Source organism: Panthera tigris, chromosome A1 (assembly GCF_018350195.1).
Source record: "Panthera tigris isolate Pti1 chromosome A1, P.tigris_Pti1_mat1.1, whole genome shotgun sequence".
In the NCBI taxonomy this organism is placed as follows: Eukaryota; Metazoa; Chordata; class Mammalia; order Carnivora; family Felidae; genus Panthera; species Panthera tigris.
The window spans coordinates 206,564,529-206,797,866 of record NC_056660.1 but is presented as its reverse complement, the minus strand read 5'-3'; the positions used below and the strand labels follow the sequence as shown (position 1 = coordinate 206,797,866).

Here is a 233,338-nt window from a genome sequence, read left to right as displayed (position 1 = left end):
TTCTTTCTTTCTTTTCTTTCCTTCTATTTCTTTCTTTCTTTTCTTTCTTTCTTTCTTTCTTTCTTTCTTTCTTTCTTTCTTCTTTCTCTTTCTTTCTTTCTTTCTTTCTTTCTTTCTTTCTTTCTTTCTTTCTTTCTTTCTTTCTTTCTTTCTTTCTTTCTCAGTGCTTTTCTTAACACAGCTGCTACCATATAGGGTGAAGCTCTGACAAGCATATCATGTTAGCTAAAGAACAACAACCTAAATTTAGGGGTGCCTGGGTGACTCGGTTGATTGAGCATCCCACTTTGGCTCAGGTCATGAAAGTCTCAGGTCATGACCTCGCGGTCAGCGAGTTCAAGCCCCACGTTGGGCTCTATGCTGACAGCTCAGAGCCTGGAGCCTGCTTAGGTCTCTGCTCCTCCCCCACTCACGCTCTGTCTCTCTTTCTCTCTCTTTCTCCCAAAAATCAATAAATGTTAAGAAAAATTAAAAAAAAAGAACAAAACCTAAAATTTCACCCTAACTTAAAGAGTTTTACTCTCAATATTACTCCTAGAAGTATGATGGAGACTCAAGCTGCCATAAGTGATGGTGAGGGTAAGATCATGAGTTTCAAAGGGAAGAGATAGTTTACATGCCTGAATAAGATTCTTCATTAACTTTATTAAAGGTTTTGAAAAATACTACAATATCTCAAAGATCTGTTTCTAAGAACTGAAATGAGAAGGTGGTCGTAGAAGGTATTTCTTTGTTCTTCGTTAATAAGAACCCGGCCACTAATGGTCTGTATCAGCCATTATTATTCTCAGTTGGGCATGTCCCAAACCACAATTTGACTTTAAATTTCTGTTTCAGGCCATGGCATTTGCAACATATCAGATGCTAAGAAGTTAGTATGCAAGCAGCATTAGTTTTTTTTATGATTATATTCCTGTTAGACCTCTCAATGGCATTCCGTGCTTCTAACAGAAATGTAATCTGGCTGTCCTAGACACTAAATAAGGTTTGTCCATCACTCACTCCCACAAAAAGGCTCCTTATTATTGGCAGGTTGGAGAGCTATAGTGTGGCCTGTGCTTCATCCGATTTATTTCGCATCATAAATGGCTGATGTTGCAGAAAAATGGAAAAATGTATGTGTGAGAGGAAACAGGGGAAGGGAGGCAGGGAAGGTTGGAGGAGCCATCGGAGAGCAATGCAAGTCTGACCTTAATGAAGAGGGGAGGGAAGAATGTCAGAAGGAAGCATCTCAGAGTACTATGCAGCGTAGGGAAGTTTTAGCAAGGCTGTTGGGGAGTCTTCAAGCCACAGCCCCACTACCTGAGGTCTTCTGTATCTTTTAGGAACAGGACTGCTATGCTCAGCCATCGGCTGGGAGCAGTCTATGGGAAACCTGGTGTCAGCACAAGTGTGGTGATGGGTTTCAGAGTGTAGAAGGCGGGATCTATGGTGAATTAAGCTCCCCATAGTTGCAGGTCTTTGAAGCACATCTTTCTGGTTGTCAAATGTTCCCTACCATTTTAAGATGATGGGATGAGAAAAGAAAGATAGAAATGGGCTGTAGTTAGAGAGATATTTAGATTCAAGGCAAGGTTTCTGTTGTTTTTTTGAATGGGAAAGACTTCAGTATGCTTGTAAGCCTAGAGGAGGGAATCTGCAAATTGCGAGAAGTTAAAGAAGAGGAAGGGAAGAAGGGAAAGGGCAAAAGATGGGTGGGGACTTTGTGTGTGTATATGTGTGTGTGTTTTTTGGGGGGAGCAGGGGAGAATGAGAATGAATTGTGAAGGAAGAAAACTCCAGAGAAAGAGGAAGAAATTGGACACAAGTTGTAGCTTTGAGGAGTGGCATCTTATTCCCTGGGACAGTGTCTGAATATGATTAAGGTTGGACATTGTTGGAAGTTGAAGGGAATTGTGTTTGATTATTTCAATTTCATTCCAAATAGGAAGCAAAGTATCAGGGGCAATGGTGGAAGGTTTAGTCTTGAACAGGAGGAACAACATCCTCTGAGGTTAAAGCAAAAAGCTAAGATTGGGCTTAGAGAAAGACTTGCAGATGTGGGATGAAAATATGGGAGAGAAAGGCTGATGACCTCAATTTCTTGATGAAGTAGGAGGCAAAGTTATCCATGGAAGGTTTTATTTATTTGTAGCTCTTCTCATGTGACAAAATTCTATACACAAAACTATAAAAGAAATAATATTTGGTATATTAAAATTAATATGTCAAATATCTTTTATATTAAGATTATTACCTATTACATTAATCTTTTGTAGCAATGTGTGTGTCTGTTTCTTGGTGTATAGCCCAAAACTCAAATATTCTCTTGATTTAATCTGGAATTTTAAAAAGTGACATTGTATTGAATTTATGTTATTCTCAATCAGAAAAAATTACCGGAAATACACTGTCAGTGTATTATGTATATTTACTACCAAATTTAACAAAACGAAACCACTTTTGAGCTATGTAATTTAGTATTAAAATAATTTTATCATATGAGCATATACTGGCTTACTCCATCAAAAAGTAGACATCAAAGTATTTCATAATTGGGAGGGGACTTTGACATCATTGGTTTCTAATGTGGGGAGTCTCAGACCTCCAGAAATCTATAAATTGAGTAGTAAAGGTTTATGATCTATTTTCAAATCTCAACACACCAGATGGAAATCCCACTTCACCTATATGAAGGCTGAGGTACAATTATTTCTTTTAAAGTTTATGTATTTATTATTTTGAGATAGAGAGTGTGAGTGGGGGAGGGGCAGAGACAGAGGGAGAAACAGAATCCCAAGTAGGCTTTGCGCTGTCAGCGCAAGCCTGATGCAGGGCTCGATCCCATGCATGACCTGAGCCAAAATCAAGAGTCAGATGCTTAACCAACTGAGCTACCACCCAGGTGCCCCTGAGGCTACAGTTATTTGAAATGATGGCAATTCAGTAGGGCCACTCTTCAGAAGCTCCAATGGGCCTTTGCAATATTAATCATTAATCATTAATCATTATTCATGATTAATTTAATGATTAATTCATTAATCATTAATTAATCATTAATCATTATTTAATCAATGAGTTTTAAAAATAAACAAAAGCTTCTGAAATATGAGGTTGGGGCTGGGGAATGGATTATAAAAGTTTGAGGTAACTGGTGTTGAAAAAGTTTGGAAAAACTGATTTAATCTAATTCTATAATTTCCAGATGAGCAAACGGGGCAGGGGGAGATAAATAAATTACCCAATCTCACATCACCATTCATTACTAGTAAAGCCAGCATTATGATTTGCATATTTTGGAAGTTGTGAAAAAATTACTTAACATGGGATTTTCCTGTGTGTTAGGGTTTTGCATTTTGTATCATGGTGTTTAGTGTTCTTAGCATTTGGAACCCAAATGCCCCATGTTTTGTTTTGGAGATGCTTTGGGAATGAATATGTGAGTAGGGAACACCCTACTCCAAACAGTAGGCCAAATTTTCTGTAAAGTGGTTAAAAAAAAAAAAAACAGTTCCACAGAGGTAATTGAAAAACAAAAACCTTCAAACGAGGCTTTGTAGTAAAGAGGTACCATAAAAGTCTAATTAATTTCAAAGTCCGTTCTTCCATTCTTCATAATTTTAGGGTAGCCCTCATTTATATCTACTCTAGTTAAAACAGTACTTTAAACAGAGCACATAATTAAACTGTTAGTGGATGAATCTGCAAAAAGAAAACTTATTTTTGACTCTTCTACAGTTTTAATCTTAAATGTGCATACTAAATGCATACATTCTTATCAAATAATTAACATATATTCACAATTAACAATCAGGGGCAATCTTTATACAAAAATTCTGCTACAGCTATAATTTTTGAAAACATTTATCCCTCCAGCAAGTTCTACCTTTTTCAAGATAGATACTTTGAATGAAGAATATAAGATACAATCATAATTAGCGGTTCAAACAATGGTTTTCCTTCTTGTGGAATGTCTTAAAATTTCCTTCCTTATATTTCTTTATTCTTTGTCCTCATGTTTCTTTAGACAACACAGTCATTTCTTCTTCTTCTTCTTCTTTTTTTTTTTTTTTAGGAAGGGGAGGTCTACTGATGGTCTCAGAGAAGCGCCTTCATAATTGTTGCTGAGGCAGAAATGGAATATTTAATAATTCTACATCTCATTGACGCAGTCTTCCAAGATGTTAAGATCATTTTCTAAGTCCAAAGTTTCAAAATTTCGTAAAGATAATCAGAATTTTAAAACAAATGGTAATAAGTCGTTTCGGAGTTCATTTTCTGTGATATCCAATAATAGGTCAGCTAAAGCTCAGATTTCATACTGGCGTCAAATGAACACGGCAGAATGAACATAGCTGAGACCTAGTCATTGTCATAGATGCAACCTGAAAAAAAAAAACAACAACAACGAATTTCAATGTAGTTATATAGAACACATATCTTCTAAGTGTTCCAAGGTTAGAAATGTGGGTGATTCACACTCCTCTGATTTAGGATTTAAAAAATGTAGAACTGGCTCACTTTATGAAAAAGTAGTTAAATGGAAGACCCTATATGTTCATTGCTCGGTATGCAATCCTAACAGAGTTTCTGGATAGATTTACTCTTTATCAAAATTAGACTCAGGAGTATTTTATCTGGCATTTAAATGTACTCTTTGGTAGTTATTCTAATTGAGATTAAAGATGTTAAAATCCAGCAAGAATCATGTTTAAAAGGAAACTAAAAGACCACATGATTAACTCCATGTATCATTTCAGTTGAGATTAATTTTTTAGATCTTAATTTATAAATATGTGATGCTAAGAGAATATTAATGAGCATTATAGGTTATAAAATAAGTACCTACTAATTGGTCAAGTATGCGTATTTTTGTGTATGAAAGTAATTCATAGTAAGATTAATGGTATAATGAATACTCACCAATTATTTTCATACTTCTGTTTTCAAAGAAAATACATAAGATTCTTGCTTGATTTTCAGTCATGTGCAAAGATAATTTTTTAAAATTATACCACGGCATTTACCTTTCCTAACATTTTCAAGTGATTCAAATTCTGATCAGATTAGAAAGCTCTAATTTATCCAGCAAGCTATTTTTAGTATTTGTAAGAATGAATTCACTGTTACTGTTCTCTGCGGTGGGTGCCATGTGAAACTTACCATCAGCAATATCATCATAGATCTCTCCATCACTGTAAATGCAGAAAATAATTTTTATCTTAAAGAAGGTATCGTCTTAACATTAAGGCAATATTTAGATTAAAAAGTTAATCATATGATTTTATATGACACAATAAAGCATTTAAGGCTGAGAAGTTACATGTTATGCTTTTATAAGTGGGAAAAAACTTCATATTCATTTACATTGTCTTTCGTTGGCTTAGCCTAATCTTCTGTTCTATTCTAAAAATAACCAAAAAACCCACAACTTATTCCATATCATAGACACACAAAATAATGGAAACGTGCCTCAAGAACATGCACCATGCTTTATCATCTTTGGATCCAACCATGTGCCTAGCACACAGCTATATCTGGTAAGAAAAGCTTATTAAGTTTGTTGAACTGAACAAGCTGAAAAATCATGGCATGATACTCCACTGGGGGCCCTAATGGATTTCTTTAAAAAATGTATTTATTTAAGTAATCCCTACACCCCACATGGGGCTTGAACTCACAACCTCGAGATCAAGTCATGTGCTCCTCTGACTGAGCCAACCAGGTGCCCCGTGGATTCTTTATATTTGTTAATATCAGATTTATACTTTTACTTGAACTTCAAATGTTGAATGAAATAGAATACATTTGGCATAGGAAGTAGGTGCACCATTTTTGCATGTTTCTAATTATAATTTGTAAATATTAATTATAAGATATGTAAATATTTGTGACAAAATGAGTAGCCAAGATGTGATTATTATGATGATTCTTATGTCATATAATTCTAAAAATATTTATAGTTATAGGTTACATGCATAATAATGGTTCTAGCGACTTTTACATATTTTGGTTTTAGTTGGTCCTGAATCTTTGTGAAATATTCTATTTTACATACCTACTGAATCCCTCCTATATACCAGGAGATATAAATATGAGTGAGATACGGGTGCCTGGGTGGCTCAGTTGGTTAAGTGTCCGACTCTTGATTTCAGTTCAGGCCATGATCTCACAGTTCGTGAGTTCAAGCCCCACATTGGGCTCTCTGCTGTCAGCACAGAGCCTGCTTCAGATCCTCTGTCCCCCTCTCTGCCCCTCCCCTCCTTGCTTGCTCCCTCTCTCTCAAAAATAAAAATAAGCTTAAAAAATAAAAATAAAAATAAAATAAATATGAGATACAAGCTTTGATTTCAAGAAGCTTACAGTCTAATGGAGGAAATAATGATATATAAGTAATTAAAATAGAAAGTATTATAAATGCTAATATAGCCTTGAAGTGTAGGCTACAGTTTCAAAGTTCAGAAACACAAGGTGACTGTCAGACCAGACCCGTTTTGGGTTCCTGTACTGCCTCTGTGCTTTTATCATGGAAGCAGCAGCAGGCCCTCCAAGTTGGGGCTACTATGGCAGATGCTATGAGTTGCCTATGTCTTCTGTTTGGATCCTCTGAGACTGAGGGAGAGTTTGGCTCTTGGAAATCTGATATAAATGCAAAGAGGACAGATTTTCCTATCATTCATTCAATAAACATTAAGTATCAATTCACTTCAATAGATGGTGAACCAATAATTACTTAGAGTATACTTTCTAAATTCTCTCTTAATCATCCTGTAATAATCACTGATGAAGATGTGGTCCTATGGTTTGCCACATATTCTTTCTTGAAATCTGTATCTTTCATAAAATAGAAAAGTCCCTTGCCTACCATCGTGATTAAGGTTCTGAGAAAAATAAATATATTATGATTATCTTTCTTTTGACTCTTTACTAGTTTTCTGACAAAGCATTTGGCATTGATTTGTCTCTTTCTGATTAGTGTCGGTTGTTTATGGATATACTTTGTGAACCTTCCTTGACTTTATTATAATGCAGAATTCTGTAAATCTTTATGTTGGCATATGACCTGATAATGGAGGTCATTTCTTGCACTGATATGCTTGGAACAGTATCTTATAACGTTTGAGGGGGGACTCTAACAGCACACTGGTAACAGGCTGTGACAACATCTTATTCATAAGAATAGAAGAAACATTGACGACTATCTTTTTTTGGGCATGCTTCCAAAAAGACAACTTAATACTCTACTATGCCTAGTGTGAGTAAAGAAAAGCCCTCAACTGGGGGCCAAATTACTAACAGGTGACATTAGCACCTATTGTGTAGATACTAATTGGTCCCTGATTAATTCAATTCAACCAACTGCATTAATCAATAAGTGAAAGGCAAAATACTTATGAAAGTGTTAGTGGTTTTGACCTGTCTCCAATGTTTGCCATGTCTGTCTCCAATGAATGTGAACTGTATACTCATGAATGAGAAGGGTTCTTGTCTATTTAGAAGAGTAACACTTTATGAAAACCTTAACTTTATTAGGTATTACGATATTGACATTAGTATAGCATATTGTTTTAAAATTTATTTATGATAGTTTAGTAGGTTGTATTATTTAAATGATATTAGGAATCTTTCTTAAAGAAGAGCACAGGATTCTTTTTATAAGTATAGTAGGAGAAGGAAATGAGCTTACTTATCCACCAAGTAACTCCGAAGAACATAACCATCTATGAAAAAAAAGAAAAGTAAATTTTATTAATAGTACAGCATTGAAAAATCTTTACTGTTTCTTTTAAGAAAGTGAAAAAGAATGGAATAACTAATATGATGTAATGTGATCTGATATACTGAATAATTAGATCTATCTCCAAATATGATCTATTTTTCTTACTTGTGTCCACTTTTCTCTCCTTCCTTTCTTCTCCTTTTCTAACTTTTCTCTCTCTCTCCTACACCTCTCTTTTCCTCCGCTTACACTCTTTCCCCTTAAAGAGAAACAAACTATCTTAAGTTACTGCAAGTTGGCACACAAGCCTCTTCCACATTTCCACATTTTACCCTATTTCTTCGAGGTGTTATCCATGTGCCCCAGTCTTGTGAAGAATATGCAGTTTCTCCAAATACAAAAGTAGTTCATAAATAGGTATTCCAAATACCACCGATCAGAACCTTAACTTATAAAATGTGATTAGGTTGAACGGAGTCAAAACCGTGTTCAACTCCCTTCTCAGCTCAGCAATCTGGTGATTACTTGGGGGAGGATGGAATGGTTTGTATGCCCAGTGTGGAAGATCTTCCACTGCTGCTTTTGCCATTTGACCATGCCTTTTCATCTTTTGTGAATCAGATCATTAGTTTTTAAATTAAACTAATTTTTTACAGAGAGTCAGTGAGCGAGCCAGAGTGGTAGAAAGAGAGAGAATCTTAAAAAGTCTCTACACCCTTTGCAGAGCCTGACACAGGGCTTGATCCCATGATCTGAGATCAGGACCTGAGCCGAAATCAAGAGTCAGAAACTCAACTGACTGAGCCACTCAGGCACACCTCCCTTTCTTAAATTTAATTTTGTTTTTGAAACAAAACATTATTAGAAGAACACATACCAGGCAGTCTAGTGATTCCCTGTTAAATAGAAAATAGACCCATTTTATGCAAGAAAGCAAAGATTTTTTTTGAGTACCTTATCTGTGCCTCTATTGTGCAAAATAATCCTAAGAAAAAATATAAACGATTTTTCCTGAAAAAAAAAATGTCTGTTGACATTTAATTAGTATTACTAACATTTGGAATTCGTAGTTTTGGATTGGCACCTAAACACTACTGTATGCTTGAGATTGGTACCATTTACTGCCTTGTCAATATAGCCTCTAAATTCTTTCACTGAATCAATCTATTGGGCTTGGTCCACTTTAGATATAAGTTTTATTAGAGTAAATGTGTAAAAAATTATAAACCAGGAAACTCATAGACAAAGATTAATACAAATAATAATAAACTTACTTAGACACACTGATGTCATATTGCCATTGACTTAACATGCAAAAACATTTTTTAAAAAAGCTGGGATCATACAAGTGAAACTCTAGATTAAAACTTAAGAAAATGAATTTTTCCTTGAAATATTCCAGGGTAAAAAGAACTCCATCGAAATATTTTACCAAGAAATTCACCACTTTTTTAAGAAATATTTTTTTAATGCTTATTTATTTTTATGAGAGAGAGAGAGAGAGAGAGAAAGAGGGAGGGCACGTGCACATGAGCAGGGGAGGGGCAGAGAGAGAGGAGGGTAGAGAATCCAAAGCAAGCTCTGAGCTGTCAGCACAGAGCCCGACATGGGGCTTGAACCCACGAACCACGAGATCATCGCCTGAGCTGAAGTTGGATGCTCAATCTACTGAGCCACCTGGGCGCCCCAAGAAATTCACCACTTTTTAATGAAAACTTTATTAAAATCCTATTTGGAAAAGGAAAAATCAAGGTTCTCTTTGAATTCCTGTAGTATGGAAATAATATAGCATACGTCAAAATGATAAAAGAGCAATAATGTAATATTTTCCTCAGAGTACGAAAAGTCAGACCTTGTTATACCTTCCTTTTTTATTTCAGTTAAAGCAAAAGTAGGAAAAATTATTAATGTAAGAACATCTAAAATTAACATCCTTGGTTTCTTTTATATCACAGTTCTTTTATCGATTTCATGTTAACAGACTTCTAAAAAAAATTAAGGTATATATCATAATTTAACACCATTTTTAAAGGGGAATAAGCTTGTCTCTCACAAACTCAATCTATATGTGTCTCTCAAAAGAGAAAATCTGTGCAGATAACAAGTTTTTAGAAGAAATTTTGGATTTTGTGTCAAGGTCCCAATAGCTGAAATCTGTCTGTACCTGTACTGATGTTTGGGGCTAAAATAAAATGTGAAGAGTGCTCTATAGACAGTAATGGTCACAAACTCCCCACTAGTTAAAATTGGTGGTTCTGCTTATGTTTGAATTTTTTTCCTTAGAATAGAGTGGGAAATAGGGGCGCCTGGGTGGCTTGGTTGATTAAACATCCAACTCTTGGTTTTGGCTCAGGTGATGATCTCATAGTTTCATGACTCTGAGCCACCCCTCATTGGGCTCTGTGCTGACAGCACAAAGCCTGTTTGGGGTTCTCCCTCTCCCTCTCTCTCTGCCCCTCCCCTGCTCACACTCTCTGTCTCTCCCCAAAATAAGTAAATAAACACTAAATTTTTAAAAAAAATTGGGAAATAAAAGAATACAATAATAAGTGTTCTCATGATATATTCATGTTTAAATTAATAATTTAAAAAAATGACATGTATGAGCTGAAGCTTTTACAGTGGAGGTAATCTCATTGTGAGCTGTTCAGGCTTTGCAAAGTCTCTGAACTAAAATTAGAAGATACAAAATTAGGAAAATGTTTAAGAGATTATAAATGGCTGCCAGAGGTTGGACTTACTCCAGCATTGAATATATTTCTGGTTTTGTTTTTTTTTTTTTTTAGTCTTTATAATATTAAAGGAAATAAAGAACAAAACAAAGAGAATATAATCACCATTTTTGGATCTTAAAGTTTTCTATTTTCCTGTGCTTTTAGATAATCTACTTTCAAAAACTCATTTATGCTAAAATTTGTAAGTAAGCAATAAACAGTCCTTCGCATGACCAAAGTTAGTAACTAATGATATACAGCTTAATAGCCTGTCTTCACAAAATTAATTATAAAATACATATTCTTCTAGATTCTAAAGCCCCTATTACATTTCCTCCTATATCTTGCCTGTGTGAGAGCTCTAAGGAATGGCTTTCTCTTTTGTTGAATGCTCTGTTGTTGCTGTTGCTTGTGTGTGTGAGATAAATAAATATGACTGATTGTGAACATTATCTCAGAAACATGTATCAAGGAGATGCAGTGTGGGATGTACTGTATTCCTCTATTTTAGCTTTCTGAAGTGATGTGATAATTTGGGGCTCATTAGCTGTAAAATTACTATTGTATAGCATCGTTACAGGGTTAATGACTTTTAATAGAGCATAGGTTTTGATGTCTAGTACCTTTAAAAAATCTCTAAAACTTCATTCTCTTAAAAGCATGATTCATGACAGTGTAAAAACAAGTGACTTACCATGAATTTTTATATTTTATATAATCTCCCCATTATAGTCCCTAGAAATAATTTTTTTTTGCAGTAGAAAAATGATCTCCTTGCTTAAATGTTCCATGTACATCCATTATAAGGAAAATTAATGAAAAATATGAAGGAAATGAACAAAAAAGTCATCACGGCTCCATACCACGTAGAATGGTCGCCATGTTTACTGTGGGTGCTGGCATACCACGGATTCTCACACAAAATATGAATTTATTATTTGGAAACTTCACATTCATAAAGCAGAACAGTGGCTTGAAACAAATGTTCTGAATTATGCGGTGGGTTAGAGCTAACTGAGAAAGTAATACCCCTGCCTTACATGTGCCAGTTCTCAGGATTGACTCACCTTCCAGAAGGTTGTTGTGAATAAAATTATGAAGGAAATACAAAATCATCTTTGGAAAAGTAGAAAATATCTTCATTCTAATGTTTCCAAATTTTTTACTTAGTAATAAGCAACAAAAAAAGTAATATTTTTTTAATTATTTCATTTGTTCTAACAAGTCCAGATATAAAGTTAAATTTACTCAACTTGACTTCACACAGTTTAAAAACAATAAAGTCATGTTGCATAGATTTACCTCAGCAAATGGAATAATATCTGACTTCAAGGAAACATGGTCATAATATAACAGACAGAAAAAAATAAAACACTGTGTATAAGACTAGATATAAATTATTAGCCTTGTGTTATAGAAACATTCTCTCTCCCTCTCTTCTTTCTCTCTGTCTCTATTTATTTCTAGGGCTTCAAATCAGTAGACTTTTAAAATTTCTGAATTAAAAAAATTTTCTTCAGTGAGCATGTTTTATATTAAACTGAAAACAAAATAACTTAAGGAAAGAAATGATCAAGTGGATTTGAGAAAATCCAAACTCTCTTTGAAATTCCCCTTTCTTAGATGCCCAAAGGAAATGGAGAACATTTTAACCACAAATAATTCAGTTCATGTCTCCTTCCACACTTTTTATAGACAATTTTTTCTCTGGTGACAGGAGGTGGAAAAACCCACAGCTTATGAGACATTGAGTTGTGGAATATGTGCAAATATTAGTGAGAAATTCTAAACATTGGGGAATGTGCCAGAAATACATATTTAAGATCTCAACACCTCTGCGATATGTGTTTCCATAAGTCAGTGGGTGAACTGATCAAATGTGATAATGCTTGTGAAAGTGGCTTGTACTCCACTCCACAATGGGAAGAGATTATTGTTCATGCTTTCACCTCTAATTTCTACCATTACAAAATAAGTTGAAGTAAACTATGCTTTCTTTTCTCTGATGGATTGAAGAATGGAAAGTAAGGAAAATGTTAGGGTTACCATGGTGTTGGATTGCAAATGCCTTTATGGCGGTCAGATGTAGAAACAAGGAACTGAAAGATTTAAAATCTCCTAAATGATACATAACAAGCAAACCACATCACTAAAGCTAAGATGGAGAACTTCTGTCTTCTAGCAAGTGAAACTATTCCATAGACTTCTTCCTGTGTGTGTCTATATGTCAGACTTTCATCTGGTTTTCCAACTGCAATCTCCAAATTGTTATATTCAGTTTAGTAAGCCAGCCCTGAGCAAGGTGCCAGGCACCAGATGTACTGGCAATACAATGTTGAGAACATTTCAGTGAAGCTACTCTCAAGCTCAGAGGCTAATAAGAATAATAGATTGGTAAAACAGTAAGGACAATTACAGGGACAAAAGCCATAGCATGGTGGGACAGAGGAGAGATGAACTGTGATTGGTGACTGGGGAGCAGGGAGTGGATGTGCTCCCAATTTTAGATGACAAGTGGATTGTTGTTAATAGACAACTAGGGAGGCACCTGGGTGGCTCAGTCGGTTACGCATCTGTCTCTTGATTTCAGCTCAGATTGCGATCTCACGCTATGGGAGATCGAGCCCCGTGTCCGGCTGCGCGCTGAGTGTGGGACCTGCTTGGGATTCTCTCTCCCTCTCACTCTGCCCCTCTCCCACTTGCATGATCTCTCTCTCTTTCAAAATAAATAGTTTTGTTTATAGTTATTAATAGTTCAAAATAGTTATTAATAGTTATTAATAGTTCAAAATAAATAGTTTCTCTTTCAAAATAAAAAAATAGACAGTTATGGGCATTCGAAGTAGAATGAAATAGCACGGAAAGATAAAATAGCATGGCATATTCAGGGAATGACAAGGAAGTGATATATATTTTTGGAGTGTCAGTTGCAGATGGAGAATAGTTGATGAGCCTGAAGACAGATCTAAAGAGTTTTATGTATTAGCCTAAAGACTTTGTGTTTTTAAAAAAATATTTGAACAACAGTGTGGCAGGTGGATTGGATGAGAGTAACAGTAAGGTAGACATATCATTTGAAAGGCTATTGCAATAATCTAGATGAAGAAGGGTTAAATCTACACAATTATCCCAAATCCTATAGACGTACATGAAGAATGGATCAGAAATTAGGGAAACTAAGAACATCAAGGATCCAGTTCAAGGAAGGAATAAGCAGGAGGTTTAGAGAAATTAAGAAAAGCAGGAAATTTGGCAAAATAAAAGTGAAATTAAGCAGATATGATAATTAAAATTTGGAATAATGCTTAACATGAAAGGTAACAATAGATGCTCCAGGTGGCCTTGCCCATAGACCTTCACCCTCACCACACCAGTGACTTTGGTTCACTCAACTTTCAACTGACAGCACTTGCATTTTTTTTTTTTTAAACAGATTTCTTTTCTTTGGCTTCAAAGCTCTTCGTCAGCTTGCCCAGTATCCTGAGTGGCTCACCACCTGCCCAGGAGTTAGGCTTCAACTTCACATGGACAGGAGTTGATGTATAAGCATCGCGATTTATTTCCCACTGGGTGGGATAACACTGCCACTCTGAGTTCCTAACTGGAATAAGCTCCAATTATTCAAGTGGCAACCTTTTCCATAACAAGGCTTTGTTGACTGCCTTTCTCTTCCTGTCCACTTTTCTACTTGCGCATGATTTTTTCCCAGAATCACCTCCTAAATGGGGAAGCCAAGCTAAGACAAAGCCCAGCCAAAGAAAGTATCTAAATAAAAAGCAACAGGTACACAAGTGCTACTGGTTTAATCATCAGGTTTCCATTCTGTTTGGGATGGACCCCAAATCACCTAAGACTTGAATTAGTTATCAGTGAGCTTAGGAATTGTAAAGTGCACTTGGTATTGCACCAGAAACAAATGATAAAAGTTACATGGAACCCTTGATTGTTGTCTATCGGCACTTCATGTAATCTTTCCACTTCTCGTTTTTAACTGATGATAAATTCTAAGAGGGTAGTAGCCCTCCCGTATTCATAGCAGTATTCAGAATTAATGTATCCAAATAGGAAGGGATAGCAGATTACAAAATCATCCCTGAGTAGTTACTATTTTCTTCATTCTTTTTTTTTGAATGTTTATTTATTTTTGAGACAGAGACAGACAGAGTGAGAGCAGGGGAGGGGCAGAGAGAGAGGGAGACACAGAATCGGAAGCAGGCTCCGCGTTATCAGCACAGAGCCCGACGTGGGGCTTGAACTCACAAATCACAAGATCATGACCTGAGCCCAAGTCTGACGCTTAACTGACTGAGCCACCCAGGCGTCCCTATTTTCTTCATTCTTAAGGTCCACTGGCTTCTAGGAAGTTAAGGGTCTCTTTCAAATTTCTGTTTCTGGTGCCATATCTTCTTGCTCATCTACATCTATACAAGTTGTTGATGAGGTCATTTACACCTTTGTTACTCAAGAGTTTGTTCCGTGAACCTCAGCATCAATTACCTGGCAACTTGGTAAAATGCAGAATGTTACACCTCATCTCAGACCTACTGAATTAGAATCTGCGTTTTTGACAAGATTCTCATGTGAGGTGTATGTACGTTCAAACTGAAGACCATTGCTTTAGATGGGATTAGTTGCTAAAGACAAGAATCTCAGGACAGCGTGGCAAGGTTGGTCTGAGGCTTGTGCCCTGGGGAAAGGGCCACATGACAAGTACTAGGATAATTTTCTCTTATGAAAAAGCAGAGAAAAGAAAACAGGTTCACTTAGGCTCATCACCTCAATCAGCCGCTATTGGCTGTTTAGATAATTTCTTTTATTTACATAATTTTTTGATATGGGTATAAGTCCTATCCCACATGAAGCAGGCTTCTTCCTTCTCTTTCTATTGTGTCATGAGAATTTCCGCACATTAATATCATAGTCATCATGTAAATATTCAGGCTGATATATTAATCATAACTTACTTCATACTTTTTAAAATTTTTAAACATTTATTTATTTATTTATTTATTTATTTTAATATGAAATTTATTGTCAAATTGGTTTCCATACAACACCCCGTGCTCATCCCAACAGGTGCCCTCCAAAATTTTTAAACTTTTAAATATTTTTTCTGACCCTTTAATGCATAGAGTTTTTCTGCATTTAAAGCTATTCCTTGCGTTGCATCCTCACAAATGTTAGTGTGGATGTGGGTTTTCTTTGTCTCCTGGAGCACTGTCTACACATTATCTCCAGTGACCTTTGAGTGTTAATACTACACTACTCATGCCTTTTATCCTTTGTATCCACATTCCATTTTCTCCTTTTGAAAGCCAACCACACCTCCTCCATGATAACTTTAGATCCATTTCCCCAACCTTGAGTCACTGGTTTTATTCTTAAAACTCCCATTTCAGTTCCTGTCCCTGAGTCACCTTCCTGTCATTAAAATTCGACTCAGAGTTCATGTTTCCACACAGACTGGCCAAGCTGATATGGGGCAGCCACGCTGACCATTCAATTTTAAATACAGGGCACATAATTTTGAATTACTCTTCCCCGGACTTTAAGTGAAATAAGCTTCTTTTTAAAGTTTGACAAAAACATTTCCATCTGTCAGTTTTAATAGCTGATAAAGTCAAAGAAGACAGGGACTCTCTTGTGTTCATTTGGAAGAGTATGTTGTATTAAGTGTGTCCAAATAGGAAATGAAAACAAGTAAATTTGCAAGGTAGGAAAACTGGAAATTCTGCATGTGACATGTGCTGTATAATTTCAAAACCAGATGACAGTAAGAGCCACTCACTGCTTAGCACAGTGGTTCTTGCTTCAGTATACTTAAGAATAAGCTAGGGATCTTATGATCACAGGTTCCATCTGCCACCCCCCAGAGCTCATGACTTAGCAGGTCAAGAGTGGGGCCAGGCAACTGTGATTTTAATACACAAAGGGTTTTCTGATGCTGGTGGTCTGTGGGACTGCATTTTGGGAAGTACTAATTTGGCATTACTTTGGCACCACAGTGCCGAATATAGCAGGTGAGAAACGATAAAGGATGAAAATAAGATACGCTGATTTCAGCACCGCAAATCTCTAGTTTCTTAATGTTTTCCACAATTCATAAAGCATAGAAAAAACAAAGTTAATAAAACAGGGGTGATCAGGAAAACGTCTGATTATTAAATCCTAGAATGCCATATTGACAAAGAGTAAGCAGTGACTTACATTTCCCTTCTTCATTCCTGCAGAGAACTTTCGTATCATCAGTGCTTTGTATAACTTCGAGAGATTCACCGGGCTTCACCTGTAGATCTCTGGTCCCCCACCTTTTAGAAGTTAAGGAGGGTGCAACTTTGGTTGAATATAAAACTCTAATTTCACCATCATACTGGAAAAATACAAACATTTATATTATTGATTGATGTGTATTATTAAAGTAATCCATTTACTGACAAATTTATTAAGAAAGTCTTTGCTAGGGCGCCTGGGTGGCTCAGTTGTTTAAGCATCTGACTTTGTCTCAGGTCATGATCTCACGCATGGTTCGTGAGTTTGATCGTGCATCGGGTGAGCTGGAGCCCGGCCTCGGGTAAGCCCTGCTTGTCTCTCTCTCTCTCCCTCTCAAAAAAAAAAAAAAAAAAAAAGTCTTTGCCAAACAAGCAAATAATAACGTAAAAGCATTACAGAAAAATTTTTGAGAGAAAAGCTACTCATAATCTCACGAAACTAATATAATCATAATTTTTAAAATTAAAAAAATTTTAAGTGTACACGTGTGTTGATTTGATACACTCATATGTTGCAAAATGATTAGCAGTGTAGCTTTACCTAACACCTCTATCGTTTCACATGATTACCACTTTTTGTGGTGAGAACACTTAAGATTTACTCTCTTTACAACTTCCAAGTATATAAGACAGTATTGCTAACTATAATCACCAGGCTATACCTGAGACCCCTAAAGTTCGTTCATCTCATAACTGAAAGTATGTACCCCTTTGACCAATATCTCCTCCATCCGCCCACCCCAGCCTCTGGTAATTATCACTGTACCTTGTTTTTGTGAGTTTGGCCTTTGAAGAGTCCACATATAAGTGATATTATAGAGTATTGTCTTTCTCTGTCTGACTTATCTCACTTAGCATAAGGCCCTTAGGGTTGTCACAGTGGCAGGATTTCCTTCTTTTTCATAATTAATATTCCATTACATATACATCATATCTTTGTTTTATCCATTCTAGTTTTAGATTATCCTCTTACTAAAGTTCAAAGAACAACTAAATGTAAATGATTATTGCAGTGTATATAGTGCATGTATGAGACTTCACTTAATTTGTTATAAAATAAATTAAAATCTAAAGTAAATTTTGTAGTAAATAAAGGAGTTAGGATGGATAACTCACATTGATAATTACACTTAAAAATTTTTTTTTAGTTTATTTATTTTGAGAGAGAGAGAGAGAATGTTCGCATGAATGCGGGAGCAGCAGAGAGAGAGGGAGAGAGACAATCCCAAGCAGGCTCCATGCTCTTAGCTAAGAGCATGGAGCCTGACGCAGGGCTTGAACCCATGAACCGTGAGATCATGACTTGAGCCAAAACCAAGAGTCAGACGCCCGACTGACTGGGCCACCCAGGTGCCCCTATAATTACACTTTTAATAAGTGCATTGTGGTACTTAAAAGTCATTGTTTTTTTCATTAGCATTTTGTACTTTGTCTAATATTTAAATATGACATACTTTAAACTTTTTCCTGAAGTCTTTCTCTTCTTTTTCCTGCTTTTTTAGCTTCTTGGGGTCTTTTTCTTCTGTCTTAGCCTTGGCTCCTTGACTAAGATGGCAGAACACACATAAAACAACACTTAGTTTAGTTTGAAAAGAATAGTGTACAACAAAGACTTCATCCATCACTTAACAATTCTGTTAAATTTTGTTTTTAGTTAGTTCCCTTTCTTAGAAGTCTAGTACATTCATTGTAGTAAATGATAATATTTCATACACGGAAGAGATTCTTCACAAGAATATAGTTAAAGTGGAAGTAGTGATTACTTATGTTGAACCACTGAAATGACTGAGGTATAGTGTAAACATGCTTACACATCAGAGGTTCCATATAATTCAACCTGTCTATTGTCAAACTCCCTATATATTTTCAGCCCTTCCTAGGTAATTACGTGGCCTGGCCAATGTCATAGAAGAGGCTTTTTGAAAAATAATGTTTTTTAAAAAATTGATTTTTATGTCTTGAAAAGTTTATCTATTTAAAAATAAAAAAGTTTAAAATTCTAGTTGAATTTTCTTGAGCAGTTTTTCATATCTACTTAAAATGGAGCCAGGCTGGCATCTCATAGACACCAAATGGACTCCAGCTGATTGTCATTAGAAGGGTGAAGAAGCCAAAGATAGTGATTCTCCAGCCTGGACACATATAGGATCACCTGAAAGTTTTAAAAAAGTACCACTACTTATATCTAATTCTTAGAAATTCTAATTAAATTAAATACATTCTAATTAAGTAGAACTGAGTGAGGTCTAGATACTGACATACATACTTTATAGCTCCCCAGATAATAGTAATTTGCATCCAAGGTTGAGGGACATTTGCTAGGGCTGAATGTCTATGTTAGGGAAAGGTTGGGAATCTCTGAAGGAGGGAATTTTAAAATCAGAATTTTTGTGTATAATGAAAAATTCTAAACACTGATATTAATTATTATCTGGCTTACCTAAAATAAAGTTTTGTTTGCAACTGATTTATTGAAAATGTTTGATTCTTTAACTTTCGAGTCTTGGGATTTAGTTCATCTACTGTGAAATGGATTAGCACATTATCCTTCCTTGGGTTCTGTATCCTTCCTCAGTTTCTCCTGTCTTATGGTCCTCTGGGCAGTAGTGGAATTGCTGTCCCAAATCAGCACTTTGGAGCCATCAGGACATACACGAGTGTTCAAAATGCCCCGTGAGCTCTCTTTGAAAATACCTTACTGAAATTTAGATTTAGCTAAAAATAGAATATTCTGTTAGAGAACATAAAATAGTCTTAAAGTCTGAAAATAAGCAGCAGTAAGGAAAACGGTACCTTTTTATCACATCAAGTTTAACCAGCTGGGGTTTATTCTACTTGAAGAAAAGGTCCAGTGCATAACCAGGTACCTAGAGAGCTGTTTAATGGAATGTGGTGGCATTTTTACAGGAATATAAAACAGAAAAATGCATTTAAAAATGTCAGGGATAGAAGTGACTTCCCAATGGTGAGGAATTTTCAAACCGAACATATCACTGAAGAAGATTAGATTTTCCTTCCAGAAAAAAGGAGAACAATTCTCTTTTCATCTTGCATGTTTGTTTTGCCTGTGGAACTTGATCTTCACATAGAAATGATAGCATATTCTCCCTTCAGTTTCTTTGATCTTGAAACTTTCATTCAGTAAAATTAGCTTAACGGTGTTGGTAAAAAATAAATGCAAAATGAATACATGCTTATGCACTCTTGCAGCATAGCTTAGAAGACGCTATGTATTGTCACCTGTTTATGTCACTTTCAGCCTTTAACTAATCAAGGCCAAGATCTTTTTATTCATCCTTTTCTCCTGAGAAAGCTACAGACGTGTTCTTGCTTTCATACACAGTATGTATCAGCTCATCGCTTGTGTTTAGTGGAATATAGAAAAATCTTACCATGTTATTTCCTATTTCAAAAGAAGTTTCTTTTTTTAATTTTTTTAACGTTTATTCATTTTTGAGAGACAGAAACAGAGTGCAAATGGGGAGGGGCAGAGAGAGAGGGAAACACAGAATCCAAAGCAGGCTCCAGGCTCTGAGCTGTCCGCACAGAGCCCGATGCAGGGCTCAAACTCACGGACCGCAAGATCATGACCTGAGCTGAAGTCGGATGCTTTACCGACTGAGCCACCAAGGTGCCCCTCAAAAGAAGTTTCAAAAGAGACTCCTTTTGTACTAACTGATCTTAACAGATTTTCATACAGTTTTAGCCTAAAATGAAATTGAAACCTTAGGTGAGCTGAAGAATGTCACTATTCACCTTGAACAGTTTTTTTTTTTTTTTAATTTGAATGGAACCTTTGAGAATCTGATGCTTTTGTGAAAAAGAGACATAACAAAGTCCTTTTAAAACACAAATCATTTTTTTTCATAAAAGGAAAAAAATCTTGTGGAGGACAGAAGAGATTTGAAGAAGTTAGGTGTGGGTTGAGACATAAACTAAGAAGTGCATTCAAGACAAAAAGCTTTTAGGAAAAGGGTAAAAATAAAGGGAGGAGATGAATTGGTGAGATCAGTCATGATCAGGCTCTCAAATATTTCCCCAGTGAATGAATATTTGAATGAATAAATGAGTGCAGACATCAGTGAGTCACAGGGCAGGGGATAATCAGGGGACCAGCAGCAGAACTACTGGGAGAGGGGGAGGGGAAGAGGGAAAAGCAAGGGAGGAGAAAGGAGAAGGGGGATCAGGGCTCTCCACCCACAAATGGAGCAGAACCCTTAGAGCTTGGGTCAGAGAGAGGACAGAGCAAACAGGAGCGAACACAGGAGATCCATAACCCACTGGGGTTTTATTCTAGTTGAATTTTCTGGAGCAGTCTGATTTCTGTCTCAAAATGAGGACATTTTAATTACCTCAGCTCTGCTGGTGGAGCAGGGAAATCAGACGCATCCACATCATCATAAACTTCATCTCCCATGTCTAACAAAAGACAAAATACCAAATGTTGAAACACTTTAGGTTTGAAGTTTTAAAATTACTATTATTATTATTATTTATTATTATTTTTTAATTAAGTAGGTGCTACATCCAACATGACCCCGAGATCAAGCGTCACATACTCTACTGACTGATCCAGCCAGGGACCCCAGTTTGAATTCTGATATGAACATTCAGTCATGTTTTTAATTTAAAGATTTTTCTTTCAAAGACAACAAAATAAGTTTCCCTGTGATCTCTGTACATTTCTCCTGGAGGTAGTGTCTATTCCTTCAAAGGGAGAGGTTCTTCTCTCCCTAGATGCTTCTGTTAAATGTCCCTCAAGAAAGCCAGTGACCATGGTTGTAACTAGCATCACCAGGATAAGTCCCCCCAAAACAGTGACTGAGATTATTTGAAGATCCACACTTGTGATGAATGGAAGATAAGTAGATTGCTGACAAACAAATCAATATTACAACCCATTGGCAGTAGGCAATAGAGATTGAAATCAAGATTCCTAGGGGATTTAGGATGCTAAGATAATATATATTATTTTATTTATATGTGTGTCTTTGTCTATGCCTGTCTATCTGTCCATCTGTCTATCTATCTATTTATCTATCCATCCATGTATCATTCTTTTTTATTCACTGATCTGCTTGCTCCTTATTAACTTTTAATTTATAGCAATATTAGGTGTGGTATCACCTTAAAATAGAAAGAATATTTCTGTTAATAAGACAGAGCTGGTACCAGCAGGTATTGAGAACCAGTATTGGTGGAAAAGTGGCAATGACCTTAACGAGTACCAATCCATAGATACTTTTCTTCCTTCTAGAGCTCTTGTTAATAAAGTCAGGAGGATTGCTTCCTCTTTGTACCTATTGAGTTGCTCCACAGCAAATTAAGCTGAAGAGATGAGTTGAAGAGAGTAAAATGTTTTAAGGAATGATTATCATAGAAAGTTTAAATGCTCTCTGCTAGTGGCAAGGATCTAAATTCCTTTAAGAATTCCTCCTCTATCTGTAATGTAGACAGTATATACATATATGGTATATACATATACTACACACACATGTGTCTGTGTGTGTATTCCTCCCCCCCCCCCACTCAGGTAATTAATTTCACAGCTATGTGAAGAATCCATAATTAATATATAAAAATATGACATATCATTGGTTTCCAGAATGGGAAATATTACTGTTCCATGCACACGCACTTAAAACACACTTGAGAACAAAAGAAAATGAAAAAAAAAAAACATAGTTTTTACTTAACTGATCACATTTGTTTCATTTTATACTTATCCTTTGTGGAGCTAAGATTCTTGAATGCTTTTTTTTAAAAAAATTTTTTTAACGTTTATTTTTATTTATTTTTGAGACAGAGAGAGACAGAGCATGAACAGGGGAGGAGCAGAGAGAGAGGGAGACACAGAATCTGAAACAGGCTCCAGGCTCTGAGCTGTCAACACAGAGCCTGGACGTGGGGCTCGAATTCACGGACCGTGAGATCATGACCTGAGCTGAAGTTGGACGCTTAACCGACCAAGCCACCCAGGTGCCCCACTTGAATGCTTTTTGAAAATTATACATTAAGATATAAGCTCATTATTAGCTATTGATCAACTTTTATTAGTGCCTTACATACTTTCATATTGACAACTGAACACGAGGTCAGATAACCAGTTTGGAAAAAGAGATTATCTGTGTGTTTAGTTTTCTCTTTCAATTTATTTGTAAATTCAAATAAACTTTTTGAAAGCCCCTGAATATTCTTATGAGACATTTTATTTTGTTCAAAGTGAATTTAAGAAAAATCTTTTAAAGTTCTGTCTCAGATCTTTAAATTAAAAAAATAAGCTGACGGAAACTGTACAAAGAAGAAACTGTTTTATATTTAGCAGTGGAAGAATTTCCAAATACAATATAAATGATACATTTTAAAAAAATCAAAGAAATTTAGATTTAGAAGGGCCTTGGTGGCATATAATCTGGTATAATTTTAGAAATCATTGCGCAGAGGCCCAATATATCAAGCTCTACTGAATTGGGGTGGATAAGAGATGGGAAATATCGATGTCCATCCCTGCCCACTTGTTTATTTCTCCTTCGTGACCCCTATGACTGGGTGAACTGTTTAAAAACCATCAAGATGAAAAATTCTCCTCTTCCCACTCTTTCACTGTTGAAGAACTGTGGAACAGTTACTTGACAGCTTTACACAAGTTATTTTTTCCAGAGTCAGAACTTTAATCCAGACACCATGACTATATCCAGTGCCTTCCCACCACCCTATCTGCAAAAAAAAAAAAAAGATATAAAATATATACTTAATTTTTGTTACTTACCCAATTGTTTAGGAGGAGCAGGAAAACTGGAAAGAAAATGAGAACACATTTATAATCAGACCAATCTAAACACAGAAATTGAGTCCTTTATCTAGGGATAGGCCTGAACAAGTAATAGCCCGGAGGCTTATAAAGGCCAATTAATCCATTGACTATCATTCCTTTCTCATCCTCCATTTTTCCACAGAGTTTCAGTTTCTGTCCATCAATTTGGAATTTCATGAGACTTTTTGTTTTTAAACTCCAATGGTGGACAAAAAAGTCAACAGTCAAGACATTCAGTGGTTTATTTTGCCCATGGCCATTGGACCAGTATTTTCAGATTTGTCCTATGAGGTTTGGGCATATTATCACATCAGACTAAAATAAATGGACTCAGTGTTTTGGAGTCATCGTGGCATAGCTCAGGCCAAAAGCTTTTACTTGACTAAAGGAGTAGAAATAGAGAGCTGAAATCAACAAAGGTCATAGGACTCTTTGCATGACCACGTTTTCCCAATATATGTACCCAAACAGGAGAATGGTGAATAAGAGAGGAATATCCACCAAAACTAGAGAGGGGGAGCTTATTAATAGAAGTGATCCTAATAGAAATTAGGACTGGGTGGCATTTAGTTGCAAAAGAAAAAGACCTTTGCTTTTATTACTTTTTGAACTTTAAACACACACATAAACACACATTATTGGCAGAATGGTGCACAGTTACACTGAAGTGTGAGAGGTCATTAGTTCAGATGATTTAAAATCAAAATTAGGAATGTGCAGGTGGAGCAGGAAAAATAATCTCTGCTTTTATTTCTAAGTAATGTCTGCATTTGAATAATTCTGCATCAAGAGAGGATTTATTAAAAAAAAGAGGATTTGTTATGTTTACTTATAATTTTGAGTGTCCTGTTCACTAACTGTTGTTTTAGGTTTCACAAAAGAGTTTATAATGAGGAATTCTATGTGGAATTAACATTTTAGAAGGACTGTAATGAAATATGGAGACTCTAAATTTAACTACAAACACTTTAAATACTGTATTTAGAGAAAAGAAATTCCAAATTGCATCCTTATTTCCAGAAAACTAATTTTTAAAAGAGAATGTATATTTTGAAGAGTAGTCACTATATTATATAACGTGGCATTGGAATTGTGAGCTTTTAGATATGATGCTGCAGTTAAAAAAAAGTCCTACTCAATGGAGTGTATGTGTATGAGTGTGTGTGTGTGTGTGTGTGGTGTGTGTGTGTGTGTGTTCATTTGTGTGTCTTATCTGTGCATGTTTGTAGGGAAAGCAAAATATATCTTTGAACCATATGACAATTTTTGAAGACTTTGTGCTCTTCTGTAAATGTAAATGTCTGAGTGTAAGGGTGACACAGTAAATAAGGCTCAGATGACTAATGGAAAATAACACTGAAATCACTTAAGCCTGTCAGAATTTGGTTATTGGTTATAAAATATTAGTAGCATTTGATTAAATTAATATTAGTGTAGTTATTGTGCACTGGATTTGGTTGGTTGACTCTTACGATGAACCTTCATTATTGTCTGACTCAGAGACTTTAGGTTTCTCTCGTATACTTTTCTTTTTGTCATCTTTTCCCTTTAACATCTTCAAAATCCCCCAGGACCACGAATTACTCTTCTCTTCAACCTGTAGTGTGGAGCTTAGGAGCATGCAGGCATTGATCAGAATGGAATAATCAGCGGAACACGAAGACATTGGGTGGACATTCAGATTTTTTATAACTATACTGCATTGATCATGCAGGCAGGAAGTTACTCATTGTAATCAACAAGATGATGCTTTCAGGTTTATAGGCCTCAGTCTTTGAATACTGCTGCTGCTAGGTTAAGTAGTAGGTAAGTTACTTTTTTTCTATTTAGTGAAATTTCTTTTAGTTTTAAAATAGAAAGCTAAGTCAAAATTAAGTTTTAGACATCAATTTTGCTTTACGTTATGTTTAAAATTAAGTAATTAACAGATCTTAAAATTTAAAATATGCCATTATAAAAGTTTAAGCAAGTACAGAATTAAGTCTTATACTGGTTTTGCCACAGATAGCAGATGGTCTCAGTGCATTTGGATTGCCTGTAACTATGATCATTATATGGAGGATAGCCATGCATCAGATAAGCTCTCCAGAGATTACTGATTGATAAATAAATGATTGGGAAGAGTTTCAAAAAGAATCTACAGCATTGGTAATTCTTTATTCCTTTTTCATTTCTCTTTTTTTGTTGGGGTTCTTTCAAACAATATACCACTTCATCTGAAGTGTTGTGCAATTATACTTTCTGACTTAGGACTGCTGTTAATTAAACATTCAAATAATTTTTGGTGTTATAATAAGGAACACTATATTTTGCTTTTTATTCTAACCAGAAATCAACATTAAATTTCAGTGTATCCAAAAATTTACAAGGAAGCAATTCACTGATTATTCTTACCCATCATCAGTATCTTCCTCTTCGATCCCATCGTAAATATCATCATCTGGGGGAGGTGGGAACATCCCTTCATGTGGATTGGCCAAGGGGAGAGAATCTTGTTAATTTTATAATTTTGTCAGGTAATAGTCACTCAAATTTGATAGTAAATCCGCCTTATTTAACTGCAGAAAACGTTTCTTAATAACCATGTAACTAAAAAATAACTTTATGTTCCTATTCTCACATAGATAGTAGGTAAATGAATTTTTTTTGTTGAATATTTTTAAAGGAATTCTTAGAGATGAAATTTAGTGAATGTAGAAAGAGTGCCGAGCTTTGGAGATAAAAGGGATGGGGAAGAATAAATATGAGAAAAAAAATTAAATTGAATAGAGTGTAGAGTTAAATACTGTGGAAAAGAGGAGGGAGGAGGCGATAAGAAAATTTTAATTAATAGTGAGGAGACATTCAGGAAAATATACTGATCAAGATATAAGTGAGGGAAAACAAACAGAATGAAAGGTGAATTTGTGAATATTGGTAGCAGCTCTGGTTCATTTAATCAGAGTGATATTTTAAGGGCTAAACCCTTTGTTGTAAACCCTTAGGAACCTTGCTGTTTGACAAATATTTATTTAACAAGTGTTTATTGAATACCTCCTCAATGCAGAAATATGTACAAAGAACTTGAAATCTGACTTTTAGGATGAGTATTTTAGCACTGTAAATTAGTGCTAAAGGTATTAGTAAAATATCTTTATTTTGGTGATGAGCAAATGAGGAGTCTTTATACGTTATCATCCGAATAAGGATACTTCTGCAAGTGAAGGGGGACGCTATTAATAACTGTGCTCAGACAACTGGCATAAATTAAGATTGCCCTGGGCACGCTGGAAATGGAGTCACCCCATGACCCATAACAAACGTGGAAGAGAGAAGTGACTTGGTTAGGGTCACTCAGTGACCAGGACTGGAATCCAGGTCACTGGCTTCCAGTCCAGTGGTCTCTCTACCACTTAAAGATCTTCTTCATTATTTGCAGACAAAAGCATCTTGTAGTGATGACTCGAAGAAACTGCTGATAAAAGTTTGTGGCTTACCTCCACTTCCACTCTGACTGTGGCTAGGAAAAAAAAATAAATTAAATTAGCATATGAATTACGTAGCTATTGGGAAGAGAAGTACATGTATTGAACAGTTATACAAAAGAGAAATAACATTGCAGTTAAAAGTTACCAGAATGTTTTATGTGAAGAGGAAGAGACACTGTTCCTTATCACAATAGATGAGTAGTAACAAGGCAAAAACAAAACAAAACAAACCTAATAAGGATCAGATGAGTACTACATAAAGTTTTCAAAACAATGTTAATGTTTGCTTCTAACATTTCCCATGAGGTAGTTTTTAGCTTATACTTTATTGCACCATTCCGTACATGGATAGATTTATGAAAAACAACCAACCAACCAACAGTATTATTCCAGGAATCATACAAAGCCATTAGTTTTTTAATGCTTTTTATATTTTACTTATTTTGAAAAAGAGAGAAACAGCATGGAGGAGGGACAGAGAGAGGGAGAGAGAATCCCAAGCAGGCTTCATGCTATCAGTGCAGAGTCGGATGTGGGGTTCAAACTCCCCTCACAAACTGTGAGATCATGACCTGAGCCGAAATCAAGAATCAGATACTTAACCGACTGAGCCACTCAGGCGCCAGGAACCATTATTGCATTCAATTCAATTTTCTTTTAATATGTTATTGCCAGAGCATTTAACTCTTAGCCCAGTAGCATTATATTCTTTTTTAAAGGGAGAATTTCTAAAAAAATGGAAATCTTACTCATGAAATATTATTCTTATTATTACATATAATGTGGCCCTGATTTTCTAAATTCAGATTGCCTGTACTTTTTGTTTATTTCTAGAACATTCTATATTTTCCCCATTAAAATTTTTTTGATGTTTATTTATTTTTGAGTGAGGGAGAGAAACAGAATGAGGGGTGGGGGAGGAGCAGAGAGAGAGGGAGACACAGAATCCGAAGCAGGCTCCAAGCTCTGAGCTGTCAGCAGAGAGCCCAACGTGGGGCTCAAACTCACAAATTGTGAGATCATGACCTGAGCCGGAGTTGGACAATAAACCGATGGAATAACCCAGGCATGCCTATATTTTGCCTATTTTATAATCATCTATTTTCTTGCCTCAGTCTCCCACTAAAATGTGAGCTGTGCTACAGCAAAGGAAGAGTAGATTGTGAGAACTGGAAAAATCTCAGAAGCCTGGTTTAATCCCCTTGTTTTGCAGAAAGGAAATGAGAAATGGAATGACTTGACCAAACTCACTTCTAATTAACTGAAGAGCTGAGATAGGAACCTTGGTGCCCTGCCTTCCTGTATAGTGTTGTTTTGTCTATACCTCACTGCACTCCCTGTAAGCACCATTTTTGACCTTTGGATAATCTGCCTCCAACAGGTATCAGTCTGATATTACAACCATACATTATTAATTATACACTCATATCTGATTCTTCAATCTTAAGGTCAGAGTAAAGGAAATTGGCCTGACACAGATCTATGGGTTAATTTAGAAATAAAACCTGCCCTTACTAATGGAACTCTGTAGCAAAGCATGCTATAAATGTCCTAATATATAAATAAGGAGTTGATTTTTGATGAAGTTTAAGTATATTCTCCACTTGCTTGCATACTGTTTTCACATTCATTTTGTCTGACACTTCCCTTTGAGCATGAAGCAAGCAGTCAGGATTATGCGAAAACTTGCAGTTTTGGTTGGCTGCCACTCCTGGCAAATAGAATTCATCCTGGACAATGAATACCAATCTCATACCAATCCCCAAAGAACAGGGTTTTAATAATCAGGAGCAAAGCTGCCTCACATCATTTTCTTTTTAGAGCAATTCTTCAATTTCCTAGACTTGTCTGTTTGGAATTCAAAGCACTTACCAGCTGAAGTGGAGGTAAGGAGAGGAGAGGGTGAGAAAGAAGGGAAGAAAACAAGGGAAGGAGAAATGCAAGGAAAAAGGTTGGGGAGCAGGCAGAGAAGCAAGCTTGTCACGTGATGGGGAAGTATGTGTGTGTGTAATCTCCTTTTCTTCAAGGCCTCGTTAGTTATTACAGAAATTGCTTTAGTTGAGAAAAAAAGGAGAAAGACAGCGGTCGGGACCTGTGTTTCTAAGCCTTTTGTCTGCTCACAGAGTCTGAAGTTCGAAGTCAGTTCCCCCTTCTCTGGAGGAATAAGGGAGAGCAGGGTGTGGGGACAAAGGGGGCTTCTGGAGAAGGGGAAAGAGGGGATGGTGCTTTCTCCAACTCTAGCTGGGGCAGCTCCCGGCTGTCCTCAGCATCTTTCCTTGTTCTACTGAGGACAAAGCCTGTTCTGTTGTGAGATCTCACAGGGAACAGCTGTAGCTTCAAAAAAAGAAAAAAAACACTTGTGTTTTCATTTTCTCTTCTTTCGTTTTCTTATTAAATATGCATACGGGGGTGGCGCCTGGGTGGCTCAGTCAGTTAAGCATCCGACTTTGGCTCAGGTCGTGATCTCACCGTCCGTGAGTTCGAGCCCCGCATCAGGCTCTGTGCTGAGAGCTCAGAGCTTGGAGCCTGTTTCAGATTCTGTGTCTCCCTCTCTCTGCCCCTTCCCGCTCATGCCCTGTCTGTCTCTGTCTCTCAAAAATGAATAAACGTTAAAAAAATTAAAAAAATATGCATCCCGGCTGCAAGATGCTAGTATATTCTCTGGGGCTATATTTGTTTAAGATATTGAACATTAAAACCATGCACCTCCTCCAGCTCCATTTCATTAAATGGAAGATTCTTTTTCTACTGCATGCTTACTAATCAGAGCATGTTTAAGAGTTGTTGTCTGTATGGACTCGATACAATGGAAAAAGTAATAGTATTAATTAGGGGAAATAGTTGCCACTTACGGTTAAATAATATTTCATTTTAAGAACATCACCCCTTTTCACGGATTTATTATTTTTTCTTGAGTTTGTATATCATAAATATGTATTTATTAATATTACTGGGGTTCTTTACTCTCAAAATATGAGAATTTTTTTAAATAAATAAAGCTAAAGTATATACATTGATAACAGACATGGAATGACATACGCATGTACAGGAAATTTTGTACGTCTCAGAATATGGCCTTTTAAAACTTTGACCTCAAAACTGGCATTTACAAACCCCTACACTAGGTCAGAGTGTTTCTGATTACTAGAGCCAATTTATGATCTGTAAACTCCAGGGTACACGTGGCATGTTTTGATATGTGTTGCATAATTTATGGAGTATTTATTAAATGTACCACAAATTGTGCAACACATATCAAAACACGTTGAGAAGACATTGCAGGTCTATTTAGAAAGACAAAACTGCCAGAAAGCAACATGACAAATTTAACTGATGACATGAAGTGAGCAACTACAGGAAGGAAATGGAATTCTTCCTACATTTTATAAGTGTATTACTATTTTGATCATTTCACATTTTAAAAATGTTTGATAATTGAAGCATTTTTTTTTGAACTTTGAGTTATGAAGAATGCAGACCCATTTTTACCCAAGTGAAGAGCTAGCCCAGATTGTGTGTTTTGAGATCACAGTGGATGTTTCCCAATTCTACAAAATGGGCACAGAAAACAAGGATTCTTAAGTGGGCTGGAGATTTTCATCTTCCTTTACCTTCAGCTTGAAGGGGTTATGGATTTACCAAGAAAAGGGAGATATTGGAGGGAGGAAGGAATGAAAGAAGGAAAATGGAAAAGCAAGAAGAAGAAGAAGGGACAGGGAAGACCAGAGCTGGGAAAAGGAGCCAGAGAAGGAGGGATGGAGAAAGGCAGTTGAGGAACTGAGAAGGGAAAAGATGGGAAGAAAAAGTGCATGGGAGATAGCCAATCTCCCCTCCTGCCTCCTCCAGTAAGGATGTCTTGTGTTCGTCTGCCCCAGGAAGACGTTCCCATAATTCCTACAGGGAAGGGCATTCCAATCTACTGGAATGAATGGTCCAGGAAAAATAAATTGGACCCTTTGCTGATTCACAGGGATCACAGAGAATTGAGCTTTTGCTTTTTATGTTTAAAATTTCCTTTTTAAATGTTTATGTATTTATATTTTTTTGAAAGAGAGAGAGAGAGAGAGAGAGCATAAGCAGGGGACGGGCAGAGAGAGGGGGAGACACAGAATCCGAAGCAGACTCCAGGCTCTGAGCTGTCAGCACAGAGCCCGTCGTGGGGCTCAAAGTCAGGAACCATGAGATTATGACCTGAGTCGAAGTTGGCCGCTCAACCGACTAAGCCACCCAGGCACCCCTTACGTTTTTACGTTTAAAGAGCAAAGTAGGGGGGTGCCTGGGTGGCTTAGTTGGTTAAGCGTCCAACTTCGGCTCAGGTCACGATCTTAGGGTTCATGGGTTTGTGCCCCGCACTGGGGCTCTGTGCTGACAGCTCAGACCTGGAGCCTGCTTCTGATTCTGTGTCTCCCTCTCTCTCTCTGTCCCTCCCCTGCTCATGCTGTCTCTCTCTGTCTCTCAAAAATAAATAAATGCAAAAAACGTTTTTTTAAAAATAAAGAGCAAAGTAGAGCTGTATTAAAATTCATTCTTTTTTCTGTTATGTTTTCAAATAAGAACAACAAATACATTTAGACTCAGAGATTTCAGAGCAAAAATTTTTATATTTTTAGAGCTGAATTTTATATCTCATGCTTCATGTTTTTATGAAATCATATTTACTTTAGGCATAGCCCTAAGATCAAATCAGAATGATTATTATTAAACAGCATTTTGGAATGCTAACACATTTGGCAAGACCTGGCAAATGGACTATTCTTTTTTAAGTAGTATTTGATACATACAACCAAAGAGTAAAGTAAAAGACTACAGAGTTTTAAATTTTTTTTAATATTTATTTATTTCTGAGACAGAGACAGAGCATGAGCAGGGGAGGGACAGAGAGAGAGGGAGACACAGAACCAGAAGAAGGCTCCAGACTCTGAGCTGTCAGCACAGAGCCCAACGCGGGGCTCGAACTCACAAACCATGAGATCATGACCTGAGCCAAAGTCGGTCGCTCAACCGACTGAGCCACCCAGGCGCCCCAAGACTACAGAGTTTTAAATGACCTTTCACCCCTATTGGAATACCTGTAGCTGTAAAATGGTATTCAGGGATAGCAAGCAGTAAGAGACACGGAAGGTAAAATTTTAGGATCTTAAAATACATCATCTCTGACGAGCCAGCAGTCTGATGTGTTTTACAATTTGTATTTGTCCATACCTGCTAATATCATCCTGCTCTGCGACATCATCATATACCTCCTGGTCATCTCCAATCGGTCTTGATGAAAGAGCACCGAGAGAACTTTTCTTCAGCCTCAGGGAGTCATAGTCAATCTCCACGGCAGTTGTTTTAATATAGCCATCTACCGAGAGGAAGAAGGATTTATTGTCAGGCAACTGTAGTTTCAATATCTCAGAGTTGTAGACAGAATATCAATTGCACATCTGCACATCTTTCCCTTCATTTCTTTGCTTGCACTCCTGATTTATAGACTTCCGACGCAGACACATTTGACTGGACTTCGTCAGTCTTATGCTGTTGTGGTTTGGGATAAGCCTAGAGTCTATTTTAAAGATTCCACAGTGACTCACAGGACTCATTTTTTCACCTTTTAACATCAGTGAGGAAACCAATGCTCTTTGTTTCTCCCTGGAATAAAACAAATATTTACACTGTTCCCCAGTAAAAAGACAATGCAGATGAAATGAAGATATGTCAATGTCATTTTCAATCTTCCTATTTTTGTCCACCCTGTAAAATACTCCTAACTTAACAGAATGTCTTAAAAAAAGAAAACAACAACAACAACAACATTTGGAGATGTCATAGGAAAATTTGTACTCACATGACCCCCTGGCGGTTCTGCCCAGCCATTTTCCTTCAGGGTTGTCTGTGATGCGGATTATTTCAATTTGCTCTCCTTGCTTGAAGCTCAATTCATTCTTTCCTCCTTTGACATCACAGCAAGCTTTTGCTTGATGGATGACTTGAATAGGGCCTGTTAGCTGCAAAGAAGGGGGGACATCACAATAGGCTTCCTTACTCTTCGGAAAATCTTTTAGGAATGGAGTTTTGAAAGCAACTTGCCGACCAGCCTATTTACAACATTTATGGTTTGAATTAGACACTGAAGGTGAATATCATCTAACGAATGTTCTTATAAGACGTGGTAGGGGAAAATCACAGTGGTGAGGCAGAACCAGCAAAGAACAGGTAAGCATGTTCTTGGGGTCCAGGAGAGAGTAGCAGTCATCTGTTGACCTTAGAAATCTGTGAAAGGCTTGCAGAGGAAGCCACTAATAACGGAATACGATTTATGTAAGACAATACACACTGGATGCCATGGCTTTTATGGGATATGATGGTGGTCTGCTTGGTAGATGGAGGTTTTTCCATGTTTGCATTGTGTAGTTATTCTGATGGTTATTTTCAGGCTTCAAACAGCAAAGGGAAGGGAAGATGGTGAGTGGTTGTGGGCTACACTTATGGGAAAAGCATTTTCTTTTTTTCTTTCTTTCTTTCTTTCTTTCTTTCTTTCTTTCTTTCTTTCTTTCTTTCTTTCCTTCTTTCACCTTGCGGTGTTGTCTGTCTATAAACTTAGAGTAGACATTACCTGCTATAAACAAGATAACATTCTAGAAATAGCTTTGTAAATAAAAAATAGCAAACAAGTGTTATGTGAAGTTTTAACTTTTTATTTATTTTACTTTTTAAAATGTTTATCTATTTATTTTTGAGAGGGAGGGAGGGAGAGAGAGAGAGAGTACAAGCATGAGCAGGGCAGACAGAGAAAATTCCAAGCAGGCTCCACACTGTTAGCACAGAGCTCAGAGCAGGGTTCAATCCCACGAACTCGTGAGATCGTGACCTGACCAAAAATCAAGAGTCGGACACTTAACTGACTGAGCCACCCAGACGCCCCTGTTATGTGAGGTTTTTCAACTTAATATCCTGGATAGTATAGTGGTTTCTTGACAGCAGAATGCAGTACTCCTCCCTTGTCTGTGGTTACATTTTCTGGGGTTTCAGCCACCCATGGTGCACCATGGTCTAGAAACAGATGATTGCCCTTCTGGCCTATTGTCAGAAGATCAGTAGTGGCCTAATGCTATGTCATAACGCCTAAGTCATTCACCTCACTTCATCTCATCAAGTGGGAATTTTATTGTCTCACATCATCATAAGAAGGGTGAGTGGAGGACAGTAAGATATTTTGAGAGAAGCAGATGGACCACATTCAATAACTTTCACTACAGGAGAGTGTTACAATTGTTCTATTTTATTGTTAGTTATTGTTCCTTTCTTCCTGTGCCTAACTTATAAATTGAGCTTTATCATAGGTATATGTGTGTAGGAAAAAACATAGTATATATAGAGTTCAGTACTATCCATGTTTTCAGGCATCCACTGGGGGTCTGGAAATGTATCCCCTTGGATAAGACGAACTACTATAATCTAGTTTAGAACATGAATCCTAAACTCCTAATCCTAAATGTGTATCTTTCCAACATAATTTCTTAGATCTTTCGATATGCAAATATGCATTGTGATTTTTGAAGTTCTGCCTCATTTTATTGAACTCATGATGCTATGAATTGTGAGACATATCATCAATTTCGTATCACTGAGAAACAGCTTAATTTAAATTATGTTACACCAATGATGTTAAGATGCATTATTTCAGAATTTTAAAATGTGAAATATTTTATACTTTAGAATTAATGAAATATGGTGCTGTGTAACAGTTCTCACATTTAATTTCTTTAATTTTAGCATGTATTAACATTTTTGTGGAAGGAATATAGCTTGTGAAGTCCTAGTCTTTACAAACCTTGAATTCATATTTTAGTGGTATGATTTCCATACTGTATTTTTTCTTACTAAGAAATTTTATTTGAGTGAATGAGTGAAACAATGCAAAATTGATTTCTCCAAAGGAAATGCAAGAAAAAACTTCACGTAACTCTTTCAAAATTACAAAGTACCTTCCTAAAAATGTGTTATGAAAAATTTTTTAAGTTTATTTATTTATTTTGGGGGGGGGGGGCGGCAGAGAGAGAAGGACAGAGAGAATCCCAAGCAGGCTCTGCACTGTCAGCACAGAGTCCAACATGGGGCTGTAACTCACAAACTGTGAGATCATGACCTGACCTGAAAGCAAGAGTCAGACACTTAACTGACTGAGCCACGCAGGTGCCCCTGTTATGAAGACTTTTTTTAAGAAATTAATTTTTCATATTTGCCACTTGGAATATATGAACATTGGTACCCATACGTCTGTATGAGTTAAATGTCTTAACATTCATATTTATTCATACCTAATTTTACTTATATATAGTAGGCTTTTTCAAAATTTAATGAGAACTTTGGTAGATATAGTGCCTTATGTACATTATTTTATTTAATTCCACAACAAACTTTCAGGAGAGATACCATTTATTCTAAGAATAAGAATCTGAGATTCAAAGACATAAGAATCTGAGATTCAAACAAGTTTAATAATATGCCCACAATCACATAATTCACATGTACAACTGGAATTTGAATCCACATCTGTCCACTTGACTCTAAGCTGCTTTATGTTTTTCTTGCACCATGCTGTTGAACCTTTCTTTTTTTTTTTTTTTAATTTTTTTTAACATCTATTTATTTTTGAGACAGAGAGAGACAAAGCATGAACGGGGGAGGGTCAGAGAGAGAGGGAGACACAGAATCTGAAACAGGCTCCAGGCTCTGAGAGGTCAGCACAGAGCCTGACGCGGGGCTCGAACTCACGGACTGCGAGATCATGACCTGAGCCGAAGTCAGACGCTCAACCGACTGACCCACCCAGGCGCCCCGAACCTTTCTTTTAATACAACAAATATACTGGGGAGTTATATAGAAATCAAAATTTTTATAGCTGAAACCATATATTAAATGTTCCAGGGGAATTAAATGTTTAAAAGAACCTTGACATGAGTCTTTTTTATAGTGAAGAATAGTTCGGTAATACAGTCACCTTATATATAGCTGACACACCAGACCCATGCCAGATGGGCCATATCATCAAAGACGGTGTAGACAAAAGAGGATAGCCTACAAGCTTAGTGATGGTGGTAGAAATTTGAAATCAGGGGTCCGAAAAGAGAGAGGTCAGAAATCTAGGTGGGAAAAGAGGGATGGGAAATAGCGGGTATCAGAAGTCAACAAGTACATAAGCTAGAAATAAAGGCAAAAATGTAAGTCAGGTCTAGATACCAGCAGTGGGAGTAGTTCATAGAAACTTTATTCTGAGACAGGTCTGATTCATCCAGAGACATTTACGTCCCTTATACCATTGTGATACCTGCCTCAAGGATACTTACGTGTGTGGTCCAAGCTCATAGTATAAGTAGGTTAATAACAAATATGAAATCTTGAGAGCCAAGAAGCGTTTGAGCAATGAGTATTCACTCACTCAATCAACAGAAAATTTCCTGGGTGCCCACTAATCATAAGCCACCATATTTTATCATATTACATTTTTAGTGCAGGGATAAGGAGGCATATTGGGTAAGATAATTACTGTTATGAAGATAGTTACTTTTTAAAATTTTTTTTTAACGTTTTATTTATTTATTTTTGAGACAGAGAGAGACAGAGCATGAACGGGGGAGGGGCAGAGAGAGAGGGAGACACAGAATTGGAAGCAGGCTCCAGGCTCTGAGCTGTTAGCACAGAGCCCGACGCGAGGCTCGAACTCATGGACCGCGAGATCGTGACCTGAGCTGAAGTCGGACGCTTAACCAACCGAGCCACCCAGGCGCTCCAAGTAGTTACTTTTTAAGGAAACAATAACTAAGTAATTCTCCCACCATGTAAGTTTTCAAGAATGGTGTGGTGCCCCTTTTGCGTGAAAATCATAAAGAGAGATCACTCTTTTTTTACCCATCAGCAAGCAAGCTCTTACTTTAAATTTCTTCTTTATTTCTTGTTCTTTCTTTTCTCGCTCTTTCTGTTCCTTTTTCTCCAGTTCTAATCTCTTCTTTTCCTCCTTTTCCCTTTTTTTCTCTCTTTCTTTGGTTGCTTCTCTGTGGATAAAAATTGTTAAGTTGTTTTGGCACTTGCGAGCATTGATGTGTTATGGCTCACATATCCAGGAGACAGTATCTCAAGTATAGACGAAGGTGAAAAGCCAGGAGTTGTCAAAATTACTGAGCGTGTGAGATTGTTCTTAAAACCAGTAGGAGGCATACAAGTGGGGATACCTGCCAAAGGCTCTGTTTCCACTTACACCCTGTGCCAGCAAGCGGAAGACACTGCATATATATAAAGACCCTGTTCTTTCTGCATATGGGCATGAATAGAATTGATCTCTGCCCCCCCCCCCTTCACGTGCATGCACTCCCAGGTACAGGGCATGCACATGGACATACATGCAAACCTTAGCTCAGAAACTTTAGTGAGAATTCATTGCTTAAGAACTAGGTAGAGCAAATTAAGATATTTGAATCAACAAGAGAGAAAATAACATATTTCTTTCTCCTTTCACTCATTTTCCAAGAAATTTCTTAGTCCTGGGCTATGGGGAAGCCTGTTTTGGAGCTATTCTTTTAAACATCTTTCTGCTGTAGCAGGTTGACACTTTGTCATCTGATGCTGTGGTAAATTATTTCTCAGAGCACCCTGGTGAGGTGGAGCACTGCCTCGATGGGGGAGTTGTAACATACAAATGAATTCATTTGCCCAAGGACACACTGAGAACAAGAAATACAGATTCCTAGCTCCGTGATTCCCTGCCTGTGGTCTATCCAGTAGCTGCAAGTCTCTGGCCTCTCACAGAACAACATTTTTAAGAGTCTTCCATGAAATTCTTAGGCAAATAAAGAATCTTTAGTCCTTTGTATTGAAATAAAGGTTATCATTATATGCCAGTCATTTGAACAATAAAGCTTTTTCCTCTTAGTGTTGAATATCCATCTATTCTCCCTCATACAAATCATAATATTCATTTTAGGCAGAAAAATCACGGTAAAAAATGTAACCCATACATGTCTTCATAGGTTTCTCCTTCACTGTCTTGTTCCTGCCAAGAAAAACATTAATAATGATTAATTTTAATTCCTAAAAAAGGGAACATACACACATTACATTGATCAAATACGTAGTAAAACAATCATAAATGTAAGTGTATGTAAATTTGTCTTGCTTAAAATATTTTTTCCCTTAAAGAGATACACTGGAAAAGTAAGCACAAAAAGATCTTATTTTATATTCTGCTATATAATTCAGATGTCCAGCCAGACTTAAGTTTACGTTCAGTGCTAAAAAATTACTGTGAGTCAATGTAATGTTTGGTGTTTAATGTCCCAAGAATTTTAGATGAAGTAATATTATAAATTGAAAAATATCATTATTACCCATAACAATTTTGATTTGCTGGTTTATATCAATAGAACATAAATCACAGGAATGGTTAAATATTTTAGTTAAGCAATATAATATAAGAAGGGGGAAAAAAAACTGACCTCATCTAGGTTTCCAGTACCTAAAATGTTTTAAAAAAAGAATAAAATTCAATATACTTTAATTAAAAAGCAGTTTACTACAGAATTATTAGACATAATCTATCCAAAACTGTTCATAATCTAACACAACTTCTGCTCTATAAAACACATAGAAGTACAAAATAGAATATGTGGTTTAGATCTTTACTATGGCCTCTTTGATACTTATAATTTAATTGTAAAACCATTTCATTGGCTTTCATAAAATAACACAAAAGCCAAAAAATAATGAAGACATTTTAACCTCTTTGTGAAAGGCATGCACATTTGCTTTTGTGGGCTAATGTGGAACAAAGGTATTACCAGAAAATCACAACTGGTTTGTTCTTTTTGACTTATTTGTTCCCAAGGATTTGTTTCCATGTATCAAGCAAATAAAGTTAATTAAGTTTTTTTTTAAACTGATAGCTTCTTCTTCTTCTTCTTTTTTTTTAATGTTTACTTATTTTTGAGAGAGAGAGAAAGAGAGCACAAGCAGGGGAGGGGCAGAGAGAGAGGGAGACACAGAATCTGCAGCAGGCTTCAGGCTCCAGGCTCTGAGCTGTCAGCACAGAGCCCAATGCAGGGCTCAAACCCACCATGAGATCATGACCTGAGCAGAAGTAGGATGGACGCTTAACCCACTGAGCCATTTAGGTGCCCCAAAGTTAATTTTTTTAAAAAAGATCCTTTACTATCCAAGTGTTTAGTAGTATCACCTAATTATTAGATATTAAGACATAATCTAGAGCAACAATAATAAAAACAGTGTGGGGTTGGTACAGAAACACATAGACCAATGAAATACAGCAGAAAACTCAGAGACGGATGCATAAATTTACGTATACTCTTTCATACACATGTATTGCCCACACAAATACACACACATACGTGCATAGACATATACACACCTGTAGAGTTAATGGAATATAAAGATGGCATTAGAAGTTATTGAGAAAATGATGGATTTCGGAATATGGTAATGGGAAAAATGGTTCCCTAGGTGAGGCAATAAATCTGGATTTCTACTAATTCCTCAAAGGTGGACTGCAAATATAAGGAGAAAAGACTCAAATATAAGGGATAAAGTTCATAGAATAAAGAGGAAGATAATAGTTTTATTTTTTAGGGATAGGACTCCTTAAGTAAAACTTTAAAACAAATTACAATGCAGAGTTTAATTAATTTGATTATATCAAAATTTATTTATGTTCGGTGATGGGAAGCTTGGGTTAATTGACAATGGATAGGATGAGAGAAGATAGTTGCAATTTCTGCAACCGACATGAGATTAATATCTGAAATACAGAGGAGCTCCTGAAAGTCAGCCGGGAAAGGATACCAACTCTAAGAAAAAAGGGGTCAAAGGATATGAAGTGGCAAGTTACAGAAGAGGAAAACACAACGGCTGATACACAACTGAAGTACCCAGACTCAACTGCAAGCAGAGATATGAAAATGAAGTGAGATATTATTTTATACATATAAGACTCAAAACAATTGGAAAGCTAAATAATACCAGGCACTGTTGAAAGGTAGGCATCTTGGAATCTTCATGCCCTGCTGATGTGAATACACACAGATGCAGCTTTTCTGGAGAGCACTCTAGTCCTAATTCCATAGTACTAGAATATTCCATGAATATTCCATAGCTTACAAACAGCCATTCCACTACTAGATATATATACTTTAAAGAAAGCCTCTTGGAGGTCCACATGGAAATACGGACCAGAATGTACACTGAATTATTATTTGTAAGTACCAGTGAACTGGAAGTAAAATGCAAATGCATAGGATACATACCATGGAGTACTATACAGTAGTTAACAAATTAAATATACATATAGCAACATGGGTGGGACCCGTAAAACATATTATGCTGAGTGTAAAAAAAAAAAGAGCAGAGTGAGTTCTAACATACTGTTTATGTAAATTCAAATATATACACACATACAACAGTATGCAAAGAATATGTACAAACAGACACACACACACATTAAATGTATTAAAATATTTGTCTCTGGTAAGGGAAGCAGAGGAAAGGGAAGGGATCATGGAGATAAAAGGGAATACACACATAAGTAAAACAAGAGAGTGGTTTTGCAGGGACCAGTGATGACAATGGCCCAATAATGATCCTATCCAAATGATTAACTCACACTTCTGTATCTGAGGTAACAAATAAATAAATAAAATATCTTTGTGCCTCTTACCATCAGAGTGCATGACACTATCTTGATTTTCTTCATTTACAGTGCTTCTGAAAACAAGAAAGAAGAAAAAGTAAAAATGGAGCAAATAGGTGCTCGCCGTACAATGAAAAAGGAAAAAGACTAAAAGGATCATATTTTAAATTATTCTTTTGTCTTTAACTTCAGCTCTGATTTAAAACTTCAGAAGTTATTAGAATGGGCTTTAGCCTCATATTTATGCTGCTACTGAGGCAAAAAAAAAAAAAAGAGAATAGGGGAGATTGAGGACAGTTCTGTCCATTCACAGTGGACACATATAATCAATCCATTGCCTCAGGGTAGTAATATGTCTTCTGTTAAAATGGAAGTATATAAATAATTCAATTCTGGGATTCTGAAGGCATTTGACTGTTTTTATGGTATAGATGCCAAAGAGAATCAGTTCTGATCCTTGACTCCTTCTTTCCAGAGGTTCTCCTTCTGGCTTTACTTCCATCATTTGTGTCTTGGACTCTAAGTGCCACTGCACTCCAATTGCTCTTCACAGTTATCAGTACCTGGGCCCCACAAATCCCTAATGATTGATGGAACCATCTATATTTTCTATTTTTTATGCTCAGGTTGATTAGCATAGCTGGAGAAAATTGCCATTTCACTGATTCTGGATATTACAAATAATTGACATTCGATCTCAACTTTATCCTCAACACTCTTCTGTAATTTCATATACCTTGTCCTAATGAACCTTCTTTCCCATCATCCTTCTCAAAGGCTATTCAAAACCGTCACTACTTTTCTTAAATCTCCTGTCCCTCTCATCTTCCCTATAACCAGATGATCTTGTTTCTTATTTCACAGATAATAGAGCAAGAAAATATATTCTCTTTAGAAAATATATTCTTAAGAAAATATATTCCTTTAACCCAAACTTATGCTTACCTGCTATCTACCAAAGTTCCTTCCACCTGTGTTCTGTATTCTATCTAAATTATCAGTGTTTTGCCCCATTTCTTTCTTCTGTGTGTCATTGTATCTTTTATATTATTATTACTATTCCTCTACTTTCATTTCCCATTCCTAAATATCTCATACTTTGCTTTCTCTCTCAGCCCCAGTTACTCTCATTCATAAAGTCCAAAATCTTCTCTTCACCTTTCTCAATTCTCCACATTACCACAGATACAGATAGTCCTCTCTTTCCCAGTCAACATGGAGAAGGCTGTATGGGCTCACAGACTTGACTTCTTTTTCTCTTGCTCATTTCTTCATGACTACCCTCTGGCTTCTTTTGCCAATCCTTCGCTGAAACCACTCTTAAAGAACTTACTTACCAAATCCACTGGATACCTCTCCATGATAATCTTACATGATTACTTTGTGGCCCTTAACAGTATTGGCCATTTTGCTTTCCTGGAGTCTCTTTTGTTTCCGTAAGAGATCTCTCCCGGCTCACTTGTGTTTCTAACCACCATCCCACAATTTCCTTTGTGGGTTTACTTGCCTCTGACTTCCCCCTTTAAGTGATGATATTCCTTTGTGTTCTGGTCTTGGTTTCCTTTCTTTTTCCACTCTACCCCTGTCCCTGAATGGCCTCACATATGCCCACAGCTGCACTTGTTCTCTTAGTGTTGGTGACTTCCGTATTGACATCTCCAGGGCCGGCCTCTCTTCCGAGTTTCAGACTCACATACACACATCTTGGATATTCCACAGCCAGTGCTACGTTAACATCGCAGAAACAGAGGCTTTCCTCTTCTGTCCCAGCACAAACCTGTTTTTCCTACTAGGTTTCTTATCTTAGTGAATGGCACCACGATTCCACATATCCACCTAAGCCTTAAAGGCATTCTCTTGCTCACTCTTCTTCAGTCCCTTACCAAATTAATCATGTTCTGTCAGTTCCATGTATTTAATGTCTCCTCTAATTCATGGCCCCACTCTCCATCTCTCTCCTCTTTCCTGGTGGACAGGGGAACAGAGTTCTATTATCTCTAGTGTGGGCTCTTGCAGTAGCCATCTGCCTTGGCTTCCAGTGATGAGCATTGCTCTCCGTCTTCTCCATCCTTACAGTCCCTCCTCCACACCACTTTCAACATTTTCTAATGCAGATGTGATCATATCACTCTCATGTTCACTACTCAAGCCACTTAAAGAACCCAAGAGATGCTGGTTACAAAGCCAACCCCATTGAAGGATCTGGGCTGGAAATGCCTCGTTATCCCTTAGATCATCAAACAAGCTCGGTGGGCACACTTGAGGCTCAGGAAGAATTGCCATAGATACGTGTCTCAGTCTCCACCCGGGATGGTAAACATATGTGGTCATCGATTGTTGATCCAATAAACTTACTTTTTAAACAAATTGAAATTTAAAAATTTAACTTATATATGCTTAGCTTTTAATTTAGGTTAAGTGTAAAGGCCCAATTAATCAATTCATTAACTTGATGATGACAAGACGCTTGTTTCCCTTAGTGATTTTTTTTTTTTAGTCCTTGAAAAATTCAGAATAAAATACAGAAATGATGAAGTAAGTCAAACCCGTGGTACAAAAATTTGTGAAACAAGTTTTACAGTCATGGGGACAATGAACCTACATTCAATATTATTTATTTATTTACTTATTTATTTACTTACAAATGTTTACTTATTTTTGAGAGAGAGAGTGAGAGAGAGAGAGAACACAAGAAGGGGAGGGGCAGAGAGAGAAAGACACAGAATCCTAAGCAGGCTCCAGGCTCCGAGCTGTCACTGCAGAGCCCAACATGGGGCTCAAACTCACAAACCGTGAGATCATGACCTGAGCTGACATCAGATTGCCAACTGACTGAGCCATCCAGGTGCCCCAGTGTTCAATATTTTAAATGTTTGTAATATTTAAGAGATTTGTTAGACTAGCAAATATTTAATTAGATGTGTCCAACTAAAATTTGTTATTTAGACTTTCTAGTGTAGTTGAAAAGTATGGATTCCTTGTGTCAATATTGAGTGTCAATGGCTTCTCATAACAAAAAAGGAGAGTCAACCAGACTTTACAGCCTCCTGATAAAAGAATATACCATCACCTAGGAAGTAATCTGACCAAAGAAACTAGAACTAAATTTGGTCAAGCTACCTTTACCTCCAACTACCAATTTATAGGAAATAGAGGAACATACAAGCTAAACTATAGGAAAGCATTCAGCAAGATCTAGACTATGGATAATTATAGTCCCCTCAAAGAGCTTGATTTCTTCAACAAATAAATTGCAATAAATAGATAAATATAGTTATAGAGGGTAGACTAGTAGCTTCAAAGAGAATTACCAACGTATAAGCCAATGAAAATGTGCAGACTTTATATGGATTCTTCTTCAAACAAATTTAAAAAACCATACACACACTCAATTTAAGAGACAACTGGAAATTTGAACATGGACTTGATTTTTATATTACTATATAAAGTCTAATTTTTAGGGATACCTACTAAAATATTTATGAATATTTGGTATTAGCTTCAAAATAATATGAAAGAGGGAAGTGGGTAGGGGTATTGATGAAACAAGACTAGTGATGAATTTATAATTGTTGAAGTTGGTGTAGGGGACATGGAGGTTCAGTTTACTCTTCTCTCTGCCTTTTACATATTCACCTTTTATAAGTTTTTTCAAACTAAATATGCTTCTTAAAAAATATAAGAAAAATCCCATAGAAAATACAAGTGAACATTTAAGAGAACTGGATGTGCTTTAACAGATTTGTAAGAGTCACTTAAGTTCTTGAGAGGATTTGTAGTTATTAAATTTGTTCAGTCAGGTTTTTGAAATGCTTAAAAAAATTCAATATATAGATTTATCCATGCAACATAAAACATGTAAGGGGGTAATTAAAACTAAAGTTTTTAACGTAAGTATCCATTTGAAAGAATTTAACCTGAGTTGTCTAATCATTAATCAATGATCCCCCTGAAAGTAATTGTTCTTATTAAATAAAAATTACTAGATGTATAAATAAGATAGCAAGTTATATTATGTGAACTTAAGTACCTAAAATAAATTAGACTTTTGCCTCATTAACTTTAATGAATTGAGTATTAATTAAAAGCACAAGACATAAATACCTTAGACGTCAAAATATATTGACATTCTACAGAATAAAATTTACAGCCCTTTCATGGTATACAAAGTTCTTATGCCCAGCCCTATTCTTTTACAGTTTTGTTTTTCCTGTTTCTTCTTCTTTTTTTAAAAAATAGTTTTTAATGTTTATTTTTGAAACAGAAACAGAGACAGAGGGTGAGTGGGGGAGGGGCAGAGAGAGAGGGAGACACAGAATCCGAAGCAGGCTCCAGGCTCTGAACTGTCAGCACAGAACCCGACGTGGGGCTTGAACTCATGAATCATGAGATCATGACTTGAGCTAAGTCAGACGCTTAACCAACTGAGCCACCCCAGCGGCTATTTCTTCTTCTCTCATCTTCTTTTCATGTATTAATACCGACTCACTCTCTGAACACTCTCTGGTTTCTTGTTGCTCTGTGCTTAGCTCGCTTTCTTTTCCTTTTCTAGGATAATCTTTCTTCTCATCATCTGCTTATGGCCCTCCTTCATCTTTAAGGCTCTGTTTAAACATTCCCTCCTCTGTGAAGTTATCTCTGATGCCTTAAGCCCACGTGGTTGCTGCTTCTATGTGTCATACATTGCTTCATTATACTGATTATTCTGTGTTACTATAATTATAAAGCAATTGCTTGCAAGTGTCTCTTCCTACTATGAGACTATAATCTCCTTGATGAAAGAGATTGCCACTTTGCTAGTTTATTATTAGTTTATTATTATTATATTATTATTATGATGACTGACTATCATTTTTAGAAAGCTATTAGAATAATTCCAGTCATGAATAAGACTTTGATTTTTTGTGATGAATTAATTTTGTCCCCATTAACTTTTGTTATGAAAGTGAATTGTTTATTATCATTAAAAAAATTTTTTTTAATGTTTATTTATTTTTGAGAGTGAGAGAGAGACAGAGTGTGAGTGGGGGAGGGACAGAGAGAGAGGGAGACACAGGATTGGAAGCAGGCTCCAGGCTCCGAGCTGTCAGCACAGAGCCCAATGTGGGGCTCGAACTCACGAACCGCGAGATCATGACCTGAGCCAAAGTCGGACACATAACCGACTGAGCCACCCAGGCGCCCCTGTTTATTATCATTTTTGAAAAAAAAAATTAAGTCAAAAGGACTACTGGACTTGCAGCTTACTTCCTAAAACACTTGGGTGGATGAGTAACAAATATGTGCAGAATGGAGAGTATCTGCATAGCACTTTCATACATATGTGGCTGCATGTTTATACAAACCATTAATCACTTACAGATAATGTTTGCATGCACACATTGGTTCATAGACCTAACACGATAGCGTGTAGATGTTAGTTTACATAAGTCTGAATTCACCATCTATAACATGCAAATGTTCAATAGATATGAAATCGTATAAGAATGAAAGTGAAGAATAAAAGGGAAAAACACGAGGTAGGTGAATGTCATGAATAAACCGAGATTAAACTGTTGCCGGGTCGAAAGGGTGGCTCAGTCAGTTAAGCCTCGACTTTGGGTCAGGTCATAGTCTCAAGGTTTGTGAGTTCAAGCCCTGCATTGGGCCCCTCGCTGTCAGCACGGAGCGCACTTCAGATCCTCTGTCCCCCTCTGTCTCTACCCCTCCCCGGCTCATTCTCTTTCTCTCTCTTTCTAATAAATAAGTAAAAACTTTAAAAAAATAGTCACCAATTATTTAAAAAACAAAAAAATAGTGCTGCAGGCTTTGAGAAACTCTGCCTCTGGAGGCAAACAATGAAACCAGTCACAACCCACAGTGGCACAGACTGTAAACAGAGGGAGCAGGTAAAGGAGAAGAAAAGGAAGTTTATCGGTTGTTATAACCCTGTGTCTGTTCACGAGGACCTCTCACGAGTTCTTTAGTTTCACACTGTGGCGTGCAGAATTACATAGGAAAGGCAAAGTTAACTCAGTATCAGGTCCATCATTTTTAGAAAGCTCTAATGTGCTCTATTTCCTGACTTAAAGATGTAAAGCTGTTGACCTTTATATCTTATTTGCTATTCATGACTTTAGCTTTTAATTGTTGGTTTTGTTTGTGTTTTTTAAAGAAGAAAGTCACACAACACTTTGTTCTATACCTGCTGTTGCTGAGAATAAAATCTCTGTGAACTTTTCTCTGGAACATGTCTTCCTGTATTGAACGCAGGAGGACTTATAAAAAGTACGACTCGCTTCAGCCAGTGCTTTCTAAATGGAGCTAGGTAAGCCCACCTGGGAGTGCCCGTCTGATAGGGCAAGTCTCAAATTCCAGAGAATGTTAAGAATTTATAACTAATAAAATGTTATAATGGTGTAAGTTCTGACTTTTCGTCTGATTTTAGAGCCAATAAACTCTGAAGCTGGCTACGAGTGATCTCACAGTAAGAACTGTTGAACTTCTCCCTCTTCAAACCTTAGTCACTTCCCATTATTTATTATTTCTTATTACTTCACTTTTCCTGTCTCATTGCTATTAATAATCATGGAATTTGTTTTGTATACCAAAATATTCAACTGTTGGTTCTGTCTTCACATGAAGAATTAGTTATGCTGTTAAAATTATAGTTAATCTGGGGCGCCTGGGTGGCTCAGTCGGTTAAGTGTCTGACTTCAGCTCAGGTCACGATCTCGCGGTCTGTGAGTTCGAGCCCCGCGTTGGGTTCTGTGCTGACAGCTCAGAGCCTGGAGCCTGCTTCCGATTCTGTGCCTCCCTCTCTCTCTGCCCCTCCCCCTTTCATGCTCTGTCTCTCTCTGTCTCAGAAATAAATAAACATTAAAAAAAATTAAAAAAAAATTATAGTTAATCTTTAACGATGGTGCCAAGAAACGTGTTACACAAAAAGATGTTGACCTGAACACTAATAATGATACATGAGCTCTTTCGACGGGTTTCAGTTTCTCTTCAGATGTCTGAGTAACAGCAGAAAATGTAGCTAGCTGACTTCTCACCACTAGGTGGGGAAACAGTACAATTTAAAATAAAATAGAACTTTGGTCGCAACTACTGTATTGTTAAAGATGATTATTATTTTTGATTCTCATCTGCCTCCAATCTTCTACATTCTTAAGGCATCCTGATCGGAATGATGTCATTACAAGTGTCTTCCTGGGAGGTAGGTGAAAAAGGCCACCCTATCTCCTGAAATTCCTTCCCTGATACCAATTAAAAATTCGCCTTTTTGCCTTAAGCAACACAGACTCCACCCTAGAGAAGATTGTAAACCTTTCAGTTCTTTATTCCTTTGGGAAGCCACTCCCTCACCTGAACACTACTTCCCAGTTGCTCTAGTCTTGTTTCGAGAATTCTCCCCTGGCTGCCATTATCATTTTCCTCTCTTTACTAGATCTTTCTCAATGCATGCAGACACGCTGCTATTTCTTCCATCTTAAAAAAAAACAAAAAAACTCAATTCCTTTTTTCCCAGCAGTTACCGCTCCATTCATTTGCTTCCCTTTTCTCCTTGAGAAAGAGAACAACTCTTCAAATAGAGTTGTTTACCGTTGCTCTTTCCAATTCCTGTCCTTTCTTGGTCTTCTAAAGCTATTTCAGTCAAGCTCGATTCCAGGAGACTTCACCCACACTGACCTTCACAGTCCTCACTTATTTGACCTTCTGCAGCAGCTGACACAGTTATCACTGCCTTCTCCTTGGGAATACTCCCTTTACTTGGCTTCCAGGACACCACACTCTTGTTTTCTTCCTATCTTATTCGTTGTTCCTTTTTATCCCCCTTTGCTCATTTTTTCTTCTCCCAGGCTAGTAGAGTTGGAGTGCCCCAGGCCTCGGTTCTTCTCTCTAGTTATACTCACTTCCTTGGTGATTTTTTTTAAGTTTATTTATTTTGAGAGAGAGAGAGAGAGAAAAGTAGGGGGGCAGACAGAGAGGGAGAGAGAATCCCAAGCAAGCTCCGCACTGTCAGCGCAACCCACAAACCAGGCGATCATGACCTGAGCCGAAATCGGGAGTCGGACACTTAACCGACTGAGACACCCAGCCGCCTCACTTCCTTGGTGATTCGAAGTCTCATGATTCTAAGTGGGTAATATATGCCTATGACTCCCTGATTTATTATGTTTTTAAACGAGAACTTTCTCCTAAACTCTTCACTTCTTATACCCAATTACCGCCTCAATATCTCCACTTGGATGTTTAAAAGATCCTCAAGCTTAAAGTAGCCATGACTTCTTGATCTTCCCCACTCCCAAACCTGCTCATTTTTAGCCTCTCTCATTTCAGTTGAAGGAAACATCATCCTTATAGTTGCTCGAGGCAAAAACCCCGCAGCCCTCTTTGATTCTCCTTTCCCTTCAGACCCCAGATCCAAATTCTGTTGTCTCTACCTTCAAAATATATTCAGAATCTGGACACCTCTCTCCATCTCCACTGCCACCATTTTGATTACAGCTATCACGATATCGTGTCTGTCTTTCAGCAATATCTGCCTGACTAGTGTCTCTGTTTCATTTGCCTACTGTCTCTTTTCATACAGCTGTTAAGGTGATCTTGATAAAACATAATTTAAAACATCACTGCTCTGCTCGACCTTTTTCAGTGGTTATCATTCCACTTAGAAGAACCACGATGTCAGCCATGACCGGCAAGGCCCTACACAAGCTAAATCTTTTCCTACTCTTCCTTTCCTTGCTCACTCTACTCCAGCTCCAGTTACCTCCTTCCTAGTCCTTGAACATTCCAGGCGTTTATTCTGTCTGTTCTCTCTGCCTGGAATGATCTTGCTTAAGCTATCCGCAAGCCTACCCCCCTCATTTCCTTGAGTCTTTGCTCAAGTATAACTGCCTATAACGGGAGCTACCCTCACCTTTCTTAAAGTTGCCACATGCTGTCCCTAACCCCACCCTCTCACTACACCACCTGACCCTGCTCTCTTTTCTCCTACCTAGTATTTCCAAACATACTATCTCCTTGGCCTGTTTATTATTTTTGTTCTTTTCGTCTGTTGCACCCTGTTCTATGTGGGCAGGAACCTTTACTTTGTTCACTGATATTTCCTGAACTACTATTACAAAAGCACAAAGTAGTGGCTCAAAAGAACAATTCTTGAGTGAAGGTAAAAAAAAAAAAATCTATTAGAGCTTGACCTGAGAGTGGCCTTTGACCAGTGAGGGGAGGACTGGCATTTGCAGGCTGGTAGAGAGAGCCTCTGGAAAACACCCATGCGTGTGTTTTAAAGGGTGGCAGCAGGGGGAAAAGCACAGGAACACCCCTATCTCACAATTTTACTTAAAGATTTATCCTGTAAATTTCCCTCTCACATGAAATATGAGTTTTTGAGCCTGAATATCAAGACTCATTTTGCTCTTATTTCTTCTTTGTATCTCATCTAACTTCCCCTACTTGGGGGTAAGTTTCTGACCCAGATATTTCTTCATTTTGGGATTTACTTAAGCTCTCTGATGGGAGTCTGAAAGTCTTTCACTACACACCACATTTTTACTTTAAAAAAAAATTGTAAATGTTCCTTAGCTTTCATTCACTCTAATCTCTCCATCTGACAGTTAACTTTCAGATTCCCCAATAATTGTTTGTCTAGGCAGTATAACATCCAAGAAGACTCTTGTTTCTCTTCACCTTTCTCCTGAGTGTATGCATTTTGTGGAGTCAGGAACTCTTAGACGAATCCAACTTTCTAATTAGGAGTTCTTAATAGGGATGAGGTAACGCTTATTACAATTGGTGGATTTTGCTAATTTCTGATGCAAACAGTATTACAAGAAAAAAATTTGAGTCTTGTTGGTTGGAAGACCCCTTTCAACTTTTTCAAGAATTTCCTGAAAAACCTGAGAAATTGACGAGCATTCTTATAAATTTGCAGTACAGGCTATAGGACTATTCTTGAAATCCTTTCTTCTGTAAACAACTTTTTATTTCCCACCATATCAAAATGGATTCTGGAGTAGGTATGGATTCTGGAGTAGGTATGCCAAAAAGAATTAATATCGCAAGCCTGAAGCTACTCATTTTAGAAGAATCTGACACCATGATTGGCCCTTGGCTTGCATCTGGGAATTCAGCTTCTAAAAAATTCTCTACACTGATATGAAAAATTGCCTGATTGATAAGAGTGATTTGTTGTGCCTAGACTGTATAGACAATGTGACTTAGGGTGAAAACCTCCTCTCCTTCTAGAAGTCTGGTATTTTGGTAGTGAATAGGCAAAAGGTGTCTATGTGACCAACTCTCAATAAACATTTGTCTCTAATGGGCTGCCTGGGAAGCAGCATTACACATTTGCAAAGCTGGAGAAAGGAGAAATCTCAGCATGTCCCTCCCAGGCACAGAAGGACAGTGTCACTGTGATAAATCTTAGCCGTGAGTACTACTATTTGCTGGTCCTCTGCATCCTTTAAACGAATCATCAAATATATGGTGGCCTTGGTAACTCCCCATATAGCAAGAATAGTGCTGAATACTCCTCTTCTCCACAGTTTCTTCAATCACATAATTATCCGTCTTCATGTCTTATATATTTTCGGGGATTCATGCTTAGGGTATTTATTAAAATTTCTCACTAGAATTGGATACAACTGAAGCCAGTAACTGGGATAGGTCACATAATAATATTCAAATGTACTAAGATCATGATCTAATGGATTACATTTATCAGACTAGGAAAAAAATTAGGGAAAAGAAACAGAATTTTATTTATTTACTTACTTATTTTTTGAGAGAGGGAGTGAGGGTGAGTGAGTGAGTGAGAGAGAGAGAGAGAGAGAGAGAGAATCCTAAGCAGGCTGCATGCTCAGCGCAGAGCCCAACACAGGGTTCCATCTCCCAAGTGTGAGATCATGACCTGAGCCAAAATTAAGAGTCAGATGCTTAACTGATGAGCCATTCAGGCACTCCAAGAAATGGAATTTAATACATGTGAAAGCAAAATAATTACAGAAGTCAAGTGTATGTAAGAGCACATGTTAATTAGTTGTTTTAACTAATCAAATATTTATTTAGCATTTACATGTTAGTAGGCAGATGGCTTAAACTCTTATTTGGTAGCAAGATATCATGGGGTATTAGAGTCTTTCAACTAGAATTCTTAAAATCAAATGCCTGGAAGGCCACGAAGGCCACAAAGTCAATATAAATGCATATTGCGGGCCACAAATAAGATAATAGCCACTATGTTGCTCTAACACTTTCTAGTTTCTGCATTTATACTCCAAACAAACACAATAAAGTGAAACATAGTGGTGGCTACCTATTTTCAACCCCTGCTCTAAACTATGATCATTATCAATAAAGGAAAGCTGGCAATCAGGCATCGATATTGACAGATTCTATTATATAGATTATGGATATGAAGTACTTTCAATATAAAGACATTATTAACAGATTCTATTATATGGATTACAAATATTAAGTACATTAAATGTAAAGAACATCAGTCTGGTAAAGAATTGAAGTGGAGGAAAAATTAACTGTTGCCAAATATTTTGGGATATTGCTTATTTGTGTTCAAGGAGAACGAAGTAAAGCAATTTTCTAGAAGATGAAAAGGAAGATACAGTCTAACTTGCCATAAGGATTTATACTTGCCGTTATCCAATTATTTCCTTTTAAAACGGCATTCATTCTAGTCCAACTTTCTGTTTGCTTTTTCCTCAACCAGCTATTCTGGTCAATCATGGATAAAAAACTTGTGCATAGCAACCCATACAGTCTTGACCTTTCTAGAAAGCACCATCTAAGAAAAGCAGGAGTGGGCTTGAATAAAAGTTTCTTAGTTTTTAAACACACTGCCAAAAATCTGAAGCCTGAGAGAAAAGCTGCGCTTTTTGCTTAAAGAGGTTATTTAGCAGAGTGGTTAAAAGCACATGTTTACTTTGGACTTAGACTGACCTTGCCTCAAATTTCTACTCTACGTTCCCGTGTGATCTTGGAGAAGTTACTCAACCTCTGTAAATTCCCATTTCTTCATCTGTGAAATGAGGAAAACATTTTTCACGTATATATATAAGGTTCCTAACAAGACATAAGTAGTCAGTAAATTGTGGTGCTGGTGCTCGTGATAATAGTGGTGACGGTGTCGATAATGCTGGTGGTGGTGATGGTGGTGATAATGGCCATAGTGGTGATGATGGCGGTAGTAATGATGATAATGGTAATGCTGGCAGTGATTTGATGGTGGTGATGATAATGGTGGTGACTTTAAGGATGGTGGTGGTGGTGCTGGTGATGGTGGGGGCAGTGATGGTGATGGTGGAAGAGATAGTTGTAGTGCTAACCTGAGGAATGTTTCAAAACTTTTAAAAAGGCGCTGGAATTTTTTTTCGAATGAACTCCTAAGGAAAAAAAAAAAACCACGGTAAAAACATAAAACAAGAGTTGCTCAAGGAAGTGGGGGTATGAGAGCAGCCTGCTCAGCCCTTCCTTCTCCTTGCATCTGCTCACATGTGTGGCCCGCGCAGTTTACCACGGAACTCTCAGCGTTCAGCCAAGCATAGTTTGAAAATCTACGGCAAGAGACCGACAAAGAAATAGCAAAATAATCTTTGCTTACTTTAGATCTAAGGGAGGCTTAATGTTTCTGGGAGGTAGACTTGGGACTGGCGGTTGTGTTGGGTGAGATGCTGGCAATGGTGGTTGGCTGGCTGGATGGGGCGGTGGAGGTGGTGGGAGGGAAGTAGTTGAGTAACACATTTGGCCTTTGTTGGTACCTAAGAAGCAGAGGAAAAAAATACCATGAATTAAGATAAATCTTCAAAACACAAGAGCCGGCTATTCTGAGTATGCAGAAATGAAGATCTTAAATATAAAAACGTAAGAAATGCATCCTAGGTTGAATTAATGCTTTAAAGAATCTAATATTCTAAGTACCACAGAACGTGGCATTTAAATTTTCTATTTTTTTCAGATTTATTGAGGTATAATTCACAAGTAAAATTATCAGATATGTAATGTCTATAAGAGGATGATTTGATATATGTATGTATTTTGAAGGGTTTTCCCCATTGAGTTAATAAACATATCCATCATCTAACGTGTTTATCTTTTGGGGGGGCAGAGGGTGAGAACACTTAAGTTCTACTCTCTTCACAAATTTCAGTTATACAATACAGTGTTAACTATAGTCACCATGCTTTACTTTAGATCTTCAGAACTTACACATCTTATAACTGAAAGTTTGTACCCTTTGAGCAACCTCTTCCTAGTTCCCCCACCCTAGCCCCTGAAAACCACTTTTCTACTCTCTGTTTCTATGAGTTTGACTTTTTGTTTTGTTTTGTTTTGTTTAGATTACACGTATCAGTGATACCATGTGAGCTTTGTCCTTGTCTGGCTTTCTGGCTTATTTCACTACCATAGTGCCCTTCAGATTCATCCATGTTGTCACAAATGACATGGTTTCCTTCTTTTTTTAAGTGGAATAATATTCCACTTTATATATCTACCACATTTTCCTTATCTACTCATCCATTGATGGACACTTAGGTCGTATCCATTCCTTGGCTGTTGTGAATCATATTGCTATAAATATGAGAATACAGATATGTCTTCAAGATAATTATTTTGTGGCTTTTAGATGTATACCCGGAAGTGGGATTGCTGGATCATACGCAGTTCTACTTTTAATTCACTGAGGAAAGTCGATACTGGTTTCCATAGTGGCTGTGCCAGTTTATATTCCCGACCGTGTAGACAAGTGTTCCCTTTGCTCCACTTCCTGGCATTTGTTGTATCTTGTCTTTTTGATAATAGATATCCTAACATGTGTGAGGTGATATCTCATTGTGCTTTTGATTTGCATTTCCATATTGACTAGTGATGCTGATAAATATATATTTTTTTTTTGAGATAGATAACTTCTTTAATTCCCGTTATTAAAAGGACTTTCTCTACTTCGCTTAGGAAAAGCTTAACAATTGTTAAATCTAGGTATTGAGTATATGGGTGACAAATTTCATAATGAAAAGTGAAACAAAACAAAACAAAAAAAGAATCTTACTTTTTTGAAACTTTTGTAACTTTTAGTTTTAATATTCTGGACTTTATGAAGAAGCCTACATCAACTTTAATATGACATTCTTTATGATTTAAAACATGTAGATGGTTTTTCATCAGACTCATTATTTTAGACGAAAGACGTTTAGTTTTTGTGTCTGATACTGGTAACACATTCTTACTTGTTTTCAAAGATTTCCTTGATTCATTAATGACAAGATGTATTTTGTTTCATGTGTGATTTCTCAATATTGAAGTTTATTAAACAATCTCACAAGTAAATCATATATATAGTAGAGGTTATAATATAAAGACAAGCAAAATCAAACAAATATAAATCACCCATAAAATCATCACCCAGCAATAGCTACTGAGTTCCATGTATTTTAAAACATTTTAGTGTAAACACATACTTTTATGGCAGAGGAGCAAAATGGGACCATTTTGGTATTTTGTTATCAGTTTAAAATTTTTCTCATTGTTCATAAATATAATTCCAGGTTAATATAATTACAATATGATTTTTAGTAACTAGACAATTTTTCTTTATGCAACTCTACCATGATTTAAAAAAAAACACACTAAGGCTCTAATATTGGATATTTGCATTAATTCCTTTCTTTTTTGCTATAATAAAAAATGGCTTAGTCTTTGCACATATTTAAAGTTTTTTCTTAGAATGGATTCCATTAAGTGGAAATGCTGGGTCAAAAAACTTTTTTTAAGACTTTGATACAAAATACAAATTATTTTCTGGAGTGATACCAACTGCTGGCTCCATCACTTAGTATAGGAAAGTGCTGATTTTCACATGTTTTTGCCAACATTGGCATCATATGTTTTGAACTTGACAATAGTATGGAAAACCTCTACCTTTTGCTTTAATTTCATTTTATCAAAATATCATATCAAATACCAAAACTTCCAACATTTTAGATGTTTCTTTTGCATTTGCCTTCATATACAGACACACACACACAGATACACATAGCTACTGCTTGAAAAAATTATTGATTTTCGATTTGCTAGATGTAGGTATTTTCCCTCCTCCCTTTCCTTTTCCAGCGTAGCAAAAGAATAACTTTTTTTTTTTGATTAAATCCATGTTCATGGTTTTCATTATCATGACTAGGTAAATATTGTGCTTCTCTGAATCAAGTAGGGTACTCTAATTGCATTTACTTATTCATTCAACTTACTGTTTTCCTGGAGTTAACAGCTGTCTTACTTTGTCATTTACAAAGATTTTTCTTACTTCCCACAATTTCCAACAGTGCTGTAAAATGTCTGTAAAGATTTCCTACAAAACCGAACCTGTCAGATAATGAATCGGTTCCAGCATAACTATCATCCCTGTCCGCTTGCTCTAATGTGCCGTGGTTGCTTGTAAAGTCTGCCACATATCTGACATTCGGAGATGTCTCTTTGCCAGCGTCATGGCTCTGATGCATTGAGAGAATGCATCTCTCAAAAGGGTCCAAGATCTGGAGCCAAAGTGCTCAGGTTTAAGTTCTGGCTCCACCACTTACCTGCTGGGTGACTTGGGTAAGTCACTTCTGGTTTCATCTGTAAAATGAAGATCATAATAGTGCCCCCTCATAGGGTTGCGGTGAGGATGTTAGACTTAATACACATAAAGCACTTAGGACAGTACCTGGCATATAGTAAGTTGAACATTTTTTTTTTATTTAACAAGTATTTATTGAATGTTTACTGTGTGTCAAACTCTGTTCTAGGCACTAGGATACAATGGAGGAAAAAGCAGCCGCACATTTCTGCTCTTACGGATTTGAGGAGATAGATAAGAAGTAAATACATATAAAATTATGAGAAGTGCTAATAAATGGTGGAAAGACCATCTAATGGTATACTGTTGGCATCTCTTCCCTAGTCTGCATTCAGTGACCTCACTATGGTAGATTGAACTTGGGCATAATGGGAGTAGCTAGGTCGTGGAAATAAACGAGAACTATAACTTTCATTATTGTTTTGTTGATTATTAGGTATAAGAAAGTGATGGAGGAAATGCTTATCATGCAGATTAAACTTAAAAGCGTGTTGTTTCTATACCTATTACATGGTAAGTAGCATAAAACATTCAAGAAATATTTTCCAGTATTTGAAAGCTATTATACAAACTCAGCAAAATATTCACTCACATCATTGACAAATGAGTGAACTTCTGACATATATCTTTGTTTCTCATTCATCTTGTTAACATAAATGAAAATAATAATCAACATTCAGGTTGGAAGACACTCATTGCTTAATGTCAACCGTAGGTTGGCTACAGGTACAAGAGACTGGCAAAAATCAACAATTGGCCATATGGAATTCTCAATAAAGAATATTGTATAACTTATTCTTATTTATATATTATGTGCCATGCATCTTTAATACCAAAAAATTTAATACACGTATGTATATAAACATTACACACATACACACACCCTTTCTTAGAGAACTAGTTAAAAATTTGCCAGCATATCATGCTTATAATTCGTAGGTTCTTGTGGCTATATCATGAATAGAATGTCTCTGTATCTCCCGAATTTGCATTGACCCTTTCTGATTTTATACATTATGCATTGGAATTATGTATGTTGCCTACTTTCCCGAAATATGCGGTTTGTTTTTCTTGTCCTCCTAATTTTGGGGCAATTTTTTTGAGAGGAAAAGGGGATGCATTCTTGAAAAATGTTTTCCTTTAATGTTACATGTCTTTGAGGTCCATCTTTTCATTTTTAGAACCATTTTTCATTTTAATTGTATTATCTACTCAAATCCTTTGGCTGTTTTTATTTTATTAAAAATTTTTTAATGTTTATTTTTTGAGAGAGACAGAGAGTAGGAGCGGGGGAGGAGGAGGGAGAGAAGGGAACAGAGGATCTTAAGCAGGCTCTGTGTTGACAGCAGAGAGCCTGATGGGGAGGTCAAACCCATGAACTGTGAAATCATGACCTGAGCCAAAGATAGAAGCTTAACCGACTGAGCCACCCAGGCACCCCACTTTGCCTATTTTCAGAATAGTATTTGCTTTTTCTTAGTGGCTAGTAGAACCTCTTTATTCAGGGTATTAATCTTTTTGCCACTTATATGGACAAACAATATAAGAATCAGGCTGCTATGGCTCCTGCTTCTGCCTATTCATACCAAAAAACTCCCAACAAAAAAAGGAAAACAAACAACCAAACAAACCACAAAACATAAACCAAACTATGCCTCAACCAATAAAACCAAAAGTCTTCAAAACCTTTGAAGGAAATATAGTACTTCACTGTAAATTACCTTAAAGGGCTAATGGCAGGGTTTTAAATGACATATAAAAAGCTTCTTTGGCTGGTAGAGAGAATTAGTTCCCCTGCAAATCTGATAAATAAAATTTTCCAACTGATTCTATTTATGTTAGAAATATTTTTCCATCCCATTTTTGTAATCAGTAAAGTTAAACTTTTTTGATATATAAGACTTACTGCCTTTTCTCTAATTCAATGAATAAATTCTTTTATATATAACTTCTATCACTAGAGTTATGTTTAAGAATGCCATCCCTGCCCTGAGAATACATAATTATTTTTTAGTTTATTTTTAAGGATTTTATTTTTAAGCAATCTCTATGCCCAATGTGGGGCTCGAACTTACAACCCAGAGATCAAGAGTTGCATGCTCCACCGACTGAGCCAGTCAGACGCCACAAGAACACATAATTATTAACCTTACATTGTTTTCTACTTCTCTTTGGACTCATTTTTTAACATTCAACTCTTTGAAACTATGAAAAATTTATTTTGGGGTTAGGAGTTAGGTGTGAGGTTGGGATCTAGTTTTATGGGTTTTGTTGCTACTGCTGTTGCTCTTAAATCATTTACCAAATGTCTCATCACCATTTATCTAATGGGCTATTACTGACTTGAAATGACTCTTTTATCATAGAATAAACATTAAAAATTCTAGTGAATTTGGGGCGCCTGGGTGACTTAGTCGGTTAAGCGACTAACTTCAGCTCCCGTCATGATCTCACGGTTCATGAGTTTGAGCCCCTGCGTCGGGCTCTGTGCTGACCACTCAGAGCCTGGAGCCTACTTCAGATTCTGTGTCTCCTTCTCTCTGTCCCTCCCCACTTGTACTCTGTCTCTCACTCTCTCTCAAAAGTAAATAAACATTAAAAAAATTTTTTTAAATTCTAGTGAATTTCACAGACGAAAATGACATTTCAATTTATAAATAATATGGTTTGATTCATAAGTGATTTGAAAGCTGTACGCACGGAGAATAAGCCACTATAGGTGGAAATTAACAAGTTGTTGTCTAAAAAGAAGAAAAATGTTTTTCATCCATTTGTGACTTATCTTTTCATGGAAAAGATTTTGACGACCTGGGGGCATTACCATCTGAAAGTGATCTCAGGCTTGGAGGTAAGAAGTTATAGACATGGTTGGGGGAACAATGCACTGGAAACACTAAAACGTGACTTATCCCAAAACCCATGTACTACTTTTTCATTTTTGCACAGGCTTCTGAGACTTTCTGGTGGGGCGTCTGTGACGGGCCCCTGACCTTCTGCTTGCTTGGCATCTATTCTCCTTTCCTTAGTGATAATAACTTGAGCTACCCAGAAAGGGGTGTGCTGGCTTCCCCCTGGACTTGGACCTTCAGGGAGGGCCCCTGGCATTGCCCTCTAACCACCGCCAGGGAAGGGTTTGACTGAGGATGTGGTGGAACTGGGGCAAAGTGCCCCTGAGAGACAGAGAGGGACTGGTTGGATTTTTTAAAAATTACCTTTGGAAAATTGCCAGAGATAATTTGAAAGGCTTAATGAGGCACTAAATTAATTATTCAAGTGTTCTGCTCCTCATCAAACTTGGGGGAACCTAAACTAAAGTCTTCCTATATTACACTAGTATTTAGCAGTGAAACATTTTGCTTTGCAAAATCTGCGGTCACTTTCAAATCCTACAAGGGATATATTTGCATGTATACAAAATAATTCTAAGGAAAAGCATCTTTGTTTTTCTGGGGAAAAAAAACAACAACAGGAGGCTTACCTTAATGTATGGTTGGCTTTGAAATCTCTTTCTGGACTTTTAAAGTATGCTAAGATGTAATTAATGCTATTGGAATTCTCAAAAGCAAAAATCTAGTCTGTTGTTACAGAAAGCAGAGGGTGGGTATTGAATTATAATAAAATAAGTAAAGAGGAAACAGAAAAAAGAAATCTATAGGACATTTCTGAGACTGATAACAACAACACTAAGTAATCACTTTTTTTTTTGACCCAGCACATTCTAGACATTTTACATATTTAATCTTATTCAATCTTTACAATAAATCAATGGGGTTCTTCTCTAGTTTCCATTCAAAAGTTAAGAAAACTATGCATGTTCAGAGAGTTTGGAAGCAACAGAAGTAGGGTTTAAATGCAGCCAGAATTTGAACTTTAGTCAATTTCTATGCTGTCTACACCCTTTCTGCTATGTTCTGTGGCTCCTCAAGGAAAGGAAGTAGACATTACTGGTAAGTTCCAATGCACGTATTCACATACTTTCCAAAGATCTGAGTGTAAGTCTTGCTTTTCTGACTGATACCTTTCCTCATAGTGTGATTTTGTACAACTATTTTCAGTTTCGTGTAGGGCAGAGCTAACTCTGGAAAATGTAAAGTAATTCTGGAGCATATACTCACATATTTGGGTGCTTCAGATGCTAAGTTTATAATTTATACCAGAATTTGATTTTGGAAACCAGATAGCAGGAAAGTGGACATTCAAGAGCTAGTGGAAGATGGGCCCCCAAAGATGGATGACTGACACAGACTAGCAAGGAAAAAGTCTCAAGAAATGGAATTGAGGAATTCAAAATAAAGTCATAAAAGGACTTAGAAGATATGAAATAAATAAAATAAAGGAAAAGATCAGTTTAGAGTTTAGTGTGCATTAAGAATTAAGGATACTGGGTGCCTGGGTGTCCCAGTTGGTTAAGCCTTTGACTTTCGATTTTGGCTCAGGTCATGATCTCACGGTTCATGAGACTGAGCCTTGCACCAAGCTCTGTGCTGACAATGTGGAGCCTGCTTGGAATTCTCTCTCTCTCTCTCTCTCTCTCTCTCTCTCTCTCTCTCTCTCTCTCCCCCTCCCCTGCTCATGCTCACTCTCTCTCAAAAAAAAAAAAAAAAAAAAAAAAGAATTAAGGATGTAAGCTGAGAGATAACACCCCAAAATGATCTAATATGGGTCTTATCCCCGAAGGCTCAGGAGGTGTTTGTTGCCTGGGTGATCTGTGGTTTTAAAATACTAGATCTGACAAGATCATTTGGAATTCCTCAAAGAATGATAGGATCGTGCAGGGATATGGGCCTCCTAGGACTGCTCTCCTGGACAGTTCAGAATGACTCAGTGGAAATTAAACTAATCAGGTGAATTTGCAACCTACTGCCCACTCTCATCCCAACTCAGAATCCCCAGAACTGTGTTCCTGGACATTTTGGGAGTAGCTCAAGGCTTCAAGAAGGAGATATGGGGCATTTTGCTAAAATGTCAAGTGGGAGCTTGACTGGCATCTTGCTGTAACCTTTGAACTTTCACCAGAGATGTAATAATTTTAATAATGAAATTCTTTTTTTAATTAAAAAAATTTTTTTAATCTATTTATTTTTGAGAGACAGACAGAGTGCAAGCAGGGGAGGAACAGAGAGAGAGGGACACAACAAATCTGAAGCAGGCTCCAGGCTTCAAGCCATCAGCACCGAGCCCAACGCAGGGCTCGAACTCATGAACTGCAAGATCATGACCTGAGCTGAAGTCGGATGCTTAACCGACTGAGCCACCCAGGCACCCCTTAATAATAAAATTCTTAACCGTAATAAAAAAATGTGACTAATGGCAAAATAAGAGAGAACTGATTATTTTTGTAAAAGAGGACAGTTCATACTGGTTACAAAAAAAAAAAAAAAATGGGAAGGGTTGGGAATGAAGGAGAGGGATGTAAAAACACGAAAACAACTCTCAAGAATCTGGGAGGTTATCAACCTCTGATTCAAATTCTCATCTTGTTTAATTTTGGAACCTCAGAAGCCTTGCACAAGTCAAACGCCCCTGCTCAGGCAGGCCTGAGTGTGTGCCTAATGGTTGGAACGCCAGCACCATTTACCAGGAAGAAACGACTAGGCCCTCCGTGAGTCAGTGGTGCACAGGATTCTCTGGTTCTGCCCTGAATGCTCCAGATTCACTGAAACACAGGCTGCCCAAAGGGGTGACATTTTGTCAGGATCTAAAACTCTCAAAACTAGCAAACAAAAAGAGAACTGAGGGGGAAGAAAAATGGGATAGGGAGAAGGTGAGGGGGTAATTAACAAAAGACATAGTGAGGGTGGCAGTGTCCTCCTATTATGGAGAATGGAACAAACAAAAGTATACAAACTTTACACTTTGCAGTTTTTTTGCGAACGAAATACTGCTTCTAGATATTGTCACAATACTCTTATAATACGAAGATGTATGAGGTCTCAGGAAATCTACCCCAGAGATTCTGACATTTATGACTTTTGACTAAGAAGGTACCTATTGCCTTCGTGTCCCATGGGGTCTGAGGAGCATGTAGCATTGTGGTTCTTGATTCCCTTTTTAATCTATGGATTCCTTTACAAAACCAAGGACACTGTATCATACTTGGGGGCCTGCAATTGCACCCAAACCCTGACCCTAGACCAGGTATTTTTAACTTTGGTTTTCTTGGGATGTCTTGAATTGGGCCAGGTATTAAAAAACTTTGATTTTACCACCAGCTCCATCACCAAAGAGCTCTTTGTCTTTGGCAAATCAGTTAATCTTTGCGTTGAATTAGTTTTTCCATCTGTTGAGTGGTAGTAATAGGATCTCAACTACTTCACAAGGGTTTAAGGGTTAATGAGCTGATAGGCATGAAAGCATCTTGAAAAGCCCAAAGTATTGTATAAACGTAAAAGATGGTCCCACAAGGATGAGGGGTCCTGTAAATAAAACCATTACCAAGTTACCTTGACTTAGCATACTTTGAAATCCTTTATAAAGTTCATCATTTATTTATTTGGGAATTATGACATAGGCATGCCCAGGATTTAGCCATTGGACTGGCAACTCAGAATCTAGACTTTTATTTTCTTTGGGCCTGGGCAGGCACATAGCTACTGCCCACCCAAGAGGGAAGAAGAGCGCTAGCAGCTCTTTGGTATTTCCAGAGTCTGAACTGGCAAACCCTACACTAGGTAATTTGTACAATACTAGGTGCACACTTAATGGAACCCCTAGCAGCTGCATGCCGATGCACATTCATTTATACCTAACTGAACAGGAACTTTCTCAGGACCAAATATCACTGAGATCTTATCACATTTACCATAATGGCTGTTTCAATGCTCCCCACATTCCTGGACCTCACCCATGCCTTCCTCTTTCACCACAGATAACTTTACTTTTTATTTTACTAAGAATAGGCAGAGCACTCCAACTGGCCCTCCCTACTCATCCTTCATTTTAACTTTTTAAAACCTCCTTATATTCTGCTCACTCTTTTTTTTTTTTTTTTTTTTTTGCCCCTGGTTCTCTGGAAAAATGTCAATCTTTCTTACTAATATTAACTGGTATTCTTGGCTCTTATCACTGCCCGCGTCCTTCTAGACCCTGTTCTGTTGATTATTCACTCCTTCACTGGCACTGAGTACAACCATTTAGTAAGCACCTACTATGTGCTCTGGACTGTGTGTTTCAACCTTTAAGGAGGACTTTTCTTTTTTTTTTTTTAATTTTTTTTTTTTAACGTTTATTTATTTTTGAGACAGAGAGAGACAGAGCATGAACGGGGGAGGGTCAGAGAGAGAGGGAGACACAGAATCTGAAACAGGCTCCAGGCTCTGAGCTGTCAGCACAGAGCCCGACATGGGGCTCGAACTCACGGACCGCGAGATCATGACCCGAGCCGAAGTCGGACGCTCAACCACTGAGCCACCCAGGCGCCCCAGGAGGACTTTTCATCTTAAACATGGTCAATCTTGTCTACTCCAAAGAAACACAACAATAGCCTCTCTTATCCTTGTCCTCCATTCTACTACCAGCTGCTTTTCCTTCTTCCCTTTATAGCCAAACTCCCTGGAAAAAAAGTCTCCATCGGCCACTTCTCTATCTTTATTTTGCTTGGGTGGCTTCATAACAGGACAAAGAATGAACAGGTTTGGGGAGGTGTGGGTTTGAGTTCAGATTCACCACACTTATGAAAACCTTCAATTGCTTATTACTCAATCTGAGGCCTTGAGTAAGTTGCTTGATTTCTCCAAGTCTTTATTTTCTCATCAGTGAAGGAGTCATACACACCCACCTTGCAAAAGCACCTGACCACACTGTAACGCTCAATGAATGTTCCTACTCTTTTTAGCTCTTACTTGAGATGGCTACCTCATTGATACACTGCAGTCTAGCCATCTCAGCTGTAAACAAAACAAAACACCCTTTCCCCAAACCAATCATGCCAGTCCTGGTTCTGTTAGGATATCTTAGAATGAATGAAACATCAGGAAGTTTAACTTTAAATCCTTAGAACCATCGAATTAGGTACCCAAACAAACAAACAAACAAACATTACTTTCACTTTCCTGATTCCTTTAAAAATTTTTTTTTTAAATATTTATTTATTTTTGAGAGGAAGAGAGAGGGAGAGACTGAGTACAAGAGGGGGAGGAGCAGAGAGAGAGAGAGGGAGACACAGAATCAGAAGCAGGTTCCAGCCTCTGAGGTGTAACCTCAGAGCCCTAGGCAAGGCTCCAACTCACGGAGTGAGAGATCATGACCTGAGCTGAAGTCAGAGGCCCAACCGACTGAGCCACCTAGGTGTCCCTCACTGTCCTGATTCCTAAACACGCCAGAAGCAATTTTCAACATGGGAAGAGGAATGGTTTGGTAGAGGGAATAGTTGGGCTGGGGTCATTCAAACTTGGGTTTGACTACCAATCCCATTCAGCACTAGTTGTGTTACACTGGATGACTTATTTTTGTTCTTTGGGTTTTCTATTCCTTGCCTACGTTGTATTGAGACTACAGATTCCTAACTTGCAGGATGGCTATGAGAATGAGGAATAATATAAAGGTGTACCTGTCCAGAAAATAACAGGTGTTCTACTTATGAATTATCCTAGAACCTGCAACTGTTGTGTTTGTTCTATATGGGACAGGCTCTTCTTACACGTTTGAGGGCACATTTGTTTCCATCTGTGTAGAAAGAATAGGATAATCATACTCTAACAACTTAAAAAAAAAGTTTTCTAGGGGTGCCTGGGTGGCTCAGTCAGTTAAGCATCTGACTCTTGATCTCAGGGTCATGAGTCAAGCCCTGCACTGGGTTTCACACTGGGAGTGAAGCCTACTTAAGAAAAAAGTTTTCTAAACTACCATTTTTGCCTGAAACCACATGCTAATTGCCATACATCTGACCATTTTGTGGAAAGAAAGCTTTTGAAAGGCCACCTGCCCTTTTAAATGTAGTGTGGTTGCACTGCCCTTCTGTAGTGTTAACACTGATGCAACCTAATGTCGCTCAGAGAGCTCTCCATTTGTACACAGAGCACGCACAGGTGGTTTCTTACATTAATTTTATTTTCTTTAAAATTCCCAAAGTTTATCATCTGTGTGTGTATCTATGTATCTATGTATCTCTGTATCTATTTGTTTTTTTCCTGGTTCCACAGTGAACTTCTGAGGGTGGGTCTCCACTGTCAACATCTGTGTGTACCCAACACTCTGTGTCTATTTACTTGGCAGGGCATTTAATGTTCTACTGATTTGGACATTCTTTTTCCTTTACTCTTTTCCCTTTAGAAAAAACAAATAATAATTTGGGGCACCTGGGTGGCTTAGTCTGTTAGACATCTGACTTTGGTTCAGATCATGATCTTGTGGTTTGTGGGTTTGAGCCCTGCATTGGGCTCTGTGCTGACAGCTCAGAGCCTGGAGCCTGCTTCGGATTCTGTATCTCCCTCTCTCTGCTCCTCCCCCACTCACGCTCTGTTTCTCTCTCTCTCTCAAAAATAAATAAACATTAAAAATTTAAAAAAAAGAAAAAACTGATTTAAAATAGTTTATTGTAAAATAGATATATACATGGCAAATCATTTAAGAAAATAGAAGAGGGACTGTTGAAAAGAAATCTCACATTCTAGATCCTGTCTCCCAGTCTCCACCCTAAAGACAACTGTTACCAGTCTTTTAAGAAATGTACATTTTTCAAGAAATACTCCATTTTTTTTCTTACACAAATGGGACCACGGTACATGTTATTCTATATTTTGTTTTCTTCATTTAAAAAAGAGATTATTCTATATATAAGGAAACCAAATTTCCCCCCATAGCTATGGAGCTCTTCCTTGCATAGGTTTACCATCATTTATTTGACCAGTCTTCTTATTGATGGAAATTTAGGTTATTAAAAAAAATAACTTTATTGAGGTATAATTCAATAAACATACTAGTTTAAAGTCTACAATTCAATGGTATTTGTATATTATAGTTGTGCAACCGTCACCGTAAACTAATTTTGGAACATACGAATCACCACAAAAATAAGCCCTATAACCTATTAGCAGCTGATCCCTGTCCCTGCTCTCCTACTCCTGCTGTAGGAAACCAATAATTTACTTTTGGTCTCTTTAGATTTGTCTACTCTGGCCATTTCAAATTAATAGAATCATACAATATGTGGTCTCTTGTGACTGGTTTCTTTCACTAAGTTGTTTTTGGAGTTCAGTCGTGTTGTAGCAGATACCGATACTTTATTCTTTTTTATAGCTGAATAAAAACCTACTGCTTGGGTGCCACATCTATTTATCTATTCGTCAGTGGTGGACATTTGAGCTTTTTCCACTTTGTAGCTACTATAAATCATGCTGGTACGAACCTTCTTGTACACATCTTTTGTAGACATACGTTTTCATTTCTCTTGGATATATGCCCAGAGTAGAGTTGTCTGACCATTGGAGGGACTCTAGGTTGTTTCTTATTCTTCCATATTTTTGGATTATTAGATAATTACTATTATAAAATTATTCTTGTACCTGTGTCTTTGCCCACAAGCATAAATACATCTGTAACATCAATTCTTAGAAAGTGGAATTGGTGGGTCAAAAAAACCCAAACATTAAAATAATTTGGTAAATAATGCTATTTAGTGAGATTTTACAATTCATTTGTCTTCTAGCTCAAGAGGAGAATACCGATTTTACCATAACCTCACTAACACTGTGCATTATCATGATTTTTTAGTCTTTAACAATTTCTGGGGAGTAAAAAAAAAAAATGGTGTAAAATTTTAACTTGCATTCTATGTTTTTGAGTGAGGCTAAGGATCTTTTCAAATGCTTATATGACATCCTATTTGTGTGTGTGTGTGTGTATCTTTGTGTCTCTTTTATGTATGTTAGAGGTATACATAGCATTCTATTTAGCTAAATTGTTGAGAAAGAACATTATCTCTTTTATGATTGGCATTTGCTCTCATATAGAATATCATTTACAATACAGACATATAAGTAGATATTGCCATTTATGTTAAATTATCTTAAAATTTTTGACAAGATCCCCAGCAGCCCTCAAAGGTAGGACTTGAAACTTTTGGGTCACAGGCTTAGAACACCTCATTTTACCAAATTTCTCCTTGCCCTAATTCAAAGCCATCTGTTCTTATCTTCAAAGGATTTGTAAACCCATAGTGGATGGGAAATTTTGAAAACCAATGTAGTTGAAAACAAAGCACTGTAACTATATTAGTAAGAAACACTTTACTTTGAAAGCAAGCCGCCAAGAAAATCATGGCCGGCTTAGAATAGTCCGTCAAAATGGAAAGAAAAGTAATACTGAAACATGTGTGTTTACATTGTTAATCAAAGCAGAAATTTGGATGAAGGTGAAGAAGTAGAGATCAAAACAATATGATCGTCAATTAGAGAAAAATAAGTAAAGAAAGTCTTCATTATCTTAAAACTTCTCTATGTCAGAACTAACTAACATTCAGGGTCTCTGAATATTTTTTCACTCTTAAAACTTCACTACCCCAATAACTTTGTTGACTATTCATTTGTTGTCTATATAATTATTCATATAGTTATATGTCACCATATATCAAGTGTAATATATTAAATATCAAATGTAAATTGTTTTTATAAATGATTTTATTTTCTATTCATAAGATGAAATTCAAGTTATTAGGTGGTAATTTGACAGAAGACTACTGACTTTTGAATCTTTCCTTTTTGTAAAGACTATAAGTTATAATTTAAAAAGTCAGTATATAGGAAAGATTTATGGGGTTTTTTGGTCAAATGCTCATAATTTACCAAGTGCCTCTTTCTTGCTCTGAGATAGAGCATATTTGAGCAGAAGACAAGAACTGTATTTCTTTTCTTCAAATACTAAAAGGTGTTTTAAAAGTATACCAACAACTTACATGGGAGCAAAGAAAGTACTAGAATTCAAGTTTTAGAAACATTTGCATGTGAACTACTTTATATGTTGAAGGGATAGTGAATGTTCTGGAGAAATTAATACTTTGAAAATAAAATCAATATAACCCAGATACATAACATCTATGAGCAGAAAAGGAGTAAATTTTGATGCTGCAGAGACACTATCACAGCTTTAGAATATGAGCAAATAGAGGAATAATTAAAGGAGGGGATTCAAGGTCAACTGTCATTGGAAGCCAGGTAGGAACATGCTTGTGCACACTGAGGTGGAAATGTGACTTTGGAAGATTTCATAGAAAAATCTAGATTCATTCGTCACGTATTTACAATGAGCTAGAGCCTCGCAGTAGCCACCCCATTGAGACAGGGCACAAGTCTCCTGTTTACCAATTTCTGAATGTTGGCAACTAGGTAAACAAAACAAAATAAATAAATAAAACAAATAAAAATCTGAAAAATTCTGCACACCAAACAAAGCACAATTATAGGCTATATTAATTTGTGACAAATCACCTTTGTAAGTTAAGAAACAGGAAGTGCCATAAAGAAAAGTTTTATTAAGGGAAATTGATCACAGGTTCATCCAGGAAGCCTTTTTTTCCCTGCTAAAACTATGGCATTTGGAAAGGGGTAAATTGGATTGTCAGACCAGGTAGAGAGGCATAGGAGTTCAGGAAAGAGGACAGAACTGCCAACAAAGAAGGAAAAGCTTCCCTGTAGTTCCTGGACAGAACAGGTGTTCTGGTGAGACTCCAAAGGAAGAAGCATTGGAAAAACAAACGTGACTATAACCCCGTGTAACTGCAAAAAGCACGACTATGTAGAAGGTGGGTGTAAATAGAAGGTACTGGGTTCAGTGAATGCCTACCTCTTCCATGACAATGACTGTTATTGTCATTGCTGTTTTTGGAAGATCACCTAGGGAAAAGAAAGGTGGGATTCTGAGTCAAGAGCACAAAAGCATCAGATGATAAATCATACCTAGAGAAGGGGGCACCTGGGTGGCTCAGTCGGTTGAGCATCTGACCCTTGATTTTGGCTCAGGTCATGATTGCATGGTTCCTGAGTTAGAGCCCCATGTCAGGACAGAGTCTGCTTGTGAGTCTCTCTCTCACCCTCTCTGCCCCTCCCCTGCTTGCAATCTCTCTCTCTCTCTTTCTCTCTCTCTCTTCTCTCTCAAAATAAATAAACATTTAAAAAAAAAGACCTAGAGAAGAGAAAGACATAGAAGACCCAGAAAAGTCATAGAGAAGCTCCTAGTAGAGGTATGATCTTATGCCACTTTCTCTCTTCCTTCTTTTCTTAAAAAAAAAAATAAGTATTTTTATTTACCCAAATAATATATTAAACATTTCTGGAAAAAGTTTTACGGCACAGATAAAGTAACATTTCACATGACCTCTCACCCTCTATTCTGCTCTTCTTCCCAGAGGCAATTATTGTTTACCTTTGCAGAACTTTTTCTATGCATTTACTCACCTATGAATGTATGCATAGCAATATTGAGTTAAAACCTCAAATATTACTGTACTCTGAATACCATATTACATATACTGGGCCTATGTCATTCTTTGTAACTCTGGCAGTGTGTTGTGTGATCAGGACAATCCATGGTTTGTTTAGTCTTTTCCGCTTTGCCTACTAACAAGGGGCAGTGAGCATCCACAAACATACTTCTGTGTATATGTGACAGTGGTTTTCTAGAAGAGATGTCTAAAAGTAGAGTTGCTGAGATAGAGGGACTTGCACATTTTATATTCACAAAAGTCCTGTCAAATTGTCCCCCAGTGGCTGTCACTATAGACTAGCTGAAGTCTTGTCTCTTCATAACCTGTCTACCACTGGACGTTTTTAGCCATTTTTCAATGACTTCATCTTTCTGAGCCTCTGTTTAATCTGTAAAATGATAAAAATCCCACTTCACAATAATTTATGATAATTATGTTAGTTAACAAAAGTGCCTACCCAAGTACCTAGCTCACAGTAGGTATTTCGTTTAATGTTCATTCACCTTCCTTATTATGGATCTGTGAGGGAAAATTTAGTTAAATTAGGTGTATTTGTATAACTTTTTTATGGTGCTAATAAATCTTTGCAATTATTAGCATGTGTTTAACCATTGAGTAAACCCACTTTTTAGTTCATATTCATATTCTATTTTCTTCATATAATATTTTTTAATGTTTATTTATTTGAAGGGAGGAGCAGAGAGAGAGGGAGAGAGAGAATCCATGCTCGGCGGAGAGCCTGACAAGGGGCTCAATCTCACGATGAGAGATCTCACAATCTGGGCTGATATCAAGAGTCAGATGCTTAACCGACTGAGCCCCCTAGGCGCCCTGTCATATCCTATTTGCATTTACATTAATCCTAAAAATAGGATATCCTATTTTTAATTAAAATGATCTAATTAGGAATATTCTTTCGAGTTTAGTGTCGCTGTAGTTTTGTCTTGTGTTATAACTCAATCTTCCCCACTATATTTCTTTTTCTAATTACTGTGAAATCTTTGTTTTTATAGTTCATGGTGACACTGTTTGGCCTTCATTTGTTCCTTTATCATTAGTCTGAGGCAAATAAGAGTGTACTTTAGTGAAAATTAATGTAAATCCAGGCTTATATTATTAATTTTTTTAGTTTTTCACTTGACTAAAAACCCAATTAAAAATTTTGTATAGAAAATTTAAGATCTCTAAATTTAAGGACCTCTAAGAATGTCCAAAGACCTCAGATTGAAATACACTGTCTTGACTGTCCACAGCTCAGTCAGGCTTACCAGTTGGATGTACACATTTCTCTACCTCATTGATCTTCTCTGTATGCTTTGCTTAATTATTCTAAGCAAACAATATGTACCAAGTTTTACAGTCCCTAAATCGAATTGATAAACTCCAGGGGCACCTGGGTGGCTCAGTCAGTTAAGCATGTGACTCTCCATTTCAGCTCAGGTCATGATCTCACAGAGACTGAGTCCTGCCCTGAATGGGCTCTGCGCTGACAATGAACAGCCTGCTTAGGATTCTCTCTCTCTCCCTCTCTCTCTCTCTTTCTCTCTCTTTTTCTATCAAAATAAATAAATATTCCTCTTTTGTTTTTCTGACTCATTACACCCAATACGTGAGCAATTCCTATCAATGCTACGTCTGAAACATTCCAAATTTATCTACTTCTCTCTCTTCCACTGTGCCATTCTGGTCCAAACCACATTGTTTCTAACCTTAAAGCCTTCTAGCCAGTCTTTCAGCTTAATTATTATCATTATTATTATTATTATTTAAAAATTTTAAATGTTTATTTATTTTTGAGAGAGAAAGAGACAGACAGCATGAGCAGGGTGGGGTAGAGAGAGAGGGAAACACAGAATCTGAAGCAGGCTCCAGGTTCTGAGATGTCAACACAGAACCCGATGTGGGGCTTGAACTCACAAACCATGAGATCATGACCTGAGGTGAAGTCGGATGCTCAACTGAATGAGCCACCCAGGTGCCACATTATTATTATTATTTTAGACAGAGTTGTGTGCTCAGGGAAGGGCCAGAGGAAAAGGAGAGAGAGAATCTCAAGAGGGCTCCACACCCAGCACTGAGCCTGATGTGGGGCTTGATCTCACAAGTGTGAGATCATGACTTGAGCTGAAATCAAGAGTTGGACCCTTGACCGACTGAGCCACTCAGGCATCCCTTTCAGTTTCATTTTTATTTGCCTACATTTTATTCTCCTCATAGCAAAAGAAGTCCTAAAATGTAAAGCAGATTGTAACATTCTTGTTCATAATGACTCCAATTTTCATGGCTTCCTTTCACAAATTCCAAAGTATGACTTCTTAGGACCTGTGGGATTTGGTCAGTGCCTGTTATTCTGGCCTATTCCCCCTTCACCTATCATATTCCAGACCACTCTATGTGTTTCTATTTTTTTAACCACATTAAGCTGGTTCTTGCCTAAGGAATTTGCCCTAGCTGGTCTCTGCCCAGACATTCCTATCCTATATCACTGTATGGTTGGACACCATAATACTAGTTTTAGTACACAGTAGTGGAATTGAATGTTACAGGGCACTGAATAGAAAGAATTATAGTCAGATATAAGCAGAAGTTGTAATTAGTAGAAATAATAACTTTTAATATCAGTCTTGGAATTGGAATAAAATGCTACCCAATAGAGAAATTCACTAGGTCTAAAATTTATTGAACTTAAAATCAGTGACTTGGCCAAGAGATAGCAAATCTTTGGCAATAAGAGAGCAGGACCATTTGGGAGTACAAGACCAAGACCAAGGATCGTGAATACATAAGAACTGGACTAGTCAAAGGTCAGCCAGAAATGTCAGCCAGGGAGGAGACAAGAATCCAAACTAGTCGGACGTGAGTATCTGTCAAGACCATGTACTTTGGACTTGGAGTCACATCCCTTTTAACTTGTAGAGAACTTCTGCCCTCATCCATTGACTGATCCTCGTTACTTGATTGTTGTGTGCCTGTAGAGAGCTGGTAGTTAATCATTATTATGTAGTTTGTGGTCAATGAAGCAAGACAGTGCTGGTAACCTAGTGAGAAATTGGACGTGAAGTACCCATATTAGATCCAGATAATGTGGCTTGCTAAATGCATCTTTCATAACCATGAAAGGTAGTGATGTTGGAGTTTCAGTGTTACGAAACTGGGAGGAAGGATAAGAGTGTTGGTAAGCCCCCACTTTGGGCTTTCCGTATGTTCCAGGACTTCACTCAAACAATCGACGTATGATGGATACCAACCCACCTAAAATCCCCCAGCCTGGTTTCTTCTGGTATGCTTTGCTAAAACTGTATTACTTATACTTGGTAAACTTTGACACCTACAAATTGTGTCACAGTGCTCATTTTCACCAAACCTCCAATGCAGTTTTTTGCAGGACTACATCAAAGGGGCACATGTAACTCAGATTGGTGATAACACCTCGTTGTAGGGGCTACAGTTGCTTTAGAAAATAAAAACTATGTTGAAAGATTCCCTGGTAACTTAGAGAGGTCTAACTAGGATGACATTAAACAGAAAAAAGTACAAGTTAATTACTCAGTGACAAAGAAACGAGTACATGTTGGGGAAAAATCAACTATGTACAGCAATATGTGTACCCTTATAGGTGTGTACCCTTACATGTGAAACATCAGTAAATTACATAGCATAGTTCTTTTAAAAGGTAAAATGGCTGGGGTGCCTGCATGGCTCAGTCAGTTAAGCGTCCAACTTCAGCTCAGGTCATGGTCTCATGGTTTGTGAGTTAAGCCCCCATGTGGGGCTCTGTGCTGACAGCTCAGAGCCTGGAGCCTGCTATGGATTCTGTGTCTCCCTCTCTCTCCGCCCCTCCCCCACTCATGCTGTGGGTGTCTCTCTCTCAAAAATAAATAAATGTTAAAAAAATAAAAAAAAAATAAAAGCAAAAGTGGTATTTGTTATTTTAGATACTTCAACTGAAATATGACTCCTAGTTTCTGGAAAGAATCCTATTTTAGGTTCTTATTCGATTTTCAGAATTCAACTGTTCAGACCTTGGTTATTAGCCTGATTACTGAACTTAGATCTATAGCAGTAGTTTTCACAACTTAGGGTGCATAAAGATCACTTGGGTGCTTATATAAAAATAGGTTCTAAAAACTCATTCCTTAGACATTCTGATTCGGGTGCTTTTGGAAAGGGCTCAGAGGTCTGTCTTCTTGCTTAGAATCTTGGGGAGTTCTGATGCATGTGGTCTACAGACCACACTTTGAGTAACACCGATTTTTTTTCTTCTCCTTTAAATGAAATAAATAGTGAAAGTCAAGTCAGCTAATGCTGGCATTACTGAGCTGATAAAAGGTTTAGATTAAGACATAAAAAGATGTTTTAAGTAGATTGTTTTATTACTTATTTATTTTTTAACTTTATTGATTTATTTTGAGAGAGAGAGAGAGCACAGGAGGGGCAGAGAGAGAAGGAGAGAATCCCAAGCAGACTCTGCACTGTCATCGTGGAGTCCAATGTGGGGCTCGATCTCATGCACCATGAGATCATGACCTGAGCCAATATCAAAAGTCGGACACTTAACCAACTGAGCCACCCAGGAGCCCCTAAGTTGATTGTTTTAAAAAAAAAAAAATTAAATAACCTGAAGACAGAGGCATCTAGGTGTCTCAGTTGGTTAAGCGCTGACTTTGGCTCAGGTTGTGATCTCACCATTGGTGAGCTTGAGCCTCGCATCGGGCTGTCTGCTGTCAGTGCGGAGCCCGCTTCAGATCTTCTGTCTCCTTCTCTCACTGTCTCTCCCCTGCTTTCTCTCTCTCTCTCACACACACTCTTTGTCAAAAATAAACATTTAAAACAAATTAAAAAAAAATAACCTGAGGATAGCATTTGTCCATTTTAAAAACAGTAGTTTTTGAAATCTGGGCCCAGTACCAATAGCATCAGCATCACCTGAGAACTTACTAGAAATTCAACTTCTCAGGCCCCATCCCAGATCTACTGAATTAGAAACTCTGGGGCTGGGACTCAGCAATCTGTGTTTTAATAAGTCTTCTAGGTCATTCTGACATACACTAAAGCTTGAGAATCACTGGAGTAGAATAAATGGTGCTATACCTTGTCCTATTCAAAGGTCAATATACAAATGTAGAAGACTGTGAAGAGAATGGTAACTTTAAGTAGTCATTGCACTACTAAGGTGTGCAACTTGTTGCCTGCAATGTAATATTATCACAACCTCCTTTTTCAGCCTTAAAATGCAGGTTGTTTATTTTTGACCTTCAATAATATTGTATCAGCTACTAGCTGACAGTTCTAGTTAGTACTTCATTATCTGAGAGTTCCTTCTGGTTATGATTTGCCCTTTCCACAAGGACCAAACCTTATATGATCCCACCAAAGTTGAAGTAAGAGAACTTGGTGATTAGGAATTGGGAAAAGACTCATTGAAGATGCCCGGGGCACTACCCCATTGGTAATTGGATGGATGGGGAAGTGACAAATAGAAGCGGAGGGTGATGAAGGCAATCGGGAAAACCAGAAGATGACGTTAGGAGATGTGACAGATTGAAAAGATTGGGGAAAGGAAGACAAAGTGACGAGGAACACTCTTTAATATACTTTTTATAGAATGCTGACGGCCAGTTTTCTATCCAGAAAGGGAATGGAACCAGGTAAAGTGGATTCATCAAGAAGGCAAGATGCCTTTGACCACCTACCCTATACCACTTATGGGGCAAATGACCAAGGAATAAGAATCTCTGATCCTAAGGACGGAACCATAAAACTGTAGAACTGAACATTCTTGTGAATCTACTATTCCAGGGTAGTTCATCGAGTTTGACATAAATAGACCTTTATGAGGCCATCTTCTTGCTTCTACATAGGACTTAGAAACACAGAAGAAGGGAATCACTTAGTCTTAGGATGATATCTTATGTGATGTCCTCTTAAAAATGTCCTCCATTCTGATCAAAGATAAGAAATCTGAGGTCTAGATAAGTTTAGTGATTCACAGAGCTTAAAATCAGGAGATTCAGGGACAAGCATCCTGTTTTCCTTATTCAAGTCTTATATTCTTTCTACCATTCCATGAAACCAAAAACTGTGCCCTCTTTCTCTTTGTGTCTCCCCATCTCATTTGTTTGAAAGCTCTAAAAAGGTAAAAGCTAAACATCTTCCTTTTGAGAGTTTTTTCAGCATCTCATTGGTGAAATAACTGAAAAAATACATGCTACTCTCTAAAATGAAAGAAGCTAAGGAGGGACTTGGCAAAACCAGAAAATCAACAACTGATAAACTAAGCAAACATGCAGGTAGAACTCTTCCCCCCATACGGAAACAGTTTCTCCAAGTGTTTTGTTTTGTTTTGTTTCTATGAAAAGGAGTACCTTAAAATTTCTCAGAAGTCATGGTTGTATGTTTGCTTGCCCATCCATGTGTTTGCATGTGTGCATGTGTGTGCTGAGATGATTCTAGGGGTAAGCAAGATTGATCGCTAACTTCCCAGAAAGGAGGGAAATTGTTGATAGTCAAATCTCTGAGCTAGGGGAAAGAAAAGGGGACCTGAGGTGGGAAGAGAGAATAGGGAGGACATTTCCCAGACAGACTCTCTATTGACTGTTCAACCTTTATGGAGAATCCAAGATAACATTAAAGAAGCGACCCATTTGGTGGAGTGGGGAGTACGTCAATAGCATGTGGGTTAGACATCTATTTGATAGGGTTTGGAGAAGACTCCAGTTGATACAATCCAGCCATAGCTGGGCGGATTGAATCAAAACTGTTTGGAGATGAGAGTGGCTGACATGGGCTGGAGTGCGGGAGTGCCTGATTGTTGTCACTAGTGGGGGCTTCTTTTGACCTCAGTGGGGTAAAAAGCCCTGCCTTTCTCTGGACATCACAAGAAAAGAAGGACAAAAGTTTGCTGTGAAAGTATGTGGAATTGCTGCTTTGTAATTTCATAATGAGTTCAACTGTTAGGGCACCTTTTTGTGCAGCTTTCTTGCTATGTAGGATGTTTCTATGAGGTGTAAAACTGTAGTCTTATGACTGCTCACTGTTTCTCCTGGCCAGTCGTTATAGGATGCTGGGCAAAAAGGAATCTCAGGATATATCTGCTCATGGTTCCAAGTGGGGGTGGGGCAGTACCAGCTTCCAAGGAAGCATTTGGAATTAGGGGTGGGAGTGGAGGAGGGACTGGTTTTCGGTTGCTGCGATGGCTCGTGAGTGCCACCAGCTTTCCAGTGGCTAGAAGTCAAGGAGGCAAGATAAGCAAGACAGTTGTGTTCAGTGAGGAATAGTGTGTCCTCAATGGCCAGTGGCATTTAGGAGAACCGAACAGCTCATTTTATTTATGAGATCCAGGGGTTATGTGCTCCAGAGGCAGGTACGGAGCCTAGATCAGCTCTCTCTAAATACAGCAATGCAGTGTCCCTTCTACCAGAGCTCATTCTGCTGCCCCACCAAGGCCTTCTCATAGCTACCATCTTGTATGCAGAGAAGCCCAAGACATTTTTACATCCACCTAACAACACGATTGGAAAGGCAAGGTACTTTGACTATACTCGACATCATCAACAAAAACAAATCCATACTTTCAAACAACTGAACATTTAATAACTTGCCGCTGTGAATGATCTTATGATTAGTCTTCTTCTGGCACCGATGATCATGAGCGGCTTTCCTTTGAATGTGCCAATCTTTCAAAAGATAAATGTTGTTTATCTCTCAAGACAATCATAAATCGTGCAAAGACAAAGATGCAAACATTGGAGTTTTTCAGAAATGTGGTTTTTTGTTCAAAGTAAACTAAAAATAGCAACACAACTTCTTGATTTTCTGATTCAAGTCATCTCATGTGCTAGTCACTTGGTTTGGTTTCCCAAGCCCACTCTAACTGAGATGGTGTAGGCAGTGAAAAAAGGGGCACTGGTAAATGTCTCACGAAGTTTCATCTTGAAAGGTGGGACTTAAACCAGAAAGGTAAAAGGCTAGCCTAATTTCCAGAGACTGAGTGGTTACAATTTCAATTAGGCATTATACACCCATAGAGGAAGGCAGTTCTCATTCTCATATATATTGCATTTCTGACATTGAAAAATGTGGACTCTGTCTCAGGAATTTTGCCCTGGCAACCCTGGAATAGAGGTTTTTGACAGCTGTCATTATTTCCAGGCCTTCATGGCCCAAAATTACTGGTTCAGAACCATCACCCTGAATTTCATAACATTACACAGCAGCCTGCAGGCTAGGGCCTAGACACTTTTCTGGTTTCCTGGGGGCTGTGGCTAACCTCCAGCATTTATTGTTTTTTATCATTTTCTTGCGGCCTTCTTACAAGGCCCCTGCTATCCAGAGAAGTTTCTATTTCCTGGGAATTAACATAAAGAAGAGGTATGTAACCTACTTCTTTCAATTTCACAGATCTGTAGAGCTGGAAGGTGCCTTAGAGGTGGTCTAATTCACATTCTCTTCCTGTTTTGCAAATGAGAAGGTAGTCAAAGAAATTACTTGCCAAAGTCACCCAAAGTTGATAGAGTTGGGCCCCAAATGGAATCTCTCAACATTAAACACAACTACATTGTCCCATTCAGTATCTGTGGGCTGATGAGGTTCACTACCACTCAGAACACTCAAACTACCCGTTGTCATAGAATTAGGGAATCATTCGGAATACAAAACCATTTCTCCCCCCCACCCCAGCAACTTTTTCAAACTTTGAAATTGCTTTACTTCAAATTTTTGAACCTCAATCTGTATATCACAAAGGGTGCCACCAAAATCCCCAACACTCTTCATCATCTTGCTCATGTTCTTGGGGTTGTAGGTGTGTGTATGTGTGCTTTCCGAGGTAGGATGTCTTGCATCTCTGGCTCTGAACAACAAAGTGGCTGAAGCTGTTAGAAGCTGCAAGAATGCCCACTTCCTACTTGACTGGTGACATATTTTTGCAAAGCTGTTCTCACTCAGCTTCCCCATATCAAGCAAATTAAGATTTAGAACACTGACTTCAAGTTCCTTTTTATGCTGTTTCTGTTCTGTACAGTAAAACAACTTTTTTCACACACGCAAAATATTTGTCACCAGTGAATTTGAATTATAAGTATTATCTGCCACTCTGCATTTACCTCATACAGAATGTCTTCCGTCATTAGTTCCTGGTAATGTTGGTCCTACTGAACTACTTTGAGAGAAAAAAAAAAAAAGGTCTATGGCCAAATACGATTTGGAAATTGCCTTAAGCTATACTCTCATTAAAAAAAATTTTTAACGTTTATTTATTTTTTAGGGAGGGAGAGAGACAGAGCATTAGCAGGGGAGGAGCAGAGAGAGAGGGAGACACAGAATCTGAAGCAGGCTCCAGGCTCTGAGCTGTCAGCACAGAGCCCTACGCAGGGCTCAAACTCGTGAACCATGAGATCATGACCTGAGCTGAAGCCAGATGCTTACTGAGCCACCCAGGCACCCCTATTATCATTTTTGATATTTATAATGCCCAGTAGTGTATTAGAGACCTTACAGTTAACAACGAATTTAACTTTGTTTAACCCAGGATTTCCCAAACATACTTGAATTACTTTTTCCCTAGAACATTTATTAATATCCTACAGAACTCAATGTCAGTGGGCAATTTCGAGATATCATCTAGCCTTTATTGACTGTGTTCTGCATGCTTTACAGGGTTCTAAGCACTTTATGGGAATGAAATTTTGCTAAGGCTCAAATATCAGAGTACAAATTCAGACTGTAGTCAAAAGGCTCAGGGTTCCATTTTGGTTACATCTCTTACTAGTTGCATAATTTTGGCCAAATTACCTAATAATCTCTGAGCCTCAGTGTCTTCATTGCAAAATGGGGAGAATAAGAATATATTGATATAATGTGGGGAGAGAAGAAAGGAAGTACTGATACAATATCCAAGTTGAAGAACAGTGATACTTAGATTTTTTTTTTAACTGCACCAAGATTAAAAAAGAAAACACAGAAGTCCTGTCATTATGTTTTTGATAACTGAGGCTAATTTTTTTTTTAATCTTTAAAGAAACTTATCTTTGGGTTTTTTCTCCAAATCTTTTAACATATTGCAATAGTTTTCTGATAGATACCTGAAACTTTTTTCATAATCTTAGGAAATCTCTTATTTTAAGAAAAATGTCACCTTCTGTAACACATAGAAAACTTAGTGAGTTTTAAAACCTTCTTCCTAGCCCTGATTCTCAGCGGGTTGGGGCACAGAAAAGTTTGTAAATTGCTTCCCGTGGAAATGTACGCTAAATGTTGATTTCCTCATTAGCGAACAAGAGCCTTTTTAGTTCAAAATAATAACAACGGATAACCTTTTGTAGAGTGCTTACTAGGTGCCTGGCACTAAAAACTCTACTTATGGAAGTATTCACGTAATTCCTCCAAAACTGTAGAAAGTAGGTAGCATCATTGTTCTCATCTGTAGGTGAGGAAACAAGCAAATTATTAAATTGCCCCGAGGCTGGCAGCTACTGAGGGACAGAGTTGGGAATGAATGAAAGGCAGCCTGCCTGGCTCCAGACCACGTGCAGCAGCCCATCCTGCACCAGCCCCCGTGTTGTAGCCCGGCAGCAGGATTGGTTTGGATTCCTGTGGAGGAGCAAGAAACATAGGGTAGAATAAGAAAAAGGGAAAAAAAAAAAAAAAAAAAAAAAAAGATGAGATCTTTTCTAGTTCTAGGGGACAGGGAACAGTATGTAGACTTTATCTTTCCAGCAACCTTTTCACTTCCCACACTTCTCTGGCCGATACTCTAAGTTACAGAAAACTGCACTTTGGCACTGCCAAGCTCTCACTTCTGTCCGGATGTCTGACCTGCTCATCCGTTCTCCCTCAAGCCCCTCTCCTGGGCCTCTTTCCTCTTTCTTCACTGGTCTGGGCAACACCTACCCTTGGGGCTTAGCTTAGGCATCAGCTCCAATAGGAAGCCTTCTCCTTAGACCCTCCAGGAGTACCTAAGTCTCCCGGCACCCAGAACCTGTGTTCTTCCTACCTTACGGCTTATCGGTGGGCAGTATAGGTGCCCACTGACTTGCTCCTCTTACACGACAAGCAGGGAAGCAGAGATGCATTCGGCTCACCTCTGTTGGATCTCTAGAGTCTAGTGTGGCACCTAGCACATGCTTGGTGCTTCATGATGATTGTTACTATCCACAAGCGTACCATTTCCCAGTGGTTTACCATGTCCAAAATACTGATTCTCACCTACAGTTTCCTCTTCCTAGTGCAAAAAGAGGACAGTTATTTCAGACCCTGTCATATGGCTGGAAGAAAGAAGAAGGGGCGTGTTTCTCCTCAAGCTTTGCCTATTCTATTTTCCTGTGCCTCTTCTTCCTCCCAAGCCTTCCATCAACACTTAATTCCTATTCCAGTCCTCCCATCCTTAGGTGTGATGAGGACATCCTTTGCAGAAGCATATGGAGGTTGGATGTTGACTAAGACTCTTAGGGAAGTCCCTATTGTGACACTGACCAGTACCAGGAAGACTATGTGGGTAGAACTCTCACCACAACTATGGCTGTCCGGCCAGCAATTTTGACCCATTAGAGGCAGAACTCATGACAGAGAGAAGCAGAGATGTTATAGCAACAGACACTATTGCTGCTGTTGTCTTCACGAAGTGGCAATGGGTGGTAGATGTTACGCACTGAATGCTGGTCTGGTTCAAACTGACTGCAGTAGGGGCAGAAGGCAGCTTGGGAGAACACCTTCTACTTTCTATCTCTCCTTCCTCTCCTCTGATCATGTTATAATTATGTGTGATAAACTCTCATATGAAGCTCTCTTATAAGCCAGGTTATATTACTCTGATTTTCAATTTTTAGTAGCTGTATCATCAGCATAAAATCTAAGTAAGACATACCAAAGTGATTATTTTTCTCTGTTTTTTTTCTATATGTTTTTGAAACAGAATTTTAGATATTGGCTTACTCAGTTACTCACTCATTTATTCAACCAGTGCTAGCTAAGCATATAGTACAAAGTACTTGCTAAGCACATTGTGAGGGGCTTGAGAATGAGTAGGGCATGGTCCTTGCTTTTATGGAACTCACAACACACAAGGGTTCAGGCACAGAAATAACTAAAACCATATAGAATGTAACTGGTATGATATTGCAGGAAATGTTAATTCAGTTTCATAGATGTAGCTGAGAGACCAGCAGGTCATTAGATTAGCACTGTTTGGTAGAATGTTCTGGAATGATGGACATGTTTAGTATCTGGGCTGTCATGTACTATAATCATTAGACGCTGTTGGCTATGGAGTATATAAAATGTGGTCGGTGCAACTTAGGAACTGAATTTTAAATTTTAATTAATTTCAATTTTAGCAGCCCCCTGTAGCTAGTGGCTGCTGTAGTGGACAGTACAGATCTAGATAGTAGTCTATCAGATGAAATGTAAAAACTTAGAAAAGCACTGCGTCGCAAGAAGCAGGCTGACATGTCAACAATGTAGAGAGAGAACTCAAGTTCTTATGAGCTCCAGACCCTTATAACTACCTGTGTATTTGAAACACCAAAGCCTTTTCTAATTGAATACATTCAAAATAAAAATCATTGTCCTCCCACAGAGCTAATGCCTCATTTTCTAATCTATCTATTCTCTTTCCTGATTTCTACTGCCACCTGTCTAGTACAAGCCCCTGCCTGGATTACTGCAATGGTCTCCGACTACTTTATATTGTTTCTAGAACAATCCTTCCCAAATACCAAATCTGACCAGATCACCCTCACACTTAGTAAAAGCTCCAAGTCCTGATTATGGCCTATAACAGTTGGTCCCTGCTTACCTCCCAGTCCCACCTTTTCCTGCTTTTTTCCCTTTATCTCCATTGCAACCTCATTTACCTTCTAATTGTTCATTAAACCATGGGGGTGTGAATGGAGAGCAGGTGGTATGTACAGATGCGATTAACATGCATGTGTGTGTGCATATGTGTGTGGTGTGACCAAATATTATATACCGCTATCATGTGGTTTCACCAAAATTTGAGGAAGCTTCCAGAGGCACTGTGCAGGTGCCTCTGAGCAATAAAAATAGATGCTTTTGCTTGGGCCTAAGTTCTGTCTTTGTTTAATATAAGCTTTGATTAACTAGAAGGCTTTTAAAGAGACTCATGGACATCATTTTACCTGGGTTAGTGTGGCCTATGCAAGTACAACATGGGAAAACAGAGTTTATTTCAGCACTATCGTGTCCCTTGCTATCTAGGTCATCACAGATCCAAATCAGAGAGAAGATAATGAGCCATAGCTAAAGCCCTTCAAAGGTCAGGGTCCTTGGTATGTGGGTGATGTCAAACATTTGGCAGAATACAGTGTCCAGCTGGAGGTACAGAAATGGATAAGAGAAGGCTTTCTTTATGCCACTACTTTCTTTTACAGCAGTTGGTATCTGGGTCTCGCACACTTTTGTGGTGTTGTTTCTTTTTCTATTTGTTGTTATTAGTTTTTCTAGGTGTTTCAGGAAAATTTCATTAACCTCAAGTGTCACTGAGGCAGAATTGTCTTCCCAGGAAAAAAGGAAACACACTGTAGGCAGCCCTAGCTCTAAGCCAAACTAAACTGACAGAGTCTGTCTTCCAAGACCCTATGCCTCCTCTTGATATGTTTCCCTCTGTGGGTATTTCCAAACTCTGGTCCAGGAAGGAAAGTGGTCGTATTCAAGGTGTTGTTAGTTACAGCTGAAAACCAATGTCATGTGAGCATTTGGTCTGCCAGGACCTATCTTAAGGGTACCTGCCTCTTACAGGAGGACCAGCTGGGCTCCCCAGCGTGATGGGAGAGTCAGTGCTGTCCAGGAGTCGTCTGTGATGCTACACAAGTCCACTGCCAAATGCCAGCTCGAGCAGCACGCCAGGACAACCCAATGTCCTGACAAGATAATCTGGCATGGTTGCAACCAGCTGTCTGTTTTTCCTTGATATCTCCCCCCTCCGATCCCTACTCCATCCCGGGCTTTCCTAAGGAAAATGAGTTCCTAATACCACTTGAAACAATCTGTTCTTGACTTTGTAAAATCTAAAATGGTAGTTGCCATTTAAAGAAAGACTGATTTGAGTTCGTTTTTTTTCTATTGTCAGGTTCAGAAGAATCTCCTGGGCGAGTTATTAAAAATGGAGATACATAGGCCCCAAAGCCAGCAGTTCTGATTCAGCAAGAGGGCTATGGTGGTGATGGAATTGGGGGTGGGCAGCAGCAGTCTTAAGTTTTTTGAAGTGTCTGAGCCTGTTCTGGTGTAGACGGTTCACAGGCCACCCTGGGAGAAACAATGCCTTGAGAAACTATGGGTAAAAAGAAAATTTTATAATAGGTGTCAGGTGAGATATTTTGAAGTGCTGAAAATTTACTTCATCTAATGTCAAACTTAGTTGTATTTAGCAACTTAAAAGAAAACCCAATATTCAGCGATTGGAAAGAACATAGTAATGTAGTAAAAACTCATTTTCAAGGCGCCTGGGTGGCTCAGTCAGTTACGCATCTGACTTTTGATTTCAGCTTAAGTCATGATCTCACAGTTTGTGGAATTGAGCCCCATATCAGGCTCTGGACTGACAATGGGGAGCCTGCTTGGGATTTTTCTCTCTCCTTCTCTACCCTACCCCTGGACGTGCATGAGTGCTTTCTCTCTCTCTCACAAAATAAATAAATAAACTTAAAAAACTGTATAAAAATGAATTTTCTAGGCTGATTTTGTGGCTATATCAGAAAATCTGATTATATTTTTCATAAAACTATCTAAAGCAGATAGTTTCCAAAATTTTGAGGTGAATTATAATTCAATGAATTGATCAGTGAAATCTGAAACATTTTGCAGTGCTGTACTTGAATAGAATAACAAAAAGTTACAATAATAAACAATTGTGGTTGGATTTCTGCACAACAAGAATTGAGAGAATAACGAGGAATCTGAACAGAGCTGCAGGCGCTGCAATGTCCAGGAGGGAGGGGCCGTCCTTGGCAAAGACTAGCCAATTCAATTATTTTAACCAAAAGAAAGTTTGGTGATTTTCTTCTACAAAGAGGTATACCTATCTTAATAAAATCAATGTTGTTGACTAAATTAAGTTACTAAAATATGAAAATTTGAGAACAAAAGTTAAATGGGTTATTTTGAGACATTTCAACATGAAAATCCTAAACTATTGGGTAATATGTATAATTGATACAAATGTCTCTTTTTTCTGTTCACTCACAGACTACAAAAATGTTAATTTTCTTGCTTTTTCAAGAAAATTTCCAAGGAATTTTCACATTGAATGATTAGTCCATTTGAAGGAAAGACTAATTTTGTACTTGCAGAGTGTGCTATTAAATGTGCTACCATTATTGAAAACTGGGATTTTCCTTTAATATTCTTTGTTGAATCAAGATGCTGAAGTAACTTACATCAATTTACTGGTGTGGAAAAAAAAATCTCTTCAGTAAATGTATACATTTCTTGATGGTTCACCCTTTGCCCTCAAATTTATTTTAATGGTGTTATAGAGAGATACTTGCTGAATATAGCTTCTGAGCCAGTGCTTTCTCTCAAAAGTGAGAGATGATACACAACCTGTTCTGACATAGTTATAAAAATTTATAGAAATCACCTCTAGCTCATTTATCAGAAGTTAATTAATCTCTATCCCATGGACATCTTTCAATACCAATTTACATTCATTTTTTTTCCCCACTAAATGGAAAACACTTTAAGTAAAAGCAGTATTGACCCAGCTTTAGTTGACTTTGATTCCAGCTTATACTCTGCTAGCATTTATACCATAAGTCTGGAATCTAAGAAAAACCTTTCTCTGAAGAATATAAAACTTTTTAAATTCCCAATAATAAATTACATGTCATTTAAAGCACTCAGCACTTTTCTAGAAGCTCTATCTTTAGATCTAATAAATTCTTAGGGATAGGAAAGAAATATTAATGTAAACACTGTTTTTCTTGCAACATAGTTCAAAAAGTGAAAAACCTATACAATTTGCTTCTTTAGGACATTTATCTTATTTTTTATTACTAGATGCAAACTCTACACTGACATATACATGCTACCAATACTTGTGGATGGTTGTATTTTTCAGTTTTTTTTTTTTTTTGCATTGTGTAAACCCAAACATTAGGTGATTCCTTTAAGATGACCCGTTGGGTATTTTTTCTGATATTGATACTTTATAATGGTTAAAGGTCCTATTAATGTTTTTCCTCTTAGATACATGATTAAAAGTTCCCAGTCAAGATGACAGGCTGACTACATGCTGTAGTAAGCTCTCTTACCTCAAATCTGTAGAAATATTGGAAAAAGTGATAACAAACACATAAGCAAACCATAAATATACTGGAAAACAAGAAAGTAAATCCACAGTGAACTAGAAGCCATGAGAAATCCCTAAAAGACAGATTTAAAGAGAGATCAGCTCAAAGAAAAAACAGAAGTCCAAAAGGAAGACAAGAGAGAGGGTGAAAAAGAGTGAGAGCCCACCCAGAGTGCTCTATACCCAGAGATGGAGAATGCTGGGGATAGGGAGGGGCTCAGAGTGAGTACTTGGGGGAACAAAGCATGTGTAGTAAGGTGGTTGGATTTCTGCACAACAGGAATTGAGAGAATAAGGAGGAATCTGAACAGAGCTGCAGGTGCTGCAATGTCCAGGAGGGAGGGGCCGTCCTTGGCAAAGACTAGCCAATAAAGTGCCCTCCCTACAGCACACTCAGCCACCCTCTTGCTCCACTGAACTTGGGATCTTCACCCAATCTGGCTGCACAAACAGAAACACCAAACAATCTAACTGAATCTCCAGTACCCCCCACACACAAATGAAGAACCTCCGCATTTAAGAAAAGCCCGTACCAACAAAGGAAAACTTGAGTCAACAAATAGTAGATCTCACACGGAAAGAAAGAGTAATGTGGCAAGAGAGATGCAAGGAGATACAACATCTCAAAGGATCAAGCTGATATAGTGATAATGAAAATCTTTTACGTGTGTTTAAATAAATCACAGTGGGATTTAATATTTGCGACAAGTGGGCGACATTGTGGCTGGTACTGGCTGATACCTGAGGCAACTCTTGATGGCCACCATCTACTACTCCTGTATTTATCAATGGGGTCTTTATTTGAGCATTTCTCCTTTCCCCCTTTGGCAAATGTAATTAAATTGATGCCAATGACTTGAGTCTTTAGGCTATATCAGGAACCATACTAAATATTTGTCATGCATTTCTGTTTAATCCTCACAATAAGCCAACAGCAGAGTAGACTTATCTCTATGAACAGATGAGAAAACTGAGGTGGAGGGGGGCTGAGGACCTTCCTTGGGGTCCCACGGTAACTGTTGAAGCTTTTACTGGATCCCGAGGCTCTCTTAACAACAAAGCCTCTGCTCTGAATGCTCCCTGATCAAAAATACTTGTGTAAACTGTGCTTTTCAAAACCAAAGAGTGTTCCTGTGTTAAAATACACCCCACTTCTCCTAGATCACTCAGTGCTCATAGGGCTTCCTGAAGGCTCTCCAATCAACTTTGCAGCAAGATTAAAAACAAGTTTCCAGCTCACAAAAATAGTGACAAGCCCTAAAAAAATACCTGTTTTTATCTATGCCACATTCACCCACTCCTTTTCTCGTTAGACTCACAGACGCAGGAATTTGTCCCCAGCATCAAAACTTGAGAGCACTTTTCTTCAAACTTGCATTCCTTTGAAGATCAACCAAAAAGCGGTAGAGAGGAAATGCACCCTTTATTTTTGGACAACCACCTAGCTTTCTTTCTCATTGGCTTAATTTTTTTGAAGTACTATATTAACATAGGACTATTTTAAAGATTAGATTCGTAATACCCTAAACATTGTTGAAGAAAAAGATGAACGTTGTTACCAAGTGATGTTATCTCCATGGTGGAGAAACTAGGCCAGTACAGTTGCACTTGAGTGGTGACCAGATTGAGAGCATAGAAACATCCAGAGCTTCTGATTCTGCTCTTTCCTTAGAGCTCCTGGTCAGTTTGGGTGGAGGGGAGAGTGAGGGCCCTCAGCAAGCATGGGGACATCCAGAGGGAACAAGTGAAGTCACCTTGGGCAGAACTGTGGGCTCCAGGGTCATCCTGGCCTCTGTCAACCAAGTGGCAGTTTTTACAATGGCACACAATTATTCAGGCTTGCTTTCTTTCTTTCTTTCTTTCTTTCTTTCTTTCTTTCTTTCTTTCTTTCTTTCTTTTCTTTCTTTCTTTCTTTCTTTTTATTCATTTTTGAGAGAGAGAGAGAATGAGCATGAGTGGGGGAGGAGCAGAGAGAAAGGGGGAGAGAGAGGATCCCAAGCAGGCACCATCCGCACTGTCAGCGCAGAGCCTGACACTGGGCTCAAACCCATGAACTCTGAGATCATGACCTGAGCCGAAACTGAGAGTCGGACACTTAACCAACTGAGCCACCCAGGCGCCCCCATTCAGGCTTTCTGAGTCTGTTCATCTTAGGGAGCACTTGTGTTGTTCTTCTTTGCCTTTCAATACTACCTGTAGTGCTAAATATGGGTGTTTAATTTGATGAATACTAATTATATGTGCCAGGTGAAAAACACTGTGCTGAGCTAACCTGAAGGCCACTGGATGGTAGAAGGGGAGAAAAGAGATGAAAACAAAAGGGAATAGAGAACAGAAAAAAGGAAGAAAGGAAAGAGGGGGAGAGAGTGGCAGAGTCCTTGCTTACAGGTGTTCTGGGGGGGCCGGGGAGCACTACACTACTCCAGGCTGACAGTCAGGGCCAGCTGGTGGGCACCAGTCAGCTGATGTATACAATTTAACCACCAGCTGTTAAAAGAATGAACTAGCTAAAGTCCTCCAAGGGTTCCACTAAGTGTAGTGACCCCTGGACCTCTTTGTGATCCAGCAACTAACAGGTCAATGCCTGACACAGTAAAGAATTTTCAGGATTTTGGTGCCAGCCATCCAGATGTTAGATATTTGAATATCTATCACCTTTGCACTTTCCTTAACTAGGCAAATTTTTAAGATCAACCATAGGATACTACCTGTTTGCTTAAACAGATCACTCACTCATTTCCATGTTTGGATATAATCACTGACTCTCAGTGTCCTGCTTCAGTGGTATAGCATTTCTTTTGTTTTTAAAAAAATACCTATGGCTTAGGAAGAAGCCCTTCCTCTCCCCACCATTCTCCTTCCCCTCCCCCACTGTAACAGCTCTCCCAGCCTGCAGTATTTCTTAAGGTGGTCTCAGGATAACCTGCATTAGAACCACTTAGTGACGTTGATAACTATCCTAATTCCTGGGTCCCATCCAGCTTCTTGAACTACAAACTTTGGGGTTTTCTTATGCAACTTAAAGTTTGAGAATCTTTGAAAGAGTAAGACCCAATTTTGATGTTCTCTTGTTCCTTCTGAGTATATGACACATACACTGTTGATTAGACCATCTACCCATTTTGGCCATCTTTCTCCTTAGAGACCCATTTAGTGTCAGAATGGTGAGGAAAACGTGTAAGGAACAATTGATTTGCAAGGGTGTCCTTGTAATATTTTAATTCAGGAAAGAATCTGAAAACTTTCAAATCCCATGTGTGATAGAAGAAAGCCATCTCTAGCACTTCTGTCTAAAAATAGAACCTATTTTTTAAGGATCTTTGGTCATCAATCACTGGAAATTGATGGGAGGGGGCACCTGGGTGGCTCAGCCAGCTAAGTGTCTGACTTCAGCTCAGGTCACGATCTCATGGCTTGTGAGTTCAAGCCCCGTGTCGGGCTCTGTGCTGACAGCTCAGAGCCTGGAGCCTGCTTTGGATTCTTTGTGTCTCTCTCTCTCTGCCCCTCCCCTGCTTGTGCTCTGTTTTTCTCTCTCTCTCTAAAAAATAAACATTAAAAAATTTTTTTAAATAAAAAAATAAAAGAAAATGGATGGGAGGATCAAACAATCACAACAATTGGAACGATTTCGTTCTCACACTTCTAGTAGCATCACCCTAACTCCCCTGGGTGTATTCTATTTATTAGCAGCTTGTTTCTGGTAATATAATGGCCATTAATAGCAATACAAAATAAAACCACTTCCTCCCCACTGGCCATCCGTCCCACCAATGTCTTCCACTTTCAAAGGAAATGGCATGGAGACTTTTGAATAAAGAACTTCTGTTGATATACAAAGGAAGGTAATAGTTTAGTGTAAGGGTTTGGATCGCAGACAGCCAAACTATCCTGAAAAAGAAAACAGAATGTTCTCTGGGCACCTGGGTGGCTCAATCGTTTAAGCGTCCGACTTTTGATTTCAGCCCAGGTCATGGTCTCATGGTTTGTGAGTTTGAGCCCTGTATCAGATTCTCTCTCTCCCTCTCTCTCTGTGCCCCCGCATCTGTCTCTTTCAAATAAGTAAATTAACTTAAAAAAAAAAAAAGAAGAAAGAATGTTCTGATTCTTCTTTGCCCTTAGGAAAGAAAGGTCAAAGAAATAAGGAAGGAAAGGAGAAGGTGAACAGCAGAGGATGTGAGGGGAACCTGAGGTATAAAATCCCTAGCTGCCAATATTCTGTTTTAAATTTCTGGCTTTGATGCAATGTAAATGACTCCAGTGTCTGACACCTTCACTGAAGTCTGTCACGCACAAAAACGTCTTCGGTGAGTGGTTTGTGGTGAAAACTGAGGAAAGGCTACAAGTCTCGTCTGGGTGACTGCAGTACAGCGCAGGGCCAGAGAGGCGGTTCCTAAACTGTGACAAGTTAGAAGAGGCAAGAGCCAGAAACCTGAAGTGACCTTGAAAATTCAAGTGGCTTTGTCCTTCATTGATCGGATTCAATTTTTCCACGAAACACGGGCTGGCATTTGAAATTAACTTTATCTAGATTTAAAAAAATGTTTTTACTTATTTTTGAGAGAGAGAGCGAGAGAGAGAGAGCAGGGCAGGGGCAGAGAGAGAGGGGGGCAGAGGATCCAAAGTGGGCTCTCTGCTGTCAGCACAGAGCCCAACGTGGGGCTCAATGTGGGGCTCATGAGATCATGACCTGAGCTGAAGTTGGATGCTTATCCCACTGAGCCACCCAGGTGCCCGACTTTATCCAGACTTTAAGGAGCACACCAGCAGCTTTTCTATTTTCTGCCTTAGGTTTTCCATTTCAAAATCATGTTGGCCCATGTAATTAACCATGGTTTCTTAGTAGTTCAGAACTCAGCAGCCTCTTTGGTTGTCATGCCTCCATAAAGCTCAGCATTTTCTGTAGGTTCTACTAATAGGTTTCATTGACCCAAAAGAAAGGAGATTTGCAGTGATGGTACGGAGGAATGGAAAAGAATACGATTGAAAACATAATCAGAGCTTAGAAGACAAGAATGCAGAAGAAAGCAAGAGAATAGGAGGGAGGCAGTTGGGTGCATTGTGGCGGAGTACCATTTGCTAGGTTGAATGTCACAGGCCATCTTCTATACACTGAATGCGTCCCTCAAATTCAGGTGTTGAAATTTAATCCCTAATGTGATGGTGCTAGGAGGGCGGCCTTTAGGAGGTGATGGGGTCCTGAGCCGGAGCCCCCATGAATGGGATTAATGCCCTTACAGAAGAGACGCCAGAGAGCTCCCTCATCCCTCTGCCATACCCACACTGTGAGAAGACAAGCAGGAAGTGGGTTCTCACCAAATCTGCCAACACCTTGATCTTGGATTTCCCAACCTCCAGAACCGTGAGACAGAAATTTCTGTTGCTTCTAAGCCACGAGTATTTTTGTAACTAGCAGTTTGAGCTAACACACTGCCTCACCTTGTAACAGTCCACCCAACCAGTAGGTCCATTTAGATAATCACTCAGAGTTAGCGAAGAAAGCAAGAGTTCCCAACCGGCAGATAGAGATCTGGCAGAAGATCTACAAACCTCATCTGCTTTCATGCCACTCAGCCAGACATGATTAATTTCTCCCCGTGAGGACTAAGGACTCAAGGCTTCAGAGAAATCAAAGATGGCTTCTTTCTACAATATAGTGAGGTTTCCTGCCTGTTAAACTGCTCTATCAGGTCTAGAAAATCTTCTTTATTTTAGAGTAACATGAATGACAAATGTATTTTGTAAACTTGACTTATCCTCCTGCCACATGAGACTGCTTTTGAAGAAGCGGCTGAGGAGAAAGTCATGTGCATGCATGCATGTGTGCGTGCGTGTGTGTGTGTGTGTGTGTGTGAAGCTGAAGTTCTGGAAACAGGGAGAAGGGGGTCCTGAAGAAGCTGCAGTCCAGATCCTCAGTAACTGAGAGGATGTGAGTACATCAGCTTCTTTAAGGTGACAATTTGGAACAAAAATAGAAAATACTGTACGAGTTAAAAACAAACCACTATCAGGGGGCACTTTTAGTACTCATCCAGGATCCTTTCTCCCCTTAATGGAGTTGAGCAACTGTTATTCCCGAATAGGGGGAACGAACACTTGAACACAATCTGGATACCTGTGGTATTTATCCGCCTTGCGCTTACTTTGGAAAGATTTTCAGCCGCCTGGTTGTACTCGTGGTATCACTACACACGATGCTCTTGAACGCCAGATGCACTACGTGATGGTTCTGAGAATTACAGGCAGATCAAGAGAATAGTGGTGTTATGTGGCAAGAACCTTTTCCTGTGCCTCAACAGATCCACTGCCAGCCCTGGAAAAACACACTCTCGGTTGCCAGGAGCGTGCCGCTGGCTGAAGAAGCCGTTGTGTGCAGACGTGCAGCTGCAGAGAGAAGCCGACTGCTATAATAAATACAGATAGTGCTTCTACAACACCCGTTCTTACTTTGGGGAAAGAAAAACCTCATATGGTTTTCTGTTCAGATTTTTTTCTACAGCCAGATGTCTCACCTTCAGTTACTTTTTCCTGATAGTATCTATTGCTATTGGCTGTTGTACGTGTTTTTTCTACCTTTGCTATGCCAGACAGAATAAAGTACAATCGTTTTTCTTTAGTGGCAATTTAAACGGAAGAGAAACATGTTTTTGTGTGTGTGTGTGTTTGCTAGTGGTGAATATGGCAGTTAAAGTCTCCGACTTCTAGAATCTTTCTTCCCTGTTTCTCAGATGCTGGAAAAACAAACAATCTAGTGCTCTAGGTGGTTCTCGGGGCTTTAGAGCCTTGCCATAACTATCATGATGGTGTTTCTTCTAAAAGAAACGGACATTTCCAGATATATTTGTAAAAACAAGCAGCTGGATTTCTCCTCCTGAGGCATAATTTGTTCTTTCAATAATTGGAGTTATTCATGTGTCATGTAAGTTAATTTCACTTTGGTTTGAAAATAAAAAACATATGCACAAAGAGGTGTCATTAGCATATGAACCCATAATATTCAGAAATAATTTTCGTCACGGCCAAGAAGGGGCCTTTAGTGGCAAATGCATATGGTGGAAATCCAATCCTTTAAAAAAAGGGTACTGGCTTGGAAATAGTTTTAGCAGATTATATGAAGCAAGGTATCTCCTGCCCAGTGAGCAGACTGAATTATAACATTTACCCAATCTTTCTATCTAGTCTTTAAATTTCTTTTTTAGTTTTTAAAATATTTTAATGTGTGCAAACACAATTGAAAGTAAATCAGGAAGAGTGTGTATTGGATTATTAGACCCAATATGTATTTGTATTTGATTTTTAGATTTGACTTTCTAATTTTCCTTTCTTAAGTATTTGGCATTTCATTTTAATGCTTTTCCCTCTATGGGTTACATGACTATTTTAAGACTTAAGTAATTTTAATCAAATTTGATATATACTAAACATCTCATATGCATTTTATACTTTATTTATGGGTAAGTCAGTCACTATAAAAGAAAATATTTATGTTGTAAGTTGCTGTATCTTCTTTGATCTAGCACAGATCCTATGTTGACATAATGCCACTAGATTAGGCAGTATTTCCGTATTTTATTTTGTAAGCAGCTTAAAAATATACCAACTTGCTGCTTGATCACAGGAAGTTATTACAATAGGATAAATCATGGCATGTTGCTCCAAACTGGGTTTTACAGAAATTTCTCTTCCCTAACTAAGAAAAGCCATAGTCCCTCATACAGATATGGTTGACTATCACTATAAAGAAAATTTCCCCTGCAGATTAGATGACAAGTATGGACCACTGTTGTGCTAAAACTAATATTAAAAGACGAGCTGGCACCTGAACAGTTAAGGAAGAAATTTAAAGCCAAAGAAAGCATGGAGCAAGGAACCAGGAAGCAAAATATATGGAGGGGGCTTTTCTATGACAAAAATGACTTAGACCCTGAAGAGAGGAAACTGCCTTCCTCAGAGGTCAGCCCCAGTGTCCTCTCCTTCTTCCGGCTCATTTTCCTCTCCAGTACTCCATTCTTCTACTAGTCTCAGTATAAAGTAATTGGCTGTTAAAAGCTTAAAATATAACTACTCTCAGGGAGTTTTCAGGTTTTTAGAGGTCAGACACTACCCACACTCCAGAGGTAAACTCCCATCAGGTAGCTGGAACTCTCCCTTGCCCTTCACCTTGATTGTGACCTGAAAAACTCTTCAGGATAGATTCCTGGAGTGGTCATCGGAGTGTCTTTGGCCAGCCAGCATAGTCCAGAGGATACAAAACAAGCAGTGACCATGCACTTCACATCAGTCTCCTTTCTGCCTTGTGAAGGAGTGCATTGATGGTTCCTTTGGAAGTGTTGCTGATACCTAGATCATAACTGAAATACTTATTTAATATTAAGTAACGAGGGAGACTTGCAGAATCTCCCTCTTCCAATTCCAAAATAAAATAGTAAAACTAAAATGGGGCAAGATAAATAATATCCCAAACTCACTTTAGTGGCCATCACCCATAAAAATAACATAGTTGGATAAACATCAACAACTGTTGGCCTAGGGGAAGAAACAGAAGGTGCCATAGGAGGCAAATAAAGCTTTCCACCTGTTCCCTAGAATGAGGAGCAATACTAGGGGAAAACAGTGATTTGACTTGATTAATTTAAAAATTTTAAAGTTTGTTTATTGAGAGAGAGAGAGAGAGAGAGAGAGAGAGAGAGAGAGAGAGAGAGAACATGCCAGGAAGGAGCAGAAAGAGAGGGAGAGAGAGAGAATCCTAAGAAGTTTCCTCACTGTCAGCCCAGAGCCCAACATGGGGCTTGAACTCAAGAACTGTGAGATCATGACCTGTGCCAAAATCAAGAGTCAGATGCTTACTGGACTGAACCACCCAGGTGCCTCCAGAAGGCACTTATTTTAGAAAACCTGTGAGTTCTCCTTAGTACACTCCAGGTTGGAGAAGTGGGCTCAGGGGTGAGTGAACACTCTGGGGAAGGTCAAGGAGAAACCTATAGCGTGAAAGCCCTAAATACCATGACAGAATCATATCAGAGGCAGAAGGGGGACGAGCCACCATGATTGGCCTTGCCCTGGTATAGGAAACAAAATGAAATCTCAGAAAATGGAACAGCATCCAGCCCTCAAGATCAGCACAGCTATCTTTTGCTCCACAGAAGAGTGGATTAGAAGCAACGCTTAGAGCTGGTGAATTGATCATACTGGATTAGAACACATGCATTTGTCACCCATCAGCCAGATCTAAAGAAATTGGTGTGACCTCTATTCATATGGAACAGAAAATCCCCCAAAGCAAAGAGGAACATCTCTCAGAAAATACTGATGATGGAGTGACTGACACTAACATACTTTGGCTAGGTTTTTAAACCTTAAAGACAGAGATTTCTTTGGGAATCCAGATAGAAAAGATAATCACGTTCAAAGGGGGGGAAATTCAGGGTGGTCCCAGACTTCTCCACAGTAAATTTAAATGCCAGAATGTAAAAATAAAGACCATATAGATTGGTTATAAAAATGATGAAAACATTAGATTAAAAAATGCCCAAAGGTTACTGTTGGGATAAGGCAGGTTGTTTGTGAGAACAGGGTTTAGACTGAAGAGCTGGTTTATCTTAGAAGAGCAGAAGTTGAGAACTTAGAGAGAAAGATGAAGAATGGGAAGCTCTTAAGTTTTGAACAGTGGCTTGTGGGCTTTTGTGGTTAAGAAAGGGAATGCTCTTTCAGAGGCATTTCTGCTTTATTTTATTTATCTTTTTGAAATATTTATTTATTTATTTTGAGGGAGAGAGTGCAAGTGGCAGAGGGCAGAGAGAGAGAGAGAGAGAGAGAGAGAGAGAGAATCCTAAACAGGTTTCACACGGTCAGCACAGAGCCTGACATAGGGCTCAATCCCACAAACGGTAAGATCATGACCTGAGCAGAGATCAAGAGTTGGATGCTTAACTGACTGAACCACCCCGGCACCCCAGGAATTTCTGTTTTAGAGTTAAACCCAGGTAAGCTGCCCAATTAACAGTCAATGGTTCCCCAGAAGTTTCAACCTGGAACAGAAGATCCAGAGGTCTTATGGCAAACTGCTTTCCCAAAGACCAAGGAAGGCAAATGAAGTAGAGTGGGCTCAGGATGGAGCCGAAAGTAAGAGTGACAACAGCCACAAAATGCACATCAGACACGTGGACAGTGATCTAGCAGAACAACGTGGCCACCTGAAGCTAACCCATGCTTCACTTTCAGTCTGTGTACCATAGAGCTTTGCCTTTAACTTTTCAGTGTTCTGAACTGGCCCAATCTGTGAGATGTTTCAGAAACTGTGCCTGGGTACTGGCGCAAAACCAGACACTCAGATCAATGGAACAGAATACAGAACCCAGAAATGGACCCACAAACATATGGCCAACTCATCTTTGACAAAACAGGAAAGAATATGCAATGAAATACAGTCTTTTCAGCAAGTGGTGTTGGGAAAACTGGGCAGTAACATGCAGAAAAGCAAAACTGGACCACTTTCTTACACCAAACACAAAAATAAACTCAAAATGGATGAAAGACAATGTAAGACAGGAAGCCATCAAAATCCTTGAGGAGAAAGCAGGCAAAAACCTCTTTGACCTTGGCCACAGCAACTTCTTACTCAACATGGCTCCGGAGGCAAGGGAAACAAAACCAAAAATGAACTATTGGGACCTCATCAAAATAAAAAGCTTCTGCACAGTGGAGGAAACCATCAGCAAAACTAAAAGGCAACTGACAGAATGGGAGAAGATATTTGCAAACGACATATAAGATAAAGGGTTAGTATCCAAATCTAAAAAGAACTTATCAAACTCAACTCCTCCAAAAAAAAAAAAAATCCAGTGAAGAAATGGGCAAAAGATATGAATAGACACTTCTCCAAAGAAAACATCCAGATGGCCAACCAACACATGAAAAAATGCTCAACATCACTCATCATCAGGGAAATAAAAATCAAACCACAATGAGATACCACCTCACACCTGTCAGAATGGCTAACATTAACAATTCAGGCAACAACAGATGTTGGCAAGGATGCAGAGAAAGAGGATCTGTTTTTGCACTGCTGGTGGGAATGCAAACTGGTGCAGCCACTCTGGAAAACAGTCTGGAGGTTCCTCAAAAAACTAAAATTAGAACTACCCTAAGACCCAGCAATTACACTACTAGGTATTATCCAAGGGATACAGGTGTGCTGTTTTGAAGGGACACATGCACCCCCATGTTTATAGCAGCACTATCAACCACAGCCAAAGTATGGAGAGAGCCCAAATGTCCATCGATGGATGAATGGATAAAGAAGATGTGGTATACATATACAATGGAGTGTTACTCGGCAGTCAGAAAGAATGAAATCTTGCCATTTGCAACTACGTGGGTGGAACTAGAGGGTATTATGCTAAGTGAAATTAGAGAAAGACAAATATCATATGACTTCATTCATATGAGGACTTTAAGACACTTAACAGATGAACATAAGGGAAGGGAAGCAAAAATAACATAAAAACAGGGAGAGGGACAAAACAGAAGAGACTTAAATATGTAGAACAAACAGAGGGTTACTAGAGGGGTTGTGCGGGGGGAATGGGCTAAATGGGTAAGGGACATTAAGGAATCTACTCCTGAAATCATTGTTGCACTATATGCTAACTAACTTGGATGTAAATTTAAAAAATTAAATTAAATTAAAAAAGAAAAAAAAAAAAGAAAACGTGCCTGGGATCTGTTTTTTAGGTTCCTTGTTCTTAGATTCCAAGTGTACAGTATTATATCAAATGCCTGTAGAAACTCTGCTGTAAAAAAGTCTACTTACCACCCCCCCAATTTTTAAAATGTGTTTGAGCATAGAATCCCTTTCCCTTGTAATGGTTCGGAACAGCACACATTGATATAACGTGATGTATAAATATCCAATTTTAGAGAGAGATAGTTTAGGGTATATGAAGGAGAATCGTGCCTCCTCCTATCCTTGCTGCTGAAAATAGCCCGGGCACCTTTAGGTTCCAAACTACTGCTGGTTGGATTAGTTGAAGCGATGCAGGAGCAGGTATGGAGGGTCAGTCACACCATTAGCCCTTTGCTAACACCCACTGGGACCCTGGCCTTACCTCTTCAATTGTCAGGATGCTTAACTGATCATTCTTAAAGCTAACATATAGAAAGATGAGCTTAGTTTCTCTCCAGTATTAAGAACAAGACCAGAAAAAGGGTTGGATGGAATATTTCCAAGCAGATTTATTACTAACTCCCACATGCAAACCAACAGTCAAGCCAGGGGATCTTAACAACCAAAACTTTGCTGGTTGGGCACACACTGATGCTTAGGATGAACTCTTCTCACCACTGGCCCAGGAAACAAAAGGAACCAGAGACAAGGTTAGTTTAGAAAACATTTTGATATTTTGGATTTTTTTATCTTTTGAAAGTTCAGGCTTTTGTAATCCCAAATGGTTCTGGGGGAAAAAAGTTATTAGCTTCATGTTCAGAAAAACAGTATGTTATATTCGAGCTTATGGTTTACTAGTAAGTCAGTCAAATAGATCTATAATATAGACCCCATGTGTAATATTCATTTCACATGGAACCTCTATTCAATGGAATGCAAGCCTATTGACAGGGGTTATCTAATTCGTTAAAGTAATTGCTAAGCTATAGATAATATTAATACTAAAATCTGATTAAATAGACTTTGGTGGGATGACAGACCCACCAATGAACAATGAACAGAGCAATGAACAAGAAGGTATTATTTCTATGCTCCAAATAAATAATGCTAAGCAGACTGGTGTCTGTCTTCATGTAGCTTATGGTGGTATTTGTAGTTAAAAAAAAAAAAAAAAAAAAAAAGTTTCAGCCAAAGAAGAGAGAGAGAGAGAGAGAGAGAGAAGAATGAGAATTCTTTGAATATCCCTTATGCCCCAATTATTATCTCAAGATATCCTATGTTTCAAGAGAAGGAGCCTAGCAGGGAGTGTGCTGAGGGGGACCCTAGCCCTGGAATCAGAGACACCCAAGGATCAGCTCTGCCCCTGCTTAGTCATGGTACAGCCTTGGGCAAATTACCCAACGTCTCTGAACTTTAGTTTCCTCATAGAATTCTTATTTCATTGGGTTCTTGGGAGGAGTGAACAGGGTAGTGTGTATCTGGTATGTAACAAGTCCTCAATAAATAATACATATTTTTGATGGGCAATATACTGGACAAAGATGATAAAAGATGGAGAGTAGGTCTGGGGAAGAGGTTTAAGGGGTTGGATATGAACCTGGAAAGGAAGGAATCAGGTAGAAGGCTAAGAAAAAATAGTTTTAGAGCTTTGAAAACCTGCAGAGTAATTAGATGAAGCATTGGTTAATTCGAACACTATATAGTTTCTAAATCTGGTATATTTTTAACCTTCTTAAGTGGAATGCTAAATTCCTTCGTGTAGTTTGGGAAAAATAGCAGTGGTAGGATCAGGAGTCAGCAGACCTGCCTGTTAGGAAATCCTCAGTGTTCAGAAAATAACATATAAGTCACCTATACAAGCTTATTTTTTGCAGCATTGTTTTGAAGAGAAAAGGTTTGGAAACAGTACAAGTTCTTCAATCGATTAGGTAAGTCATTCATTTACCAGAAGATTATGCAACTCTAAAGAATATTCAGTTACCTCTTATTAAAATATGAAAAGATATACAAGATTTTTTAATTATTTTTTTTAAAAAGCAAGGATCAAAGCATTGCATATAATGTCCTACTTCTTGAGTATAAAGCCAAGGGGATTAATATCTATGTTTACATTTGCGTACATAGACATAAGGAAACTGGATGGACATAGAAATTAAGAAAAGTGGTTTCTGTGGGGCAGAGGCTGAGAAGACCCAGAAAATGACAGACAAGGACTGTATATCATTTTATACTTGTTTTTTTTTTCAGCCAGATGTAATTTCTATTTAAAAAAAATCAGTTAAAAAATTTAAACATTAAAAAAAAATATGAATGCTTTAAAGGGGTGTTACCCACAATTTACAGTTAGGAATCTGCTTGCTTTATCCTGACACTAACCTGAGGTCAGTTCAAATCAAGAAGGACTGAGTTTTGATTTGTGAAAAAGGTGGACGAGGAGGGAACTGACTCACTTTTGGAGGATAATATATTCCAAGGGATCTGAGTTAGAGGTGGGATACATTATAGGAGGAGTTAGAGTCTAAATTGTGTTGTGGGCACTTGAGCAGTAGGGAGGCAGCTCAGTGTGGGGGAAAGGGAGAAAAGAAGGCAAGGACCCACTCTGCCTACTGGGCAATTTGGCCTCGGTCCCTTGGAACTTTATCGCACTGGTGGTCAGCTCAATACTGACCAATAGTGACAGTCCCTTGCCGGGACTGTAGAGCAGTGGACTCCATTAGCATTTCAACAGCATGACACCAGACAACTGGTTACCACCACCCAAACCTGGGAATTGAGTGGAAATAAAGATGGAGAACATGGAATAAAACGCCCAAGGATTTCTACTTAACATCACTAAGTCTCCCTGGTTTGATGTTAGAGGTTAGACGGAGGTTATGATAGCTAATTTTTTTTTTTTAATTTTATCTGAGGCACAGAAGAACTAAGGGAAGTCAGAGGGAATCTTTTAGAAATTGTCACAAAAATAATGTTTCTGAGTTATGGACCAGTATTAAAATGAGAAGGTGACAGATGAGGAGGACACAAATGTGACAAGGCTGAATCCTTCTAGAAGATGGATAATCATGGCGTCATTTCAAATGTGCTTTCTACAGGATAGATTAATGGGGGATTTGATCACTAATCTGTGGATCAACAGCAAGATATTGATCTGAGGAAGATGATAGACTGCAAGATGCTTCTGCAGAACTGAAAAAGAAAAACATACTTATATTTAGAACTGCTTTAATTAGGCCATATTTTTGTAAGGAAGAAAATATGTCTGATAGTGGTGTGGTCACTATTCCACAAGCATCCTTTCTCCACCTTCCCCAATAATAAACAATAGTTGCACATTATTGGCCTAAAATATTAATCATTTCAGGTATAAGTGAGCTTCCATTGTCACTCTGCAGGGTTACAATGACGTGGGAAGTCAGGCCATTCAGCATCAAGTTTTAGCATGTGCCATAGGATTGTAACATCTCCGGAAGAAAATTAAGCTATTTACCCCAAAGGAGACTAAGGTGTCCCTTTGGCTTATCCTAGTTAGGTACTACTTTAGGAATCAGCAAAGTTCAGAAAGATTTATGTCGAGAAGTAGAAAACAGCTGAACTACAAAACAGCAAGTGGCATTTCCTGAGCCCTGTTTCCTCTCTTATTTGAATATTGGGTTTAGGAAACGCATGATGACATTTTGGACATTTAAGATCACTTGGAAGCGGTTTTCTCAAGCTCTGTACTATTGACACTGGGCTGGCTATTTTGCTGGGGCAGGCTGCCCTAAGTGGTCCGAGATGTTTCGCAGCCACTCCGGCCTCTATCTGCTACCTGCCAGTAGCAACCTCCGGTAGTGACAATCACAACTGCCTCAAGACATTGCCAAATGTTCCTGGGCATCAGAATTGACCCAGTCTGAAAACCATCAACCGAAAAGTTTGCTCATCTTTTTGTCTAACTCTTTTGTGGTAGTAAGGGGAACACACCTTAGCCTCATCCAACAGAAATGAAACCCAGCTAAGGAAGTAAATGAAAGCAAAACCACTCATCGATCAAGTGGATATATTTCCCTTCCCACCCCAAAAGCGGCCCACCAAGGCACATGCTCACAGAACTAAGGATTTTTGCCTCTCACACCTCCCATACTGAAGCAAAAAAAAAAAAAAAAAATGCCAAAGAAAGGTCACCACATGCCAGGAGTCCCGGTGATGGAATCATTCCTTGTTATAATTTTTTTCCCCAGAAGGTAAAACACCCTCTGCTGTAGAACAAAACTTGTTAAATAGTGAACGAGAAAAGAACTCACTGTTTCCAGAAGCGGCTTTGCGGAATCTCGTCAGGTCAACATTTGGGGGTCTGCTGGGCTTTGGTGGCGGTGGGCCCAGGGTGAACAGGGGAGGCAGGGGCTTCTGCCTGGGGGTGGCTGAATTCTTATCTCCCTTTTCCTTCTCCTGACTTTGGCCCCATGGCCCTGCCCCTGTCAGCTTAGAAGGCGTCTTAGGGAACTTGGCAGGAGGAGCCCCAGAGGCTGGGTCCTCCTGATTCATTTTGCTCAGAAAGACGTTCTTAGCAGCATCTATCTTCCTCTCTTCTTTTTTCTCCTCAGCATTTTTGGAGAGGCCTGGGCTTCCTCTGTTCACGGCAGGTTTCAGAACCACGCCAGGGAAAGGTGAACTTGACGTCTCTCCTCCCTGGTCTTTATTTTCTTCGTCATGCCTTGTTGGTTTTAAAGGGGTCATTTTGGACTTGGCTCCAAGGGGGGTCGGGAGGCCTTTCTGTAGAGACGCGTTCTTGGTGGCGTTCTCGTCTTCATGGCTGTCATCGCTACTCAGGGATGGCTTCTGGCCAAAGACAGGCTTGGTTAAGAGGGGCTTGGGGTCGTGGTCTTGGGAGGCTGGCCCAAACTTGCCTTTAACCCCAGCCAACTTGGGGAACACTTGCTTCTGCTCAGTTTCCTGGGCTGGGGGATTAGAGCCCGGCTTGGGGCCTGGTGGCTTTAGGTCGTGGTCTTCGTTTACATTGTGAAGCAAAGGCTTATTCCCATGGGGCCGGGGAAACACAGGTTTGGAATCTTCCTTGGGCACATTGATGGGCTTGGGGCCTACAGGTTTTGGAAATCCCACTTTTACCTCAGGGTCTCTGGTGGCTGAGTTTGCCGGTGGTCCAAATCTTTGGCCCACTCCCGTAGGCTTTAGAAACGGGGGCTTGGGCTCCTTGTCAGGCTTCTCCTCAGATGAAGGTTTCACTGCCAAAGGTGGCTTTGGGGACCCAAACCTAGGTACGTTGCTAGGTCCCGCAGGAGGGCTGGCACTTCCTTGGTTGTTGAATAGGTTCTTTTTAGCTTGTACTCCTGAAGGTGAGCTTTGCCCCGCGACTTTGAAGGGGCGGCTGTTGACAGAGACCTCCTCCGTGGGGTTGCCCCCCGTGTTAAACTTCGCCATGAGGGACTTCACATCTGCTTTTGTGTCCTACAAGCACAGGGAACAAAAACTAACTGAGAGCCAGAAGTCTCACTTGCACAATTTAAAATACTACACTCTAAAGGGCTTCCTGGTTTGAGGCTTGCAGCGTCCCTGATTGGTTAGGAAGACATTGTAACACTTATCTTCCTCTATGGCAAAATATTCTGTGAGAGTTTCTTGAAGGGGAGGGCTGTTACTGTGCATAGAGTGTTTTGTTTTGTTTTGTTTTGCTTGTCTTAGACTGACTCGTCTATTTCTGTTTAAGTTACAACCTACCTTTTGTCTTTCTCCAGCTCTCCTGTTGGATTTCTTCTAAAACTTGGTGTGTTTCTCCTTTGTTTTACTTGACAAAATATGGAAGTGACTAATAAGGGACTTCTTCCATATTTTACAGTCGGGCCTCTTAAACAGAAACTGCACTTGAAAAAATGAAAATAAGTTCTTCTATAAATCCAGCTGGCACGCTTTCTACAGCACGGCCATGTTTAACATCTCTGTGGTTTGCAAGAGGACTTCTGTTCCCATCCACGTTTAAGGTGTTATCTGCTTGAGAACTGAGATGTGGCAGAAAAGCTCATTCATTTGGATAAGTAAATAGTCAGTGAGTTTTTCTACTTATTTGTAAATATGGAGTGCTGCTGATTCAATTGGAACCAGACTAGCAGGCAGAATGTGATCACCTCCCAAACTGGTCCTCTCTTGGGAACCCACGGGGAAGGTGACCAGGAAGCAGTAGAGACTGGCTGGGAAGTCTCACATCCAGACTTGTTGTTTCTCCAGTCTCCTCTCTTCTAGAAGGACATTTAACACTCCCTCTTAGAAGGCCTGCTGCACAGTTTCTGTCCTTGTCTAGAATTAGGATATTACTCAGTAAAGACAACAAATAGTTACCCTTCTCTGAGTATAATCCCATGTAGTCTGGAAAAATTCATGGTGTGTTTGCTCTTTCCTTCCAAAGCAAGGATTTGACATTTTCTAGTTCTTCTAGAAATATTTGAAAATCTGGGGCGCCTGGGTGGCTCAGTCGGTTAAGCGTCCGACTTCGGCTCAGGTCACGATCTCGCGGTCCGTGAGTTCGAGCCCCGCGTCGGGCTCTGGGCTGATGGCTCAGAGCCTGGAGCCTGCTTCGGATTCTGTGTCTCCCTCTCTCCCTGCCCCTCCCCCGTTCATGCTCTATCTCAAAAATAAATAAACGTTAAAAAAAAAAATTAAAAAAAAAAAGAAAAAAAAGAAAATCTGAAGCATCAAAAAAAATCACTGAAGATACACCTGTGGCCGTGACAGTTTCCATTTTTGTGCTTTAATATTCACCTAGAAGATGTTTTATTTCTCTCCACTAACACCTATCTGGCCACATGTCCAAATACATCTCACTTTTCGATGCCCTACTCCGTACCACAAAACCAGATCATTGGCTCAATATATGGAAACTATTATTAGAAATATTGGGGCGCCTGGGTGGCTCAGTCCGTTAAGCGTCTGACTTCGGCTCAGGTCATGATCTCGCGGTCCATGGGTTTGAGCCCTGCGTCAGGCTCTGTGCTGACAGCTCAGAGCCTGGAGCCTGTTTCAGATTCTGTGTCTCCCTCTTTCTCTGACCCTCCCCTGTTCATGCTCTCTCTCTCTCTCTGTCTCAAAAATAAATAAACGTTAAAAACAAAATTAAAAAAAAAAAAAAAGAAATATTAAGTAGCCTATTCAAGGGCTCACAGCCAGGAACTGTGAGCACAGGAATGCAAACTCAGGTGTATCTAGGGATCTGAAGTCCACAAATGGTCTCATTCCTTCTTGTATCCCCACAACACGTGGGCTGGGGTCTGACACCTTCAGGCTTCTAATGCATATTCGGGGAAATAAGGGTTGGCAATGAGCTGAATGAATACTGTGACTTGCAATTTAAAAGAAGTGGTGCCCTCAGCTGGAGTTTTTCTTTGTTCCAAACCACAATGCATGTGTGGTTGCAGGATGGGGGAAGGGAACCTAGGTGCTAGGAGGAGAAAAGCAGATGAGAACACCATTTTCCAGTTTGAATTTGCTCCTTTAACTTACTACCCTATCTTCAAGTTGCTGAGAACATCTTGTTTTTTACGTTGCCTACCTTGACCACTCTTTTTGTCCCCATGATATCTTCCAATCCTCAAACAATCCCTGAAGGCCTTAGGCAGGAAGACAGCAGGACTAGGGAGAGTTGGGGTGCTGGGGGATAGAATGGGAGAAGATGGGTCCTTCCCTGTGTCCTCCCAAGGAGATCACGGCTGCAGAGACTCCAAACCCTAACACAAGATGCATACAGAAGTATTAACACAAAAACGTGCTCCCCATCTGTAAGAAAGTTGGTCTCCAGGGAAGAACTCCTTTATTCTGGACTCATTTTATATTTTGCAATGTATATTCTAGATCTATAATTTATTCTAGATTTATAACAAGAAGCTACATTGCAGAGTGGTTAATAGCACAGAGTGGGGAGCCAGACTGCCTGGGTTTGAATCTTACCAGCTGTTTAACTTAGGGCTGGGGACATAAGGTCTCTGGGCCTTAGTTTGCTCAGTTCTATCATAGGAATAACAATGCAGCTTCATGGGGCTATTAAGTCGATTAAGCTAATAACTGTAAGCATGCTTATAACATCAGAGGGTCTCCTAGTTTTATACCGCAAGGGAAGCCTTAGGAATCATCTAGTCCTCTTCTCTCACTGCACTGGAGAGGAAAGAGCAAATAAAAGATTACAGCAATATTGTACTTAGTGATCGCAACTGCATATCTTGGGTTTCATGGGGGAAAACCCATGAAACAAACAAACCCATTGTCAAACTCCACGTCCTGGTTTTACAGTAGAAAATATGGAAGTGGTTGATTCAGAACTGGAACTTAAGTCTCTTAGCTGCCAGCCCAGACCCAGGAGGCTGTGCAACATCATGGTTAATAACCCAGGCTCTAGGATTATTGACTTGGGTTCAAATCTAGATTTTGTCATTTACTGGCCACGTGACCTAACAAGTTACTTAACCTCTCTGAGACTCAGTTTTCTTCATCTGTAAAATGATAATAATAACTCTCCGTTTTTCACAGGATTCTGTTTTTAAATCAAGATTAAATGGATGAATGCATGTAACATTCTTAGATCAAGAATTACCTGTACTGCACAGCCAATGATTGTTTGCCAACCTTATTTTTTATAATTCACTAGTCATATAATATCATTTTCTCCAGGTGATCAAATTCTGAAGTTATAATAGTTCACATTATGGTTTTTTTAAAAAAATTCTTTTTAATGTTTATTTCTGAGAGAGAAAGAGAGGTAGACAGAGTGAGCAAGCACGAGTGGGGAAGGAGCAGAGAGCGAGGGAGAAACAGAATCTGAAGCAGGCTCCAGGCTCTGAGTTGTTAGCACAGAGCCCGACGCGGGCTGCAAGATCATGACCTGAGCTGAAGTTGGACGCTTAACCAACTGAGCCACCCAGGCACTGCAGTTAATGTTATGTTTTAATTTAATTTAATTATATTTATTTTATTTGTTTTGAATTTTAAAATGTGAGTGTAGTTGACACATATTACATTAGTTTCTGGTGAACAACATGGTGCTTTGACAAGTTTATACATTATGCTATATTATGTTCTTTTTTTAATGTTATTTTTATTTATTTTTTTAGAGAGAGAGAAAGTGCATGTGTGTGCATGTGTGTGAAAGGGGGAGGGGCAGAGAGAGAGGGAGAGAGAACCCCAAGCAGGCTCCACCGTCAGCTCAGAGCCTGATATGGGGCTCAATCCCCACAATAATCTGGTATTATCTGGTGAGATAATACCAGAGACATTATCAAGAGTCGATTGCTCAACAGACTGAGCCACCCAGGAGCCCCATATGTTATATTATGTTGTAATTTTAAATCAATGTGACTGAAACACACATACTGCTGGATAACATAATGGAGTTATTGTGTTGGAGCTTGGTTTACCCACACTCTGAAACTTTTCACTGAATGTTGAAAGATAGAGAAAGAAATTGTAGTAAGTTCTTACATAGGATGGACACTTTGAAGAAACAGGAACTGCTAATAAATCTGGCAAATCAATAGCTCAATCTCTACAACTATTTAATCACTTATTCTGACTGCTTAGCTTTAGGAGTTGTTTGATCATTATCATTGTTTTAAGTTTATTAGAGAAGATTTTCAACATCCAGATTTGCCCTTAATCTTAACAATAATAGCTAGATTTCTTGCATAATGGTAAGGATAGAAAGGTAAAAATGATAAAAAAATTTTTTTGACATTCTTTCATCCTTATTTCATTGCCTCACCAGAGTTAACCACTGTTCTCAGGGTCTTATGTATATTTCTAAGCTGTGCATATGCAATTATATATAAACACACACACACACACACACATTCTTCCTGTCCCCACTTTTTGCACAAGTGGAAACCCTTGCTTTGCAGTTTGCTCTTTTCCAGAACTGATAGTTGCTACACTCGAGCCCAGCTGGATATATCACAAGCAACCATTCTGATTGCTTGGTACCTGTACAATTCCAGTGGTTAAATATTTTCAATATTATCTCTGTCATCTTCCCTTACAGTTGATCCACATCAGTGCATATTATTTGCACAATTTTTTAAAATAGATTTTTATTTTATTTTATTTTTAGAAAGGTTTTAGATTTACAAAAGCACTGAGAAGATGGTACAGGGAGTTGCGTCTGGTTTCCCTTATTAACACTTTACATTAGTTTGCAGAACCTTTTTAACTTTTAATGATTTAAAGATTGGGCCCTACTTATTCCTAAGAAGAGGTATTTAAAATCTGGAAGACCTTTTGAGTTCAGGATATTTTAAGTAAATCAAACATTTCATCTCAAATTACTCAAATTTCTTTTCCAAAGTCATTTGAAGCAATTCATTATGATTTCCCTCTGTACCTACATTTCCATCTACTTATATAATGTTTAGTACAAACAACTCCCGTCTCTTGCTCTATAATCACACAGATGTAACTGTAGAAATGCTCTTGATAGAAATGAATTTCCTTTAGCCCCCATATATTTTTCCCTTCCTCAGAATTGTGTATCTTCACTGGCATAAACTTACCACGCTTGCCACAACCCCCAGGGAGGAGGTTGTGAGTGAAAATGCATTTGCTACATCCGCTGCACTGCTAGTTAACAACTCCAGATTCCAGAAAATCTTTCTTTGCTTTTAGCAACTTATGTGAAGGTAATGGATCAAGTACATACTTAAACAAAGGCTGAGATGACATTTAGGGCAGGCATCAAGAAACTGAACACATTAAGAAAATGTTCCCCTTTGTAGCTAGTTCGTCTACGTATTTTCATATCAAAAATTAAAAACACTTTATCACTGTTGATGATAACAGGGTTTTGCTTAGTTGGGGATTTATTTTTATAGTACTCATACTTTTAAACATATCTTGGATATTAGGTGAATCCAGTGGTTCTCAATGAGAAGCATTTTTGGCAATGTCTGCCAAAATCTTTGACTGAGATGACTGACCAAGGGAGTGTTCTTGGCTTCCAGTAAGTAGAAGCCAGAGATACTGCTGAACATCCTACAATGCACAGGACAGCCCCTCAACAAAGAATTATCGGTCCAAATAGTGCTGCGGCTGAGAAGCCCTGAGTTAATCTATCGCTCCTGGATTATTGAAAACACTTTACCAGAAAGTCTGCTTTTGATTTTTGTAATAGAATATAATCTAAGATCTATAAATACCTGTTTGAAAACTAAATAATACAAAAAAGCTGTTGCTAGAGATTGTTTTCAAAGTTCCATGTCTTTGAAAGTGTCATCTTTGTAAAGTTTCATTTACAAAGCACACAAAAGATAAAACAGCCATGAATCATGGGGAACTAATGAATTTAAAATAATTGAAGCCTGATTTTACCTCAAGATGTGTTTGTGTCATTTTTGAAATTTTTTTTAGTGTTTATTTATTTTTGAAGGAGAGAGACTGAGCGTAAGTGGGGGAGGAGCAGAGAGAGAGACACAGAATCCAAAACAGGCTCCAGGCTCTGAGCTGTCAGCACAGAGCCCCATGCGGGGCTTGAACTCAGGAACCACGAGACCATGACCTGAGCCAGAGTCCGACGCTTGGCCACCGACTGAGCCACCCAGGCACTCCTCTTTTCTTTTTAAAGAGACTTAATCTTCTATACTCAGTGAACTTGGAAAAGGGAATTACTTTAATCTGAAAACAAACTTTCTTAAAACTATTTATTGTCAGAGACTACTTAATAAAACCACTCTACTTGCTATTAGTTGTAAAGACAGAGTTAATAGAAGTTGGTTTGAAAATACAGTACTTGTTACAACTTCTCACAAGATGACAGACGGCAGGTTGGGCACTAGAGATAGTGAAACTGCAATACGTTTTTTCATCCCCATTAACACTTTCTAAATATTGAGGTACCTAATGGATTCTAACTTAAGTACACACTGTGTCTACTCTTCTTCCCCAGTGAGTTGTAAAAGCAGGGAACTGTTTTTACTTTTCTTCCTCGAAAACAGCCCCCCTCCGCCACCACTCACCCAAACAAGACCTCCCTAATGCCTGGCACGTTTCTTTCCATAATATCTATCACACATACTGGCTGATGGGCTGAGTTTATTTGAATTTCACCATGATTGAGCCCACGCTTGATAGCTGGGGACATGATTTCCTTAGCTTCTTGAAGGGTGTTGAACCCCTCTCATGAATCTGTTTTTAAGAGCTCTCTCTCACACAGAGTCTCTACCTCATTGCGAATGGGCCGTGATGGATTCCAGTTGGCTGAGCCTCCGAGGTTGGAGGAGCACCAGGCCCCTCTTCAACAGGATGTGGGAACATGCTCCTCACCACAAATTGAGTTCTCGGGGCAAGCTCAGGCTCTGCAGAATGGGCAAGGGCACAGGTAGGAGGAGCTGATGGCGGAAGCGGTGGGGGAGCCCTCACAGGACTGTCGGTGGCTTGTAAAGGTGAAGAAGGAGCTGCAGACAAGCCCGGCAGCCCGCCTCCCGCTGTGAGGTGTAAAGGAGGAAGAAGACAGCACCTGGCATGAGTGGGGTCTCTCTGGGAGCTGTGTTGCTTGGATCCCCTCAACACAGGTGAACTTGGCCATTTCGCTTCAGGAGGCTGGCCTAAGTACATTAGCAGAAAACCTCTGCGTCATTATTCCCCCTTGTATTACCTCAGGCACCTGTTCTGGATCCTTTCCTTGTTCCTACTGTGTTCTCTCTTCTAGAGGGAATTGGAGTAGAGGAAACAAGATAGTTCAGCAGCAAGTAAAGCTCAGCCAGTGATGGCCCACTTTCCAAATGTTGTGTCACCTTGGACTCTCAAGGTATATTGATGCTTTAGGCTTTTATGTACCTTCTGTATTTAAAATCAGGCTTGAAAATCACCATCTTTCTACAAAGTAGAGCCTTCCAACCTTTCTGGTTATCCTACCAAATAGCTCCTGCACCAACATGGTTCTGACTTTGTCATGGCTTCTGATGCCTTAAGCAAAATGGATCAGGAACTTCACTGTGACTTCTTATATGTTTCTGAAGTTTGTTCTGCTATAAGTTGTTGACTCCTTGATGCTAATGGAATGGTGACAGGATGTAGAGAATACGAAGTCAGAGGTTGGTGGTAGGGAACGACAAACAGCCCCCAAACCATTTATTTTTGTTAGCCCATTTTGTATAGCTTATATAGAAAATTTAACTTACATTTGTTTACTGTATAATTCACTCAGCCTGAGTTAACTAAATATATCAATTAGAAGATAGTCTCTGAGGAATTTACAGTTTGGCTAACAAACTTGTAGGTAATTGAAGTGTTTTCATAGATGTCTTACTAGCGGCTTATTTGGATCTTAAGACAATATTTAAGTACACTCCATTATGTGACAGAACTTCTTTCATTTTTCCTGTGCCTCCAACTCTATCATCTCAAAGAGATCTTAATTTCATTTACTATTTCTAGTGGTTATTCTATTTTTATATATACGTAGTACACACCAGCAAAATAAAACTTACTTTGCTGAAAACATACGAGATCTAAAATAAAAACTCTTGATGGCTGAGAAAGATGCTGTTTGACCTGGGAAAAAATAACATAGAAATGTTCTGCTTCCTTTTTTCTCAGTCTCCATGTTCCCTGCAGCACAGACACAAACACACAGACACACATAGACACGGGAGCCCGGGCCGTGAGTTCTCTCTCTGCACTTGACAGGAAGTTAGAAACCGAAAGTGTATGGTCTACACGGAGTGGGCTGGGGTAGGGAGATGAGGCCATCTATGGGGTTTTCTAGAGACTTCCTTCCCAGCATGTGAAAGTTCTGTGAGAAGAAATCGGCTCAGAAGAGGAAGGTGTTGACAAGCTAATCAAGACCGGTTACAGTAAAGGATCCGGAGTGTGAATGGAGGAGAGTGAACCTAGCCATTAGAAGTGAAGGATTATGAAAGATTCCACAAACAGAAAGGGAAAATTTGAAACCTCACTCTACAGAACATGGCTGTATGAAGCCCTCCCTTCGTGTCCCCCTTTGCATTCCTGCTCTGTCTCTCCTTTTGAACTTTGAAAATAATTCATTCAGTATTTAGTAATCAGGATTTAACAGTGCGTTCACCTCACACCTCTTGCCTCGCTTCTCCTCTCCCATAAGTCACAGTAATAAGACTGTGTCATGAGATGAGCAACTTCTCTCACCTTTGTCACCACGGGACTTGTTAGAGCAGGTTGCGCCCTTTCTTATTAAAATCGTGCTGTTCTCAATTTCAGACTTTTCATGGTGTATATCTTGCTCTTAACACCAGCTACCCTCTTTCCCCTGGTCCCTCATCTTTCCAAGGTGCTTCATGGCTTCCACTGCTCTGGGCTTTCACTTATCCATTCCTTCATACATTCCTTCATTTTCTTCTGAGAGAACTGATGACTCCTTACTAATGCGCCAATAGTTGTTGGATGTAGCACATAGCCACCGTCTAGTTTAAAATTTGTGCTTATTAAGATTACTCATTTCAGGGTCCAAATGCCCTCAACACCCCCCTCCCCCTCCCCCCCTCCCCCCCCCCCCACCAAACTATGTACACTTGTATGGTTAGCAAAAATTTCTAGAGTTTGGAGTTTTATATCTGTTCTAATTCTATTATTAGACCTAATAATCACATTTTAAAACAAAATTTTACATACAATATCTTATTTGATCCTCTCAAAGCTTGATTTATCCCTATTGTCAGAGAAGGAAAACCCAAGCTCCAGCACATGGCAGAAAAGAGAACTAAACCTAGGTTTTCTGACTCTAAATCCCATGTTTGCCTAAATACATCAGAGGAATCATGACTTTCTTTCCATCTTGTATGGTTACAAGTTTGAGTTTGAATCCTCAGCTCACATAGAAGACAAATTTCTCATTCTGACCCAAAACGTCTTCCACCTAACCTTAATGATTTACCTTCTGCCCAAGAACCTTTCATTATGGCAGGTGGTGTGTTAGTACTTGTTCTACCCATGGTCTTGACCATAGCAGATCTGAGATGAGCAAGGAGACAAAGCAAGACAGGGGATATGGGGCCTGAGGCCAAGACATCCTGCTGGACTTTGCAACATCACAGGCCATCTGAAAAGGGTGAGAGAAGACAAAACGAACAATGCCGCTGGCTTTATTTTTGATGTTTGGTCTCGGTGAGTGTCACATCAGGGTGGGATGTTTACTTGGATGACCTATTAGGTCTCTTTTCTCCCCAAACAACTGCCCCCTAGAGTCAGTGACATGAATAATCCAATTGGCAGTTCAGGGGCCTGGGGCACCATTCGGTTCATCCATTGTCCCCCTGGGATGGTGTTTGTTATTCATCTGGCTGCAGAAGGAAGTTGAAGGGTGTGAACTGATCTAGCTAGGGAAGGAGGCTATGATTTGGGAAGGCCCAAGGCAAAAATCAGATTGATAGCAATGAATTCATATAAAATAACTCCTTTTGTCTGGATAAAAAGCAATGTGTGTGTGTCTATATATATCTATATATCCATATATCTATATAACTATCTATATATATATATATAAACACACATACATACTGTTAACATCGATGGTTCATTCAAAGAACAGAAATAAAAAATTAAATACACCAAAATCCCTTCTTGTTTTTATGATTTTTAAAATTCTGTGGTTTTCCTAAAGAATGAAAATACGACAGAGAAAGTCACCTATTATTTTAAAATAAAGATATCCTTTAATTAAAATATTTAACCACATGAGCTATTACTTCACACCCATTAGGATGGCTATTATATAAAAAAAAACCCACCAGAAAATAACAAATGTTGGCAAGAAATGTGGAGAAATTGAGCTCTTGTGCATTGCTGGTGAAAATATAAAATGGTGAAGCCACTGTGGAAAACACCATGCTGATTCTTCAATCCAGCAATTCCACTCAAATAAGTGAAAATGGGGACTTGCACAGATATTTGCACACCCATGTTCATAGCAGCGTTGTTCACAGAAGTCAAAAGGGGGAAGCCATCCAGGTGTCAACGGTGGAGGAATGGATGAAGAAAGAGTGTTATATGCACACAATGGAATGTTATTCAGTCTGAAAAAGGAAGAAACTCTTTAGTGCTACAACATGGATGAGCCTTGAGGACATTACGTTAAGTGAAATAAGCTAATCATAAAAAGAAAAATATTGTATGACTCCACTTATCTGAGGTACGTAGAGTAGTCAAATTCATAAAGAGAGTAAGTAGGATAGTGACGATCGGGGGCTGAGGGTAGGAGGTGATGGGGAATTAGTGTTTAATGGGCATAGAATTTAGTTGGGGAAAAGGAAAACATTCTGGAGATGGATGGTGTTAATGGCCATAGTATAGTGTGAAAGTACTTATGACCATGGAATTGTACACACTTAAAAATGGTTAAAATGGCAAATTTTATGTTCTGTATATTTTACCACAAAAAAGTGGTGTAAATAGTTGAGTAGTATCTGAAAGATTATTAAATTAAATGAAAACTCTTTGTAAATGATACAATTGTTTTGATATTTTTCCACAGTGGGATATTTTCTTTCTTTTTACCCTAGTTTTAGTAAATGGAAGAGGAAAATGAACGTGACTTGAAATGGAGGAGAAAATGATCTTTCAACAAGATCAAGCTTTTTGAAGACATTCTACTGTCCGGATGAAATTTTGTTTGATTGAGAATATTTTTTCAAAACTTTTAAGACGTTTTAAATGACGTACATATAAATGTGGCAAAAATGTCACAAAGGACCAATGTCAGATCTCTAATGTAAATAAAAACAATAAAAAATTACTTGAGTGGTATAAGCACACCTCACTGACTAAAGTTATTTTTGTAACTGATGTGTTAAATAAACAAAGGTGTTTTGGATGGTCTCCTCTGACACGGGACAGGGTAAGTTAGAAGCACAGGGTATGGTACAATCACCTTGGGAGATTTTTTTCAAGCAGCTCATGGTATATGACCCATCCTATCCTGCTGTGCTCATCTAAGGGTTTCTTTATGCATAAGACAATCACCAGCCCTGCCAACCATGAGGACAAATGGGAGCATGTGGCATGTTGGGATACCAAAGTGATTATAAACACTAATAATGAACTATCAGAAAGAGAAATTAAGAAAACAAACCCATCTGCAATAAAATATCTAGGAATAAGTTTAATCAAGGAGGTGAAAGTTCTTTATATTAGAAACTAAAAGACAGTAATGAAAGAGACGGAAGAACACAAATAAATGGAAAGGTATTCTGTGTTCATGAATTGGAAGAATTATTATCATTAAAGTGTCCATACTACTCACAGCAATATACAGATTCAATAAAATCCCTATAAAAATTCCAATGGCATTTTTCACAGAAATAGAACAAACAATCCGAAAATTTGTATGGAACCATAAGAAAAAAAATAACCAAAGCTATTTTGAGAAAGGACAAAACCGGAGGCATCATGCTACCTGACTTCAAACTGTATTACAAAGCTATAATAATGAAAACAGTAGGTATTGGCATAAAAACAGACACACAGATCAATGGAACAGAATAGAGAGCACAGAAATAAACCCATGCATGTATAGTCAATGAATTCATGACCAAGGAATCAAGAATATACAACAGGGAAAAGATAGTCTTTTCCATAAATAGTGCTGGGAAAATTGGACAGTCACATGCGAAAGAATGACACTAGGCCACTATCTTACACCATACATGAAAATTAACTCAAAACGGATTAAAGACTTGAATGTAACACCTGAAGCCATAAAACTCCTACAAGCAAACAAGCCAACCAATTTTAAAAATGTGCAGAAGACATGAATAGACATTTTACCAAAGAAGATATACAGATGGCCAACAGACACATGAAAAGATGCTCAGCATCACTCATCAGGGAAATGCAAATCAAAAGCATGATGAGATATCAGCTCACACCTGTCAGAATGTCTATTACAAAAAAGAAAACAAGAGATAACAAATACTGGCATGGAGGTGGAGAAAAGGGAACCTTTGTCCAGTCTTGGTGGGAATGCAAACTGGTGCAGCCATTATGGAAAATAGTATGGAGGTTCCTCAAAAAATTAAAAATAGAACTACTATATAGTTCAACAATTATAGTTGAACTGACTTAGCCACCCAGGCACCCCTAATTAAGGATCATCTGATGAGATCATCCTATATTATCCAGGTGGCACTGAATCCAGGAACAAGTGTTCTTATAAAATACGGAAGGGAGAAAGATAAGAGGAGGAGGAGAAGGCCATGTGAAGACAAAGACAGATTGCAGTGATATAGCCACAAGCCAGATAATGCCTGGACCCACCAGAAGCTGGAAGAGGCCAGGAATAGATACACCCCCAGGGCCTTTGGAGGGAGCATGGCCTGGTTTACAGCTTGATTTCAGAATTCTGGCTTCCAGAACTGTGAGAGAATACATTTCTGTTGTTGTAAGCCATCTAGTTTGTGATAATTTGTTGCAGGAGCCACAGGAAACTGATATGCCCACCTTCACAAAAGTCCAATATGCTTTGTGCTGTTTTTCTATGAATATCCAAGTGCCTAAATGGATGAAGTTCAGGATGAAGGCCAGAAAGTCTTTTTGCATGATAACCTTGTCTGGGCCACCATACGTTATCACCCTAGAGTAGACATTCCTGCTGGGGTTGTCCCTGACTTGGAAAGACAGAGTGGGGAATCAGTTACATGTTGCACGTGAGCTTTTGTGTCATTTAACCTGCTCTTGGAAGCAAGATCTGACCAACATCCAGGGCGCGGACTCAGCAATATTATTAATAAATCATACATTGAATTTATATACTGAATGGTTTTACTTGTTTCTTGTTCGAGTAAGGAGGCCAGTTAGCAGAAGTAGAAGAACAGGACAAGCCCTGAACTCTCCATATCTATGAGAGAAACCCTCTACTAGCTTCTGATCAGGTAATTTCAGCTTCTAAAATTTCTCATGGGATTTTCATCTCTTCTCAAACACATACATATTTGGTTTATTCCTAGTGGCTGATACAGAGACGATTCCAACATCCACTTCTCTTCACTCAGCAACTATAGAAATACATGCCTGGGACATATTGCCTCTGGGCTTTCACAAAAAGAGAGATTAAAATGGGCTAAGTGCTTGCACTTAACTTTTAGACCACTAGGTGTCAGTGTGACTGCTCGATGGGACCGCCATAACGTTCAAGAGTGAATTTCCCCTAGAAACTCAACTTTATTGAGCTCCAAAGTCCAAAGAAGGGGGCCTATGGGATGTGGGCAGGAGCTGTGGAGCATTTGAAGCTCCTGGTAGTTAAGTGGATGGAAGTGACAAGCAGGCAGCATGAATTTGAGTCTTGTAAATAATTCCCCTAGAGAAATGGAATCCTTCCCAGACTTTTGTTTCTAAAACAGAAGGCTGACTTCTCCCAGGATGTTTCTCGAATACACTGCAATGCCTTTGATATTCGTGATAACTTTTAGTGGAGGATTTTTAAAGATGTGGTTTTACTCGAAAGAATGATGTCTTCCTTTTGCCCCTCACCTGTAACATTAATTTCTTGGTTATTATCATATTTGAAGTTTATTCCTTGCCTTGTATATGCACATGTTTTGGTCTACATAAAACCTCTCCTGACAGGTCTTGCAGCATGGACAGAAAAGCACAGCCATGACTTTGCCTTGTGTTCATAAACCTATCTATTTTTCCACATGGAATAATCTCTACCTAATGCCAAACTGCTTTAAGTGGCAAATATTAACAATCTACTATTACATATTAGTAAACAATAACTTCATATAATTTTATACTTACAACAGCTCTCTGAGGTAAGTACTACTTTTGTCTTCATTTTTTAGAGGAAACTGAGGCACAGAGTGGTTAAGTGGCTCACCCAAAGTCACATAGCTGGTAGAAGGCAGAGTAAGAGGCCCATGCTCTTCTGTGAACTACCTCATCATAACTCTCATGAAAAGGATGGGAAAAGGCCTTATGAATTCTTCAGAAGAGGCAGAAATTCATATGAGAGGGCCAAAGGCTCCAACTGAATTTTGTTTTTAGTTACTGTCGCTTTGAAAGATTTCCTCAGATCATTTGTAGTCCTTTGTCATCCTTTGTCCCTGTTTGCCAGGACTCCTTCTGAGATGGCAGGGTTGATGGCGGCCTAGCTTCCTTTCCCTGGTCTGTGTAGAAATTTCACACGAGTCCCCACCCCCTGCCAGATCTTAAGGTTGAGGGGAAATTGAAATTTGCTCCTCCTCATCAAAAGAATGAGCACACACTTGTTAGGAGCCAGGGTGAACTAAATCGTCTGTGCCCAATAGGACCAGGTTTCATGTTCTGTTGTAAGACTTCGTTTAAGAGCAGCTGAACCAGAGGCTGGAACAGGAACATGTGAGAGGCCCTATTCAGTTACGAAACAGCAAGTGACAGACACATTTTTATCTGCTTAGCACCCTCTGGCCACAACGAGGCTGTGTTTTAGTGTCTGATGAACACCTCTTTGGCTATTTTCCAGCAGAATGTGTCTTTCTCTTAGTTATTTCAGCTATCACAGTCGATACTGCCAAAATTTGGAGACGGCACCAAATCCTGCTGTAAAAACTCACACGTTTATTTGAAAGAAGCAGTTACCTGACTCCTGCAGAATGAGGTGGGGGGGATGGCCTCATGTGGCTCGTCTTCCTGGGGCCAGGGGCTGGGCCCCCTCACTTTGGGCTGTTGTGTCTGCTCAGCATGCAGAGTCTGAGGACTGTGGAACTTTCTGATGCCTGGCAGGGTGATGTCCAGGGGAATGCTTGAGTGAGCCACCCCTCCCTCCCCCCACTAGGCTGACCGAGTCAAGAAAAGTTCTTTTATGTCCTCAGGATATTGAGTAAGAAGGGGGAGAATAAGGGGAACTAAAAACTGTCTGTTCAGCCTGGACGCTTCTGCTGACATTCCCACCAAGCATATGACAGTTTTAAGGACAAATTCGGAACGAGGTTCTCCGGCCCGCCACTCTGGCATGCAAGGGGAGGAGCCAGAAGGCTGTGGTTCTGGAACCTGTTACACACCTGGGGCTGCCCTCCTGCAGGAGGGGTCAGAGAGAGGACTGTCGATTAGGGAGGTCCACTCTGAGCCATGAAGATTTGGGACTTAACTGCATCTGCAACTGGGAGATGAAATGAGTGCTCGGCTCTATGAGCCGATGGGGGTGCATGTGGCGGAAAGCCCAGTGGTTTCACTCTTTTCTGCTGTTGGTTAAACTTTCCTTCAAACTCTGGAAAGACTGGAGTATTCAAGTTACAATCTCTGTTGAGAGACTACCATTGGGACTAAGTGGGGTTTTAACAAATTGCGGTTGTTAAATTAACCTCCTCACCTTCTTTCCATCCATCCATCCATCCATCCATCCACCCATCCATCCATCAGTTGTAAACATTAAGCACCTACTGTATGGGCCAAGCACTATACTGAGACTAGAAAAGTGAACAAGACAAGATTCTTCTTAGTGTTTATAATCTTGTAGCAGTCGCATCAGAGATGGTCACTTCCCTCCCTGTCTGGTTTCCTCCCCTTCCACAGCAGGGGATTGTAAACCATGGCCCATGTGCCAGCTCTGGCCTATGGCTTGTTTTGTATAAGCTAAGCTAAGAATGGATTTTTACATTTATAAAGAGTTTAAAAAAACAACAACCCAGAATCTAAAAAGAAGAACAACAACACATGACAAAGCCTGTATGTAGCCTAAAATATTTACTATCTGGCCCTTTCCAGAAAAAAATTTGCCAACGCCTATTTTATGGCAAGAGAATTCTTGCATTTTTATCCAGGCATATGACTACACAGAAGAAAACATTTTCTAGCCCCTCTTGCCACTAGATGTGGTCATATGACTAAGATTTGGCCAATGGGATCAAAGTAGAAGAGATTTATGTAGCTCCTGGATAGTACCCTTAACCTAGCACGCTTTCCCCTTCCTGCTGGCTGCAATGCTGTGGGGGCCTGAGTCGCTGCCGCTCACTGAAGAGGAAGGAGAGCAATGCTCTAGGGGTGGCAGAGCCAGAAGGGGGCCTGGGTCCTGACATCAGGGGGCAACTCTACTGTCCTGGGATTTTGCCGGATGAGAGAGGGAAAGACAGAAAGAGAAGAAATATTAAGGTTTCAAAGTCAGTCTTAATGTTTTTTTTTCTTGCCCACCAACCTCCCTCTGATGCCAAAGATATCAACAAAACAATATCTCCCCAAACCCAGAACATGCCCTGCCTTCGTGAAATGCATCTCCTCTCTTCACATTTACCTGGAAAACTCCTGTGCGAGCCCCAAAGCCCAGTGTAGATGTCATCTCCATTTGAACTCAGTCCCTTAAGACTTGGCAGGATGTCCTTGCTCTGGCTTCTGAGGTATCTTTCAGTTTTTGGAGACAAGTCTGGTCTCTCTCACTAGACCTTGAGCTTTTTAAGGGTGGGGGCTGTGGCTGGTCTTTGATCCATAGTTCCTAGTACAGTGCCTGGCACACAGAGGCACTTTATAAACATTGTTGAGTGAATTAATTTATTACGGGCCAAGGGAGGCTTCTTAGTTTGTGGGGTACTTTTTTTTAATGCATGTATCCCAGGAAAAGTGAACCCAGCAATTTTCACCTCTGTGAGATAGAAATAAATTTTGCTCTAAAATAGGGGAGAAGAAATGTACACATTTACAAAGATTATATTTAAAAATTTAAGTATTTAAATTGAATGGTAGCTATGCTCATTGATAGTGTCTGAAAGGTTTGGAGATTTAATAAAAATAAGTAAAACACTATGAGGTGAGTTTGGTAACATAATGAAATGTTCCTGAAATAAATGAAAAGTGTAAATACTTACCTGAATCTATCTTATATTGAGTTGATCTTATTATTACATAATAATAAACAATTTTTCTCTATTTTTATAATTCTTCACAAAGGAAGAAATATGCAATAATTTATTATTTGATAAAACCATGATAATGATGATACAAATTCCATTTGGCTCTCCCCATGCCCCTCGATGTTATGTGGCTTATAATCAGAACATGCAAAAGTAAAAGCACTTTTTCTGGCCTAAGCCTGTTTTACTGGGTGCTCTGGATACATGCAACGATTTTTGTGAAGCAGCAAATTAACGTAAGATTTTTAAGTCACTGTATAGCAGCAGTATTTTTCCCCTTCATTTAAAGGAAAGAATACAAAATATGAGAGGTATATTTTTCTTCACATATAATCCTTCTTGAGATGGTGCTACCAGAGGATGGAGTCGGAAAGAACTACTTGCATTGTATTTTTAAAGGAAAATAATAGTGTAATATTGCGTTATTATTCAAACACCTACCTTTCATTATTTTTGTAGCTACTCACTAAAGCTTTTAACAAATTACAAGGAAACCTGAGCAATTTCCTAAAATAAAATCATTCGAAGGTTTCTTAACTCAAATACTAGATCTTACATTACATCTGCTGCAGAATTATAGCTAACACCTCAATGCTTCTGGCTCTTTTATTAAATGTTTAGGACTCTCCCCTCCTCCAGCAAGAGCAATTCTAAGCAAATGATGAAGGTCTCAAATGAATAGCCCTTTCTTTGTGGACTTGAAAACCAGGCTCATTCTTCTCCATTATGTGCAGCTCTATTGTGCAACACAAGGAAATAAAATACCATAGGGGGAAAAGTAGTGAGTCAGGGGTTATGTTAGGAGGCTGGAGGAAGTCAGCTTACTCAGCTCGATGCTACCTGTAACAATACCTATTTAGGATGCCAGAATTTCTGTCTTTACAACCCAGGTAAATTCTTCTACTATTCCTATCTGACCGTCGTCTTCACCTGTACCCCAGGTTGAGAAATCTTACCCTATTTCTGTCTGCAGCATGGGACTGTTTATACGTGTGGCCTGTCAACGTGCCTGCTTTTCTGTTCTCTAAATTAAATGCTGTACTTAGTGTTCCTGAACTGAGCAATTATAACATTTATTTCCTCTCAATTAAAAAAAGTGACAGTTAACATTCTAGTTCTTCAGGAAGAGACATGAAGCCAATGGCCAGTGGAGCCACCTTTCAAGGAGAGGTGATCTGGTTCTGGTGGCTATGCCGGCTGTGCTGTGCCTTTGACGGTCTCCAGGGACTTACTTGGAAAACAAATCATGAATGTGTTTGGGAGTGAAAATGATTTGGTCTCAAGTTAGGCTTTAACACAATCCTGATGGCTTCCCTTCCCGTGAGGATCTGGAGATGGTGCGAAGGCAGATTGGGCGGGCTTCGACCTGGCTTGCTCAGCAAGGGAGTGCATTTGTCAGGAGAGCCCCAGCCTCACCAGACTCACCAGACTAAGTAGCCGCAGGTGAAGCACAAATGAGGCCACACCCTCCCCAAACCGGCCCCGCCGGGCTGATGGACTTCCCCTTGTCAGGAGCTTTGTCTTGAAGCCAATCACGTTCTGATCACAGGTTATGTAAAGTGTAAATTCCCAGAGTGAGTTCACTATCTGCTGTCAAAACTCCCCAGTGTGTCCAGACACACTGGTAACTGGTATGAGAATGCATCACATAGGACAGAAGCCAAGAAACAGGTCTGCTTAGTTTCTGTAACTGTAACAGTTCCCTCCCCTTCCACCCCTCAGGATTCCCACACACAAACCAGACAAACATTACAACCTGCAAGGGGCAGGACTGGCTCCAGATTAGTGTGTGAAAAAAAAAGATGGTTTTTCTCTACTTTCCTCCACCCTGGATCCCTCTGACCCCACCCTCCTTCCTCCAACCTGCCCTTTCTTTTTGCTTCTCAGGGAAGCAGAAAACTAGCTGATCAATATCAAAAGTTTTTCCAACGCTCAGCTTCTTAGATTCTACATATGCATTCAAAATAAGAAAAGGTACAAGGACTTGAATAACTTCCAGGGGTTCTGCTGTGTGAGGTTTTGCTAACCGGCAAGACTTTTTGAAAGATGCCAGCAGTCTCTGAGAAGTCGGCATGCGAGACCTGGGCCCATTTCTCCCCTTCTCCTGGAGGCTCTCCTTTCTTGAGTTTTTGTCATGCAGAAGAGTGGCCACTCAAGATTTTTGATTATGTGTAGCTAGCAGTAAGATATATTTGAGCATGTGCCCCTAGTAGGTGGATATCTTTTAGTGAGCCTTATCTATCTAGCTAACCGTCCACACACACAAGTGTATTACTTTGCAAATATACTTTACCCATGATAAAGTGTAAGCAAAAATAGAAAAGCAAAGGTGAGATTTTAAAAATATAATCCCGCTAACAATTTCCCTCCTTGTCCAACAAACTGTCTTGAGCCCTCCTTCTGTTGTGTTCACTCCATTTCGGAGACCGCTATTGAGAAGAGTGGAGAGAGAAAATCAATGCACTAGAAGTAGGCAAAGGGCACAGGGGTGTCAACAAAACCATGGGGTTTTGTACTAGTTGGTCGTACCCATTCAAGTGGGCTTACAAGGTCCTTCTTGAGCACACATGTGCGACCCAGCCTTCTGTCTGATCTAGAGTCTGTCTCCCCTCACCATCCTGCCCCAGGTGCATCATGTCACGGTGCATGTGTTCAGTTCTGAGGTACTCGCTTACTCTCCTGGCCAGGTGACCACCTAACCTAAGGGACATCTTCACCTGAATGTCCAACAGGCATCGCGGGCACCTATTTACATGAGACCGAACAGTGAGCTGAGGATCAGCCTTGGACTCGCTTCTCTGACTCCTGCGTGCATGCATGTCTCAGCAGCGTGTCCTGTGGCTTCTGTGAAGTGTCTTTTGAACCCCACTTGCCCTCCCTCCCCAGTGCGCTGCCTGCATCACTGTCTCTTTAGCTGCAGTGGCTTCTTATGAAATTGTTCTGCCTCTAATCCTTTCTTCCCAAGGCTTCCCAGTGTGATCTTCCTATGATGAACTGGATCGTGTCTCCAGAGCCCTTCAGTGGCTCTCCAACCCTTCAGAAAAAAAAAAAAAAAAATCTAAACTCCTTAACATGGACTATGAGGATTTCCTTCATCAGCTCGTGCCATGTCACATCTCCAGCTGCATGCGGCTGAGCTTCTCATTCTATTTCCATACCTTCTTCCCCTTCCTCTTCACCTGGGGTAACCCAGTCTTCTTCAAACCCCACTCAGAGATTACCTCCCCCACCAAAGCCTTCTCTGACACTTCCTCAGAAGTTCCACTCGAACTTGCTGGCGGGAGGGCCCAATTCTTAATTTATCTCTGTGTCTTTAGAATAGTAGTCCTCAAAGTTTAGTGTTCTGAAGAATAAGTGAAGGTACTTTTAAAAGTGTGATTCCTGGGGCGCCTGGGTAGCTCAGTTGGCTAAGCATCCTACTTTTGGTTTCGGCTCAGGTCATGATCTGAGTTCATGCGTTCGAGCCTCGCATCAGGGTCTGTGCTGGCGGTGTGGAGCCTGCTTGGGATTCTGTCTCTCCTTCTCTCTCTGCCCTTTCCCCGCTTGTGGTCTCTCTCTCTCAATAAATAAATAAACTTAAACAAAAGTGTGGGGTGCTGAAGTGGTTCAGTCAGTTAAGTGTCCGACTTCATTCAGCTCATGATTTCACAGTCTGTGGGTTCAAGCCTGCATTGGGCTCTGTGCTGACAGCTCAGAGTCCAAAGCCTGCTTCGGATTCTGTCTCTCTCTCTCTCTCTCTCTCTCTCAAAAATAAATAAAATAAACATTAAAAGAAAAGAGTGATTTCAGATTTGGTAGGTTTAGGGTAGAGCCCCACAATCTCATTTGTAGCCACTTCCTCTCCCAAGTGATTCTCATCTAATTCATTCTTAACACTAGTCAGTGCTAAAGCCTTCAACAAATGGCAATGAAAGAAAGAATTCTCTTTCTCATCTTTCCATGCCTAATAGGTAAATGCACTAATAAAGACTATATATATATATATGCTTTTGGAAGTGGGACTTTGGATGGACCATACCTGGCTGCAGAGATAGGCCTCCCAGCATGAATCTGGAGTGTGGACCTGCTTTTGTGGCCTGTGTGTACCAGGATGCGTACACACACATACACAAATTCATATAAATCATATTCATTAGCAACAATTAAAAATAGTTTTGAAAAACATAAAAAGGTAGGGGAACTCTTCTAGATTAAAAGATGCCAAAGGGATATAATAAAATGCAGTATGTACAGCTTGATTGGATCCTGGTTTGAACAAAACAAAATTATAGAATAATGTTGGGACAACTGGAGAAATTTTAAAGTGGGCAATTAAATGATAAAGAAATTTTTACTTTTCTTAGGTGTGATAATTGTATTATCGTTAAAATGGAGACTGCCCTTGTTATTAAGGTGATGCATGCTTAAATTTTCAGGAATGATTGTCATAATTTGCACAGTTTACTTTCAAATGGTTCAGAAAATCATTCTACATATACGTATAATGTGGCAAAGTGTTAACCTTTGGGTGAATCTAGCTGAAGGGAATATGGTTGTTTGCTGTACTATTGCTTAAGCTTTCTTGTAGATTTAAGGCTTTAAATATATTAAAAAAATGGGGAATGTAAAAACTAGAGTGATTTCATGTAAACATTCAGATTTGTGACTTTCCTTGAAAAGTCTGGCTTCTCAGTGCAACAATTCACTGGAACTTCACCGGGCCTCCATGTTTTGCTGTAACTATTTGGCTCATTGAAATCACCTGTCTGGCCCCAGGAAGCATTTGACTTGCAACCCAAGAGCCTTTGAAATTCTGCTGGATTCTCTTCATTGGGTTGTTTCTCTTGAATTCAGTAAGACTGACCTAAAGTGCCTTTTGCTGGGGAAGGCCTTTCACCTTGAGAAGCCCACATGGGAACCAGAAAACAGAAGGCTTGAGCTGGTTGTGTAGGCTATGTCTGTCCTTGGCACACACACAAAACCTAGGGCATCTCTTCCGGCGTCAGTCACCAGATCTGTATGAAGTGAAAGATCCAGTCAACAGCCGGGGGTGACTCTTAACTGGAGCAGTCACTGTCTCCAGCTTCTGGGGCTTGGGGTCCTGGTCACACAAGTCAGGACGAGCAGAACTGACCTTTGCTAGTAGACAAAAAAGCAACCTCAAAAGAGTCACAGTGAGACCACAATAGAGACTGTCTTGGGGAAGCAACGGTGGGAAATGGAACTGGGAGGGAATGATGACTGACTTCAACTTAATCCTACTGTTTATTCATTTCAGATTAGAAAAGACTTCAAACAAAGATGAGACTTCTTGGTTGATGGACCCATTGGTGTTATACATTTCTTTGTGCTGCTTACTATTATTTTTTTGTATTTAAAAAAATTCTCCAAATGACAAAGCAAAACGTGGCTTCTGCCTCACGAGAGATAGAAAGATTTCCAAAAGTGCTCTACACCACTGACAGGCCAACTTTGGAAATACTGTCACTTACAGCAATGTGCTGCCAGCCTCTTTCAAGAACTGAAGGAAGAGGAAATAGAATCATGAGGCTCCGGTTTTCCTTAATACTAAGAACAACAAATTTTAATTTTAAATCACCAGAGTCAATATTTTTTGATGTGGTATTTCCCCTTAATTCCCCAGAAGCTAAAAAACAGAGGCTAGCAAAGGAAAATACATGACAAAAAATGTATGAGGTCTTTCTTATATATGATATAATTTCCCTTCTCTTTTTCTCTCTTTTTTTTGACTCCAGAAGTTAATAAAGCAAGATCCCTCACTTATGATGTAATCTCTCTCTCTCTCTTTTTTTTTTTTATTTTGGAAGCTAATAAAATTTAAAAACACTCAGTACTACAATTGATGACTTCTCTGGGATTTAGTTAAATATAGCCTTTTCTCACTATAAAATTAGAATGGTTCTTTTTGTGCATTCTAATCTCAGCAATGCATGAAAATAAAATGGGATAGTGTAGGGGCTTTCCTTTGTGGTGGCATCATGCAAAGCATCTCATTTCTCCACGGGACAGGGTATGGCTGCTGCACATGGACTGGGGTCAGTTCTGATCGAATGTCCCACGTCATGGGCTGGGCTGGGGATTCTAGGAATGTGAACTGGGTCTTTTAGAGGACAGGGGCTGATACTCTCTTACTAAAGGAAAGACATAATGCACCAGCAGGACTAAGGACTGTCCTGGGTTGGGACTCAGGGCATATATCATTCCTTAAGTTGACAAATGGAGACAACTGGTTGTCTGCACATGATGCTAATCTGATTTGTCCCACAGACCTAGTCTGTGTTGTGCGAAGGGAGTAGCTATGAAAGGAGAAAAATCCGAGGAGAAATCAGCCTTTGCCAGAACCAAATGAACAACTAACAACTCTCCTGAGCTGTGTCAGTTTGCAGATGATCTAAGCAGAATGAGTTAGAGCTCTAAGCTCCTTTGAGTCTGATCAAGAGGGGTGAGTTTGGGGTATATCCCTGGAGATTCACTTTTGATATTTACTTTTGCCATAACTTAGGGATATAATTTGACCCACACTATAAAATTCATAATTACAGCTACCTTTTATTGGGTGATTAACATATGCCAGGCAAGCACCCAGAATTTTATATATATATTACCTAATTTAGTCCTTATATAATTATTATGCCCATTTTATAGATAAGGGTACTCTGGTTTGGAAAGGTAAAGTGAGTAACCTAAGGGGCTGAAGAGGCTCTTAAACTTAAGTTTGTGTGATGGTCCACATCCACTTTCTTAAATACACCCAGTGGCTTTCTTTTTTTCCTTTTTTTAAATTTTTTAAATGTTTATTTTGAGAGAGAGAGAGAGAGAGAGAGAGAGAGAGAGAGAGAGAGAGAGAGAGAACGAGAACCAGTGCGTGAGCAGGGGAGGGGCAGAGACAGAGGAAGACACAGAATCCAAATCAGGCTCCAGGCTCTGAGCTGTCAGCATAGAGCCCCAGGCAGGGCTCGAACCCATGAGTAGCAAGATCATGACCTGAACTGAAGTGGAGCACTTAACCGACTGAGCCACCCAAGCGCCCCCACCCAGTGGTTTTCAAACATGGCTTCACAATAGAGTAATCTGGGGTACTTTTAGGAAATGCTGATGGCCAGGTCTATGTGGTCCAGTTAAATCACAGTATTTGGGTGAGCGCCTGGGCATTTGTTTTCTTTAAAGTTCCTAAATGATTCTAATGGTCAATCAAGAACAAGAATCTCTGAGTCACCTTACACTACTCCCAATATAACCTAAACCATCTCATAGTGTGGTAGGCAAAATAATGGTCTCCCAAAGATGTCCACCTCTTAACCCTAGATGATTAATATGCTACCTTATATGGCAAAGGGGAATTTGCAGGAAAACAATTAAGTCAAGGATCTTGAGATAAGGAGACAATTTTGGATTATCTTGGTTGGCCCAACGTACTATAAGAGTCTTATGCAGAGAAGAGGGAGGCAGGAATGTCAATACCAGAGTGATGCAGCTTGAGAAAGGCTACACCAACCATTATTTTCTTTGATGACAGAAGGAAGCCATAAGCCAAGGAATGCAGGCAGCCTCTAGAAGCTGGAAGAAGCAAGGAAATGAATTCTCCGTGAGACTTCCAGAAGGAACACACACAGCTTGAACCTTGATTTTGACTCAGTGAGATCTGTTTTAGACTTCTGACCTATGAAACTATAAGAGAATAGATTTATGTTGCTTTAAGATATGAAATCTGGCCTTTTGATTATACTGTAAGTGATATAGTTATATGTCAGAAAATTTTACATATGCTCAGTGGCTATCCAATTGTCCATCCACCTGTCTGCCTATCCATTCAAATGTCTGTCTATCTATCTATCCAGAGAAAATTTGCTGAAAACATACTAAATATGTGAAGCATGGATTGTCATCTCCATTTCACTGATGGACAGACAGAGAAATTAACAGCTAAGGCAGGATTTGATTCCCAGTCTTTTCATCCGTAAATACACTGTTTTTTTGTTTTTGTTTTTTTCTGTACAGTGTTTCCTCTAGAGTTTATAATTACTAGAATCTCAGGCCTTGTGGGTAGGGATTCAGATATTGTTATAGCAGACCAATAGAGGAAATGTTTTAGTGCATGTACAATTTGGTAGCATTCCTTAAGGCATAAAGTTGGTGAAGTGAGTTTGCCCTCCATAGTTGCATGGCTGGGATAGTCCTGCCAGATGAATGTTTGGTCTTCTCCAAATTCTGACCTGTATAGCATAGGATATCTAGTAATGGTTAGGCTGGATCTTACCTCTTTGCTGAGAGTGGTGCCTATAGCAACACAGCACCCAAGGCCTGAGATTGGGTTTTAGAAGATTTCAAGATTTTTAAAAGTTGTAGAAGACTTTCCTCCAAATGAAATTTGTGTTAAAATAGATATAAGTTAAAACCACTCTAGTAGAGGCGGGGATGGGTATGTGAGAACCTCTTCTTTCCCCTACACAACCCTCTGATGTATATACTTGGAATTGCCTTGCTTGCTTGCTTGCTGACTGACTGATTTATTTATTTATTCAGAGTGAGAGGGAAAGGGGCAGAGAGAGAGAGAGAGAGAGAGACCTAGTAGGCTTCACAGCCAGTGCAGAGCCCAACATGAGGTTCGATCCCACGACAGCAAGATCATGACCTGAGTCAAAATTAAGAGTTAGATGCTTAACCGACTGAGCCACTCAAGTGCTCCAGCATCCCACCATTTAAAAATTATTAGGCTATAGTATTAGTGAGAGAGTAGAATGACTGATGGCCTCAGGCAAGCCATAATAAGAATAGAGCATAATCTTGTACAAATATCTTTCCGTCTTAAAAGGAAAATATATTCAAGTTTCATATTCTGATATTGATTGATATTGATTAGGAAGAGGAGGAAGAAAGAAAAGACGAGAAGAGCTATTAATTAAGACTTATGTACTGGGGGAGGCAGTGTGATGAAACAGAAAAAATATTGCCCAGCTCAGAGCCAAAAGCTTCAGCTGCCAGCCCCAACCATAGTCGCTCTCAGATTGCCGTGTTACCTTGGACAAGTCCTTTCATCCAATTCAAGGATTAAATTACACAATATATGCAAAACCACCTGGCACAGTGCCTGGCACATGGCAGGTGTGGAATAAATGTTGGGTCAGTCTTTTGTATCTGAGTACCTTTCAGGCTACGAAGCATTCTGTCTGGTGCTGTGGTCAAAGATGAATAAGACAGAACCTCTGCCCTCAAGAAACTCAAGGCTGTTTGGAAGACAGATGATGTATTTCTGGAAAATTCGTAGAACAATACTATTATAGGGCAGTATATTTCAAATGCAAAATAAGCAGGCCAGATGTGAGAAATAACCATGCATTAGAATGATTCAGAAATGCCACTTGAGGCGTGGGTAGAAAACAGTGTAAATACTGGGAGAAGGATTGTTTGGATTGGATGAAGTGCTAATCCCGAGTTTCTCAAAGGCTACATAATTCTCAAAATTCTTCTTACATGGCTGGGAGGTAAACAGAGGTACAGCCAAATATTTCTCTTTCATAGAGCCAGGAACTGAGACAGGGAAGTCTAAGTTCTCACAGAATCAGCAATTCCCAGCTGTACTCTGTCCAGCTGGGTTCAGTCACTAGACCACATTGCCATCAGCCTGGTGTGGGATGCCTTTGAGATGGCCTCTAGGTAAGATTGGGTCACCCAAACAATAATAGATTGTTACATAGGTGATAGGACTTGAAAAGTGATTTTAAGCAGGATGCAAGATAGAGAGAAGCTACTGAGACACAGAGAAGTATGTTCTCAAACTGGCCTTGCTCTGAGCTCCTGGTGAATGGATCAGTGTACATCAGTCAGAAATGATGACCTTCCTCTGAGCCAAAGATAAGAGTCGTTGAAAGAAGGAGATTTAAAGATACTTGAGATCATACATACATGCATGCACACACATACACACACACACACACAGGCATGCCAATGCCCTTTAGTTAAGTCAGATTTTAAAAAATTGGACATTGAAGTATTTTACAAAAGGGACCAATTTAATATAAACTTGCCTGGTATTAGCCCATGTTATCTAAAAATATAAATCATATGACACTAAAACTAATAAGCTACTGGGGACTGTTTTGGACCCTGGTCTACCCATTCTCTTTGCAATAGCCCATGGATGATGTGCATCAGGTCTCAGAAATGGTATCTGTGTGCCACTACCACATATCCAACCTCAGCCCCAGCTGCTGGCAGCACCAACCATCTCTGTAACGTAAAATTGAGTCCTCATTTGAAACCATCGTAAATGCGGCATTTTAGAGTACATATTGTATGAGAGAAAACAATTTGTATGCAACTGGTAAGAGCTAGCTAATACTTGGCTGGGCAAATGAATGGTTTGGTTTATGAGAAGAGAGTAAAGGAAGACTTAGATGTAGCCTCCAAAAAGCTGTGGGCAATTTAGTTGATTGGATGAAGAACCATGGTCAGCATCTTTAGTAAGAGTCTGGCCAACTTAGAAAGAGTGTTCTATTTGATCTTTCTCTTCTTGAGTTAATCATTGTCTGGGAGCCCATTTATCTTCTATCTGTACTCACCATAGTCTAGAGCAGTAGTTCTCAAACTCTTTGGTTTCAAGACCGCTTTGCATGCTTAAAAATTATCGGACGACCTCAAGGAGCTTCCGTTATTGTGGGTAATAACTGAGACAATGTTTGTTTATTGAGTGACTCATTTAAAATAACAGTAATAAGTCATTACATATTAACGTGAATAACACTTTTATGAAAAGTTTGGTTTCCAAAACAAAAAGTTTAGGGAGAGGCACAGCACTGTTTTACATTTTTGCAAATGTCTTTAATGTATGGTGTAATAGAAAACAGCTGTATGCTCATGTTTGGTCTCCATTCAGTCTGTTGTGACATATTGTTTTGGTTGAATTATATGAAGATATGGTCTCACACAGATATGTAGTTGGAAAAGGGAAGAATATCTTAAAAGCTTTTCCACATAATTAGGTAGCCTCTGGAAAATTCCACCGAATGATCATGAAAGAATGAGAATGAAAAGGGCAAATAACATGTTAGTATTATTATGTAGATAGTTTTGACCTTGTGGATGCCCTGGAAAGGATTTGGTGATCCCTGAGGCTTCTCAGACCACATTGAGAATCGCTGCTCTAGCCCTTCTCTAGATTATATGTGCCAGATTTGTTTCCAGGGAACTTGGACTTTCCTGTTATTTGTGATGATTCTTCAAATAAACTAACTGTGGACTCCAAATGTTTGATGATATCCAGTCTTCTTTCTAGGTACCCTAACAGAATTTTCTACCTAGTTCCATAATAATTACTCCATCATTACATATATATATCAGTCTTATTTTACATGGACTTATGAGGAATCTGAGAAAAGGTCACTCATTAAAATTGTTTTGTTTTTAATTGTAATTAGTAAAATATTATTGATACTTAAAAGACAATTCTGGAAGCGCCTGGTGACTTGGTCGGTTAAGTGTCTGACTCTTGATTTTGGCTCAGGTCATGATCTCACAGTCATAAGATCCAGCAAACCCGGAGTTGGGTTCTGTGCTGGGCATGGAGCTTGCCTAAGATTCTCTCTCTCTCCTTCCCTCTCTCTCTGCCTCTCTTACGTGCATGCTCTGTCTCTCTCTCTCTCCCAAAAAAACCACAAAAAACAAAAAATGAAACAAAACAAAAAATAATGAAACAAAACAAAACAAAACCGAAAAACAAAAACCACTCAATTCCAGTCAAGGTTACACATTTGTTAATCTTCATTAATTTATATATGTAAAAGTATTTATTGATTGTCTTTTATGGGGCCATGTCCTAGGTAATAGAACTGTAAGACTGAATCAAACAGTTCTATTGTGTCAAGAAGCTCACAGTCCTTGAAATACTAAGATAATTACAAAATCACACAGTACATAAACAAAAACTCAACAATCAATTTAAATTCCTTGGAAGAAGAGAGACCAATGTGGCTTGTGTGGCAATGGAATTGCTTTCTGTTCATATCACAGCTACGAATGGGGCAGAAATGATGACTGCCAGAAAGTCTGAAATGAGGAGGGAATAATGGATAACACCCCAAGGAGCAGCTTTTCCTTTCACAGTCAGCACAGATCTTAAAAATATTTTTCTTGAGAAATGAACAAAGGTGACATTTTTACCCTTTGGGCTTAGAAGCAGGTCAGTGCACATTTCGAAAATAAATAACTCTTGGCTGATTTGATGCAGATGTCATCCACAGCTGTCCAAGCAGGGCAGAGGGCTGTCAACGATTTGCCACAGATTTACATTGAGCATTTTGGCAGAATTCATGAAATGTAGACTACTTTCTTATAGAATAGTTTGTTTCTTTCTGTTGCTTAAATCTTTACTTTTAAAACAAATATATATTATGATACCAGGTAACTGAGTAAAGAGCCATCTTTAGTCTACAAACACATGTTAAACATTTTTGAGCACTTATTAGGCACTAGGTGTTACGCTGAGTGCTTAAAAGATGGATGAACACTGGGGTGCCTTGGTGGCTCAGTCGGTTGAGTGTCCAACTTTGGCTCAGGTAGTGATCTCACGGTCCGTGGGTTCAAGCCCCGCATCGGGCTCTGTGCTGACAGCTCAGAGCCTGGAGCCTGCTTCGGATTCTGTGTCTCCCTCTCTCTCTGACCTTCCCCGAGTCATGCTCTGCCTCTCTCCATCTCTCAAAAATGAATAAACATTATAAAGAAAAAAGATGGATGAACCCCTAATGTATGACAGCTACTTATTGCAGAAACCTATAGCTAATGTATTATCAGCTGCTATCAATTAACCTATAGCTAATGTATTATCAGCTGCTATATATTTCTCAACAGAACTGTTGATAAGTTTCTAGAGAAGTACTGTCCAATAGGATTTTTTGTGATGTAGAAATATTCTTTATCTGTGTTGTTTAATACGGTAGTCATTAACCATCTTCTGTTATTGGGCACTTGAAATGTGGTTAATGCAACTGAAAAACTGAATTTTAAATTGTATTTAATTTTAATTAATTAAAATTTAAATAGCCACATGAGGCTAGTAGGCACGGTATTGGATAGCACAGTTTCAGAGGATCGGACCAATCAATAAACCTTTGTTTCTAAACCTCTCAGACACATAAATTCTAAGCATGCAGGATTTTAAATGATACTTTTATATTAAATAATATTATTCATATTGCTACTAAGGCTCAAATCTGGGTTAATGAGACGATTACACTACTTATTTAGCTCTGAGGTTAAGAATGGATTTAAAAACAAACATTAGAATATGCGATTAAATATCTAATTTAAAGACAAAATATGTCTTGAAAATCTACTGGACATTCTGGACTTTCATAGACTAAAGAAGACACTGGGGCTTTTTGATATTATAACAATCTAGAAATTGAAAAATTAAGGTATTAAATAACTTTGGCAAAAGAATGAAAGCAAATACAGAAAGTAAAGGTCATTAGTGTCAACCCAATCTCTTGAGGAGGAACTATAATGCTTTGGCAAAAATTCAGAAATTGAGAAATTGAAATGTCATGTCCATAGAGACAAGCAATACCTGAGAATTATGGGGGATACAAGTTTTATAGTCAAAGATTCTCAGCCCAGTTGGACAAATAAAGATAAAAATGCAGACAGCTATGTATCAATGCAAGAATCAGAGAACAAAAAGAATAATCAGAGGATTATCATATGATAACAAATTATTAATTGTCAAATTAGAGGTTTGTAAAGACATGTGAGTTCAGAGGAAGCCAAACTCACATTGGAAGTCAGACTGAGATTTAAAGTTTTATCTCTCTACCACTTAATCAATTTTTCTCCTTGGCCAAATTACTTAACGTGAGTTTCAACTTTCTTATCTATAAAATTGGAATAAGGTTGCTATGAAGGCTGGTGCAGTACCTAACACATAGTCACATACTAAAGACTACAAGGCTACTCAAGTGGTTACAACTATTAATTACGACCACCAGGATCTTCTGGAAGCAGAGCAAATATAAGAAGTGTGACTATGTTGGTGATAGTCAATGAGTAAGTTAATTTAACTTGAATAGAGGTTGTTGGGGGAAATAGTTGGGAATAAGTTTAACGGGTAGGATCGGCCCACAGAATTTCTTTTCTTTGAAATCCTGACAAAAGAATTTGGGTTTGACTGTCATTGGTAATGAGAAACAATTGTAGGGGTGCCTGGGTAGCTCAGTCGGTTGAGCGGCCAACTTCAGCTCAGGTCATGATCTCAAGGTCCGTGAGTTCAAGCCCCGCATCGGGCTCTGTGCTGACAGCTCAGAGCCTGGAGCCTGTTTCAGATTCTGTGTCTCCCTCTCTCTGGCCCTCCCCCGTTCATGCTCTGTCTCTCTCTGTCTCAAAAATAAATAAACGTTAAAAAAAAAAAAAAAAAAAAAAAGAAACAATTGTAGGCTCATGCCAAAAGTACTGAGTAAGTGGCACCACCAAAGATAATTTGAAGAAAGGCAAGGAAAACAGTTAGGAGGATATTATAATAATTCAAGTATGAGATAGTGAACTTGAGTGAAATGGTAGCCATGGAAATGGAAATAAAAGGACAAATATAAGAGACATTTTAAAGAAAGAACGCATTACACTTGAGCTTCCCAGACTGTGTGCCCAGATGTTATAAGTGAGTTGAGATACTGATCATGAACGACTTGGGGACAGTGGGGATCACCCTACGCCTCGCTGGGCAATTACTTCCAGACACAAGCAACTTTTTTTTTTTTTTTGGTTTACTCAATGCATCTAATATTATCCTTGCCTGTGCGGGATGTGACATGAAAAATTCTGATAATCACTGAACTCAAGTGCTCAGTACCAGAGTAGATATAAGGAAAGAAGTGAATCAAGAGTTCAAATGACTATAATACTTTTATTCTTCAAGACAACGTGGGTGGTTCTGATAGAAATGGTATTGTGGATACCATTGGAATTGTGGATATTCCCACTCTTGTGATATGGAATATTCATGTAAACAGGTGCTTGGAAAGATAGGATTAGAACAAAGATGAGAGGTTTCTTAGAGATGGTATTGCGTGCATTTATAATGGGATACAGTCAACTGCATCAGGCTAAAACAACACCCACAGGCTGTGGACTAATGCTTTGCCATCAACTTGTCTATATTTCCTTTGTCTCTAGGTCTATTCTATTAACTATTTTCATTTCATCTTCATCTTAGAGATAGAGAAGCATTGTGATATTTACAAATCATACAAACATCGGAGAAAAGGCTAATACCTTGGCTGATATAATCAAGTTAGGGGCGCCTGGGTGGCTCAGTCAGTTAAACATCCAATTCTTGATTTCAGCTCAGGTTATTATCTTGTGGTTCATGAGGTGAGTTCGAACCCCACATCAGGTTCTACGCTGACAGCATGGAGCCTGCTTGGGATTCTCTCTCTCCCCCTCTCTCTGCCCCTCTCCAGCTCTTGCATACTTGCTCTCTCTCTCTCTCCCCCTCCTCTCTCAAAATAAATAAATAAACTTAAGAAAAAAAGATTCAGAATGAGTTGTTTACTCTAAACCAAGAAGATAAAAATCAACAAGTGTACCTAGTGATGCAAAGGTACTTGGTGCCACTGGACTATACGTTATAGGTAAGAGTACTGTGGGAATATGTTTCAAGGAAGCCTGAGAAGAAATAAGGGAATGCTTTACTCTTTGTTAGGTGATTTTTTCATTCTTTTCTTCAGGTCCCTTCTGAAGAATTTGCTTGTAACTTGGCAAAGTTCCAAATATCTAATTAAGCTAGGACCGATTTGTTTGCAATACTTGTGGTGGCCAAACCACCTGTCTACTGCACAAGGGACAATAAAGAGCAGCCATTGTGTGAAGAGAAAGCTCAAGGAGAACAACGAAGCCTCTGTAGTCAAAAATGGAACTACCAGGAGAGAGAAAAAGGAAGCCTCAAGCTAGCCCTCTAAGTATTGGTATGTAATTTTTACAATAGCCCCAACAACTCAGCAGAAATCGTGTCTAGGGCTGATGCAAAATAACAAACAAAAAGTAAGTAACATCATGTAGGCTTAATAAACCCATCGAAAAGCTGAGTGTGTCAGGGTGGGGCTTTGTTTTATTTACCTCTGGCCTCCAACAGCTGAGCTTTCAAACCACTTCCCCTTCTAACACCTGAAAACCACTGTGCTGTGTGTGAGGTTGCTGAATATTTCTGCTGTGTGTGAGAGCGCCCTAGTGCCTGTTCCATCAGCCCCGGGTGCTTATGCAGTCCGGGGTATAAGCGGATCGCTCAAAAGAAAGTGTCACCACCTCAGGGGCCTCCTGGACTTTGGGGCCTGGGAGATGGGCAAGGTAGAAAGGGACATAAGCTCCTGTTCCCCTCCCTGGATTGGGAGTTATCCTCAGGTCAGCTTATTCCCTCACCTTCCTGATTATTCCCATCTCCTTCTCTTCTACTTCCCCTTTTTCTTGCTTCTCAAAAACTAAAGTGGTGGAGCACCAGCAACAATAGTCAAAGTATGGAAAGAGCCCAAATGGCCATCGCTGGACAAATGGATAAAGAAGATGTGGTATATATACACAGTGGAGTATTACTCAGCAATCAAAAAGAACAAACTCTTGCCATTTGCAACTATGTGGATGGAACTGGAGGGTATTATGCTAAGTGAAATTAGTCAGAGAAAGACAAGTATCATATGATTCACTCATATGAGGACTTTTAAGAGACAAAACAGATGAACATAAGGGAAGGGGAGCAACAATAACAAAGAAACAGGGAGGAGGACAAAACAGAAGAGACTCTTAAATATGGAGAACAAACTGAGGGTCACGGGAAGGGTTGTGGGAGAGGGGATGGGCTAAATGGGTAAGGGGCACTAAGGAATCTACTCCTGAAATCATTGTTGCACTATATGCTAACTAACTTGGATGTAAATTAAAAAACAAACAAACAAAAAACTAAAGCGTTGGAGAGGTAGTAAAAACAGAGGGAAATGAGGTCAAGGTTGGGAGTTGGGGTGGCATTCCATGCTATTTCCTTTTTTCTCATTTTTTTTTTTTAAAGAGAGACAGAGAGTGCATGAATGGAGAGAGGGAGAGAGAAATAGACATGGAGAGAGAATCCCAAGCAGGCTCTGTGCTATTAGCACAGAGTCCGACGCGGGGCTCAAACCCATGAACTGTGAGATCATGACCTGAGCCTAATCAAGCGTCAGGTGCTCAACTGACTGAGCCACACAGATGCCCCTCTCCTCATTTCTAAGGTGGCTCTGTGTAGGCAAAGGAACAAGTCTAGCTAAGTTGATTGTGCCCTGCTGCACAACCAGAGGGGATGCCATTTACAATGTGGCATATGATACAGACCACTTCCCCGTGAGAAATCTACCTTATTGGATAAGCAGGTGCAATAGAAAGGAGCCTCATTTATTTTGGCTAATCTGAATTCATCCTGCTTCAGTTTAAGCTCTCCTTTTTTGCCGGAGGGCACCTGCTTACAACCATTTGGTCAGGGAATTTGTTATTTAAAGTGCAGCTCTCTTATAAACAGATAGTAAAGCCCAAAAGGAAGTTTTCTCAGATCAGGGATTTTCATTAGGTTCCCTCTTGGTCATATTCCCCACAAGTTGCTCTGTCATCCTGAGGGTATACTTCTGAGAACCTTCAGAACTCCTTATACATTGTTTCATATTCCAGAAACGATAAATTTACTTTATCTTTTTCTCCAGTTGAAATAATCCCAACTCTCTTAGGTTGCCTCCCAGTTTTTTTTTCAATCTATTTCAACAATTCTCTTAAAGCTGTCAAATGCTAGAATCCACAATTAATTATAAGTCATGTCCTGTTCTACCACAATTTAAAAAAAAGTGTACGTGTATGCATGAATGGGGAGGCTCTTCTAAGCTGTATGGTGATATTTTCCCAACTCAAAATGAAATATATGGTCGCAACCCCCATAAATCTCTGAATTAATCAGGTAGTTAATAAATATTTATCCATGTTTTTGTGGACAAGTGTGTTTTTGGGAGACTGAGGTAGAGGGGATGGAGAACATAAGTTGTCAGGGTTCTCTGAGAGAGAAGCAAGAATAAGATGATGATTGGTTACATTGGTTATTCAGAATGGGTTCTAGGGGAGAATTCTCTGCTGTCTGGCGCATCCCTACAGGCCCTTGGTGCAGGAGGGCAGGGAAGGGAGTTCCTCCGAGGGACAGGTGAGAGAAGAGGCTTTTGGATCAGGATGTGCAGGCGGGATGAGGACGAATAGGCTTTTGCACAGCTTGGCAAGCAGACTTATGAGCTACTAGTGGTCCTTCTCCAAAGAAGACTATGTTGTAAGACTTGGAGATGGGTGTTTTGTTTAGTTCTATGGTGGATTTTTGTTTGTTTTGTTTTAGCAATTTCACAGCAGGGGTGCCTGGGTGGCTCCATTGGTTCAGCATCCAACTCTTGATTTCAGCTCAGGTCATGATCTCACGGTTTGTGGGTTTGAGCCCTGCATCATCAGGCTCTGCACTGATGGCACGGGGTGTGCTTGGGATTCTCTCTCTCCCTCTCTCTCAGAATAAATTAATAAAACATTTTTAAAAAAAGAAATTTCACAACAACTCTACTGTGCCACAGAAAGAAAGAATGAGGTTTTTTTTTTTTTTTTTCTCCTTCTGTTCTGTTTTGTCCATATCTAATACAGACAGAAAAAGTAAAGCAATGTGCCTCTGTTTGTGGTGGGTGAGTGATCCAGGGAATAAAAATGAGAAAACTCCAAAATAGGGGTGAAGTTTAGAGGCAGATGGAAAGCCACTCCTGTGATGAAGAGAGGCTGTGACCTCAGAGCTCGAGCTCATCACTCTGTCTACTAAACTGTGAAATTGCATATTTTTTAAGCCCGAGTAAAAGAGCTATTTGTTCCCTTGAGTGATAGCCAGCAAATGTGGTGGATGTATATTATCTAATAAAGAGAATTATGTGATTATAATTTAGCTTGGGGCTATTGCCTGTCAATTCATAACAGTTTGGCAAGATCAGCTGATTTTTCCATAACAATATCTTAAGCTCTCTGAGTTCCTATCACACAACTCATTTGTGGGGGAAATGAAAATGTCCTTTCCTTCCACGAGAGATCCAAGTTATGCAGTCCACACACTCTTTCACATGGCTCCTCTCTTATGTCACACTAGTAACAGTTATGAGAGTAGAAAGTGACGTTCATAGTGGAAAAGTAAAAGTTCAAAGTCCACAGGTAGGGTACAGGCAAGACAACACGTCGTGTATCTAGACAAAGGAAATGCCATTCACCTATGAAAAAGATGCTCCTACGTCTATATTAACCGAAAGGAGAGATGTTCATGTTACCAGTCCTGTGACAAAGGCATGGCCAGGAACAGAATGGAAAATGCAGCATCCCATTCACGACAAATAACAGAGAGGTTTAGAGCTTGGCTCTGGGAGCCAGATAGCCTGGGTTTGAATGTTAACTGTGAAAGTTTGGGCAAGTGACTTCTCTGTGCCTCAATTTTCTCATCTGTAAGTAGGAATAATGATGGTGATAGGACCTACCTCATAGAATTGTGTTAATATAGGACAATGTCACACACACAAAGTAAGTCTTAAAATTTAAACACTCCCCAAAAGGATGACTTTCAAAAATGGGTCACTTTCTTACCTAATGGATTATAGTCCCAGATGCTAGTTTTTGAAATGTTTAAAAGATTTTCCAGTTCATATATCTTTATTTGGCTCTGCACAACTGATGATATTTTCCATCATTATATGGTATGTGTATGAAAAATTTATCTCCACATGATAAAATGATAAATCTTTTGACACATGATAAAATCTTTAGTTTGTATTTACAGACACCAGCATTCCATTTGCCTTAAAGTTCTTCCAAGATTGTTAGATATAAAAAGGATAAAAATCATAGTTTTGGTACAATTCAATAAACTGGATTCTTGTCTCCAGATTAGCAGCCCAAGTGGTAAGGACTATGATTAAAACAAACAAACAAACAAACAAACAAACAAACAAACTCTCCAGGGGTGCCTGGGTGGTTCAGTTGGTTAAACATCTGACTTCAGGCCAGGTCATGATCTCGTGGTGAGTTCAAGCCTGGCATGGGACTCTGTGCTGACAGTTCAGAGCCTGGATCCTACTTCAGATTCTGTGTCTCCCTCTCTCTCTGCCCCTCTCCTGCTCATGCTGTCTCTCTCTCTCAAAAATAAACAAACATTAAAAGAAATTTTAAAAAAATCTCTCCAAATAGAGGACTAGAAATATAACTTGTATGAAATACCATTTATATTGGATATTTCTTACCCCAGAAGTATGTGTACAGACCTTTTTATTTATATGTCAACAGTAATATTTCCCTATTTTTCAGTATAGCAGATGGGGAAGTAAATATATGCACGGTTAGTTTTGGCAAACTTCATTCCCCAAACATTTGCTGAGCATCTAGTATATGCCAGCACCATACTGTGCTTTTAGAAAAGTTGGTACTTATAAACACTTGAAAGTTTGATGTTCTGGCAATATTTCCTTTTGTAAGCTCTGGGTGTGCTTTCCTGTATTTTTTCAGAGAGCTTTCCTGTATTTTTCTTCCTGTAGTTTTTTTTTTTTTTTCCTAAGGTTTTGGAAACTTGGTCCAACAGAATAGAAGGAGTCAAAGCAATCTTCTTGGGTTGCTGAGATGTAGCAAAAGGGAAACTATTCCTATTTAAGGGGGTCCCTACTCTGACCACCCTCTGGTGGGTCAGGAGTCAGGTGGAAGCATTGCATAGAAGCAATAATTTTCCCAGCCTCGGTCTGATTCACATTCACGGATGATATTTGGTTCTTTCCATTTCCCGTATCCCCAGAGAAATCCAGATGTTTCTAAGCATAGTTAGAGAGTAGGCTGTTGCTTATTTTTAAATAAGATTTTTGAGCCCCTCAAAGCCATTTTGAAGGAATTCAAATCCTTTCGATTTTAAACTAAGGTTTAAAAGCATTTTCACTGAGGTTTGAAACATTGTAAAGAACACAAATAACAGTGAACATTCCATGAACACATCTCCTGTGGAAATGCTTTCCTGCAATACTGGCTCATTTGACATGCCTCAGCATCTACAAGGTAGAGGCTATCATTGCCCGCCATTTTATAAAGGGAGAAATCAGGCCACTGAGAGTTAAGCAGCCTGCCTAGGACGAGGCAGGGAGCAAAAGGTAGGACTTGGACTCACACACAAATTACTAGCTCTGCAGACTGTTCACAGCCATTGTGCAAATCTGTCAGACAGGTGATCCCAGGACTACCTGCTTGGTAGGAAGCAGGCCAACACTACCTGCTTGGTAGGAAGATGAAAGAGAGACAATCAGATACATAATAGAGCCCTCATCATTCATTATCTTATCCTTCTTTCCCTATGTTCTCTGATCCTACAGGGGTAAGGTATTAGAGTATAAATAAGATACTAGAGCAATACAAAACCTACTTGAAGTGGATCAAAATCATCTGATTTTAAACCTCAACTATTTGAAATATGTCAGTTTTGAGAAAGTGTAAAGCATTTTGCAGTAATTTATCTTAGAGCTCTTAATTCTACACAGGCAAAATAAAAGCTACTAAAAATTATCATTATTTAAGTTGGAACTTCAAAAAGGAAGTGTATGGAAGCTTTGCTTTGATACTCTGAACCCTATAAACGTGTAGTTTTAGATTCTTGCTGACTTTGAAATCCCACCTGACTGGGCTAGATTGCTCAGACTTTCTCAGAGCTGACATCAATATTTTTTGGCTCCTCCTTTTAAAGACTTTTGATTGTTATTTGTGCCAAATGCACTATTTAACCAACTGGGTTCATATCTGTAGAAAACTCAAACTGTAGAGTTTTGTATTGTTTTTAGCATACATAATATTAAACGTTGCTCCAGCTAAATAAAAAAAAAAGTTAGCTGCGGTAGCTGAGGGTTTTACATAAGCCACAAATAGGCAGTGTGTTCTCCAAAAAAGCAGAATTAACAAATTTCATAGAGGTCAAACGTGTAGGTTTGGCAGAACGGTCATGGATGCCTCATTACAGCTTTTAGAAGAATGTGGCATTTTTGACCCTAAGTATCAAAAATGCTATTATTAAAGTGAATTTTAAAAATGTGTGAACAGAATCATGTTGCCAAGGGGATTGTAGTCAGTTATTTTTTCCAGAGAGATGTCAACACCTAGTGGAGGGAGGGTGAGGGAGACAGGCTACTGGGCTTTCTTAGCACTTGTGTGAGTGGTCGTTCTTCATTTGTCAAAGAACTATAGATGAAGGAAAGTGATTTACATGTTGAAAAAACTCTGAATGTGACATTGATCAATCTATTTGACCAATATTAATTAAGCTTCTGGCATAAACCAGGCACTGGATTAGGAATTTTAAAGCAGAAACAAATTGAACAGAGATCTGCCTTCAGGAACTGTATCCTGGTTGGGGTAAAACAGAAGTTTCCTGGTAATATGATGGCACAGTGAAAGCACAGAAAGAAGAATATCCACTTCTTTGCAGGGGGAAGGGGGGAGACATGGACATGGGAATTTGCAAAGCCTCCTTAGAAAGGGTGACCCTTAAGTTAAATGAGAGTGTTTCCCAGATGGACACAGTATTCTAAATATTTAAAATACTCCCTTAGTGGTTCCTCAGAAAATTAAAAATAGACCTACCCTATGACCCAGCAATAGCACTGCTAGGAATTTACCCAAGGGATACAGGAGTACTGATGCATAGGGGCACTTGTACCCCAATGTTTATAGCAGCACTCTCAACAATAGCCAAATTATGGAAAGAGCCTAAATGTCCATCAACTGATGAATGGATAAAGAAATTGTGGTTTATTTATACAATGGAGTACTACAGGGCAATGAGAAAGAATGAAATGTGGCCCTTTGTAGCAACGTGGATGGAACTGGAGAGTGTGATGCTAAGTGAAATAAGCCATACAGTGAAAGACAGATACCATATGTTTTCACTCTTAGGTGGATCCTGAGAAACTTAACCGAAACCCATGGAGGAGGGGAAGGAAAAAAAAAAAAAAAAAAAAGAGGTTAGAGTGGGAGAGAGCCAAAGCATAAGAGACTCTTAAAAACTGAGAACAAACTGAGGGTTGATGGGGGGTGGGAGGGAGGGGAGGGTGGGTGATGGGTATTCAGGAGGGCACATTTTGGGATGAGCACTGGGTGTTGTATGGAAACCAATTTGACAATAAATTTCATATATTGAAAAAAAAAAAACAAATAAAATACTCCCTTAGTGGAGCATCTGAGTGGCTCAGTCAGTTAAGCCTTTGACTCTTGATTTCGTCTCAGATCATGATCTGATTCTTGAGATCAAGCCCTGCATTGGGCTCTGTGATGACAGTGTAGATAGAGCCTCCTTGGGATTTTCTCTCTCCCTTTCTCTCTGGCCCTTCCTCACACACACACTCTTCTCTCTCAAAATAAATAAATAAACTTAAAACAAATAAAATACTCCCCTAGAATAAACAAAGACACCGTTGGTGACATAGTCTAGCACTGTACTGTCTAATGATGTAGCTCACTTGTGGCTATTTAAGTTTAAATTTCTGTTAATTAAAATTAAATACAATTCAAAATTCAGTTTTGCAGTTGGACTAGCCACATTTTCATCACTCAGTAGCCACATGGGGCTAGTGGCTACTGCACTAGACAGCACAGTCAGACAACAGATCCATCATCACTGAAATTTCTGTTAGATCTATTAGCAGTGCTGGAAAACTGCTAGCGGACAAGAACCACTTGAATATGAGGTTTAAGGGTGTGAGTGTGGCAAGGGCTAAGCCTGGACGTAGAGGCTGCACTCAAAGAATGGAGGGCTTACACGTCACACCACATTGCTCAGACTGTATATCCTTTAGGCCAAGCATCAGCAAATGTTTTCTGTAGAGGGCCACATCACAGATATTTTTGACTTTTGGGATCACATAGTCTTTGTCGAAACTACGCAACTTGCTGTTGTAGCATGACATCAACCATTAGACAACACATATGAGTGAATAAGCGTGGCTGTGTTACAATGACATTTTATTTGTATAAACTGCCAATGGGCTGGATTTGGCCTGCAGACCATGGTTTGCTAACCCCTATACTAGGCCACTAGGAGCCATCTGAAGGGTTTGAAGCAAGAAAGTTGCATAATTAGATATCTGCTGTAGAAAAATCATTCTAGTAGCAGAGTAATGATGAATTTAAGGAATGTGAATTGCAAGAGTGTAATAGTCCAGTCATAGAGGATAAAGGCCTGAATTCTAACTGTAGCCTGTTAAATATGGTTAAAGAGAAGGAAATGTATATGTGCTTTTAAGTTGGGTGGCAGGGAGTGGGTGGCAGTGGAGAGATATAAAATGACATAGAAGTATAAGGATTGGGTGACTGGGGAGATGGTGGTGGCACTTATTGGGTTAGAGAATATGAAGACAGCTCTGGAGAAGGATGATGACTTCAGTTTGGGTCAGGTGGCATTTGAGCTGCCAGACGTGTGAGTCACCAGCAGAGGTACAGCAGCTAAAGCCTTGAGAGGGGGGACAGGCAGAGTGAGAGGAAGGCAGACATGGTACCTTACTTATTTCCAACCAAAAGGCCGGAGTTCCAAGGGAACTGAGAAGGAATTGTTACAGGCATAGGGAGGAGAGCCAGGCAAGAATCAAGGGAAGACTTGCAAGTGTTATTGAGAAGAGTAAAAACATTCCATGGAGTTTGGCAATTAGGAGGCATTTTTGGGATGTTATTCAGAATAGATTTTCTAAAACAAAACAGAACAAATAATCACCACCAAAGTGTCTGAAGCTTCCTTTTGTGGAATGTGAGGCGATAGCTATGACTTTTCATGTTCTTGGGTTTTCTTTCGGTGTTAAGTGTTAAAATTAAAAGCAAGCAGATGATTTGGGTCCTTGGATCTCACCTCGGAAATGACATGGTCCACCAATCACTCTATCTGGGGTGAAAGGGCAGGTGAGATATTGTCTGGTCACCACTGAGGTAATCTCTGTGCAAACCTCTTGGGTGAATTTCATGCTGTGGGGGTTGGAAAGTTGCTAGACAAACCTTATAAAATGACATGGAGTTCTGATTTTAGGGTACTTGCAAACAAAAATGAACAAAAATGGTGGACATAAGACAAGGGACCTAGAGTAAATGCATAATGACCACTCTTGATACATAAAAATATTTTATCCTGAAGCCACCTTAATAAGGAAACTAAGTAGTAACAGCTTTAAGATAGAATCATGTGATTTGGAAGTGTTCCATTTCACAACTTAATGGTCAAAAGGATTAGTCATCCTTTCGATGGAGGAGTTTCAAATGACGATTTATAGCCATCTTTGAAGAAGTTTATATTAGGAAATATTTTACATGCCTAGTAGATGAATATATCTTGCTCAAACTTTGAATGATCCACTGTTTAAAATTTTGTCCTAACACATGGAAAAACTCACAAAATTTGCTCATCATTTTCAAGAGTAATTCTTGAGAGAATTAGAATTTGTTCCTAAAGGAATTGCTTAATCAAAGCATGGAAGTCTGAAAAACACATGTTTCTGGGCATGTTCATTTTACCTCTATCACCACTTCAAGGGAAAAATTAAATTACATGACAGTAACACAGCAATAACAAAAATAAAGTAAGGAATGCTTTCATCCTCAGTGACCAATTGGCTCACCAGGTTAGACAGTTTTACTGTGAGATGACTTCTTTCTCTGTATGAGCTGCTCTCTTCACCTTGGCCAGACTATGCCCTGACCTGAAGAGCCATCCTGGGAACATGTAGGTTACTTGAGGAGGCAGGGAAATCTCTACAGTGGGACAGTAGACTGAACTGTATAGACAGAACTCTATACAGAGAAATGCTAAAAAGGAAAGCTGGATACTATACACTAGTCCTTTCTGTTTTTATTTTTTGATACTGAAAGAATGGCAATTCGAATCATAACTGGAATTTTTAAAGAACTTAATAAATTTGTAAACTTTACTTAGGAAAATTATTTGGGTAAGGACATCAATAAACATTGTGAAAAAGAGGACCCAGGATGGAAGGAATGGGGAGATTAACCCTATTTGATATTAGAATATATTGTGAAATAATAATTGTGAATGTATGATAATAGAAAAATGAAATATAGATGGCTCAAAAGAGACCCATAATGCATGATAATCTAAAAATAAAAAAAATAGGGAAAGAAAATATTAAATAGATATTATTTTAACTTCACCTTTACTTCCTTCCATGAGTCAGAGTAAGTTTCCAATGGACCATAGAGTTAAGAAGGAAAATCAGCAGAGGATAGACTATAGTATTTATCCAAAATGGTGTTGGTTTTTAAAGAAATTATAACAGAGAAAACCAATTTATATAAAGGTGGGAAGCCTGCCATGCAACTACAAACAGCAAAATACAATGGAAAACAAAATGTGTAAAATATTTATATAAATGGGATCCAAATTTAACATATTCTAAACTAAGAATCTACATGTATGAATAGCACATCAATTGGTATCAATTGATAAGACCCCCTGCTCCCACAAATCCTATGTGAGAGGAAATTCAAGTAGTAACCTAATGTAACTGAAAGTGTTCAACAATAAAGGAAATTTATTTAAAATGGTTCCTTAAAATTGCTTTATTTATTAAATAATCAATCTGAGAAAATTAAAAATCCCATTCTGTCAGCATATATATCCATAAAGTAAGAAAAGGAAAAAAACTTGGAGTGCTTGGATGGCTCAGTCAGTTGAGTGCCCAACTCTTGATTTTGGCTCAGGTCATGATCCCAGGGTCGTGGAATTGAGCCCTGTGTGGGGCCCTGTGCTGAACGCAGAGCCTGATTAAGATTTTCTCTCCCTCTTTCTCTGTCCCTCTTCCCTGCTCACGCTCTCTCCTTTTCCCTACTCATGCTCTCTCTCTAAAGCAAAGAAAAAGAAAAAAAGAAAAGAAAAAGCTTAATTTCCTTGATCACCTTTAGGGCTTTAAGGAAATCATTCAAAGTAAGAGAACAACTATCAGTTAGATGTATGAAAATATTTGTTGCAATTTCTCTAATTGGAAAAATCCTGGCAGCAACCAAAATATTTAAGTAGATTATGATACCTTAACTGCATGGAATGTGTTACAATCATTAAAAGCATAATGAACAGCATTTGGTAATGTGGAAGAATGCTCATGAATAAACTGAGTTAAAAAAATGCTATGATAGTTAAGGACAAATACATACTTATAGATAAAGACTTAATGGTCATATAAGAGAAATCACTGTGACTGTGGATTGTTTCTCTTTTCATATTTCCTTTATGTATGTATGTATTTATTTATTTATTTATTTATTCTAAGAACAAGTTTTTAATGGTTTATTTTGAGAGAGAGAGAGTGTGTGTGTGTGCAGGGGAGAGGCAGAGAGAGAGGGAGACACAGAATCTGAAGCAGGTTCCAGGGTCTGAGCTGTCAGCACAGAGCTTGATTCAGGGCTCAAACCCACAAACCACAAGACAATGACCTGAGCCAAAATCAGATGCTTAACTGATTGAGCCACCCAGGCACCCCTTCAAATTTCCTTTAATATATTTGGAATGACACATGCAAAAAGAAAAAAAGTTCATTGTGCACAAAAAAATTGGTAAGGAAGCAGAAATCAAGCAGTATCAATTCACCCTGATTTTTTTTAAAGGTCAAAGATATCTCTTAAGGTAAAAGCACATAGAATCAATTTAGCACACTTAAATAATAATCTGGTACTGACTTAGTAAGAGTCACATAGAGAGTTACAGGTAGACTCACACTAAATTTATGAAACAGTAGGTTCCTACTGCACCCTACCTCTAGACCAGTGTAGTGCCTTTTTTCTTTTTGGACCCTAGAGAGTCAGGTAAATGGAATAGTTTAGGCATAGGCTCTAGAGCTATCTTAGTTTTACCACTTAATTTGCTGTTGCTAATTCTTTAACCTCTCTCTCTCTCTTTTGGTTTCCAGATTCGTAAGATGGAGTAAAAGCAATATATCTCTCACAATTTTAAGAATTTAGTAAATTGATATTTTTAAAAACAACAATGTCTGGAATATAGGAAGCATCTAGTTAAATGTCAACTATTGTTATTATATTCCTTATTCCTCAAATGCAAAGTATGAAAAATGATTTGAACCTTGATGTAGCTCAGGACTGTGCTATAATAAAAGATAGAAACAATCCATTTTTCTATTCCTAAAGACTTTTTACAACCCAAATAATCTAGTCTACTAATATATTCTTTGAGATTCCATGAAAAGAGTTTGTAATGGGACCAAGTAAGGTATTTCTATAAAATTAGGAAACTGCTTATAAAATTTGCAGTGCAAGAAAGTGAACTCATGGAAACTCCATGAAGTAGATGTTTTAAAGATACCTCTCAAATATTAGTACGGATACTTCTTTTTACTTTTTAAAGAACCGAAATCTAGTTTTATTTCCATGAAATAAAAATGTTCATGAACATTGCCAAAGCCCGCCTGGAGAGCCTGGAACCTTCCCTACTCTTCAGAGACTGCCAATAACTCATTGTGAACCCATGGGAGATAGCAGTGACAAAATCCAAGTGAAAACTGCATGAGCTGAAGTTGGCTTATGTTTTCTAAACTAAGAATTCTGTGTGTTACAGTTACAATCTCTGTGTTTTCCATAACTAAACAGATATAGATTGGCCTGGATATTCTCATTTCTATCAAGAGCGAGAATTTGGTTTTAAACTGTGTAGTTACTTATTAAGTGAGATGGATGGTTTTGCCTTAATCAGATTAGACTCTTAAGAAATTATGAATCCAGTAGCAAATATGAGGCTTCAGGTATGCAAGACAGCATGATGGAATGCAAATTAATTGGAGAGAAGATACACTTGAATATCAAAGGTGCTTGATGAGAATTTCAAGGCACGGACAAGAAAAATGCTGAAGGCAAAACACTGGCAAATCAAGGGCGATGAAGAGTGGGGAGGGAGTGAAAAGTGAGAGCTTTCTCTCAAGTACAGATATGAGATGTCTCATACTCTGTCTAGTTATATGTCTAGAAAAATATTTCCTAAAATGGTAACAGTGGTTCTCATCACATGGTAGGATTTTTACTTTCTCTACATTCTCCTATATATATTTTTTTTAATCATCATGCATCTCATATTTACAAGAGAGGAAAATGATGAAGATAGTTACATCTAGAGGGAAAAGGGTTTTGTGTTGATATAGAGTGATACGTGGAGGATGCAAAAGTGCACTGGCTAAAAAGTATGTAGAGTGGAGTATTATGTTAAAATTTCCAGCTCTGTTTGTTCAGTCTGTCTGACACTTAAACTTTCCACCTTACTTTTTATTATGAAAAATTATAAGCATATCCAAAAGTTGAACTTGAAAGTGAACATCACTATACTTAACCTAGATGCTTTAATTGTTATTATTTTCCTATTCTTCGCTTTGCCACATCCATTCACCTTTGGTTTTTGATGCATTTTAGAGTAAGTTGCAGAATTCAATACCCTATTTGATACCAAATTTTTAACAACCTCCCCCACCCCTATACCCACATACAACTCAAGACTGGTTCAGAAACCCCTGGTAGGCTGTTACGCATTTAAATCGGATCTTTTTCTTAAACCTGGACACTGTTTCCAATCCAAACATGTCCAAAATCAGCTGCCTACCCAGAAGGCAAGGCTTACCAAACCTTATCATGACTCTTTCTATATCTAAAACTATGTAATTTATTCCACTCATAGAATATTAAAGCCAGAAAGGGAAACCATCTAATCTGGAGTTGCCACTGGCAGTGTTTCCAGGAACCAAGCAGGTAACATAAAAAGTGGGTAACTCATGTAAAAAATCAAGTGGATCTCATAATGGAGACTGACCAAGCCTCAGTGTGGGAAGGCAGCAAGGAGAAACAAAGCTACCCAGAGTGCATGTGAAAACAGAATTTTCAGTTGGGGCAAGGCTTCCAGCCTCAGCCTACTGGTTCCAAGAGCCCTTTATCATTTTTCATGAGGGCAGAACACTTAAACATACAAATTTACTAGAATAATTAAAGTAGTATACTGTTAAATAGAATCCTTCTCTAAAAGTATTTATAAATGCAGTATCCATAGCTGTTCAGTTCAATACAGACCTTAACAATGGAACCAGTAATGTAGATATTACAAATGCAAAGATGTGCTATGTTTCTAATTCTTGCAAATCACTTGCCCAAGAAAGCAATATTCTCTCACCTCTGGATTGACTGCCTGTCTGTAATGAACCCTTAAAGAAGAGAAAAACCAGTGTTTTCACTGATCAAAGAAAGAGTAGTTGTAGCATCACTTCTTAAGAATGTTCTGACAGATTTTTCCTTCCTTCCTTCCTTCCTTCCTTCCTTCTTTCCTCCCTCCCTCTCTTTTTTCTTTCTTTCTTTCTTTCTTTCTTTCTTTCTTTCTTTCTTTCTTTCTTTCTCTTTCTTTCTTTCTTTTCCATGTCTGTGGCTTACAAATTAAATAGGAGGATTTACCACATGGAAGGGAAGAACAGTAAGAAAATAGGGATGTAGAAGAGTCAAGACATATAGAAGTTATATCTGAGTTTTCTTGTCTAATTAATCATGAAGACATGGTTATTCCGGCTACTTTCTAGAATTTCCTCCCTCCATGCCCCTCTTATCAAATTCAATCAATGTTTGCTTAAGTTGGTTAATTTTTACATCTATTGAGAATTGAAACCATCTAAGCTCTGCATACTCAGTAGCCACAGGTGGACTTTGCTTAGAAATCTGAAGTTACAATCTTCTCTTTGTTTGCCTGATAATTAACAACAGATAGTTTGGAAATTCCCCTGCTCATCCACACCCTAGGTAACTAATTTAAACAGTATGTATCTAAGCCCTATTGTGTTGGAGTGGCTGTGTTCTGCTATTAAAAAAACTCCACCCAGCCCTGAAATGCTGTCTCATGCAGTTGTGGGTACAAGTGATAAAATTAGTTTCTTTCTGGTGAATGTCCTCTGGTGATAAACTCAACTTAACTACTTGTCTTTCAAAGTTGTAGTGATAAAATTGCTGGTGGTTCTTTGGATGATGTTTATACATTCACACCTCAAAATGTATTTACTCAAGTTAAACCTCCCACGTATCTACCTTATTAAAATGTTTTCACCATATTTCACACAAATTCTTTCAGCTAAATATCTGTCATAGATCAAATTCAGCAGATGTTTATTTCAGTTCCACTTCTTTTGACCTCTGCCAGGATTTACATAAGGGTTGAATTTATTGTTGGCTTATCAGTTTATGAAGCTCAAATTTGACTATAGAAAAATGATTCTGAGCTCCAGTTTTATAATTCCACTAGCTGATGTTAAAAACCATATGGTAAAATTCTAAAACATTTTAATGAAAGAAGTTAATTTTTATTGAATCAATATTTTTAAAGAGGATATAACATTTTTGGGAGAAAGTGGGCCTTCTAAAGCAAAGTTTCCAATATGAAAAAAAAAAAAAGAAACATTCTATAACTGCTTTTTAAAAAAATTTTCCTTCTCAAAACACTTATTTTGACAAGTTTATTTTGAAGGTGCTTTGCATGTTTTACTTACAAAATAAATAATTCAGAGAAATTTTGCGTGGCTTTTGTTGTGTGACAGGCATTATTCTGAAGATATTCCTACATCAGCCTATGTAATCCTTACAACAACCCTAGTAATAGGTATAGTTATTCATCCCGTTTTTCACAGAGGGAGAAACTGAGGCATACAGAGGGTAAATTGTTCAAAGTCACATAGCTGAAAATGGGCAACACTGAGATTCAAACCCAGGAAAGTCCACTTCCAGATGAGATTGATTTTCAACTTTTTCACTAGAAGTTTACCCACTTCCATGTAGAATTCCTGAAATACTGGGTAAGACTTGGCATCAGTGATCATTAAAATGGGTGAGTGGGACACGAATAATGCAAAATTGAACTAGATATTTGAATCATTTGCGGGAATTTATTTATTTGAAATCTTAATTTATGTATTTTGAGAGAGAGAGCACGTGTGTGAGCAGGGGAGGGGCAGAGAGAGAGGGAGAGAGAATCCCAAGCAGCCTTCTCACTGTCAGCACAGAGCCCCACTCTGGGCTCAATCTCACCACTGTGAGATCAGGACCTGAGCCAAAATCAAGAGACAGATGCTCAAACAACTGAAGCACTCAGGTACCCCATCATTTGGGGGAATTTAAAAGATAAAAGAACCTGAGCCCTGCCTGAGCTGAATCAGAATCTTTTGGCGAATGGCTCATGCAATTGTATGAAGTTTAACAGGCAATTGCAATGTGCAGTCAGGCTGAGAATCACTGGTTCAAACCTCTTTAGCTAAGTCTTAGTGCAGGAGATCTCAAACTTTTTTATGCATCAGAATCACCTGGAGGGCTTGGAACGCACAAGTGGCTGGGTCCCACTCCTAGAACTTACTTAGTCAGTCTTGCGTAGAGCCCAAGAATTCCTATTATGTTCCCAGGTGATGTTGATGTTGCTGGTTTAGGGAGCATACTTTGAGAGCTGCTGTCTTAATAGGTTGGGATAGGAGTAAAAGGGAGAAATGGAGCCCTGAAGACACTGAACTAATTCTCTCACTAGCTCATCAACCCTGGTGATGACATATTTCTTCCACTTTGTTGATTTACCCAATGTCACTGATCAAGGATGAAGGGAGAGAGGAAGAAAGAAAGATATGAAGCTAAAGGGAAGTGAGGGAAAAGAGAAAGAGAAGAAGAATTAAGTTCTGGTCAATAAATTAAAGTTTTGTGGCTCTCTCACTGACCTAACCTCATGTCAGTGATAGGTAGAATACAAAATGAGAAAATTTAAAGATAAACATTTCTATATCAGAAACATAAGGCTGTGAGTGAGACTAGTGGGCAGGTAAATTGGGCTGTCAGTTCAGGTTATGAAGACATTTGTTACTTCAGCCCTATAGGGTAACCTGAAAGCCAGAGCTAGGGTCACTCTTTGAAACCAAGGGCAAGGACAGATATGCTTTTTTTTTTTTTTTTTTTTTTTAGTTATTCAAGCTTTATATAAGGAGACCAGATGACCTGCCGCTAAGAATTGCCTTAGGATAGAGCAGCAGTTTTCAACTGGGGGTGATTTTAATAGAGTAATAAATCATGGTGGGGGCATTTTGTAATACCTGGAAATGCTTTGTATATTGCCACAATGAGGGGGGCAAGGGTACTACTGACATCCAGTGGGAAGAGGGCAGAGATGCTATTAAATATGCCACAATTCACAAAAGTGCTGATTTGAGAAACCCTGGGGTAGACGCAGTCCCAGAACAGGAACTGGGCCAAGATGCCAGGTGACTTAGTAATGAATATTCCCAATATTACTGTGAACCTGATCACACGCCAGTCGATATAGACCTGGCTCTGGGCTGGAGTCCTCAAGAAGAAGTAGTGGAGAGAAGCACAACACTAGGGAAGGCAGTTCGGATGAAAAAAACTAACCAACTGAGAAAACCTTTTCAAAATGGGTCTACAACACAAAATTCCAAAATATGGGAAGAAAAATATTAATAAGAAATAAAACCCTAACAAAAGCAACAATTAAATATGAAGATTTAATCTATTCAATTAAAATAGTAGAGCAATCTGAAAATGACTTTGCAAATTCACAAATAATTAGGAAACAAATATATGAATAACATCCATAGGAGAATATAAGAATATTTGAAACAAATTAGGTAGATATTAGGTAAAAACAATTAATTCAAAGTTGGAAATGAAAACTTAATCATGGAAACAAAAATTCAGTATATGGGATAAAACATGAATTGGGCATAAATAGGGTGAAAAACTACCCTGGCTTGTCTGAGCCTTAGAAATTTCTGGGGCATAAGACTTTAGTGCTAAAACTGGGAAAGCACTGGGCAAGCTGAGAAAATTGGTCATCCTGGACACAGGTGAAGAAAAACTTAGTGGATTGAAAGATGAAGTTGATAAACTGACTTAGAATTCATCACACAGAGACACAGAGATAAAAAATGTGGAGGATAGCATGGGACTTTTATCTAATAGAGATTCTAAACAAAAACAAAAACAAAAACAAAAACACCCAAAAAACCCAACCAACCAACAAACAAAAACTAGGAAGGACAAAATGATAGAGTAATTGTTTTGAGGAAATAATAGCCAAGAATTTTGCAGAATTGAAAAAAGTTATTAGGCTTTAATTCAGGCAACTACAGCCTGTGGGCCAAATTTAGCCTGCCACCTGTTTTTATAAATAAAGTTTTATTGGAACACAGTCATACCCATTTGTTTATGTATTGTCTGTGGATGCTTTCAGACTACAGTGGTAGAGCTGAATAGTTGTGAGAGAGACTGTAAGGCTGCAAAGCCTAAACTATTTACTATTTGGTTCTTTATATAAAAATATTGTAGGCTTCTCATTAAATCAATATGCTGAGTACCAAGCAGGATAAATAAAAATAAATTCACATCTCTATGAAGTGTAGTAAAGCTGCAGAACATAAAGATAAACATCTTAAAGGGAATGACAGAATCTCACCTACAGAGAATGACAGATTTTACAGCACAATTATACCAACAATAACAAAAATCGGAAGCCAATGGAATAAGTCTTTAAACTGCTGACAGGGGGGTGCCTGTGTGGCTCAGTTGGTTAAGTGTGATTTCAGCTCAGGTCATGATCAGGTTTGTGAGACGAAGCCCTCCATCTGCTGTCAGTGCAGAGCCTGCTTGGGATTCTTTCTTTCTCCCTCTTTCTCTGCCCCTCCCCTACTCTCTCTCTCATGCTCCCACTTTCCCTCACTCTCTCTCTCTCTCTCTCTCTCTCTCTTTCAAAAATAAATACACACTTAAAAAAATAAAGTTCTGAGGGAAAGTAACTATCAATTTAGAATATTTATACACAGGTAATCTATCACTTAAGAATGAAGTAAAAATGAAGATGTTTTCAGTCACACAAAGAGCAATATACATTGTAGTATATAATATTCTTCTTCCAAGTGGGTCCCCATCTCTACTATTACCCTGAATGCATGATGATTATACATCCCTACATGTCTGTCCTTTCAGCTGAGATATGTGTGACTTATTTTGGTCAATTAAGTGTGAGTGAAAATGACACACATCTCTTCCAAGAAGAAGTTTTAAGAAGTAGGAATAGGATTGGAGGATTGTGTTCAATGAGTAATCACACTATTTTTAGGTTCCTGTTGTGTTGGGGAGAATAATAATGGAAATCCTCAATAACTGTAGAAATTGTTAGATAGTAGGCAAGAGTGTATATATTAGGGTAAAAGGATATATGAATCCACAGCAGATGAGTAAGACGTAAGACACAAACTTGGAACTTTATGAGACATATTGACCAGTATGACAGAATCGGGAGCCTAGAAGTGGAGTCACTATATACGGCAAATGGACATATGGCCAAGGAGGCATTAGAAAGTGGTAGGAGAAAAGAACAGACTAAAATAAATAGTACTAAATTGGTTACCCACAAGGGAATATATTAGATGACTACTTCACATCACAAGTATAAATAAAATCTTGATGATTAAAGCGAAAAGGGAGAGGTTAGGAAATAGCTTTACTATTTGGGAGTGGGGAATAACTTCTTTAAAAGGACATCAAAACCAGAAATGATAAATGACTTATTTTTAAATTTGTTAGCATTAAGATGTAAAACTTCTCTATAAAAAAGAGACAACAAAAAATAAAGAAAAAAGAAGCCATGGGACATAAAATTCACAATGCACCCAATTGACCCATGATTAGCGCCTAGAAATGGGTAAAGATTTTTGATAAATCAACATGAAAAGATGATCTATGAGAAAATGGACAAACCATGTGAAGAGGACAAACCATGTGAATAGTCAATAAATTTAGGAAAACATGTTTCATCTTAGTAATAATCAGGAAAATTAAATCAACAATGAAATGGGGTTTTACATATAACAAATTCTCAGAGCTCTATCAGTAAGCCTGACAAACTGATATTGGGGATGATATGGATTTATTAAATCCATCAATCCTTAAAGTAGGCTCCACGCCCAGCATGGAGCCCAATGAGGGGCTTGAACTCAAGATCCTGAGATCATGACTTGGGCTGAGATCAAGAGTCAGGTGCTTACCCAACTGAGTCACCCAGGCACCCCAGGGTGAGATGTAAATTGTTACAATGACTTTGGAGAACCATTTGCTATGACATTCAATAACCTTGAAGGTGCCCATTCCCTTTATGTACAAACATACTCATTCTAGTATCATTTGAAATTGAAAATAATGACAACAAATTAAATGTTGAGAGTCTACATGAATGAATTGCAATATAACTACATAACAAGTAAATAATTTGAACCAGACCTGCATGTGACCAAATGGATACATCTTGAAGACATACCAGTGAGAAAAAAGCATACGCAGAAATCATAAGCAAATGAAACCAAGCAAAACAGTTCTATATATTATTTTATAGATACAGGCAGATGAAATAAAAACATAAAAACATGGCAGCAGGTGAGATGCTGCTTTCAGAGCAGTGTCCCTCTACTGTTGGAGGGAGGGACATGGAACTGGGAAGGAGAAAAAGAGAGATTCCACTTTGTCTTTTTCATTTTTTTTGAAAAGATGGCAAAATGGCAATATTATGGCAGAATGGTAATATGCATGAGATCTGGGTGATATGTGAGAATTTGTTATATGATTTGTTTCATAACATACCATAATATTTTACGTTTTTCGTGCCATTATATTTTAAAAATGAATGACATGAGAGGACAGAGAGGGCAGATGGGATGCAACTTGGAAAATTGGGGAAGTGATACTGAAGTTACCAAATCAAGAGCTGGAGTCCCACACCCGCTTGCCTTAAGAACAAGGCTGCAACACATTTAATGTATGCTAAAATGTGCTCCAAGAAGTTACTCTCATTTCCTCCTATGGGTCTTGATGTGTGGATGAGAAAGATCCTTTAGGATTTGAACTCTCATCCTTGACTTAAAACTTGCTTATCATAGCACAGGATTTTTTTTTTTTTTTTTTTTTTTTTTTAACACACCAAGCTAGATTTTGCTGGTGTGTCTCCTTTTGCAGAAGAAGAGGATACAAGCCAGGTAGTGGAGTTGGGGAAAAACATGTAGAGGTGAATGGATTTCCGTTTGGGGGGTATCAGCATATTATTCAGGCCCCTCCGGCTTATGCAATAAGAAAAAGAATCACATTGTACTTGAAAGGTGAGGGTTGGAACCCTAGCTCTTAAAGGGATCCTTCTAGCTCACTTTTTATGTTCTCTGATTTCCCTGGGACACCAGCTCTCAACTGGGCTTTCACTAAAGCCATCCAAATTATCTGAAGGCCCCTAAACCTGTTTCCTTCAGAAACCCTACACTATTTATTCTCTAACTTGGCTGCATTCAAATTAGAGCCAATTTTAAAGGATGAGGGAGAAAGTCAATATTTAAGCCCAAGCATAGTCAAGGCTGCCTGCAGAGTACGAATGTCACTTCAGAAGTAGCCCTCTTCTCAAAATGTAAACCAGACAATGGCACTCACTCCTTTGCTTAGGGGTCACCAATGACTGCTGGGGTGAACAACCTAAGATCGAATCCCTGGGCTGATGCCTCTTCCTTAAAACCATCTCTTGCCACTCTTCTCTTGATTATCCTCTAGCCATTCTGGCATTTTTGCCAATCCAAGCTGTCCCCTGTCTCACATCTTCTGCACCTGCCATTTCTACTGCTTGAAGTGGTTCTGACTGCCTCGTTTCCTGTGTCCTGCTCATTCTTACTGTTTGGTGCAGCAGTTCTCAACCCTCACTGGGCCCCACCTCCCGCCTCAAGGTTTTGATTTAACTGGTCTTGTTTGGCGCCTTGGGAATGGGTATGACTTGTAACTGCTCAAGTGATTCTAATGTGCAGCCAGATTTGAGACCCAGTGCTTTGGTTTAAATCTCACTTTATCAGGGATCAGAGCCCTAAAGAGGATGTCTCCTTTCTATCTTCTATCTCAGCTCCTATTTACCTCCTTCAGAAGTCACTACCAGGTATTTCATGTGTTTACTTTGATTAACTTTGATCTATCTCTTCTACCAAACTGTGGTTCTCCAAGTGCCTGGGTCAGCAGCAGTATCTGAAACCTTATTAGAAATGCAAAATGTTAGGCCCTGTCCCTTACCGTCCGGGTGATTCAGATGCGTGCTAAAGTTTGAGATCCACTGCCCTGAGTGGAAGCTCTAGGAAGCTGGGACCCCACTTGTGTTGTTCACCCCGCATTCTGATCCAGCCAAACCCCAGCCTGGAGTAGAGGCTCAACAAATCTTTGTTGAAAGGTTGTGTGGGTGATAGCACATTTCTTTTGTCAGTAGCTCACATGTCAACTGAAAGTTGAATGAAAGGAGCAAAACAAGCAAACACACAAACAGAAACTGCAAAACCGATCATTACTCCATTTCTTAAACTTCCAAATGTATTCATAAAAGATTTTTTTCCTCACCCATCAACATACAAAAATTTCTGCATTAGATATCTGTTCCACCTTTTTCATCCAGAAAATTAAGCAAATTGAAATGTACCTAAAATTACTTGTCATAAAGATGAGTTTACCCTATTTTTTTCATTTTCACCATGAGGTGAGATAATTTGTCTAAGTTATCAAGTCAATTTCCACAGGGGCAGCTGTTGAGAATTAGAATTCTGTTGCCATGTCCTTCCACTTCTAAAATGTGGAATCACGTACTAAAGAACATGGGCCAACTCTATGACTTTCTTGAGTAGTGATGTGTATAAATGAATATATTGCCTATATTACCATGAAGAAAGAAAAATAAGAAACAATCTAAATGTCTAACTATATGGAAATGATTAAATCATGGAAAAATGATTCATCATTAAAAATGATAGCATAACTCAGATATTATTCAAGATATTTTAAATAAAAAAGCAGGCAAGGAAATGGCTTATAAAGAATGATAGCACTTACAGAAAATCATATTTATAAAATATATTTTAAAATGATGAAATTCTAAGGGATCTGTATTTACTTCACAATGATCACCCCCAGGTGTTGAAACCACAGAAAACATATATTGTTTCATTTCTGCAGATCTATATTTCTAAGAAATTTTCTTTAACACTATGTGTTACTTCTGTAATAGGAAGACAGTAAACCCCTAAGAAAACATTGCTTATATATTGCACCAAATACACACTATCCAGTTAAACTTTTTTTTTTTTTTTTTTTTTTGGTGTTATTCATCTTGTTTCCCCTGAAAAAAATCTAAATACCTCGGTAAATATCACTTATTTTGGGAAAGGCTATCAGTAATTAAGGTCAAGCATTCTTCTCAGAATCTGAAACCTAAAGGCCCAGTTGGGAACACTACAAGAACTTGTAAGTGCCATCTTGACAGGTGACTGCTTTCCTCTAAGAGTGTGGCTGCAGGTAGGATCCGTGTGCCACCATTTCCTCCATGGCTGCTCATTCGTCCCTTCTATGAGTCCATAACTCTGACCCCGTCTCTTCTCCTCCATGGCAAAGTTACTATCTCTCACCTCTGTAGTTCCCCATTCTGGCTTGAGAGTTTCCAGACTTATAAACACATCCCATGAACCCTTTGCCCTCTCTATCTCAATGCCTGCAGGGCATTCCCTTCCCCAACTGAGTAGCTGCAGGAGTCATTGTCTCAATCCCCGTCTTTTCACCAGGGGTTGGCAAAGGAAGCAACCCTCTCCCTTATGAGAGAAGGGATAACTCCGTCTCTAATCTTCTGGGAACTGGGGAGTGGTGGAAGGGGCGTATGGGATAGAAAGTTAGCTCTCCTCTAGACTCTGGGAGCATAAGAACACTACATGTATGAGAACACAGGCCATTTTTACAGAGAAAAAATAGGAAACTGCGTGGCACAATACCAACACTGCAGTTCAGCTACATCACGGGTTAAGCTAGTTTTTATAGTACAGCTGGGAACCCAGTCACTATTTTAAATGTGCTCCAAATAATGAGCTTCAATTAACTTTGGGAACACAACCTGTCCCTAAGGTTTGGACTATTTGGGTTTTGTTTGCTTCTCTTAATTAAAATAACAAAATGCATTTTTAAACTAAAGAGCTCGTTTATAAAATCCACAGTGTGGTCAAAATGGCACTCATCGTCAGCAATATTGCCCAACATTTATCATTGGGGTTCTCTTCTGGGATCCAAAATGCTTATAATAGGAAACTTGCCTACATTACTGATTCTGGCACCTAACTTTCTTAAAGTGGCAAAGACAAAGAATGCAGCTTTTCTTTCCGTAAGTCATAGCCTTTCCTCTAGTCTGAAGGGTAGAGTCAGAAAGGGGAAATCCTGAAGCCACAGACACTCAACTGGTATAACACTCAGCAGTTTTATTTGCAAATGGAACAATGGGTCAAGCAAAAATCCCAAAGGCTTGGAGGACCTGGCTAAGAATCATCCCTACCCGTTTCTGCCCTAAGTAGAGAAGATGAGATGTCTGCCAGGAGACCAGGGAGAGTCATAAAATCTATTACTTACCATTTTATTGAAAAGAGTTGATATGCCTGACACACGGCGCCCCTGAAGATGCTGTAACTCGGACAGTGAATGTGCAAGTTAGCTTTGCAGAGTGCACTTCCTATTTTGAACTGTGTGGTCTGTCCAGCCTTCACACATTGATATGTAAGGTTTATTTGCATGTTATCTCAGCCCTCAGAATATTTGTATAACTGGCCAGGTTTATCAAGTTATTATACTTTAGTAATATGAGAACAGGTATTGGTGAAGTTCTGAAGTCCAAAAGATGACATGGAATTTTTAAAGAAGTGCCTGGATATTAACTTTTGTGTACACTATTAACCTGTTTAATATAGAATCTGTATTTGTGAATCTATCTATCTATCTATCTATCTCTATCTATCTATCTATCTATCTATCATCTATCATCTATCTATCAAAAAAGGACACAATCTAAAATGTTAACAGTGGTTGACTTAGGTCAGTTTTATTACAAATAATTCTTGTTTTGTACTTTGATGAATTTTTGACTTTTCTATTTTGAGTATATAGTACTTGTTGAAAACATAGCTATAATCTTAACAGGAACAAAAGGAACATGATAATTTTAATCAACAATCCCAAATGTATTTAACTCTATCTTACCAATATTTATTTTTTTTTAAATTTTTTATTTTTTTAAAAATTTTTTTTTTTTTCTTCAACGTTTTTTTAATTTATTTTTGGGACAGAGAGAGACAGAGCATGAACGGGGGAGGGGCAGAGAGAGAGGGAGACACAGAATCAGAAACAGGCTCCAGGCTCCGAGCCATCAGCCCAGAGCCTGAGCGGGGCTCGAACTCACGGACCGCGAGATCGTGACCTGGCCGAAGTCGGACGCTTAACCGACTGCGCCACCCAGGCGCCCCGTATCTTACCAATATTTAAATGGTAGAGCTATCTACCAGCTTCTCGGATGGCATTCATTAAAAATATAGCCATATGCCAACCTAGCTTCATTGTTAGGTTTTTAGCAATTTTTATTAGCATCAGATGGCTTAATCCCTCATGCTGGTAAATTAGATACTTTTAAGGCATGGTGTTTGATGCTGAATCCCATCGATTATCTGTAATACCTATCTGAACACATTCTGCTACACACATTTATCACCTTTATTTTGAATATGCAGCCTGACTCTAAAACAATTTCAAGGGCAGAAGATCATCTTTGTTGCTTCTTGAAAAGGGAAAGCAACTTATTCCTTAATTTTGGGTTGCCAATTTCCAGATCTTTTTGTAAGTACCCTACCTTTTTGTAAGTACAGCATTTACCTAGTAGAGAGGCACATTTTTTTCACTTGATGCTAATACTGATTACCACCATGAGAACACAAATCCTTTATTTAAAAAGATGTTCCCTAGTATTTATTCTCTAAAATGGGAAATGCCTTTTCACACTCAAGATATGCTTAGAAATATGGACAGAATCATTGCCAGGACAAAGCATGAAGACAGAGCAGGGGGCAAGTTCCAGGGGTGGAAAAGAACCTGATACTGCCTTGAAACCTGCAGGTATTTTAAAGAGGGAGTGATCAGAACCTATGTGGGTAGGCAGGGATCTGAAATTGCAGTCAGTGGCACACAATAAATGCTCAATGAATAAAAGGAGGATCACAGTAAGACAGGTATAGGAATGAGGCATGCTTTTAGATATAAAACATTGGTTGGCAGAAGGCCTTGAAACGGAGACATTCTTTAGCCTAACCAGAAAGCCTTTTATCTACTATGTGCTGAAACAGAGTTTTTTTTTTTCAGTGCAGGTACAGTGTAGGGTCTAAAGCAGTGGTTTTCAACCTGGTTGCCCATTAAAATCACCCGGAATGCTTTAAAAAATCCCAGTTTTCTGGCTTCACCCCAGACCATCAAATCAAAATCTCTAAGTTTGAGACACAGTCATCAGTATTTTTTAGTTTCCGGGAAATTCCATGGTGTAGGCAAGCCTGATCTCCAAAAGGACGAACAGATGACTCATGCCAGCAAGATGGTGAACAGCTCACCAGGCAAGCCTTGCAGATAGAAATGATCTTGATGTTCTGACATGGTTTACTACTAAGTTGAACAACATATTTTCACCATGCAGTACATAATAATTACTTATTCTTGGTCATTCCATGATTTTCCTCTCTGCACCAGTAAGTTGGACAAAAATTGTATCATGAACAGAAATCTAGAAATTTCCCTTAACGATGTAGCAGACCGGACAAGTCTCTGATTAAGAGGACTTTGAATTTCAATTCATTCATTTGAATTCCATTTCAATTTGTACTTATTTCCAAACGATAATTAAGGTAAAGTTTAGTTGTTATTGACATAAATTCAGCAGTCTGTCAAAAACATGTGTTTAAGAGACGTAATTTGACTAAGAAAATAAAAGGTAAGGGCTGAAGCTCCCAACCATAACTCATAGTCCACCAAGGAGTTTTAATTTTTTTACTTAAAATATATTTCAAGTATCACATATGTGAGTATATTTCCTGTGAAGTGAATTAAGGACCAAAGGCCCTGAGCAGGAAGGTGAAACAGGAAATGCAATGAAGATGACGGACAATATAGAGATACCATCTAAAGAAGATAAAGTTCTATTTTCCTGGTATGGGCACTGCAATTATTTCTGCTAGTGAAGGGCAGGAGTAGCTCAGAGGATGCAAGTCGTTAGAATGCAAGTCTCTAAATACTTAAGCATGCATTCTCTTTTCATAAATTTGCATTCCACAGGACAGTTTTTGTTCAGGCAATGGTAAAATGAGTCTGCCATTTTGGTATTCATTGAAGGTGATGGCTAGGGGGAGACAGTGAGGCCCAACAATGTGGGGTGGGTCACAGAAACCAGCTTCAGTTTTCTTTTTTTTTTCAAATTTTTTTTTTTTTAACATTTATTTATTTTTGAGACAGAGAGAGACAGAGCATGAGCAGGGGAGGGACAGAGAGAGAGGGAGACACAGAATCTGAAACAGGCTCCAGGCTCTGAACTGTCAGCACAGAGCCCGACGAGGGGCTTGAACTCACGCCGTGAGATCTTGACCTGAGCCGAAGTCGGAGGCTTAACCGACTGAGCCACCCAGGCGCCCCACCAGCTTCAGTTTTCAAAGTCAATTTACAAGATGATGGAGGGAAATAGCACTCACAAATTTAGCTAACACTACTTACTGATTATTATTTAAAAGCATTGTCAGTGTTGTCTCTATCAGTTTCTAAAAGGAGCATGGTCAAAATGGTTAGCGGAGAGGGTTACAATTGCTTACACTCTTACACAATTTCAGCTTTACAACCTGAATGGCTAACATTTTAGAGAAGAAACAAATGATTACTTACTTTATGTGCTCAACACGAACATGCCAGGACAAGAGCCTGAGATAGGAGAACAGAGGGATGTTGAATCTCACCTCTTCCAGGAAGCCTTCTCTTCTGCATACTCACTCTTCTCCCTCTTTTTCTGGCCTCCCGCAGACTGCACCACAAAATGAAGCTCAAAATGGATATGTTTGCCTTTTATGGTTCTCCCATTGTATCGGCTGCATTAAGTTTGGCTCCCTAATTAAATTTCAAACTCCTCCAGTGCGAATTGATTTGCATACTTCCTTCCGTCATCCTGAGATCCTAAGGCAACTTGGATTTTTCTAAACCTGTTTTTTGGGTTCATGGGTTCCTTTCAGAATCCGATAAAAGCAGTATACAGTATGCACACTAATTCTGCATGCGTACAGACTCCCCTGAAACCCATTGCCTAAGAGAAGCTGTAGGAAAACTCAGGGCCAAAATATCATCAGACACTAGGAGATGGTCGCTACATGAGTGCTCTGTGATGATGAAATTAAAGCACAGAAAAGCTAAGTGACCCATCGACTTTCCAAACTGGGAAACTGGTCAGCTAAAAAACTTCATTACTTTGTAAACTTGTCTCTTTCGAACAGCATGCATTTGAGCTTGCCAGCAAAGAACAACTCAAACTCACAAAATAGATTCATAGAAATTCAAGGAAATTCTAGTCCCCCTGTTTGGCTAGATATGGAACAGCCAAGTGGAAAATAGCAGGAAGAAAGTGGGATAAGAACAGGCATGTTTAAAAAGGGTGTGCAGGAGGAAATGGGCAGTTCCTTGATTTGGCTTATTTCTCTTTCACTTTTTGTTTTGAGAACAAAATGCATTTTCACTCTTGTACTTTATATTTTTGATGAAAACAGGCTTTAACCCATTCAGAACATTAATGCTCTGGAAGAAGTAACTAATCAGCTTTAGTAAAAAAATGAACTTATTCTTCAACAGAAAAGGAGTTCCCACTATATTTCAACAGGATGAGTAAATTGTATTTAAATTCAAGAAGAGCAGGAAAGAATTTTCTTTACAACTTAAACCCAACCCCAGACAAACGTTTACTGATCTCTAAGACAACTACTGAAACAGGACAATGGAGAAATAATCTAAGCTTTATTTAAGGGGTGTTTTATCAAACCAACTAACTTGGAAAGCAAAGAGACAAAGAATAAAGTTTATAGAATTCTATGTTATATATTAATTTACTTATGATTTCCTTTTGCTATTTTGGCTATAATTTTTATCTTACACTTTCTTGGGCTCTGGGGGCTCATAAGGCTCTTCAGGGTCTGTTGAGTCTTGTTGTTTTCTATTCATGGCTCTTCCTATTCTCTTTTCATGGCTTCTCACCTCTTCAGTCCTTATATAGTCTTCTCGGGGTGGAATCTAAGTTGTAATCCTATTATCTCACTAGGTCTCCAAGACAAAGAAATTCAACTGACATCATCAAATTGCACACTCTCGTTGGGTCGATCATTGGGCTTGATCATTTGTTAGTAATAATTTGAACTTTAATGAATGAAACAAAGGTCATACATGAAAAAATTGATCTATTTCTCCTTTTGTCCTTTCTCATTCTTTCATTCATTCATTCATTCCAGTTTCCTTCCCCATTATTAGGATAGGCCAGAAAAGTTGGAAAATGAACAGATGTGCCTTGGGATTTCACAGACTCAGAAAAGATGACAAAGGGGAAAATAAATCTCTTTGCTATTCCTTGAGTTTGTATTATTTCCCACTGTCAGTTGATTGCAGGTATGAATATATGCACTCATTTTCCTAGTTTGTTGTCTGTTTAATTTTAAAATAGGAATATTTCCATTTTGGTATAGAATAAATATTGGTGAAGCTTTACATTCTTTTTTTTCTTTTTTTAAATACCTTATTTAACAAATTAGTATTTGCCAGGCAAGAAGACTACCTAAATACAAAATTATCTGTCCTAATATAAAATTAGTCAGACCTGGGTGTAACCTAGTGACAATTTTTCTTTTGATCAGAGGAATATAAATGCTTCAGTTTTAAATTCTATAGTATCATTTGGAAATTAATACTACTGTTTAGTAATGTTATAAGGAGGACTTAAGAGTATCTATAATGTAGCTATGAAACAAATTTATTAGAACATAATTTGTGAAATGATTCAATGTCATCCTGACCACCTTCTTCTTTTTCTTTTTTAATCCCTTGTAGGCTGATGGACTCTATTAGGCTAGGTTAAAAAATATCACTGATCAATAAATACTGGGAAAACTATATATCCAGAAAGCAAAAGAATGAAGCTGGAACCTTACCTTATACCATATAAAAAGTTAACTCAAAATGGATCAAAGACCTAAACATAAAACCATAAGGTCCTAGAAGAATAATAAACATAAAACCATAGGGTCCTAGAACAATAAAGAACAATATGCTGGAAGATATTCACTAAGTGAAATAGATGCAAAAGAACAAATGTTCTGATTCCACCTCTATAAGGAGCCTGAAATAGTCAAATTCAGAGACAAAGGATAACAGTGGTTATCAGGGCAGAGAAGGAAGGGAATGGAGAATTACTGTTTACTAGGTGCAGAATTTCAGTGTGGTATGATGAAAAATTCTGCAGATGGATAGTGGTGGTGTTTGCACAACAATGTAAATATACTTAACACCACTGAACTGTACATTTAAAAATGGTTAAAATGATAACTTTTATGTTGTGTATTATGTCACAATAAAAAAAAATAACTCCTCTAAAAAAAAAAAATCACCGAGCCCACTAATTATTTAGAGGCAAGTACTAAGCCATTCTGCCATAAAACCTTATTCTTAGTTTTCAGATTTAATCTTGGCTTTTTAAATATCATAAGTTAGAGTCACAGTCAGAAGGATTTGTATCAATAGCCTTGCATGATAACAATAGCAACAGCTACTGTTTATTGTTTGTCTATAACGGGCAAAGGTCATTATATGCATTACCTCAATAAATTAACCCAAAAATCCTATGAAGGGAATATTATCACCCCTGGGCATATCTTGGGTTTGGAGGTTTAGTAACTTGTCTCTTGTTAAGAAGCCACACCACTCCCTTCTCTTGAACCATTTCCCTGCTCTTAGCATGGCAGTGGGTAATGAGCATGAGGTATGGATGGAGAGGTTGGGGGGCTGGGGATGAGCGGAGAGATAGATGTTTGTGAATTCATTATATATGTGTGCCTGTGTGTGACTAAGAGAGAATACTTTCATTTCCTTTAAAATAAACCTAAGGGGAGCCATTCAAAGGGCCCTGGGGAGACAGTGGTGTAAAGCCAGGGTAAGGATGTTGACCCACACCTCAAACACTTATTAGTTGGCAGGTATATGTTGCTGCCTACCAGGTGATCAGTAGAATGAATAAGCTACCTGAATTTTGAGTATAAAAAGGGATAAGTGTAAAAACGTAGTGATTCTCTGAAGCTTCTTTTCCCATTGGGCCCAAGGGAATATGAGTGCCCATCCAGTCCTCTTGATAATGGCTGGAGTTCAAGGTAATAATCAGAATGTATGGCCTGAGCTTCAGAGGGCTGTTTCCCCCCTGTGTTCCTTTCCTTGAATTTGTGGTGTGCTCCCTCAGTAAACACGTGGGGGTGGGGATATACCATGCTCCGTCTGCCTGAATCAGGTGATACTATGCCCCATCCGTGTGCCTGGACCAAGCTCTGCCTTTCCTTCTCAGGAGTCTGCTTTCTCACAATCACAATCCAGGCTGAGCCAAGTAAGGCCTGCCTGGCTGCCTGAGGTCCCTATCTCTCCCAGTTTCTGGTGATTCTTCCCCAGTTAAGTCTAGAGACTTTCTTCTAGGAGCTGATGCCTATTGGGTAGTTTCTGGTGTCTCAATGGTGCACCCTGCTGGAAATGCTTTACCAGATAAGTCACTTTTGAAGGGAAGCTGGAGGATCTCAGGATCTACAGGGAACCTGCTCTCCCCCGCCCCCAACCATTTCCAATAGAAGGGGCTCTGACAAATCATTAAGCTGACCCTAGGGAGTCTGGTTGGGGCTCAGCTCATTTGTTGTTTGACATTTATAATTCACAAGAGTGCAAGGAATTCTCAGTAGTTACTATGATAATTCCACTTAATCCAGATTCTCTGCAGCAGAAATCCTCTCAACAGTGAATTATCTAACAGCTGAGTTCAGTATTTGCATGCGTTTTACAAATCCTAATTCTTTCTGATTCACCTAGATTCTGGGGATAGGGAACAGGAATTCTTTTGAGCTCCCATGGCTATTTTCATATTCTTTAAAAAAATTTTTTTTAATTTAATTTTTTAAAAAGTTTATTTATTTATCGAGAGAGAAAGAGAGAGCACAAGCAGAGGAGGGACACTGAGAGAGGAAGAGACAGAGAATCCGAAGCCGGCTCTGCGCTGTCAGTGTGGAGCCCTATGTAGGGCTCAAATCCGCATGCTGTGAGATCTTGACCTGAGCCAAAATCAACAGTCTGATGCTTAACTGACTGAGACACCCAGGCACCCTATTTTCATATTCTCATGGGCCTGGAACTTCTATTTTTAGAGCTCTATCTCCATATCACACCAGCATATTAAAATGCGTCCCATATCCCAATAACCTTTTTTCTTAGTGGTTTAAAAATTTTTTTCAAAAATCATTTTTAAAAGTTTTGGTTTTGAAATTATTTGCAAATAAATAATTTATTTACCATGATCTTTCAGTAAGTATGTGCATTCTGAATTTGTGCAAAGCGAGAAAAACTAACAAATTTATTTATAAATGCTGGAAATGTTTATGAACAATAACAATGGAGTTGACATGATCATATTATTTATGTTTATTAAATATTTATAAACTTTGATTTTACTTTTTACTTTGTATTTTGAGTATTTTTTTATTTTATTTTTTTAGGAGAGGGAGTATGTCAGACTTTTTCAAAAGCTCTGAGGCCTTAAGGACCACACTATATAATGGATAAAATCGTAAAGTCAGTTCCCTTAATCACTTTCTTACGTGGGCAGCCTTACCTTATACAATTCATAGGGTTAGGTATTAAGTTGGGCCATATGAAATTGCTGGGTGTTTGTTTTTTGTGGGTTTTGTTTTGGTAAAATAAAGTAAAATGGCTGAACAAGAGGCAATTTCACATGATGTCGCTTAATTGTTTTTGGTAACAAAAACAATACACTTCTTCCCTCAGAAACCTAAACTGGAGAGCTAAAACTAACAGTAGCAGAGTGCTTGCCTGCAGGAATTACTCAGTAAGTTATTTGCTGAGTGAATGCACGTAGATACCAATCAATGACCCAACAAGAAGCAACTACGTACACCAGAGTGAAATTGCATGTTACGAACTTAGGGTAATGGAACTGGTGGAACATATTAATCATACAAAGCCCTTTGGCAATTACTTTAAAAACCAACACTCTCTTTTTAATTTAATTTTGTTTTGTTAGCAAGAGATTGGCATTGCCTGTGGGAGAAAGCAGTTCAGGCATAGTTCACTGCTGACTCCTCATCCAGGAATGAAAAATGGAAACATCATAGGAGTTTAAGGAGGAAAAGAAGCATTGTGGATCTGAGAGGAGATTTCAGAGGCCAATAATATGTTCATGTTGCTTTTCATTTGGCAGTAAGAACTATCTCCAGGGGCAGGATCCTTAATTGGAAAGTCCTGGTGGTTTTACTTTCCTATGATCCCAGGGAAGCCAATAGCTTTATTTATTTGTCTTTTGGCTGGCAAGCCTAGAGAAAGCAAAGAATTATCAAATCTTAATGATTAATAAGACTTCAACTTTGGGTCCATCCATCTATCCATCCATCCATTTATTTATCCCATTATCTGTTGTTACCATTATGTGCCAGATACCGTCTAGGTGCTGGAAATAGAATGGGGTTTAAAGTATAAGACACATTTCCAAACTAAAGGGATATTCATCCTGTGTAGGAAGATTAAATGTCACTATTTCTGGAAAAGCAAAGGGAAAGTGCTCAGGGAGCATAGATAGAGAACTGATTCCTTGGGAAATTGGAGATTTCACTGGAGAGATGTTAATTGTTCTGGGTCCAGAATAAAGGTTTATGACCTCGGCTATAGACTAGAGCAACCAGAGGATAGAAGGAGAAGGGGAAGAAGAAGAAGAGGAGGAAGAGGAGGAAGAGGAGGAGGAGGAGGAGGAGGAGGAGGAGGAGAATAGGGAGGGGAAGGAGGGATGGGGAGGAAAGAAGAATGAAGAGGAGGAAGAGGAGGAGAAGGTGAGAGAGAAGGAAAGAAAAAAGAATCATGCTCCAGGAAGGATCCACCACAAAGGTTCTGGTTTAATTGGCTTAAATGGACATCTGTTTTGTTTTTGGTTTTGGCCTAAGCTAACCAGGTAAATCTAGTGAGGATTAGGTTGAGAACCACTGGTCCGGAAGGAGTAGAAACACACAAGGTGAATGAAGGAGGTGGTGGAGGGGGGTGGATTGGTTAAGGGAGAAGAAAGTTGGAGAGCATTCTATTTTAAGTATATAGTATGTTTAAAAAAGGTGATGTTTGGGAGGAGCCAAGTTGGTGGAACAGCATGGAAGTTTTTTGTTTGTTTTTTAACATTTATTTATTTTTGAGACAGAGAGAGACAGAGCATGAGCAGGGGAGGGGCAGAGAGAGAGGGAGACACAGAATCTGAAACAGTCTCCAGGCTCTGAGTGGTCAGCACAGAGCCAGACGTGGGGCTCGAACTCACAGACCGTGAGATCATGACCTGAACCGAAGTCGGATGCTTAACCGACCGAGCCACCCAGGCGCCCCAGCATGGAAGTTTTTTGTGTCTCACGTCCATGAAATACAACTAGACCAACACTAAACCATCCTACACACCTAGAAAACTGACTGGAGGATTAACACAGCAATCTACACAACGTGAACCACAGAATTCAACAGATACGCAGCACGGAGAAGTGAACTTGGGGAGTGAGAAGGTGCAGGAAGGGAGGTGCTTTTGTGAGTGGAGAGAGGACGGAGACTTGGGGGTAGAATACAGGAAAAGCACCCCTCCCCAAAAGCAGCTGGAGAGAAAGTGGAAAATTCAAAACAGCCGCAGGGACTGAACTAAAAAGGGAGAAAGGAGAAAGGAGAGGGTTTAAATTCCATTAAGACTGTAAACAAGGGGAGCACAAAGGCTGCAACTCCGCAGCTCCATACCTGGTAGTGCTCTGGTGGGAAGGGCGAATCCCCATGAACAGAGTGGGGTCCGGGAGGTTCTCAAGCCACACGGGGAAAAGCGGTTCCACTGCTGTAAGGACATTTGGTAGAGACTGTTGAAGCCACCTGGTCCCAGCAGACCCTAGAAAATGGCCACATTCGCTGGTGCTGGAACAAGGTCATTAAGAGTGAAGCCTGGTACCAGATGTGTGTTGTGATTTTCCATAATCTCCGAGATGGAAACATTTTCTGGGGCGGGCTGGCATGTGGCTGTAGTCTCGGGGCACCAGCAGCAGCAGGGTCCAGCAAGCGTTCCTGGGTGCAGCCAATATTCCGCCATTGCTCAGTGAGACCCTCCTGCAGAGGGGCGGAACGGGTCAAAGCCGCAGTCCTTCACAAGTAAGGGGCCGGGGAAAACAGCCGCATCTGAGACAAAACCTGGGAGAGAGGTACTGCCTGGGGCCTGGTCACGGAGAGTGGAAAAGCGGAGAGTGGAAGAGAGCTGAAGACGGAGGACTAGTGCGCGATTGCTGACCCAGAAGAACAGACTGGGTGGCTGGGTGGCGCCATTTTTCACCGCTCCCGCGCATGCGCATGCGCACCGATGAGACCCACAAAAATCCACCCCAGTAGGCTAGCAGCGCCATCTAGTGGAGAACGGAGCCATACACTGAGCTCGGCCCAACTGGGCCGACTTCGCTCTCAGGAACACAAGTCTTACCACCGGCTTAGTTTATGGACTATAAAGCACTACATAGACTGACTTCTAGGGGAAAATGAAATAATTTCAGTCCTACTTCAATCTGTTAGCAGGTCCATCTATTCAATTTTCTTTCTTTCTTGTTCTCTTTTCACTTCTTTTTCTTGAATGCAGAAAGAGAAAAAACTCATTTTTATTTTCAATTTTTATTAAAAATATTTTTCTTTAATTTTTATTACTATATTTTTTACTTTTATATAAATTTGTTCAAATTCTATTTTACTTCCATTATTTTGTTTTAGTCTACTTCAGTGTATTCAACTTTTCAAATTTTCAAACGATTTCCTTCTCTTTCTTTCTTTTTTTTTCTTTTTTGTTTCTTTTTCTTGAATGCAGAAAGAGAAAAACTTCATTTTTACTTTCAATTTATATTAAAAATATTTTTCTTTAAGTTTTTACTATATTTTTTGCTTTTATGTAATTTTTTTCAAGTTCTATTTACTTCCACCATTTTATTTTAGTCTACTACAGTGTATTCACTTTTTCAAATTTTCAAAGGATTTCCTTTTTTTCTTTTTTAAAATCTTTTTTCTCTTTTTCATTTCTTATCTTTTTCTTGAATACAGAAAAAGATTCATATTTATTTTTAATTTTTATTAATTTTCTTTAATTTTTTGCTACTTTATTCTTTACTTTTGTGTATATTTTTTCAAATTTTATTCCCATCATCTCATTTTAGTCTACTTCAGTGTATTCATTTTTCAATTTCTCAAATGATTTCCTTTTTGAAATTTTTTAAAATTTTATTACTTTTTCTTCCCCCCCTTTTTTTCTAATCTCTAAAACCACTTTCAACACCCAGACAAAACACACCTAGAATCTAGCATCATTTATTTGATTTTTGTGTGTATGTGTGTGTTTTTAATTTTTTAATTTTAATTCTTTTTAATTTTAATTTTTTTAATCTTAATTTTCCTACCTCATTAATTCCTTTTTCCCTTCAAAATGACAAAACGAAGAAATTCACCCCAAAAGAAAGAGCATGAAGAAACGACAGCCAGGGATTTAACCAACACAGATACAAGCAAGATGTCTGAACCAGAATTTAGAATCATGATAATAAGAATACTATCTGGAGTCGAAAATAGATTAGAATTCCTTTCTGCAGAGATAAAAGAAGTAAAAAATAGCCAGCATGAAATAAAAAATGCTATAACTTAGCTGTAATCACAGGTAGATGCAGTGGCGGCAAAGGTGGATGAGGCAGAACAGAGAATCAGCGATATAAAGGACAAACTTATAGAGAATAATGAAGCAGAAAAAAAGAGGGAGATTAAAGCAAAAGAGCACGATTTAACAATTAGAGAAATCAGCGACTCATTAAAAAGGAACATCAGAATCATAGGGTCCCAGAAGAGAAAGAGAGAGAAATAGGGGTAGAAAGGTTATGTGAGCAAATCATAGCAGAAAACTTTCCTAACCTAACACAAACTTCAAAATCCAGGAGCACAAAGGACCCCCATTAGATTCAACAAAAACTGAACGTCAAAAGGCAGAACTATCCACAGAAACTTGGCAGGCTAGACCAGAAAGGAGTGGCAGGGTATATTCAGTGTGCTGAATCAGAAAAATATGCAGCCAAGAATTCTTAATCCAGCAAGACTGTCATTCAAAATAGAAGGAGAGATAAAAAGTTTCCCAGACAAACAAAAATTAAAGGAGTTTGTGACCACTAAACCAGCCCTGCAAGAAATTTTAAGGGGGACTCTCTGAGGGGAGAAAAGATGAATATATATATATATATATGTACATATATACACATACATATATATATGTACATATATATATACACATACATATATATACATATATACACATATATATGTACGTATGTACGTATATATATACATATGTATGTGTGTATATATATATTCCAAAAGCAACAAAGATTAGAAAGGACCAGAGAACACCACCAGAAACTCCAACTCTACAAGCATCATAATGGCAATAAATTCATATCTTTCAGTACTCACTCTAAATGTCAATGGACTCAATGCTCCAATCAAAAGACATAGGGTAACAGAATGGATAAGAAAACAAGATCCATCAATATGCTGTTTACAAGAGACCCACTTTAGACCTAAAGACACCTTCAGATTGCAAATAAGGGGATAGAGAACCAGGTATCATGCTAATGGCCAACAAAAGAAAGCTGGAGTAGCCATACTTATATCAGACAATCTAGACTTTAAAATAAAGGCTGTATCAAGAGATGCAGAAGGGCGTTATATCATAATCAAGGGGTCTTTCCACCAAGAAGACCTAACAATTCTAAACATTTATGTGCTAAATGTGAGAGCACCCAAACATATAAATCAATTAATTACAAACATAAAGAAACTCATCAATAGTAAAACCATAATAGTAGGAGACTTCAACACCCCACTCACAGCAATGGACAGATCATCTAATGAAAAAAATCAACAAGGAAACAATGGCTTTAAATGGCACACTGGACCAGATGGCCTTAACAGATATATTCAGAACATTGCATCCTAAAGCACCAGAATATACATTCTCCAGTGCACATGGAACGTTCTCCAGAATAGACCATATACTGAGACACAAATCAGCCCTAAGTAAGTACAAAACGATCGAGATCATACTGTGCATATTTTCAGACCACAACGTTATGAAACTCGAAATCAACCACAATAAAAAATTTGGAAAGGTAACAAATACTTGCAGACTGAAGAACATCCTACTAAAGAATGAATGGGCTAACCAAGAAGTTAAAGAGGAAATTAAAAAGTATATGGAAGTCAATGAAAATGATAATACCACAACCCAAACCTCTGGGACACAGCAAAGGCAGTCATAAGAGGAAAGTATATAGCAATCCAGGCCTTCCTAAAGAAGGAAGAAAGATCTCAGATACACAACCTAACCTTATGCCTTAAGGAGCTGGAAAAAGAACAGCAAATAAAACTCAAACCCAGCAGAAGACAGGAAATAACAAAACTAGAGCAGAAATTAATGCTATCAAAACCAAAAAAACCCAGTAGAACAGATCAATGAAACCAGAAGCTGGTTCTTTGAAAGAATTAACAAAATTGATAAACCACTAGCCAGTTTGATCAAAAACAAAAAGGAAAGGACCCAAATAAATAAAATCAAGAATGAAAGAGGAGAGATCACAACCAACACAACAGAAATAAAAACAATAATAAGAGAATATTATGAGCAATTATATGCCAATAAAATGGGCAATCTGGAAGAAAAGGACAAATTCCTAGAAACATATACATTACCAAAACTGAAACAGGAAGAAATAGAAAATTTAACCAGGAAGGAAATCGAATTATTAATCAAAAATCTGCCAAAAAACAAGAGTTCAGGGCCAGATGGCTTTCCAGGGGAATTCTACCAAACATTTAAGGAAGAGTTAACACCTATTCTCTTGAAGCTGTTCCAAAAAATATAAATGGAAGGAAAACTTCCAAACTCTTTCTATGAAGCCAGCATTACCTTGATTCCAAAACCAGACAGAGACACCACAAAAAAGAACTATAGACCAATTTCCCTGATGAACATGGATGCAAAACTTCTCAACAAGATATTAGCCAACCGGCTCCAACAATACATTAAAAAAATTATTCACCATGACCAAGTGGGATTTATACCTGGGATGCAGGGCTGGTTCAATATCCACAAAACAATTAACGTGATTCATCACATCAATAAAAGAAAGGGCAAGAACCATATGATCCTCTCAATAGATGCAGAGAAAACATTTGACAAAATACAGCATCCTTTCTTGATAAAAATCCTCAAGAAAGTAGGGATAGAAGGAGCATACCTCGAGATCATAAAAGCCATATATGAATGGCTCAACACTAATATCATCCTCAATGGGGAAAAATTGAGAGATTTTCCCCTAAGGTAAGGAACAAGACAGGGATGTCCACTCTTGCCACTGTTATTCAACATAGTATTGGAAGTCTTAGCCTCTGCAATCAGACAACACAAAGAAATAAAAAGCATCCAAATCGGCCCGGAGGAGGTCAAACTTTCACTCTTTGCAGATGACATGATACTCTATATGGAAAACCCAAAAGATTCCGCCAAAAAACTGCTAGAATTGATTCATGAATTCAGCAAAGTTGCAGGATGTAAGATCAACGCACAGAAATCGGTTGCATTCCTATATACCAACAATGAATTGACAAAGAGAAATCAAGGAATCAATCCCATTTACAGTTGCACAAAAGACCCATAAAATACCAGGAATAAATCTGACCAAAGAGGTGAAAAATCTATACACTGAAAACTACAGAAAGCTTATGAAAGAAATTGAAGAAGACACAAAAAAATGGAAAAAGATTCCATGCTCCTGGATAGGAAGAACAAACATTGTTAAAAATGTTGATACTACCCAAAGCAATCTACATATTCAATGCAATCCCTAACAAAATAACACCAGCATTCTTCACAGAGCTAGAACAAATAATCCTAAAATTTGTATGGAACCAGAAAAGACCCTGAATAGCAAAGCAATCTTGAAAAAGAAAACCAAAGCAGGAGGCATCACAATTCCAGACTTCAAGCTATACTACAAAGCTGTAACCATCAAGACAGTATGGTACTGGCACAAGAATAGACACTCAGATCAATGGAACAGAATAGAAAACCCAGAAATGGACCCACAAACGTATGGCCAACTCATCTTTGACAAAACAGGAAAGAATATGCAATGGAATAAAGACAGTCTCTTCACGTGGTGCTGGGAAAACTGGATAGCGACATGCAGAAGAATGAACCTGGACCACTTTCTTACACCAAACAGAAAAATGAACTCAAAATGGATGAAAGACCTCAATGTAAGACAGGAAGCCATCAAAATCCTTGAGGAGAAAGCAGGCAAAAACCTCTTTGACCTCGCCTGCAGCAACTTCTTACCCAACACATCTCTGGAGGCAAGGGAAACAAAAGCAAAAATGAACTACTGGGACCTCATCAAAATAAAAACCTTCTGCACAGCAAAGGAAACAATCAGCAAAACTAAAAGGCAACCGACAGAAGAACAGAGGGTTACTGGAGGGGTTGTGGGAGGGGGGATGGGCTAAATGGGCACGGGGCATTAAGGAATCTACTCCTGAAATCATTGTTGCCTTATATGCTAACTAATTTGGATGTAAATTTAAAAAAATAAAAAAAAATTAAATTAAAAAAAAAAGGTGATGTTTAAGGTTTTCAATCCCAATTTAAATGGGATGCTGGAACTGAACATTTTGTAGGAAATGGGTTGTCTGGAAGAGCTTCCTTTGAGAGAAAGATTCAGCAAGAAAGATTGCACCATAATCTAGTGTCTCATCTGGGAACTGGTGGACCATCCTGGGTCAGGTATGAAAAGTCAACCAGAAGACACTAGTGTCCTTAGAACTATCATGTATATAGGGGAAGGGAACTTGATCTTCATTATCCGTTAAACACAAAATATGGAAACTGAATGAAGAAACTTACGTAAAAAACTGGTACAAAATAAATGAAAACAACAGGACTTCATAAAAAACAAGTGAACCTTAAGACTACCCAGAGTAACAGGATTCCCACAGGAAACAATTTCCACTGAGGATTAAGCCTGTAACAAAAAAATTACTAAGTACACAAGTCAGAAAAGAATGCCATGAGAATGAATTAGTACACTCAATAGGCAAAAAATTGCAGTGCAGAAATTATATATTCTCGAGCAACTAGAGAAAGACTCCCAAATGAACATGTTTAACATCTTCAAAGAGATAAAAGTATGAAAATAATCCAATAGGGTAGGATTAATTAATTCAAAATGGATTAAGTTCTTGAAGGTGAGATCTGTAACCATAAAGCTCTTAGAAGAAAACATAGGAAACTCCTTGACATGGGTCTTGGCAGTGACTGTTTGAATCTAACACAAAAAGCAAAAGCATCAAAAGCAAAAAAACAAAAACAAAAAACAAACAGAAAAACAAAAACAAAACACAAAACGCAAAAAACAAGTGGGACTACAGCAAACTAAAAGGCTTCTGCACAGCAAAGGACATCAACAAAATGGAAAGGCAACCTACTGAATGGGAGAAAATATTTGCAAACCATATATCTGATAAGGGGCTAATATCCAAAATTCATAAAGAGCTCATGCTACTCAATAGCAAATAATAATAATAATAATAGCTTGATTAAGGAATGGGTAGAAGAAGATCTGAATAGACATTTCTCCAAAAAAGACATACAGATGGCCAATAGGAACATGAAGGATGCTTAATATCAATGCAAATCGCAACCACAGGGAGATATCACCTCACACCTGTTTGAATGGTTATTACCAAAAAGATAAAAAAACCAACAAGTGTTAGTGAAGATGTGACAAGAGATAACAAGTGTTAGTAAACCCACGCACACTACTGGTGGGAATGTAAATTGGTGCAGCCACTATGGAAAATGTTATGGAGTTTCCTAAAAAAATTAAAAATAGAACTATATGATCCACCAATTCTGGTGGATCTTCTGGTTATTTATCTTCTGGTTATTTATCTGAAGAAAATGAAAACACTAACTCAAAAAGATATACGCACCCCTATGTTTATTGCAGCCCTATTTATAATAGCCAAGACATGGAAGCAACTTAAGTGTCCATCAATGGATAAATGGATAAAGAAACTGTGGTATATGTATGCAATGGAATATTATTCAGCCATAAAAAAGAATAACATTTATGCACCTTGAGGGCATCATGGCAAATGAAATAAGTCATACAGAGAAAGAGAAGTGCTATATAATCTCTTATATGTGGAATCTAAAGAAACAGAAAAACAAAACACCAAACTCATAGATACAGAGAACAGATTGGTGGTTGTGAGAGGTGGAGGTGGGGGTGGAATGGGAGAAATTGGTGATCTGTTTTTTTTAGCTTAAATAAAAATGAATAAGTAATAATAATAATAATAAACAATAAGGAAACATCTCTAAGATATATTTTAAGTGATGAAACCAGACATGGATCAGTGTATATACTTTACTACCATTGGGTTAAGAACACAAATCGAGAAGGAAGGTGTGTGTGTGCGTTTCTTATTTGCTTGCATATTAAGAAAAAGATGTAGAGATGAGCATCAATAATAATAATAATACCAAATAGTTCCTGAACACCTTCCCCAAATTCAAGTCTTTGGTTAGTCTTTTACAAGTGTATCTTACTGTGAGTCCATGAGTCCCAAGCACCTTCTGTGCCCACAGTCTAGTGTTTGCTTTTAATTAAAGCAAACATATAAAAACCTTGTTTTAGATAATTGACCCTGCTACTGTGTCCATATATGTTTGAAACAAAAGTCAGTGCCTTGGCAAAAGTCCGCTATATATAGAACAGACATAAGGAAGGCCAGGAGCTTATGCTATCATTAGAAATTCCTCCTATTCGGAACACTATGTATTGGATAATGGAATAATATTCAATTGACCCAACCAGATTTTGTAGCAGATAGCATTTCCTTGGAAAGAGACTCCGAGCATCTGAGTTTGTATGCAATAGATTTATTAGCATGTGTTTTGGGGGAAAATATGTTAGGAGTATGGGGAGCACAATTGGGAATAAGGGGAAGTTCAATTGTAATGCTCTTGCAACAGAGGCTTCAGCAAATCATACAAGAAGCTCCAAAGCTGAATAGTGCTCCAGAGCTGTCCCGATTGACGCAAGAGGGACGGCCCATCAGATACCAACCACATTGACCAGTTATCAGATATGGGCTTCTTTCAGATTGGGAGCATAATCTTGGGCACCACTCCCTTGTTACAGGGCAATTCCTGAAGAGAGACTCAGCTGTGAAATGTCAGCAGGTTAACACTCATAGGAGGTGGGGGATGGGTGCTTGATCCTGAAGGCAGACCCGGGCTGTGTACCATGACATCCTCCATAGAGTCTTAGGAAATTTTGAATGCAGAAGGCACTGAGAAAAGATAGTCAGAAGCAGTAGAAGCAGAGGTGATAAAGAGAGAGATAAACTGAGTCATGAAAATGGCAGTGTTATTACAGTATTAACAACAAGATAATTAGGTTGCTACAACAATTTTTGAATATCTTGAGAGGGTTTTGTATCTTTAAAAGTGATAAATTATATTTCAGATCTTCATAAACACGAACTGTAATTGTGGAGGCGATTGTATTGTCTGTATCTGTTTCTTGCAATCCGAAAAAGCAAACTTACAAGACATAGGTCTTGGGTATTCAACTTTGAAGTGCATCTTATGCAAGGGTATTTATAAGAACATGTGAAGAAACCTTCACTGAAAAATATTAAAAGACTTTTAGAGAGATTAGGAATTTTGCTTACTTGCTTAAAAAAATTACAGTTGACCCTTGAACAATGCTAACAAAGGTTAGGGGTACTGATGCCCCACACAGTTGAAAATCTGTGTATAACTTTTGACTCCCCCAAACCTTAACTACTAAGAGCTTACTGTTGACCAGAAGCTTTACCAATAACATAAAGAGTTGATTAATACACACTTTGTATGTTATATGTGTTATATAGTGTATTATTACAATAAAGTAAGCTAGGGAAAAGAAAATTTTATTAAGAAAGTTGTAAGGAAGAGAAAATATATGTAGAGTACTATACTGTAAAATATCCACATATAAGTGGGCTCATTCAGTTCAAACTCATGTTGTTCAAGGGCCAATCATTACAGTTAAAAAAATAATAGTTCTGTTTAAATGTAGAGGCAGAAGATGTAAAATTGCATGCTAAAAGACCTATAAAGTCTGCTTTGTCCATTTTATGTGTTCACTATTTATCCTCTGTTTACATGGATAGCCTAGACGTTTAATACACGTTAATTTAAGACCTAATTTTCAAATTAAGTAACCTCAAAATGCATAGTTTTGTCCCTAGTGATATAAAATAAGTTGCTCTCACCTTGAGAAGTTTTTGACTTTTTTCTGGTTTCACAGGCAATTCCTGTAAATGCCATTGGGCAGGTACACAGACATTCTCCATCCAGCAGGATCACAGTACCTCCATGTTGGCATGGGTTGCATTTCCTCACATTGAATTCAGTGATATAATCTTCAAGGGCTCTTTCTAAATTCTGTTTCTTTAGGTGTGCGTCTTTTATTTTCACTGGAACCAAATTATATATAGGAGACAGCTACAAGAAAGCAAAATATTTAATTTTAGAACTTTTTCTACTGATGGAGCTTGTGCAGTACCATTCACTGAATTATTTGTCCATTCATTAATTCAACAAAGGTTTTTTTTTTTTTAACGTTTATTTATTTTTGAGACAGAGAGAGACAGAGCATGAATGGGGGAGGGTCAGAGAGAGGGAGACACAGAATCCGAAGCAGGTTCCAGGCTGAGAGCTGTCAGCACAGAGCCTAACGCGGGGCTCGAACTCACAGACCGTGAGATCCTGACCTAAGCCGAAGTCAGACGCTTAACCGACTGAGCCACCCAGGTGCCCCTCAACAAAGGCTTATTGAATGATTATTATTGGCAGGTATGATGTTTGCTGATAGACTATAGGAGTGATCGAAGCTAGGCATGATCTCTGTGATCATTATGGAGGTAAGGAGGTCACATTATGCAAGCAAGAAAACTGATATTAAAATAATCACACAGATAAAATGGAAACCATGATAGGTACTATATGGGATGGGTATATGTGTTTTAAAAACGGACAATCATGGACTTAAACTTTTCTCAGGATAACATACTGACATTATTTTGTGAATTGTTTATGCTGCCTTTTCCCCTCCTCCTCTCTTCCAACAGGACAAGTGTCTCTTGTCAAACTGGGGCTTTGTGTGCAAGGCCAAGATCAGAAAGCCCCTGAAGGCAAATTCTTTGTTGGCTTTCCCCCACCCATAAAAGCCTGAACTCACTGAGGAATTTTTACTGGGAGAAAGGGTGTGAGAAGAATGCCACTGAGGCAGGAGGTTCCTCCTGACTTAGTACGTCCCTCAGGGGACAAGAAACCATAAACTGGGTCTCTGGCAGCTATTTGAGGAAAAGCAGAGAGTCCCTAGAGAAGGTAGGTCCATATCAAGGACTAGGGATCCAGTTTTGCCAGGAACTCCCATGTACAATCTTGGCATAGAAGGCTTGGAACCACTTGACTTCAAGGGAACGTGTGAGTTTGAACAATGAGGTTATTAGGGTGACCACCATGGATTAAATATATACATATATTCCCAGTTTCCCAACTGAAGCATCAGGGTTCTTGTATTGATCTGGGCAATAAGACCTCCCTGAACCCCATCCAACAAATGATTAAAGGATGAATTTTCCAGCAGTAGGAAGGGATGGAATCTCAATACGAAATTTAATTAGAATTAAAGAAAATGAAGTAATATGGTTTCTTCTGCATAAATTCCTGGGGTCAAATACATAGTTGCTACAACTGAATCGAGGAAGCTTGGAAGGGCTTTCCTGAGAAAAATGACCCTTCCGCTGAGATTTGAGGTGCTGGGACAGAAAGAGGAGCATTCCAGTCATACAGAATTTGAAATGTCGCTATGGTGGTGGGGTGCCTGGGTGGCTCACTCAGTTGAGCATCCCAGGGTCCTGGGATTGAGACCTGTCTCAGGCTCTGCGCTGAGCCTGGAACCTGCTTGTGATTCTCTCTTTCTCTACCTCTGCCCCTCTCCCCCACTCGCTAGCTCTCTCTCTAAAACAACAACAACAACAACAACAACAACAACAACAACAAAATTCTTATGGTGGAAAAGCCATAACATATGTAGAAGGTGTCTATATCAGCAAATTCAGTTGTGTGACTCAAAGACTTCTTTGAGTAAATAAATCATTAGAAACTGAGGTCCTTGTGTGGCATAGCACTTTGAAACAGGAGGCTACAAATTTAAAAGGAACTGGAATCCAAAGACTCAAGAAAGAGATTAAAACAAAAATACTACATGTGGGTAATGATGGATTGAATAATGTCAACTGAACTTTTTTTCTCTGAGGACAATGACAAATAAAACCAAAATTAAAAATCTGCTTGAAGGCCCTGGAGAGTTAATGAGGTAATACATATTCGGCTACGTTCTGGGAGGAGGTGGAAATTCAGGGAGGTGAGCTTAGTATTTTTGGGCCACAGTCCCCTTTTGACACATTTGCCTAATTTGGGAACAGGCTGCAGAGGGACTGAGGTAAAGGAGCACATCACTGGGCTGGTGGGGGTGGGGGGAAAGGTTGGTATTCAGGGACAGCAAAGGAAAAGAAGCCATGCTTTGGGTTGGGACCCAAAGCCCTACAGTCCTGGAAGTGAGAGGGAGCCAGAAGTGGGTGGCCTTGCAGAGACTGCAGTCTGGTTCGCATTAAAAAAAATCTTGAATCATTGTAACCCCAGAAGCTTTCCAGATGTAAACATATATTTTCTTTGGAAGAAAAGAAAATCATTCTAAGACCTCACGCTACTCCTAGAAGAATTTTTAAAGTGTAATATTCAGTGCCCAATAAAAATAACTAGGTACACAAGGAAACAAGGTGACATGAACAAGAACCAGTAGAAACCCTAGAAGCTAAAGCAGAGCTGTGAGGATGACAAGATTTGATCTACCAGACAGACTTTTGAAGCACTATGTTTACATGAGTCGGGCCATAAGGGAGAAGATCAGCAATTGTGGCAGAAAACCAGAAGTTACTTTTTAAAACAGAGGACTTGGGAAAAATAAACAAATAGAGATATTATAAGTTGATATTAGGGGTACCTGGGTGGCTTGGTCAGTTAAGCGTCTGACTTCAGCTCAGGTCACCGTTTTGAGGTTCATGGGTTCGAGCCCTACATCGGGCTCTGTGCTGACAGCTCAGAGCCTGGAGCCTGCTTTGGATTCTGTGTCTCCCTCTCTCTCTTGTCTCCCCCACCCTTGCTCATTCTCTGTCTCAAAATAAATAAATAAACATTTTGGGGGTGCCTGGGTGGCTCAGTCGGTTAAGCTTCTGACTTCTGCTCAGGTCATGATCTCACGGTTTGTGAGTTCAAGCCCCCCACCGTGCTCTGTGCTGACAGCTCAGAGCCTGGAGCCTGCTTCAGATCCTGTGTCTCCCTCTCTCTCTGCCCCTCCACACTCACGCTCTGTCTCTCTCTGTCTCTCAAAAATGAATAAATGTTAAAAAAAAAAAAAGTTGGCATTAATATGCCAGTTTATGGACTGGTTAAATAGAAGCTGTGATACAACAGAAGCAAAATTAATGAATTAGGATATAGGTAAGGAGAAAATACTGACAATGAAGCATAAAGTGATAAAAGATTGGGAAATACAGAAAGAAGGTAGGAAACATAAAAGACAGGGTGACTGGGTGGCTCAGTCAGTTAAGCATCTGACTCTTGATTCTGACTCAGGTCATGATCCCAGAATTGTGGGATCAAGCCTCACATTGGGCTCCATGCTGGAGCTCTATGTCTCTCCCACTCTCTCTCTAAAGTAATAATAGTAAAAATGGATAGGGGGAGAAGAGAAAAGATCCATATAATTTGAGTCCCAGAAGGAGAGAATATTTAAGAAGCAATATTTGAAGAGTTAATGGCTGAGAGTAAAACAAGCCAGTGGAAGATACAGAGGTACCCCATTAATGAAGAGCAAGGCTATAATTTTTTCTTTTCACACATAGCCATATCAGGGTAAAACTACTAAAAAAACAAAGATAATGGAGTAGATCTTAAAATCATCTAAGTAAAAAGTCATAGCACTTTGAGAGTAGACTGATATTTGATTTTGATAGATATAATCAATGATAGAAATTGTTCTTGGACAATGAGATATTCATAGGAGATTTCTTAAAAGGTCACTTCAAAGGTTATGTCACTCACAGAAAAACAAATCTGGTTTTATTGTAGATCAAAAAGTAAAAGCAAAACAATAAAGCTCCTGCAAGAAAATATATAGGGCAGCATCTTCAAGACCTTGAAGTAGGGAAAGATTTTAAACAGGACATAATGGCACTAACTATAATGAAAGGAAATACATATATATTTGACTATGTCAAAATAAAAAATAAAAAAAAACAACATTATAATTCCTGATATGATGTACTGAGAAGGACACAACGTCACTTCTGTGGTATCTTTCCAAATGGATAACCTCAATCTTCTCTAAGCCTAAATTGAGGGACGTTTGACATAACAGCTGACTCATCAAAAAATGTCAAGGTCCTGAAAGATGAGAAAAGTCTGAGAAACTGTCCCAGAATCGAGGAGACTAAGGGGCCGTTACAACTAGTTGCAGTGTGGGATCTTGATTGGATCTTGGAACAGATAAAAGATATTAGGGGAAAAACTGGTGAATTTTAAATAAGCTCTGTAGGTTAGACAATGCTAATTTTCTTATTTTGATTAACTGCACGATGGTTGTGTAAGTTGTTAACATCAGGGGCTGCCGGTTATAGGGTGCATGTGAACTCTGTGCTATTTTTGCAGGTTTACTGTCTGTACTATTTATGCCATGTTACAGTAAGTCTAAAATTATTTCCAAATAAAAAGCAAAAAGGAGAACATCTGTTACAAAAAATATCATTGAAAGGTGAAGGTCCTCAAATGAAAAAAAAACCTTTTATAATACCTTTAAGTGAGACTAGGCTTATATCCAGAATATACCAAGAACTTCCACAGTCAATGCAAATGTTCACCAGCACACTCTTTTATAAATTAGTATATAGGATTTAGATTTTAACTATGTTATATTTATTTGGAAGAAAGTAGCCTCTTACAGACATTGCCACATTGGCATGAACAACATAAGCATGTAGCAGAGTTATTTTGATTTTTGGGAAAAGACATTCATCTTGTTTTACCTTTTAAAGGAAAGTCAAGGCCAGATAATCTGAGATACAGGAAGAGAGGGTCATGGGGAAACGACAATGTGGAAGAAATGCATAAACAAAGTGTTCAAAGAGATAAAGAGGAAGGTCATGTAATGACCATAATTTCAGAGAAGCCTCAAACCCTGGAGGCAAAACTCCCTCAAGAAGACAAAGAACAATGAAAATGTACTTGGTGAAGTGTCTTTTTCTGATAAACTTTGGCTTTCCATTAGTTAAGAGAACAGTTCTCCTTTGTCTCCTACACTAGCTAATTGTATCTTTCTACTATTTGTAGTCATGAAACATGCTAACATACAAATAAATTGAAATAGAGTTTAAAAATGAAGTACATTAAAAAATAATAAATAAAATGAAGTAAATTGAAGTTTCTTATATATACAGAGAGAGAATCCCAAGCAGACTCCTTCATTGTCAGTGCAGAGCACTATGTGGATCTCAAGCCCGCAAACCATGAGATCATGACCTGAGCTGAAATCAAGAGTTGGAGGCTTAACTGACTGAGCCACCCAGGCGCCCCATATGAGTGTTATTTTTATCCCTATACAAGTGAGTTAGGACTGACTTTCACTACATCTTTATAACTGTAATGAGGACAACACAGAGCACCGTGACTACAGGTCCTTGAAATACTTATGCTCTTTAACATCCGATGCCTCACTGCGAAGAGTTGCACAACAAAAATGGCAGGTAAATGATTCATTATTACCTAGGTTGTTCCAGAAAGTGCTCAATATAGCTTGACATGTGGGTGCATAAGATTGGTTAAGGGAAACAAGAGAGGGAGGATGGAGGATAAAAGGCAAGATGAAGGCAAAGGCAACACAAAATTCATGCCAGGAGTACTGACCCATTGGCATGAGGTGGGTCACAAATTTGGGGATATTTTCTAGTGCACTAAGTAAGACAACTGAATTTAATGGTCACATGCATTTAAGAAATATTTACGTCGTTCACAAGAGAAACAAAATGATCCATGAAACTGAGTTTAAAGAGTAATATTTCCCATGAGTGCTCATAAAGGAGACACTGTATTATGTAACATCCTTTTAGTAAATAAAGCAGTGAGTTATATAACTTGGCAAAAACAAAACTTTACAGGAAGCCAATTTGCTACATGCTAGCTATACTGATCTCTGCTGCTATTGCTTTAGAGGAAATAATAAACTTTATATCTCTCAGGCAATCATTAATAAATGTAATTTCCTCAACTGACATTTTTATAACTAGTTTGTAGTGGTAAGCTTAAGAAGAAACCAAAGTTCAGCTATTCTGTTGAGATAAAATGTAGAAATGTTGTGTTAACATTCAGGCCAGCTGGAAATAGAAATAATATACTTTCATGAAAGTTGAAGACTCTGACAAAAGCGAATACTGAAAGTGAGGCTCTTTCTCCTCTGCCTGAAGAAGGGCTGAGAAAAAATTCTTGGGCTGGGTCAACACATTCCTCAAACAGAGGTTTGGGGTCTGCTGAAGCACACGGACAAATGGAGAATCAGAGCCATGAGGTTCTACTTCATAGAGCATGGCCATAGTTACTTTATTTTTTATTTTATTTTTTCTTAGTTTAGTGTGGAAAAATAAATTATGCTGTTATGTTGTGTTGTGTTATATATAACTGCTTTACTTAGAAAATCTGTGTGAAATTCTTTAGAGTAATATAACCTCCCAGTGTTTTCTCCAAGATAAACTGTTTGCAACATAAATATCTAGATAATGGATTTCATTTGCTCAGAGGATTAAACATAAGCCAGTTAATAGTTTAGTGTGGTGGGGAGTGTGGGTGGCAAGAGGTTTCACCAATTCTTTAAATAGTTAAATAGAAGGATCAATTCTTAAGACTATCCCTGATGTTTGAAGGTGTCATCCATAGACAATAGAATGCTTCAACTTACCAAAGAATTAATTAGTGATTATAGATTGCTTAATTACCTCATGGAATAGCTTCTAACTAACCAAAACAAAACAAAACAAAACAAAACAAAAAAAAAAAACACTTCTACTGCATTTATAAAATCAAAATAACTTGGAATCTATTTCAAGGTCAAACCACACTATATCTCATATCTCTTTAGGGATTTAAAAGTCATGCAAAGTCGATAAAGAACACAATATTTTAACTGTTTTCTGAACTTTATGTACAAGAAGATAAATTTTAAAAAGTGGTTGCTGGGTGACTCACTATAGTTGCCATTTTCTTAGGTAGAATATTGATCTGAAAAGTCCAGGCTTCCCATGTATGAATAAAGAAGATTATACAGGTATTTTAGATGGAATGCCTACTAATCTAAAAATCTGGAGGTCAGGGCACCTGGGTGGCTCAGTTGGTTGTGTCTGAGTCTTGATTTCAGCTCAGGTTATGACCTCATGGTCATGAGATTGAGCCCTGGGTTGGGCTCTATGCTGGGTGTGGAACCTGCTTGAGATTCTCTCTCTCCCTCTGCACTCCCCCCCATTTATTTATATATAAATAAATAAATAAATAAATAAATAAATAAATAAATAAATATCTGGAGTCAATAGTTGCCCTTGAAAATAGGATAAACTATACTTTGCATCCAGCCAGCAGGACTGTCCCATAGAGTTAATGAAGGTCTTTGAATAGTTCTGGTAAATCTAGTAGTAAATCTTCAGCAGATGCTTTATTTACTTGAGATTCTTTAAATTGGCTCTAGAATACACTGGACTACGATAAAGATCAGGGAACAAGTTTGGATCCATACAAGGACAGCTGAATTTAGAGATGAGAAAACAAGACAATTTGTGTCCATCTGGATGTAAACATCTCCCAAATTAATTCTTATTTAAGATTTTCTGACAGATCTATTTTTATTGAGTTTCAAATAATTATTATTTCAAATAAATATTATTTAAACATAATAAAACAAAAAGGATCTCTTCTGGCTTTAATTTCACATATAGACATACAAATTTGGCCAACTTTTTCTCCCTTTTTGTCCTACCTGTGGGGCAAAATATTTGAAGTTTCATAGATATGTCAGCACATTTATGAATGGCTAGATTTCTGCAATCTAAAAGGAAAAGACTACAATTTTCCAGTTTCCGACTTCTTCCCTCTCATAAATGAGATGGTTTTGGTAGCTTCACTCATTCTTTAAAGACAATAAAATGGGATGAAGTGACAAAAATCTCTAATAACTAGTCTTATCAAAATGCCAACATGACTGTAACTCAAGTTAATCAAACTGAAATTGAGGTAAAAGATAACTTGACCTGAGGGAAAATTTTATAACACACAGGGAAAATGGAAAGCTATAAAGGGAAGTAGGAAAACAAATATGGAATAAAGGAAAACACTTACTCTTTTTAGTTAGTTTGGGGAGAAGAATGATGGGGCTAAATGACACTGGCATTTATATCTTTATGATTACAATGCAGTGTGTTTCCCCTAGAAATAAGTACTAATGGGTTTATAAACTCAAGACTATAATCAAGATACAAAAAAGAAAGAATTTCTGGACCATAAGAACCGCTCACCCTTGGTCTTATTTTCTGAGACCTCATGCACTTCCCTTTCATGAAGGCCCTTAAAGATTCTCCTGTGTTGGAAGTGGTGGTATGATGCCACCTGATGGCAAGGGACAACCAGGGGCAGATGGAAGGGAACTAACAATTCTTGGGCACCTATTTGGTGCCAGTCTGTGCTACAGGCTCTACACAAGCAATCTTATTAAATCCTCAAAATAAACATGAAGCCCTGGAGAATTTAGCATTGCAGAGGTCAGAAAACTTTACACATTTAGAGAAGGACAGAGAGCTGAACTCATCCTGGGCTGGTGTGATGCCACACGTCATGCCTTTCCTCTATGTCACACTTCTTTCCAGGGATGACATAGGAGTGCATTTGAATGCTCACATCTCTTTCAGAAGAAGTTAACCGTTCATCTGAACCAATGGTTACATTTAATAAGAAAATTTTAAAGTCTTCTATTTGAAAATAAACATTCCTGAAACTAGACCACTTTCTTACACCATTCACGAAAATAAACTGAAAATGGATGAAGGACCTGAATGTGAGACAGGAAACCATCAAAACCCTAGAGGAGAAAGCAGGAGAAATCCTCTCTGACCTCAGCTGCAACAATTTCTTACTCGACACATTTCCAAAGGCAAGGGAATTAAAAGCAAAAATGAAGGACTTCACGAAGATAAAAAGCTTCTGCACTGCAAAGGAAACAACCAACAAGGCAATCGATGGAATGGGAAACGATTCTTGCAAATGACATATTGGACAAAGGGCTAGTATCCAAAATCTATAAAGAACTCACCAAACTCCACACCTGAAAAACAAATAATCCAGTGAAGAAATGGGCAGAACACATGAATGGACACTTTTCTAAAGCAGACATCCAGATGGCCAACAGGCACATGAAAAGATGCTCAATGTCACTCCTCATCACGGAAATACAAATCAAAACAACACTGAGATACCACCTCACGCCAGTCAGAGTGGCCAAAATGAACAAATCAGGAGACTATAGATGCTGGTGAGGATGTGGAGAAACGGGAACCCTCTTGCACTGTTGGTGGGAATGCAAACTGGTGCAGCCGCTCTGGAAAACAGTGTGGAGGTTCCTCAGAAAATTAAAAATAGACCTACCCTATGACCCAGCAATAGCACTGCTAGGAATTTACCCAAGGGATACAGGAGTGCTGATGCATAGAGGCACTTGTACCCCAATGTTTATAACAGCACTTTCAACAATAGCCAAATTATGGAAAGAGCCTAAAAGTCCATCAACTGATGAATGGATAAAGAAGATGTGGTTTATATATACAATGGAATACTACTTGGCAATGAGAAAGAATGAAATCTGGCCTTTTGTAGCAATGTGGATGGAACTGGAAAGTGTTGTGCTAAGTGAAATAAGTGAAATAAGTTATACAGAGAAAGACATACCATATGTTTTCACTCATATGTGGATCCTGAGAAACTCAACAGAAGACCAGGGTGGGGAGGAGAAGGGGGGAAAAAAAGTTACAGAGAGGGAAGGAGGCAAACCTTAAGAGACTCTTAAATACTGAGAATAAACTGAGGGTTGATGGGGGCTGGGGAAGAAGGGAAAGTGAGTCATGGGCATTGAGGAGGGCACCTGTTAGAATGAGCACTGGGTGTTGTATGGAAACCAATTTGACAATAAATTTCATATTAAAAAAATAAAAAAATAAAAAGCTTATGATTATATGCATGTAAATAAAAATAAATTATTACCTTTAAAAATAAATAAATAAAAATTTTCATTGGACCTTATATAATAGGAAAAAAAAAAGAAAATAAACATCCCTTACTTTTTGACTTATGAGCACTGGAGAATCATTTAAGGAAGTGGCCCAATTTACAAAGTCAGTCATATCAACCGTTTTGGCTCCTTTGAGAAGCTTCTCTTTCAGCTCATATGCATATTTTTGGGTTCCTCCTCTTATGAGTGAAATAACATCATCTATAAGGTTATCACTAGTGATGTTTACTGAGAAGAGAAAGAGGATATAAGTGAAACATTTATAGTTCTGTGACATTTGATCAACATTTATTGAGCCTTTTCAAAAAGTATAGTCTAATATATTTATTGAATTTTACTTATATAATTTTTTCACCCAAAATCTCCAAGAGCAGGTTTTATTAGTAGCCAATTGTAGACTCCAGTTGTCTTAAAAAAAAATGATGATTTAGATACATTGATGATTCCAAATTCATCACTTATGCCCATGCCTACGTGGGAACTAAACGTGACTTTTGGGATGTACTAGAAATTTTTTGTTTTCAGACTTACTTCATAATTACATTTTATATAACTTTGCTTCAAACTAATTTAATATTACCAAAAAAATCAGAGAGTGTAAAAAAGAATCAGGTGAAAAACAAAATTTTTTTCCAGCCTAAATTCCTACTCATCTCTCCTTCAGTTTCTCTCTCCAGACTTTTAACACACTTTTGTGAATCTCATAGAGTTGTAAATTTTTTGAGCTGGAAGGAATTTCAAGAAGATTTTTGTTTATCTTTTTTCATTTTTATAGATGAGAAAACTGAGACTCAGAGAGGTGGAGTGACTAGCCCAAGACTAGCCTGAGGGTCAAATATTGAAATTAGGACTTTCGATGGCAAGTTCAATTTTTTTTTTTTGCACTCATCAGTGGTTTCTTATCATGACCACATGTTAGTGGTGGGTATGCTTTTAAAAATACTAGGCTTTCCTCTCTCTGCCTCCCCACTATCAGCTGCTTCTCTAAAGGGAAGTCTCAAGCATTTGTATGTCCAAAAATATTCTCAGGGATTTCTGATTAGAGTAAAAATTGAGCACTCCAGCACTGTCTCATGCTTGTAAATCTGCTAAGTATTAACAACACAAGCAACATTTATACTAAAGATATTTATGTTTTTAAAAAAGTTATGCACTAGTTGAATGTTAAGGATGGGTTGGGATTACTTCCCCCCCACCCCCAGTTTTATTGAGATATAATTGACACACTGTAAAAGTTTAAGGTCTACTTAGAAAGAATGCTTTGCCATACACATATATCACAAAATGATTACCACCTGCATCACCTCGTACAGCTACAAAAAATTTATCTTTTCCTGGGCCGAAAACTTTTAGTTTCTGCTCTCTTAGCAACTTTCCAGTATATCACACGGCACTGTTAGCTACAGTCATCAGGTTGTACATTACATCTCCAGCACTTATTTATCTTATAACTGGAAGTTTATACCTTTTGACTCATTGGACGAAGGCGGATTAGGGGTTTTGAGCCAGGAGGAAGGCTGAATTAGGGAAATGGTTTCAGTCTTCTCTTCTGTTTATGGTCACATACAGTATGCCACTAGCCTATTCAGAAACTTTGCTAAGATTAGGGGGGGAAAGGAGATTTTTGCTGAAGACGTTTTCTACCATTGGCCTTCTACCATTGCCAGGATAAATGTGCAAATCTACAAAGACTACAGTGTAAGTGCCTTTCCGAGAGCGGCACACTGTGTGGCCTGAGCAATGATGTTTCCAATGAATACATGTCCATGGGTACTTGTGTTCATACCACTGTCAAAATAAAAGTTTTAAATCACTCAAAGGTTTTATTTGTTTGTTTGCTTAGTAAAGAGGATGGACAATAAAGAGAGTTCATAGTGACGGGGCAGTGTTCATTGACAACACCTCCTCCTTTTTTTTAAACTAGTGAGGTAGGCCATACTTACCAGTTCCACCTTCACCCCTCTTTAAACAATCGTTTTTATTGATCTTTCCTGTGAGTTCAGCTCCAGCATTCAGAGAAGCATCCAAACTAAACCCGAGGCATCTCTGTACATCCCTTATTTCAACACCTGTTTAATGTATTTAGTTGAAAATCATTAAATAATGTCTAAATTACTTCAATAAATACATTTCAATTGTACTATTTTGTAAGAAACATACTCGGATTCCTAGACATTATTACTGAACTCAAATGCAAGGTCATATCTGCTCTGCTTTGATGCATAGGGCACTTGTACCCCAATGTTTATAACAGCACTTTCAACAATAGCCAAATTATGGAAAGAGCCTAAAAGTCCATCAACTGATGAATGGATAATATTAGAATCTAGTGGCCTCCTTTTGAATTTGCTCGTCAACTTACTAACAAAGGACATATAAATTTACTTCTTGTTTAAAAGAGACATCACTCAGAATAGGGCAGTTACAGTAAAGTCCTTTACTTCTAACATCATGGAAGACAGACTTTGATGTCTAACATATATTGAATACTCATCATATACCCAAAATCTTTCCAAGCATCAATTAATTTAATCCTCACATTAACCTTTCAAGGTAAGTTCTATTATCCTCATTTTACAGACGAGGATATGGAACGACAGAGCAGATAAGTTACCTGCCAGTGGGATTCAGCAATTAGCCAAGTTACCATATGAACCAGAGTTGTCTGGCTGTTAAGCACTTCTCTGTATTGACTTCATAATTTGGTTGTGGGATGCATCAACATCTCCGATTCCTCTTTGGAAGACTCTGTTCATTAAGGTAGTGAGTTCATTGCTTTGAGCAGATGGCTTATACATGCGACAACTTTGCTTTGGTCCTATGAATGCTACTTAGTAGACATCAGTTTTGGAAGCTGACTCACTGGTGTGTGGATACTACAGTTACTAGGAAGAAAAATCCTAATATTTAATTCAAGTATATACTTTATTATCTATTTAGCAGAGAAAATGATTATTTTATTACAAGGGTAAACTGCCTCAGTTCATTGACCATGTCAGTTTTCAGTCTTATTTATCATTTCAGAACACACACACACACACACACACACACACACACACACAAATGCTTTGTGAAAAAGGAAAGGGAGAAGTGAAGTTAGTCCCAGGGTTTCATAGTAAAATATAGAAGTAGGGATCTGGGGACATTTAAGCATTCATTTATTCAGCAAATATTTTTTGTGTACCCACAACCAGTGAGAACTTGAAAAATATCAGGTGGATTTCCCTATGAAAGGAAGACGGAGGATAAAAATGGAAGGCCATGCAAGGAATCCAGAATACTAGATTTCCAACTTTAACCTAGGAAGCATAAAGACTTTGATTCCGAAGATGGGTATGAAAATATCTAAGTGATCCCAATGAGCTTAGATTTTCTGCCTCAGCTGTGGGTCTTTTCTTGTCCAGACAGGGTCTGGACATCCCAAATCTAGGTGTAGGACGTGGTTTGGTCCTCAGGTATTGCCAATGAAGAAGCAAGAAGGATGACTTCCTTTTCAAAGGATTGACCTAATGATCCTTGTCTACTAAGGTCAGATGATAAGTAAATTTAAGTGAGTAGGTCTGAGTTACCCAAGATTAAAGATTTTAGCTCATGGAGCTTTTTCACCAAGGCAACTCTTAGCCTAAAGTGTTCCTTGTGTTTTGATCACCGTTGCTGAGCCTTTCTCTTCTGATTTTCAGGTCACTCAAGACACAGTCCTCTTGTGCCCCTTGCCCATGTGATATTTATCAAAATAGCCTGCCGGACAGGACTCAGGAGGCTTCATTACGCTGTCTCACAGGATATAGCCCTGTGAGGCAGTACAAGTCAAACAACTTCATATTCCATTTCTCCTGGCAGCGCCTCTACCCACTCAAGACTAGACTGAGGCATCAAGAGCAGTTAGTTCTGGCTATTCATAGTTGTTTCATCTCTAAAATGTTTACAAACCGTGAGGACAGTGTCCGGCTGTAAGCTCATAGCCATATCCAATTCTTCACTTGAAACAGACAGAGGCTAAGAGAAAGAGCCACGGGAACGTTTTTTGGCAACACTTCCCTCCCTAAGAGACACGCTGAAAACATTTGAGGGCAGAGAAAGGAGATATGCTGGCATCTATCTCCTCTGTAAGGAATATTACAACTAGCCACAATTTCTCACGAAATGAGTAATTAAAACTTATTAACACAGTCACTTTGCATGCACTTTATTCTTAAAAGGCTTAGATGAAACCTTTAGGCCAGTATGGTAATTATGTAGTACATAGGCCTTTCCTGAACCCATGGCAGACATTGATGATCAACCATGGCCTTCTTTCCCATAACTTCAAGTGTGATCAGACATCTGCTCAACGTGGAGTCAATTCAACTACCACCATATGATTAAACTTGTCATTCTATGAGGTAAAACTAATTTTCCACCTTTGCTTTAAGACATTAGATTTACATCTTAATATTACTTTCTCCCTCCTCCCTCAGAGAAAATTTAGAACACTATTTCCCTTCCAATGCTCAAGAGTCCTTTGGAAAAGTATTGACAAACATGTAATGGAACCCATTTATCGATTAAGAAATAGATGATGTGAATTATGTCTCTTGTACTTTTTCTACTTTTTAAGTAGTATTCCACTCAAAGCATCGTCGCCAACTGATCTTAAACTGCAGTATAATTTTGTGCATTTTGTAGTAGTGCTGCTGATCAAGTCATGATCAAGCCATCGTGATCAAGTTCATGATCAAGTCATCGTGTTTGAGGTCTAGAAGTCAATTCGCTATTTGCTGTTTTAACAGGATTTTGATGCCAAAGGGCAGAGAGAGAGAGTTCTCTCAAAGAAGCAGTGTATAGGAATTTATTTGAAAGCCTTTAATCATTGAAAGAGGTTAGCAACAGGAATAATGATTGGTTAAAACAGCTTTAGAGGTAAGAGCTCTGTTTCTAGGTGTACCTTTCTCTTCCATGGCTGCTTTATCCAAAACATATATTAGTTCATAGAGTCCTCCTAGAGACCCAGAGCTACTGTAGTGGGTTCCGTAGGTTTCCAAAAATGCAAAATATTCCCCCTTTGCGTAGGTAGGTGGCAGAGCTTTTATGTCCTCCAAGAAAGTTGTTGTCAGCATGACATCCCGACTTCTCATCGTAAATCTTCCCAGATGAATTACTCCCTTCACATGCAGGAACACTTTTTCCTTTGTTGTAGGGCAGAAGAAAATAAATATGAGTTTAGTAGCCATTATTTCAAAGTTAAAAATCACAAAATTTAGGATTTCCCCAGGCAATAATTTGTGTTTGTTGGTTTTGTTTTGGTGACCATAGATACTTTAACCCAGTAGGGTGGCAAACTCAGAATGCTGTTAGTCCCAGCTGTTGATGAAAGTGTGCAGCACGGGGGCTCTCAAACACTGCCGGTGGGAATGTAGAATGGTCTAATCCCCCTGGAGAACTGCCTAGCAGTTTCTTATAAAAGTAAACACACATTTACCCTATGGCCAGCAATTTCACTTCTACATATTGACCTACGGTCAATGAGAAAATAGCCCACAAAAAGATCCATACAAGACTTTCATAGCAGCTTTAGTCAGAATAGCTTAAAACTGGAAACAACTCAAATGTCCACCAACAGAAGATTGATAAACAAATTGTGGTATGTTCACACAAAGGAATACCAGTTAGCAATAAAAAAGGAAGAAACTACTGATACATGCAATAATATAAACAAATCTTAAAAATAGTACTCTGAATGAAAAAAGTCAAGCACAAAAGAGTATGTACTATGTGATTTCACTCATATGAAGTTCTAGAACAGGTGAAATTAAGCTACAGTCAGAGAAATCTGGAGAGCTTGCCTCTCAGGCAGTAAGGGAGTGGCTGAAAAAGGGCATGACGGAATTTTCTTGAGGTGGTGGAAACGTTCTGTATCTTGTATGAGGAGGTGGTTACACGGATGGATACCTACAATAGTCAAAACTCATGGAGCTATAGGCTTAAAATATTTGTGTGTTTTTGCTTATAAATTATACCTCATTAAGTTGATTTTAGAATGTTGGCAATGAAAGAAAAAGTAGACATTATGTATGCAGCCCAATCTCATTTTGCAGACCAAGAAAGTCTGATCCAAAGGTATCAAGTTATTTGCCCCAAATCACAAAAATAGACTGTGCAGTGATTGGTCCTATAAATGTAGGCTTCAGGTCTCCCTGCTCCTTCTACTATGTACTTTCAATTTTTTTTAAGTTTATTTATTTATTCTGAGAGAGAGAGAGAGACAGAGACAGAGACAGAGAGGGAGAGAATCTCAAGTAGGCTCCACGCTGTCAACATAGAGCCCAACACAGGGCTTGATATCATGAATGATGCTACCATGACCTGGGCAGAAATCAAGAGTCAGACGCTTAACTTACTGAGTCACCCAGACACCCCACTCAATTTTTGGTAATAATAAGGTGGACAATATTTTAAGACCTAAATAGGTGAACAGTTAATCATTCCCAGAGATGATGGCTTAAATTTCCAAGAGAAAACCATAGACTGTCCCAGCCAAAACTAAACTATAATTGACACCTATGGTTTTGTAGATGGTTCGTTTAAGGTTCTTCTAGAGTAGTGGTTGACACATGTTGATTGCATAGAGTTTTAAAGCATATTATTAGTTTTTAAAAGTATATCTTGGTATATATGAACATCACACCAAACTTTCTGTGTTCTGGAAGCACAGTTGTTCACAGTGTATAACTTCACTCCATGTGATGGTCGGTGATTCAGTCTTCAACAAAAATCTTAAAGAAACTTACTCCATATACAATAAATCATATGAGTTCTCCTGATGACCTCCATCATAATTCTCAGTGGAGTCTTAAGGATGCACAAAACATATTTGGATTCCTTTTCGTTGTTGCTAAATCAGGAGTATAACTTGTCAGAAAGACGTTATGTTCTTTGGCCCCACTTATTTTAGAGGTAGATATTAGATCATTTCCATCCAAACATAAAGTTGTTCCTTCTGTGTCAAAATCTCTTGACCTCACTTGTCTAATGATTTGCTACCCATTTCTTTGTCCTTATTAAAAGCAAAATTCATTTAAAGAACTCTCTGTACTGGCTGTTTTCAATTCCTCTCTCCCCATTTTCTCTTAAATCTAATCCAGTCATTCAGCTCTCCTCACTACTTCAACAAAACTTCTCTTGTCAAGGTCACCAGTGACCTTCACAGTGATAAAGCCGGTAGCAATTACTTCTTAGTCCCTCTTCTTTGACATATTAGCACATTTGGCACAGCTCATTACTCCTTTCTCCTTGATAGTTTCTTTTCTTATCTCCTAGGGCAGTTCTTCTCAAGCTGTAAAGTGCGAACACATCACCTGTAGAATCTTGTTAAAATGCAATTCTGATTCAGCAGGTCTGGCTTAGAGGCTGAGGTTCCAGCTTCCCAGTGGTGCTGATGTTGTTGACCCATGGACCACCCTTTGAGTAGTGAGGTTCTAGGGCATTATACCTGCCACATCTTGCTGTCCTCTGCTGCTTCTTCCTCTTTCTATTGATGTTCCTTGAGTTTAGTGTTGGATCTTCTCTCTCTCTCTCTCTCTTTTTTTACAAAATGTGTAGTCATTTATTTTGAGAGAGAGAGAAAATTCCAAGCAGGCTCCATGCTGTCAGCACAGAGCCCAACATGGAGCTTGATCTCACAAACCATAAGATCATGACCAGAGTCAAATCAAGAATGGGACACTTAACTGACTGAGCCACCCAGGTGCCCCATCTATCTCGTTTGGTAGCAACTTCATCTTTCCAGTTGCTCAGGTGAAAAACCTTAGAGTCATGCTTGACTCTACACTTGTGTCCATCATCACTCACCTGGATTCTTACAATAGCTTTCAACAAATCTTGCTTTTGCTCTTAACTCTCATATTTCTTATCATTTAAATTATATTAGAGTATGTCAATCTTCTATTAAAAAATAATTCTAGTGACCTCCCATACCACTCAGAGAAAAAGCTAAATTTCATGACCTGGTTCAGGGTAACCTTTCTAACTTATTCTCCTTCTGGTTCACTCTGGGCCAATGGACAGATATGCTCCCACCTGACAGGCTCGTCTCTAACAGTTCCTTTTGCCAGGTGCATCATCCCAAATATGACTATTTGGTTATTTCCTCTCCTTCAAATCTTCACTCAGATTTCCTTGAGCTTTCTTTTTAATACTGCCATTTTCCCAGCACTCCTGATTTCCCTTCTGTTACTCTACTTTTCACTTTATTCCATAGCACTTAACACTTTCTAAATACTATGTGGTTTGCTATTTTGTGCTTATGTTTGTTTTATCTATCTCTCTGTGATGAACTTTCAGTTCCATGAGGACCGGAATCTTTTCCAGTTTGGTTCACAAATGTATCCTAAGTACCTGGAACAGTGCCTGGCCATGTAGGAAATCCACATTAAATATTTTCTGCATGACTTAAAGGATTTTCCAACTACATACTTTGGATGGGTATGCATGTTAATATAGAGACAATGTACAGACCCATACAAAACAATTATAATGATTGAGCAAAGTACTAAGAGTGAATTATTATTATTTTTTAAAGGAGGAGCGGGTATCTAAATAAGTGACTGTGTTATCAGAAAATGAAGAAGGAACATTTTACCAGCATCATACTGATTACAGAAAGTACATTCTATATTTATTTCAAGGGGGATGAAACAAAATTCTAAATTGGGATTAAATATTAAAAAACAAACACATTTGCAAAGCTTCAAACTAAAGGTGTGATTACAGAGGAAGCAGACAAGTTACATATGCTACGTGTATAATTTCATGGCATCATTACTTTAGAGACACTTCATAGTAAGTACATAGCCATCAGTGTAGGGCATTGCAGTAAATTACCAAAATTCCTCAGTATGATTCTTCATTGTAATTCTGAAGATAGCATAAATTGAACAGTCTATTACCACAATCTCAGTCCAAAGGTATGCTCTGAATTCTAAATACGCTTGTTCTCTGTTCGTCACCACCAAACATCTCACCGCCGTATACTACTACAGATCCTGTCAAGTTCTTCTCCAGTCTGCATTCTTCTTCCTGACCTTCTAGCTACATATTTGAGGATTTGTTGACTATTACTACCTCTCTCTCTTTTTTCTCTCTCTTTCCAATGAGCTCTATGTGCTCCAAACACTTAAAAGAAACAGTTTTGGGGGAGTGCCTGCATGGCTTCATCTGTTAAGCACTGACTCTTGGTTTGGATTCAAGTCATGATCTCATGGTTTGTGAGTTCGAGCCCTATATCAGTGTCAGCGTGGAGCCTGCCTGGGATTCTCTCTCTCTCTCTCTCTCTCTCTGTCCTTTCCCTCCTGTCTCTCTCTCTCTCTCAAAATAAAAATAAACTTTACAAATAAAGAAAAAAAATTTTTAAACCCATATCTTAAAAAATAAATAAATAAATAAAAGAGGGGGATGCCTGGGTGGCTCAGTTGGCTGGGCATCCGACTTCGGCTCAGGTGGTGATCTTGCGGTTCCTGAGTTCGAGCCCTGCATCGGGGTCTATGCTGACAGCTCTGAGGCTGGAACCTGCTACAGATTCTTTGTCTCCCTCTCTCTCTGTCCGTCCTCCACTCATGCTCTGTCTCTCTCACTCTCGAGAATAAATAAACATTAAAAAAAAATTAAAAAACATGAAGAAGGGGTTTGGTTATTTTGAAAAATATCCCATCATATTCTCTGTTTAAGTGTTTGAACTTACCTTCTTTGAAGAATGTGTCAAAAACAGTTGGTAAGTTTCATTTTTGGAATACCCAAATCGAAATTTAGCCTCAGCATTTGTAATACCTAGGGGTGCTTTATTGTCAGAAGTTTCTTGAAGTTTACTTTTGGACTGTTCAATTGCTTCCGTAGGTGTGAATTTTAAATTTATATCTGCGTTAAAATTCGATGTCCTCTCTTGGACAATTTGTTTGAATGCTTGCATCTGTTCTTCATAATATTCAGTTCTGAAGTTTTTATCGGCTTTGGTCTAAAAGAGAATCACGAGATGTTAAAAACAACATACAGAAAACCACCCTAAATAAGCATGGAATAAAATAAAAATCAAGCAATGATTTGAAAGGTATTTGAGCAAAGGAGTTAAGAGTGAAGCACTGAAGCGACATGGCTGGACTCCAGTACGGGCTCCATGACTCTTGAGAACAGGACACAGTAACTTCTCTTGTGTGTCAGATTCCTTCCGCGAAATAGAGAGACTCACCAGAGGGAGCCCAAAGGGTGTTATGAGATAATACAATGAGACACCGCATAGGAAGGGCTGAGAACACAGCGAAACTTTCAGATGTTAAATATGTTAATAATTACAGAACAATTTGTGTAACAGATGTGCAATATACTTTCATTTGTGTAAAAAAAAGAAAGGAAGAAAGAAATGATAAAGCTAATCCTGACCAGGAAGGCTTCTGGGCCAGCTCGGTTTTGAATAGTTTCTGCATGTTGATTAATTTAAGCAGGAAGGTTAAGTTCTGCATTGTCTCTTAACCTTTACACTTCTACTGTCTGTTAACAAGTAAGTAAGTAAGTAAATAAATAAATAAATAAGGGAAAACAAGCAAGCAAAAAAAGGCTTTTACGTGCATAGGAAATTACTGGAAAAATAGACAAAGCAGGGAGTGTTTGCCCTTGAGAAGGGGAACTGTGGAATGGAAATCTGGAAATCTTGAGTGGTAGCAGGCTTATATTTCCTTGAATAATCTTTTGTGATGTTCAGACTTTTTCACATTTTTTTTATACCATATTCATTTTTTTTTTTTGCATGGAAAAAAAATATCCTGAACTGAACAACCTAGTTAAAAATTAAAACTTTCAATTAAAAAATTCTTAGCCAACTTGGCAATTGTCAGATATGAGTGGGAGGGTTGCTAGTCTCAGTGATTAACCTCTCTCTCCAGAGGTCCTCTGCGATAGGCTGTCGCTCCAGTGCGAGAAAGAGACGCCCATGTCTTCAGTCAGTGGCTGGGACCAGATTCCCTAGCATATACTGGGGGACTGTTCCGCACAGGGAATGCTATCGTCTGAAACTTTATGTTTCATAGCGTATGTTAAAATCCCAGTGCCCGATGTGATGGTAGGAGGTGTGGCCTTTGGGAGGGGCTTTCACAAATGAGATTACTGCTTTCATACCCGTGAGCCCAAAGAGCTCCCCAGCCCCTTCCAGGATGTGAGGATGTGAAACGTTTGTAGCCTAATAGAGGACCTTAACTCAACCAGATTAGCACTCTGATCTTGGACTTCCAGAACTTCTGATATTCTCATCTCCAGAACTGTGAGAAATAACTTTCTGCTTTTTCTAAGCTACTCTGTTTGTGGTATTTTGTCATACCGACGTGAATGGACTCAGACGGGGAAACTAAAGTTACCATCTAATGGAAATGACTAAAATGTGTACAGTTTTCATTAAATCAAGGGATCCTGGGGAAAGTGCTCAATATAAAGGGGGAAAGTAACTTAACCATGTCACTTCCCTGCTTAAAAATTTTCAGTCTTCCCACTGCCTTTAAGAGGTAGTCTAAACTAGACTTACTCCAAGTTAATCTCTCCCTGAGGGTACTCCAGCCCTTTAGACACTTTTCTATTTCCATAGCCTATGCTTCCTGCTACCAAAGGGCCCATTTATGCTGCTTTTACTTTCTAGAATGTTCTCTGACATCTTTTCCCCCTCCCCCATCCTCCCATAAACCAAACACATACACGTTCTCTCACATACACACGCTATGCAGCTTGACCTGGTTAATTCCCACTCCTATTTCAAATCTTAGCTTAAACATCACTTCTTCAGTGGGGAGGGGTCTTTCCTAATCTCACAGACTAGCAAATCCATTTTCTATAAGCTGTCATGTCTTTTAAAGTAAAACAAAATGAAAGACCTTTTCTTTTATGATTGCTTATTTAATAGACTTTCAGATGGTAAGTTCCAAAAAGTCTGGAAACATGTCTATCTTATCCACACACCACTATCACCTCGTGACTTGGTAAAGTGTCTGTCACATAGTAGATACTAACAAAAATGTATTAAATTTAATATGCAGGTCCACTGTTGGTAACCATAATAGTGAATATTTATTGAGTGCTTACTCTGTGCCAGAGGCTGTTAAAAGTGGTTTATGTAGGATTAGACATTTAATTTCTTATCTTTAAGATAATTTCTGTAATCTTCCCCATTTTACCAATAAGAAAACGCAGGTTAAATTTGTCCAGGGGCGCCTGGGTGGCTCAGTCGGTTAAGCATCTGACTTTAGCTCAGGTCACAATCTCACAGCCTGTGAGTTTGAGCCCTGCGTCAGGCTCTGTGCTGACAGCTCAGAGCCTGGAGCCTGCTTCAGATTCTGTGTCTCGCTCTCTCTCTGCCCCTCCCCTGCTCATCCTCTGTCTCTCTCTGTCTCAAAAATAAATAAAAACATTCAAAAAAAGAAAGAAATTTGTCCAAGGTCACACAGCTAGGAAGTGGTCCATCTAGAATTGAAACCCAGAAAGTCTGATTCCAGGGCCAAGCTGTTAATTCTTATGCTACACTGCCAAAGAGGGCTTGACAAATTCTGACTAGTAAAATAAAGAAAAGACTCACAGAAAAGGTTGCCTTGAACTTAGCCTTTGAAACATGAATAGGATTTTTGTTGCCTTGAGATCTAAGGCTAGTGGAAGTATTGTTGGGTGAGCTGGGGAGACCCCGGGCCCTCAGGCCTTGACCCAGCCCATCTGGAGGGAGTCAGGGAAGGTGACTTGTTGGTCTTGACCTAAGAAAGAATTTGAGGACAGACACTCAACACAGTGGATGAGCGACATAAATGGAAAAGTTTATTAAAGTAAAAGATACATTCTTTATATAGGTGATTAGGTGAGAGAGAGAGAGAGAGAGAGAGAGAGAGAGAGACAGAGAGAGAGAGATGCACCCTGGGGGTTGGGTTTCTATCTTTTATTGATGGTTATTAACTAAGGGGCAGAATATGGCCAGAAGCAGGGCCTTGTGCTTTTTCTCCCTAATTTGGTCAGGGGTTTCCTGTCATGGTACCTGCCATTTTAGGCCTGTCTGGTTTTATCCAGCTCCATCTGGAGTACTGCCAGGATAGGCCTCTGACCTTCCTGATAGTAGGCCATGGCTTCCTTGTTGTTGATCTTTATCCTGTTAAAACTTGACAATCTATTCTAACAGAAGCAACTGAAGACAATTCTACTCAGTCTTCAATGCTGGGAAGTGGCAAAGCTGAGCAAAATGGCACCAGAAAACTACTCCCTAACTCTCCTGGAAGACTGAGCTCTTCTTAGCTACTGTGTTCTAATTGGCTGCAAGATAGGAGTGGTGTAATCTGTAGGCACCCGCACTTATTCCTGACATGGCTAGAAAGAAAGTGGCACTGGCAGAGATCAGTTTAGCAGTGTGGAGGATTGCTTGTAGGTGTAAGAGAATATTAGCCTTAGGGTGTTAGGGTGCTGTTGAGCAATCCTGTCTCACTATGCCAGGATGACAGTAGTGAGTCTGAAACAGTGAAGGTGAGGTCACTCTAGAAAGCACAGAGACAAAAGCTGGGTTGAAAAAGGCAAAGAAAATATCCATTCATCCAAAAAGAAGTCTGAGCTCAATGCCAGGCATTCAGAGATGGACCAATATTGGGACTCATCATGAAGAAAGAGCAAAAATCTTTAAAGAGAGGCCAAGAGGCAAGATTATAGAAAGCAGGATGATGCAAGGATAGAAGCAAGGTTCTTTCTTTCTTATTTAATGTTTATTTATTTCTTTTGAGAGCGAGAGCATGCATGCAAGTGGGGGAGAGGCAGCAGAGAGAGAGAATCCCAAGCAGACTCTGTGCTGTCAGCACAGAGCCCAGGGCGGGGCTTGTTCTCACAAACTAGGAGTTCATGACCCGAGCTGAAATCAAGAGTTGGACACTTAACTGACTGAGCCACCCAGGTGCCCCGCAAGTTTCTTTATGAAAACCAAAATAAACAGATGTGGAGAAGCTGAAATTACAAAGAGGGGCAAAGGGTGTTCCAGAAGGCCATGCACATTATAAAGGTCAGTTAAAGCTCTCCTATACAAAGGTTTATCCAGCTGATACTTCTTGAAAAGAAAGAAACATTACTTCTGGCACTGGGAGTGGAAGAGATAGAACACAACCAATAAATATTTCAGAGTTCAAATTGAAAGGGAGAGGTGGGAGAGTGACTGGAAATAGAAGGTAAAGAGATAAAACTGTTAAAGAGGCCACTGAGACTTTGTGCAGATAGATAATAAAACCATCTATTATCTATTATTATTACTAATGCCATCTCTCACTAATTGAGAGAAGGACCTAGAAAGAAGAGACTGACTGCAATCTCAGGAGCCGCCCTCAGCCTAATTGTTTAGCTACTAAATTTGGGGGTAATTTGAAATTTAGCCAGTGTCTTCGAGAGATCATTTTCCCTGCCTGTGTCTTAAATGTTAGCTGTGCTCTAGGACCTCATTCCTATGTTCTTTGTTCTCTCATTGTATGCTTCCTGGAGGATCTCAAGCACTCTTAAGCTTTTAATGATCATCTGTATGCTGATGATTCCTAAATTTCTGCCTCCAATTCAGATTGTTCTGTCTCTGCTCACGTTTGTATAATCTACTCTTTGCAAGACAACTTCACCTAGACGTCACGCAGAAACTCACACTCAAAATTATCAACACTCAAATCATTATCTTGTTCTTGGAATTGACTTTGACTCTTTTTTTGGCAGACTCCCCCTTCCCTGACTTCCCACATCTTTTTTGGTGGCCTATCATCATCCAGTGGGGGGGGGGGGGTGTCACTTTTGTCTGTCTGTCTCCATACCTTACATCCATGGTGAGTTTGTTATGTAAGATCAACTGGGAGGAAAATAGATGCCAAAGAACTGGGTCTCCATGGGGCCCAAGAGTAGGTCTGTGGTCTAAACAAGTGTGAGAGCAGAGAGACTGGTCAGTTGCAGTGAGGCAAAGAGTTAAATGTTTGATTTCCTGATGTTCAGATTTTTCAGAGACAGCACTGTTTTGGTGAACACAGGTTAAGGATGTGGATCCAGATGTGAGTAGCTGTCGTAGAATAGATACAGGATGTTAAGAGGCAACAAGAAGTTATTGGCAGCCACAGGATATAAGTCACCCAGGGTTTTGGCAGGATTTGGGCAGGAAAAGATGATTATAATCCAAGTGCATTTTACAATTCTTTGTTGATCTCATAAATCTTACATACTTATGGTGATCCAGTTTAAAGAAAATTGTAATGAAAACCTGAAACCTGATTTACAAATCATGACTTTCAACAACAAAAGTGGAGAGGACCAGAGGAAAACAAGTGAAAAGGAACTGATTCGTGCATGTAACCATCACTGCTTTTTCCCCACAACTGCGGGCTTCAGTGGTTCTTAGCCATCACTTCTGACTTACAAAGTAGCCAATAAACCTTGACATGTAATGTGACTGTTAATTACACACTTAATTGTAGCTAAGCCTTTTACTAACTATATTCTTAAGAAAGAATAATACAAATATTTATTGAGTGTTTGCTATGTGCCACTAATTTCCTGAGTGTTTTAGATTCGTTTATCTTTACAAGGTAGGTATCATTATTTCTATTCTAAAGATGAGTAAACTGAGGCATGATGAGGATAAATAATATGCCTGAGATCTCACCACTGCTTAGGGGCAGAATTGGGATTCCAACCTATGCAGTGTGTTCTAGAACCAGAGCCACATTTGAGATAAGAGGCACTGAGAGAGTGTGAAGTCATCAGGGAAAGATGACTTTATTAAGAAATATTCTTCATATCATGATAGGCCAGTAAAGTTCTTTCAAAAAAAATAAAAGACAATAAGTTATTGTCAAAGAATAATAAAATAGGATTTAAACAAATGAATTCATCCAATAAAAATTTGTTGAGCATATTCCATATACATATATTGAGTTGGGTATTAGTATAATAGGATATAAAGAAGTATAAAATGAATTCTTTGCCTTCAGATGGGATATATATATATATATATATATATATATATATACCACACACACACACACACACACACACACACATATATACACACACACACACTATATACACAATGGAATATCACTTGGCAATCAAAAAGAATGAATCTTGCCATTTGCAACAATGTGATGGAATTAGAATGTATTATGCTAAGTGAAATAAGCCATTCAGAGAAAGACAAATATATGATTTCACTCATATGTGGAATTTAAGACACAAAACAGATAAACATAGGGGAAGAGAGGCAAAAATAAAATAAAAACAGAGAGGGAGGCAAACCACAAGAGACTCTTCAATACTGAGAACAAACTAAGGGCTGCTAGATGGACGTTGAGTGGGGGGATGGCTAATTGGGTGATGGGCATTAAGGAAGGCACTTGTTGGGATGAGCACTGGGTGTTATATGCTGGTGGTGAATCACTAAATTATTCTCTGAAACCATTATTATACTATATGTTAACTAACTTGAATTTAAGTAAAATAAAACGAAACAAAACAAAATAAAATAAAAATGCATTCTTTGCCTTCAGTTACTGTAATAATATGCATGAAAAAAGAGGTAAAATATTACATTGAATATTAGAAAGTGCAAAAAGAAATTCTAAGAAGTCAAAATAGAGATTTCCACTTAGGTTCTTTTCTGTATGGCAGAAACAAATTTGTCTATTTCCCAAGCTTACAACAGATTAGAGTGGGGGGAGCACCAGCAGTTGTAGCGCCAAGAAGGTGATTTGGGGATGTTAGCAAACTCCCAGCCAACTTCATCAGCACTCCTATCAGTTGACACCGACTAAAAATCCAGGTCCACATCCAATGCGTTTGGTTATGGGACGCTGCTCCCAGCTCCCCTGGGGGTGTAAGTAATCTATAGGGTAAGAAACACATCTCCTCTGTAAAATCCAAACTACTCTGAGTGCAGAAGCCCCTCTGTTTCCAGGGTTGCAAATAAGAGAAAACACTGTATTTGCTCTCCGAATGTAGCTTCAGGGTCAGTCCCACGCAATGCCCCAGCCCTCACCATCTTGTGTCACTTGCAGCCATTCCTACCTATAGAGGAGCCAAGAGGCTGGTCACAGTGACGACAGGAAAACTGTGACGCAGATGAGAAACAAAATTAAGTAAGACAACAAGCCCTTCTTCCATCAGCAATGACAAAGGTCACCTTATCTTTGGTATGTTCTTTTTTTTAAGAAAGTGGAACATTTGTAATACTCTTTAGAAAGATCGTCTTCCCCTCAAAAAATGTGCTTAAAGAGGGTAAATCTGGCATCGACGGGGAAAGATCAATAATCCAACATGTTCCCTGAAATTTGGGGGGAAATCGATTCCATTCTGGACTTACAGGTACAAAAATATAGGGTGATGTGGCTGCATATGAAAAAAAATGCCCTCCAAATAGTTCAGACTTTAAACTCTTTAGTATTTATGGGAAAGCATGATCACTTCAGGTTACAATGGGTAGGTATTGTTTTACAACATTGTCAAAAATAATAGAAATACCAACTGTATTCATTTAAAAGTGTATGTGTTTTTGAAACCATTGTGAGTAACAATAGTAATAAAGGACTCTGTGAAAACTGAATAAAGCAAACTTTATGGGTCATCCCTGAGACCATTTAAGAAAACAAATTGTTGTCGCTTCTGGTTCAGAATAAGCCAATTATTGTTCTTTATTATATCTTGCTTAGATCAAGTCTCTCTAAAGGTGATAAATACTAATCTTTATTTTAAAAAAATTTTAATGTTTATTTATTTTTGACAGAGAGAGAGAGAGAGAGAGAGAGAGAGAGAGAGAGACAGAGCATGGGCGGGGGAGGGGCAGAGAGAGAGGGAGACACAGAATCCAGAAGCAGGCTCCAGGCTCTGAGCTGTCAGCACAGAGCCCGACGCCGGGCTCGAACTCACAGACTGCGAGATCATGACCTGAGCCGAAGTTGGATGCTCAACCGACTGAGCCATCCAGGTGCCCCAGATAAATACTAATCTTTTAAATGGACAGGTCCAGTTTGTGATGGTTCTAGAGAATTTAGGTGACTTTTAGGAAGATGATTACGTTTGGGGTGGCATTGTGTAGAGTAAAAGTCATTTTAAGAAATAGCTTTACAGGCGCTAGAGAGGTGTGAGGTTAGTGAAAAGAGCCATTCACATTAGTCAAGCAGGCTTTACCAAGGGGAATATAAAGATGGGTTTTCACTGGTATGCTAGCAAAACACTGGTCTTGAATAGCATGCAAGCAGTGTACCCAGTACTTAAATCAGCATTAATTTAATTTTTAGTTTTATCAGGATCTTAGATGATTCTCTTTATGGGGTCTAGGTATTTGCCAAAACTCTATTGCTATGTGCACATTACTGAGGATTGGCTGTAGACCACCGTGTGTTTTCAAAAGAGATTGAAGCCACACCCCTTTTTCTTTAAGTCAGTCTTATATTCACATCAAATTCTTATTCCACTGGACTTTTCAAATTATTTAGTGTTAAACTTATTGAAGTGGCTTTTCAGCTAAAAGTTGGGCAATGTGGTCGCTTCTGAGACTTACTTCATAGGCCAGAGAAGCCACGTTCCAGGGCCTGCGGTAGTAGACCAAGGTATTTCCATCCCGAACCCGGTCACAGAATCCATTGTAGAACTCATTGTCAAAAGGTGTGTTTAGGGGATCCATCCCTAAGATGTTGATGCTGAGAATGAACAGAGTAGCATTAGGTATGGCGATACCAGGAGCTAATGCAAGGCAGTCCTCTGTAGCTGGGGAAAGAGAGAGCTTTGGCTCAGCCCCCCGCCCCCAACACATGCGTGATATAATCAGGAACAGAAGCAAGAGCCTGCTCACTTCTGCTTTACATCTCTGGCAGGAGGCACACCTTAGGAAGACCTTATAAACTTCCAGGCAACCGCGGCACTGCGGAGACTACAATGAAAGATATGCAGTAAGTAGGGAGCAAGGGACCATCTGGCTCCTAGAGTCTTAACCCCAGTGTTGTAACTCTCAGCTAACTTCCCTTAGTGAACTAAGAGCCAACTCTGTAATACCACCTATTTAAATTATTTGAGAACAGAGCATCTCAGGGGGGCGGTATAACATATGCATGTAATTTTTAATCTACGAATCAACATTGGGGCTCTTTCTCTCCCCATGCTCTTTAAACTTAAGCTTTTTCCTCCATCTGCCTCACTGCTTGTCAAGAACCTCATTCCCTCCAGGCTTATATCATCTGTATTATATTTTCCAAAGGGAAACACAAAAATTTCAGCATCCTGACAAGGCATTCTCAAAAGTTCTACTTTTTCCTCCCAGCAAAATATTTTTATTTGGAAAGGTTCAATTCAGAAATAGAAACCTTATTTAACTTAAAAGAAGTTAAGTTTGAGTTGTAGGGCTCAAAGCCACGTATGAACAAGAAGCATTCTCTGAGAAGAACACTTCTGTTTATTAGAGGAACAGTCATTGCTATCTAGACTGCCTCTGGAATATGGGGTTCTAGACCAAGGAGGCCAAGACGGAGGTTTGATCTGCACAGTTGTAACTGAGTTTGACACAAAAGCAGAAATTCTTCCATTTTCTAGACCACGACCCAAACTTTTGGGATTCGATCTCTCTCGCTCTCTACCCCTACCCCGCTTGTGTGTGATTTCTCAAAATAAGTAAATAAACTTTAAAACAAAATAATCCAAAGACAAATACACATGTGCCAAATGAGCAGCACAGGTAAGTGCTACACAGGTTCCCGACAGGAAGAAACCCCATTTCAGGGTCATAAATAGAGTTTTAGAAGAAGTAGGATTTGACTTGGGTTTTGAAGGATGGGGATGCAAGGGCAGGAGGAATGGTGTGCATAAAAGCATGGAGGTGGAAATGTGTATGGCATGACTTCACGTAGAAGTGTCCAGATTTTCTGCTCGTTTACTCTATAAAAGATGATGTCCAACTCAGCCCGCCTGCACAATTTTTGTTTGACATATAAAATTTTTCATCTTGGGGTGCCCAGGTGGCTCAGTCGGTTGAACATCCGACTTCAGCTCAGGTCACGATCTCATGGCTGGTGAGTTCAAGCCCTGCATCAGGCTCTGTGCTGAAAGCTCAGAGCCTGGAGCCTGCTTCATATTCTGTCTCCTTCTCTCTCTCTGCCCTCCCCTGCTCATGCTCTGTCTTTCTCTCTGTCTCTCTCTCTCTCAAAAATAAGCAAAACATAAAAAAAAAAACTTAAAAAGTTTTTCATCTTAAATTTAAGTAGTTGCAAAGGGTATAATTTCTCAGCAGGCTACAAATATTTATTTACACCTTAAAATACAATTATTTTGCCTCTTTTTAAAATAAATCCAATGAAATGCCATAGTATTGGGTGGGTATCAAATCACTGCAATGTTTATATATCTTTAGCAACTAGACAGTTTGTGGTATTCTTTTTGATTCCTTTTTTTTTTAAAGACAATTTATTTTTCAGAGAAGTTTTAGGTTCACTACAAAATGAGTGAAAGATACAAAGATTGTTCATATGCACTTACCCCTTTTTATTCTTGAATCCATATTTCTATTCCAATTCCACAGAATTTTCATCTAATGTGAGGTTATTTTAGCTTGGAATTTTTTTTAAATTTATATAATTTATTGTCAAATTGGTTTCCATACAACACCCGGTGCTCATCCCAAAAGGTGCCCTCCTCAATGCCCATCACCCACTTTCCCCTCCCCCCACCCATCAACCCTCAGTTTATTCTCAGTATTTAAGAGTCTCTTATGGTTTGCCTCCTTCCTTCTCTGTAACTTTTTTTTCCCCTTCCCCTCCCCCATGGTCTTCTGTTAAGTTTCTCAGGATCCACATATGAGTGAAAACATATGGTATCTGTCTTTCTCTGTATGACTTATTTCACTTAGCACAACACTCTCCAGTTCCGTCCACGTTGTTACAAATGGCCAGATTTCATTCTTTCTCATTGCCAAGTAGTATTCCATTGTATATATAAACCATATCTTCTTTATCCTTCGTCAGTTGATGAACATTTAGGCTCTTTCCATAATTTGGCTATTGTTGAAAGTGCTGTTATAAACATTGGGGTACAAGTGCCTCTATGCATCAGCACTCTTGTATCCCTTGGGTAAATTCCTAGCAGTGCTATTGCTGGGTCATAGGGTAGATCTATTTTTAATTTTTTGAGGAACCTCCACACTGTTTTCCAGAGCGGCTGCACCAGTTTGCGTTCCCACCAACAGTGCAAGAGGGTTCCCGTTTCTCCACATCCTCGCCAGCATCTATAGTCTCCTGATGTGTTCATTTTAGCCACTCTGACTGGTGTGAGGTGGTATCTCAGTGTTGTTTTGATTTGTATTTCCGTGATGAGGAGTGACGTTGAGCATCTTTTCATGTGCCTGTTGGCCATCTGGATGTCTTCTTTAGAAAAGTGTCCATTCATGTGTTCTGCCCATTTCTTCACTGGATTATTTGTTTTTCAGGTGTGGAGTTTGGTGAGTTCTTTATAGATTTTGGATACTAGCCCTTTGTCTGATATGTCATTTGCAAATACCTTTTCCCATTCCATCAGTTGCCTTTTAGTTTTGTTGATTGTTTCCTTTGCAGTACAGATATCTTGGAAATTTTAATTGATTACTTTTTTATACTTTTCTGTACTAAAAAGATATTAAGTGAAATTTCTAAAATTTCAAGATACCTTTTGACCATAAGGTTTAAGTAATTAAAAGTTCCTCTGGATTGAGTTGTTATTATTATTATCAGTATATATAAGTATTAAAAATTTTAAAGTAATAAATAAACATAAGTAATTTGGGGGGGGGAATGGTGTCTCAGTGAAATGAATGGGACTTCTTTTTAAATTAATTGATGAGTTCCTGCCCTTGTGGGTGAATATTACTTATTGCTAGAAAAAGACAAGATTCATGATCAACTGTATTCCTACTTTCTATTTTTATAGATGTGAATGCTGAGAAACTTTACTCATGTACATAAGTAGATAAGAATAGAAGGAATTTTGCCATGGCAATGTCACTTGATTCTTTGATCTTCTGAGATGTACGCCAAAAAAAGTCACAGACTAGTTTTTCATTAAAAATTATTTTCATAGCCCATTTTCTGAAAATTGATTAGAATATCTTTCAGTGTTGTTGATAAAAAGAGTGAGAGACCAGTTGACTAACAAGGCGTTGGAGCCCAACTGAGCAGCAATATTTGGAGACATTTCTCGGTTCTTCCACATGGTAAAATTTAGATGGGTAAGGGGTGTATTCTCCTTTTGGAAAGTGAAAGCTCAGTGATTTTAAAAGGGGAGATGAAAGGGGAGAATGGGTTTGATAACCTGAATGCCACGGAGTTGTTAAGCTTATCAAGTTTATGAACAATATATATGAATGGAATCGAAGATTTCCTGTCAGTCCAATAGAGTAGTTAAGCCACTAATAGTTGAGGAAACTACAATGTTAAAACTTACCTGCCCCTTAGAAAGTCTTTTTTGCACCCCATGGTACGCATACCCCACTTTGTAGGTTTTGTTTTACAGAACAGCAAATTGACTAGTTGGCTGCATCCATCTGGAAAGTTACAATGAAGCTGATCCACAGTCTAAAGCACAACTAAGGAAGAAATGTTTCAAAACTTGACTTGGTTCCACTACTACAGAGACGGCCAGTCTAGTCTAGAATGAGCCAACTTTTTTTTCAGCCAAGAAACATGAAAACTTCTCATGGATGGAATGTCATCGCCTGGGAAATTAAAAAAAGCATGTATATTTTGTCAGCACCTAGAGGTGCCTGTTTTCACGCCAGCATCTAGAACCATAGGCAGTTCCAATTTACCAGGTAAACAGAAAACAAAGATCCTTCCACAGAAGTGGTGTTATGCTTAGAGCACATTAAAAAAAAAAAAAAAAAAGTAATTCATTGCATGCTGTACATCATTTACAGATGGTTTGGATTTATATTTTTTCAATGAATGCAAGATGAGCTCGGGATTTCCCTAAACACTTCTGGAGAATCTCAGATGCCTACAAGGCAAGAGGCGGAAACATTTGTGATACAAGGGAATTCTCTTGGCATTAAGAATTTAAGTGGGAGTCCTTCAAATGAAAAACACATATAAGTTAAGGACTGTAGGTAATGACTTGTGACTTTCATGTGTAAAAGAATCTGGCTGTGTATGACTGCTGATAAGTCTCAGTGAGAGTTTCCAGAGTGGACTGTGTAGAAGCAGTTTACAAGCATGTTGCTCTGACTAGGGTGTTTACTCCTATTACCTCTATTCGATATATCCCATTAGGCCCTTAGAAGAATAATGGAGATGCATCGTAAATAAATATGTAACATTAATGGGATTGAAGAATATCTCAAATCTAATAAAGCATGTCATTTTGGAAACTCTTCCTAAATATTAATTACTGATTTATACTATTCTTCAATATTCTTAATTCAAAAATGTGGGTAATAAATAGCAACCTAAGGAGTTTCATTTTCTAAGGTTAGTTTTACTTTGAAGATAAAGTGTTGATTCATGGGCTTTGCAGTGATGGTGATGTGGGTGGTGATGAGCATGTGAACAGAAGGCCAAGGTGATGGTGAAACAAATCTAGTTTTATAAAAGTCAGAGAAATGTGGGTTTCAGTTCCACTAGAGACTAAAGAGTTCTGCTAGAATCTAAAGAGACTAAACTGGTTTTATTTGCTTCACTCAGTTTTTATCTGTAAAATGAAAATAATAACTCCTCTGACAGCCTCACAGGATTATTATGGAAAGCTATAGAGAAACAACGTAGAAAAAGGTGCTGAGAAGTTCAAAGTATTATGCAAATGAAAGCTGTTGGAGAGTAATAGGCTTTATGAAGCCTAAATTAGTTATAGGTAATTGTTCATGGTAGTAGGGAATTTAATTTAAAAATGCTGGTGGACTTATTCTATGGGGACCAACCTCATTTTCCACCTCTGCAGCCAACCTTCTCCTGTAGCTGGGGCCCCACCCTCTTTCTTGGTCTCGAACAGTCAGCCCTCTGACGTTCCCTTCAATCAGCCCTTACGGTGGTAAAGCATACGGTGGTGATGTATTTAGGGAGTCCTAGCCAGCTCTCTGGAATGCCTCATCATATAACTTCCTACAAATGCTTTATATGAAATTTTTCTTTTCTCTGAGCAAAGAAAACCAATAGATTATGAATGATTGTTTTTCAGCTAAGTGGGCTACAATTTCTGTATCCTTTTATAAGACAGGGTATAAATTTGCCTTGTGTGAAAATACATAACATATGCAATGCCCACCTTCAAGCCCATCTGTTTAGATTAGAGAGAAAACTGTTTCCTGGATCTACAACAACACAAAACAAAGTGATAATGGACTTTCACCAGGGGCTCACAGTATCTCCTTGAAGAAAACAGCAAGAAGAGTCAGAACTCACTGGAGCATACAGTTATCTGGTTATAAGGTTGCAGACAACGCCAATACCATTTACTAACAATTGTTAAAATAACCTCCTGAGTCTGGAGACAAAAACTATTGGATTCAAGACTCCTACCTTTAGGCTAAAGGCCAAAGACACTTAGTATTAGTGGGCAATACTTGAATGCTGCTAGGACAAGATTTCATAAAGTGAATAGAGGATGTGTGAAATGTTTTATCTGGCGCCTGACTCTTGGTCTCCTGGACTTTTTTCCTTACTGTGATTCAACAAGCACAAGTTCCATCTGGTTTAGAGAGAGAAGACATTTCCGCTTGTAGCCAAACCGATGCGGGGGTCTTACCTTAGGAACTGCCCCCTGCCTTGGTATAAGGTCTCAGTCTGAGCACCAATGACATTGTGGGTCTTGTGCACTGCAGGATGGTTAGCATCATCCAAGGCCTCTACCCACTGAATACCAGCAGTGCTCCCTCACCCCCTGGGTCCTCCATCCCATACCCCACTGTTGTGACCCGCAAAATAGTTTCCAGACATTGCTAAATGTCCTCTGGGAAAAAAAATCGCCTCTGGTTGAGAACCAATACCTTAGTTCCTCCTCTTGCTTTTACCATCACCCACATCTTCTTCTTTCCTCTCCCTATCCCCATTTCCAGGACTCGAGTCCTGAACCTGAGTTTCCAGGTACCCAGTCTCAATCTTACCTGATGCCAATTGACAGTATTTTAGAAGCACTTATTTTCATTAATCAATCAATTAATTAATTCCTCTATATATCTACCCACCAGTATTTAATGAGTGCCTATGATGAACCAGGCACTGGGATTACGAGGTTCATAAGACACATTGCACTACAGGGCAACGAAAAAGAGCCATGTGCCATCTCTGTCAATACACCGCTGGATGTGGGAACAGCTGTCTCTGTTGAGTACAATTTGCCAACAAATCCACCGCAAGTACCTTCACTGAAGAAAGCTCGGAACCACAATTGGAAAGTATGCTGTAGACATTCCTGGGGTGTCCTCTATTTGGAACAGGATAGCACCTGGGGCTTATGTCATTTTTCTAATTCCTAGGGCACAGATCTCTGGGTAATGGTCCTTATTCTGCAGAACTCTGAGTTCTAAACTGTCCAAGACTTCTCACCTGAGCTTAGCTGCCCAGAGCTACTATGTAGAACATGGGTGGAACTTCATCTTGTAATGAGAACCAGAGTCTCAACGCCATTGCCATCAGGCATCAGAACTGATTATTCTGCCCTATAATAACTCTACTCCTGGGTCAACTCTACAAGGCAGGAAACTCCTGAGAACTTACAACCAGGTGTAGATCCGGGACAAGTTCCAGTGGAAGGCAGTCTTGCTGACAATTCAAATATTTGAATTGAATTGCCAGACCAACCACAGGCGATTTCAATTTCAAGTGTTAACATATCACTTTAACATTGCTATGGCCTTCCAGAGGTTCATAAATGAGGTGCTTCATCTCCTGTTGGACTCAAATAATCACCTATCATCCTGATTCTATGGACCCCCTACTAAGGCTGGACAGCGTATCCAAATTATCTGGAGATACTGATTCAGCACTTTACCTTCTTTCAAGCTCAAGCATAATTCAAACAGAAAGCGGACCCATGAGCTACTCTCTAGCTCAGACCCTCCGTCACCCCAGCACAGCAGGGGAGATAGAGGTCACTTTCATCCTCAAAGAGAAACATTTAAGCCAAGTACAGACCCATAGCCTGCTGTCCGGGCCAGTTCGGATTCTTCCACTACTCTGTCACGGCAGGGAGGACGGGGATCACTTTCACAATCATCCTCATCTGAAAAGTCCCCGCAGTCATTGTCACCATTACACAGAAGTCGCCTCTTTATGCATCTGCCTGCAATCAAAATCAAGAAAGACACTGTGGCAAGATTTCATTCTTTCTCATTGCCAAGTAGTATTCCATTGTATATATAAACCACATCTTCTTTATCCATTCATCAGTCGATGGACATTTGGGCTCTTTCTATAACTTGGCTATTGTTGATAGTGCTAAATCTTGCCATTTGCAACAACGTGGATGGAAATGGAAGGTGTTATGCTAAGTGAAATAAGTCAGCTAGAGAAAGACAGATATCATACGTTTTCACTCATATGTGGAAACTTAACAGAGGATGATGGGGGAGGGGAAGAGGAAAATAGTTTCAAACAGGGAGGGGGGCAAACCATAAGAGACTCTTAAATCCAGAGAACAAACTGAGGGTTGAAGGGGGGAGGGAGGGGAAAATGGGTAATGGGCACTCAGGAGGGCACTTGTCAGGATGAGCACCGGGTGTTGTGTGTAGGCAATGAGTCATGGGAATCTACTCCCGGAGCCAAGATCACACTGTATAAACTGTATGTTACCTAACTTGACAATAAATTATATTTAAAAAAGAAAAAAAAAGATACTGTGTGTCTAATGCCAAATTTCCTCTCTTCCTGAAGTTATCGAGTGTACTTTAATGACAGAGGGGAGGGAATGTGCATACATTTGAATTCTTTGTACAACATTTATAGGTGGCCCTTTTACTCGTACCTTTCACACTTGCAACCATAAGCGTGTCAAAGCAGACGTGTTTTTTTTCTGTTCATGAGTGCACACAGAAGCCCACAATGAGCAAGGAGGATGCAAGGATTACCTGTGCCGCATTTAAACTCATTCCCACAGTCTTCCTCCATGTCTATGCAGGGCTCAGTAGGCTCACACAGTCGTCTGTCTCCCACAGCATCCACGCACTTTTGCCCCTTAAATTGTCCAAAGGCCTCAATGTTCCTTGAACGAAACTGCACAAAACCAGCTGGAAACATTAGAATTTCTAACGCCAAAAAGGAATAACGTCTAAAACTGCATCCACAGCACTGTAGCCTTCTACTCCCAGATGAGTCTATGGTTTTACGATGGAAGCCCTAAAAGCAGTCACTAATGCTTGTGACAGTGACATCTGGCGTTCTAGGGTCGGCAGTCTCTCCTGCAGAATCTGGTTCCTTGTGACGCTCATTTAGTACTATCCACCACATTCAGATTTCCGAGCAGGATGAGACTCTTCCCTTTAGATATCCATCTTTCCATCTCAGTTTGGAATTCAGCTGGGGGCTCCCTCCCTCCAGTCCTTTTCCTGGAGATACCGGCAACCCAGTTTCCATTTGGGGACATCAGCCGAGGGAATGACAATGAATACTTACCATTTGTTTGAGGCAAGGGTCACATACTGACCATTCGCTCCAGGAACTCATTCTGCAGTCTATCGGAAGTGGTGTCTCATTCGCTTGTTCGGTCTCTGGGGTAAAACTAAGACAACAGAATGCGTCAACTTCGTGGCGTGACATGTGCCTGTTTCCAAGAAGCCTTCACAAGCCAGTCTAATTTCTTTACTACTTTTCTGCCTTGTAAAATCAAAGGACGTATCCGTTTACCATATCTCTCATTTGACATTTGATCACATGCTGCTTTGTATTTTCAACTGGTTTTGTTGTTGAATTCTCGTACAGCTTTGTAATTTAACTTTGAATCTAACGATGCCTGGAATCATGGTGATGAGGAGAAAGTGGGTGACGGGCACTGAGGAGGGCACCTGTTGGGATGAGCACCGGGCGCTGGATGGAAACCAATTTGACAATAAATTGTATTGAAAACAATGGTGATGAGGAAAACCAGCAGGTCTTCCCGCTACCTGTTTTACACTGATTAGTCACTTATTTCCAAACAACTTATGAACTCAGTGAAGCACCTGGTTTCACTTTGCATCCCCCAGAGTCTGAGAAAGCCTCTGGTGACCTGGTTCTCTTGAAAATTCCAGCCAGGGGGCCCAGGCACTCTGGGAGCTTGCACCTGGTAGACGAAGACCACCTCCCGCTGCACCGTGCGTGTCCTAAACTGCAAGCCCGACCACTTCACTCTCCGCTTCAGGACTTACCCCTTACCATAATGGATTTTAAGGCATATATTTTGGCACTAGTAGCCTTCCCCTCCTCCCTCTAGACCCAAAGCTCAGCAGCGTTTTTCTGGCTTTGAACAATTCTTTCTTCTTCTGTTCACTATTTGGATCTCTTCTGGTTGCAACACCTCCTTGGATTACTATATCATTCAATGAAAGAAAGAAAGAAAGAGAAAGAAAGAAAGAAAGAAGGAAAGAAAGAAAGAAGAAAGAAAGAAAGAAAGAAAGAAAGAAAGACAAGAAAAGAAAAGGAAACAAAAGCAAAAGCCACTGAACAAGAATCCTATAAATGTCCTGCCCCCACTTCCCTGAACTGGTACCTACTCTTTCTAGAGCACAGTCTCTTACTCCAGAAGGGTGGCTAGGTAAGGCCAATCCCTCCACAGAGTCTCCAGATTCCAGCACTTCTCTGAGACGTTGACCAATTGTATTTGTCCTCCGTTAAAACTCTTCCTTGCTACCAACTGTTTTTCAATTTGTTATATATTGTGTTCAAGTCTTTGCTATTAAGCAGAAACAAGCAAATGAATAAGCAAATAAAACACTCTTTCTGAGTCCCTTCCAGGCACCCCCATTTCCCTCCTGTCCTTCACAATGTCACTTCTTATTTAAAAAAAAAATTTTTTTTTTACTGTTTATTTTTGAGAGAGCATGAGCAGGGGGGGAGGGCAGAGAGAGAGGGAGACACAGAATCCGAAGCAGGCTCCAGGCTCCGAGCTGTCAGCACAGAGCCTGATGCGGGGCTTGAACTCACGAACTGTGAGATCATGACCTGAGCCGAAGTCGGACGCTTAACCGAGTCACCCAGGCACCCCTCCACAATGTCGCTTCTTAAAGGAATTGTTATAAACATATTTATGTTTCTCTTTCATTAAAAAAAAAAGTTTCCTCTTTCACCACTATGTGTCCCGTTAGCTACTTCTGAAATTCTCTCCTCCTTTTATCTATCTTCAAAGAGTAGTTTGCACCCTATCTCCTGCTCCTAACCTCCCAATCACTGTTCAGCCCTCCTGCCCCAAGGACACTGCTCTTGCCAGAGTCAATGATGACAGACAGCTATGTGGCACACTTGGTCCTTTCAGTGCCTGTCTTATTGACTTCCTCACAGCTGTCAATGCAGTTGGCCATTCTGGCTGTTTAAAAACAGCCTCTTCCCTCGGACTGAATGATACTGAACTCCTTTCATTTCTTCTTTCTCTGCTGCCCAGTTCTCCTAGACTATGTAGGCTCCTCCTGCATAGACAGTCTCTGAAAGGCTGTTTTTCCTCAAGGCCCTGTCTTGAACCTATCTTTTAAAAAATGTCTACACTTTCTCGGGGCTTTGGTTTCCATGCACATACTAATGACATTGAGAGATAAGTCTGCCGTCCAGACACCTCTCTTGGATTTTAAGCTCTTGGATGTAACTCCCAATTGGAGGTCTGCACTTGGATTTCATTATGCCCCATTGAACTCACCATATTCTCCAAACAAATTCATTATTTTCCCCTCCTTTCAAAGCTGCTGCTTGCCCTGTATTGTCCTGGTAAATGGCACTTCCATTTATGCAGTCGCCCTGGCCAGAGACTTGGATATTGTCTCTCTTAGCCTGCAACCCTCCCTCTCATCTTCCGTATCTAATCAACAACGAAAACCTGTTATTTAGTCTCATAACTAACTCTCAAGTCCATTTGCCCTTCATCTCTGCCAGACACTTTTCTGCTCTACACTAACATTACATCTCTCCCAGATGACAATACTTTTTTCCCTAATCCAGTTTCCATAAATCATACACAAGGACCTTTTAAAAATGCAGGATTTGATCGTATCATTCCCCTTCTGAAAGTGTTTATTTACGCTTCCTATCACTTTTATGACAAAGCGCAAATTTTCTAACATGGTGTGGCAGGCCGAATAGTGATGCCCAAAGATGTCCACATCCTGATCCCTAGAATCTATGAATGTTCACCTCACATGGCAGACGGGACTTTGCAGGTGTGACTAAGAGAAGATTATTCTGTATCATCTGGGTGAACTCATTCTAAACATGTGGGTTCCTAAAAAGCAGAAGAGCATATCAGGGAGGTGTGAAGACAGAAGAAGAGGTAGGAGAAATTCAAAACATGAAAAGGGACTCCACTGGCTATTGCTGGCTGTGAGGAAGGAAGGAAACCATGAACCAAGGAATGTAGGCATCTTCCAGAAGCTGGAAAAACCAAGAAAATGGATTCTTCCCTAGAGCCTCCAGAAAGGAACGTAACCCTGCTAGCACTCTGATTTTGGTCCAGTGAGACCCACTTGAGACTTCTGACCTTTAGAACTGTAACATAATACGTTTGTATCACTTTAAGCCACTAATTTGTGGTAATTTGTCACAGCTGTAGTGGGAAACTAGGACACATGGTCTAGAGAGCTCTGTACAGCCTATCTCCTTCCTCATTCTTCATCCTCACTTTCTCCATCAAAACTTTAGCCACAATGAACTTGAAGTTCCCAAGATAAGCTACTTTTTCTCATGTATTCAGGCCTTTTGACCTTCTATTTCCTACTTATTACATGATCTCATCTTGGGCATAATGTGTTTTTTCCCCATGAGCATTCCCTAAACTCCTCGTGTAATTTATTTTTCTCTGCACCTATTTGTATATAATCTTGTTCTCTATTATATCATAAGCACTTTTGCAATGATACATTTCATTTAATTAGCTCATTCCTTCATGCATCCTTTCATTTATCCATTCATCAAATATTTATTAACTGTCTCTATTTGCTAGGCATGAGGGGTATAATGGTGTGCAAAAGAACAAAACAAAATAAAAGAAAAACTATGACCCCTGATCTAAAAGAGATTTTATTCTAAATAACAATATCAGTGAGCTAGGAAACTTTCAATCCTGTTCAGCTTGTTATTGGAATAGGAATGCTAACTGGTGCAACCATTCTGGAAAACAGTGTGGCGGTTCTTCAGAAGGTTGAAGATAAAGCTACCTATGACCCAGCAATTGCACTACTCATTCAAATGTTACAAAAATATTCATTCAATGCACCTAATGTTTACAGCAGTGCTATCAATAATAGCCAAATTATGGAAAGAGTCCAAATGTCCATCAACTGATGAATGGATAAAGAAGATGTGGTATATGTGTGCACAATGGAATATTACTTGGCCATCAAAAAGAGTGAAATCTTGCCATTTGCAATGGGAATGGAGCTAGAGTGTATTATGCTAAGGGAAATAAGTCAGAGAAACAGAAATACCATATGATTTCACCCATATGTGGAATTTAAGAAACAAAACAAATGAACATAGAAGAAGGGAAGGGAAGATAAAATAAGATAAAAACAGAGAGACAAACCATAACAGATTCTTAACTACAGAGAACACACAGAGTTTCTAGATGTGAGGTGGGTGCAGGGATGGGCTAAACAGGTGAAAGACATTAAGGAGGACACATGTAATATATGTAAGTGATGACTCATGAAATTCTACTCTTAAAACCAATATTACACTATACTTTAAGTAATTTGAATTTAAATAAAATCTTGGAAGAAAAAAAAAGGACCATAGTTGATTCTCATATTCATGCAATGTTGGGAAATGATGCTTGGCTACGTCTAGAGGATATTCATGAATCTGAAGGGGTAGAATTCAAGTTAGTTGGGGGTACCCATTATATCAATAGAACCCAAACTTGAAGCCACCACGAGCCTGAAAATGTCACTGAGGTAGTTTATCATTAATTTCAGGAACTCCTCTAGGTTCTATCTACTAATGTCTGCATGGATCTTTCCAATAACTTTCTTTCTCTAGTATTAGTCCTGTTGCCTTCAACTAGGTTATCTCCTCCTGTTTATCTTTTTTTTATATTTATCACTTACTCAGATGATCACATTAGAATTTTGTCTTAACATCTCCCCCAAAGAGATTATCTCTTGGTTGTAGAAACTGCACTGATAGACCAGGGGTATGCTACTTTTGTCTTTCTCATCTGCCGATGAGATCAGCTTCAGAGAATAACTAGTCCAGAGGGTACAGTACAGACTGAAGGATCATGTATGGGGAGGTAAAATCCACTGCAAATACTCCAGAATGAGTTAGAGTCCTTTGTTGAGCAAGCCTAGGACCCAGCCAGTGATGGGGGCTGATGAGAAAGGTGGTTCATCTATTTCACACATAGGTAGAAAGACCCTGCTCCAAAAATACTGGCATTGCCTATAGACTGTTCTCTACCATCCTTTGCTTGAAAATCAGCACCACATCACACCGATTCCCTTCCTTTTTAGCTTCTAACTCGAGAACTTCTTTTCTTTTTTGTAGATTTAACTCACACTCTGGACTCAGTACAGAGCTCTTCCTTTGATCTTTTATTGCCCCCCCAGACCATGATTTGGATTTATCTCATGAATGACCCATGAATGACCCCATAGGAACGTCTCCTGATGACATCCTTGCCTTGGGAGGAGACTTACAGCCCTCTAGATATCAGGCACAGGGTATTTGTTGGTTTACTGGTTCTGTCATAACCAGATACTACAGACTGTGTGGCTTAAACAATAGAAATTTATTTTCTTACACTTCTGAAGTCTAGAAGTCTGAGATCAAGGTATCTGCAGGGTTGATTTCTTCTGAGGCCTCGCCTTGGCTTCTAAATGGCCATCTTGTCCCTGTGTCTTCACATGGTCTTTTCTCTCTACGGCCTGTGTTCAAATTTGTTCTTCTCATAAGGACTCTTTTTATAAGTCACATTGGATCAGAGCCTCACCCCCCTCCCCCATGAACACATTTTAACTTGATTACCTCTTTAAAGACCCTGTCTCCCCAAACAGTCATTTTCTGAGGTATTGGAGGTTAGGGCTTCGACATATGAATTGGGGGTGGGCACAATTCAGCCCACAATATTCAATAAATGTGTTCTTTTTTCTTATTAAGCAGTTTCTTCTATATGTCTACTAGTTTTACTAGTCAACTTTAAAATCTCATTTTCTTATTAATCTTTCATTCTACCACCGAGGGGTAAATTTGGTAGGTGTTATTAGTTGTCTTTTACAGATGAGAAACTAAAACCAGAATTACAGTAATTATCCAAAGTCGGGCATTAGTGGCAAAACCAGATGGAGAATTTACCTCTCTCTGCTCCTAGTTCACTGCAATCTTTCCTTGTCCCCCATGCTACCTCCCCTTACATCACTAATCAAAGCTTCTTTGAAATGACTTAAAAGGTCATAGCTTAGTCAATAATTTTTGGATGTAATAGTTTAATGATTTTTAGACATTTTGAGATACAGAAAGTTAACAAAAACTTCTTTCCTTCCCCTTTCCTTCCTTCCTTCCTTCCTTCCTTCCTAGTATAGCAGTTCCAGGTAAAGCACATTAATTGGACAACTTGTTTCTTTCCTGGACCTATTTTAAGTTTAAACCTAAATGATATGAAATTAGGCAAAAATAAGTTAAAAAGTGTGGGAACTTCTGGCTTTTTCCCTTCATGCACCAAGTGCCTGGATACTTGGAGGCAAAATATGGCAGGACTGTGGGGAATTATTAGGAGGAAATAGTAGATTGTGCCAAAGGAATGCGCTATTGAAATGAATGCAGTATGCAAATGTTAAGATAGGAGGTGAGTGTTCTTGGATAGGGACTTCTGAGCCTAACACTCCCTCGCACACTTCTCTGACTCACTAGGCAGATAATCTCTTGTAGTTCAAGGGCTGTATATGTACAATGCCTACCACCTGCCTTTCACCCTGCTGAGTTATTAGACTGAGTGGAGAAGTATTTGTAAAGCACTGTCTGGATTCCTAGATGAAATGTGTTTATCAAGTAAAACCTATCTCCAAGTGTTTCAATCTCAGCTTGAAAGTCATTTCCCAGATCAAAGTGATGTATATCAGCATGACAGGAGGTCTAACTCTGGGCCAGAAGTGCATTAAATGAAGGGCCATTGATGTACGCCTGGTTCCATCTCCCAGCCATAAAATATTTCCAGCTTTAGTAGAAGGAAACCTCCAGGAGCAGCTCACACTCCAGGCGAAAAAACACCTGCTGTGGGAAGGAATCTTTTTGTCAATAAATAAGACAATGCGGCTCCTCTGAGTGGAGAAATATAAGCTAATTAGGACTGCATTCTTAACCCACGGATCTGCCAGTTTTCTTAGTTCATGCGATTCATCAAGACGAGAAGACAATATAACAGCAGTGCCCAATGCTAATTTTTTCAGGACCTTTCCTGATTTACCAAGACTTATTTAAGAGCTTGTTTTGTGTGCTCCCAGTGAGCCTATATTCAAGGACCTTTATGGAGAGCCTGCTCTGTGTCAGGAATTGTTCTAAGTGATTGGGGCTACAAGACAATGTTCTTGCCATCATGGAGCCTACATTCTAGTGGATGAGAACAATAACCGAGGATCCAGCAAATATGACATGCAGTGTCAGTTAAGACGTATGAACTGTAAAGGAAAATAAAGCAGGGTAAGTGGATAGAGTGCCATGGGGCTGGAGTAGGGGAGGGAGGTTTCTTATATGGGGTAGTCAAAGGGCCCTCTCAGAGGAGGTGTAGTGATTTAAAAACGTGTTCACGATTTTTTTTTTTTTTGGTCATTCTTCCCATCAAAGATGGGGTCTGTGTACTCTCCTTTTGAAGCTGGTAGTGTTTTTCTTTTTAAAAAAAAAATTTTTTTTTAACGTTTATTTATTTTTGAGACAGAGAGAGACAGAGCATGAACAGGGGAGGGTCAGAGAGAGGGAGACACGGAATCTGAAACAGGCTCCAGGCTCTGAGCTGTCAGCACAGAGCCCGACACGGGGCTCGAACTCATGGACCGTGAGATCATGACCTGAGCTGAAGTCGGACGCTTAACCGACTGAGCCACCCAGGCGCCCCATGGTAGTGTTTTTCTTAATGCCTTGATGAGTGGAACACTGTTGAAATGAGCCTGCCTGACTTTTAAGACTAGGTTAGAAAAAGCCATGCAAGTTCTGCTGGCTTATTTAAAAACATTTGCTCTGGGAGCCTTTTCCCACTATGTATAAAACTGACTACCCTGAGTCTACCACATGGAGAGCAGAGAGAAAGAGAGAGCAAGAGAGACAGATTCTCAAGGAGAATCAACTGTTCCAGCCCCTAGCTGTTTGGGTCTTCCCAGCCCGAATGACAGACACATGAGTGAAGAGATCATCATAATAATCCCAGGCCCAGCCACCATCTGACTACATCTGCATGGGATACCCATGAAAACCACTTTACCGGGCCCAGTCAACCCTTGGACTCATGAACCAATAAAATAATTGGTATGGTTTTAACAACCGTCTCGGGATGGTTTGTTACACAGCAAAAACGACCAGAACAGAAGGTGATATTTGATTAGCTACTTGGATGAATTCAGAGAGAAGCTGTGTGAGTGTCTGGAAAAAGAGTGTTCGAAGCTAGGGGCAAATAAATGCAAAGGCCCTGAGGGCGGTATGTCAGAAGCACAGAAGTAGGGCGACAGAGCCGCGTGAGCAAAAGGCAAGGTAGCAGAGGTGCCTGGAGAAGCAGGTAGGGTGCAGCTCCTGCCTTGTAAGCTGTGGTGAGGAGTTTGGATTGGATTCTGAGCTTGATGGAAATTCTTACAGGAGTATGAGACCAGGAGTAACACCCAGAGTTATGTTTTCAAAAGATTTAGAGATGTCTCTGGTTGCCAGATGGAGAGCTGACTGGTAGAGTGTGGGCAAGGGTGGATACAAGCCAGAAATGATACTGATTTGGGCGAGAATAGTCACAGTGGAGATAGCAAGCAGTGGGCAGATTTGGGATATATTTTCAAGACAATATCAACAGATGTGCTGTTAGATTGCGCGTGGGAAGGATACGAACAGAGGAGTCAAGGGTGAGTCCCGGCTACTGCCTGAGTAACTCAGTGAGTAGTGGTGCAGGTTGGGTGAAGATGGGGAGACAAATCAGTGGGTATGTTTTGGACACGTTAAGTTTGGGCCGTTAGATGTTCAAGAGATGCTGACTTAAGTAACTAGACATTGCGCTAAGGGAAGCAGTGTGCACCGTGCAAATAAATGTGAGCGTTGTCTGAATCTAAGTGCCATTTCCCACCATGAGGCTGGATGTGAGTGGGTAGGTCTGGGGTAAGCCGGAGGACTGAGCCAACATTTAAAGGAAATGTTACAACATGTCTGTATGCTGATGGGAATGATTCGGTACAAAGGGAGATGTTGATGATGCAGGAGAGAGAGGGAGAGTTAGAGGAGCAAAGTCCTTGTGGAGGCCAGGACAGATGAAGCCAGTGCAGAGTGGAATGGTGAGGCTCAAAGGAGTCCACCTCTCTTAACGCCATGGGCTTCACTCAGAGAACTGGGCTGAGCTTCAATTGCTGTTTATTTATATTCCTTACTAGACTGTCAGCCCAGTGAGGGCAGAGACCCCCATGACATGTTTAGTACTACCCTGTAGCTCCTGATCCAATGTCTGGCCCATGTCACAGACCCAGTAAATATTTGCTGTATTACATGGATGAATAAACAAATGACCATCCTTGTCCGATAGTAGTTGGTAAATAAATATCTGTTAGCTCGTATTGAATATGAATATCAAAAACATTAAAAACAAAGACTGACATTTTGGATATCTTCAGTTTAAGAGTTAAGCCTGGCTTTCCCATTAACAGAGGTGTGGGTATTTGTCCAGATTACTGAGATAAATTTAATTCAAATAAATTGAATAATAATTGCTAACATTTGGGGCGCCTGGGTGACTCAGTCGGTTGAATGTCCGACTTCGTCTCAGGTCATGATCTCATGGTCCATGAGTTCGAGCCCCGCGTTGGGCTCTGTGCTGATAATGAGGAGCCTGGAGCCTGCTTCGGATTCTGTGTCTCCCTCTCTCTCTCCCCCTCCCTCACTCACAGTCTGTCTCCCTGTCTCTCTTAAAGGTAAAGAAACATAAAAAATAATCATTGCTAACATTTGTGAATGCTTAGTTTATGTCAGAATTCCTCTAAGTCTTTATTCTTATTATTTCACTTAATTTTTACATCAGCCTTGTAAGATATGTTACCAGTATTATCACACATTAGAGATAATGAACTGAGCCTCAGAGATGGTGAGTAATTTTCAAGTTACACAGCAGAGGGTACTTGATAGCCAGGTTAGGATTCAAATTCAGGCAGTTCCTCTCCAAGGGCCACCTACCAAATCCCTCTCAGGATTTCTAACTCCCAGTCTAGTGCTCTTTCTTAATTATTTGAAAATAAAGAGTAATATAAATATGAAAATTATAATCACACTAAAAACACACCATGTATATGGTCAAAATACGAATGACAAATTGGGGAAGTGTTTTTAATTCCTACCAGAGACAAAGGACTGGTTTTTTAAGTGGCCATAGAAATTCATAAGAGAAAGACAAGAGGCTCAATGAAAAAATGAGCAAAGGATATGGACAGTCACAAAGAAAAACATACATATGGCTTTCAAACATATGAAAGGATGTGCAATCTTATTGTGGGAATTTTTTTGCAATGTATAAAAACATCAAATCATCATGATGTACACCTGAATCTAATAGGATACTGTATATCAATTACACTTCAACTAAGAAATAATAACAAGAAAAGAGAGAGGGAAATTAAAACTATTTCAAGATACCATTTTTTCACCTATGAGACTGGCAAATATCAAAACACTGGCAAGGCTGTGGGGAAATAAACACTGTCATACTCTGCTGGGGATAGTGCAAAGTAATACCCACCTCCCAGGGCCATAGGGCAATTTTAGCAAAGTCACAAAGGTACCTGGGAGTTAATCCTCAGGTACAACTATCCACTTGCAAAATGATATAGGAATAAAAGTATTCATCGCAACACTGTTAATAGTACAAGAGATTGCGAACAACCTAAGTGTTAATCAATAAAAGATAGATTATCTGAGGCGTATAGCCACACAATGGAAAAGTGATCAGTTGTGTGGACAATTGATACAGAGAGGTTTCTAGGATATATTGTAAAGGAAAAAGGAAAAAACAAAGTGTAAGAGAGTATGTAAAGGAAAGGGGAGGAATAAGATTATATATGTCACTATGTTTTAATCTGCACTAAGAAATTCTGGAAGGATACACAGAAAGCTAACAAAGATGTTTACCTGTGGGAACAGGGTATACTGGGAGAGGGGTAGTATTCTAAGTACTTTATATGCAATAACACAAATCTCTCTCAAGACATTTCAATGTATATATTATTATATTTGTTGGTCTTTGAACCATGTAAACATGTTGTTATTTACAAATCAAAAAGAAAAAAATAATGAGAGCTGCACTCACGGAGCATCACTGTGCGGGGGATATTGCCTTTATTATCTCAGGAATTTCACCCAGCAAGTCATGTTTGCATTCCCATTTTGCAGGTGAGGAACAGATTTAGAGACATTAAGAACTTTGCCAGGGTCACAGACCTAATAAACTATGGACCCTGGAATCAAACTCGAGCCCTCTGGCTCCAAGACCAGTATTATGAGCTACGACTCTACTCACGCATTGGTTTTAACATTTCTATCCTACCTTGAGAAACAGAAGAGATGATGCCCTGCTCAGGACCTATTCTCATGGGCACTCTTACGTTTGCAAACAAACGATTATTAATATCCCCAACAGTTCACCAGTAGCAATAACTCACTGTCGCTGTGGCTTCAGATGAAGTATCTGAAGCCATATGATATCCCCTGAAGGCTGGCTGGAACTTTATCCCTCCCTTTACTAACCAGAAAGCATATCAAAGTAATAGCAAGTTATAATTCTAAAGAATATTTCACATGTACTGAGTTTTTCCCACGTGCCAGGCACAGACGTTGTAAGTACAATATATGGAATATAATTTAACTTTCACACAAACCCTTATTAGGTAAGTGCTATTATTGTCACTGTTATGGGGTAAATTGTGTCCCACCCCGCAAACACAAGTTGAAGTTCTAACCCCTGTACCTCCGAATGTGATCTTATTTGGAAAGAGGGTCTTTACAGAAAAAAAAAATCAAGTTAAAATGAAGCCATTAGGGTAGGTCCTAATCCAATATGATTGGTGTCCTTCTAAGAAGAGAAAATTTAGAACGTGACAGACGTGCACAGAGGAAAGGTGAGGTGAGGCTAGCCCTGTGGTGACAAAGGCAGAGACTAGAAGGATGTAGCCATGAGCCAAGGGGATGCCAGGGATCACCAGCCACCGCCAAAACTGGGGAAGAACCCCGTTCAGATTCTGAGGGAGGACTGCTTTGCCAACACCTTGATTTCAGACTTCTAGCCTCCAGGATGTGAAACAATAGGTTTCTGGTGTTCGAAGCCGCCCAGTTCGTGGTACTAGGAAACGAATACAACCCTTGAGGGAACCGAGGTGCAGAAATGTTGAGTAATCTGCCCAAACTTACATGGTTTGTTAGTTAGTAATGGCGCCTTGAGTTGGGGAAGCCTTGCTCCAGAGGAGTGCTCCATTCTGATCAAATGTGTGTTTTAAAAAAATCATTTGTGGGGCACGTGGGTGGTTCAGTCGGTTAAATGTCCAATTTTGGTTCAGGTCATGATCTCAGGGTTTGTGGGTTTGAGCCCCAGGCCGGGCTCTGTGTTGACAGCTCAGAGCCTGGAGCCTGCTTCTGCGTCTCCCTCTCTCTCAGCCCCTCCCCCCTCGTCCTCTGTCTCTCTCTCTCTCTCTCAAAAATAAAATAAACATTAAATAAATTTTTTTTAAAAGTCATTTGCAAACTCCAGTCCTCTGGCTGAACTATGTGTCTCACTTCACGACTGATCCGAACACTGTGTTTTGACCTCAACCCTCTGTCAAAGGGCAGAGCACGGAGTGTTCCAGCCCGGGCAACCCTAACAAACTCTTGAGAGCCTGGCGGTGAGAGTGCTTGAAGCCAAATCCAGCTCAGCGGTGCAGAGCTGGGGGGTCCGCCGGGGGCGGGGGGCTTTCTGGTTCCCCCTGAGACAGCTGAGTGAGGCCAGGACCCAAGGGCACAAACTTCAAAGCGGATGTAGCCTTCCTCACAGCCTCTCATTTTTGATCAGCAGGAGTCTCAATCCAGGAATGTGGGTTGTTTGAATTATTTTTTTAACTTAAGAAAGCGTCAGGGTGGAAGGCTAAAGCAACTTGTAGTGACCGCCTTCCCAAATCCCCTTTGCACCCAATGCCCGGTAAGTGAAAATATCTTCCGAATGGAAAAATGCTTTTTAGCTAACGCGGAAGAGGAAGTGAGGGTGCAAAGGGGAGCCTGGTGAAGCTTCACCCAGACCCGTGCTGGTCTGTGCAGCACCTCTGTGTCCCCTTCTGCTGGAAGCTGTAGCCCTGTGAGCAAACCACAGGCCGAGTGGGGCCCAGGAGGCATGGCGGTCCCCACTGGAGCCGACAGGGAGGCAAAGCTGTGCTCGAGATGGACATCAGATCCCAGAATAGAATTTGGTTAAACCAAGAGTCAAACGACCAAAGTGGAAATGGAAGCACGTTGCAGTTAGTGTCTGAGCAGAGGAGACAGTGTTTGGGCAGATAGTATCCCCTGACTATACTGTCAAAGCCAGAAATATTTCAATACTGTCCCCAAATCAGATCATGCCGGATGGCATGATCTACATGTTCTCCAGCAATTTTGGATACGGCGTAGTTGTTTGGTAAGCACATCCTGGCTTGGCCTGGAATGAGCTACAAGTTCCCAAATAGGATCAGAACAAAAGGAGAGAAAGTAAGTCTTTGCCAGAAGCAGGGCTGACAGGTCTGTGCTATGGTGATTCTTCTCGAAAGGAGGAAATTGAGGGTTGATGGGGGTGGGAGGGAGGGGAGGGTGGGTGATGGGTATTGAGGAGGGCACCTTTTGGGATGAGCACTGGGTGTTGTATGGAAACCAACTTGACAATAAATTTCATATTAAAAAAAAAAAAAGGAGGAAATTAACCCTAGGCCTAAGGTCAAAATGTGTGCCTCTGGACATAACTTTGAATGTCAAGGAGGAAAGGCCAAATGTTTAACCTTTGCCTGACATGGGAGCAAGAAGGTGATATATCCAAAAGTTAAGAGTGCTAGACATTGAGGCAGAATGAGGGAAAGATTAATTTTTTTTTTAATTTTAAACTTCTCATATGTTAGATACTGATAAGCTCAGGTTTATCAAACATACTCTGGTGAAAACCAGCTTTGCTTCATAATTCCAAGTATTTAAAGATTATCTCGGTCTTAACATGTGAATGGCTTGTTTGAAAGAACTTTCTGGAAACAGCAGCAGGTTTCCTTACAAAACTCTCCAAGACACACCCCTGCACTTTTCTCACCCCTTTCCAAAGTTAAAACTTTGGGGCTATCTACCTCAATGTGGGTTGAAATTTTATCTGCTTTCCTGCTAAGAAGTAGGCCTTGAGATAAATATCAAAGCAGTGAAATTCCAGAGACAAACAGAAAAAGAGACTCACCTAGGAGTGGGCCCAGCACTCAGGACACTTATTTGTAAAATGCATATTGCAAAGGCAAACCTCTGGCCGGCAGACATCTTCTCTCTTGAGGCAGCTCTGTGAGGAATGGCCAGACAGGTCCTGTAAGGCGTTTATTTGCAAAGGGCCAGAGAACTGTGGGACAATTATTGCCTGTTTTCTGTCAGGATTTTTGTCAAACAGGACTTCCTGGGAGCCAAAGTCCAATCAAAGGAGAGTCATTTTGTAATTCGTGACCTACTGTCCTCTCATATTGATGAGCATATTCGGCCAACGAGACGGTGAGTGCTAAATTGGCTAAC

At 38.9% G+C, this 233,338-nt stretch overlaps 2 protein-coding genes and 1 long non-coding RNA gene across 6 annotated transcripts; 1 reads left to right on the top strand and 2 right to left on the bottom strand.

The window, feature by feature from the left end:
- Window positions 1-3,320: 3,320 nt before the first annotated feature.
- Window positions 3,321-164,408, bottom strand: FYB1 (FYN binding protein 1). 4 transcript variants are annotated; one of them, XM_015543518.2, is made up of 19 exons: window positions 164,299-164,408; window positions 101,923-103,084; window positions 53,246-53,402; window positions 40,669-40,715; window positions 38,438-38,457; window positions 37,961-37,995; window positions 36,880-37,000; window positions 32,794-32,953; window positions 32,166-32,310; window positions 26,973-26,995; window positions 25,891-25,957; window positions 24,969-25,106; window positions 23,452-23,477; window positions 21,035-21,101; window positions 18,137-18,227; window positions 16,621-16,783; window positions 7,667-7,700; window positions 5,143-5,174; window positions 3,321-4,364 (listed from the first exon to the last, which is right to left on the bottom strand). In XM_015543518.2, exons 2-19 carry the CDS (start codon window positions 103,055-103,057, stop codon window positions 4,342-4,344), a joined length of 2,484 nt encoding a protein of 827 aa, XP_015399004.1. In that variant the 5' UTR covers window positions 103,058-103,084; window positions 164,299-164,408; the 3' UTR covers window positions 3,321-4,341. The 4 variants fall into 4 exon arrangements, with proteins under 4 accessions (XP_015399004.1, XP_007095514.1, XP_042852098.1 ...); XM_007095452.3 differs by lacking the exon at window positions 164,299-164,408 and adding an exon at window positions 160,969-161,087; XM_042996164.1 differs by lacking the exon at window positions 164,299-164,408 and adding an exon at window positions 118,190-118,364.
- LOC122241115 lies at window positions 84,289-86,502 on the top strand. The gene is made up of 2 exons (XR_006221083.1): window positions 84,289-84,537; window positions 86,235-86,502. It is a non-coding gene; the product is annotated as an uncharacterized LOC122241115 (long non-coding RNA).
- Window positions 164,409-179,705: 15,297 nt separating the features above from the next.
- On the bottom strand, window positions 179,706-233,095 carry C9 (complement C9). Its single transcript, XM_007095451.3, has 11 exons — window positions 233,019-233,095; window positions 218,864-218,969; window positions 218,320-218,464; window positions 217,388-217,535; window positions 209,809-209,947; window positions 200,983-201,252; window positions 196,192-196,432; window positions 193,211-193,336; window positions 191,317-191,495; window positions 181,102-181,333; window positions 179,706-180,132 (listed from the first exon to the last, which is right to left on the bottom strand). The coding sequence occupies exons 1-11, from the start codon at window positions 233,093-233,095 to the stop codon at window positions 180,107-180,109; spliced, it is 1,689 nt and encodes a 562-aa protein (XP_007095513.1). The 3' UTR covers window positions 179,706-180,106.
- Window positions 233,096-233,338: the final 243 nt, after the last annotated feature.

Excerpts from the sequence above, each read along its gene's own strand:
- FYB1 (XM_007095452.3), bottom strand. Across the intron at positions 37,001-37,960 it reads GGAGAAACCTATGAAGACAT|AGAAGCAACCAAAGAAAGAG; the intron begins GTATGGGTTACA and ends TTTTATCCACAG. Across the intron at positions 21,102-23,451 it reads TGCTCCTCCTAAACAATTGG|ACATGGGAGATGAAGTTTAT; the intron begins GTAAGTAACAAA and ends GTCTTTTGTTAG.
- C9 (XM_007095451.3), bottom strand. The coding sequence starts at position 233,095 with ATGTCTGCCGGCCAGAGGTTTGCCTTTGCAATATGCATTTTACAAATA. Across the intron at positions 217,536-218,319 it reads TGAGTTTAAATGCGGCACAG|GCAGATGCATAAAGAGGCGA; the intron begins GTAATCCTTGCA and ends TTTTGATTGCAG. Across the intron at positions 191,496-193,210 it reads GAGGGGTGAAGGTGGAACTG|TAAACATCACTAGTGATAAC; the intron begins GTAAGTATGGCC and ends TTCTCTTCTCAG.